The 288,358-nt window shown below is 42.6% G+C and overlaps 2 protein-coding genes and 1 pseudogene across 2 annotated transcripts; 2 read left to right on the forward strand and 1 right to left on the reverse strand.

The window, feature by feature from the left end:
* The first annotated feature begins 86,335 nt into the window (after positions 1-86,335).
* On the forward strand, positions 86,336-231,446 carry SHC3 (SHC adaptor protein 3). The gene is made up of 12 exons (XM_019936230.3): positions 86,336-87,814; positions 129,900-129,970; positions 166,177-166,240; positions 168,505-168,624; positions 172,169-172,222; positions 177,408-177,459; positions 187,329-187,455; positions 198,865-199,015; positions 199,975-200,062; positions 203,055-203,213; positions 206,599-206,894; positions 228,242-231,446. Exons 1-12 carry the CDS (start codon positions 87,359-87,361, stop codon positions 228,368-228,370), a joined length of 1,767 nt encoding a protein of 588 aa, XP_019791789.1. The 5' UTR covers positions 86,336-87,358; the 3' UTR covers positions 228,371-231,446.
* LOC141278917 (keratin, type I cytoskeletal 25-like) lies at positions 91,140-107,954 on the forward strand (annotated as a pseudogene).
* A 5,216-nt stretch (positions 231,447-236,662) lies between the features above and the next one.
* S1PR3 (sphingosine-1-phosphate receptor 3) lies at positions 236,663-248,483 on the reverse strand. Its single transcript, XM_033857749.2, has 2 exons — positions 248,201-248,483; positions 236,663-240,391 (listed from the first exon to the last, which is right to left on the reverse strand). Exon 2 carries the CDS (start codon positions 240,246-240,248, stop codon positions 239,112-239,114), a length of 1,137 nt encoding a protein of 378 aa, XP_033713640.1. The 5' UTR covers positions 240,249-240,391; positions 248,201-248,483; the 3' UTR covers positions 236,663-239,111.
* Between the last annotated feature and the right edge of the window lie 39,875 nt (positions 248,484-288,358).

Here is a 288,358-nt window from a genome sequence, read left to right on the forward strand (position 1 = left end):
AAAGCACAGAAAACTTTGTTCCTAATTCCAAGCCACCTTCTTTATCTCCACTGATTATAAGGTCTCATTTTCTTTACAACATAAATTGTAATACTCCATAGACCTAGTGATTTAGTTATCATCAGAGAATTGTTTCTATAAATTTGTACAGTTTTGCCCGTTTTTGTGTCTAGATGCTCCAGGATTTATTTATTCCGGGAAAAGTCTCTTGATACAATCATATTGAAGTACAATTTTTTAAATAAATTTATTTATTTTTGGCTGCTTTGGGTCTCCGTTGCTGCACGTGGGCTTTCTCTAGTTGTGGCAAGAGTGCATTCTTTGTTGTGATGTGTGGGCTTCTCATTTCAGTGGCTTCTCTTGTTGTGGAGCATGAGCTCCAGGTGTGCGGGCTTCAGTAGTTGTAGCTCGCAGGCTCTAGAGCGCAGGCTCAGTAGTTGTTGTGCACGGGCTTAGTTGCTCCGCGGTATGTGGGATCTTCCCGGACCAGGGATCGAACCCGTGTCCCCTGCATTGGCAGGCAGATTCTTAACCACTGCACCACCAGGGAAGTCCTGAAGTACAATTTTGATGTCACGAATTTTGTGTTCTCACTGTGGTGGACATACCTGCAGACCTTCCTCCTGGAAATGGAACTGAGTTCATTCCAGGTAACACTGGGCAGGGGGTGTCAATCACATGCCCCATTTTTCCCACCTCAGGTGCAACCTGAGGCCTGGGCTCTACTAGTTGAGTTCTTTTTAGGAAGTGAAATGGCTATTTGGAGAGACAGGGTTTTGCTTTTTCTTTTCTCAAAAGCTGGTGCCATAGTATCGTCTTCTACGTGCGTAAGGCAGCCAGCCCTTGCCTGGTAACAAAGGTACCAACCAGTTCCATCGCCACAAGGATCCCTAGAGTTGTCATGTCACACGCCTCCCCTGTCTGCCTCTCTCACCTCTCCATCCTTAATGCGTGGCAACTGCTAATCTGTCCTTCACTTCTGTAAGTTTGCCATTTCAAGAATGTTATGTAAATGGTATCATGTGGTATGTAACCTTTTAGGACTGGCTTTTTCATTTAGCACAATTCTCTAGAGATTCATCCAAGTTGTTGCTTGCATTAGTAGTTCATTTTTTAAAAGTTACTGAGTAGATTCTATGGTAAATCACACACGCAAGAGTTTAAGAACACCCAGGATCTTTCCAATTTTGGCTATTACTAATGACACTGCTATAAATATTAGTATGCAGGTTTTGATGTGAACACAAGTTTTCCTTTATCTGAGATAAATGCCCAAGAGTACAAAATTATGGGTCGTATGGTAATTGCATGCTTAATTTTTTATGAAATTACCCAACCATTTACCAGTGTGGCTGTACCATTTTATATTCTCACCAGCAATGTATGAGTGACTCAGTTTCTCTGCATCTTTGCCAGCATTTAGTGTGGTCACTAATTTTTATTTTGATAAATGTGTAGCAATATCTCATTATGGTTTTAACTTATATTTTCCTATTGAATAATAAAATTGAACATCTTTTCATGTCCTTGTCTGCCATCTGTGCATCCTCTTCTGTGAAATATCTGTTCATGTCTTTTGCCCATTTTTTCTTTTTTTTAAATTAATTAATTTACTTGGCTGCATCAGGTCTTAGTTGTGGTGCATAGGCTCTTCATTGCAGTGCTCGGGCTTCTCTCTAGTTGTGGTGCGCAGGCTCTAGAGCACATGGCCTCAGTAGTTGCAGTGAGAGGGCTAGTTGCCCCAAGGCATGTGGAATCTTAGTTCCCTACCCAGAGATCGAACCTTTGTATCCTGCATTGGAAGACAGATTCTTAACCACTGGACCACCAGGGAAGTCCCTTTTGCCCACTCTCTTTTTTTTTAATTAATTTAATTAATTAATTTATTTTTGGCTGCATTGGGTCTTTGTTGCTGCGCGTGGGCTTTCTCTAGGTGTGGTGAGAGGGGGCTACTCTTCCTTGTGGTATGTGGGCTTCTCACTGTGGTGGCTTCTCTTGTTGTGAATCACGGGCTCTAGGCACGCGGGCTTCAGTAGTTGTGGCACATGGGCTCAGTAGTTGTGACTCGTGAGCTCTTGAGCACAGGCTCAGTAGTTGTGGCGCATGGGCTTAGTTACTCCGAGGCATGTGGGATCTTCCCGGACCAGGGCTCAAATCTGTGTCCCCTGCATTGGCAGGCAGATTCTTAACAACTGTGCCACCACGGAAGCCCCCCTTTTGCCCACTTTCTAATTGAAAATGTTTTTAATTGTTGAGTTGTGAGTTGAGTTATATATTCTAGATACTAGTCCTTGGTCGGACATGTGGTTTGCAAGTATTTTCTCCTAGTCTATAGCTCATTTTTTCATCCTTTTAAAGGGCCTTTAACAGATCAAAACATTTTAATTTAGATGAGGTCCAATTTGTCAATGTTTCCTTTTGTGAATTTCACATTTGTTGTCAAGTCTATGAACTCTTTGCCTAGTCCTAGATCCCAAAGATTTTTTCCTATAAGTTTTATATTTTTATGTTTTACATCTAAGTTCATGATCTGTTTGACCCCATTTAACTTAATCACCTCTTTAAAGTCCCTGTCTCCAAATACAGTCACATTCTAAGGTACTGGGGGTTAGGGCTTCAACATATAAATTTTGGAGGACACAACTCAGCCCATCAGAATTAGGAAGAATTGTCCTGCAGCTTTATTCTTCTTTTTCAGAACTGTTTTGGTTATTCTAGGGCCTTTCCATTTCCATATACGTTTTAGAATAAGCATGGTTATGTATACCAAAAAAAAAAAAATGTGCAGGGATTTGGATAGAATTGCATTAAATCTATAGATCGATTTAGGGACAATTGACACCTTTACCATTTTGAGTCTTCCAGCCTATGAATATGGCATGCCCTCCATTTATTTAGGTCTTCTTTGCTCTTTTAAGATAGTTTTGAATTCTGTTTCAGTCCCTTGCAACAGAAGAACTCCTGACTAATATAGTCTCTTTGGTTGTAAGAAGTTTAGCCATTTGAGTAGCTTAAAAATATGCATATGTCTATGAATGCATGCATGCTCTATTTTGTTACTTAAATTTATTAGGCAAAGGAAAATATAATGTTTTAAAACTTTTTAAAATATGGAATGTTTACCTTATTTAGCAAATAAAATTGCATACTTTAAGGCTATTTCCTTGGCAATCTTCTTATAATCAAGTCAACAAAATTTTGGTTTACCAGATTTTCAAATCCTAGTAAAAGATCTTCAAATGAAAATTCTTTTTGTTTTTTTTAATATTTATTTATGGCTGCACCTGGTATTAGTTCCAGCAGGCGGGATCTTTAGTTGCGGCATGCGGACTTCTTAGTTGTGGCATGCATGTGGGATCTAGTTCCCCGACCAGGGATCGGACTCAGGCCCCCTGCATTGGGAGCATGGTGTCTTATCCACTGGATCACCAAGGAAGTCCCCAGAATGAAAATTCTTACCAAGAAACAAAAGAGACACTTGCACATCACCGATGTCTTTCTTATGCAGGGATTTGTGTACTGTATTGACTTGTTTCCTACATCTGAGATCAGAAGGATGCATGTGATGAAGTGGGACAGCGTTTGTTCAGCACATCTGGGGACTTTAGGTTCTTCCCAAAAGCTATCTCTGCTCCTCTCATCCAGGACTGGCTCAATCTTCTCGAAGGTTTTTTTTTTTTTTTTAAATTCTCACACGTGTATAATCAGAGTGTGGTGAAGCAATGCAGTGTCCCTCATGCCTGTCATCCCTGTTTTCCTCTTCTGGAAATGTGATATCTTTTTTCTGACACAAAATGTGGGGTGCTTCCTGACACCAATCAGTTCTCCAATTCTGACAACAGGTGGGTGTCCTACAATTCATTCATTCTGGTTCATTCTGACACCAACTCTCACCCTAGGTTGTCACCTGTGTTTCTGACCCACCAGCTATAAATAGAAGGTTCTCATGTCCTCTTCCTTAGGTTCAATAATTCACTAGAAAGACTCACAGACCTTATGCTTACTTTAATTACATTCCCTGATTTGCTGTAAAGGGGACAACTCAGAACAGCCACATGGAAGAGGTGCATAGGATAAGGTAAGGGGTGGGAGGTGCAAGCTCCCATGCCCACTCCGGACAAGCCACCTCCCAGCACATCAATATGTTCATCAACCTGGAAGTGGTCTGAATCTCACTGTTCAAGAGTTTTTATAACTCAATCTCCAGCTCCCCTCCACATCTGGAAGTCTGGGAAAGTCTTCACCCTCTAATCTCCACATCTGGAAGTCTGGGAAAGTCTTCACCCTCTAATCTCCTGGTCTTTCTGGTGATCAGCCCCATCCTGAGACCCCAGCTTGAGTCACCTCATTAAAATAAACTCACTGGGTCTCCTTATGAATAATAATGGACACTCTTACCACTCAGGAGATTGTGAGGGTTTTAAGAGCTCTGCCAGGAACTGGGGACAAAGACCAAAGACATATGGAACTCTGGTTGGACTAGTTCTTTTAAAGTTTCTTTCTGAGTTTAAATTTCTTTGATAATTCTTTTCTTCTTCCCTCACTTCCAAATTCTGTTCTCCACTTCTTGTCTCTCTCTGCTTGTCTCCTCCTGCTAAGGTTGGTGGAAGGATGGAAGGATTAAGGAAAAATGAGGAATATAATAAGGGGGAGAAAAGCAGATTGTAGACTTGAAAATTAACATGGGGTAGAATTCAATGCAGTATCTGAAGCATAGAATGTTCTTGGAAGAAACCTGGTAAGAGTTGGTGCCTCTGGGGAGGAAAGCTGGGGGATGGGACATGTAATTCATGATTAATTTTTAAAATCCTTATGTTGGGTTACCTATTATTAAAAATCTCTCTCTTCTGTCTCTGTCTTAACAAAAGATGACTGTAACTTCTAAATTAATACTGTTAAAAAACAAAATTCAACCGAGTAAATTTGAAAATCTAATTGGCTTTATTAGGCAATTCATGAATCAGGCAGCATCCCGTCTAGCAACTAGAAGGGTGCTCAGAGGGGTTGTAAAAAAATGGAAGGTTTTTACAGGAAGAAGTGTGGAGCAAGGGAGATATTAGCAAATAAAAGAAAGGATTATTTTTATATCAGGACATTTTCTTGACAGACTTCCTCATTGGTGCTGACCAGAAAATTCCAAACTGGAATTTTGATTAAGATTACATTTCTGGAAGAGGTTGAAACTGCAATTAGATCAGGTATTAAATCTACTTTTGGTATCATGGGCTTTTAGCATGAGTGACACCATTTGGGGGCTATGGTTTTCTTTTCAGCAATGCAGAGGAAAAGGAATATGGAGAAAATATTATCAACTTAATAGAAAGTAAACATAAAACTAAATCAAATGAAAGAAATAAACAAATATATCTATAATCCAGTAAATGAAAATGTATTAAACATATCCAATACAAGAAAAAAATTCATTTGGAATAAGAAAAAACAATTGAGTCCTATGACTTATAAGACAGACACCTAAGACATAATCAAGGAACGATGACAGTGATATATAACTTTTAAAAACAGTAACCAAAAGAAAGATGATATAGCAGTATAAATTTAAGATAAATTAGACTCTGAAGAAAAAAATATTTAAGGATTAAAAAGGGTCATTATTGATGATAAAGGAATGATTACCAGGAAGATATAACAATTTTAAAAGCACAAGACCTATGTTGACCTAAAACAATAGACTCTCAGTTGTTTCTCCAGCAAAAAATCAGTTTATTTGGTATCAGCAAAGAATTGCAATTTGGGGTCTGCAACCATGGCAAGCCATGTGCAAGGCTTCAAGCAACAAGAAGACTCTTTGAAAGAGGGGGAAAGGAAGTTGGGAGGGCCATAGTAAACCAAGAGTCCATTGGAGGAATTGAGAGTATACTGCTTTTCCATTGGCTGAATTAACAGTTTCTCATTGGCTGAGCTCTTACCAGGTAAGAAGAGAAAGTCTTTCTTCTGCCTCTCAGGCTCTGCAATCACCTGTGGGGTGTGAGAGCTCCCCCTTCTGGCCTCCTGACTCTACTGTAATTGAGGTTTCTCTTTATTAATTTTTATACCTAACAACTCTTTTTCAACATATTATAAAGCAAAAATTTACAAGGATAGTGGCAGATTTTAACACAGCTCTTCCAGAAATGAACAGATCAATCAGCCAAATATTTAGTAACGATATGAAATATTTGAAGAACAAAATCAAAAGTTGGCAATAAAATAAAGCACATTCTTAGGACCCTGTGCCAAACAAATAATAATAACTGCTAACATTTGTGAAGTGCTTACCATGAGCTCAGCAGCATTCTATGTGCTTTACATGACTAACTCCTGCTAACTTAGGAAACTGACGCAGAGAGGAGCTGAGTAAATGACCCGGGATTACTCAGCCAGTAAGAGGCACAGCTGAATCTGAGCTTACCTGAACCAGATCCCGAGCTCTTCTCTGCTTGACCAGAGGTCAAGGGCCATATAGTCTGTATCACAACTACTTAACTCTGCAGTCATAGTGCTAAATAGACAGTACCTAAATTAGGGGCAGGATGGTATTCTAATAGACCTTTATTTACAAGATACAGGCAGGTGACTATACTTGGACTATAGGCTGTAGTTCACCAACTCCTATACTAAACTCTGTTGCGATGGCACTGTTTTTAGCTTATGTAGGAGAGTTATGAAAACTGAGAGCATGTGGGACCACAGGGAAGGACAAGCATCAAAAGATCAACGTCAGGACCACCACATTCCCTGACCACGACCTGATGTTGTGCTACGTGTGGCCACTGGGAACATTCCTGTACAAGCCTGTGTGGCATCAGTTTTCATTTCTCTCCTGTGAATATCTAGGGGAGAAGTTGCTGGGTCACATGGTAGTTGCATGTTGAACTTAATCAAATGCCAAGCTGTTTTCAGAAGTGGCTGTCCCATTTTACATCCCACCAGCAGCAGCGTGTGAGAGTTCCAATGTCTCCACCTTTTCACCAGCACTTGGTATGGTCAGTCTTCTTAATTTTAGATATTTGAATAGGTGTGTGTTGACATCTCATTGACGTTGTAATTTGCATTTCCCTCGTGATTAATAATGTTGAACATCTTATTATGTGCTGGTATGCCACTTTTATATTTTCATTGGTAAAGTATCTGTTCTAATCTTTTACCCGTTTTGTATTGGGATGTTTGTTTCTAACTGACCAAATCAAATGATCACAACAAAATGGTTGTTGTTTTATACCACTAAGTTTTGGGGTATTTTGTTATATAGCAATAATAACTGGAAAGACTTCCCCAGTTAAAGGGTACATGGGAATAAATTAGGTTCCTATGAGCAAGAGTTTGTAAGCAGCTCTTTACAGGAAACTGCACTCAGCAGGAAGTCCCTTTTCCTGTCACTTTAGCAAAGCTATATTGCAACTAACTTTTAACCCAGGCACCCCAATGCTCTGCTCATCTCCAGCCCAAGCACACCTTTCAAATCTTTTAATCACACAATACCTTGCCTGACTTGTCGGTTCTTTCCATAGATCAAAGAAGTAGAAATGAAGAGTAAGTAATTAACCGATGACCAGATCTCTTCCCTAGCTTCCCCTTCAGTAATCTCGGGAACAAACTATGTGACCAAACTGTGTGAACAAGATAACACCTAGAGGAAGATCACAAGGCATCGACAAGCCTGTACACAAGCCTGCACACATCCCAGTGATTAACTGAGATTACCTCTTAAGGCCAAGCAGAATCTTCAGAGGTGGTTTTTGGGGGATGCTGAGTTCACCATCTCCCCAGATTGCCGGCATTTTGATTGAAGGCCCCTTTCTCTACCATTTAAGAGTATGTAATTGATTTTGTAAGGGCGAGCAGTGGGACCTGATTTAGTTGGTAACAAGTTCGGGAGTCAGGAGCACTTGACCACTGGGAGGCCAGTGGGACTTCCCCTAGGTGAGTCTGGAGGGGTGGACCATCAGAAGCCAGGGACAGAGCAGGGATCGGCAGTCTGGGGAATGGGATGTATTGCCTATGCCTGGAGGGTGGGGTGGGAGTGGTGGTGTTGCAGTAGAAGGGACCTGGGGGAGGGGGGAGGGGGAAGGGAAGGGGATGTGTGTGCACCGCTTCTCTGCTGTGAAAGTGCTTATGAGAGAAAAGAGCTGGCATTTGTCAGCGGCCATCCCAGAGAGGGCAACACATTCTGTAATCGTTTCAGTCAGGTAAGGACTCTGTGCCCCCATTTCCTTTCTCCTGCTGAGCCCAGGGACCAGACACTGGTAAGCTCATCAGTGTAGGGGGAGGGGACGAGCAAGAAAGGGGAGGCAGAACTGGTTCTCCCTGCAGCCCAGCTCAGAGCCCAGAGCGGGGAGAGGTGACTCAGCTACCAAATGAGACTGTGTTGGTCACTTAAAATCACCTAAGATTTAAAAAAAAATTTTAACTTGGGCATATTTGGGACCTACCTGAGCAAGGACCGAGGTTGATAAACATCCCCCACTGTGCCATTTTTTTTAAAATTAATTAATTAATTTTTTTTTGCAGTACGCGGGCCTCTCACTGTTGTGGTCTCTCCCGTTGCGGAGCACAGGCTCCGGACGCGCAGGCTCAGCGGCCATGGCTCACGGGTCCAGCCGCTCCGCAGCATGTGGGATCTTCCCGGACCGGGGCACGAACCCGTGTCCCCTGCATCGGCAGGCGGACTCCCAACTACTACGCCACCAGGGAAGCCAACGAGCACATTTTTAAAGAGACAACAGGAAAGCAAAATAAAATTGCATTTGTGTTACATCCTACCAGTTGTACTTGTTGGGTGTGTTTTATAAACAGGAACAACTTACATTTTAAAAGGGTCTTTGGTATTCCACACACAAAGGACTATTGAAAGGCATTTCCTATCTAGGGCTGGCTAAGTAATGCACAGCAGTGACTGGTTGGGAATAATTTCACTTTGACAATTCTCCATGAGTACTGTTTATATTCAGAGTATTTTTAGTTTCATGTGATAGTGCATATCTGTAGTGATGGGAAGTTGGATGCCATTTCCCATTCTGAGGAGGAGGAGGGTGGGGGACTGTCAACGGGTCCTTAGAGGGAAACTGGGGAAGATTCCCTCAGGGATAGACAGGTAACTTGAGGAGGCCTCTGAGGAAGTAGGAGAGAGGACAGGGTGAAGTGGCCCAGGGAGAGGTGAGCTCCAGGGAAGATGGCATCTTCCCTAGGGACTCTGACCCCAAGACAGTGGGTCCAGGTGATCCTCAGTGGCAAAGCTCAAGCCATGGGGCATTAATATAGGTAGGCAAAGAGGTTTCAAGGGCCCAGAGCAAGAAGCAGCGCTCAAGGCTGGTAAGCAAAGCTCTCAGAGCTGCACTCGACAAACTCACCTACTGGTTCTAAGACATGCCTTCTGAGAAAGCCTAATTCTGTCTTGTGAGAATTAAGTTGAATGAGGCCAATACAGGCAATGTTGGGGACCAGAAATCCAAGAAAGAAATTCAGGAGACAGTGGTGTTGGTGTTGTCAGTGCCGCCCTCCTCTTCCTTCCCTCAAGGCTGCATACTGGCTTGTCCCTCTCCCCTGCCACCTCCACTGCCCACCCTTGGGATTCAAAATCCCAAAGGAAAAAATAATTTTTCTTAGTATTTACCCACTTATATTTTGTGATTCAGTATTGCTATGTATTGCATTTCCTCAAGCATTGAATGTTTGTATATCAAGTAAAACAGACTGTTTAAAATTAATAGAACTTATGGTACCAGGGGTTCCTATGGTTGTTGTAATAACATTGGAACGTTTCAAATAATATCATTGATAAATGAGCATGCGAAACTCGTGTTTCCGTGGACAGAAAACTCTAATGGAGGAATCTGCATTTTTAGTCTCTTGCCTTGTGGGCAATATGCCCGGAGGAATCTAAGCTTGATGATAAAGACATGAGCTAGATTCCCCCAAACTTGGAGGGAGCAGCTTCCCACCTGGCATTCACTCTCTACTGAAGACTCCGCATTACCAGGTGAGAGTGCCCTCTCCATCTAGGTGCTGTCTCTAGGTATGAAGGAACTACTGAGATTTGGGGGACTTTATTTTTTTCTGTGGCCGCGCTGCGGGATCTTAGTTCTCCGACCAGGGATCGAACCCATGCCCTCTGCAGTGGAAGCACAGATTCTTAACCACTAGACAGCCAGGGAAGCCCTTTGGGAGATTTTTATTTTATTTTATTTTAGATTTGTAGTATCTGCAACACAACATTTGAATGAATGAACCAACTATATTAGAGCTGTTAAAAACAAGAGGCATGAAGTAGAAAAACCAGTGTGGAAAATGGTGCCATCTTTCCTGGCAGGAACATTGAAGAATAGAAGCCCATTTATAACTGGAGAAGTATATTCCCAGCCAGCACCCCAGGATTTTTCCGACTCTTTTGTATTTAAAAAAAGAAAAACAAGCAACCGAAGTGTCCATCAACAGATGAATGGATAAAGATGTGGTGTATATATATATATATATATATATATATATATATATATACATTGTAATACTATTCAGCCATAAAAAGAATGAAATTTTGCCATTTGCAGCAACATGGATGGACTTGGAGTGAAATAAGTCAGACAGAGAAAGACAAAACTGTACCATAACACTTATATGTGGAATGTAAAAAATACAACAATCTAGTGAATATAACAAAAAAGAAGCAGACTCACAGAGATAGAGAACACATTAGTGGTTACCATTGGGGAGAGGGAAGGGAGAAGGGACAAGATAGGGATTGGGGAGTAAGAGGTACAAACTATTAGGTATAAAATACAAGGATATATTGTACAATGCAGGGAATATAGCCAACATTTTATAATAACTATAAATGGATATAACTTTTAAAACTATAAATGGAGTATAACCTTTAAAATTTGTGAATCATTATATTGTGCGCCTGTAACATATAATATTGTACAGCAAATATACTTCAATTAAAAAAAAAAAAGAAAACAAAATCATACAAAATAAAGCACCCTGAGATGACTGGAGTTCACACAATCAAATCTGGCCACCTATTAGGCCACCAGAACTAGAATACCTGACAGCAAAGGCGGCCATATTGGTGACAATTACCATATTTCCAAAAAAAAAAAAGGCAGATTTTGAGTCCTAGCTTGAGGTCCCTGGCTTGGCTCCTTGAAGCCCCAGTGGGGCTTGCTAAATGACGGTACTCTCTTTGGAGATGCGCTAACGAGATAACAGGACAGATTTCTCTGTGTCACAGTTCTTGCTATGTTGAGTCCATCACATTACTTTCCGGGGTGGGAACGATGAAACTGGTCGTCTGTGCCTTTCAGTTACAGTATTCTCTAGTATTTCAAGGGCTTCTGTAACTAGCACTGGAGTTTTGGGCTCAGGTGCGCTCGGTCCCCATGCCCTCCCAGCGCGTCCTGGGTGCGGCTGGAGCTGGCAGCCACTTGCGCCCAGCCTCTGCGCGCCCCCGGGCGCAGGATCTGCCCTGGGGAGTTTTTGACAAGGAGTCCTCACCTCTCCGCAGGTTAAACCTGACTGGGGCGGCTTCATTTCCATAACAACCCAAATCAAAGATCGCCTGGAGAGGCGGGTGTGTGTACAAGTGGCACACTTTCGCTATTAAAATGACAAGGACCCGAGGCTGAATCGAATTCGTTTAAAAATAGAATGAGACTCTCTCGGAGAAATTAAAATTGATTTAATCCTGTACTAACGTGAACTTGGAAACGGTAAATGTTGAAGCATTTCATAGCCTGCCTTGCACAATGACATGAGCAGTGACATTTCAAGAATATAGTGGTGCAGTAATAATAATAAATAAAAAGCAGTCAAATCTCCCCTGTGAAATATGGCCTTAATTGGCTGCCATGGGGTGGTGTGTATGAGCAACCATTGGAAAAAACAGCATAACAGAGAAACTGGCTTTTTTTTTCCATTCCTTCCTTCTTCCAAAATGTAATTAGTATACTAAAATCAACGTACATTTACATGGGGTATAATGCTGCTAAGAGCAGGACAAAATGGTTTAAATCACTTGCAGGTAATTTAGTTATTTTACAGGCTCAGATTTTTATTTTTATTTTTCAAATGAGAAGGTTAGTGAAACCATACTCAACAACAGTTTAAACATATAAGACAAATTGTTGTTTTGTGAATTTTTTAAAAAAGTATGTGCAATGTGACAGTGTTAGAATATATTGCAGCAAATAACTCTTTGAGTTATTTGTAATTTTGAAAAGCATTTTCATCTTAATCCTTTAATCCTTTTAGTTCATTTAGTTTCTTGGTTTGGAAGGAGATAAATGATCTACTAAGTAATATAAATTCACATAATTCATAAAAAATTCAATCTGTGTAGGTAGAATCTGAAAACCGTGTGACTTCTCTTGCCTAGTTCCTTAATCTATGTCTAGGATCAGTCTCTATTGAGTGGGAATTTCCATTCTTTCCTCTTAATTTTTGTAACTTTTTTTTTTTTTTTTGCTTATTCACAATGTGAGAGGATTTAAAAATTCTTCATATCACAGAAACATTTTAAATAAGATAATAGATCATTTTCTATGTGGATAAAAACATTTTTAATGTCTTTAAGTATAATATGGAAAAAATGTTAAACTATAACTAATTTTCTCATACTACCCTGGTCTAGTCTCCCTCAAATGGTCCTGCTTCTTTGCAATCCCCCTTGTATGCACAGAGACCTTTCTTACTTAGGGCATCATTAAAAACAGAGGCAGAACACAGATTTTTAAAAAATTATTAAGAAATAAGTAAGAATTCTTAAAATCCAACACATGCCTTTCTGGGATTGCTTTCAATTTTAATTACAGTGCTTTTAAAAAATTATGCTACATTATGAAAATGTAGTGGTGTTTCAGGTCCTGCAGGAGCCTATGGCTCGGGTGTCCTGTCATCTGCAAAGAGCAGAACCTATCTATGAGCAAATCGTTTGTTCCTGCTCACCAAGGGGATGTTTCAGTGAGAGGTTAGGCAGGTCAAGAGAAATAATTTAAAGATTATCAGAATGACTAAGAAAATAAGACCACAAAAGTGATGATGTGTAAGAATCTGGTCTACAAGTTTCCAGAGACTCCAGCTTCCTCTTTGCCTTTTCTGTCCTTCTTCTAGTAACATTTCATGCAGGGATATATGTATCCTGTACCATTTAGCAATATGGAAGACTAATATTAAAAAATAATTTAGGAGAATATTCATATGATAGATGTAAACAAACACATTTCAAGTGCTTAACAATCTTCAAAGCACAATGAAGAATTCAATATTTGTCTGGAAACAAGAGAAAACAGATTCCATATTGGGGACTCACACAGGCAAAGGACTTTTTTTTCCCTTGAAATTTCATAGAGAGTAGCAAGTACTGACATAGTAACTGAAGGGGCTTAAAGGAGCCACTAAGCACAGGAATTGAACATGGCTGGCAGGTAGAATGCACAGGCCCTGCAAAGGTTGTCTTCTGGAAAAGAAAGGCAAGAAGGCAGGTAGCAGAGTGGTCCTCACCTCAGGATGTAATCTTTAGATTTCTCTGGACATAAAGTGACAAGGTACACAGGAGCCTAGATCTTCTGCAGGACAGAGCCACGATGTGATATTGGGTAGGTTGTTCACTGCACAGGGGCATCTGGCTGAAGAGGAAATGAGGACTGAAATTCAGCCAGTACCCTCTTTGCCAGGCCTTGGGCCCTGGACAGCCAGAGAGCCATTTTTTACAAGTGGTCCTGGCCCTGGTACTAATGCCTCTCTCCCTAATCACAGTCACATGGAGTGAGGAATCAACCTAGGGTGCAAAACGTGAAAATGGGCAGACTCAAGGCTTGAGAGAGTAGGGGGACTCTGGGATAGAGAAGAGAACACAGCAGCACTCCTGGAAGGGTCCTGGCCCTGCCTGTTGGTAGTGGAGATGTTGGCAATGGCCCGAGCCTCTGCCTTGGATGTCAAGCTACAGCCTCCTGCAGGAGCCAGCCTCCTGTCCACAGCTTTGTCCACAGCTGGCCGCCTACCTCTCACTCCTTATTCCATTATGTCCCCATCCCACCTAAAGAGATGCAGCAGAAATGTTCAAAATGAGAATTGAAGGATGGAGAGTCTATAGCCATGGCTGAGGTTGGTGGGCTGCTACCAGGGCCACAGACGAGCATTGCTTACCCTCCCCAAATTCTAAGTATAATTGTCTTCAGTATTTCCTCTGCATACGTTGAGCACCACATCAGATGGCGTTATAAGTTTTGCTTCAGCCACAAAATATAATTACAGAAACTCATGAGACAAATGATGATCTATTATATTATACATACCTCCATTTTTAGCTGTTCTGTTGCCTTATTTTTGTTTTTTTTTTAATTTCTGAAGGTCTCAGCCTACTTCTATTGCCGTTTTCTGTTTGGAGAGCTTTCTCACATTTTTTCATTTTTTATTTTTTAATATTTATTTATTTATTTATTTGGCTCCGCTGGGTCTTAGTTGCAGCACATGGGATCCTCGTTGCCGCATACGGTATCTTCATTGCCAGGTGCGGGATCTCCGCTGCGGTATGCAGGATCTTCAGTTGCGGCATGCGGGATCCTTTTAGTTGTGGCACACGGGTTCCTAGTTGCGGCATGCGGGGTCCAGCTCCCTGACCAGGGATCGAACCCAGGCCCCCTGCCCTGGGAGTGCAGAGTCTTAACCACTGCGCCACCAGGGAAGTCCCTTTCACCTATTTTTAAAGGATTACTCTGCTAACAACAAACTATCTGTTTTCCTTAATCTGAGAAATGTCTTTATTTTTCATTCCTTCCTGAAGATAGTTTTTCCAGGTAGTTTTTCCAATTTTCCAAAAATTGACAGTTTTCTTTCAGAATTTGAAAATGTCACCTCCTTCTGGCCTCCATTGTCTTATGTGAGAAATCTGCCATCATTTACATTGGTCTTTCTCTGTAGAGAATGTGTTGTTTCTCTCTGGCTATTTTTAAGAAATTTTCCTTTGTCCTTAGTTTTTAGAAGTGTAATTAGGAAGTTTTGGTGTGGATTTATTTGGATTTATCCAATGTAAGTTTTCCTCAGCTTCTTGAATTTGTAGGCACAGGTTTTCCCCACTGTCCGAGGGCAGAGTGTTCCTATGAAACCTTTTGTAAGACAAAATGGTGTAAAACAAGGAAGCAATTACTTTAGGATGCATATTGCTAGCAGATGCACATAATAAACTGAGATAAAGCACAGTTCAAAGCTATGGCAGCATGATGCTGAGATGCTGAGTGCAGTTTTTAGGGAAGGAGCTTGGCGGAGCCATTCTCACTGCTCGGGGTCCTTGGTGCCTCTGTAATGGCTGCTGCAAAACAAATGCTGAACACTATTTTCACCTTTTGCCTTTTTTTGGTGAAAGCAAAAATCTTCTTTGAATTTCTTTCCATAGGCAAAAACAAGTACCAATGGAGGTCTTTCGTAAAAGTGAAGTGGCATAAATCAAACTTTTGAAAAGTGGGGGACACCTATATATGTCTTGCCAAATTTGAGAAATTGTCAGCCATTATTTCTTTGACTACTTTCTCAGTCTCACACCCCTTCCTTCTGCTTCTGACACTCTAATAATATGAATACTAGATCTTTTGTTGCTGCCCCACAGATCCTAGAGGCTCTGTTCATGTTTTTCTATTTTATCTTGTTCAAGATAAAATATCTTGATTATCTTGAGTAAAATCTATTGATTTGTCCTCATGTTCATTGATTCTATCCTATCATCTCCACTCTACTCTGAGTCTACCCAGTGAGTTTTAAAAATTTCAGTTATTATATTTTTCATTTGATTCTTTTTAGAATAATTTTTATTTCTTTGCTGAGATTTTCCATTTAAAAAATTTGTTTCAAGATAAATTGTAATTGTAAATACTGGTTCTTGGTGTGATGAATTATTTTCGATTGTACGAGAACATTTTGGTATTATGTTAGGAAAGTCTTCATCCTTTCTAAGACTTTATTCTAGCAGGGAGTTTCCCTGTTTAGGTTTAGGGAATAGGTTCTTGAGTAGTTTTGTGGCTGCAATTGCAATGGCAGTTTCCAGTTTCGTTTTCAGGGCCCTTTCAATGTTATTCTGGTCTGCCTCATTCTCGCGGTACTGTTGGACTCACATACGCCTCTGCCATTGCCTGCAGGGAAAAGAGGCTCTCCCATGGGCTCCTGGTGTAGCCAGGCCACTTTCCGGGGTCAGGGGCAGACTCTGCTGGGCCTGGTTTGCCTTGTGCCACTGGGTGGAGAGCCAAGGGATTACGGGTCCCACTGCTGCTGGCCCTGCAGTTGGAATGGCCCAACTGCCTGTGCCTAGTTGTGGAACAGGGTCTGGGTCACCTGCTGGGGCTTTCGGGCTGCCACTCATATAGAACAGACAGCAGATGCCACAAGGTTCCCTGATGGCGGTCAGCACTAGGTCTCTGTTGGGCTTCTCCTTTCCTGGTCCTTTGGTCAGAGGGAGTGGACTTTGTTTTGTCTTGGTCTATGACTGTTGGTCCAACTTACAGGCTCTCAAGCTCCAGTCTGAGATATGTAGGGGATAAAAAGGAAGCCCATGGAACCCCTGTGTTGTCATCCCTCAAGTTCTGCAGTCCATAGTCAGTGGCCTCATTTATTCCAGCTTTCAGAGTCCTTTTATCATTAACTGTTAAATTATTTCCAGAATTCGCAGTTGTATTTAGAGAGGAGGAACAGGGAAAAGTGAGTCTTTGTCACCTTGTTCCAAAACCAGAAGGCTGCAATTGCCATTTTAAAAACCTGGATTATTAATTTCAATAACATGTGTCCGGGTTTCCCTGGTGGTGCAGTGGTTGAGAGTCTGCCTGCCGATGCAGGGGACACGGGTTCGTGCCCCGGTCCGGGAAGATCCCACATGCCGCGGAACGGCTGGGCCCGTGAGCCATGGCCGCTGAGCCTGCATGATCGGAACCTGTGCTCCACAACGGGAGAAGCCACAACAGTGAGAGGCCGGCGTACCGCAAAAAATAAACAAATAAATAAATAAAATAAAATAACAGTAATAATATAGGTCCCATGTTTTTCCATTTAATGAGTGGGAATTTTTTCAAGCAAAACAACTTTTAAAAATAGATTTCTCTGACTGGCCTCCAGACCTGACTGCTAGGCTCAAGGTAAGTCAGAGAGCCAGCTATGTGTGATGCCCAGATCCCCTAGGAAATCCCTTTGGATGGGACGCATGGCTCTGGTTCTGGAAGCTGGTTCTCCCCTATTTTCTGACACCGATGAAAAATAGCAGAAAGCCTTTCTCTCCTTTCAAGAAAAAGAGGCAACTAGTGCATAGACACAGGCTTCCCACTTGTAGCTGTTTTATTTTTTAACTGTTTCCTTCTATTATTAGCAGTTTTTGACTTTCATAGTAACAGCCTTTGTATAGAGATGTCAGATTTCAGTAACTTTCATTTGTTAAAAAGGCAGGGAACTAGATTAATTGGACTCAGACCCTGGGAGAAGGTCTGGGCCAGTTCAGCCAGGCAAGATACCTCAAAGGGGATTCACTGGATTGACAGAGGTTAAGATATTCCATAAATTAACTCAGTCAGGGTTATCAGCAGATTTAGAAAAAGGCCTACAGGTCAGCAGGGTTTGGAAAGAAGCAGAGGAAAATGCAAGCAAGGAGGACTCAGGGTCAATTTTCATGACCAAGGGAGTGATGACAGCCAGAGCCAGGGGTGGACTGAGCTGAGCAGGCATCTGCTATGTTTCCCTGGCTACAGACCCCTCCTTCATGCTAAGGGTCTTAGAATTTGAAAAGCAACCAAGCAGATGAAGTAAATGGTAACAGAGAAGACCGTGTCTAGTTTTGAGCCCTTGAGAGAAGGGCTGGGAGGCAGCATTTCACGAAGGCAATGATGCGGGAAGACTTGGGGAGATGGGACAGGACAGGGAGGCTGGGGGCCTATGGGGCACACACCTGTCCTCTCCTCTGGTGTTGGGTTCTTGGTGTAGACCAACTAGGGGTTTGGGAAGCAACCTTGCCTTTCTTGTCTCATGCTGTGTCAACAGAAGCAGAGGGTGGGGTGCAGGGCTGGGGAGTCAGACCACACTTTGTGTGCGTGTCCCCTTGAGCCACCTGGCACGGTGGGGACCGCCTTTCTCATTTACCGACACAGAATCAGTCAGGGAAGCTCACCTGCACATGACCACCCAGCTGGCCAGCAACAGGAGAAGAATTCCTCTGGACCTGTGCACCTGCACGCCCTCTGGACAGTAGTGACCCAGGGAAGAAAGAAATAACACACCTAAACCCTTGGTGCGTCTGTGTTCTGTTCTGTAAGGGAGGCCCTTTAGTCTTATGCTTTGAGCACATGGATTCAACAGGCAGAGAATTGCAGCCTGGGTGGTTTAGGGAGTCTCAGGCTGGTGGGTTAAAAGTGAGAAAGAGGGGGAAGACAGCTAGAGGCAGACTCCCCAATGGTGTAAGGTAAAGGCTACCTGTGAGGGGAGGATTAGAAACAGTAATAATGTGTGCATATGCATTATAAATGACTGTGACATTAGAGAATGTTTAAAGTATGCCCTCTCTACTGTTACAGAAGATAGTTTACTCTTTAATACATTTTAGAAAGATTTGCATCTTCAAAGATAAGGAATGGAGGGACTTCCCTGGTTGAGCAGTGGTTAAGAATCCGCCTGCCAATTCAGGGGACATGGGTTCGAGCCCTGGTCTGGGAAGATCCCACATGCCACGGAGTAACTAAGCCTGTGTGCCACAACTACTGAAGCCCACGCTCCTATAGCCCATGGTCCGCCACAAGAGAAACCGCCGCAGTGAGAAGCCTGTGCACCGCAGCGAAGAGTAGCCTCCGCTCACTGCAACTAAAGCCCACAGGCAGCAGCAAAGACCCAATGCAGCCAAAATAAATAAATAAACAAATAAATTTATTAAGAAAAATAGGATAATGGATGGAGTATATGAACCCATTATTCATTCTCCCATTATGTGGTCTTTTTTTTGGTAAATGAAAAAAAATTCCATTTTTTCTGCTGAAAATATGATGAATCAATGATGAACTTATTCCAGTATGTTCCCAGGAGCCTACCAAGAATGCCTAGTTAGTGTGAGAAAATGGGCTCTACTCACCAAGGAGACTATCCTAGAGAGGGCTGGAAGAGTGAAACACCCACTGTCACTTTTTGAGAGGAAAATTCCTCTTTGCCATTCTATAATCAACCTGCTTCAACCATGTAGTTTGTGTGGCACTGGCCCAACCATGAGCAATTAGAGTGCCCACCTTCCAAGCCACATTGGCTTGGGGTCCAGCCATCACTCATACCAGACTAATCATCATCTTCTCTGGGCATTTAGCTGGGAAAACCCCTCACTCTCTGGAGGGAGATGACTGAAAGGACCCCATGAGTCAGGAGAAAAAGAGGGGAGCATCTCCTCTTCCAAGGAGAGGGCCTGCCTGTGAATAAGGCCAAGAAAGGCAGGCAGAGAGAGAGAGAAAGAGAGAGAGAGAAGACAGTGATGATATCATTTGAACACCTGGATCCAGACTTGTCTGATCCTAGAAACACCCGGCATGCTTGATTTCCCAGTCATACAAGCCAACACATTCCTCATTTTTAAAAAAAGTTTATTTGAATTGGGTTTCTCACTTGTAACTGAGTGATCCCTGATGAATCCTTTAGTGTAAAATACAGCCATTGTGCCAGAGTGTGCTGGGCTTCTCAGCTAGGTTGCTCTTAAACTGATTCAGTTAGCACAGCAAACACACAATAAACCTATCTGGAAGGCTATATACTACCCTTAATAGCAGTTTGGCTAGCTAAACTGGTGTCATGATAGCTCTGATCACTAGCCAGCTGCAAAAAGGTCACTGCCTAAGTAGGGGGTTCTATTGACTGAATTATGTCTCCCAAATTCAAATATTGAAGCCCTAAACCCCCATGTGATGGTATTTGGAGAATGCCTTTGAGAGGAAATTAGGTCATGAGCGTAGGGCCCCCATGAAGGGATTAGTGCCCTTATGAGAAGAGACCAGAAAGTTTCCTCTCTTTCTCCTCTCTGTTGTGTGAGGACACAGTAAGACAGTGGCTGTCTGCAAGCCAGGAAGAGAGTTCTCACCAGAACTGACTATGCTGGTGCCCTGATCTCGAACTTCCAGCCCCCAGAAGTGTGGGGAATAAGTGTCTGTTGTGTAAGCACCCCATCTGTGGTGTTGTGTTATAGCAGTCCGAGCTATTGAGACAGGGGCTTAGTGGAGCCCCACAAATGGGAACTGGCTTCTTGAACTCCCAATGTACCAAATCCTCCTCTGGGAAGTTCAGCTACCACACCTTAGAGAGGAGGCTTTCCTCAGATGGAATTCTACTGCAGTGCAGTGGTGTGAGCTGTTACTTCATAAGCTTTTCCTACTGACCACCCCTTTCACTCAGCTACCCTTGTGTTTTGGTTCTTGAGGAGAGAGGGCGAAGAAAGCAGGAGTCAGCACCGTGGAGTGGTAACTGGAACACTGTGGAGGGAGGCATGGATGGGGAAGGGAGGCATCTGTGACTTCCTCCAACTGATGACCCTGATAAGAGAGATGTGGAACAGCCCATGCCGGAGACTTCTCCCTTCAACCCTGCCTTCTGGAAGCTCTACCTTTCCACCTGGAGGAGCTCACCAACAGCACTTGTGTTGATGGTCATTTTGGTCACAAAGTATATGGGAACGGTCAACGCCTAGCGTTTTCTTTGACTGTCCTCGTATGTTTTCATGAAGACATCTCCCCATTAGTGCTATACAAACTGTCTACTGGATTTGCTTGGAATACAGCAGAGGTTGGCAAACTTTTTCTTTGAAGGGCCAGATAGTAAATATTCTAGGCCTTTTGGGCCATACAGACTGACTCTGCCCTGACATGGGAAAGCAGCAGAAGATAGCATGTCAACAAATGGGCATGGCTGTATTCCAATAAAACTTTATTTATGGACAATAAAATATGGATTTCATTTAACTTTTATGTGTCATTAAATGGTATTTTTCTTTTGATTTTTTCCCCCCAACCATTTAAAAATATGAAAATCATCCTGTTACAGCCAAGAGGAGCCCAAGGAGAAATGACTAAATGTAGCTTGGATGGGATCCTGGAACAGAAAAAGGACATTAGGGAAAAACTGAGGAAACTTGAATAAGTGTGGGTTTTAGTTAATAATAAAGTATCAGTATAGGCTCATTAATTGTGACACAAATACCATGCTAATGTGAGACATTAATAACAGAGGAAAGTGGGTGTGGGTTACATGGAAACTCAGTACTGCCGTTGCTATTTTTTGTAAATTAAAAAGTGTTCATAAAAAGTAAAGTTCATTAAACAACAACAGCATTTTTAGCTTATGAGTGTACAAAAGCAGATGGTGATCCAGATTTGGCCCAAGAGCTATAGTTTGCCAATTCTTGGTATAAAGAATAAAAAGGACTTCTATATCTGGCACTATGGTAGACCAGGAACTCTTCCTGACTCTCTTAGTAAAAACAGCTGAAAGTAATAATTAATAACAACAACAACAAAATTCTTAAATCTATCAATGATCTGGAAACAAAGTGTGATGGTTAATTTTATGTCAACTTGGCTAGGCTATGGTGCACAGATGTTTTGTCAACTATCTGTGAAGGTGCTGGATGCTGCTGCGAAGGGATTCTGTAGATAGGATTAACATTTACAGTTGTTTGACTGTAAGTAAAGGAAATTACCATTGATAATGTGGATGGACCTCATCCAACCATTTGAGGGCCTTAAAAGTAAAATTCAAGGTTTCCTGCAGAAGAATTCTGCCTCAGGACTGCAGTGTCAGCTCCTGTCTGTGTTTCTGGCCTGCCCTATGGATTTCAGATTTACCAGCCCCCACAACTGCATAAGCCAATTCGTAAAAAAACCTCTTTCTCTCCCTGGATATATTCTATATCTATATGTGTATTGCATATATTTTGTTTCTGTTTCTCTGGAGGATTTTGACTGATACACAAAGTAAGGAATAGTAAGGACAAAACTGAATGAAGGCAACACTCTAAACAGGTAAGCTGGTTACTGAAACCAGCTTCCATCTTGAGGGCATTTGCTGAACCAGGTGTAAGTTCTAAGAGGAGAACCTCCTGCTTTGAGCTGGGACCCCAAAAGTCCACTCCATCAGTGCAAGAGTGGAGTACAAACAAACCTTCCCTACCACACGGAGAATACAAAGATAATTGCTGGCATTCCCTTAGATGAGCAGAAACCTCCCTGAGCATTTTAACTATAAGCCAGTGTTCATATAGACATTCACCTTGAAGCCACACTTGGAGTGACCCTAAATGCCTGGAATTTATTTTTCACATGGTTTCAAATTGACTGTGATCCCAGGGAACACATGGGAATACACTCACATCTTTCAGTAACCTAAACATAATCTTACATATCAAACATTCTCACACGAGGTTAGCAAAATGGGAGCCATTCACAGTTACAGTTTACTTACAGAAGGAAATAAGGTAGCTTGAGTGAGAACTAACAGCAATAACAGTCCACAGAAATAGGTTCCTAAAGTCTTCAAATATTGGAATTTTTAGACATAGGATATAGAGTAACTACAATTAACGTGTTTGAATAAAGTAAAACGAAGTTTGAAAATAGAATAACAAACAAGAAACTATAAAGAATGATGAAAGGATTATGAAAGAGAACTAATAGAACTTACAGAAATGAAAAAAACATATAATTATTGAAATTAAGTACTCAATGAATGAGTATAGTAACTGATTGGGAATAACTGAAGGAAGAATTAGTGATTTGGAAGATAGAGATCATGGAATTATTCATGATGTGTGAGATAACAAAGAGATAAATAATGTGAATGATATTCTATCAATAATTAGAGGCCTTAGACTGTAAGTGGTTATTCTTAAACTTGAGCAAGCATCAGAGACGCCTGGAGGATTTGTTAAAATACAAATTGCTGGGACCCACCCCCAGAGTTTCTGATTCAGTAGGATGTGGTTGAGAATTTGATTCTCTAACAAGTTCTCAATGATGCTGATGCTGCCAGTGGGGACCCCATTTTGAGAACCATTGCTGTCAGTGTGGTTCAAAGCTTGCCTTTGCAGGTTCAAAAACCTACTTGCACTTATTAACTGTGGAAACTTGGAAAGTTTTCTTCACTTCTCTGTGCCCCAGTCCCTCCATCACAGGGCTGTTGTGGGGAACACATGCATTAACACTTAGTGCTGTGGTGGCAAGGGTGAGGATTCTGAAAATGTTAGCTATTACAGTGTTTTGTACACAGGACCTCTGATGCATTCTTTCCTGAGCATCCCAGATCACAGAATTTATGAGCCCTCTGAAAGTCATGTTAGGGACGTTCCAATGCTACCAGTTCTCTGAGATATAAGGGAGCCTGTTGTGTTAAAGTGCTTAAAGCCAATCATGAGGGAAGACTTGTCCTGATAGTGAGAATTTAATGATATACTATTTAAAAAGAAATTTACTTGTATTTACATGAAAGATTGAATATGCTGAATTCACTTCTGATCACGTAATTCCAAATAAAATGTTTAAATAAATAGATGAAACTCATTTGTAATGTCAATAAAAATAAAAATCAGTCAATCTAAGAAAGAAATTGAAAATTTTATTTGAACCAAATTGAGGATTATAACCTGGGAACAGCCCCTCAGAAAGCGCTGATAACTGTTCCAGCCATTAGAAGTCAAAGCATTGTTATATAAATTTTTTGAGATAGAGGACTGTACATTAAATAACCTATTATTGACAGTTTACATAATCCAGACGTGCAAGTACAAAGTGGTGGGTCATGGTGACCCCTTACAAGATCAGGAAAGAATGTTATCTTTAAGGGGTTGTCTTGTTGATGCTAAGAGAAGGTTGCTCTTCATGGTTGAGAATGGTTCTGCCGTTAGGGGAGGTTTGGTTGATTCATGATGCTGATACACAATGCACAGTAGAGGGAAGAGAAAATTTTTTCATATTTAAATTGTTCTGGTCTTGCCATGAAATATGAATTTTTATTTCATAGTAATTAGTAGCATGTATTTAAATATAAGCAATTTATATGCTAAAATTCTTGGAAGAGCTCATTCTCTCAAAGTGGATTATCCTGGAGCCACGCATATTGGCTGGCAGGAGCAATTGTATCTTCCCAACTCAGCAATGTCACTTTGGGAGCCTGACATCGGCCAAGGTGTGACACTGAGTGTATACACATAGAACATGGCAAATAGTAGGACTGAGGGCTCTCCCTTCACCCTTACCCCAAGAATCAGTTGTTAAACATTTACCAGCACACCACTGGTTTAACGAATGGAATATTGCCCATACTTCTTTGCTTAGGAATCCTTTCTATAAAGATACTCTAAACTTCAGGGGTGTCCACCCTTATTTAAGTTCTGGTTTGTTTATGCTGAAATCTACATCATTGACTTTTTAAAATTTAGTTTTATTATAATCAGGTATGCATACACATAGCTCTAAGAAACAAATAGTTCTTGTATGGACAGTCTACTCAAGCTGGCTGTTCTCTGGCTCTCTGTACATCCCCTGCCCAACCAGTGCATGCTTCACCTGTATCTTACACGTATGACTGACTTTCCTATGTACTTGCCCCAGGCTCCAGCTAGTGATTGTTGTTTTCAAAGGGGTGGTGAGAGGTGTGCCCCTCTACTGGGTTTCCTGGTAACTAATGAACCCACCTGACGTCAATTTCCCTATAAATGGTAATCTCCCTTTCCCCTGGGGAGTGAAGACTACCACCATGTTCTGCCTGCTGTCCACCACACATGGTGGGGTGTCACTCCAGGACCTTGCTTCAGACATGTAAGCTCCCCCATTCATTAAACCATTGATGTCTCTATTTCTGACTCCAGGCTCTTTCTTTGGTCTTATAGCTGGGCAAGTGCAGGCCTTGTAGGCCTGCTGGGTGCAGCCCAACAGTTCTACAGTGCTCTCTGTGAAAACCTGTGGTTCCCCTTGGTCCCTTCTGTCACTCATTTCACAGTCCTGGGAGCCTTCAGCTCTTGTCCCTCCCTCACATCCCCATTTCCTATGTCCATCTCCCCAAGATAATTATTTCATAACTTTTAAAGATCACTACCTAGTGTTCTATTATTATAACTATGTCTTTTACCACTGAGCCACACAGTATACTAAGAATACCTTTTCTTTCTGGCACAGTTTTAAAATTTGTCCTGGATTCTTTCCCCATTTGCTTAATTTTTCTGTGCCCTTATCACTAACTCAAACTCAAACTTTCCACCACGTGTTGTAATCTCTGTTAATGTGTTTAGCTGCCTTAGAAGGTCTATCAATTTACTCTCACTCCTGTCCTCTCCTGTTCTCCTGGTATCTCCATGCATCACCATCCTGGGGAGCCCCCTTCTCTGTCTTGATTGAACCCCCCATTTCTTATGTCTTGTCTTCTTCCTGAGTATTCCCTTCCTTGGATGGGACACATCCTATAACATCTTGCTACTCTAGTGTGGCCTGGAGGACTGATAGCTTTGACATCTCCTGGGAACTTGCTACAACAAATGCAGACTCTCAGGCAATACCTCATACATACTGAGTTAGAATTCTCTCACTAAATTTTGAGAAGCACAGTTCCAGTAGCTTCCTAAGAAAGGATGCATGAGACATAAATGTTTGAGAACATTTGAGAACTCAAATGTCTGAAAAAATTTTAATTCTACACTCACACATTATTATATGCTGGTCATAGAGCACTGGTTCAGAAATAGTTTTCCCAGAATCTTGCAGGCATTTTTCCATTACCTTTACAAACTCCTTATCCTTTCTTCAACTTGCTTTTTCCCCTTTGTCACTTTGTAGGATATTCCTTTTGTTCACAATTGTTTCATTTGTACCCACAGGATTTAAATTTACAGAGGTGACTGACTGGCAGCACAGAGAGGCCAATACCATTGAAAGAAGTTTTTTTTTTTTTTTTTTTGTGGTATGTGGGCCTCTCACTGTTGTGGCCTCTCCCATTGCAGAGCACAGGCTCCGGACACGCAGGATCAGCGGCCATGGCTCATGGGCCCAGCCGCTCCGCGGCATGTGGGGTCTTCCCGGACCGGGGCACTAACCCATGTCCCCTGCATCGGCAGGCAGACCCTCAACCACTGTGCCACTAGGGAAGCCCCAAAAGAAGATTTTTATATGTTACTTCCTGAGAGGAGAGAGACATGCCACCCCATGCTGGGCCACAGGGGAAACACCAAGCTTGGTCATGTGGCAGAATGAGCAAGGGGAAAGCATTAGGCTAGAGTCTTTATTGGGTTTATGTGAAAAGGCAAGGCAGAGCTGGGTAAAGGGTTTAGGATTGCCTAGTTGGAATAATTTGGTGGGCTTTGGGCTATAGAGATGGTCTCTAGTTGCCTAATTCCTGGCTCTGGTGTTACTAAACTTGGGTCCACTCACCTGCCTCACAGCAAAGCTCATCTGCTGAAGCTGGATTGTGGCGAAGGAAAGTACAGTGTTTATGTGCAGAGCACCAAGCAAGGAGAATGGGCAACTTGTGCTCAAAAGACCCAAACCCCATGATGGCTTTCCAGGGAAGGTTTTAAAAGCAACATCTGGGGTGAGGGTTGCAATATGTGGACCTTCTTCTGATTGGTTTTTAGTGAGGTAACAGGGTGATGTTTTCAGAATCTTAATCATCAAATTTCTGATTCTAACCAGTCTGGGGTCTATGTGCTTGTTATCAGCATGTAGTCACCATCTGCCACCTTGGTTGGGGGTCTTTGTTTCTGCAGAACAACTCAACGATATGCATCAGATTGTTATGCATAGCCCTTGAGGAGGAACTAGGACTCTGTTTTATTGCTGAACCATTGTTTAAGCTATTATTACTTTCCTTACTTGACTGCTTTTCCTTTGTTTCTGCATTCCCTCATTTCCTCAATTAGTAACTGCTTGAGTCTGCTCTTTGGAACTCAGGAAAAGCCTAAGGGAATAAAACCTTTTTCTACAAACAAGAAACGGGGGACATGAAGGGGCCTTTGTACCCAGGAGGGCCCTGGAATATCCTCCTTCTACCCAGGAGGGCTCTGGAGGATACTGCTTGGTTTCACAATTTAACATATTTTAGCAAAAGGGGCTCTGAGGAGCTGTACAAAAGGAGAGACTTTTATAGGCAAAAGTGGGAACAAGAAAGTTATACTAGGGAAAAAGTGAGTTAGTTATTGCAAGGTTACTTTCTTTGGGGGATGGCAGGGGTCTATCAGACAGATTATCTAACTGGGGCTTATCAGGAAATTCCTGATTAACTGATTCCTGATTCCATTTCTGAGAGAGCTGAAAATGTAACTAAGTCTTGGTTTGGTGACTTGGGGCTTAGCATAAGTGACTCCATTTGGGGCTGGTTGTCTTTTCTTTTTTTTAACACTTACTAGATTATTACTGATTTATTATAAAAGGATATAACACGGGAATGGCCAGATGGAAGAGATGCATGTTTCAAGGTATGGGGAAAAGTTAGGGAGCTTCTATGCCTCCTACAGGTGTGCCATTCTCTTGGAATCTCCATGTGTTCACCAACCTGGAAGCTCTCTGAACCCTGACCTTTTGGGTTTTTATGGAGGCTTCATTACATAGGCTTGATTGATTAAATCCCTGGTCATTGGCAATTGATTCAACCCCCAGCTCCTCTCCTCTCTCCTCGCTGGAGGTGGGGGGTTGGGACTGAATGCTCCAATGCTCTAATCACTTAGTTGCTTCCCCTGGCAAGCAGTTCCCATCCTTAAGGTGACCTAGGGGCTTTCCAGAAGTCACCTTGTTAATGTAACAAAAGACACCTTTAATGTTCTCATTACTTGGGAAATTCCAGGGATTTTAGGAGATCTGTGCCAGAAACGGGATGAAGACCAAACAAATATTTATTATTATAAACACATTATCACACTTAGAATGTTCCTGCACTTGACTGTGTGGTGCTCCCAAGCAGAAGCCTCAGTGTTACCCTCTGCAGAAAATCACCCCCCATCTTCCCCTAGGGTGGTGTGAGTGTGGGGGTGGGGTGAGAGTGGGAGTTGGGGTGGGAGTGGATAGCTGGCCCCTACCTCAGTCCCGGCCTCTGAGCCACCTTCTTCTCCAAGGCCACCTGTGCTGCCACTTCTAGAGGACTGGGGCCTCTGATTTCTGAGTCTTTCAGGGGCTCCACTGTGAAAATCAGGTTGCAGCTTAGCATCTATCTGCATAGCCAGCTCAGAATTTGGCTCTTTCAGGTCTGCAGAATCAGATGCTTGCCAACTTTCCAGTTTTAGTTCTTACCGTCTCCTCTCCCATTCTCTTTTGTCTTGTGGGTTAATGTCTTCAAAAACTCTATTCACTATTGTTTTAGCAGGATTTGGGGAGGGGATGAAAATAAAGGGATGTGTTTAAGCTGCCATATCTCGCCCCAGATTCCAGTGAGTTTTATCAAAATGATATGTTCACATGTGGAAAGTCTTTGTGATAAAAATATGACAATGAAATATTGAGACTGGTGGATCTTATGAAATCTGTTTTTAGTCTATAAGCATATATTACTTAAGGAGATTTTGTTTTTAAATGACTATCATGGGGCAGCCAGTGTGAATGGCCTATTTACCGTCTATTTTCCCCTCTTCTTCGTTGCCAGTACTGTGATTCCACTGGAGGAAGCCAACATGGTGGATTGTCCAGTCTACCTTGTGGCCAGAGGCAGTTCATAACACAGTTCTGGCCAGAGAAACGTAAGTGGATGCCCACTGTGAGTTTCTGGGAAAGTTTTGCTTTGCTTTCTTCTTTGTTGCTTCCTTCTCCTTTCTGAATGGAATGTGGAAGTGACGGCTGGAGGTACAGTAGCCATCTTTCACCCTGAGGGAAAGGCCAAGATGATACAGAATCCTTAGCTTTTTGACCTGCTGAAATAATGCAATACTACTTGCCCTGGGACTGCTTTTTGTATAGGGAGAAAAATGACCCCTCCTAATTAGTTTAAGCTGTGGTTTTGGTAGGTTTTCTCTTAGCCCCAGATGCATCCCTCAGTGAGATTTTTGCTATGTGGAAGGCAGTGTGGGAGTCTGCTCTAGAGCCTTACTGGATTGTTACCATAATGTTCCCCTGGAGTCAGATGCTCTCTAATACCAAGCATGGAGGTATCTCTGGCAGCTGTAAGGAGCCCAAAATTATGCTGACTTTCAGGGTCTTCAGTAGCCCAGAAACACTACAGAGGACAATGTTTTACAAAAAAAAAAGAGTGTGGTGATCAAAAGTTGCAGTAGCCCTCCCTGTCCTCTTGAGGAGTTAATCTTCTGAAGGCATCGACCCCACAGCGGGCAGGTGAAGGTTGTTCCTGAATCTGAAGTAACTGGATGCTTAAATGCCGCTCCAGTGACAGTGGGATAAACAGTGTCTCCTGAGGGGACTTCTCTGTCCTGCAAGTTAAAACTTAATTTTACTGAAGGGGCAGTGATTTTCCACTGGGAAGCAAGTCAGTCCAATGGCACATCTTCACCTTCATTTCAGGAAGAAAAAAAGGACATTTCATCAAAGTAAAGCTCATGTATATGGTTTAAAGAAAAAGGAAATTCTAGATTGTGTCTTGGACAGTATTCATACTTCAAATAATTTACAATATCATAAGATATACACATCAGAAGAATTAATGATGACTGAATTTATCATTCATCACAAAACATTTAATTACATTTTGTAATTAAAATTTTTTATTTATTATGGCAAAGGAGTTTGAAACACATTTTAGAATTTGGAAAGAACTGTAAAAGGTTTTACAGGTTTAATGCATGGCTCTGCAAAGAATCGAGAAAGGTATAGTTACTAAGATTAATGTCAATCTGCTCAGGCTGCCATAACAAAGTACATAGACTGGGACCTAAAACATGAGAAATTTATTCTTTCATAGTCCTGGAAACTGGAAGTCTTAAGATCAAGGTGTTGGCATGATGGGTTTCTCCTGAGGACTCTCTCCTTGGCTTGCGTATGGCTATTTTCTCCCTGTGTCCTCACATGGTCTTCCCTCTGGGTGCACATCTTTGTCTGATATCTTCTCATAAGGACACCACTCAGATAGGATTAGGGTCCACCCTCATGACCTCGTTTGACCTTAGTAATCTCTGTAAAAATCCTACCTACAAATATAATCAAATTCTGAGGTACTCAGGTTAAGACTCTAACATACGAATTTTGGGGGACATAGCTCAGCCCATGAGACCCTTTCTCCAGTCATACTGGATGGCTTGGCGGTGATTGTGCAGCGACCATTGTGTTTGCACACGTTTCCATGTTGTAGACCTCATTTAACAGTGCACAGCCGGAGGCTCACTCCAGCAGTGCTTTCCCACTGTAGGTGCTCAGGCTCCAAGCATAAAAACTGTTGATGACCAAGTTAATATCTTTATAAATTTAGAGTTGGAATACACTGTCACAATCATGTTTCTCATCTCACAAACAAGAACGCCAGGTCCAGAGAGGGTAAATGGCTTTCTTCCTTCTGTACACTTGGTGCCTCCCAGCCCCCTCTCCACCCCGTGCAGGCCTGTCCTCAAGTGTCACCACAGGAGGCATCAAGCCTCCAGACTAAGCCAACTGGCTGCCTACACCTCCAGGTCTGAGGTTCATGTGATAACAGAAAACATATGCTCTCACTGTGGAGGTGAAGTTTCACGGGACACATGGGTGAGTCACATATGCATGTGCAAAAATGGCGTCAGATGGCACACACAGGTGTTTCCAGTTTAAAAGGCTGTCTGGGCCATCCACCCCTCCCCACCCCAAAACCTCTTCCAACTTCCTCTAAATCATCCACAAAGAGGAAAAAAAATTCATATCACTGACAAAAATGAATATTTATGCACAGCCTGCCCATCCATCCACCCCCCCACCCATCCATCCATACACCCCTTCCTTCCTTCATTCAGTGTTTAAGGAGGCACTGGCTGAACTGCTGCAGATCCAGCAGTGGGCAAGACTGCGGGCCCTTTCCTCATGCAATTTACACTGGGGGCCATTGTTGAAACTGATGGGGCTGCTTTACAGAAGGCAAAAAGGGAAGAATTTTCAGAAGAGGCAACAAGTAGAAGTCATAGGAGCCAAGACAAGAGCAAGGACCTTTGAGGTGGAGTGAGTGGTATGTTTAATGTGATCTGCTTTGCAGTTTCAAAAGACTCATTGTGGCTGTCATTTTTGGAAGGCATAGAAGTGAAAGCAGAGAGGAGCAGTGGAGACAAAGGAATGTAGATGATCTGTTTTGGAGGTGTGACCATCAGGACCTGTGCTGAGTTGGACGTGGAAGGTGAGGGAAAGGCAGGAAGCAAGGATGCACTAGGGTTTCTGCTTGCTAATGGGTGTGTGGTAGTGAGATGAATGGAGTGGGTAAGCCTGAGAGGATGCCATTTGGGAGTGAGTAGTAAACATCCGTGATTGGTGACATCTTGTTTTGTGGGAATCTTGGTACAGAGGGAGGCACACTCTGGCTGCTGACTGGACATTCAGGTGTAGCATCCTACGAGGGTGACATGGGGCACAGTCAGGGAACTGCTGTAGAAACAGCTGTCCAGAGGCCTGGGCCAGATGTCCTTGTGTAGCAGAGTGTCCAATGGTGACAGCACCTTAAAACCATTATTCCTGAGCAGGATCTTGGCTCTGCTTTGCATATTTGGGTTCACAGCCAAGCCTGGTCCTACAGCCCATGTACCACCCATTTCTTCTCTGCTCAAATGACCCAGAATTAATGTTTGTGTTTGGTAACCAGAGAGGCTACTTGTATTATTTTCTGTGGGTGCTGTAACAAAGTACCTCAAACTGGGTGGCTTAAAACAATGAGAATTTATCCTCTCATAATTCTGGAGACCAGAAGTCTGAAATCAAGTTGTCAGCAGGGCCATGTTCCCTTGGAAGGCTCTACGGGGAGACCTGTTCTTTGTCCCTTCCAGCCTCTGCAGGCTGTTGACACTCCTTGATTTGTGGACACATCACTCTGGTCTCAGCTTCTCTCTTCCCATGGGCTTCTTTTCTTCTGTCTGTGTGTCTCTTATAAAGACACTTGACATTGGATTTAGAGCCCACTGGATAATCCAGGATGATCTCCTCACTTCAGGATCCTTAGATTTATTACATCTGCCAAGATTCTTTTTTCAAATAAGGTCACATTCTCAGGTTCCAGGAATGTGGCATGGACACATCTTTTGGGGGACCATAATTCAACCCACAAGAGTTGAATTTTGGCCCTGTTAAGTGTGAGATGCCTATGGCATGTGTGAGTGGAAGTGACTTAGTGAGCAAATGGAAATGTATATCTGGACCTAAGGGGAAAGGTCATCAGTATAGGAATGGAATTTAAAGAAGTGGAGCTGGATGGGCTCACCCAAAGAGAGCATGTTGATGGAGATGGGGCTTGGGGTGGAGCCCTGAGCTGCTACTGCCAATCAGGCAGTGTTCTGATTCTGCATTGCTGCATGACATATCCCTATAAAACTTAGTGGCTTAAAACAACTCTTTATTATTATTATCTTGATTCTGAGGGTCAGGAATTTGGACAGGGCACAGAAGGGATGCTTCATCCCTGTTCCACCATGTTTGGGGCCTCAGTTGGGAGGACTCAAATGGCTGGGTCTTGGCTGGGGCTTGGCTGGGCCTCTCTCTCTCTTTTTTCTCTCTATCCACGCAATCTTTCCACATGGCTAGCTTGAGCGCCCTACAATATGGAGACTTCCAGGTGGTCAGACCAATAGATGGTGACTCAGGGCTCCACGAGATCAAGGCAGAAGCTGCAAGTCTAGCTACAGAACTGGCATTGTGCCATTTTCACCATTCTTGATGGGTCAAAGCCTGCCCAGAGTTGGGAGGAGAGGATGGACTCCTCCCCTCTGTGGAAGGAGTGCAGGGGTATTTGCAGCCAGCTTTATTCTGCCTTACCCAGATTGAGAGAGTCTGAGCAAGACCTATACTGACTTTATCTCACAGAAAAATTTGGGAAGAGATGCTATATCTTCCCACTAATCTTCTTCCTAGAGTCAGGCCTACCTGAGACTAGGTGGACTATCTGTATCATCCTTGGGGGTGTGTTAGAGCAAACTTTCTTCTCCTGCAATGCCACCCTCTCCCCAAATAGGTCTGTATCTATTCAGAGACAGGAACCCCAGAAATCCCATTTCAGGGTATGTATGGGGTGTGTATGTGTGGTGTGCTGTGTGTGTGTTGTCTGTGGTGTGTGTGTGTGTGTGTGTGTGTGTGTGTGTGTGTGTGCGTGTGTGTGTGTGATGCACACAGCTTTGTAAATCGCCTGATGAAGTCGTCTCTGGATTTAGGTTGGTCTCCTGGGTTGTCTCTCTAAGGAGGGATGAGTGAATTGTGTGAACGTGGACTAGTTGGGTAACACCCAGTGAGTGTTCGTTGTCTTTATGTTCTCTGCATATTGATGGAAATGGAATCTTGCATCATAACCCCTCTCTAGTCTGGGTCAGCACTCCAGAGCTTTCAGCCCTTCAAGAGCTGATGTTTTTATTTTGAGGTACTTACCCAGAGGGTGGCCACTGGGGTCAGGGACCTCTCTTGAAGCATAAGTTAGAGTCAAAGGGTCCTGAGTTCACATGTTGGCCTCACTCACCAGGCGCTCCACATTTGGACTATGAAATGGGGGTAACAACCTGAAAACATTTTCCTTTCACATGTGAAAGGGCCAGTGAATTACAAGGGAAACACATGGGCAGCCCAGCATCACTCATTTGTATAATCCATGCTGCATCCTGATTTGATGGCTTGAGAAGAACTGAAGTGACAGCAAAGCTGGGAAGGGAGCTCAGCTGATGGCACAGTTGTCAGCTCCACCAGGCATGTGTTCACCAGCATGAAAATTGAAGGTGTGTCCAGGAGGAATGGAGGTCCTGAGCAGACTGGGATGGTTGATCACCCGGAGGGCAGATGCCCTGGCAAAGCTACCCCTCTTTTCCAAACCCTCCTTACTTATCAAGTAAGGGTGTAGGTGTGGATCCTGCTCTGGACTGAAGGTCTGTGTCCCTCAAATTCATATGTTGAAGGCCTACCCCTTAATGGGATGGTGTTTGGAGGTGGGGCCTTTGGGAGATAATTATGGGTTTAGATGAGGTCATGAGGGTGGGACCCCTATGTGGAATTAGTGCCCTTATGAGAAGAGATACCACAGATCTTGTTCCCCTTGTCTCCACCATTTGGGGACAGTGAGAAGATGGCTATCTGTAAGCCCAGGAGAACCTCCTCAGCTCCCCACCATGCTGGCCTCCAGAACTCATCTTAGAAGCTGGGATTTGATATGGCTATTCCCGGGTAGTGAGGGCCAGGCAGCCAGGATGCCCCCCACCCCCAACCCATTTCCCCTGTTTGGGCTAGGCCAGGAGCTGCATTAGGTTCTCAGCCTTTGTTTTGGCCAAGGACAACCACTTTGGTGCCATCAGAAAGGTCCTCCTTCATGCAAAGCTCAGGAGCACAAGAAAATGGAATCAGGAAACTTGGGCCACTTTAAGGAATTACAACTTATAACAATAAAACTTATCCCCAAGAAATAAAACATTCAATATAAATTGGCCTGATGGAAGATTCTGGATTCCAATCAGGATTCTGATGAAATGTTACAATCTGTTTGCCAGAATATGATTTCAGAGACATTGAAAGGGAAACTTCAAAAAATATTTTGATTTGCTTCATTTGGGGCTTTCTAAATATTTAATGTTTAAAATCTTTCAGATTATTGAATCAAAATGATGTTTATTTCCAACTACTGATGTTTAGTTTATATTTGCCATTTATAAACATTCAACAAAATCAGTCTCATGTGGCATTTAGTAATGTTGGTAATTGCTATTATTGTTTTTTCTTAGAATTCTAGTGTGTAAGTCATAGGAGGATGATGAAAAGCAAGGCTAATGTAATCCAAAGGGCATAAAAGCTCAGAGGTGATCCTAGGAAGCGTCCATACTTCTCCCTCCCACGGGGACGACTTCTAACAGTTTCTGCTGAATTCACTGTGAAGACACGGAGGGAAATGGCTCTAAATTAAATCTCAATATTCCAGCCAGCCTGGCCGCTCAGGCTAACAGCGTCTCAAAGTGCAGATAACATGCTGATGCTCTCGGGTCCCCCTTAGCAACAGGATTACCATGGAAACACATTGTAACTCACTGAGAGGAAGCAAGCAAGAGCAGGAGCGGTTTGCAGGAATTTCTTATTGAAATAATTACAGTAGGTCTCAGTGTGTTTAGGAAATGAGTGCACCATGACTTTTCAAAAAAATTTCCTTTACATAGCATGTTTGTGACAAGTCTTGCTTCCAAAGAGTTTAGCACAAGTGTTTACTATTTTAAATCTAAATCATATTGTATTTAAGAAAAATATGTTTGGGGGGATACAGAGTGTCATATGCATTTAGACGTTTGTCCAGACATGAGCATCCCATGGAGGGGACTGGTTATGTATGTCAGAGGCAGAAACGATGTACGTGAAATCTATTCTTTATAGAATTAAGGATTTGATATGATTTTGTATTAATTGAATGACTGTGTGCCATTTGTGCTTTTATTCAATGTTCTTTATAGTGAATTACCACTTTTTTGGGTTGGATTGTATCAGCACCGTAGCTAGTACTGAGCCTTCTGCATATCTGATCATTTGGGATATTCTAGGGCTGCTATGAGAGATTTTGTTTCTATTTAGAAAACATTAGGTGCTTCTCTGAATCAGAACTAAAAGAATAATAAAATGTCATTTAATAAATTACTTCTAAAGATTCTTTGTAGTGGGGGCCTGATTTTTATTTTAAAAAGTAGCCTTTTATGCTGGTGAAAAACCTGTATGTGTTCCTGGTAAAACTTGTAGAAATTATACGAAAGCACAAAGACAAATAGGAAGAGTCTCCAGAAATCTCCTGCTGAGAGATACTCATCATCAAGGTTTTGCACTCTTCCTTGAAGTCTTTAATTTTAGGTGTATGTGTTGTTTTTTTATTTTAGTGATTGTGGTCAGGACAGTACTTAGGAGACAGGCATTTAACATGCAAAGCATTCATGAGAAGTGCTTCAGCTAAGAAGAAAAACTAAAGCACAAACCATACAGGTTGTTTGACATACAGAGAGGTTCTTCCCTCAAGAAAGATGGTACTCCATGGAGAAATTAATTAAAGTGCTCACTATGGAAACACTATTTTAAAATTGATTCTGGCTGTTATATTAACTTCTGAAGATGATTTTCCAAGGATCCTGCTCCTGGGGAGGTGGTTGAATGTTGGAACTGCTCAGATTGGCAGGGGCAGGTTTTCCACTCTGCTAACCTGGGTGGGCACTGAACTAGGTGCCCTAATAAATCTCTATTATTGTTTATCGAGGTGTAATTTTCATCTATTTTGATGTAAGAACATCCAGAGTTTTCTTAGGCCCAGGACCTTAGAACGAATACATTATATTAAGACAGTAATGAGTAAAACATCTAACAACATAACTCTCTGAAATAATAACATTGTTTATACACTGTGCAGAAAATACAATGAAATCCAAATCCTTCCACATCTAGGGATCCTGGGTGTGGGTTCTTTGGTTCCCTGCATTAACCACAGCACCACTTTAGCAGAGCAGAGGACCATGAGTGGTGGGCACACTGGAGGCCCAGGGTGCCATGTCCATGGCTTGTGGGAGCTTCTATGAGCTGTCATCAGAATACAGACCTCAGAGTACAGAATAATGAGACCTCAATCTAGAAACTAAGGGCTGGGCTAGAGCCTGCAAATCAGTTAGTGATGGATTTTTCACTAGATTAATCAGTGGTTGGATTTCTTTTCCTTTGAAGAGAATTTGGAAGCTGGTTGCATTACTACAGACATTTTATAGGAGTCGAAAGTCACTTGAATATCACTATGTGCAGCAAAGAAAGTGCTTGAGACAATTTTTTTTCCACCATGTTTACCAGCAACAAGGTAAGGGAGGACTTTTTCAGAAAACGTTTTATTGTGGTAAAATATACCTAGCACAAAGTTTGTCATTTTAACTATTTTTAAGTGTACAGTGAAGTGGCAGTAAGTATACTCCCAATGTTCTGTACCGATCACCACCATCCATTTCCAAAATGCTTTTATCATCCCAACACTTACCTCCAACCCATTAAACATTAACTCTTCATTCCCCTCCTCCCAGGCCCTGGCAGCCTTCTACTTTCTGTCTCGAGGAATCTGACTACTCTCAGTACTTCATAGAATACGTGCCCTTTTTGTGAGTGGTTTATTTCACTTACCAGAGTATCCTCAAGTTTCAACCATATTGTAGTATGTGTCAGAATTTCTGGCCTTCTTAAGGCTGCATAATATTTCATTTTATAGATATACCATATTTTGTTTATCCATTTATCCATCAATGTACACACGATTACTTCTATCCTTTGGCTATAGAGAATGATGCTGCTATGAACACAGGCGTACAAATATCAGTTCAAATCCCTGTCTTTAATTTTTTTGGGTATATACCCAGAGGTGGAATTGCTGGATCACGTATAGTACTTCTGTTTAATATTTTGAGGAACCACCCTACTTATCTCCAAAGCAGCCGTACCATTTTACATTTTCACCAGCAATGTGTGAATGGTGAGGTTTCCAATTTCTCCACATCCCTGTCAACAATTCTTTTCTTTCTTTCTCTCTCTCTTTCTTTCTTTCTTTCTTTTTTTTGGTAGTAGCCATCCTAATGGGTGTGAAGTGGGGAATGGACATATTTTAAGAGACGGTGGTGGGAGTTAAGGCAGAGAACCAATCACCAGTGTGGCTTTGCTCCCTGGACCAGCTCTCACCCCTGCTGGGAACTGTGCTCACTGCAAGGGTGCTGACAGTTGCTGCTCTGAGGATGCAGGTTAACTCGCATCCCACCCTCAGCCCCTTGGGGAAGACTTGCCACCTTCTCTTGGTGAACTTCCCATTGACCTTCACACTTCACTGTCCTGAACCAGAGAGAGCAGGGCAGCAAATCACACTTTGTGACTGGGTTAATCTACACAGTGAATTAAGGGGAAAAAAACGTGTTTGTATAGAAAAGTGTAACTTTCAGGGAAAAAGAAAGTGAAAAACCGAAATCAAGTGGGGTACCCTCTGCCGTGTACCTAGGTGGAAACTTCCACCGTCCAAGCTCCTGCCCTGATTTCATCACTGCTGCCATCTGCCCCTGTTAACCCCAAAAAGCTGGGACTAACGCTTTAGCAGACTAACAACAGTGGCGACTCAGTTCCTGAGAGTCTTTTGCCAGGACCTCTGTCAGTGTTGGCCATTTCATTTCTACTATCATAAATGTTTAAGAAAAGAGTCCTTTGGAATCTTTCAATAAAGCTATTTGTTGTCCAATTCAGATGGCGCCCACAGGAATTGTCCTTGGACATTTCTAGAAGGGATCTGTCATAACTGCCAGGACTTCCTGCAAGTTCTGGGCTGCAAATCACTGTTTTGTTTTGGAGAATGGAAACTGATCGCTTGTGGGGAGTCGTTACTGAGCATCCAGGACTGTGCTGGTCTGGGCTGAGAGGGAAAAGCTCTGACAAAAATGTTGTCATGGGGTCAGTAGGAATATTATTTGATTTGCACTGTGTTGAAAAGCTAGAAGAAAGGAAGAAAGGTCACACATTCTACTAGGGATACATACCCTGCCACTTCACTTCAGGTGCAGGCTTAGTGGTCCCTCCCTCTGTTACAGATCTGGGGCAGACACAACTTTTTTGCAGGATTCTTCAAACACCACCTTTGCTTCACTCCAGCCTGATGTCTCTTCTGAGTCCCCATCTCCCCTAGGCACCTGCACTTGGAGGTCTCAGGAGAACTCAAACCCAACTCCTGATCTTCTCTCCCCAGTCAGACCTTCTTCCTGTATCCTTCTTGGTAAACAGATGATCTGCCCACTCTCTCATTGTGCCCTGACCTGCATGTCTGCTCTGACTCCACAGTACAAACTGAAATGGTCTCCTGACCCCTCACCTGGACCTGCTGGCTCTCCCCTGTGCCCCCTCCAATCCATTCTCTACTCAGCATTCAAAGGGATGCTCCAATATTCAAAAGGAGACCTGAGAGTTCCCTGCTTCAAACACCAGTAATTTCTGACTCTCTTAGGATAAAGGCCAAAATCAGTGCCATGGGTTGTGAGGTCTCCCTGGAGCTGGTCCCTGCCCGCCTGGCCTCTTCGCCTCCTGACATTTCGCTCTTGCTCACAGCCCAGTCTCTCAGGTCTAGTAGAGCAGTGATCCCCAACCTTTTTGGCACCAGAGACCGGTTTCATGGAAGACAATTTTTCCACAGACTGTGTGGGGGATGGTTCAGGTGGTAATGTGAGCAATGGGGAGCAATGGGGAGCAGCAGATGAAGCTTCACTCGCTCTCCCACCACTTACCTGCTGCTGGGCAGCCCTGTTCCTAACAGGCGAGAACTGGTAGTGGTCTGTGCCCAGGGGGCTGGGGACACCTGCAGTAGAGCATCTCACACTTCTGCCCTCTTCCATGACCCAGAATGCCTTTCTTCCTGCCACCCCAGCAGTGCTCCTGGACTCTGGTCACAGACTGAGAGTCATTTCATTGGAAAGGCCTTCAGACACTCTTGAATAAGCTCAGCATCATCTGTGCTGCTATCTCAGACCACCACTCACCCTTTCACTGTTCTTCAGAGCTCTTGTCACGATTTGTAATCACATACCTATTTCCTTTTTTTTAATGTTTATTGGAGTGTAGTTGCTTTACAATGTTGTGTTAGTTTCTACTGTACAGCAAAGTGAATCACCTATACGTATACATATATCCCCTCTTTTTTGGATTTCCTTCCCATTTAGGTCACCACAGAGCATTGAGTAGAGTTCCCTGTGCTACACTGTAGGTTCTCATTAGTTATCTATTTTATACATAGTATCAATAGTGTATATATGTCAATCCCAGTCTCCCAATTCATCCCACCCTCCCCCTTCCCCCTTGGTATTCATATGTTTGTTCTCTACATCTGTGTCTCTATTTCTGCTTTGTAAGTAAGATCGTTTATAGCAATTTTTTCAGAGGCCACATACATGCATTAATGTACGATATTTGTTTTTCTCTTTCTGACTTATTCACTCTGTATGACAGTCTCTAGGTCCATCCACGTCTCTACAAATGACACAATTTCGTTCCATGTTATGGCTGAGTAATATTCCATTGTATATATGTACCACATCTTCTTTTTCTTCATTTTCACATACCTTTTAATGCCAAGGCTACATACATCTACATTTCAGTATTATATTTTATTTTATTTATTTATTTTTACATCTTTATTGGAGTATAATTACTTTACAATGCTGGGTTAGTTTCTGCTTTATAACAAAGTGAATCAGTTATACATATACATATATCCCCATATCTCTTCCCTCTTGTGTCTCCCTCCCTCCCACTCTCCCTATCCCACCCCTCTAGGTGGTCACAGAGCACCGAGCTGACCTCCCTGTGTTATGCGGCTGCTTCCCACTAGCTATCTGTTTTACATTTGTGTATATATGTCCATGCCACTCACTCACTTTGTCCCAGCTTCCCCTTCCCCCTCCCCATGTCCTCAAGTCCATTCTCTAGTAGGTCTGCATCTTTATTCCCACCCTGCCCCTAGGGTCTTCATGACCTTTTTTTTTTCTTAGATTCCATATATATATGTGTTAGCATACAGTGTTTGTTTTTCTCTTTCTGACTTACTTCAGTCTGTATGACAGACTCTAGGTCCATCCACCTCACTACAAATAAATCAGTTTCGTTTCTTTTTTCATGGTTGATTAATATACCATTGTATATATGTGCCACATCTTCTTTATCCATTCATCTGTTGATGGACACTTAGGTTGCTTCCATGTCCTGGCTATTGTAAATAGTGCTGCAATGAAAATTGTGCTACATGACTCTTTTTGAATTATGGTTTTCTCATGGTATATGGCCAGTAGTGGGATTGCTGGGTTGTATTGTAGTTCTATTTTTAGTTTGTTTTTTTTTTTTTTTTTTTGCGGTACACGGGCTTCTCACTGTTGTGGCCTCTCCTCCTGCGGAGCACATGCTCCGGATGCGCAGGCTCAGCGGCCATGGCTCACGGGCCCAGCCACTCTGCGGCATGTGGGATCTTCCCAGACCAGGGCACGAACCCATGTCACCTGCATCGGCAGGCGGACTCTCAACCACTGCACCACCAGGGAAGCCCTATTTTTAGTTTTTTAAGGAACCTCCATACTGTTCTCCATAGTGGCTGTATCAATTCACATTCCCACCAACAGTGCAAGAGGGTTCCCTTTTCTCCACACCCTCTCCAACATTTATTGTTTGTAGAGTTTTTGATGATGACCATTCTGACTGGTGTGAGATGATATCTCATTGTAGTTTTGATTTGCATTTCTCTGAAGATCAATGATGTTGAGCATTCTTTCATGTGTTTGTTGGCAATCTGTGTATCTTCTTTGGAGAAATGTCTATTTAGGTCTTCTGTCCATCTTTGGATTGGGTTTTGTTTTTTTTTTTGATATTGAGCTGCAAGTGCTGCTTGTAAATTTTGGAGATTAATCCTTTGTCAATTGCTTCATTTGCAAATATTTTCTTCCATTCTGAGGGGTGTCTTTTGGTTTTGTTTATGGTTTCCTTTGCTGTGCAAAAGCTTTGAAGTTTCACTAGGTTCCATTTGTTTATTTTTGTTTTTATTTCTATTTCTGTAGGAGGTGGGTCAAAAAGGATATTGCTGCAATTTATGTCATAGAGTGTTCTGCCTATGTTTTCCTCTAAGAGTATTATAGTGTCTGGCCTTACATTTAGGTCTTTAATCCATTTTGAGTTTATTTTTGTGTATGGTGTTAGGGAGTGTTCTAATTTCATACTTTTACATGTACCTGTCCAGTTTTCCCAGCACCACTTATTGAAGAGACTGTCTTTTCTTCACTGTATATTCTTGCCTCCTTTATCAAAGATAAGGTGACCATATGTGCATGGGTTTATCTCTGGGTTTTCTATTCTGTTCCATTGATCTAAATTTCTGTTTTTGTGCCAGTACCATACTGTCTTGATTACTGTAGGTTTGTAGTATAGTCTGAAGTCAGGGAGCCTGATTCCTTTAGCTCTGTTTTTTGTTCTCAAGATTGTTTTGGCTATTCAGGGTCTTTTGTGTTTCCATACAAATTGTGACATTTTTTGTTCTAGTTCTGTGAAAAATGCCAGTGGTAGCTTGATAGGGATTGCATTGAATCCGTAGATTGCTTTGGGTAGTAGAGTCATTTTCACAATGTTGATTCTTCCAATCCAAGAACATGGTATATCTCTCCATCCTTTTGTATCATCTTTAATTTCTTTCATCAGTGTCTTATAATTTTCTGCATACAGGTCTTTTGTCTCCTTAGGTAGGTTTATTCCTAGATATTTTATTCTTTTTTTTGCAGTGGTAAATGGGAGTGTTTTCTTAATTTCACTTTCAGATTTTTCATCATTAGTGTATAGGAATGCCAGAGATTTCTGTGCATTAATTTTGTATCCTGCTACTTTACTAAATTCATTGATTGGCTCTAGTAGTTTTCTGGTAGCATCTTTAGGATTCTCTATGTATAGTATCATGTCATGTGCAAACAGTGACAGCTTTATTTCTTCTTTTCCTATTTGTATTCATTTTATATCCTTTTCTTCTCTGATTGCTGTGGCTAAGACTTCCAAAACTATGTTGAATAATAATGGTGAGAGTGGACAACCTTGTCTTGTTCCTGATATTAGTGGAAATGGTTTCAGTTTTTCACCATTGAGGACGATGTTGCCTGTGGGTTTGTTATATATGGTGTTTATCATGTTTAAGTAAGTTCCCTCTATGCCTACTTTCTGGAGGGTTTCAATCATAAATGGGTGTTGAATTTTGTCAAAAGCTTTCTCTGCATCTATTGAAATGATCATATGGTTTTTCTCCTTCAATTTGTTAATATGGTGTATCACATTGATTGATTGGTTAATATGGTGTATCACAAGAATCCTTGCATTCCTGGGATAAACCCCACTTGATCATGGTGTATGATCCTTTTAATGTGCTGTTGGATTCTGTTTGCTAGTATTTTGTTGAGGATTTTTGCATCTGTGTTCATCAGTGATATTGGCCTGTAGTTTTCTTTCTTTGTGACATCTTTGTCTGGTTTTGGTATCTGGGTGATGGTGGCCTCGTCGAATGAATTTGGGTGTGTTCCTCCCTCTGTTATATTTTGGAAGAGTTTGAGAAAGATGGGTGTTAGCTCTTCTCTAAATGTTTGGTAGAATTTGCCTGTGAAGCCATCTGGTCCTGGGCTTTTGTTTGTTGGAAGATTTTTAATCACAGTTTCAATTTCAGTGCTTGTGATTGGTCTGTTCATATGTTCTATCTCTTCCTGGTTCAGTCTCGGAAGGTTGTGCATTTCTAAGAATTTGTCCATTTCTTCCAGTTTGTCCATGTTATTGGCATAGAGTTGCTTGTAGTAATCTCTCATGATCCTTTGTATTTTTGCAGTGTCAGTTGTTACTTCTCTTTTTTCATTTCTAATTCTAATGATTTGAGTCTTCTCCCTTTTTTTCTTGATGAGTCTGGCTAATGGTTTACCAATTTTGTTTATCTTCTCAAAGAACCAGCTTTTAGTTTTATTAATCTTTGCTATCGTTTCCTTCACATCTTTTTCATTTATTTCTGATCTGATCTTTATGATTTCTTTCCTTCTAACTTTGGGGTTTTTTTGTTCTTCTTTCTCTAATTGCTTTAGGTATAAGGTTAGGTTGTTTATTTGAGATGTTTCTTGTTTCTTAAGGTATGATTGTATTGCTATAAACTTCCCTCTTAGAATTGCTTTTGCTGCATCCCATAGGTTTTGGGTCATCATGTTTTCATTGTCATTTGTTTCTAGGCATTTTTTGATTTCCTCTTTGATTTCTTCAGTGATCTCTCGGTTATTAAGTGGTGTATTGTTTAGCCTCCGTTTTTTGTATTTTTTACAGATTTTTTTTTCCTGTAATTGATATCTAGTCTCATAGCATTGTGGTCAGAAAAGATACTATATACGATTTCAATTTTCTTAAATTTACCAAGGCTGTACCACATCTTCTTTATCCATTCATCTGTCGATGGGCATTTAGGTTGCTTCCATGACCTGGCTATTGTAAGTAGTGCTGCAGTGAACAGTGGGGTGCATGTGTCTTTTTAAATTATGGTTTTCTCTGGGTATATGCCCAGTAGTAGGATTGCTGGGCTACATGGTAGTTCTATTTTTAATTTTTTAAGGAACCTCCATACTATTCTCCATAGTGGCTGTACCAATTTACCTTCCCACCAATAGTGCAAGAGGGTTCTCTTTTCTCCACACCCTCTTCAGCATTTATTATTTGTAAATTTTGTGATGATGGCCATTCTGACCAGTGTGAGGTGATATCTCACTGCAGTTTGGATTTGCATTTCTCTAATAATTAGTGATGTTGAGAATTTTTCCATGTGTTTGTTGGCCATCTGTATGTCTGCTTTGGAGAAATGTCTATTTAGGTCTTCCACCCATTTTTTGATTGTTTTTTTTCTTTTTTTAAATATATTAAATTGCATGAACTGTTTATGTATTTTGGAGATTAATCCTCTGTCCATTGCTTCGTCTGCAAATATTTTCTCCCATTCTGAGGGCTGTCTTTTTGTCTTGTTTATGGTTTCCTTTGCTGTGCAAAAGCTTTGAAGTTTCATTAGGTCCCATTTGTTTATTTTTGTTTTTATTCTCATTACTCTAGGAGGTGGGTCAAAAAAGATAGTGCTGCAATTTACGTCAAAGGGTGTTTTTCCTATGTTTTCCTCTAAGAGTTTTATAGTGTCTGGTCTTACATTTACGTCTTTAATCCATTTTATTTTTGTGTATGGTGTTAGGGAGTATTCTAATTTCATTCCTTTACATGTTGCTGTCCAGTTTTCCCAGCACCACTTATTGAAGAGGCTGTCTTTGCTCTACTGTGTATTCTGACCCTCTTTGTCATAGATTAGGTGACCATAGGTGCATGGGTTTATCCCTGGGCTTTCTATCCTGTTCCGTTGATCTATATTTCTGATTTTGTGCCAGTACCATAACTGTCTTGATGACTGTAGTTTGTAGCATAGTCTGAAGCTGGGGAGGCTAATTCCTCCGTCTCTAATTTTGTTTCTCAAGATTGCTTTTGCTGTTTGAGGTCTTTTGTGTTTCCATACAAATTGTAAAATTTTTTCATTCTAATTCTGTGAAAAATGCCATTGGTAATTTGATAAGGATTGCATTGAATCTGTAGATTGCTTTGGGTAGTATAGTCATTTTCACAGTATTGATTCTTCCAGTCCAAGAACTTGGTATATCTCTCCATCTGTTTGTGTTGTCTTTGATTTCTTTCATCAGTATCTTGTAGTTTTCTGTATACAGGTCTTTGGCCTCCTTATGTAGATTTCTTCCTAGGTATTTTATTCTTTTTGTTGCAATGGTAAATGGGAGTGTTTCCTTAATTTCTCCTTCTGATCTTTTGTTGTTAGTGTATAGGAATGCAAGAGATTTCTGTGTGTTTATTTCATTGTGTAATTAAATTCATTGATTAGCTCTAATAGTTTTCTGGTGGCATCTTTAGGATTTCCTATGTATAGTATTATGTCATCGGCAAACAGTGACAGTTTTACTCCTTCTTTTCCAATTTGTGTTCCTTTTATTTCTTTTTCTACTCTGATTGCTATGACTAAGACTTCCAAATCTATGTTGAATAATAGTGGCGAGAGTGGGCACCCTTGTCTTGTTCCTGATTTTAGAGGAAATGTTTTCAGTTTTTCACCACTGAGACTAATGTTTGCTGTGGTGTTGTCATATATGGCCTTTATTATGTTGAGCTTGGTTCCCTCTATGCCCACTTTCTGGAAAGGTTTTATCATAAATGTGTGTTGAATTATGTCAGTAGCTTTTTGTGCATCTATTGAGATGATCATATGGGTTTTATTCTTCAATTTGTTAATATGGTGTATCACATTGATTGATTTGCATATATTGAAGAATCCTTGCATCCCTGGGATAAATCCCACTTGATCATGGTGTATGATCCTTTTAATGTGTTGTTGGATTTGGTTTGCTACTATTTTGTTGAGGATTTTTGCATCTATATTCACAGTGATATTGGTCTGTCATTTTCTTTTTTTGTAGTATCTTTGCCTGCTTTTGGTATCAGGGTGATGGTGACCTCATAGAATGAATTTGGGAGTGTTCCTCCCTCTGCAGTTTTTTGGAAGAGTTTCAGAAGGATAGATGTTAACTATTCTGTAAATGTTTGATAGAATTTACCTGGGACGCCATCTGGTCCTGGACTTTTGTATCTTGGGAGTTTTTAAATCACAGATTCAATTTCAGTACTTGTAATTGGTCTGTTCATATTTTCTATTTCTCCCTGGTTCAGTCTTGGACGGTTGTACCTTTCTAACAATTTGTCCATTTCTTCTAGGTTGTCCATTTTATTGGCGTATAGTTGTTTGCAGTAGTCTTTTATGGTCCTTTGTATTTCTATGGTGTCAATTGTAACTTCTCCTTTCTCATTTCTAATTTTATTGATTTGGGCCCTCTCCTTATTTTTCTTGATGAGTCTGGCTACAGTTTCATCAATTTTGTTTATCTTTCAATGAATCAGCTTTCAGTTTTATTGATCTTTTCTATTGTTTTCTTAGTCTCTATTTCATTTATTTCTGCTTTGATATTTCTAAATTCTTATTTTCTCTCCTATTAATGAAAATGTTGCATGCTAAATACACTCTTCTATACCTTACATTTTTTTGGAAAAATCAATTTGTTTTTTTGTTTTTAAATTTAAGTTTTAAATATCTGTTTAAACTTTTAGTTTCGTGATCATTGTAGATTCACATACAATTGTAAAGAAATAATAATGAGAAATGCCATGTACACTTCACCCACTTTCCCTCCATGGTCACATCTGCAAAGCTGTAGGACAATACTACCACCCATACTGACATTGATACAGAGCATTGCTGTCATCACAAGGATCCCTCATGTTGCCCTTTCACAGCCACACCCACTTCCTCACCCCAACCACTCCTTATCTCCTGGCAAGTGCTAATCTGACCTCCATTTCTGTAATTTTTTCATTTCAAGAATGTTATATAAATGGAAACAGATAGTATATAACCTTTTGAGACAGGCTTTTTTACTTAGCATAATTATCTGGAAATTCATCCAGATTGTTGTGTATGTCAATAGTTCGTTTATTTTTATTGTTGAGTCATATGCCATGATATGGATGTAACATGTTCGTTTGACCATTTAACCATTGAAGGACATCGGGGTTGTTTCCAGTTTTTGGCCATTACAAATAAAGCTGCTATAAATATTCATGTACAGTTTTGGGGTGCACATAAGTTTTCATTTCTCTGGGATAAATGCTCAGGAGTGTAATTGCTGGATCATCTGATAGCTACATATGTAGTATTTTAAGAAACTTCCAAACAGTTTTCTAGAGTGGCTCTACCATTTTACATTCCCAATCAGCAATATATGAGTGACCTAGTTTCTCACTGTGCTTCTAATTTGCATTTCTCTAATGGCTAATAATGCTGAACTTGTTTTCATTGTGCTTATTTGCCATCTGTGTATCGTCTTCATTGAAATGGCTATTCTTGTCTTTTGCCCATTTTTCTAATTGGATTGTTTGCTTTTTTACCATTGAGTTTTGTGAGTTCTTTATATATTGTAGATACTAGTCCTTTGTGGGATATGTAGTTTGCAAATATTCACTTCCAAATTTATCTTTTCACCCCTCATTTATTTAAATGTCATTTCCCCTCCGTTTAATGTAAATTCTATGAGATTCCAGTGGAGTTCCATGAGATAGACCCATGTCACCTTACTCCCCATGACATCCTCAGCCACCAGAGATGATGCTGGTTACATGGAGAGTGGGGAGTAGATGCAAAAAATGATAGTATATGTTTAGTGAATTTTATATAGTCGAAATCACACTACATCTAGTTTTTTTTTACTATCTAGTTTTAAAAGTACATTTATTGCTTATTTCTGGTTGCAAATAATACAAGTTAATTATAGAAATAGGGAAAATGAGCATAACACAGAGGAAATGATCACTTGTGACAATATCACCTGGAGATAAGCATGTCTGTTTATATACATACACTAAAGTAAAATGCATTTGGACATATATGGATATATGTAGCTTGCTTTTAGCCCTGATTAGTTTTCATGGATCTTGATAGAAGGCATGAGACAAAGAATGTCATTATTTTCAAAATAACAGGCAGCCTGAGCATCAGCCTGTTTGTGACATGGAGAGCCTGGATGGCACCACATAGGCAGTGAGTTGCACTGCAGGAGAAGAACATGAGCTTGGGGAAACCCATTGCTTTTTATAACAGGCAGTAAGCCCTGCTCTTTGTCCCAGAGAGGACATTACCTCATGCCTCAGCGTTGCTTGCTGCAAACACAACCCTGAGACATGGCCTGGACAAAGAGGAGTCAAGCCCTCAAATTCTTGGAACACCTGATAAGATGTGGGAGCAGTCGTGCGGAACTGTCTCTCTCAACACATGTATGCCATGTAACTTTACCTATGCCGGAGCACAGTTTACAATGTTTTGTAACATAGGTCTTTTGTGTAGCAAAAATATATTAACATTTTGTTATATTTATAATATGCATAACATGTACATGTCTATGTATATATACAGCTTTAAATATTTGAGATCAGGTTATTTAATGTTTTGTAACATGCTTTTTTAGTTAGCAAAATTATATTAGCATAATATATGTCATAATTTTTAAAGATTGCATATTATTATTATATATGAATAACTGCAGTTTCTTTAAATGAATTTCTATTGTATATTTAAATTGGCAGTGAGAATTTTATAGGCAAAATTTCTTGACCATAAGATGATTTTGGAATTACTGTTTTGTGTGTGTGATGAGAACACTAAAGATCTACCCTCTTAGCAAATTTTAAGTCTACCATACAATATTGTTAACTATAGTCACATTGTTGTACATTTGATCTCCAGAATTTATTCATCCTGCATAACTGAGACTTTGTACTCCTTGACCACTATCTGCCCATTTCTCCTACCCTCAAGCCTCTGGTAACCACCATTCTACTCTCTGTTTCTATGAGTTGAACTATTTTAGATTCCACATATAAGTGAGATCATGCAGTACTTGTCTTTTTGCACTTGGCTTATTTCACTTAGCATAATGTTTGCCTGGTTCATCTATGTTGTCACAAAAGGGCAGGATTTCCTTATTTATTCATTCGTCTTGTCAGTGGACACTTATATTGTTTCCTTATCTTGACTATCGTAAATCATGCTGCAATGAACATGGGAGTACAGACATCTCTTTGAGATCCTGATTTCATTTCCTGTGGGTATATGCCAAGAAGTGGAATTGCTAAATCATATGGTAGTTCTATTTTTTAATATTTTGAGGAACCTCCATAGTAGCTTTTTATAGCGGCTGAACCAATTTACTTTCCCACCAACTGTGTAGGAGGGTTCCCTTTTCTTCATATCCTCACCAACATTTGTTATCTTTCCTCTTTCTGATAGCAGTCATCCTAAAAGGTGTGAGGTCATATCTTGTGATTAAGATTTGCATTTCCCTGATGATTGGGTTAGAAATGGAGCACTTTTCATGTACCTGTTGGTCATCCAGTCATATTCCTTAAGCCAGCTGGGAAGATGTACCTTATTCTGACATTGATAATAAGACTAAAAGGGGGCTAAAAGCATTGGGTTTGGAGTTTGACGTATATGCATTAGAATCCAGTTACCCACTAGAGCTGTGTGGCTTTAGCTACATTTTTAACCTTTTCTGAGTCTATTTCTACATCTATAAAATGGGGTAACTGTTCCTATGGGACTTCTCTGAGCATTCAAGGAGATTATCTTCGTAAACCTTTAGCTCAACATCTGAGATCTAGTAATACGTATTTGCATAGTTGAGAGGAATGAATTTATTCAGAGCAAACAGCTGTCAACTTTGCCTGCCTCGAACAGAAATCATTATTGATTGGACCTACTATGTTAGCCTTTGCTAACCTGGATTTTCAGTAATTGGATATTTAAGAAAATACTAAATGATGTTTTTAGTATCTTCTTCCACAGCAAACGCCAGAAGCACCTGGGTAAGAGCTGCCTGCATGGTGATTTCAAGGGTGTCCTTTCCTCAGAAAGCGTGTTTCAGTTTTGTGGAGGAGGGCTGAGCTGGAAGACCCCAGAGGGCGACGAGCTGGAGGCAGTGGTTTTGGAAAAGGAGACCAGAGCTTGGCCCTCAGGGGGGTTGGGGGTCCAGGAAAGAGAGGGCCCTGGAGTAAGAGGAGGTACAGGCTTTGGGGTTTTGTGAGAGTGAGTGTGTGTATATATGTGTGTGAGTGTGTGTGTGTGTGTGTACACACAGGGCTGGAAGACCCCCTGGCCCTTGGGGGCTCAGTGTAGACTGCTAATAAAGGGACACCTGTAGAGGCTGGTGGCACTGCTCAGTGGCATCAAGAGGCTGAGAGGAAGACAACAATCTCCTCCAAGAGCTCTAAGTCAGCCTGGAGCCAAGCCCGCAGCTGCCCAGGGCGACTGGGAGCATGTGTAAAGATGCACATCAGGAGCACCAAAGGCCCAGCTGCCCCATCACCAGTTTTCTGGTACTCACAGGTGACAAAGAGGACATTTCCTGCTGTCCCAGGTGGCCAGTAACTCAGTACAGCTTATCTGATTAAGATAAATAATGAATAGATGAATGGGTAAAGAAGATGTGGCACATATATACAATGGAATATTACTCAGCCATCAAAAGGAACGAAACTGAGTTATTTGTAGTGAGGTGGATGGACCCAGAGACTGTCATACGGAGTGAAGTAAGTCAGAAAGAGAAAAACAAATACCGTATGCTAACACATATATATGTAATCTAAGAAACAAACAAACAAAATAAATGGTCAGAAGAACCTAGGGGCAAGACGAGAATAAAGATGCAGACCTACTAGAGAATGGACTTGAGGATATGGGGAGGGGTAAGGGTAAGCTGTGACAAAGTGAGAGAGTGGCATGGACATATATACACTACCAAATGTAAAATAGATAGCTAGTGGGAAGCAGCTGCATAGCACAGGGAGATCAGCTCGGTGCTTTGTGACCACCTAGAGGGGTGGGATAGGGAGGGTGGGAGGGAGGGAGACGCAAGAGGGAAGAGATATGGGGATATATGTATATGTATAACTGATTCACTTTGTTATAAAGCAGAAACTAACACAGCATTGTAAAGCAGTTATACTCCAATAAAGATGTTAAAAAAAGAGAGAAATAATGAAATGTGTCATTTACAAAATAGAAGTGGAAATATACAAAAATTAAGTGGCAAGAAGTCAAGGAACACTGCAGATGTGTCATCTACCTGAGAGTGGGAAAGATTCTGAATCAGAATCTGGGCAAAGCACTCCAGGTGAGCATTGTGGTCCTCAGCCAGACCCACAGGTGCTAGGGGGAGCCCTATGCGGCGCGAGGTCACCATCCAAGGTGCTGGCTCAGCCCCAGGCCAACTCAGGAGAAATTCAGGGAATTGTTCAAGACTGTGAAGGCCATGAGATAACAGTGCTTTCAAGGAGGCATCTGATCCTAGGTTGGAGGCTGTTGGAATTTGCACAGCATCGCTGTGAAGAAAGAGAGAGTGACATTGCAGCTGTCAACATTCACAGAGATTGCTGAGGATGGGGTCATCTGCCTCGCCACGCTCTCTAGGGATGCAATGTGTCCCACTTGTGAACAAATGGAGGTCTTACCTCTCCAGAGCAACATGGGGGTGGCCACTTGGGGAAGATTTGGGTAGCTTGATGGCTGTGGATCCCATTTCACAGAGTAGATCCATGCCTGCCCCGCCACTCTGCCTTAAGGGCCCGAAAGGTAGGTGTCCTCTAGTTCCACTTAGTGACTCTTGGTAGGCACTAAGCCCATGTTTGCAAAGAACCCAGAAAATGGAAAGAGGGCTTTAGGTTCTCTTGTGCTTTTTAATATCACCATAGCTTGCCCTGACATTCCTTATGAAGGAACGAGTAGAAACCTGACAATCCTTAGTTTAAATTAAAAACTAGAGGTATGAACATGGGGAAAAAAAAAAAAGAAAGAAAGTAAGGGTTAAAATGAAATTTCTGGTACCCACAGGCAAAGGAAGGCAGGGACATTCTTGCATATTTTAAGGACAAGTGTGTGAGGGTATAAGAAAATGCAGGTATTTGTCCATTTGTTTTGTAATTCACAAAGCACTTTCACATTCATCGTTCTCATTTAGGAAAAATTGGTTTTGAGGGGTATGAATTATGATTCCTATTTTATGAATAGAGGAAAAATAATATTTGAAATGGTGAAGAAACTGTGACAAGCCCACCTGGGAAGTAGCAGATGGGGGTTGGGATGCTGGTAAATGTTTAACAATCAGCTTTCTGGAAAACAACAAACAAATAAACCTTGATCAATGTTTGCCGATTTCTGTGGTGTCAATGCTCCACCACAGCTAATTTTAAGCTACTAAGAAAATCAGTCTCACAAAATCCCTGACAATTTAACCAGCTCTTGTGAGCTGGTACTGAGGTAGGAGATAGATGGACCCCAGGCTGAGCAGCTGCAGCCAGTCTCTGTGCTGACACTTTGAAATAAGGAAGTAGCAGCAGCATCAGGACTGATTGGGTGAAAGACAAAATGACATTTTTCTCATTCTTGTGGTCAAGGGGATTTCCCAGACCACACATGTGCGGAGAAGGTGGTCAGTCTAGAAAAGGGGTCAAAGGAGGAAGGAGCTGTCCAGGCTATAATCTGTGCTGCCAACCTCCCAGAAACCTTTCTGTTGGAATCCATCTTGACTGAGGGATGCACACTCACCCACCAGGAAGGACCCTGAGTCAAGCCAAATATGGGCACAAGCAAGATGATTGACCAGAGACAACCAGGAAGACTACTTCCATATAAGCAATCTAACCCACCCCTATTCCACACAACTCATTCCACCAGTTCACCGTGTGTTCTTCCACATGTAATTTCGTTTTAATAAACACTTTATCTGCTTCACAGTCTGTCTCTTTGCTGAATTCTTTCTTCAAAGAAGATGAGGACCAAGGTCCTGCTTCAAGCTGCCACATCCCCCCACCCCCACACCGCTGAGACCAGTACCAGCTAGCTCCAGCATACCACTGCTTGATAAAGAACCTGAGTGCATGTCTTTCTTTTTGTCCTGACTGCTTCCTCGCTGCCAAGGGATATTTAGGAGTAATAATTGTCATCCCCAGGAAGAAATGGGGAGGTGCTTGAAGTTGATAGGAAATTTTGTATTAAATATAAAATACTGCATGGATTAGTATGTCTTGAGCCTTTAGATGCTAATCCCTAATTACACTGTAAGGTCAAAATTGGTTCATTTTCTTGAGTTGTGTTTTTCTTTTCTTGGGGCCTGCCAATAATACTTTTGCTGCATCCACGAGACTTTGTGGTGATGCTGGTTTCTGGCAGCCCAGCTATATTTCTCAAATTTCTGTGAGTCCCCCTGAAGTCTTGGGAAGTGGAAGGACGGTGGCCAGACCTCTTGGAGAAGCCCTCACGCAGATTTCCCGTCTGCACTGAGCTGCTGTCTGTCTGTGTTTGTGGTTTGTGTGCTGCGTGGGGAGCATGTTGCCAGGGAGACAGGGCCAACCTGAAGGGAGGCAGTGGGAGTCCTTTTGCAGAGTCTCAGGAACTGGAGCTGGTTGCCTTTCCTGTGACTGGAAGGCCTTCTGCCACATGATGCTGCAGTAGGAGATACTGTGTGATGCGAGGGGTAGACGAGTGACTGCTGTGATTGTGGCAACCCTGCTGCACTGATGACATGAGGCTGCCCTTAATGCTCCACCAGGGCACCAGTCTTCCCATGGGAAATGCAGTGTGACATCTCTCAGGGCTTTGGCCTCCATCACCTATTTTAAAGTCATCTTCAACCCTACATCTGTCATTTTAGGATGAACATATGGGTGGTTAATCACCATGTATCGACATTTCCAGTTAACCTGCACACAGAGTTTAGCTTCCTGACTCTGCATGTATTTCCTCTGGAAAAATAAAGAGTTGTCTCAGGCTTTCTCTCTGATACCACAGAATAAACTGAACCCCAGAGTCAGTGCTGCGGGAACGTGGTGGTCCTGAAGTCCTGATATCCCACTGTTGCTTCCAAGATGCCTAACTTCTCTCTTTTCACTTTCTCATCTGCAAAATTGCAGACAATACTTCCGGTCTCATAGGGGTTTGGTGTGGAAATTAATCAGTTGCTCCAAAGAAAATGCTTCTCACCATCTCTGTCTCCTGGAATCACTCTCTAAATGCTGGTCCAGCCTCCCAACCAAATTGCCAGTAGCTGTCAGATTGTATACAAGCTGTAAGGTTCTAATCCCCACATTTGTCCCCATCTTTTGTCAAATTGATCCAGCCCACACATTCTCTCTCCTGCCTCTCTACCCTAGGGGTCCCAGCCTGGCCTTTCTACAATATTTCAATTGATTAAAATCTATAGTTCTTATGTTCCTCTACATGATAATGCATTTTAAAAACTAAGATGAAAACTTCTAGTTATAAAATAAATAAGTCATGGGAATATAATGTACAGCATGGTGATTATAGTTAACAGTACTGTATTGTATATTTCAAAGTTGCTAAGACAGTAGATCTTAAAAGTTCTTATCACAAGAAAAAAGAATTGTAGCTGTATGTGGTGATGGATGTTAACTAGACTTAATGTGATGATTATTTTGCAATATAGACATATGTCAAATCACTACATGGTACAACTGAAACTAATATGTTATAGGTGGATTACATCTCAAACATTTTAAAAACTGAAGTTACTTAAGTTAATTTCCTTTGAGAATTTGACGATTTTGTAGAACCACTGGAGGAACTTTGAAGCATGCCAAACTATACAAATTGTCATCAGTGCAACTGGAAGAACAGTGTTGCTCTGGACAAAACATCAGATATCTGAGTAATTATTAATGCAAAACCATGTGGTCGTCCGAGAAATAGAACATCCCTGGGACATGAAGAGCCTCTCGTTGGCCTTTGGACTGAGCTTGGAAGACAATGTTTTTTTGTTCGTTTGTTTTTTGCGGTACGCAGGCCCCCCTCTCTGTTGTGGCCTCTCCCGTTGCGGAGCACAAGCTCCGGATGCGCAGGCTCAGCAGCCGTGGCTCACGTGCCCAGCCGCTCCGTGGCATGTGGGATCTTCCCGGAGCGGAGCACGAACCCGTGTCCCCTGCATCGGCAGGCGGACTCTCAACCGCTGCGCCACCAGGGAAGCCCTGAAAGAAAATGTTTTAAGGCTAAGTTCCCAATGCAGTGGCACTCTTTTAATAAACCCACATGGCGAGCTAGTATTCTAGGTCACTGGGAGGATCGTCACTTAGAAGAGAAGGTATTTCTAGGGCAAAACTTGCTCTGCTAGGCAGTATCCTGCATGTTTGCCTGAGCAATCAGCACTTATTAGAGGTATAAAACAAGTTTCAAGTGTGTCCCTGCTCTTGACCTGGGGCACAGAGAAGTGTCAGTTCACGCTGGCACACCAAGCAGGGTGTCTGGAGACCCCCAGCTGCCTGGGTGTAGGGAGGCACACTTTTACTCTTTACATGGTGACAAAAGTAGGCCCTAGATAGGGACCAAAGGACAAGCTGAGCAGCCAGACCTGAAAGCACAAAGCTCAGGGCAGTTCTAGGGTGTCACAGCAGGTTTCTGTGAAACTTCACTCTGAGCTCTTCAACTACCTGGCTCACTTCCTAACTCTCTCTCAGCCATGCTCTCCTTGGTTCAAATTTTTGAGAAAGCATTTGATTGGCCACTGGGTATTGAGTCGTCAGCAGGTTGGTTCTCTCTGGTCCAGTCAGCTGTTGTCGGGTTGGGTGGTAGGGAGGGAGAATGGGCATCTTCTTGGCATGGCTCTGTCCTTCCAGAGCTGCGCGCTGCAGACACCTTAGCTGCTCCCGTCGCCCTTGAGATGAGGTCAAACTCCTTTGCAAGGTCTTTCTAGACCTCTTCACTCCTCACTCACTGGCTTCATCACACACATCCTCCCTCCAGGGCTGGCTGCAAAATGTGCAAGCCCAGCACACAGTGAAAATGTGGAAGCCCCTTGTTCAAATAAGTAGGGAAAATGTGCCTTAAATTTACTTTGAAAGCTTTTTTCTTTCTCAGGTATGTTCCTTCTCTGCTTCTAATGGTGTTTATTTATTTATCTTCTTTTGTGTTTAATGATCTAAGGAAAAAACTGAGTTGTCATGAATGTTATTGTGCATCTTTATACTGGGCAATGCCAATTTTAAGTGCAAACAGCAGAGCATCTGGCTTGTATGCAGTCACTGAAATGACACAGTTTAGGTTTCCTGGCTGGTCCTGGGAGGCTTCCTCAAGCTGGCTAGTAGAGTTGGGCACAGACACTTAAGGAGGGAAGGAGGCAGAGAAGACCCCAGGCACACAGCTGGCTCAGGGAGTGCTCCCAGGCTCCCTGGGTCCCTGCCTATGACTTGGTGTCCTGGCACTGGTTCGACCAGGGCTGCTGAGTTCCCCCTTGCCAGCTTCAGAACAGATGTGCTATGCTCCAGGTGAGGGGAGATCTGGGGAAGCAGAGCCTCCCCCATTCTCATGGGACCACTGTGCCCACCCATGGCAGATGGCTGACTCCCACAGGGATCTTCGCCTGGATCAGGGATGAGCAAGAGGCTCACTCCAGCCAAGAGGTGACCTCCCACTGGCTGCCTACCAGGGTGTGCAATGGTACAGCCAGCCTAGAGCTGGGGGAGCTGAACAGGTCCACCTCATGCCACCTGAGATGCTGCAGGCATGCCCATGTGAGCCTGGATCTCTGATAGGAGAGGAGAGCAGCTGAGGTCACAGCATGGGGACAGGGCATCTGAGCCAGATCCCCGCAAAGGCAAGCGGAAGCAAGAAGGTGAGAACTCATCCTGGGGAGGCAGATGGAGGTGGAACCACATGAGCTAACCTCCCTGGGCACACTCCACTGTTCCACTGACTCTGCTTACAAAACACAAAGTCAAAAGATACAATTATTAAGAATTTTGAGATGGTGAGAGTGGACCGCGGCATTAAACCCTAAGCATGTGCTACAGCTTTGGTCTCCGTCAGCAGGCGGGCGCCATCTCCTTCTTGCTCCTTCTGTGGACAGGCTTTACTTCACCTCCCAGCCAGCTCACATGCTTTCCCTTTGCTTGGGGGAAAGCTCCCACAACCCCTTTGCCACCGTCTGGACTTAGCTAAAATGTCACTTCCTGCAGGAGTCTCCCTGACCCACCCAAGCTGGAGCAAGGGCTCCTTAGACTCCTAGATCTCCTAGATGTGGATGTAATTGCTTGTTTCCTGAGCTGTGTACTATCTGGGACTGCTTCTGTCCTCCTCCTTGCTGTGTGCCAATATGTCACGGGCACATGTGATCACCCAATAAATACTTGCTAAATGAACAAATGAAGGAGCTAGCAGAGGATGAAGTATGCCTCAATGTCTGGAATGGTCTGGAACCTTCTGATTGTGAATATAGGAAAGCAAATCTGGAGAGATGGCCCACTGTCCTTGATATTCCAGGAGAGTGGGGTCCATGCCCCTCTGACTGACCCATAACGCATGGAAACAAACTATCAAACGTTTTTTTTCTGCATGGGATGATGAGCTAGTCTATGGTATTAGTGAATAAGGATATTGTATTTTTATCTTTGAGAAACCACTGATATCTAAACACTCTCTAAATTATCAGGAAGCATCAAGAGCTTAGACAATGTGCATTTATGTCAGAATGGTAACAGAAAACCCAACAAGAAATTGGATTCTGTGGTGTTGTTTTTGATGTTTTGTACATCATTTCAATCTCCACTTATTAACTTTTCATTATGGAGAATTTCAAACACACAAAAATGCAGGAAGAGTCATATAGTGACCTTCCTTGCACTCTCATGGGGCCTTCCTGTTTATCAACATTTTACCAATCTTGTTTCCTGGATCCCCCAGCTTTTTTTTTTTTTTTTCTTCTGAAGCATTTTAAAGTAAATCTCAGATATGGTGGTAGATTCCTACCCCTGTGAGACAGTTGCTCTCCGCTCCAGCACCTAGAATATTGACTGCCATTCTAGTGGTAGCACTTTAGGGCTGTTGCAGAAGCACAGGTGAAGCAGTAGGGAAGAGGGGAGGGTGGGTTGCTGGCAGCAGCATTGAAAAGGGTCTGTTCAGTCTGAAAAGAGAAAGGCATGGGGGCAAAGATCTTGCTCCAGGAAACATAGAGTGGTATGAAAAGGAACTCCAGCAGCTGCTGCCATACCTGGAACTGGAGAAACCACTTAAAACTCGGCGGGTGAGGGTCTAAAAGTTCAAGGGAGGAAATGACTTATCACAGGTAGCACCCTGAATGGAGCTTGTGTCTGGGACAGTTAGGGACATGTGCTCACCATATAGAGCCTGGGACTTAAAACTTGTAGGTTCACTTACAGATGGCAGATCTGTCACGGATTGTGAAGGGAGCCTGAGCATTTCTGGGGCTTGATCTTCAACTCTGAGACCCCAGCACACCACCGACTGCCTGTTTCATGAGGGCTGCGGGGGCTTGGAAAGGCAGAAGACCCATCACACAGCACAACAGCCCTGGGTTCCTGAGTGGGACCTGACACCGCAGTAAAAAGAACAAGCTCTTTCCGCCCAGGTTAGTGGGTCTCAACTGGGGGAGGTGCAGGCCTGGGGTGTGTTTTTCACATTGCCCTCTCTCCTGCTTTCCCAGCCCAAACAACTCTGCAAAGCCCCAAACCAATCAGCTGACCCTTTCTCTGAGGCACAAAACTACTCACTTCTTTTGTACTCCATCATTTCTTGATTCTTACCACTTATCACATTGTGTTGAACTAGCAGGATGTGTGGATTTTTCCCCCCAGACTGAAGGGGAGGATCACTTATTTTTTAAATCACCTTTGTATCATCCACTAGCATGCTGCATAGCAGGTGATGGAAGCAATAAGAATGTTTGTTACATAAATAAACAAAGTTGTTTAAAGAAAAAAAAACACTTAGTGTCACAGTGTATACAATGTACAAATTTGGTACTTCCCCCACTTTAAGCAAGCCAAGTGTTAAGATGTTACAGTGCCATAGGTCTCACCCACTTCAGGCAAATTTAATATATGAATTCAGCACTAAACGTGCTTTTCCAAAGGAATCTCATATTACAGATAGGATTTCTTAAAAGTGGATTGTGTTGGGGAGAGATACCTTTACAATGGGAAGATCAGGTGGCTGTGTCTTTAACCTGAGTGCTGTAGGGACAATGGATCAAAGGACAGGATGAGATGCCGTGAGAAGAGCATGAGGTCCCTCAGGCCAAGGGACAAGAAGGGTGTGATGTCTGCAGTGGGCTTTCAAAGCGTTTGAAAATGTGTTGAGAGAGAAAAGGTGTGATCAAGTACTGCAGAAGGTAAACAATTGTGAATGCAGGTGAGGGATACAAGGTTGCTCATTAACCTATGCCTCCAAGGCTTCTGTAGGTGTAAAAAATTTCAAAAGAGAAACTGGAGTGTGGGGGTGGTACAGAGAGAGAAGTTTCAGGAAGAGAAATGTATCTGATAAAGTGGGTGCCCCAAGAGGCAGGGCCAGCGGCTCTCAAAGAAGCTGCCCAGGGAGCTCTGACTTGGAGAACATGCTGTCTGGCCCTTGGTCTGCAGACCAGGAGCTCTACCTGCTGATGAGACGCACCTGTTCTATTCATCCTCTCGTCAGTCCCTCATCCTCCCCATCTGGGCAATGGTGGGGAACAGTTGTCTCCCAGCGGTTATTCTATTTCCAATCTCACCTTCCCAGTCCATTCTCCATCCTGCTTCTAGTCTGTGAACCTAGACACATGAAAAGATGGTTTAATACACTTCTAGAAGTTCCTGTTAACCAAAGAGTTAGTACAAGCCCTAGGCTCACTAGAGGGGTTCCCCAGAGGGGAGCTCCACTCCGCCATTCTGTGAAGCCATGCCAAACACTCGGACTCAAAGTCCGGCTCACAAGACTTAGTGAACACTGAATCCCCTGACCTTCTTATAATCCTCTTGAGGCTTCTGCTGGGCCTGCCCTTGCCCCACCAGCACAGTGCAGCTGCCTCCCTCTCCTCTGGGCTCCCTGTGCCCTATGAAACTCCCTGTGAAAGCACCCAGCACCCTGTAATGCCTGTGTGGTTTCTGGCATCCACAGCGCAATGCCTGACCCAGGCCGAAGGAAAAATACTTGTGGGCAGAATTGGGATTGTGTAATTGACAGAGAGAACTTGAACTTGCACGTCCTCCAGCGCAGGGTTTTCTGGCCCAGCACGTCCTCTTCCTGTAGGAAAACAGCTCCACTATCTAAGTGGAGAGAAGAACGTGCTGGGTGAGCTGGACATTAGGCGGAGGCATGTGGCCCATGGCAGAGGCTCTGGAAGTAGACATAACCAGGAAGATAGCTCAGGATCCTCGGTCAGGACCTAACTAGGGTTTCTGGATGAAATATAGGACACCAAGGCAAATCTGAATCTCAGATAAACAACAAATGATTTTTGGATGTAATTATGACCCAAATATTGCACGGGGTATACTCATACTAAAAAATTAAAAATGACTTACGTGAGGTTCAGACTTAACTGGATGTCTTATATTTTTTCTTTCTCTCCTGAATATGGCAACTCTACATCTAACTCCTTTTTCTGTTCTTCTACAAAGCCTCCTTGTTCTGATGCACATATAGTTTTTAAAAAAAATATTTGTTAAAAACTGTGATAAAAGAGGGTAGACAGCAGAAGCAAGAAGATCTGCAATTCTGCAGCCTGTGGAACAAAAACCACATTCACAGAAAGACAGACAAAATGAAAAGGCAGAGGACTACGTACCAGATGAAGAAACAAGATAAAACCCCAGAAAAACAACTAAATGTAGTTGAGATAGGCAACCTTCCAGAAAAAGAATTCAGAATAATGATAGTGAAGATGATCCAGGACCTCGGAAAAAGAATGGAGGCAAAGATCGAGAAGATGCAAGAAATGTTCAACAAAGACCTAGAAGAATTAAAGAACAAACACCTAGAAGAACTAAAGAACAAACAAACAGAGATGAACAATACAATAACTGAAATGAAAAATACACTAGAAGGAATCAATAGCAGAATAACTGAGGCAGAAGAATGGATAAGTGACCTGGATGACAGAATGGTGGAATTCACTGCTGTGAAACAGAATAAAGAAAAAAGAATGAAAAGAAATGAACACAGCCTAAGAGATTTCTGGGACAACATTAAATGAACAACATTCACATTATAGGGGTCCCAGAAGGAGAGGAGAGAGAGAAAGGACCCGAGAAAATATTTGAAGAGATTATAGTTGAAAACTTCCCTAAAATGGGAAAGGAAACAGTGACCCAAGTCCAGGAAACACAGAGAGTCCCAGCCAGGATAAACCCAAGGAGGGACATGCCAAGACACTTAGTAATCAAATTGACAAAAATTAAAGAAAAAGAAAAGTTATTGAAAGCAACAAGGGAAAAACAACAAATAACATACAAGGGAACTCCCATAAGTTAACAGCTGATTTCTCAGCAGAAACTCTACAAGCCAGAAAGGAGTGGCATGATATATTTAAAGTGATGGAAGGGAAGAACCTACAACCAAGATTACCCAGCAAGGATCTCATTCAGATTCAATGGAGAAATCAAAAGCTTTACAGACAAGAAAAAGCTAAGAGAATTCAGTACCACCAAACCAGCTCTACAACACACGCTAAAGGAACTTCTCTAAGTGGGAAACACAAGAGAAGAAAAGGACCTACAAAAATAAACCCATAACAATTAAGAAAATGCTAATAGGAGCACACATATAGATAATTACCTTAAATGTGAATGGATCAATGCTTCAACCAAAAGACATAAGCTCACTGAACAGATACAAAAATAAGAGCCATATATATGCTGTCTATAAGAGACCCACTTCAGACCTAATGACACATACATACTGAAAGTGAGGGGATGAAAAAAGATAGTCCATCCATGCAAATGGAAATCCAAAGAAAGCTGGAGTAGCAATACTCATAACACATAAAATAGACTTTAAAGTAAAGACTGTTACAAGAGATAAGGACACTACATAATGATCAAGGGATCAATCCAGGAAGAGCACATAGCAATTATAAATACATATGCACTCAACATAGGAGCACCTCAATACATAAGGCAACTGCTAACAGCTATAAAAGAGGAAATCGACAGTAACACAGTAATAGTGGGGAACTTTAACACCTCACTTACACCAAAGGACAGATCATCCAGACAAAAAATTAATAAGGAAACACAAGTCTTAATGACACAATAGGCCAGATAGATTTAATTGATATTTTAGGACATTCCATCCAAAAATAGTAGATTACACTTTCTTCTCAAGTGCACACAGAACATTCTCCATGATAGATCACATCTTGGGTCACAAATCAAGCCTAGATAAATTTAAGAAAACTGATATCATACCAAACATCTTTGCCTATCACAATGCTATGAGATTAGAAATCAATTACAGGGAAAAGAATGTAAAAAGCACAAACACGTGGAGGCTAAACAATACACTACTAAATAACCAAGAGATCAATGAAGAAATCAAAGACAAAATCAAAAAATGATGCAGCAAAAGCAGTTCTAAGAGGGAAGTTTATAGCAATACAATCCTACCTCAAGAAACAAGAAAAATCTCGAATAAACAATCTAACCTTACACCTAAAGGAACAAGAGAAAGAAGAACAAACAAAACCCAAAGTTAGTAGGAGGAAAGAAGTCATAAAGGCCAGAGAAGAAATAAATGAAATAGCAACAAAGAAAACAATAGCAAAGATGAATAAAAGTAAAGTTGTTTCTTTGAGAACATAAACAAAATTGATAAACCTTTAGCCAGACTCATCAAGAAAAAGAGGGAGAGGACTCAAATCAATAAAATTAGAAATGTAAAAGGAGAGGTTACAACAGACACCGCAGAAATACAAAGCATCATAAGAGACTACTACAAGCAACTCTATACCAATAAAATGGACAACCTGGAAGAAATGGACAAATTCTTAGAAAGGTATAACCTTCCAAGACTGAACCAGGAAGAAACAGAAAATATGAACAGAACAATCACAAGTAATGAAATTGAAACTGTGATTAAAAATCTTCCAACAAACAGAAGTCCAGGACCAGATGGCTTCACAGGTGAATTCTATCAAACATTTAGAGAAGAGCTAGCACCCATCCTTCTGAAACTCTTCCAAAAAATTACAGAGGAAGGAACACTCCCAAATTCATTCTATGAGGTCACTATCACTTTGATACCAAAACCAGACAGAGATACTACAAAAAAAGAAAATTACAGACCAATATCACTGGTGAATATAGTTGCAAAAATCCTCAACAAAATATTAGCAAACAGAATCCAACAACACATTAAAAGGATCATACACCATGATCAAGTGGGATTTACCACAGGGATGCAAGGATTCTTCAATATATGCAAATCAACCAGTGTGATACACCATATTAACAAATTGAAGAATAAAAACCATATGATCAACTCAATAGATGCACAAAAAGCTTTTTACAAAATTCAACACTGATTTATGATAAAACCTCTCCAGAAAGTGGGCACAGAGGGAACCTAGCTCAACCTAATAAAGGCCATATACGACAAACCCACAGCAAACATCATTCTCAATGGTGAAAAACTGAAAGCATTTCCTCTAAAATCAGGAACAAGACAAGGATGTCCACTCTCACCACTCTTATTCAACATAGTTTGGGAAGTCCTAGCCATGGCAATCAGAGAAGAAAAAGAAATAAAAGGAATACAAATTGGAAAAGAAGAAGTAAAACTGTCATTGTTTGCATATGACATGATACTCTACATAGAGAATCCTAAAGATGTTACCAGAAAAGTACTAGAGCTAATTAATGAATTTGGTAAAATTGCAGGATACAAAATTAATACACAGAAATCTCTTGCATTCCTATACACTAACAACAAAAGATCAGAAAGAGAAATTAAGGAAACAGTCCCATTCACCATTGCAACAAAAAGAATAAAATACCTAGGAATAAACCTACCAAAGGAGGTAAGAGACCTGTACTCAGAAAACTACAAGACACTGATGAAAGAAATCAAAGATGACACAAACAGATGGAGAGATATACCATGTTCTTGGATTGGAAGAATCAATACTGAAAATGACTATACTACCCAAAGCAATCTACAGAGTCAGTGCAATCCCTATCAAATTACCAGTGGCATTTTCTACAGAACTAGAACAAAAAAATCTTAAAATTTGTATGGAGACATAAAAGACCCCAAATAGCTAAAGCAATCTTGAGGGAATAAAACGGAGCTGGAGGAATCAGGCACCCTGAATTCAGACTATACTACAAGGCTACAGTAATAAAGACAATATGGTACTGGCACAAAAACAGAAATATAGATCAATGGAACAGTATAGAAAGTCCAAAGATAAACCCACGCACCTATGGTCAACTAATCTATGACAAAGGATGCAAAGATATACAATGGAGGAAAGACAGTCTCTTCAATAAGAGGTGCTGGGAAAACTTGACAGCTACATGTAAAAGAATGAAATTAGACATTCCCTAACACTGTACACAAAAATAAACTCAAAATGGTTTAAAGACCTAAATGTAAGACCAGACACTATAATACTCTTAGAGGAAAACATAGGAAGAACACTCTTTGACATAAATCACAGCAAAATCTTTTTTGATCCACCTCCTAGAGTAATGAGAACAAAACCAAAAATAAACAAATGGGACCTAATGAAACTTCGAAGCTTTTGCACAGCAAAGGAAACTACAAACTTGACAAAAAGACAGCCCTCAGAATGGGAGAAAATATTTGCACATAAATCAATGGACCAAGGGTTAATCTCCAAAATATATAAACAGCTCATGCAGCTCAATATTAAAAAAACAACCCAATCATAAAATGGGCAGAAGACTTAAATAGACATTTCTCCAAAGAAGACATACAGATGGCCAAGAGGCACATGAAAACCTGCTCAACATCATTAATTATTAGAGAAATGCAAATCAAAACTACAATTAGGTATAACCTCACACTGGTTAGAATGGGCATCATCAGAAAATCTACAAACAACAAATGCTGGAGAGGGTGTGGAGAAAAGGGAACCCTCTTGCACTGTTGGTGGGAATGTAAATTGATACAGCCACTATGGAGAACAGTATGGAGGTTCCTTAAAAAACTAAAAATCGAACTACCATATGACCCAGCAATCTCACTACTGGGCATATATCCAGAGAAAACCTTTGTAATTCACAAAGACACACGCACCCCAACGTTCATTGCAGCACTATTTACAATAGCCAGGTCATGGAAGCAACCTAAATGTCCACTGACAGATGAATGGATAAAGAAAATGTGGTACATATATACAATGAATTATTACTCAACCATAAAATGGGACGAAATTGGGTCATTTGTAGAGATGTGGATAGATCTATAGACTGTCATACAGAGCGAAGTAAGTCAGAAAGAGAAAAACAAATATTGTATTTTAACACATATATGTGGAATCTAGAAAAATGGTACAGATGAGCTGGTTTGCAAGGCAGAAATAGAAACACAGGTGTAGAAAACGAATGTATGGACACCAACTGGGGAAAGTGGTGGGGGTGGTGATGGTGGTGGTGGTGGTGTGATGAATTGGGAGATTGGGATTGACATACGTACACTAATATGTATAAAATAGATAACTAATAAGAACCTGCTGTATAAAAAAATAAATAAATAAAATAAAATTCAAAATTTAAAAAAAAAACTGGTAAAATGCACATAACATAAAATTTATTCTCTTAACCATTTTTTTAGTGTACATTTCAGTAAAGTACATTCACATTGCTGTGCAATCAATCTCCAGAATTTCTTTCATCTTGTATGACTAAAACTTTATATCCATTAAACAAAAGTGCCCCATTTCCCCCTCCCTTGGCCCCTGGCAACCCCCATTCTCTTTTCTGTCTCTGTGAATCTGACTGTTGTGGGTACCTCATATGAGTGAAATCACATGGTGTTTGTCCTTTTGTGATTGGCTTATTTCACTTAGCAGAAAGTCCTTGAGATTCATCCATGTCGTAGCACAGGTTAGAATTTCCTTCTTTTTTAAGGCTGAATAATGTCCATTGTATCCATATGCCACATTTTATTGATCCATTTTATCCCTTGAAGGGCACTTGGGTTGTTTCCACTTTTAGCTGTTGGGATGGTACTGCTATGAACATGAATGTGGAAATATCTTTTTGAGTCCTCGATTTCACACCTTTTGGGTATATATCCAGAAGTGGAATTGCTAGATCATAGGGTAATTCTATGTGTAATTTTTTTGAGGAACCACCGTACTTACTTCCACAGCAGCTACACCATTTTACATTCCCACCAGCAATGCGTGAGGGTTCCAATTTCTCCACATTCTTGCCAACAGGTGTTATTTTCTGTTTTTTGTTTGTTTGTTTGTTTTTTTGCGGTACACGGGCCTCTCACTGTTGTGGCCTTTCCCGTTGCGGAGCACAGGCTCCGGACGCTCAGGCTTAGCGGCCATGGCTTATGGGCCCAGCCGCTCCGCGGCATGTGGGGTCTTCCCGGACCGGGGCATGAACCAATGTCCCCTGCATCGGCAGGCGGACTCTCAACCACTGCGCCACCAGGGAAGCCCTGTTTTTGTTTTTGATAGTAGACATCCTAATGGGGATGAGGTGGTACCTCAATGTGGTTTTGATTTACATTTCCTTAATAATTAGTCATGTTGAACATTTTTTTATGTACTTATTGTCCATTTGTATATCTTCTTTGGAGAAATGTTTATTCAAGTCCTTTGCCCGCTTTTAGTTCATTTAAAAATTGTTGAGTTGTATGAGTTTGTATATTTATACATACATATTTGTATATTTATCCAGTTTGTATGTTCTGAACATTAACCTCTTATCAGATACATCATTTGCAAATTTTTTTTCTATTTTGTGGGTTGTCTTTTCACTCTGTTGATGGTGTCTTTTGATGCATAGAAGTTTTAAATTTAGATGTAGTTCAATTTATCTACTTGTTCTTTGTTTCCTGTGCTTTTGGTGTTATATCTAGGAAATCATTGCCAAACCCAAAGTCATGAACCTTTCTCCCTGTTTTCTTCTAAAAGTTTTATAGTCTTAGCTCTTATGTTTAGGCCTTTGAGTTCTAATAAATTTTTTAAAGGTTTTTATTTATTTATTATTATTATTTGGCTACATTGGGTCTTCATTGCAGTGCATGGGCTTCTCATTTGCAGTGGCTTCTCTTGTTGCAGAGCACAGGCTCTAGGCATGCGGGCTTCAGTAATCATGGTACATGAGCTTAGTTGCTCCACAGCATGTGGAATCTTCCTAGACCAGGGATCAAACCCATGTCCCCTGCATTGGCAGGCAGATTCTTAACCAGTGCACCACCAGGGAAGTCTCTCTGATAAATTTTTCCATATGATGTAAAGTAAGGGTCCAACTTCATTCTTTTATATGTGCATATCTTGTTTTCTCAGCACTATTTGTTGAAAAGATATTCCTTTCCTCATTGAGTTGTCTTGGAACCCCGTCAGAACTCATTTGTCCTTATGTTCAAAGATATATTTCTGAGCTACCTGTTCTATTTCATTGATCTGTCTTTATGCAAAAACCACACTGTTTTGATTACTGTAGCTTTGTACTATATTTTGAAATCAGGAAGTGTGAGACCTCCAACTTTGTTCTGCTTTTTCAAGACTGTGCTGGCAGTGCAGGCTCCTCCTCCGGGCTCTGCTTCTGCTGGAGATGGGAGATGCAGCCCAGCCAGCAACATTTCCTCCCTGTGAATTTCTAAGGGGGCCATCCGACCTTGTCCTACCACAGTGGCCAGGCCACCACTGCCCACGCATTCGGGAGCAGGGTGTTGCAGCTGCAGTCCTGGCCTTGGTGTTTGGCAAGCAGAAGCCCCAGTGTGCCAGGATCATGCAGCCCCTCTCCCAGCCTGGCAAGCCCTGGGCATGAACCGTGCTGAGGGAGGATGGCAGCCTATGGGATGGAGAAGAGCAGCAAGAAGAAGACTGAGAAGAAACTTGCTGCTCGAGAAGAAGCTGAATTGTTGGCGGGCTTCATGAGCATCATGAATAACATGTGGAAACAGTGATTTAAATCCACCATGAACTGTAGTTGAATCTACAGTCTACCCAGGGTTTTGTACCCAGGGTCAACTTGACATCATGCTGGGAGGTACTGATTATAGAACCTTGTTGACAAGCTACATAAATCCAAAGAAAATATTGTGTGATGTGATCCTTAAAGTCCAGCAAAGAAAGATACCTGCTCATCATGTTGTCCTTGCTGCAGCCAGTCATTTTTTTTAACTTAATATTCACAGCTAACATGCTTGAATCAACGTCCTTTGAAGTAGAACTCAAAGATGCTGAACCTGACCATTATTGAACAACTTGTGGAATTCGCTTATACTACTAGAATTTCTGTAAATAACAACAATGTTCAGTCTTTGTTAGATGCAGCAAACCAGTACCAGATTGAACCTGTGAAGAAAATGTGTGTTGATTTTTTTGAAAGAAGAAGTTGATGCTTCAAATTGTCTTGGTATAAGTGTGCTAGCAGAGGGTCTAGAGTGTCCTGAATTGAAAGCAACTGCAGATTCATCAGCATTTTACTGAAGTTTATATACTGATGAGTTTCTACAACTTGATGTCAAGTGAGTTACACATCTTCTCAACCAGGACACTCTGACTGTAAGAGCAGAGGGTCAGGTTTATGATGCTGCAGTCAGGTGGTTGAAATATGATGAACCTAAGTGCCAGCCATTTATGGTTGACATCCTTGCTAAAGTCAGGTTTTGTCTTGCATCAAAGAATTTCTTAAGTAAAACAGTACAAGCTGAACCACTTATTCAAGACAATACTGAATGCTTTAAGATGGTAATAAGTGGAATGAGGTATCATCTTCTGTCTCCAGAGGATCGAGAAGAACTGGTAGAAGGCACAAGTCCCAGAAGAAAGAAACATGACTACTGCATTTGGAGGCTCCCAACCAGTCTTGTAGATATTTTAACCCAAAGTTGAAAAAACAAGATCAGTATTCTGCAGGACCCTGGAAGTGAGACTGTAACTTCAGAATTCTTATTTGATGTCTTACTTTGCTCTTATAAATGGCACATACTTAATGCTCTTCTGTATACTCAATCACAAGATTTTAGACTTCCAGTGGAAAATTTAAATAACTGAGGATATAATTACCAATGAAAACATCCTCATTCCATCCACTATTACTTATTCCCTAATGCTAATACCATTAGAATCCCATTACAATATTTATTAAATATTTCTATTAGAAGTACCAGCCTCTCCTTTCTTTCTTCTAAAAACTTCATCTTGAAAATTTTCACCATTTACTATTATTTAAATGTAATATTTTTATATAAATTGGTTGTCTTCATTATTTCTAATATTAAAACAATTGGGGAGGGCTTCCCTGGTGGCGCAGTGGTTGAGAGTCCGCCTGCCGATGCAGGGGACACGGGTTCGAGCTCTGGTCTGGGAAGATCCCACATGCCGCGGAGTGGCTGGGCCCGTGAGCCATGGCTGCTGAGCCTGCGCGTCTGGAGCCTGTGCTCCGCAACGAGAGAGGCCGTGATAGTGAGGGGCCCATGCACCGCGATGAAGAGTGGCCCCTGCTTGCCACAACTAGAGAAAGCCCTCGCACAGAAACGAAGACCCAACACAGCAAAAATAAAAAAACTAAAAAAAAAAACTAAAAAAAAACCAATTGGGGAGGCTGATTTAATTATGTTATTCTTATTTACCTTGAATCTCCCAAGGCTAACATTATTTCATTATTCAATTCAAGTAGACTGCTTAATAATAAGTACTGTATAAGAATTGTTTTAAAATTCTTGAACTTAATATTTTCAGAGATGTTAAAATGGTTTTAACTATCATTAAATGGAACCCATTGATGTGTGTCCTATACTAGCTCCAAATGATTATTTTCACGAATTGATCTCCTTCAAAGAGAACAATTTAAGCAGTACTACTTAACTGAATTATCTAGAATTAAGCCAATATTCCTATAAACTCTTACCTTTAGATATTCCTTGGATATCATTTGTGAGAGGCGGCAAATATTTGTATTAATGGCTGACTGAAAAATGATAAGAAAGAAAATCTTAACATTGTTTCTAGTAGATAAGTTGATAAAGTAGTAGATAAAGAAATCTTGCTTTGCTATACTGAACTGAAATGATATTGTTCTTGTCATGGTCCTTTCATGAAGCCTGCTCAATCTCCCCTTCCCCACCTGTACCTGTTTTTAAAGTTTTCAAGTGCTTAATGATTACTAAAAGAGTTATTTATCTGAATCCAGTGCTCTATTCTCTTAGAATTGGTTTTCTCAAACTGTAGCATGGGAATATTTTATAATATTGATGCCAAAATAAAAGTTGACTTAATTGAAAAAAAAAAAAGACTGTGCTGGCTATCAGGTCCCTTGATATTCCATCTGAATTTTTGGATGAATTTTTCTATTTTTGCAAAACACACCACTGCAATTTTGACAAGGATTGCATTAAATCTGCAGATTGCTCTGGGAAGTATTAACATATTAACTATATTAAGTCTTCCAATCCAAGTACACAGATGTCCTTTCATTTATTAAAAAATTTCTTTTGGTAACATTTTATAGTTTTCAATGTATAAGTTTTTCACCTCCTTGGTTAAGTTTATTCTGAAGTATTTTCTTCTTTTTGATGCTATCGTAAATGGAATTGTTTTCTTAACTTCCTTTTCAGGTTGCTTATTGCTGCTGTATAAAAACACAAATGATTTTTGTCTGTTGATTTTGTATCCTGCAACTTTGCTGAAAAAGTTGCAAAAAAAACCCAATTGTCTCTTTGAAGGAGATCAGTGTTTCTTTGTGAGTGTGTGTCAGTGTGTGTGTAATCTTTAGAGTTTCCTACAGTATAAGATCATGTCATCTGTGAACACAGATAATTTTTCTGCTTCCTTTCCAATTATAATCAATTCCATTTCTTTTTCTTGCCCAATTGCCCAACTGCTTTGGCTAGGACTTTTAGTACTATACTGAATAAAAATGGTGAAAGCAGGCATCATTGTGTTGTTTCTCTAGTCAAGCCCTAGATTATGTGACTCTAGTATTCATTTATACTTCATCCATCCATTTATCAACCATTCACTGGGTTGGTGTTTCCTGAGATGTGATTAAGCAAGAACTTGTGCCAGCCAGAATTGAGATGCTGAAGGTGCAGGGATTCTTAGGGCAGCCTTTGCCCTTGGGGACCTCACAGCCTTCTCAGTAGAGACAAGTGTGGCTGTGGAACGCTGCATTACCAGTCATTCACTAATCACTGCTCCACTCTTCGCAGAAAGATTGAACAGCATCACCATACACGACTCAGGCATGCTCACATGACTTGCTCTGGCCAGTGAAATGTGAGCAGAGTTATGGGTGTCACTTCCTGAGAGAAGCTTGAAGGTGTGAGCATTGCCAGCACTGTTCTCTCTGCACAGGATCATGGACATAACAGGCTGCTCTGCTAACTGAGTCCCTGAGAGAAGACAACAGAGAGCAGAGTGCAGCTGACCCAGGGTTGATGTGTAGATAAAGTAAAGACCCACGAGATGTTGGGTCTTTTGTTACCACGGTATAATCTAGTCCATCCTGACAATACTGCACCAATCATGCAGATCTACTAGTAACAGAAGCAAAATTCTCTAGTCTCCTGGAACTAAAAATATCATTTATTTTTCTTGTTCTTGACCTGGCTTTCTGATAGAACTAGTCTGATATGTCTAAATACACAAACTCCTTTTGTTAAGGTGTAAATATCACTCAGATATCTAATTCAAACTTTACAGTGTTTTGAATTTTATACGTTCTATGCTCCAGTCAGTTAACATTACTGTCATAGGAGATGTGAATGCTTAGCATCAAATAATGGTTACTCTAAACTCTCAATTGGAAAATCTGAATTTGAAAAGCTGTTTCCTCTTGACCACACCTCTAAGTAAGTGTCTGATTCAGAGAGGGAAATACAGGACAAAGCTAACCTATAATCACAACTAACAGTATTAGATGGCAGCCTATAGACTCAGGGTAGGGAAATGTTCACATATAGTATTATCAATCATTATTCATTATTCATATATTGTTGCTAAATTATAGTATTATAGATTATATAACATTACAGATTATTATCAGTCAGTCCTCTATTGTTCTCTATCCTTGAAAGGGAGGTTTTAGGCCAAGCTAGAGGTAGTCATACTCCCCCTAAATCCATGTTAACTCTTTAAACCCAGTATGCTTTGATGGTTTGGTAAAACTTGCAAGCAAAGCCAAATGGAAGCAGCAAAGTGTGCAATTTTGAAAAGTTCACACAAAAAGAACTCAACTTTTAAAACGAATTCTAAAAAATGACTTTTTATAGTAGATCATAGTAGATTAATATTGGACACCAGTTTTCATTAACTGCTGATAGGATTATATCTTTCCACTTCACGCATTTGTATCATTCCAGATTTACGTCAACACTCTGTCTAGATGGGACCCAGTATCACCACCCTCGACTAACATTCAATGTTGAGAAGTGCCCGAAGAGAAGATCTTCTACTTCAAAATGTAATGTCATGGGGGCACAACTCCTCAGAGAAAACTCAAATTATAGTATGCCTCATTTTAAAAGTTGGAAAATATTCTCTCTCTTTTGCTACAATTGCAGATCCTTTATTTTTCTAGATATCTCTCTTTCCATCTCACCCCATCTCACCTCAAACAGCTTTGCTGCTGGTGAGGTGTAGTGCAGCTGACTTCATGTAATATCTTGTATGAGGAATAAAGGACTTAAAGGAAGGTCTAACCTGTAATATCACTGGGAGAATCAGAATGGAAATGCTTTTACACAAAATCATGTCTTAGTTTCCACTTTTTATAAAGAAGTATTTCAAAATATTTTTCTTAAGACAGATTGTTTGCATACCATTAAATTCAACCATTTAAAAATTAATTTTTTAGTAAATAATCTTTACAATTTAGTAATTTTTAGTAAATTTATGGGATTGTACTACATCACCACAATGTAGTTCTAAAATGTTTCTATCACCCTAAAAACCTTCCTTGGGCCCATTTGTAGTCAGTCCCCAATCACTGCCCACCTCCCATTGCCCCCCCTGCAGGCATCCACTGATCTGCTTCCTGTCTCAATATGTTTGCCTTTTCTGAACATTTCATATAAATAGAATCATTCTGTTGGTCTGTATGTCTGGCTTTTTTCTCTCAGTGTAGCAGTTTTGGGTTCACCTATGTTGTAGTGTGTATCAATAGTTTGTTCCTTTTTACTACAGAGTAGTATTTCATTCACCAATTGATGGACATCTGGGTTGTTTCCACTATTTGGCAATGATGAGTAATGATGTTATGAACATCTGTGCACAGGTCTTTTGTGGACATATATTTTCCTTCCTCTTGGGTAGATTCTAAGGAGTAGAATTGCTGGGTGCATAAGTCTATGTTTAACATTTTAAGAAACTGCCAAACTATCTTCCATAGTGTTGGCACCATTTTGCATTCCTGCTAGATTAAATTTTTATGAATGAGCTGCATGCCCTCTTAGCAAATGGTAATACCCTGCCCTGAGGATAGTTGGGCCTTTGAGGCTGCCAGCAGGAGTGACCCAAAGATCAACCAAAGCACAGGTCAAATGACTGGCAGAACCACTCAGTATGAATTTCTATAAAACCAGGCATCTCTCACCACACAGACCGACTGACAATCACAAGAAATTTCACCCAACATGTCAATTAACTCAGATATCTGGAAATACATTTACAGCCAGTTACTTCTGCTAAGACCATGAAGATACAAAACTGTCAAAATCAGAGGCTTAAGGGAAAATACAATTATTTTCCTGGTTGGGGTTTCTGACTGCAGTACTTGATCTACAAAACTCTGGGCTGAAGTTATGTGTGCACGTCATCTGAGGGGTCCATCAGTTGTACAAGGCCTGTCTGGAGAAATGGCAGCCCCCATCCATTCTTTTTCTATTTCTCACACCCCAGCAGCAATGAGTTTCAATTATTCCTTAGAATCAACTGGTTCTTTGAAATTTATAATACATTCACACCACATACGCACTTTCCAAACCCCAGTTCTCCCAATACAATTATAGTGTATTTCGGTTAGATTAATATTCAGTGTTTACATTATTTTGATTATGCAAATATTACTGAGAACTGACCCATGTAGTATGCTGCAATTAGTCTTCCTTTTCTGCCCCAACTCCTTAACATTCCTTGGAGATGAAAAGTTGCCTTTTTAATTTGTTTCGTATTCTTTGTACTTATCACGAGTAGTACCCCCAAGCCCCCATCAGCTGTCTGAACTGCCTCTCTCTGTGTCTGGTTTTACATTCCTGTACCGTGCTCTCCTGGCAGGTGGACTTCTTAGTTGTGGCTTTCAGTCTCTTTAGTTGCAGAACAGGGGCTCCTTAGTTGTGGTATGCGAAATCTTAGTTGTGGCATGCATGTGGGATCTAGTTCCCTGACAAGGGATCGAACCCGGGCCGGGCCACCTGCATTGGGAGTGTGGAGTCTTAACCACTGTGCCACCAGGGAAGTCCACTGATACTGATTCTTTCTCTTTTTTTTGGCCATGCTATGCAGGTTGTGGGATCTTTCTTCCCCGACCATGTACTGAACCCGGGCCCTCGGCAGTGAGAACGCAGACTCCTAACCACTGGACTGTCAGGGAATTCCCTGATCCTGATTCTTTTTTTTAAACATCTTTATTGGAATAAAATTGCTTTACAATGTTGTGTTAGTTTCTGCTTTATAACAAAGTGAATCAGCTATACGTATACATATATCCCCATATCCCCTCCTTCTTGCGTCTCCCTCCCACCCTCCCTATCCCACCCCTCTAGGTGGACACGAAGCACCCAGCTGATCTCCCTGTGCTATGCGGCTGCTTCCCACTAGCTATCTACCTTACATTTGGTAGTGTATATATGTCCATGCCACTCTCTCACTTCGTCCCAGCTTACCCTCCCCCCTCACCCCCCAACCTGATTCTTTATATGTGACCTGTTTCTCTCTTTCTCTCTCCCACTGAGGCTTTTCCACACAGAATGGTCTCTTTGTACCTGAATCCTGGTCAGTCTCAGTATTTATGTGCTTCAGTTCTGGGAAATTTTGCTGTGTTATTTCATTCTCTCTTCTCATTTTCCCTTCCTTCCTTCCTTTCTTTTTCTCTCTCCTTTCTTCCTTCCTTCTATCTTTCCTTCCTTCCTTCCTCCCCTCTATCTCTATCGCTCTTTTTCCTTCCTGCAACTCCTATAATTTGGCTAATGAATCTTCTGGTTTGGAGGTCTAATTTCTTATCTTTTCTACTTTCCATCATTTTGTAATTTTGTTTGGCTTTCTAGACATCCTCAATTTCATTCTCCAAACCCTGTATGAAATGGATTTTTAATTTCTGTTGTGTTTTAATTATCAAAAGGGAAGAGCAGGAGGCCTTTGCGGTGGCCTCACTGTGGGTACATTTCCCAGCCCAGCCTTTCCCCTGCTGTGCTCACTCTTATCTGCACCTGGTGTCTTAGGACAGACACCTCCACTCCACCTTCTCCAAAGCAAAAACAGCTTATCTTTGACAGGGTGGGCAGGAAGCTACCGCCTGGATGTGTGGTGTGGAGAAAAGACCTGGGATCCAACTACTTTTAAAAAGACTTTCAAGTATGCCTGCTTATATCAGCCCCTCTCCTTTGCACACAAGTCCCCAGGTACCTGGTGTTGCTAACTCCTAAGGCTGTAGGTCAGTCATCAACAGCCTGGTGGACCAGAGCTGCCGAAGCCAAGGTCTGGCTCTATCCTAACTAGCCTGTGACTGTGAACCATTACTTAAGCTCTCTGTGCCTCAGTTTCCCCACATGCAAAAGGCAATGGCAGTGCATATGTGATTAGGGAGCTAGTAAAAGTGAAAGAACATTTAAAGTACTTAGAAAAGTATTCGGCCCATTGTTTTAGCCATTATTTATTTGTGGGGGTTCTTGGTTTAAATTTCTGGCTTCTTTGATTAGGAAATTCTCAAGATTTCCAATGTACAGCCAACATTGGAAACTGTTGCAGAAGGATTTCACATTGTGAAGTTCTCCAAGAGTTCTACTGAGCTCCTCAAAGACTCGTGACAGGAATTTGCCAGAATTTTGTCTTGCCAGCCTTATCAAGGTTAACCACCTTGATGTTCCCAGATGCTGGCAGGTGGAACCATTGCAGTCTGTTGTGCACCTTGGCTGGAACATGTCCAGGGGTTTGGTTTTCAGTTGGGGATCACTGGCTTGCACAGTTGCTGAGTGGTCAGCAGGCATTGTTTATGTGCAAACCAACTGGGCAGCATGGTGATCACCTGGGAACCACCAACAACTACTAAATCAGAAACTCCAGATGGGACCAGCCATTTTCGTGGTGTTAAGCCCACCAGGGGATCCTCATCTGAGAACTACACAACACAGCATGGTGACTGCCGTGGGAAAACTTACAGGATTTGCATTCTCTGTCTTGCTAAGTGCCTCTGAGACAGTGAAGGTCTTTCCAGGGTACCAGTGTCAGCATATTGATGCACCAGTGTTGCTGCTTCTGACTCTCTACATGAAGGAGAAATAATATATGTAATTAATATATATAAATATTATACCAACAAAGATTGTATAAGCATTTTAGTATATATAATTATGTGTGAATCATAAGACATAATACATCCATATGAAAGAGCAATAATACATATAATTAATATATATAAACATTGTACAAATGTAGGCTATATAAATATATTAGTATATATAATTATGTATGAATCGCAGCATATATCCATATGAAAGAGAAGTAGTACTTTTAATTAATATATATCAGTATTATACCAATATAGATTATATAAGTATATTAGTATATATATTATGTGTAAATCATAATGTATAATATATTATACAATATGTAAGTAATTATATAACAATGTAACTATATTACACATAATTATCTATATACTAAAATATTTTTTGAAAAAGGTAAAAATGGTAAACATTTGACTATAGTAAAAACCCACACAGAGTCTGGCAAAAATAATCCAAAATAAAAATAGCCCAAACAATACTGTGAGTCCAGAAAGATGAGTGTGAGATTCAAAGCAAGGCCTGTGTTTGATGGAAAGTTATGGGTGAGGGTCTGTACAAGTTCAAGTCCACAGGCAGACTCCCCGCCCCCCACCCCTGGCCCCCATTCCAGATCTGGGCAAATCTCACCACTTTTGGTTTGGAGCCAACCAATCAGAATGAAGGCAGAGGTATGGCACTGTCTCCACCAGTTAAAAGCCCAGACCCTTGAATAACCATCCTGAAACTATTAAATAAGAGAAACTATTTACAAATATGAAGACCAAAAAAAGGTTTCAGAGACACAGGTCTACTCCTACTGACTGCTGTCAGAGCTGAAAACATAAAGGACTTCAGGAAAGGCATTTTGCAATACTAATCAAGAGCTATGGAAGTTTGCTTTCCCTGTGGTTTATATTGAGAAATAATCCAATGATACAAAGCAAGCTGGATGTGTAAAGGCTCTCATTATGACAATGTTTATGGCACTGATAAATGAGAAACAACAAAAGTGTCCAGTGATGGGGAAGGCCTAAGGGAATTATATTTTCTCAATTCCATGGAACATTATTCAGCCATGAAATATATTTGTGGAGATTATGTTACAAAACAAATTGTCTCTGAAAATAGATTCTTTAGAGGAAAAAGAGAAAGCATTAAATTGTTTCTACGTAAAACTAGAAGTGCATGTGACCAAGGAATTGACAGGACTATAGAATCCACTAAATTTTTTTTCTTTTTTTTTGTGACTGCGTTGGTTCTTCATTGCTGTGTGTTGGCTTCTCATTGCTGTGACTTCTCTTGTTGTGGAGCACAGGCTCTAGGCACGTGGGCTTCAGTAGTTGCAGCATGCTGTCTTAGTAGTTGCGGCACGCGGGCCCTAGAGCACATGGGGTTTATTTGTTGCAGCGCATGGGCTCAGAGGTTGTGTTGTGTGGGCTCAGTAGTTGTGGCTCGCAGGCTGTAGAGCGCAGGCTCACTAGTTGTGGCACATGGGCTTAGTTGCTCTGTGGCATGTGGGATCTTCCCAGACCAGGGATCGAACCTGTGTCCCCTGCATTGGCAGGCAGATTCTTAACCACTGGGCCATGAAAGAAATCCCTACATGTTTTCTAAATGAATTAATTCTTCAGGAAAAGCTATAATTTATTTTACAAAGGAATATAAGGAAAACTATATGACACTGATGAAAGAAATTGAAGATGACACAAACAAATGGAAAGATATATCATCTTCATGGATTGGCAATTAATATTGTTAAAATGACCATATTACCCAAGGCAATCTACAGACCCAAAGAAATACCTATCAAAACACCAATGGCATTTTTCACAAAACTAGAGAAAATAATTCTAAAATTTGTATGGAAATACAAAACACCCAAAATAGTCAAAACAATCTTGAGAAAGAAGAACAAAGCTGGATGTATCAGGCTCCCTGATTTCAAACTATATTGCAAAGTTACAGTAATCAAAACAGCATGATACTGACACATCGATCAATGGAATAGAATAGAGAGCCCAGAAATAAAACTACACATATATGAGCAATTAATTTATGACAAAGGAGGTGAGAATATACAATGGGGAAAAGACAGCCTCTTAAATCATGTTGGGTAAACTGGACAGCTACATGCAAAAGAATCAAACTGGACTACTCTCTCATACCATGCACAAAAATAAATTTGAAGTGGAATAAAGACTTAAATGTAAGACCTGAAACCATAAAACTTCTAGAAGAAAACATAGGCAGTAAGATCTTTGACATTGTTCTTAGTAATAGTTTTTTGGATATGCCTCCTCAGGCAAGGGAAACAAAAGCAAAAATAAACAAGAGGGACTACATCAAACTAAAAAGCTTTTGCACAGTGAAGAAAACTGTCAATAAAATTAAAAGACCACCTACTGAATGGGAGAAGATATCTGAAAACGATGTATCTGATAAGGAGTTAATATCCAAAATACATAAACAGCTCATACAACTCAACATCAAAAAAACAAACAACCCAACTAAAAAATGGGCAGAGGATCTGAACAGAAATTTTCCCAAAGAAGACATACAGATGGCCAATAGGCACGTGAGAAGATGCTCACCATCACTAATCAGAGAAACGCAAATCAAAACCACAATGAGATATCACCTCACACCTGCCAGAATGTCTATTATCAAAAAGACAACAAATAACAAGTGTTGGCAAGGATGTGGAGAAAAGGAAGTCCTTGTGCACTGTTGGTGGGAATGTAAATTGGTCAGCCACTGTGGAGAACAGTATGGAGATTCCTCAAAAAACTAAAAATAGAACTGCCATGTGATCTAGCAATTGTACTCCTGGGTATCTAGCCAAAGAAAACAAAAACACTAATTTGAAAAGATACATGCATCCCCAATGTTCATGGCAGCATTATTTACAATAGCCAAGATATGGAAGCAACCTAACCGTCCATCAACAGATGTGTATATATATACATATGTGTGTATATATATAAATATAAATAAATATATATATATATACACACACACACACAAACACACACAAAATGGAATATTACTCAGCCATAAAAATGAATAAAATTTTGCCATTTGCAGCAATTTGGATGAATCTGGAGGGTATTATGCTTAGTGAAATAAGTCAGAGAGGGAAAGACAAATACTGTATGTTATCACTTTTATGTGGAAACTAAAAAATAAAACCAACTAGTGAATATAACAAAAAAGAAACAGATTCACAGATATAGAGAACAAACTAGTGGTTACCAGTGGGGAGAGGAAAGGGTGGGTGGGGCAAGAGAGGAGTAGGGGATTAAGAGATACAAACTACTAGATATAAAATAAGTAAGATACAAGGATATATTGTACAGCACAGGGAACATAGTCAACATTTTATAATAACTATAAATGGAATATAATTTTTAAAAATTATGAATCACTATGTTGTACACCTGAAACTTATATACTATTGTTAATCAACTATACCTCAGTTTTAAAAAGCAAAATTAAATTTTTAAAAAGAAACTATTCTCAGTGCTGAACCATTGGCACAACCAGTTTTCAGCACCCAGATTTCTCGCCATCAGGTGGCCTGTTACAGAGGATTCCTATACCACAGACATTCCTACATCCAGGGACCTGTGAGGCTGCTCCTCTGCCTCAGGGGCACCATTAGGGACCTTCTGCTCCCTGCCACTTCCCTGAGATTTACATCCCAAAGGATCCAGGCTGCCACCTCCCCAGTGTTCCTCCTCTTCAATGCCACCGTGCTGCACTTGATACTCCTTCCATGGCCACTTCCATCTCTGTCCTTCTTCTCCCCACAGCCCATGTCCCACTCCTGTTAGCCTGCCTTCTCCTCTCCTTTCCTTCTCTGCCTGCATCCTCGAATGAACCCTCTACCTAATGATCTACCGTCTTCCAGCTCATATGTTGGCAGATAAACCCTTTAGAAAAAATCACACCTCTGCCCTGCGGGACACCACAGAGTCCTGGTGGGTTCATAACGCTGTGCAGGGATACCATCGCTCTTCCTCAGTAACATCCTCTGTTCCCCTCAGCAGGCACTCTAAGTGTTCATTCTCACCTCAGTTTCCTTACTTAAATGGCCCCCTCTTACTTTTTAACTACAATCTTGCCTTTTGTGTTACAGAGGAAATCAGGTGTAACATCCACATTAGGTATAAAAATTTTTTGGCTTCTTACCATGGTCACAGACAGATTTATCCTCACGGTGATGGCTGTGGTCCACTTCCCTTTACCCTGCCCAGCCTGCTCTGTGCCTGGGAGGCTGCCCCCTCACTCCTCAATACCAATCTCCTTGGACCTCTGGCTTCCCGTGAGTTTGGCTAATAAGAGGGAATCACAGGATGTCAGAGACTGGGGAGAGAGAAACTGGGGTATTTAATCTCTGTTACCTCCGCATCATTGGTTCTACTTCTCTGTCAGCAACTTTATTCCTCCAAAACTATAACTCGTCCTGGCAGCCCTACCTCCAAATTTCCAGCTGGAATTCCACTGGCTCCAGAAATTCAGTTGTCTTCCCATTTCCTCAGCCCTAAAGGTGGGAATGTCTTCTGGCTCTTAGGAATCCCTGGTGTGTTATATTGACTGAAGAAAAATGCACAAGCTAAAAGTTTCAAGTTAAATTTTATTTGGGAGTCTTATTGAGGACTATACCCAGGAGACAGCCTCTCAGAAAGCTCTGAAGAAATTGTTCTGAAGAGGTAAGGGAGGAGCCAGGATATATATGAGTTTTTTTGCTGTTAAAAAAAGATGTAGTCAAACATCAGAAGATTACTGCTAATCACAAAAAACAGACTTCTCAATGATTTTAGTGCTTTTCTATGTTTTTGAAGGTGCAAGAATCTGGATTCATTGAAATTGTTCCTTGATATATGCATTTTAACTATCCAAGGCACAGAATGTTTCCTGTTTTTCTCCATCCTGAATTCCCCTTAGGGTGCACAGTTGGGCAGCTGCAGTGGCTAATAGCTTGATGCTTATAGAAATGGTACATTCCTTGTCCACAGTCACCAACCTTTGGACTTCCTTAACCCCATCTCTGAAAACATGTCTTCACTAAGGACTCCTCCTTGAAACCACCTGTTTCTTACTCAACCCCAAATGATCTGCGCCCCCATTCCTCCCTGTCCCCACCATCCTTTCTAGGCTGATAGCTCCATCTCTCCTCTTGACCTTCCCTTTCCTGGATCTCCATCTCTCCCATTCTGTTCTACTCTAAAGCCCTCACCTTTACTCTAAACATGCCCGTAACTCTTCTATCACCTGTTCTATACTCCCTGCTGTATTTCCAACCATTGCCCTATATCTTCCCTTTTGTTGCACTTAGTCTTCTGAAAAGTATGAGTTTTCCTCATACATTTCATCGTCTCCCATTTGGTTGGCACCATCCTGTGACCTAAGTGGCAGCCCCTCCATTTTCCTGCTAAGGTGTTGTGATGGGTAATCACCACCTCCATAGGTGATTCTCAGCAGGTCCTTACTTGAGCTCTCAGAGGCTGTGGTCATAAACATGGGTTTGGAGTCAGACAGAATGGCCAGTTCCTAACCCTGTGTGGCCTGGGCACATCTCATAACCCTTCTGATCCTCTGTTTCTTTCTGTGCAGAATGGGATGTAAACTCTATCTCAAGGTCATGGGATTGAAGGAGATAACGGGTGTGCATCACTTGGCACATGGGGATGCTCAAAGAAGTTATGACTGCCACTGCTGCTCTTATTCACCATCACTGATTTTCTCTTGAAAACAATATTTGTGCCCCACAAATGCATATGTTGAAACCTAACCTCCAGTGTGATGGTATATGGAGGTTTGGGTTTGGGAGGTGAGCAGGTCATGAGGATGGAGCCCTTATGAGTGGGATTAGTGTTTTTATAAAAGACACCTCAGAGAACTCCTTTGCTCCTTCCACCATGTGAGGACTCAGGGTGGCACTCTATCAATCAGGAAATGGGTCTCACCAGACACAAATCTGCTGGAGATTCGATCAGCTTCCAGAACTGTGGGAAATAAATGTTTATTATTAAAGCTGCCCAGTCTATGGTATTTTGTTATAGCAATCCCAACTAAGACACATGGCATCAATCAAATTAGATTTCCATATGTATCCTCCAAATCCTGATCATTTTTTCTCAGCTCCCATGTGGGAAGTCTGGCATTTCCTTAGGAATCCCTCCTCTTTGTTCTTCCTGCCTAAGTTTGCACCAGTCTTCGGAGACTCAACATTACCTGCACGCCTATGACTTTTAAGTTTCAGTCTCCGGCCCTGACTGTTCCTCAGCTCTGGACAGCTCTCCATGGAAGTGCCACTACTCACATGCATTCAGAACCGAGCCCTTACCTTTCCCTCAGCCACCTGTGCTCCTTATCTTAATGGATGAGACTCACTCAGGCTCACCACCCAAGTCAGAATTATAGCCTTTGCTCTGCATTCCTCTCCAAGGGAGATGCAGCAGGCCCTGATCAGACTCCTCCACAGCCGGCTCCTGCCCTGCTGCCAGGCTCTGGTGAGCAGGTAGTTTCCACTGCCCACTCCTTCAAGGGCTCAGCTGCAGAGGCTGCTTGGCTGGAGGCCATTACTCCTGGGCCAGCTGAGGGGGTGAGTAGTGAGGGGGCGAGGGGAGCCCTGCAGACCCTAAGGGGACCCTCAGTTGGGGGGCCACCAGGCTGGGGCATATGTGGCTTCACAAAGCCGCACTCCTCCACCTGCTCAATCCTGCAGCCTCTTCCTGCCTTCCATGGAGGTTGGTCCCTAACGCATCTTGCACCCCCCAAACTCCATCTCAACTTTGCCTCCAGACAAGCCAACCTGCTCCACTTTCCCTCACCCATCCTTGTCATCCAGGTTGTTTTACTGTCTCCTTTCCAGACCATTGTTCTGGCCTTCCTTTAAGACCCCAACTGTGAACAACTCCCCAGAGCCACCCTGCATCACTGTCAAGGTGTCCACATAAAATGCAAACCTGAATGTGTCACCCCTCTCAAGCCACTGCAGGTCTGCTTGAGCATCTTGAGGAAGTTACCAGATATTCCTAGACCCTCCAGGTCTAGCCCTCTTAGTGGCCTGGCTTCCCAACACTCCACATCAGCCCAACCAATCTACACAGGATTCTGGAAATCCTGAGCCCGCTCAAGCCTTGAGCTGTTCCCCACACAGCATCTCCTCCCAAAGTACCTTTTCCTCTCAGCCTACCTGGAAGATCCCAGCAGTCCCTCAAAACTCTGCTTGGGGGGTCATCTCCCCACTGAAGTCACCCCTGACATCCTTAAGCCAAGCTCAGCATGGCCCCCTCTGGATAATTTTTGTATCTCACACATGTTAAAACATTTACATAGCATACTGCATTATAATATTAATTTTCAATTTTCTGCCTCTCTTGCTAGAAAGAAACCTTCTATGGGGCAAAGCCACACTCCTCAGAGCCCAACTTATGGCCCATCCTCAGGAATACCTGTTTGGACAGTCTCTAGAAGCAGGAGAAGGCAAGGAGAAGGATTCTTCTCCAGAAATTCCAAAAGGCATGAGCCCTGCCCACATCTTGACTTTATCCCCATGTAAGCCATTTTGGATTTCTGACCTACAGCACCAGGAGATAACCAATTTGTATTGTTTTAAACCACTGATTTTGTGGTTATGGCAGCAATGGAAAATCAATATGCTTTTAAATGAATAGATTTAAAAAGAAAAACTGAAATATTCTGGAAAGGCTGCCTGGCTTTCTCGAGACTGACTTAATAATGGTTTCCTTTTTTTCTGTTTTTGTCTGTGTCACCAGACTATGAAAATTTCATCCATCATCCATCTTTATGTAGTCACAGGCTGATAAACTCAATACTCGGGCTTTTGGGATAATGTCTAAAATAAGCAGTAACAGCCCTCAGTGAGGGCCCACAAGGCTGTCAGGGGTGGGGGGCGGGGGGCTTCTTGGCTGGGCTTGCAGCTTCTATTTTGCTGCTAAGAAGCCTTTGGGATTGTCTTTCTGCTTTTCTCCTATGTTCCAAAATGCTGATACCATCTTCCTGAAGTGAGGTTTTACTGTACTATTGTATTCTTAAAATACTAATCACACTTTTAGATTATGTATCTTCTTACATGTGGTAAATTTATATTGCTATTTACATTTTAAAATGGTCAATTTCCCTTTACTTGCTTCATCATAACAAAAGAAATAAAAGTCTCCTGTTCGCTGAAGGGTTAACATTGTAGCTTTTTTTTTTTTTTTCCTCCTTGGAGACTCAGAACGTGCATGCCTGTTCTGTACTCCTTTCACAAAAAGAATCAAGGGCGAGGAGCCTAGGTTTGAATGTGCATTCACTGTACATTCATAATAAATGCTGAACAGAATGGCACATTCATGGTTGCTCCTTGATGTAAGTGAATGGCTGAATGAAAGTTTTAGGGCACAGCTCACTTCCAAGAGGGCAATCCTGTTCACACTCATACCTATCCAATGGTTCTTGAATTTCCTTGGAAAAACTAGTTTTTCCTCTCTTTGTAACAGCGGTCTCCTTCCTCCCTGCATCTTTGTAATCAAGCTGGCTTTTTTTTTTTTTTTTTTTTTCCCACACTGCCGTTGGATGAAAGATCCCGCCTTTGATTGAAATGGAATCTTCCACTATTGAGCAAGCTTTTGTTGAATGAGTCATCAGGGCGGATGCTCATTGGCTGAGTCCGCTGGAACCAGGGGATTGCCTGGCGCCGGCTGCAAGGCCCTGCTTCATTCACAGAAACGCTGGCTCGCTCGCTAGCCCTTTCATTCACACAAACAGCATTTCATTCACATTTTGCTGTTTTTGTCTGCTTCTAATGAAGATCACGGTTTGGGCATGATAGGGCAGTTTTGCTTTAGATTTTGGGGGACTTGGATAAGCATCACCATCATCTCTGGGGTGTGCCTTTGCTGTTGCTATGCCAGCAAGGGGAAGGAAAAAAATGAGTGCCATGCGGCTGCTCGGCTAGGCCTGCAGCCCTGGGAGGGGGGCCGCCGCTCCTCTGCACTCCTGCTTCCCTGCAGCGGGCCTCACCTGGCCCGCCATCAGGGGCACTCCTTACACCTTGTTCCATAAAGCTCTTCAAGGCTCGGTGCCTCAAGTGTCACATGTCTAGTCGTGGGTGTGAGAAGACTCAGGGTGACCTGATAACATGCTAGAGGTAAATTCATTTTTTGCACAGAAGTAGCCGGGAAACTTGGACAGGGAGCGTTTTCACTGTGTCGGCAGCTTCTCTCAGTAGACAATGAAGACCGGCAGAGCCCATGGTGACAGGGGTCAGTGGGTTTGCGCCTCCGTAGACCTTCTGGGGGTGGGGGGGGCAATGCTCTGTTCTGCCTGACAGGAAGGAGGCCTGTGTTTTTCACTTGCAGCCCGTGTCTGACTCCTGAAGATAAGGCATTTTTCTGCGGATTTGATGTGTAATGAGAGCAGCTGCATTTTTTTTTCCGTCCTTATTGCAGGGTTGCAAGCAGCAACTAAAGGGATATTGAAATGTATTTGTAGCGTTTTTAGGCATTTTTCCAGAGCTTGAGCACATTCAGTTGGAATAAAGCTTCAAGCACAGCCCCCTTTTTGGAATGGATTTCTGGAGCTTGTTGCCATTCATCAAAGAAGCACTCTTCTTTTTCGGAAGTAGGTTTTCAACTTAACCCTGGCTGAGAAAGACTGTTGTAAATTAGCAGGGAAGAGACCCTCACTGGCTCTGGGCAGAAGTTCCTATGCAGATTTTTTCTTTTTTCTTTTTTTTTTTTTTTGAGGAACTGCATTGCCACAAAGGCACTTGTCATGGCTGCTCTGTTGATTTGAAAAGAAAAAGTACCCTGGAAATTGGTATTTTATGTTCACCTGGGAGTGAATGTTTCCCCTTCTTCTTCTTCTTCTTCTTCTTTTTTTTTTTTTTTTTTTTTTTTTTTGGCTATTTAACAATTCCTGCTGCTTTCCAAATCAGAATTCATGAGGATCCGCTGAAGATCTTATTCTTAAAAATCCTTCGTCACATTTTAACGCTGCGCCGTCAGACACTTTTCCAGGCTCACACAGATGGGCTGAACAGGGAAGAAAAAAAAAAAAACCTAGCATAGAATAATGGGTTTCAGAAAGTTCATCTGATCATCTGAAGGAACTGGATTTACCTCTGGCACAAATGCTGAGGGGGGTCGGGGGATGGGGAGGTGAAAATCCAAAGGTTGGAAGGAAATATCTGGGAAGGTAGAGAAAGGAAATTTGAGAATTGATTGGCTCTAGTGTGCTGTCAGTGGGTGTATGTGGTTTTTTTCTTCTTTTTTTCTTTCTTTTTTTTTTTGCTACAGGAAGTGATTTGCAGTGCTCACCGAGCCTTTGTTGAGAAGGGTCTCCTCTCGGAGTGAGTCATGCTTTTGCTGTGAGCAGCCCCAAGCAGCTGGGCGCTCATCAGAGGAAACTATGACTTTTGCAAAGCAAACGTGCCGCCCTCAGCAGCCGAGTCCGGGGCCGGGGCTGCGCGGCCACGGCCGTGCGGGGTGTTAGCGGTGGTAGACCGGCGCCGCTGCTCGCGCCCCCCAGCCGGCTGTCCCGGCCGCTCCGTCCCGCCCCGGGGACCGCGGCTCGCCTGCTATGCGCGGCAGCCCGCGCCGGGGCCGGCACCTGCAGCGCCCGGGCGGATGCGGCGAGCCCACGGAGGGGCATGCTTCCACGCACCAAGTACAATCGCTTCAGGAATGACTCGGTGACATCGGTCGATGACCTTCTGCACAACCTGTCGGTGAGCGGCGGTGGCAAGGTCTCGGCGGCGCGCGCGGCCCCGGCGGCGGCCCCCTACCTGGTGTCCGGAGACGCGCTGCGCAGGGCGCCCGACGATGGGCCGGGCAGCCTGGGCCACCTGCTCCACAAGGTGTCCCACCTGAAACTCTCCAGCTCGGGCCTCCGCGGCCTGTCGGCGGCCAGGGAGCGGGCGGGCGCGCGGCTCTCGGGCAGCTGCAGCGCGCCCAGCCTGGCCGCCCCGGACGGCAGCGCGCCCCCCGGCCCCCGCGCCCCGGCCATGCGCGCCGCCAGGAAGGGCCGACCAGGCGACGAGCCGCCGCCCCGCGCCCCGCACGCTAGCGACCAGGTGCTGGGGGCCGGAGTCACCTACGTCGTCAAGGTGGGTGCGGGCGCGGGCTGCCGGGTGGGAAAGCCCGGGCGAAGGGGCGTCCGGCACAGTGGGTCGCCTTGGAGGCCGGGAGGTCACTCCTTCGCAGTCAGCTCGCCTGGCTGCGGCGACCCGGCACAGCAAAAGCGCCCGTTGCGCATCCATTGGGAGACGGTTTGAAATCGGTGACCTCACTCTGTCCTGGTTTCCCTTGGCTCCGCTCCTTTGGCATGCCTTTGCCACCTCGCTTTGCCATGTGTCCGGCCAGTACCCCTCTCCGCATGGACCACTATCCTTGGAAACTGTGCATCAGGCCTACCTAGGGTACAGTGAACATACTTGGAGGAACTGGGCAGCCCCTGCGATGAGAAAGGCAGGTGGTGTCACTACTTCTGCTGTGTTTGCCCCAGGCGGCAGGGTAGGTGGTTTCATTTCTGCCACAGCAAGAATTTCCAGCTCCTTTCAGTGCAGGCCAAGTGCTGTCCTTGCTTTATACCAGATGGGTCGTACTTTCTTACCCAGCTTTAGTGTCTGCCTTTCATTCCATACCTAACTGTGTTGGTTAACAGCAGCAGAAGGAGAATTTGGGACTGTTTTTCCTTGGGGACTGTAGTCATCCATTTAAATAGGCTAAAGAGAGCTGAGCCACAGGCTGGAAAGGAGATTTTTTTCCTCCAACACAAGGAATTATACAATCACGCCGGATGTAGTCCACAAAATTCTTCCCTTATGCAAGTATTCTATGATATTTAAAGAACAAATACTCAGCCGCATTCAACTGGCCTGCCACATGCTTATCATGTCCTCCTGGCTGCCGGGCAGTAGAGAGCCACCACAGCGTTCTCCAGCTGGGCAGATAGCCTACAGACAGGGGGAAGGGGTCAAAACTACATTATTTCAGACTGGTCACTCCAAGGCATGGCTTTTTGTTTAAAAAGAAATGAGACTCAAACTCTGTCTCCAGTGTCGTCAACCCCATTGAGAAACCTGCAGGCCATCTAGTCAATACATACTGGCTACAGATCCAGTTTAAAAATTCTACAGATCACATCCCCAGGGAAAATGTTGTAGCTTGGTAATTTTGAACCAAATATTAAAGGAAACAGTTAACTTTGTGGATTATCTTTAACTATCTAAAAAGTACCGACAAAGGAATATGATCATTAGTATTAAACATGGGCCTTTTCTCCTTTTGAAGCTGCTTTTTAATTTCATCTTCATTCTTAACTTCTGAAAATGGATTAATAATGTATTTTACAAAAGGGATAAAGATCAGCATAAAGTATGCACAGCAGGTTGAGTTTATTATAAAAGAATATTCTTCTTGTATTTCTTCTTTAAATTATATAACCAGGAGCCAAAAACAAAAAGAAAAAAAGAAAAAACAAAACCAAACAAAAATCCCTGACAACTCTGAGGTGAAGAGGTGATGCCAGAGTATATTACGTGGCATATTAGTATAATTGCTATCTAAAGAAAAAAACAGCCTACGTTTGAAATAGATGGATGTTGGCAAAGCTTTTTATACCTGTCATGTTGCACATAGAGGGTAGTTTCCAAATGGAGGGAGAATTTTCAAACTTATGCCTTTAAAGTGTTCCTTAAAAAAAAGAAATCATTCACTTTGCTTAGGGCTTTACTCTTGCTTTTTGAAGGATGAAGGCAGACATCCAGTTCTAAATGTCAGTTGTGGCTGAAGAAGGATGAGCAACTAAAACTAGTCTGCTCTGCTGGGCCATTAGGTTGTGACACACCCCGCAGAAGTAGCAGCAACACTCAAATAGGCAGAAGGCTGGGTCTGCCCAGAGCCTTCTGGATTTCAGGTCACATTGTTGTGCCATGAGACTGTAGTGACCTGGGGGCATATAGCACGGCCCGGTCAGTGCCCCTTGCTGTGGTCTGGCCCATCTTCAGTGGTGAATTGCGGCAACATAAGACGCTCAGGCTTCCCTGGAGAAGTTTGAAATCACACAGCAAAGGAGACCAGACACTAAAGGACAATTTCTTCTGTGCACATTTGATTCACAATATCACGTGGCCCTCTGTTGGTACACATTTCTGAATTGCCCATGTTGAATTTAGAACCATGAACTTATTCTCTTGAAAAATCACAAAACTGAAAAAAACTTAATTTGGTATTATTTGCTGACTTGTAAATAGTTTTATTGGTATCCTTACTTTAAAAGATCTCTGGTAGATAGAAAGGGGCAATCTTTATAACATGCCTGTAACTCAGTTGCAAAATCTAAAGGCTTAGGGTTTGGGAAAGAACTTCTTATTCTCTTTGATTTAAATGTATTTCTAAATTAAGGAAAACCCCCAAATGTTTTCCAGTTTCCTGGAAGATTCATCTGCTGTATAATTATAGATTTCCTGCCTCATAGAAATACCTACCTACAGACAATATTAAGATATTGCACACAGATTTATTCTTCAAAAATATTTTAACGTAATCTACTTACATGAAAGTGGAAATTGTAAAATCCCGAAGTCTGGCTGGTTTTGATCAATTAGGAAACATCGAACTATTTGAACAGCAGGTTGTAATATTAATTAATGAAGGATTTAAAATTTAAAAATAGAAGTACCTGAGCAGCAGTAGAATTCCAAGCTCAGAGCATGTTTAATTTGTCCTTCGTGCCATCACTTGAGTCTGCTTTTAATAGCAGCATGAGGGTATGCAGATAAGGAAGAGTCCAGGCAGCCTCCAGGTTTGTATTTATTTACATCAGGAGACCCCACTGGCAGCACCTTTGTACCTGCCTAAGTATGCCTGACACTGGGTTTTTTCTTTTGGTGACAGAAAAGGGAAAGAACAAGAAAATATGCCCTTTATAGACAGAAAAGGAACATCGTAACAGCTAAGAGCAATGAATATTTTCATTACAACCCTATTTTAAAACTATTTTAAATTTGAACTTGAAAGGCCTAGAGAAATACAGACAAGTGTTGATACAGACAAGTGTTGATTACGCTGCTACCCACTTTCAAATTCTATTGCCTAAAAGTCCAAGCTGGCAAGGAGCCTGAGTGCCCATGGGGGCTGATAAGCGTCTTTAGCAGGTCCCAAAGGCGCTATTTGGGTGTGACACCTGCAGATCCACAGAGAGAACAGTTTAGGAAGGGAAGATAGACATGAACAGTTGGGAGTCAGTTCTTAAAAATAGGCACTGGCTGAGGTGGAGTAGCCATTTGAAGACAAGCGTGGTCTTGAGGTTCAGCCTTGACACCTCCCGCCCCCCAGCAGCGGAAGGCAATACTGTGTGGGAGGTACCTGGGCTAGCTGGCAGCCCTGGGGGGGGGTTCCCCAAAAGAAGGGCTCTCTTTACAGCACATCATGCCACAGACTCAAAACAGGATAAAAGTTACCACATTTAGGACTGACCTGAGTGCCCATGGCAAGAATCAAGAGGCCCAAGTGTTCGCTGATCACCAGCAACACAGTGAGAAAGTAGGTTATGTGTCCATAAATCCCGTGATGCCTCCCTCAGACAGCTGAGGTTTTGGTCTGCAAAGAGTGTTATATCTTTACTGATAATAGCTCTATGATACGAGCTGTTTACAGGAGATTTTAACAGAGAACTACTGAATTATTTCCTGGTATGCTGGATTGTTTTTCTTTTGGAATGAATCCTTGTTTTTACAAGAGCTCTTTAAAAAATATTTTGTTTCCCCCATTTGCAAATCTGATGATATTTAGGGTGGTATAAATTATTCATTTTATTTATAAATGTTCTATTGCTTTTTATAGATGGTCTTTATTATTTATTTATTTATTTATTTTTTGCGGTACGCGGGCCTCTCACCGTTGTGGCTTCTCCCGTTGCGGAGCACAGGCTCCGGACGCACAGGCTCAGCGGCCATGGCTCACAGGCCCAGCCGCTCCGCGGCATGTGGGATCCTCCTGGACCAGGGCACGAACCCGTGTCCCCTGCATCGGCAGGCGGACTCTCAACCACTGTGCCACCAGGGAAGCCCTAGATGGTCTTTATTAACTGTACTCTAAAATTTATTCTCAGTTGGTAGTTTTTTCACTATCTTTAAAAATATTTTAAATCTTTTTCTTAGCAAAAATATCTAAACTTTTTTTCTTAACGTTGTGTTCTTTTGATAACTGTGAGCTAAGGTCATATTAAACTGTCATCAACAAAGCTATTTCAAGTATAGCCATGATATATCATTATGGTGAGACTGATTGAATTTTGCTTTAATTTTAGATTAAAAAATTGTTCCTTGATGTAAAAGACAACTTTAAAAGTTGATTTTTTTCTTAAAATTGTTGAAAAATCTCATAAATGGGTGGCTTACATGTAAATTGTCTAAATCGTTTGAAAAACAGTTTAAGAAACTCTTTTGAGATTAATAGACAAAATTACTAATTTGATCTGGACATCTCTTTTTTTATGTGACACAAGTATAACAGATGCATTAAATGTGTGTGTGCACATATACACTACATCACACACACACCACACATACACACATACATAGCCCACCTCCCCACATATACCACACACACACACACACACACACACATACACGTACATAACCTATCCCCCCACATATACACACACACACATCACACATATACATACACACACACACACATATACCCTGTCCCACCCACATACACACACACACACACACACCACATCACACATACACCACACACACATACACACACACACACAACATGTAATGACTTTGGACAGGGTCATTAGAAAATAGTAAATGTTTTATTTCCAGAAATACCTGATTATTTCATTCATTGCTTTTATATTCATGTTTAAGAGAAAATAATTCCAAAAGATAAGCTTTTGATGAAACTTTAATCTCACAAAGAGTAGACTTCTTGCTCTTCTACGCTACCACTCTGTTCTGTCTTTGAATATATGTCAGCTTTTGGGGAATACATGATGAATATCATTGAAGCAAAGTAGTGGTAATGGGACACTTGGGCAGCAAACATGTAAAACATGTAAGAGGCTGTCTTTCCAGCCAACAGGCTCATCCTGAAGGGTTTGTGAAGCCTGCAGCCCCTTGCTTGGTTGTCGTGTCTCCCAGCAGGGACGTGGCCTGGACGTGGAGGGTCTGGGGGGCGCCTGGACACTGGGACCCCAGATCCACTTGGCCACCTCAGAGTGTGGAGCTCAAGAGGTCAGCCCGCCTCTCTGGACCTTTACATGGGGCCGCAGGAAGTAGAGGGTGGGCTGAGCACAAGCTCAGCCAGGCTCCTGTGACATGGGGGAGGAGGCGGTGTCATGGCTGGGGCAGTTCCTTGCTCCTGCACCTCATGCATCTGGAAGAACGGGGCTTCTGGGCTGCACCGCTGTATCAGGGTGTGCTTCTCCGGGCCAGGGCCAGACCCCATGGTGCTGCTGCCCAGAAAGTTTTGTGGGGTTCAGAGAGAAGCACAATGAGGATTCAGCATTTTAAATGAAAATACCCAAGGACAAATTAAGTTAAATGGAATTACTTAATTTAGAAATAAGATGGTTTCACGAAATTGAGTTATTTGTAGTGAGGTGGATGGACCTAGAGTCTGTCATACAGAGTGAAGTAAGTCAGAAAGAGAAAAACAAATACCATATGCTAACACACATATATGGAATCTAAAGAAAAAAATGGTTCTGAAGAACCTAGGGGCAGGACAGGGGTAAAGACATATGTAGAGAATGGACTTGAGGACACATGAAGCGGGTAGGGTAAGCTGGGGCGAAGTGAGAGAGTGGCATGGACATATATACACTACCAAATGTAAAATAGGTAGCTAGTGGGAAGCAGCTGCATAGCACAGGGAGATCAGCTCGGTGCTTCGTGTCTACCTAGAGGGGTGGGATAGGGAGGGAGATGCAAGAGGGAGGGGATATGGGGATTACATGTATACGTAGAGCTGATTCACTTTGTTATACAGCAGAAACTAACACACCATTGTAAAGCAATTATACTCCAATAAAGATGTTATTAAAAAAAAAGAAATAAGATAGTTTCATATGAAATGGAAAGAAATGATCAGTTGTGCATATTTCCTGGGTAAAGGACAAGAAAAAAATTAGAATTTTAGCAGAAGAAATCTACAATATGCAGTGGATAAAGAATGTCTTTATGGTGGGAGGCATTAAGTGTAAGAATGGCCTACTGAGTAGGTAGATGTTAACTCTGTGTGTGTGTGTGTAAGTGCACAACAGGATGGATGCTGACCGTGGGGTGTGGTGTGTGTGTGTGTGTGTGTGCAATCATACAATAATCTTACAAGTTGCTTTTGGTCCTGCAAATTCATAAGTATTGATTTTCAGTTGAGGTAAAGAAACAACAAATCATTCTGTCCCCATGTGGTTTTGCCTCTTCCCTCCCCTCCACCAGGGTGGCATGCTGCTGTGTGTCAGTCTGTGCCTCCCAGCACTAGGATTGGCGAGGTTTCCCTAAAACAAACAGAACGGCACTAGTTAAACTTGGAGGGTGGGGGGGCCAGGAATCTCCATGAGAACCACTGGATTCCAGCAAGATGCCAGGCCAAAGACGGAGTTTCCATGGCTCAGGCAATGCTGTGCTCTTCACCTTGGTGGGCAGAAGGTGCCATGTGCACCCCTGATATGCCTGGGAGGAGAGGACCAGTTGCTGCTCTTCTTGGGGAGCTGGCATCCCCTTGCATCCTCTTGACTCTGTGCGGTGCCTCAGGTTCGGATCAGCCTCTGCTCTTGCTTGGCAGATGATGGCAGCTCAGGGCACCCATGGTCTTTGGCCCTCAGATTCTGGGCTCAGACTTGCCTTGCCTCTCGACAAGAGAGGTCTGGCAAGTTCTACCACCTTCCTGCAGAGATCTGGGTTTCTAGCCATGATCTCATCTCCTGCAGAAGCTGTAGAGAAACCTAGATGCTGGAAGAGAAGCTGCAGAGAAGGGAGAGCTGAGGGACTGGAGCCTCACCTTATCACTGGTGTTCCTGATGCCCAGTGGCATCAGAATATCTGAACCCCCTCAAAGCCAAGGCTTTCTGAGAAAGAATGTCCAAAGAGCTTGTTGTTATAACGCTGCTTACTTTATTTATTATTATTTTTATTTATTTATTTATTTATTTATTTATTGGCCACAGCATGTGGGATCTTACTTCCCCCACCAGGGATTGAACCAGTGCCCCCTGCCGTGGAAACGTGGAGTTTTAACCACTGGACGGCCAGAGAATTCCCAACGCTGGCTGCTTACTTTAGACTTGAAGCCATCCTAGTGTGTCATTTGAAATGTGTAGTTTTTCTAAAGTGAAGGCCCCTCAGAAGAGCATTTCCTCACTTCTGTCTATTGAATGGGCAGAAAAAGCAGCAACGGTTTCTTTCTAAATTTTAAGAATTTAAACTTGTATCAAACCTGCAAACTCAGTGGAACTTGACTTTCACCCAACTTCCCACCAGTAGTGCTCTCTGCTGGGATCCTTCTGACAATTAAATATAATTGTTTGGCATTCTAGAGCGACCGACAGATAAGGTTCAATCCTATTGCTTTTTGCTTTGCAAATATTCAGCATTTCTAATACTATTTGCCCATATAGAAACCTTCCGTTTAAAAACATCTTGAAAAACCACAACACAGTTCTAGCTCTCTTGATGGAAAACTAGCCCTAGCCTGGTTTTCAGCAGAAACACTATAAAATCGGGGTCCCTTATGCTTTCCCCCAAAGAGGGAGTAACAATGCTTTTACCTCTTGGGAGAAAACAATGAAAACATAACTGTTTTGAGTGTTCTTTGTGTGGAAGAGCCAGCCCCTTTCACGACACATCAGTCCTCCTGGAGGTGGATGCAGTGTATGCACGCAACTCGGTCCTGCTGGGACCACTGGGCTGCACCATGTTGGATCCTGAAGAGCCCTTTACCTCCTAGGATTTGGCACATCCATCTCACTTCCTTTCCCTCCGGACCTCAGTTTGGATCCTCTGATCTTCCTGAGCAGAGACCTGTTCAAGCAGAAGTCCCCACAGCCTGCTTCTGCCGACACTGAATTATGTCTAAAAGACAGGAATGATGAGAGGGACAGGCAGAGAAAGGCAGCCTCCAGAGGCTGGGACTTGTCTTCAGATGGGCCCCAGGGCCCCCAGAGAAACACGGTCATGGACTCGAAAGACAGAGACTGAACAGCCACCTTCTCTTGCTGGCAGCAGAGATGTCACTCTTGTGATGTCACAAGACATCATGGTTCTTTTGTAAACCTTTCTTTATAAAATGTAGACGTTTGCTGTGGAAATTTTCACACATACATACAACATACAAAATATATCAACATTAAAAAAAAGAGAAATGATCTAAAAGGTGCCCGGTAGCCAGCTTCTACAGGTGTCAGCTCACAGCCATCGACACCCCTCTCCCGCTTCCTGAATCCTGCGGAGCTGGGGGGGCTCCCACATCAGCACTGACAGAACTCAAGGTTCTGATGAGTAAGTTGCAGGATTAGGCTTAATAGCGGTTCCAAGTCTGGCAGAGCGCGGTCAGGGTCACAGGCCCTGGAACATCCCTGCATTCGACTCTGTGGTCCCCGAGGCAGAGGAGGTGGGCCAGCCTCTGTGATTTCTCCTTCAGAGGTGATGACATTGGGATTCAGGAGATGCCTCTGATGGACACCCCCAGGGGATGGGGTGGGAGCTGTACCTCCACACCCACCCTGCTCAGGCTCCCCTGGACCACCCTACCTCCTGGCCCTGGTGGGTTCTCCTCTAGCAACCAGATGATCCTTTTAGGAACAGGTTTTCTCCCAAACTGTTTTTATAGTAGTGGATTAGTCCAGGGTCTCCAGAGAAAGAGGACAAATAGGATGTGCATATATATAGAAGGAGATTTGTGATGAGGCATTGGTGCATGTGATTATGAAGGCTGAGAAGTCTGCAGGGTGAGTCAGCAGGCTTGAGACCCAGGAAGAGCCAGTGTTTCAGTTTGAGTCCAAAGGCAGGAAAAAGCCATTATCCCAGCTTGAAGGCCATCAGGTAGGAGGAATTCCCTCTTTTCCCAGGAGGGTCAGTTTTTTGTTCTCTTCAGGCCTTCAGTTGATTCGATGAGGCCCACCCACATTAGGGAGGGCAGTCTGCTTTACTCAGTCTGTCTATCCATTTGAATACTAAAGTCATCCAAAAACACCCTCACGGAAACACCCAGAATCATCTTTTTTTTTTTTTTAATTGCAGGTCTTGGTGACTTGTTCTTATTAATTAATTAATTTATTTTTGCTGTGTTGGGTCTTTGTTTCTGTGCGAGAGCTTTCTCTAGTTGTGGCAAGCGGGGGCCGCTCTTCATCATGGTGCGCGGGCCTCTCACTATCGCGGCCTCTCTTGTTGCAGAGGACAGGCTCCAGACGTGCAGGCTCAGCAGTTGTGGCTCACAAGCCCAGTTGCTCCACGGCATGTGGGATCTTCCCAGTCCAGGGCTCGAACCCGTGTCCCCTGCATTAGCAGGCAGATTCTCAACCACTGCACCACCAGGGAAGCCCCCAGAATCATGTTTGATCACGTATCTGGGCACCCAGTGGCCCAGCCAAGTTAACACGTGAAATTTACCATCACAGGCTGTACACAAACTTTTGGAGTCTCATCTAGAGTGGCCACTAGCTGACTCAAACACTTAAGAAGATTCATATTCTCTGGAAGAATGGAGATGAGAGTAAGAAATGACAAAATAACCCACCTGGAAGAGTCTCAGGTTTCTTTACCATTTCTGTGGGCACCAAATGGAGACACCTTTAAAAATTCCTCAAGCCTAACCCTCAAACTAAGGTCCTGGAATACGAGACAGATGAACTATGACCCCCTACTCACCAGAAGAGCTGTGAAATAGGTCTTTATAGGACCAGTGGTAATAGTGTGTGTCTGTGGTTTGTATACTTGTCCAGAATGGAGGCTGGAACGGCCTCCTGCACCTGATGAATGATGGTGTCACACCTAACGTCATCACCGGAGGTCGTAACAAGTTCACCGGTCCCACTGGTCTCACTCCTTCAGGACTGCCCCCTCCAGGCTCTCCTCCTGGTCCCTGAGCTGGAGACACTGCTATTTTATGGATGGTTATTTGTGAGGCGGTGGTGGCTGCATGATCTAAAGGACTGAGCTGTGATTTTTTTGCTGGAAGTAGCAACTCCTGTAATAGATAATAACCATGTTTGCAGAGAGACTTATTTACTCACGTGGGAGAAGAAAATAAAAGTCATCAAATGATGGCCAGGAGAGGGGGTTCTGATGTTCCAGTGTGGCCCACAAACTCCTGTCCTTTTATTGCAAATACCTTCCCGCCTCCCCCGCCCCAACCCTCATTCCTGTGCTATCTGTTGGTTAAGGCTCCCAGGGAAGGGCTATGCGGGGAAACGTTAACACCTGGCTTTGTGGACTAAAACGTCATGATTTATAGGGTTTGCCAGTTCCTGTAGTATAAATAGTTATACCCTGCTTCCACTGGGAGGTGGGAAAGGATGTGCAGTAACACAGCTTTGCAGAGTCTCAACTTCAAGGGTGTAGACGATAGTAACATGTCACACAATGATTAGCAAGTGATGAGTTTTGAGTATTACCTTTAAAAAAATATGACTTATTTTTGTGGACCTCATCCTTAGGCTTCTTGTACCTAAAACAGCTTCCCCTCCAAGCATCCCTTCTTCCCTCTCCCACCCCCTCCTTCCTCATTTCACTTTCTCTCACCTTATTTACACCAACGTGAGACAATTGGCTGCTCCCGATCCGCAGACAGTGTCTGGAGAAGGTTCCTTGGTGACCCCCTAATTATAAAATCAAAAACTCCTTTTCACCTGATGCTGTCACCTCACAACCTTTCTCCCAGACTCCCAGCATCTGCTGTGCAGGTTCCTCTTTATTTTTTCTTATTTCTGATTATTTGTGAACAGACTTACCCTCTAATTATTAATTTATTCCTCCATCAATATACTAATCAATTATTTCATTCAACTAGTGTTTATTGAATTGCCATTCTGGGGTAGCCCTGTCCTAAGAGTTGGGGATAAAGAGGTGATTAAATAAGCATGCTTCCTGCTCTTTCAGTGTCAGTAGTAGAGACAGATGAGAGAAAATACCAGGAGATCACATTGGTAGTGAGGTTACAGAAATCAAGATTGGCTTCTCTGAGGAGGTGATACGGAAGTGGAGCCCTAGATACCCAAGAAAATGGATGGGATTGGTGTGCAGGTGTTTTTGTGCATGAGTGTGTGTGTGCGTGCATGTGTACTGCATTCTAGGAGGAGGAGATAGAAACTGACTGTATCCAATGTAATTAGTGTATTGAGTCAGGGGGAGGGTACCTAGGAGGTGTCCCAGCACCAGGCAAGTGCAGTGGGAAACCACTGGAGATTTTCTGAAAGATTATTCTATCTTCTGTGGGGAGAACAGATTGGAAAGGCAGAAATGAAAGTAGAGGCAGTTCGGAGACAATTAGGAGCGGTGAAGGTGGCTTGGACCAGTGTCATGTGTCAAAGGGCAGTGGCATACATTGGGCTCAGGTCTGTATTGCTTACTGACCATCCAACATGCCCATCCACTGTTTCATGGCCTCTTAAATGAAATAGGTCTCAAACTGAATTCATGACCTTTCCCACCTACATTCTGTTCCTCAGTTAATGGTGTCACGGCTCACCTGCTTCCCAAACTCGAGACCTCATCGCCATCCTTGAATACCTCCTTTTCCTAAACTTATTACATCTTTTCAGTCACTAAACTATCATTTCTGCTCAACAGGGTTTCAGATCTTCTTTTCCCTTCCTTTTGTCCTGATTCATGCCTTCACCATTTCTTTCTGTGATTATTACAATAAACTAACTGGTCTTCAGATGATTCCTTTGGGAAAGACTCTTCTTTTTAAATTGGCTAAAAAATATAGTCTTACTTAGATGTTTCAAAGTTTCCCTTCAGCTGCTTTCCCTTCTAATTTTCTTCCTCTCAGAGGTAATCACCATCACCTGTTTGTTATTTATATTTCCAGACACACACATACACACTTATTTTTCTTCCTTTCTTTTATCTTTTCTTTTTCCTTTCTGTTTCACAAAGCAAAGTATTCTACATACATAGTTCTGTGACTTGCTCTTTTCATTTAATATGCTTTGGAAATCTTTCAATATTAGTACCTATAATTCTGCTTCATTCTTTTTGGCATTTGCTTAATATTCATATACAAGGAGGTGCTAATACTTATTCAGTCAGTTCCCTATTGTTAGACATGTAGATAGTTTCCAGTTTATCACAGATTGTAAAATAATGAACATTCTTCTACATGAATCTTTCCATTTGGGCAAATATTTTTGCCTGTGTGTACAATAAGTTTTAGCTAATATTAACCTTTTCTTTTCTTATTACATTCATGGGACCTAGAGTACAGTAATCAATTCTATTGGTGAAGGTGACTTTTTTATTTTTATTTTTTTTTAAAACATCTTTATTGGAGTATAATTGTTTTACAATGGTGTGTTAGTTTCTGCTTTATAAAAAAATGAATCAGCTATACATATACATATATCCCCATATCTCCTCCCTCTTGCATCTCCCTCCTACCTTCCCTATCCCACCCCTCTAGGTGGACAAAAAGCACCGAGCTGATCTCCCTGTGCTATGTGGCTGCTTCCCACTAGCTATCTATTTTACATTTGGTAGTGTATATATGTCCATGCCACTCTCTCACTTTGTCCCAGCTTGCCCTTCCCCCTCCCTGTGTGCTTAAGTCTGTTCTCTATGTCTGTGTCCTTAAGTACGTTCTCTACATCTGTGTCTTTATTCCTTTCCTGCCCCTAGGTTCTTCAGAACCACTTTTTTTTTTTTTTAGACTCCATATATATGTGTTAGCATACAGAATTCGCTTTTCTCTTTCTGACTTACTTCACTCTCTGTATGACAGACTCTAGGTCCATCCACCTCACTACAAATAACTCAATTTCATTTCTTTTTATGGCTGAGTAATGTTCCATTGTATATATGTGCCACATCTTCTTTATCCATTTATTGAAGGTGACTTTTTCACTTCTGGCTACAAAGTCAGTCTCCTGTACTTATTATAAAGGAGGACATTTACTATTATATACACTTTTACAAGTTAATAAACATTTCCTATAACCCTAGTTTTCCAAATGAACTTCCAAATTAGTTTTCAGCATTTGAGATAAATATATATTTTTCACCCTTTTTCTATTAATGTGGTGAATCATTTACCTTTGTAAAATAAATATCTCTCATCTTTCTAATGAAAAGCTCTCTGTTGCTTGCCTTTGCTTGTAGAAGTCAATCCAAATGCCTTATTATGACACACAAACTTTCATAGTTTGGCTTCAGTTTAGCGCTTGAGCTTCATCTTTTGCCCCTCAACCACCAATATTTCAGCCACATGAAACAACTTGTTTTCCCCAAACCAGTTGCAACTCTGGTCTTAGATCAAATTCTCCCGCTCTGGGCCCTTTCTGTCCACTCTATCTTGGTCTGAAATAACTGTTAGTTTTCAAGACTCAGCAGCAGAGTGTATGAGGCAGAGTTAATGATCACGTCTTAGGATCTCCATAGCCCTGTGGGTTTGTCTTTGTGTTCATTGATTCAATCCATGCTAAGTGGGAACCTACTGGATGCCTATTGCTGGGGCTCCTGAGAATCCAAGATGAATTAAATGGTCCCTGCTTTCAAGGAAATCATTCTCCAGAGGGGGCTTTACAGATGTGTGATAGAAGGCCATGAATTGTGGAAAAGGAGGTCAGCTGGCTCTTCCCAAAACTTCCCTGGGGAAAGAGCCAGTGATAAACACTTAACACGTGAAGAAGGAGGAATCAAGGTGACTGTAGGACACTGGGGAATGTGACAGAACAAAAGAGACTGGTGAGGAGGGTGACCTGTGGGCCTATTTATATATGGTTGGTGATTAAGAATGTAACTTCAGAGAGGCACATTTTGAACTCCATTCTGTTTAAAAATCCCTTGATGATTGTTCTTTCCATGAACTGGCATGTATGACACAGCCCACCCAAAGTCTTTACAGGCTGTTCCATAGATGAGAAGCCTTATTAGCAGACCCATGAATTTTGTTTTTATTGCTCTTTTTCTTTAAAGCTAATTACAGAAGGGTTTCAGTAAGATAATCAACTTTAATGATAGCCATGAATAAGCATTATTAAGGTAAAATATTGTATAGCCAAATGTCACCAGGACATTTCCAAACAGAAAGCTAAACTCCTGCACACTTCCACGTGCCCCCACCTTTAATTAAAGCACGTGGATTTATGAAAAAGAATGAGGGAAAATGAGTGTATCAACAAGTACTTTCTGAGGGCTCAGTCACTTGCCTTGTCCTGTGGAAGGTATTGTAGATTGTGAAAGAGGTACAGGGTGATTTTCCGAAAGGGACTTGTGATCCAGTTGAGGAGGAAAAGCTGCTCCATTTTAAAAAGACAGAAAAAAATATCATGTTTAATAAGGTGCTAATGGCATGGTGAGAGATTGGTGGTGGCTGGAGTTATCAAGAAAGGCTTCTCAGAGGGTGTGGGATTTTTTTCTGGGTCCTGAAAGATCGTCCAGATCTGGGTAGGTGGAGGGATGGAGGATGTTCAAGCAGGAGAACCAGAGTGAGAGACACTTTGGAGGCGGGAGTGGGCATGGCATTTGACGGGGCGGTTGCGGGGGGGGGGGGGGGGGGGGCGGGGGCGCGGGGGGGGGCCGGCGGGAAGACATTCCACTGCAGACTGGCCACAGTCAAAGGGACGCTGAGATGTTGGCTGCCATTTGTCGGTAACAGGGGCTGTAGCCCCTTGGAGTCAGGATGCTGCCTGTTCAATGGGGGAACCAGTCCATTGCTGGTCCTTTTTGGATTACACTAGGCAACCTCCCTCCATGATGCTGGGAGCTGGAGGTATATTTCCCTCACTTTCTCCTCTCCAAGCTAAACATTTCTCACTCAGTCAACAGTCCTGATCTCACGATATCCTGGATTCTCTTATCTGTTTACATCTTAGTTTGTAAATTACATTTAAGAGATTTTGCTCATGTAAAGAATTTGGTGGAATTGCTTGGGTTGGTGTATATTCTGTTTGTAGAGTTTTGTTGTGTCCTGAGAATAATTTGGACCTTATTTCATATGCCTACACGACAGAGATAAATTCATCTTTGTCTAAGATACAGCTGCTCCTTTTTCCAAGAAAGGATGATAGGGTTTTCTTTATGGCTTATTTGTTATAATCTACAAGCAGATGATTTTCAGAGTCACACTTCCTTTTATCTAAAGGCTCAGTGTAAACTCACCTCTGCCCTCCCACCCTCCTACTATAGGCCACTCAACAATTGAGAACTTCCAACCATCAGCCTTTGTCATCAAAACTCAGAATTGCAATTAAGAAGGCCAGTGGAATCATCAGTGGGAATAATGCCACCCACAGAACAAAGTGAATGTCCCACAATAGAGTGGTGCTATAAGTTCTGATGCATTCAAAACCATGCAGTAACATATAGACATTTAAAACAGTGAATTAGAATTTTATTATGGTTTATTGGAAAAGAGGCATCTCTGGCTGAGAAGAGCATGGTGCAACAACGTGTGTGTAATATGAACTAATTCTTATAGTAGAAATGAGTACAGAAATGCTTGTATATATCCATAATTATAGATGGAGATTTCCACAGCCCACTTTGAGCAATTGATAGGTTACTGTGCTTAAAATCATCAAGGATATCCAAAGCTGAACATCATAATCAACCACAGAATCAAGTAGACATCCATAGAGTCCTCCATGAAACCACAGCAGAATAAACATTCTTATCAAGTGCCCATGGAACATCTACCAAGACAGATCATTCCTCAAGCCATAAAATAAGCAAATCTAACCAAGTTTAAAATAATTGGAATCATACAGATTATGTTCTCTGACCACAATGGATTCAAGTTAGAAAGCAATAAGGAAGGACAGCAGGAAAATATCCAAACACTTGGAAATTAAGCCACATGCCTATAAATAATCCATGGGACAAAGGACAAATTTCAAAGGAAATTTTAAAATACATAGAATTGAATGAAAATGAAACTACATCATATCAAAATATGTGGGACGCAGCTAGAATAGTGCCAAGAGGGAAATATATAGCCACAAATGCTTACATTGGAAAAAAGTTCTCCAACCAATAATCCAAGTATCTAGCTCGACACTAAAAAAGAACAAAATAAAGCCAAAGCAAGCAGCTTTGTATAAGAAAATAACAAAGATAAAAGCAAAATCAATGTAATGAAAAACAAAATCAATAGAAAAAAGTCAATAAAACAAAAATCTGTTTCTTTGAAAAAAATCAATAAAATGAATAAACCCAGCAAGACTGACAAAGATCAAAAGAGAGAAGATACAAGTCACCAATCCTAGGAATGTAGAAGGGGTTATTTCAACAGATCCTGTAGCCCTGACAAGGCTTCCGAGACAGCTTGGCCTTGTTCTCAGTTGTTAGAGTCCAGACCCTGGGCTGGTGGCAGCTCCCTAAGAGCCAGGACAGTGAGGTAGGCTCCGGGCAAAGGGAGTGTGGCAAGGAGTGGAATGCAAAGCCAGGAATCCAGATATAGTCTGGTGCAATTAAACGGAGGCCCAGTACTGAGACTGGGGCTCAAGGCCCTGTGAGTGGGCCCACAGAAGAAGGTGGCTGTTGGCACTAGGCCTACAAGGGGTTCAGCTACACAGAGAGAAGCTAAGCAGACCTCAGGGGCCATCTTGTCCAATGATCTTTTTATTTATTTTTTCAGATGGTGGGAGGTGAAGAAAACGAAAGCTCAAGGTGAGAGAATGTATCTTCTGAGACCAAGCAGCTAGTTCAGTGTCAGAGTGAGGATGAGAGTGGTGAATGGAGACACACTCCATAGGATAAAGAGGGCTGGTCAGCTTTGCCTCCTTTACACATGAACTAGAACAGGACTTTAGCTATAATACCAATATGTATTTTGGGAATATTTCTTCCATCTTTTCCTTTGACTTTGAATAGCAGATGTGGCCTATTGCATTGCTGTGATTTTCAGATGAAATGAAGCACAGTGATTTACTTTTAACCAAACCCCAGTCATACTTCCTCTCTCTGACTCAGCTTCCTCATCGTAAATGAGATGGATGACACACGCCACCAGCTAACATTTACAATGACATCCTGGCTCTTTTGATGAAAGCCTATATGGCATTTGTATTAATAATTTTCCCTGTGAGATGAAAGATTAAAAGAGAATTGTCGCACTAGCTAAGGAAACGTTAAGACATAGGGTTCCTATGGAACCAAATGGCTAATTTCTTCCCTGTAAGGGAGCTGAAAAGAATCTGATAAAGGAAATAGGGAAACTGAAAGTGGGCTGTTACCTCTCTCAACATCCAACCCATTTATTCCCACAAGACTGTCCTGCGGCATCTACCTCTTCACGTCATGTGACCTTTGTGCCACTGCACCGGAGACACATTTCTCGCTTTACTCTTAACAGCAGGTACTCCGGGTTCTCTGGACATGTGACAACTCTACTTAACTCTTAATCTTCCCTTCCACAGGGTGATGCCTATCAGGAAGAGGTACATCTGAGACTTGAGTCCCTTATCTGAAATGGGGGTGACTACAGCATCGTCTTATAGAGTAGTCAGGAGGAGTGCAGTGAATGAACATTAGTAGGGCAACTGGCACAGTGCCTGGCAGGTGACAGAAGCTTCCTGAAAATTTGCTATTTGAGCCATCTGTGTCCCTATTATTGAATCTGGAGCTCACCTCTCCAAAGTTCCATGAGTCAGGGATGACCTCTGTCTTCAGTCAAAGAGATTGATTATTCATTTGCTTTAGTCAAGAAAGAGTACTGTCATATCAGAAGATTATAACTCCAACTCTGTGTCAGCTCAACTTCCTAACGTGTGAATCCATTCCAGGAGATGGATGTGATGGTGCAGCACTGCTCTCGATGCCACTGAGGTGGATGTGAGGCTGAGACTCGATGGGATGAAAGCTGGAAGTGATTGCTTGGTCTTCCTGGTGCCTATTTTGGGTTCTCAGCTTCAAAGCTTCTGCAAATTTTCTTTGGGGCTGCAGTATGAACAGCATGGGTTTTGTCATGGAGGGTGAATAACAAGGTAATTGCCAGTAACTGGTTTTGAAAACCAGCCAACTGGTTTTTGCTGCTGGGAAGAAGCAGCATGGATGCTGGAAACAGGTTGCATTGTGGGTGTGTGGTGTCTATGCGGCCATAGCTTCTAGTGTCAGTGTTGAAGTTGATAGGTTCTGATAAAGAGCTTGACAGCTGCCCTATAAGCCAGGGAACAGAAACTGAGCTGTTACAGGGCTTCAAACAACATTTATTATAAAGCCAAGTTATTCTGGTGGGTTGATTAGAAATGATTTTCATCTTTTGATGCTTGTTTGTGTTTTCCAAATTTTTGTACAATGAACATACATCATTCATCAGAAAAAGTTGACTATTAAAAATAAAATGACTTTGAGGGCTTTCTTTTTTTTTAAAGTTTTTAAAAAAATTAATTAATTTAGGGGCTTCCCTGGTGGCGCAGTGGTTGAGAATCTGCCTGCCAATGCAGGGGACACGGGTTCAAGCCCTGGTCTGGGAAGATCCCACATGCCGCGGAGCAACTGGGCCCATGAGCCACAACTACTGAGCCTGCACGTCTGGAGCCTGTCCTCCGCAACAAGAGAGGCCGTGACAGTGAGAGGCCCGCGCACCGCGACGAAGAGTGGCTCCCGCTCACCGCAACTAGAGAAAGTCCTCACACAGAAATGAAGACCCAACGCAGCCAAAAATAAATAAATAAATTTAATTTTTTTAAAAAATTAATTTATTTTTGGCTGCGTTGGGTCTTCGTTGCTGTGTGCGGGCTTTCTCTAGTTGTGGTGAGTGGGGGCTACTCTTTGTTGTGGTGTGCGGGCTTCTTATTGTGGTGGCTTCTCTTTGTTGCAGAGCATGGGCTCTAGGCACACGGGCTTCAGTAGTTGTGGCCTGTGGGCTCAGCAGTTGTGGCTTGAGGGCTCTAGAGCACAGACTCAGTAGTTGTGGCGCACGGGCTTAGTTGCTCCCTGGCATGTGGGATCTTTCCAGACCAGGGCTCGAACCCGTGTCCCCTGCATTGACAGGAGGATTCTTAACCACTGCGCCACCAGGGAAGCCCGAGGGTTTTCTTAAAACAATGATATTTTATTCTTTTTGTTGACTACATAGTAGACCATGCAACCTTGAATGTTCAGCTCAAAGAGCACCATATATATACAAATACATCACACCCACACAAGTACCTGACAAAGACCAAAAGCATATTCCCAGGTCCTCCCAGGCTTCCTCATGCCCCAGCCAGTCAGGACCCATCCAAGAGTACCCACTATTCTGACTTCTGCCACCATTGATTAGTTTATGTCCATGAACTTTTAAATGAAAAAGAATCTATGATATTGGCAAAATTAGTGCTGTTAAGTATGGCCCATTCTTCTTGTGTGGACAGTAACATTTCAATAAACTCCAGGCTATTTTTAGAGGAAATCTTATAAATATATAACTTTAAGGATACAAAATCCCATATAAAGTAGATTAGGCAAGTTAATTGATGAAATCTAGAGTTTTCCTTTTCTCAAATATGTACAGCCCGGTGTGGACCTCACGGTTCTGCTGAACAACATGCAGGCTGAGTAGGAAGCCCTGGCCAAGCAGAACCGCAGGGATGCCGAGGCCTGGTTCAATGAAAACAGTGCTTCACTGCAACAGCAGATGTATGAGGATATGGGAGCCACCACCTCAGTCCAAACACAGTCTCTCCTAGCCACGAAACACTCCCTGGAGTGTTCCTTGACAGAGACCAAGGGCAACTACTGTGTGCAGCTGGCCCAGATCCAGGCTCAGATTGGGGCCCTTGGAGGAACAGCTGCACCAGGTCAAGATGGAGACCGAGGGCCAGAAACTGGAGTGCGAGTAGCTCCTGGACATCAAAGTCCACCTGGAAAAAGAAATCGAGACCTACTGTTTCCTCATCGGTGGAGATGATGGGGCTTGTGAGTCCAAAGGTTACAAGTCTAAAGATTATGTATCTGGAAATGTGGGAAACCAAATCAAAATCTGGCCAAACCCATAGTGATTAAGAAAGTCCTTGAGGAGGTAGACCAAAGCAGCAAAATACTTATCACCAGGCTCCACTCCCTGGAGGAGAAATCTCAAAGCAATTAATTTGATACACAAGAGAGAGCATATGCCAAATACTCTCTGAGAAGAGAAGGTGTTTTATATCTGTCTGGAAAAATGAGCAAGCCTAAGAAAAAGGTCTGTCCTCTTGCCTTTCTGTTACTGAAATATAACCTTTCTCTGGGCAATCAATAGCATTATCAATAGCATCTTCGCATTCATTTGGAAGAACGTCATGTACAAATGTGATGACTCATTTGATTACCTTACAGAAAATGCTGTCAATTCTTTGTAGTCAGTAAACCTTCTTCCTTTAAAAAAATGTATATATATATTTATATATATATAAATAACAAATAATCTTAACTTTAAATAATCTTAACTCATAACAAATAATCTTAACTTTAGCATCACTAAATCAAATCATTTTGGAACCTGAAATTATTTCATAGCAATACCAGACAGAATTACATGCCATGTTATGTAAGTGGGAGAGTGGGCATGGTTGACTTGAAAATTGTGAGAAGGTGCTCTTTTTTAAAAAATTGAAACATAGCTGATTTAAATGTTAGTTTCTGGTGTACAGCAAAGTGATATATATATATATATATATGAACATATACATATATATATATGTATGAACATATGCATATATATATCATATATTATTTTCCAGTATGGTTTATTACAGGATACTGAATATAGTTCCTTGTGCTATCCAATAAGACTTTGTTATTTATCTATTTTGTATATAATAGTTGGTATCTGCTAATCCCAAACTCCTAATTTTTCCCTCCACCACTCCCTTTCCCCTTTGATAACCATAAGTTTGTTTTCTATGTCTGTCTGTTTCTGTTTTATAAGTAAGTTCATTTGTGTCATATTTTAGATTCCACATATAAATGATATCATACAGTATTTGTCCTTTTTGTTCCAATTTACTTCACTTAGTATGATAATCTCTAGGTCCATCCATGTTGCTGCAAATGGCATTGTTTCATTCTTTTCTATGGCTGAGTAAATTTCCATTATATCTATATATAGATATATATTTACCACCTCTTCTTTACCCATTCATCTGTCGACAGACATTTAGGTTACTTCCATGTCTTGGTTTATAAATAGTGCTGCTATGAACATTGGGGTGCATGTGTCTTTTTGAATTAACAGTTTTCTCTGTATATATGCTATGAGTGGGATTGCTAAATTATATGGCAACTCTATTTTTAGTTTTTAAAGGAACCTCCATCCTGTTTTCCACAGTGGCTGCACCATTTTACATTCCCATCAACAGTGTAGGAGGATCCCCTTTTCTCCACACTGTCTCCAACATTTGTTATTTGTAGAGAAGTTGCTCTTGAACACAAGAGTTTGTGATCAACTTGCTAAGATAGTTGGACCACAGCTAACTTCAGCAGTTCTAAAGGATTTTTCAAACCTAAAATTTCTGGAACAGAATTTTGCTTGAATTTAAAGTCCCCACACAGGAACTTCCCTGGTGCTCCAGTGGTTAAGAATCCACCTTCCAATGCAGGGAATGTGAGTTTGATCCCTGGTCAGGGAACTAAGATCCCACATGCATGGGGCAACTAAGCCCACGCACTGCAACTACTGAGCTCAACTCTCTAGAGCCCATGCGCCCCAACTAGAGAAGCCCGCACGCCACAATGAAGAGCCTGCGCACCGTGACGAAGGATCCCGAATGCTGCAATGATGATCCCAAGTGGCGCAGCTAACACGCTACACAACCAAATAATAAAATTTAAAAAACAAACAAGCAAACAAAAAAACAGTTGCCACACATTCCATAAGTTGATGACATTTGAACTCTATTTGATAGTGGGTATAGTAGCCCTTACATGTGCTCACCATTGGGGTCACCCAATGGGGATTTGGATGAAAGAGGTGAAGTTCACAGCCTGCCCTGGGCCTTTGGGTTCTCACAGGTTGCTGAGTGATGATTCACCAAGTCAGAGATGAGACTCAGGCAGGAGCTCGTTTATAGTGTACTTTATGCCCCACATATTTAATTCAGATTTCTGGAGAACAGTTCATCACATGTGCCAGTTCTCCATAGAACCTGAAGCCATTCAAGTCAATAGGTGTCGGTGTCACTAACAACAAAATCCTAAAAAGAGATTCACTGACCTTTATTGCAAATCCAAAAGTCTGTACACAACCTTACTAAATATGGATACTTCTAGTTAATAATGTTTAGCTTTCTCTTATGAAGCAATACATGCTAATTGCAGAAAAAGTAGAAACTAGAGAAAAGGATAAAGAAAATTAAACTTACCTGTAATCACAATTTTTCATAGTAACTGCTATTAAGATTTCCATGATGATTTTTAGCCTTTATTTTTACTTATGAAAAATTGAGATCAGGTTCAATGATTCTCCAAATTATTCAATATTATTAGAAGACATTTTTTTTTTTTGGCTGCGCCGTGTGGTTTGTGGGATCTTAGTTCCCCAACCAGGGATTGAACCTAGGCCCTTGGCAGTGAAAGGTAGTCCTAACTGCTGATGGCCAGGGAATTCTCTAGAAGACATGGTTTTTAATGATTGCATAATATTCTATCCCATTAAAGCATTATAACTTACTTAAACACTTTCTTATTTTTTAATATTTAGGCTATTTCCAATATTTATCACTATAAAAGCTTGTGTATTCAATCATTCATTCATTTACTCAGTAAATCGCACTGAGTTTATACTCAGGCCCTGTACAATTTCAGAGGGTACAAACTGGGGATAAAAAAAACCGGTTGTGGTCTTTTGCCTCATAGAGCTTACATTCTGGTTAGGAAGTCAGAAACAAATGAAATAAACAAGAAAATCAAATAAAGACAATTTAAAAACTAATCAAATAATTTAAAAATGCAGCCATGCCCAGAAGAGCCAAAATAATCTTGATAAGAAGAAAAATGTTAGAGGACTCACATTTTCTGATTTCAAGACAATATGATACTGGCTTAAGTATAGCTATATAGATCAATGGAATAGAATTGAGAGTCCAGAAATAAATCCATACATTTATGGTCAATTTATTTTTTACATAGGTTCCAACACTGTTCAATAGGGAATTGTCTTTTCAGCAGATGGTGCTAAGACAACTAGATATCCACATGCAAAAGAATGAAGTTGGACCCCTTCCCACATCATATATAAAAATAAACTCATGCTGGATCAAAGACTTTAAGAACTAAAACCACAAAACTCATAGAAAACACATAGGGGTAGATCTTTGTGATCATGGATTAAGCAATCATTTTTCAACTATGATACCAAAAGCATAAACAACAGAAGAAAAATAGATAAATTGAACTTCATTAAAATGAAAATTTTTGTGCTTCAAAGGACACTGTCAAGAAAGTGAAAAGACAACCAAAGAATGGGAGAAAATATTTGCAAATCATATGTCTGATAAGGGACTGACATCCAGAATATATAAGGAATTATTATAATTCAACATTAAAGACAAAAATAACTCAATTTAAAAAATGAGCAAAGGATTTGAACAGACATTTCTCCAAAAAAGACATACAGATGGCCAGTAATCACATGAAAAGATGCTCAACATCTTTAGTCATTAGGGAAATGCAAATCAAAACCACAATAAGATATCACTTCACACCCACTAGGATAGCTGAAATAAAAAAGACAAACAATATCGAGTGCTGTTGGTGAAGATGTGGAGGAATTGGAACTCATATGTTGCTGATGGGAATGTAAAATGCTACACCTGCTTTGGAAAAAGTTTTGGTGGTTTTTCAGAATGTTAAACATAGAGTTACCACATGACCCAGCAATTCCACTCCTATGTATACACCCAAGAGAACTGAAAGCATATGTTCACATGAAAACTTACATGAATGTTCATGGCAGCTTTCTTTATAATAGCCCCAAAGTGGAAATAACCCACATGTCCATCAGCTGCTGAATGGATACAATGGAATAGTATTCACCTAGGAAAAGGAATGAAATACCAACACATGCTGTAACATGGATGAGACTTGAAAACATGCTAAGTGAAAGAAGCCAGACACAAAAGGGCACATATTTATAATTGCATTTATATAGAATGTCCAGAATTGGCAATTCTGTAGAAATAAAAAGTAGGTTAGTGGTTGCCAGGAGCTAGGGTAGAGAGAGGGTGGAGACAGCTAATGAGTCTCTACCCAGGTTTATTTTGGGGGTGACAAAAATGTTCTGGAGTTAAATAGTGGGGAAGATTGTACAATATTGTGAATATACTAAAAATGACAATTGTACATGTTAAAAGGATGACTTTTTATAGCAGATGAATTACATCTCAATCAAACAGAATTGCTAAAAATGTGGGTATGTTAAATAAAATGAGCCAGAGGGAAGAGGGGACTTGATTTCATCAAGCATGTGAAGTCTGAATGTCAGAGCAGTCATCTAGGTGAAGAAAGGAGGAAAGTGTTTTAGATAACAGGGCACAGCGTGAAAGGTCTCAGGAGGGGGGTGTGGAGGGGCCATGCCTTTTCTGATGGGCCCCTCATTATTTCCTTAGATTAGGTGAAAGAGACTAGGCATTAAAATGAAAATAAAATCTCATTTCCGAGGCAATGAAGTTCATTGTAAAAATTATGATTTTCAGGTAAATAGTAAAATGAAAATAAATCACATCCTGCAGAGTTGGCAAAGAGGGAGGGGAAAGGGCTCTCACACACCATGAGCAGATGTATAAATCGGTACAAGTTTTATGAAAAGCCAATTGAAATACTTATCACAGGAGTGTGTTGTGGATGAATAATCAGTGTTCTGAATATAGTATAGGTAGCTTTCACTCACTGTGCCTGGCTTAATTAATGCCATTTGTTTAAAGTCCATGCTGTCTCGTGTATTTCTCACAATAATCGCATTTTACAGATGAGGAAAAAGAGACTCAAAAAGGCTCAGTGGTTTGCTGCAGTTCACATAACCACGAGGTGTGTCTGTAACCTAGGGCAGTATGAATCCAAAGTCCACTCTTGTCTATCTAGCTGAATGCAGAAATATGCAAAGCTTCACAAGGCTTTGTCATTCGCCAGCCAGCAAAAGTGACATGTGCCTTTCTTAGAACTGTCTTCTTATGCTTTTAAAAGAACGGGAGACAGAGGAGTGAAATTTGAGGTCAGTGGTTTTTCTTGTTCATTTTTATATTGTAGCACTTGGCACATAGAAGCATTAAATACATGTTGAATTGTGTAATTATGGCATACTCGGCTTAAAAGAACACATGCCAGTTAACATACAGACTTAGAGATTAGGTGGCTAACTCATAGAATATATATTCATTTAAAAATTGTAATTAGTCATTGGGAAACTAAGTATGTGATTCAATTGGAAAACTATCAATTAGCTGGCCTTTTAGGAAATGCACCTGTAATCCCAATTGAATGTTACCTGTATCCATTTCCAGGATACTGCTCTAGATGGGGAAAAATTGACACCTAGGTAAACTGGAGAAAATGTTGAAATTTATAGCAATACTATTATAGTCTTCTTTTCTCCATTCCTGAATTTTTTAAAAAACTTTTTATTTTGAAAGAATTACAGAATATTGTCACAAATATTTATTGTGCTTTTCACTCCTCTCTTCCTTTGCTGGGATCAGCATTCCCGTCCCCCACCTTGTTTTTTCGTATTGTTCTTTAACTTAAAATACACAGTCTCAGACACCCACTTGGATTAATATAGCTAAGTGAAAAGGCTTATTTAACAGTCAAATATCTAAATTCCAGAATAATTTCAGGGAAACACAATCAGAGAATGTTCAAGTACATTACATATCACAAACCACTGTAAATTGGTGCTAATAAGTGAAATGAAAAGTTAATGAAAAAATTATGATTCATGAGATTTCTGCATTATCAAATGAAGTGTTATAAGCTTTCTAGTTCTGATTACTGGAGGGATGTTGAAAGCATCTTTAACTTCGTTAGCCTTTAGTGAATACATTCACCAAACATTTATTTTGTACCCATTCCAGGTGAGTTATTAGGAATGCAAAGAGGAATAAAGACACGATCCTGCAGCATCTTCTGGGTGACCAAATGTGTAAATGGGTGCTAGAGCCTGCACTAGTTTAGGAGACAATGATGCAGGGCACTAACTCGACATTTTGGAGGCATCCTGGGATGTGAGGGAATTGATAGGGAGGGATGGCATGACAATGACAAAGAGCCCTAAAGATTTAAATTTTCTTCATTTTTAATTTTGGCAGCGTAACTTTGTTACATTCTCTGTGCAAATCCTGTGCCGTGATAAAATGGTGAAAAGGCATCATGCAAACAGGCAAAGAGGTCCATGGCAGCAGAACACAAATAGCGCTCTCATACAATAAGGGATGTTATTATTTGAGGGGAGAGGGGCATTTTCTGGGTGTCTGATATTTGATGTGGATCGTTAAGGATTGGAAGGGATCTGAGAAGGGGAAGTGGAAGGGAGGGGAGGAAAGAAGGGATTGCAGGAAGCAGTTCATTGCATATATGGACACAGGAGGTGTGAGAAGGTGGGGTGGAGAAGGCGGTGATGAAAAATTCAGTTTGGTGAGGAGTATGGGTATGGAGTTAGTGCATGAAGCCCAAAAGGCAGGTGAAGGATAGAACAATTATTTATTTATATTTATTACCTACTTTCCTGACTAGAATGGACCCTCAGTCAGTGCACGACCTCACCTATCCTGTTCGCTCGTGTCCTACCATCTGCTTAGACTAGTTCTGGCACAGAGTGGGGGCTCTGCCAACATTTAGAGAATGAATGACGTGGTTGAAGAGTCTTCTTTGTCAATTACAGAGATAAGCTGTTGCATATAGTTGAGGTTCTTTCAGTTTTCATTGCTGTACCATCAATCACCATATTTTGTGAATATATTACTATTTATTTATTCATTATACCATTGATGGATATTTGGTTTTCCTTCAGTTTGGGACTATTATGAATAGTGCTACTATGAATATTTTCATACATTTCTTTTGGTGGCAGATGGATTTATTTCTCTTGGAGTGGAATTGCTGGATCACAGGGTATGCACATATTCAGTTTCAGAAGAAAATGCCAAACAGTTTTCCCAAGTGTTTGCCCTAATTTACACTCCTGCCAGCAGTGAAAGAGTTCCTGTTGCTCCACATCCCCCCGCACTCTTGATATTATATTTTCCACTTTACCACTAGAGTGGGTGTGTAGTGTGTGCATTGTGGTTCAATGAGCAGTTACCTGATGACTAATGAAACCGATCACCTTTCAATTGTGTATTTTCCCCTTGAAGTTACCTTAAAATGTAATGCACAGTTTAAACTAGCTTTAGTATCTGATGTTAGTCAGTATTCTAGTCCAAAGGAGACAAGAGCCTCACCACCTTTCATTTCTCTTCATTGCCATCCTCCCTCTGCTATGCTCCTTCTACCTTCCATGTCTACATAGAACTTTAGAACAGATTATTACATAGAACAGATTATTATTATATTAAGATGCAGCCATAAGATGTTTAGACTTAACAGTTAATTTCATTGATTATTAAATATTGCATCCTAGTTCTCATTTCTTTTTCTAGGATTTATTTTAATTCTTGCTGAGTACAACCTCAAGTAATTCTTTCAAGGGAGTTTCTGTGCAGTAAACTTTCTGAATCTATGTGCATCTGAGAATGTTCTCTACCTGTCCCCCTCCACAGTGTAGTTTAGCTGGGTGTTGAATTCTAGGTTCAAAAATTATCTTCCTTCAGAATTTTGAAGATGTTGCTCCATTGTCTTTTTGTATCTGAAATTGTGGATGAGAGGTCTACTGTCCATCTGCTCATTCTTTTATCTATGTATTCATGTATGTATGTATTTTAAACTGTGTTAAAATATACAAACAGAAAATTTACCATTTTAAGTGCACAGTTCAGAAGGCATTAACTACCTTCACATTTTTGTGTCTAATTCTTTTTTAAGTAATTGAATGTTCATCTCCAACTCCCAAACTTTCTAGAATTTCTTCTTTATCTTTGTTCTGACATTACACCAAGACTTGGGAGTTTTTGTTCATTTGTTCTTTTAGTCTTTTTTTTGTGTGTGTGTGGGGCTGCACTGTGTGGCTTGCGGGATCTTAGTTCCCCGCCCAGGGATCGAACATGTCCCCTGCAGTGGAAGCGTAGAGTCCTAACCACTGGACCACCAGGGAATTCCCTGTTCTTTTAATCTTGCTTAGCACTTGTTGGAACATTTCAAAGGAGAAATTGAGTCTTCTCTATTACTTCTCTGTATTCTGATGCCTGCATCTTATATTGATGGGTGTTGAAATGTCTGAATCTATCTTCAATGTCTTTTAAAATTTCTTTTACTCATCCCCAGTCTTTGTACCTTTATCCTGTTGGTGTTTAGTGTGGTCGGTTCCTCAGTCTCCATTTGCTCTTTCCACATATGTAGCAGCAATGGATTTCAGGAACTGTGCCCATCTCTAGGTGTGGTCTTGATTACTCTAAGTCAGTCGTTGTAATCATAGTCCCCCTGTAAGCAGTTAGCTCAAGAACCAGGATGAAGCCTGAACGAGGCATTCTCTTGGCAACATCCTCTTGATGCTGTCTGTGCTCATCATTGTTCCTGTGTCAGTCCTCTGCTGTGCACACAGTGTTTGGTCCACTGATATGCCCCTTCTTCTGCTTTCCATTGTAATTAGGGATTCACCTACTCTTTATAGCTCTTCTGCCAGTACTGGGAATTTGAGTGGAAGGGGGAGGCTGCAGCGTGCATGCAGGCAGCTAACATCATCCAGAACTTTTATCAATTTTTAAACAGAAAAAAAATTCTCATTTATAATATGAATGCACTTCCTTCTTAATTTCCTTGGCTTAGTTAAGCCTATTTGTATTTTGGGGTGATGCCCCACTGTTAGGGAAAGGATATGTGTTGCCAGCTCTGCGTGCCCATCATAAATGGAGTGAGTGCTTGTCTCCCACCCCAGAGAGCTGAGTCCTGTTTGAAGCTCAGCTCAGGTTCACACCAGGAAGTCCCTGTCTCTGTCAGATGCTTCACTGAGACAAAGGGAGCTTGTTATATAATTTTTTTAAAATTACCAAAGCAATGAATACTTATGAACTTTGGAAAATATAGAAAATATAGTTTATGGATTTTCAGGATGAGTTGATATTATATTTAAAAACCCAATAAGTATATTTAAAATATATATTTTAAAAAATGGTCAAAAAACAAATCCCCTTTAATCCCACAACATAAAGTTATCCCTAGGCAGCAGGTGATTGAGATCAAGAGTTTGGGTCCGATATGACATGATCTGGGTTCAAATCTTGGCTCTTCTGTGACCCTGTAAGATCAGCATTTCACCTTTCTAAGGACTGGTTTTCCAAGTGTGGCCTCTGACCAGATATCAGCATCAGACCCCATGCAGACCTACTGAGTCAAAAACTCTGTGATGGGGAGGGCCTAGCACTCTGGGCTCAACAAGCCCAGGTGCTTCTAACGTATGCTCAGTTTTGAGAACCATTACTCTAAGCATGGTTTATTTCATTTGCCCTTTACTTATGTAATTATTTGTAACTGCATAAGTAATACATGGGTACATTCTTGCTGAAAAAAATTATGTCACATAGAGTGAAAAAGCAAAAGTCCCTCTTCACAACAGTCAGGTATAAGATTCCTTCCCAGTGATCACTGCAGTTACCAGTTTGCTGCCTGTTCTTGCAGATCTTTTTGTCTGTGCATATACATGCATCTATGCAGACATACATGCTACTAGGAATATGTAGTTTTGTGGGTTTTCCTTTTTTGGTTTTAACATAAATGGTTTCATACTTTCCCGAAGTTTTTACTATTATTATTATTTTACTTGCCTTGGGAATTTTTCAAAAACAGATCCATTAAAAAATTACTTCTTGGATCAACCATGATTTAACTTCTTTCTAATACAATCGCACAGTAAAAATCTTTGCACATGTCCACTCCTAAAATGTGTGAGAATCTCCCTCGAGTAATTTTCCACAAGAGAAGTTTTGTATCAAAAGAGAAGAGTGCACATCTAAATTTTTGAGGCATTCTCTGAAATGCTTGTACCAATTATGGTCCCACCAACAGTAAATAAGCACTGTTTCATCTCATTTCCACCAACACTAATGTCATTAAACTTTGCAATTTTTGCCAATTTTCAATTTCTTGTTGCAGTTTAAACTGCATAGCTTTGAGTGCCAATGAAGTTGAATATATCTTCACATGTTTGGTGGTCACCTGGGTATGTCCTGGAAATTCCCTCTTCATACTCTGCCTCCGTTTCCACATTGTACAATGGAGCTAGTGATAGCACCTGTTGTGTGGGGATAGCACCTGTTGTGTGCAAGGATCACCACTCAAAATGGTCAGCACCATGTGTGGCGCATAGTGAGTGCTTAATAAATGTTTGCTCTTAATGATTAACATTTTGGTATAATTACTTCCATTTTTTATATGTAGCTTTTGAAAGACCGGGTTATTATCATACTATATAGTTTTTAAAAATTGACTATGTTGCATTCTTTTCTCAGTATTTATACAGTCTTCATAAATATGTGATGATGACATAGTCCATCCAATAGCTTCACCACACTGGCCCTCGTCTCCTGAGGACGGTTTAGTTTGTGTCTTTGTTGTTCTTATAGTAAATAATAGTTGATAAAGCATCTTTGTGTATGAAGCTTTTTTAGGAGTGAGGATCATTAAGACACATTCCTTATAATTTCAGCAATGATGTTTCTGGAGCAAACGAACAGAGCCTCTTTATATGTATAGAAAAATTATTTTCTATGTGGTTGTACAGATTAAAAATATTTTTATTATAAGGTTAATGCATCTACTCTTTTTGTATTTGTTACACACACACACACACACACATGAAAATCCAACCATCCTTAATGATATAACATCAAAGTACGAGGCCACTTCTCTCCTTCAGCATACTCCCTGTGGCATGCCAGGTGTGTATCGTATCTTTTATCAATATAAGCACATACACACACACACACACACACACACACAGAAAGAGAAATGTGGATGTGTGTTTGATTAGGCAGAGAAAATATGAGGAAAAAGAAGGCATTTATCTAGATTATTATTGTTAAAAAAAAAGACAATATGGCCCTGCTTTTTTTTTTAACATTTGCAGACTTTTTTTTTTTTTTTATGGTTTACCCTTCTATTACTCAGGTTGATGGAATTTCAAGCTAGACTTTATCTTTCTTTAAATACCGTCCTTTGCAGATGGATCCTCACGGTGAAAATTCAGATCTGCCCATGGTCCTGAAGAACAAGCACTAAGGCTCAGGAAACAACCCCAACTCCCCCTGAAGGCCCAAGAAGGGTGGGCACAGCTTTGAAAGTCTGGGTGTTTCTCAATGCCCTGAGGGTGGGCACAGTGGTATCTCTGTCTCCCCGAAGAGTGAGGAGCGTATTTGTAATCTGAATATTGCTTGCCAGTTTGTGAAGCACACTACACTCTAACTGTGCAAGAGGCTCTGCCCCTCAGGTTTCAGAGGGCCCAAGCAACATGCAAGAGTGGGATAAATTTCGGGGCCTGGGAGTTGTCGGTTCAGAGTGGCAGGTTTCAGTGAGCACTACAAACCTTCCCTGGCCTCTCAGCCCTCCTGCGAGTCCAGTTTTCTGTTGTTCTAGGACCCGGTCCCTCAGTCCTTAAATTCCTGCATCCCATGGGGAAGTTTTGCAATTCGGGCTCCAAAATGTGTCCCCATCCCCCAGACCCCTTCCCTCCCTAAAACTCCTGGTAGGGCAAGGAAAAATACGCCTGCTAGGACAATTCTGATGTCCCCCTTGTCCTTAGACACTCACGGCCGAGGCTCTGGGTCTCCAGGTCTCTGTAGACCTCTGAGATGGCAGCTCCTGGCTCTCCGGGTGAGGAGAGAGCCATCAGAATCAGTGGAGGGTGACAGACCTGTGACTAATCTTTCCCAACTCATTTTTGGCTTCCTGCCCTTTCCGTTCATTTGTAGCTGGCGCAGGCACACAGTTGCCAAGAAACGTCTTTATCAAGACCCTCTTTTACAAAATAATGGCTTTTGTCTTAGTGCTATCGGCGGTTATCGCTCTTTTCTTATGTATTGAAGGCACAACATTTTCCCTTATTTTCCTCCTGCCCCAAATTGAATTGAGTTTTCTTTCAGGATCTTTGTAAGTTGCAGTTCTTTTTCTGAGGGCTCTGGATTCTTGCCTACACACCCCATTATTTCTTTGAACTCCTTTTAAAAAAAATTTCTTTGAATTCTTGAACAAGCTGGCTCAGTTTATTCTATCAGTGACACTTATTTCTGTTATAGGAACTCTGTCTCCAACCCTAGATGTTTTTGCTTTTAATGTTTCTCATCCAGAAAGCTGATTTTATTCTGAGCTCTTAAGTTATTATTGCTAATAATAGTGCTGTTTGCCCATATTCCTCTGTTTCCTGGAGAAATTCTTCAGACACAATTGCAAATACTTTATTTTAATATTGTGAACGTGGGTTTTCACAAAGTCCATTTACCAATGTTATGCCATCAGTTTCCTAAGATTTGGGATGTTCTGAGACCCTACCTGGGGGCTGTGTCCAAGGCTTATTGCAGAAAACAGGAGCCAAAAGCCACAAAGTCCTGGGACCCTCAAGGTTAGCTGGAGTTTGAAAAAAATAAAACACACTGAAACATATGCCATTTTTAGCTAAGTATGAACTGTAGCTGAGCCCTCAGCCCCATGTATAAAGGTACCTCTAGGAACCTGGCCTCAAGTGTACAAATAATATTACTGGTATCTTGAGCCAAATGTATGCCAGGAGTTATGTGAAATACTTTACAGGTGAGTTTTATACTCATGGCAAATTCAGGACATAGATATTGACATCACCATTCTTGTTTAAGGAAAACAAGACTCTGGGAGATTTATTTCAAAAAACTAAGCCTTCAACTATTAAATGGAAAAACCAAGATTTGAACTTACATAGCCTGCATACAACACTGATCAGATAAAGAAAGTTCAGAAAGTTAGATCAGTCTTTATACAGATAAATCTCAGACCTAAGTGGACATCAAAATCCATAGAGAGCTTGCAGTAAGTTAGGGACTTGTATTTCTAACAAGTTCCCAGATGCTGCTACTGGACAGGGGACCACACATAGAAAGTCACTGCCTCAGATTAACAGTTCACATGGACAGTGCTTCGTGGTCTCTCCTTCAATTTCCTAGCAATTTGTCTTTCATCCTGGCTCTGGCACATTTCTTTTGCTGCCACATGGTGTAGCTGTCAAAGGATGACCAGAAACTGTAAGGTCTTCAAAGTCACAATACCTGTTCAAATTCTCTCTACCTGAGCATCCTAACAGGTGCAGATAAGTGTTTATTAATTGTGGCATGAATGATGTAGGGTCTTGTTACCTGTTGTTAGTAAACAAATGCTTATATTATTAATAGCTATGATTTAATTATTACTTAAGCATTTTACAGTCATTTAATAGATGTTTCTTTGCTCAGTACCAGAAGCCTAAAAGGCAAATTACTCAGTAGGCTAACAAAATATTGAAGATATAATAGACTTTTCTTCAGGTCTAGATGGACAACATCCCCATTTATGGGCAATGCTTGAAAATTCAAGCCTGGGTTTACCATAATTCCAAATGAAATTTGAAAGGGGCCTCTAATAGGCCCTGAAGCTAGAAATCACCAGGGTTAATTATTCATAAATTCTTCTAAACTCCTCTGGCCAGAAAGGTATGGGGACTGAGGAACAGTTACTGTTAACAGTGCAGCTCTCAGAAGCTGCGTTGGAGCTTGTGACTCCTAGAGAGTAGACAGTCCAGGCAATTCCACCAAAACTCCCAGGTCTGTGACTTGGCCTGCCTGGGATCACACACCCATCCTTGACCAATTGCTGAGGCTTGGGGATGGAATTCAAAGACGCCCATGATAGGAATAGCCTACCTGAGAGGTGTGGCTGGTTTCACTAACCACTTCACTTTCCATTGCATTACCAGAACAAGGTAGCTCTCCAGAAGATTCAGGAGGGCTGTTCCAGATCCCTTGTAATTTGAGATACCAGATGACCTTAATCACTTTGTGATCAATTCTACATCATAGCTTGGAGGTCCAATTTTATTAAGTATGGTCTTTTTCTTTTGGTGGAAAATATTTTTATTTTTTCCTCATTTTGTAATTGTATGATTAATAAATGAACATGTTTTTGTTATAAAATGTCTAAATAATGTAGAAGTATTCAGGGATAATACTCCTTCCTAATCATTCCTCCTTCCCACTGCTCTCCCCAGCAGTATCTGCGCCATCTTTGTCTCTTCTCTGTGCCTTTATGTCTTCAAAAATGGACCCAGTGAACCAAGCATCCTTTTGTTCACACCCTTAAGTGGTCCCCTCTCCTTGAATCTGGACTGACACTGTGACTTGCTTTAACCAGTAAAATGTGGAGGAAGTAACAGTGTTTCTTTGAGACTAAGCTTAAATCATTTTAAAAATGGCTGCTTTTGGAACCACAGTTTGGATGTGCCCTAAGTGTTTAACTATACATTTATTGATCAACATTTGAGGAGGGGATTCAAATTTTCACTCTTTAGAGGCAATGAAGTAATGAATATTTTGCATGTACAATTTCATGCACTTATGCATGAATAGAGACCTACAAATAACATTACTGGGTAAAAGGCAAGCACATTTTCCATATCCATGGATACTTCCAAATAGTCTTCCAAAAAGTTTTCACCAAATTACACTGTTACAAGAATGTGTGACAGGGCCCATTTTCCTGCCTCCTCACCCAACTCACTATTCTGCTGGGTGAAAAATTGTATCTCTTTCTGGTATTATTTTAATTTCTCTGATCCATCCATCTGGGCACTCGTCTTTACAGATGCATGTTGGCCAATTGTCTTTCTTCCTCTGCGAATCTTCTGTTTGTATCCTTTGCCCATTTTGTCTATTAAGTTGATGGGCTTGCTTAAATTTTTTGTGTTTGTTTTGGATTTTTCTCAGTCTTTCACTTGCCTTTTCATATTGTTTATATCATTTGTCTTTTTCTTCAAAAATGATTAATTTTCATGAGCTCACTTATGGCCTTTGAGTTTTAGGTCTTTTGATAGAAATATAATTTTCTATTTCTTGTAATGTTTCAATAATTTTATTTCTTAGCTTTAGCTCTTTAATCATTTTGTGATTACTTTTGTGCATGGGGTTAGGTGAGCATTTTGGAGAGGGCATGCCTTTCATACATAACACACACCTTATACACCATACACAACAGCTGTGGGCAGGGCTGTCTAGATAGATCTTTTCCTAATGTACAGCTAGTCAAATCCCCACACTTGCTGACTGGTTTATCTTTTCTTTAGTGACACCCACAGATCTGTATACCTTTTTCTTCTCAGCCCCATTCTAGTCCCTTGCATGATTTGTCTATTCCCATGTCAATGTCACGTAACTTTCACCAGTTACTTTTCATTTTTATTTTCTTCAGAAATTTGTGTTCTTAAGGATCCTCCTTTTTGATATAAGTTTTGGAATTAATTTTTCTAGTTCTGGGGGTAAAGTCCTGTTGGGACTTTAATTGACATCACAGTGAAATTATAGATGAATTTGGAGGAGGATTGGCATGTTTTTAGTATTAAATCATCCAATCCAGAAATCATGGTATGTCTTTCCATATAAGCAGGTTTTAAAAAATTTACTCATCCTTCATTAAAGGTTTTTTCAACTTAATCTCGCAAATTTCTTGTTTATTTCATGTTTCTTGTTTCTTTTGATTGTAAATGGGATACTATTTCCCTGCTTTCTTTTGTTAGCATTTGCCTGATTTGAATCTGTTTTATCTTCTTAGTATTTTCTTTGTCAGTTTATTTAACACACATATATCCTTTTTATATCTTTATTGGAGTATAACTGCTTTACAATGTTTTGTGTTAGTTTCTGCTGTACAACAAAGTGAATCAGCTGTATGTATACATATATCCCTATATTCCCTCCCTCTTTAGCCTCCCTCCCACCCTCCCTATTCCACCCCTCTAGGTGGTCACAAAGCATCAATCTGATCTCCCTGTGCTATGCAGCAGCTTACCGCTAGCCATCCATTTTACATTTGGTAGTGTATATATGTCAGTGCTACTCTCTCACTTCATCCCAGCTTCCCTTTCCACCCCATGTCCTCAAGTCCATTCTCTACATCTGCGTCTTTATTCCTGCCCTGCCACTGAGTTCATCAGTACACACACATATTTTTAATCAGTGTGAAAGTCTTTGACTTTTAATTAGTGGGTTTGATCCATTCATGATTGTTGTGACCAATGAGGTGTTTGGACCTATCACTGATGTTTTGTTTAATGTTTTTTCTTTCCCTTTCATTTGTGCGTTTTAATTTTTTTCCTTCTTTTTGCTGGTGGGGCTATTTAGTTTGGAAGTTGATCATTTCATTCTTATTTTTATAGTGCCTTACAATTTCTTACACATGTATGTAAACTTACATTTTTCTACTGCTACCTAGAATTTGTTCTGGCCCTACTTTCACAAAACACAACTGCCTTTAGCAAGCTTCCCTCATCCTCTTCAACCACTCTTTTTGATCTGTCCCCTACCAGCCCTGTTGAGGTCTTCTGAGATTTTAGCTCCCCATCATTGTAAAAAAAATATTTGGAGTTATGCATCAATAATTATTAAGTCATAAGGCATACCTGTAAATTTTTTTGATTCTTTTCATATCATTGTTTCTCGTAGCCCACATCCCTCTGTTTCTTGTATTCCCATTTTCCTGGAATAATTCTTTCAGAGAGCATCTGTGGGTGGTTAACTTTCTGAGTCTTTGTTTTGCCCTCCCACTTGAATGGTAGTTTGGATGGATATAAGATTCTTGGCTTAGTACTTCTCAGTCTTCTGATGTTATTTGTTTTCATGTATTTGATGCTGAAAGAGAACTTTCTTTGTAAGTAACCTATTTTCTTTCCCCCTCATGGAATGTTTTCAGAATGTTTCTCTCTTGGTCCTTTTGTACTGAAATATGAAAAAAGTGGATCTTTCTTCATATTTCTTCTTGAGCCTTGTAGCCTCCCTACAATACTATAAATTTTACTCTCTTTGTTCTTAAATATTTCTTTCCCTCTACTTTTTTCTTTTCTTTTCCTGGAATTCCTGTGAGGTTGATGCAGGGACTTCTGCATCTAAATTCCACAAATGTACACTCTCTTTTGTATTTTAATCTCTTTGGCGCTAGGAGGTTGTCTTCAGTTCTGGGAGGTTTTCTAGGCTCCATTGTCCAGGCTTTCACAATTCTTCAGTTTTGTACATCTCTGGAGCCCATTGATTGAATTTTCTATGTAGTAAAAACCAGGTAGACATGGGATGGAAAAATCAAACTCTCATTCCCTGTGGTTACCAAAACTTAGAAAATAATGCCTCAGAATACACTGAAGAAAAAAAGTGTAGGAGATATATATATATAAATAAAATAAAATTAGATAGTCTTATTAAATGTGGTAAATAATATCTGAAATGGAAACAACTCTAATGTTTATGGATACAAAAACTTAATAATAAATGTAATTCTCTTCAAGGTAATATATGAAATTTTGATCGTAATCCAAATAGTTTTTGAGGGCAGGAGAACTTGACAAAATGATCTTAAAGTTCTCAAGGAAAAATATATACAAGAGACACAGAAATTGACAAATGACATAGAATAGAGTTTAGGTAAAAGTCCATACAGAAATAGGAATTTGATATACCACAAAATTGGCACATCAATCCAGGAAGACATGGATGAATTATTAAATCAGTGGTACTGATATAAGTAATAGTCCATTTGGAGGCTAGTATTATAATTCATGTCATAGCCTGTATAGACAAATTCCAAATCGATAAAAAAGGTAAATGAAAAACATTAAAGTGAATGTATAGATAAATGATTAATATTGTTAAAATAAAATTTGGGAGAATATTGTAAGAATCTAGGGACACAAGACCTTCTTAAGCAAGACAGGGCATTCCAAAGCCATACAGAAAAGGATAGACATGTGATCACAGTAATTATTACCATATTTCTACAGTAACAATTCTTTTAGGTAAAATGTAGAAACTGGCCATCAAAAGAAAAATGACTGAATGGGAGATTAATATCACATTAATCTATAAGAAAAAGATAAAAAACTTAATAGAAAATTGGGCCAAAGATATGAATAGTCAATTAACAGAAAAAGAAGTGCAAATAGCCAATAAACAAATGAAAAAACTACATAATCTTATTAGATATCAAAGAGATTCAAATTAAAACAAAACAAAAAAAAGAAATCTTTGCCCATGAGAGGCAAAGGTTCAAAAGACTGATGCTGTCCACTGTTATGAAGGATAGAGAAATAAACTTTCTTAGACATTGGTGCTGAGAGAACAAATTGCTACAGCCCCTTGGGAGGGTAACTCAACTCGGCGATGGTGGTGGTGGTGTTCACGTAGGACTGCAAACGTGGTGGTGGTGGTCATCATGTAATTCCCTGAAGTTGGTCATGGTCTTCATGTAACTGTGACAGCAGTGGAGGTACTGACATATCTGTGAAGGTCGTGGTGGTAATCATATAACTCTGAGAAGTTAGTCTACATGTTACTCTGTTACATTTGTCATGGTATTCACATGGCTTTGCGTTAGTGTTGGAGGTGGTATTCACAAGAATCTGTGACACTGGTTGTGGTCACGTTCATATAACACTGCAGAGTTGGCTGTGTTATTCAAATAATTCTGCAAAGTTGTTGTTGGAGGTATTCATGTGACTCTGCAATAATCAAGGTGATAGTATTCATCTAACTCTGCAATGTTGGTCATGTTATTGGTTATTCTGTGAAGTGGGTGCAGGTGGTCTTCACATAACTCTGCTGTGGTGGCCATGATATTCACATAACTGCAATGGTGTGGTGCTGATGATATTCAATTGATGTTGGATGTTGGTTATGGTATTTATACAACCTGTGGTGTTGGTTGTGGTAGTCACATAACTCAGTGGTTTCGTTGGTGGTAGTCTTCCCATAACCTCATCATTGGCTGTCTATTCCCAAAGCTCTGTGACTTTGGTCATGGTATCCACATAACCCTGTCATGGTGGGGGTGTTTGCATACACATAATCAGCAACTGTGGTAGGTGCGTTCATGTGGTTTTATGATGTTGTTGCTGATGTTATTTCCATGGCTCTGTGGTTGGCCAGGTGTTCACATTTCACATACTACCATGGTGGGGGCAGAGGTGGTGTATGATGAGGCAACCCAAGATGGCTGTTCTTTGTTCTTTGTGCATTCCCTGCTTGACCAGTACTTGCTTCACTTACACCCTACTCACATGGCTGACCTTCCTACATACTTGCCCTCAGTCCAAGCTAGTGATCATTCTGATCTTTAGATCAAGGCATCTCCACTGTGATAGCTTATCAAAGGGGCGGTGAGGGATGTGATCCTCTGCTGGTTTCCCTGGTAACTGATTGCCAACCTGATGTCAATTCCCCCTATAATTGGTAACCTCCCTCTACCCTGGGAGTGAAGACTACTGCCATGTCCTGCCTGCCCTCTGCTGCACACGGCAGGTTGTCACTCTAGGACCTTGCTTCAGACCTGTAAGATCCCCCTATCCATTAAATTGTTGATGTCTCTGTCACTGACTCCGAGCTCTTTCTTGGGTCTTGAGGCTGGGCAAGTGCAGGGCTTGCAGGCCTGTAGGGTGCAGCCCAACAGGTGGTATTCAAATAACTATGTGGCAAAGGTCGTGTATTCACATGACCCTGCAACGTTGGTGGAAGTTGTATTCACAGATGCTGTGAAATTCATCACGGTATTCCTATAACCTTAAGACGCTATTTTGTTATGGTGTTGGCATAATTGTGCAACATTTGTGGTACTACTCACATATCTTGTGTTGGTGGTGATGGTGTAATTCAGATAACACCAGGACTTGGTCATGGAACTTACATAGCTCTATGACAATGGTAGTGTTGGCATTAACATATCACTGTGAGGTAGTGATATTCCCATAACTGAGAGAGCATTTACAGAATTCACATTATGCTGTGGTGGTGTTGGTAGTATTTACATATCTCTGCAATGTTATAAAGTGGTCTTCAATAACTCTGTGACAGTGGGCATAGTAATCAGATGATCTACAGTGGCCACGTCATATTCACACATCTGCAATGGTGGTCATGGGGTTTCCCTAAGCCTGTGACCATGGATGTGGAATTTGCATAACCCTGCAATGGTGGTGGTGATGGTAGTCATATATCTCTGAGAGATACTGACACAACTTTGCCACTTTGGTGGAAGTAATTACTTTGGTGGAAGTAGTTAACATTAATTTGTAATGTTGCTGGTGGTGGTATTCACTTATCTCTGGGATGTTGTGTTGTTCACATAACTGTGACAGTGTTGGGTGTGCCAATCTTATAACTCGGTAAAGTATATTGTGGTCTCCACATACCTTAGTGACAGTGGTCGGCATATAACTCTGCTGTGGTGGTGATGGCATCCACACAACTCTATAATAGCAGTCACATAATGATGCACTGTTGTTCATTGTTTTCATGTGACTTGTGACATGGTTGTAGTATTACATAATTCTGCAATGTTGGTCATGGTATTCATGTAACTTTGTGATGATGTTGCATAAGTCTTCGACTTTGGTGGTGGAGGTAGTCATATAACCCTGCGATGTTAGTCTTTGTATTCACATGATTCTGAGATGTTGTCATTTTAATCACATGACTCTGCAATGTTAGTGGTCGTCTAATTTGTATGTCTCTGTGACCATTCATGGTACTCACATAACTGATGAAGGTGACAGTGTTTAAAAAACTCTGTGACTGTGCAGTGGTTAGAGTAATAGTCACATTTCAGAGAAGTTTAAAGTTTTGTTTAAAGTTATATAAGAATATATGACAGAGCCAGGCTCAAATTCAGGCTTTCTGAATAATTCAAATGCAGTCTTTTCTGTACTACACCATGAGATCTCTTCCTGTTAAGTCTAAATTTAAAGACATTGGTATAAAACATCTGTACCGTCAAACTCCCCAAAGGCTTTGAAACACAAATATTCTATCTCTTCCACTCCAGTGGTGTGTCTATAGCTTTAGTTGTGGCCATATATTCACATATACACATACATTTTCACGTGTAAAACTGATAAAAAGTTTAGCTACAAATTTAGATGTGTAAGTTGAAATTCTGAAAATTTATGTTAAATTATGCAGAAGAGGTCTTTCTGGTAGGCCAAAATAAAGTACCTTTGGGGGTAATCTATAGTTTATTCATATAACCCAAAATACATTTATTAAATAATGAAGTTTAATGTTGGCCAAAATGTTGGTATTATAGTGTTTTCATTCTTTCTTTAAAATTATAAACTTCTAGAAGCTTTGTAAAACACTAGAAATGTGATGCTGGAATGTTGGAGTTTGGGTGGTGGTTACATGACAGGTACATGTTTAAACAATCATTGAATTATACATTTAAGATTTCTGGAGACTTCCCTGGCAGTCCAGTGGTTAAGACTTCGCCTTCCAATGCAGGGGGTGCGGGTTCAGTCCCTGGTTGGGGAGCTATGATCCCACATGCCTCATGGCCAAAAAACCAAAGCATAAAACAAATTCAATAAGGACTTTAAAAAAGGTCCACATCAAAAAAAATCTTGAAAAACACAAATTTCTGCATTTTACAGCATGCTAGTTATACCTTGACAAAAGTTTTTGCAAATGTATTTCTAAAGAAAGCGAAAATACTAATGGATTTCAGAAAAGTTAAGCATAGTGTCAAATGTCAGCACTCAGGGTATTTGCTGATGGGTGTGAGTTATTACTTTTATTACTTTTATAGAAACGGAACAAAGTGTCACCATGAATAAAAAGTTAAAATGTGGCTAAGAAATGTGTATGCCTCCCAAAATGGCCTTGTTGTAGTTAGGAATTGTCTCTTCATGTCAGTTCTCAGTGTTCATGATTTACATTTTCTCGCCTTGCAGTACTTGGGGTGCATTGAAGTTCTTCGCTCAATGAGGTCACTTGACTTCAGTACAAGGACACAAATTACCAGGTAAGCCCTCTTGAAAATGGACTCCTGTGATTTTACTTTGGAAAGGAATGCTTTCTGAGGTTAACAACTAGAAATTTCCAGAGGGGAAGTCTGCCCCTTGAGTGCTGGTGACTGGCGACAGGGAGTCAGCACCCACTGTTTCAAGTCTCTTTAGTGTTCATCCATGTTTGTGACATGTGTGTCTTAATACAAAGCCCCCTGAAGGACACTCTCCACTTCTAAGCTCTTTTTATAATTAAGCTGGAGCGTTTATGTTTTTTTCTTTAATAAATGAAACTCTAAGACCAGATTGATATTTTAAAATCTACTGAACTGTGTTATTTCTTTTTAAAAAGAAAATCAAGATGTCAGAGAGAATTTCCAACAGTATACATAGGGAATAAAATGCATAGAATTGGAAGTAGAAATCTTAATGGGAGTAGCAATTTAGAAAGCTGACCAATTATTTTAAGGTGTCAGTGGTTTTGAACAGGTTTATATATTCTCCAACATCAACTAGATTTTAAACTTCTTGAGGGTCAGTTCTGTTTTTGACCATTGTTTTTAAAAAATTCATAGTCTAGTAGAACGTGTACCTTTAGAAAAATGCCAATTTCAAGTCATCTTGAAGAAGAGAACCGGAAAGCTAGGACTGAGTCTGTGAAATAGCTACATTTCTGAGGGCAATGAGCTTATATTGCTTTGGCAGTCGTGGAATTGTTTAATCTAAATAGTGATATCAGAAAATGCCTCATTTTTATTTCATTCAAATCTCTCTATTGGATACCTTTGGATTAGCAAGCCAAAAAGTAAAGATTGAGCTTTAGAAAGCAATTATTGGTAGTAATTAGCTACTCAGTAGTGTACATTGCCTCAATTCTATGCTTTAAGCACAACGATGAAACCTCTTCTTGCTCATTGAAGAAATTCGTGTTCAAAGGGTTGAAGTTCCCCTTCTCTCTAAAGCAACTCAAGACACACGTATTGGGAGCACACCGACAGTAGTAATCTATACCAAGGGAATAATCCATCTCTACATATTTGTACAAAATGGTTTATGGAAATTGCCAAGGCAAAGAATGGTATTTTGAAGTGAGAGCATTTAAAAGAAAAGTTTGAATGTTTAATCAATCATTCATTCATCCCAGCCATGAAAAATGCACGTGCCGTGCGGGGTGGGCAGAGTGCTTGCCCGTGGGCCTGGGGATACTGGAACCTGTGACACTGGTCACCTTCTCATGGGTGGTGGCAGTGTTTTTTTTAAAAACTTACAAAAAATTGAAGTATATTTGATTTACAGTGTTGTGTATGGTGCATTTTTTTAAAAGACAATTGTCGACCATTTCTACTGAATTCACTTTATAGATATTAGAACTTCTGAGATGATTTTATGTCATTTTAATTCTTCTGCTGTATTTATCAAGTGTTTACTGTGGCTGTGCACATGCAGCATATGCTGGCCAACTTGGGCTGTCCTGCTTTGCAAGACCTCCTGGTTTGGGGGCAGAAAGATGCACATGCAAATGACTGAGGGGCCTGCGAGGGGCGCAGAGCAAGTCGGGCTCCTCAGGAGTGGAGGTGGGTGGGGACCAGTGAGCATGCCCAGTGTGCCCTTGGATGAAGGTCTCAGCACTATTTGAGACCACCTATAGTAGTGGTAGAAGAAAGCCGTGGAACAGATATCCAATCCCATTCCATTTAGATTTCAGCAAAGGTACAGCAATGTAATGGGCCAAGTGGAGTGCCATTCTTTGACTCAGAAAACTTGGTGCTGCATTCTGGTTATACCATAATTGCTTTGGGTTTATTAGACTTTTAAGAAAAAATCAATTTATTTATCTTAATTGAAGTATAGTTGATTTACAATGTTGTGTTAATTTCTGCTGTACAGCAAAGTGAATCAGTTATACATATATATATATATATATATATATATATATATATATACATTCTTTTGGGTTTATTAGATTTTTGAAAACGATGTTTGCTTTTCTTTATGATGCTTTCTATTGTTTGCCTCATTTTTATTGTGTGACATGTTTCTTATTTTAGTAATAGCCAGAGACCACTTGTAGGAAACAATTTGACAAGTCAGCATCAGAAAGAAGCCTTTGCACCCAGGACAGGAACGCCCAATGATGTCCTGTAGACGTGGCATATTTTAAAGCCTATGTGGTAGCTGAGTGTTAAACACCCTATGATTAAACTCTACCACCGAGGTTTACTTTATATACTAAAGTCATTCTTGAAAGGTTTTAGGGAAATCTAATGTAATTGTTATATTAGGCCTTAGTAAAACCTGTTTCCAAAGCTTCTTAGCCATGCCTTTCATAAAAATACATATATATATATATATATAGCTTTTATAAGGAAACAACCAATCCCTACTCATCTGTTCCGCTATTTCAAGGTTTGGGTGTGTCTTTTAGAGGCTCTGACAGCCAAACCAGATGTCCTTTTGTTGGGGTCAGTTTAGTTTTATGCTGTTCCTGAGTTGGGGTTCAGATTGATTGTGGTGCTTGCAATCACATCAGCATTGGATTACTGATCTCTTACTAATAGGTCACTTTAAAAACTACCCGGGAGCTGCCATTGTTGGTGACTGTTAATGGCCTTGCCCTCCTAGCGCTCTGGGCAGAGGCTCTTGGTGACTCGTTCACAGTAATCAGTGCCCGCCGTGTGGAGGAGATGGCCTGTATGTGGAGCCCAGCTCTGCTAATTTCTACCCCAATGGTTGTTGTGGGAAATAGAACAATTTCTATATCTGATGCCCACAGGACAGGCCCTGGCAAAAGGGCAGCCTTGTTTAAGTGTTTGCTCCGTCCTGTTGCCTGAGCTTGTATTCAACACGTACTGGGACACAAGACCCCAGTGTCCAAAGAAGTGAGAGTTGGCAAGCATGGGGGCATTTGAGGGCATATAGATCGTGGCCTCGACAGCCACTGCTTCCCCGGGTCAGCCTGCTGGTGGGGTACATGGAGGAGTTGAGAGATTCAGTATTTGTGAAAGTCTGCCCAGGGGACAGATGCACACCAGAAGAAGAAATATCTCCTGTAGAAGAACTAGCTTCCCAATGTGCCCCTGGTCACACACCCGGCATGGCCTCACAGAGGGCGAATCTCTTGAGCTCCTTCCCCTCAATGTGCCCTCTGTCCGGGAAGACTCCCTACTCCCTTATGACAAGGCACTGTTAAGGCCATATAGGAATCCCGCTGCCGAAGGTGGGCCACTCTAGAGCTTGTGGCAACTGCCCTGTGCTCCCTGCCCCCCCACCAGGAGCACGTCACAGTCCTTGAAACCCACAAGGGACTGTTCTTCCCGCGTAGATTTCACACCGTGCTGTGCAGCCCCTGAGGGCCTTGGGGGAGGGTCTTAGCTTGGTGTCACCCTGGGGAAGGTGGGGGTCCCAAGCAGGGAGGACCCAGGTCCCCAGTCAGAGGTCAGTCAGAGACCTCGGCTTTCATCTGAGTTAAGCCACTGGGTCTCCACACGAGGTGACTGTGGTACAATGCTGATAGCCACTGCTCCGGCGACTGGCCACTCTGCCCATGGGAACCACAACCTGCATCTCCCTGAGACGTCCTCTCCTGCGATGTCCTCTCCTGCGACTTCTCTCACCTTGCCTTGGGGGAGGGGTTGAACTGAGTTATTGTACTTCCCGTCAGAGCGAGATGTGCCTCATCAGATGGGGCCCACTCCGGGGAGATCGAGCTCTCGGTCTGACACTTGGAGAGCAGCCTGTTGGGCCACCCTGCAGGGCGACAGGAAGCTCCCATGTGCTGTGGTCATGGGAATAACACGGCCTTACTTTCTTTCCCCCATCCCATCTGCTAATCTTTATTTGATTTATCGTGTTAAATTTTATCTATTATGGGAAATCACCTTAAGCCGTTTTTAGGGCATGGAAGGCTATAAATATATACGCAGTTAAACCCAGAGCACTCAGCAAGGTGGTCCTTCTCCAACAGTAAGTGTGAACATCTGATGTGTATTTTTGGTTCTAAATGACCCCAGCTGTTCTCCTGCACTGCTTGGACTCATCCGATAACTGCTGAGTTTGCTTTCCACTCAGGCCCATGGAGACATGTGGGCTCAGTGTGCGTGGTTTTGCTACACTTCCTGGGTGAGCGTCTATTAATAAAATGTTGTCCAGGGCCCACGACAAACCTGCTTTTCCAAATTGTAGAGAGTAAACAGTTGGATCTAGTTAACGGTTTTCGTTTCCCTCATTTTAAAGTTGTCATATTTTCAATGGGCCCTGAAGATACTGGTCTGGCCCAGACCTTGGCCAGCACTGCCCGTGGATGTGACCACTCCCTAGCATTCCGCTTTGCATCCACACACTGGAGGGTTCTACTTTGGAATTGGGGCTTTTCAAAAATTCCCCAGGAGCATGCATAAACTCCTTTTGGTTTGAAACCAAACTCAAAATTTGTAAAAGGAGAACATTCTTCTTTGGGGAAAGTATTTCCTTCTGTTCTTATTCAACCTATTGATGGGGTCTCCGGAGACTTTTATCGTGGATGCTAGCACATGTATTGAAGTTCAGAGTCACCTGGCCACGATCTTCTCATGTTACCACAGCCGGAGGAGGCAGAGTGTAATGGACACAGAATCAGCCGTGAGCTGGTGAGTGGGACTGAACTCTGTGACACTGGATCTTCTCTGTCTGATGTTTCATGAGGGGACTTTGGTTAGAAGGTAGATGTGTGACCACGTGGAACTGGTCTGACAGTGCTGGGCACTGTGATAGCTGCAGGGCCGTGAGTTTGAACAAAATAGCCGGCACTGTCTGGAGGCGGAGGGGAGAAGGGAGCCCAGAGACGAGGTGTTCAGAATCACGGATGCTCCTGCTACAGTGAGAATGGCGACCTGGCTTGCAGGGGCATTCCTCGCCAGTCAGGTGCATGGAGGGGTCCATCCTCAGCCTGAAGGAAGGCAAGTCAGACGGCCTCGGTGCAGCGTCTCCACTCTGTCCACCCTCCCTTCCCCGAGTTGACCTGGCAGGCTTGGTAACACTCACTCCTCCAGTCACTTCTGGCTCAGTGCTCTCAAAAAGAAGAGAAAAAGGCCAAGGTAAAACCTTTCACCATGCAGTCCTTCAGCTCCATCCAGTCCCCGCACATCCTCATCCGTGTGCATCCATCCCAGCTGCAGTGCATTTCCCCTCGTGTACTTGAAGGCCCCCCGGCACCGTGCGCCCTCGTTGGACTTCCTGCAAGAGAGGGGCCAACCAGGCTGCGGGCCAGGTGCCCTGGCCCCCTCCCCCCACACCGTATCCACTGCAGCCCTTCACCATCTCGCTTCAAACATTTGTGTCGTGTGGCCATTTCATCACCAGTTCATGGGGATCAGAGCAGTGCACAGGGTGTGGTTTGGGAAAAGGCCATATTTACTAACAAGATATTTGTGTTGTTTGTGGAGGCTTTCCCATCCTCAGGGCAGCATTCACCTGTGAGGAGCTGTGGGGGCAGAAGATGGATGCAGAGGACGAAGGGCAGGTAAGGCGTTGGACACCTCTGCCTCTGGGAGAACTGCACACAGTCCAGGGAATGACACGGGGTCTGGTTGCACTACCCTGAACAGTAGAAAGATGGAAACCCCCAGGAAGGGTGGGGGGGGGGGGCTCTGAACATCTTCTTTTCAGGTTTGGGGTGATCGTTCCCTCTTGGACTGTGACATGGACTCCACATGCTGCACCAAACCGGCAGGACTTTGGCTCTGTAGCTTTCTCACTTTGCAGACTGAGAGGAAGAATTTGGAAGTCCCTTTTTTGTAAACCCATCGTATCAGTGATGTTAAGATGTGTGCTTGACACCTGGCAGGTGACATGGAAAACAAGGCTGACTTTTGCTTAGGTGCCTTGGTGCTCCATGGATCTGATCTCTCCAATTAGACTCCTCGGTCATAATATTGGAGAATTCCTTTTTCACTACAAAATAAACACCTGTAATGTTGATTTAAGTTCAACATGCCAGGAAAAGGAGCAACTCTGTAAAAGTCTTCCCTGAGGCTGGTTGACTCTCAGGATTAGAAAGGAGAGCGGCAGGTGTGAACAGCCTGCACACCCGTCCCTCTGTACTCGACTAGTGCAGGTTGGTTAACTTGTGATTTTAGCCTTACTGGCTCGTTCTAAATTTACTTTTTCTGAACACGTTTTTCAGACTGAGTCTCTCGAAGCCTTCCACCCCCAGGGGGACGAGGCCTGGCAAGGGGGGGAGTTAGTGTTTTCTCAGTTTAGAATTCTTTTTGAAAACACCAGCTTGCCTGCGTGCAAACGCATCCGGGCTTTGGATGAAGCAGGCTGAGTCCTTCCGCTTTACTTCTACATCGTTACTCAGGGCTTAACACCAACCAGAATAGTTGTGTGCCCCTGTGCCTCCTTCGTCATCATTTACGTGCGAGAATGTGCTAGACAGGGGTGCATGGATCACAGGTGCCCAAGAAACCACGACCAGGGAAAGAGGTCCAGAGTCACAAGGCAGTGGGACAGGCAGCAGGAAGCATGGGAAAAGTACCTCAGAAACATGGAAGAAGGTCCCTGGGGCCTGGACAAGTCTGGAAGGACTTCCTGGGGAAGGGAGCATTTAACCCCTGGTGAATTTCTCCCCCGACCACATGGCAGACCAGAAGGAAGCATAAAACTGAGGCAGTTGCTTCCACTTGGGCCCCACAAGGGGTTCTGCCTGTCTGCCTCTGTGCAGTAATTCTAATGCCTGACAAAGGGTGGGGCCTGAGTCGGACGCCATGAAGGAACACAGGGAACCGTCTGCACCCATCTGAGGTCCTGCCCCGAGCCCGGCTGCCTTAGGACATCTGGGCCCTGGGGCAAAGGGACACTGGTGTCTGCTTTCCGATAGGCCTCAATTTCATGTTCTGTCTCTTCATGCTAATACATGTTGAGGCATTCACACGCTTTGTGAGGATTAAATGAGACATTACTTCTGTAAACACCTGGCACAGGCTATGTACAGGAAAGGTCTCAAGGCCATTCCCTTGACCAGACCCACACGTACAGGTATGTGCCTTAATCTGTCCTCTGAGCAGACCCTGAGACTTGGTGTGGGGAGCGTACTAGGGAGGGTGTGGTAGGGAGCAGAGGGTGGGAGTGGGCTGAGGGTGCTGGCAAAGCCTCTATCAAAGCAGCAGAGGCCAGACCCTGGCCCTGGAGGCAGCGTGGCCATGCTTATGCAGACATCCCTGGAACCTAGAGTAGGCTGGGGGCTGTGAGATGACAGCTCTGGCTGAAGGCTTGAGGCTCCAATCACTCAGCTCCTGGGCCTGTCTCTCTGAATTGGAGTTTTCTCTTGGGACCTCCTCTCTGAGCAACTGTCCCAGCCTGATCTTTGGACAGCAGTCTGCTGACCCACATAGCAGAGCTGTATTTACATGGTTGGGGTTCCTCACCTAGCAGGTGAGTAAAGGGATCCTTGCATACTGGACCAGAATTACCTCTCACCAGAGAGGTGCATTCCAGCTTCTCATTACCTCTCAGCATTGGTTTCTTGCTCATGGAACAGGGATGTAACCCACATAAGCAGGCTTGTTGAGAGTCTTAGAAATGAGACCTACATGGGGCTGCACCTGGCACACAGTAGGTATTCAGCAAATCTGGATACGGTTTTTACCATGGATTTAATTTTGCCGTTCACTCTTTCCAAATTTCTGTATATGATAATATCAACTGCAGATTGATATTACTCTAATTATCAATATCAATCAATTCAATTCAGGGTAGCTTTTCTAGCTGAAAAGAAACTTTGGTTTGATGCAACAAACTGAAGTTACTGAAAAGGATAAAATATTTGGTAATGTGGCATTAATTTTCACTTGAGCCAATATTATCTAGTATTTCATTCTATCTTCCTGCTTTGCCAATTGCTGCTGCTGCTAATAATAATAGCACTGGTATTGAATACTTACTGTATTGCTCTAAGCATGTTATTCATTCATTCAACAAATTTTTATTGATCACGTACCATGTCTAGTCACTGTTTAGATATTAGGAACAGAGCACTAAATAAGAGCAAACCTTCTACAGCAGAGAGAGAAAATAAGCACACAGACATATACAAAAGAAGGGTGTTAAGGTGAACCACATGAACTTATCGCTTTTGTAGTTGAAAGTCATCAAATGTCAGCCATTTCATGTCGTTTGGCGTAATAATTTCAGATAGTGGTGAGAGCGTGTGGGGTCTTCTCTCAGGATCCCTGGGAGGCGGGTTGTGTGCATTTTGGAGATGAGGAAGCTGAGGATCAGAAAGTTTAGAAAAACTGTCTAAGATCACAGAGCCAGGAAGTGGCAAACTCGAGATTGGAACCAGAGCAAGTCGGAATCTAGAATCAAGAGTCTCCTGTTGCTGCTTGATCAAGAGGGTTGCATCCTTCAGGAAGCCACAAGTGCTGGCAAACACCAGACACACTGGGCCGGGGGGCACACTTGGAAGAAGGAAATTCGATGTTAATTATAAAACTCCTTTCCTGACCCACAGTGACATGATGGTCTTGAGCAGGGCACAAAGAAAATGAGGCACTTGCAGTCCAGTTGGGATGAATGGGGCAAATATACATAAGGAAAATGGTCAGTTGGGGGGCAGAGTGGGCTCTGCAAAGACTGTGCTACTCCTATTCTACTTGCTTTATTCATCCTGGGAATGTTTGTCCTGTGCTTCAGCAGCACTTCATTGAATTTCACTAAATAATGGAAAGAAATATAATAAATGTGTCCTTAAAAACTTTTCATATGAAAAGTTTGTAGAAAGGATGAGGCCCTTGCCACCTTAACTAGCTCAAAGTGAGTAGGGTGGGTTAGAACGGGGAGAGGGGAAGTGGGAAGCAGGTGACTGGGGGGTGAGAGGATAGATGAGATGAGGAAGGGTGGGCTGGGTGAGGGGCTGCGAAATGGGAAAGGCTGCGTAGGAGTGGGGTGAGACGGGGTGGGCTGGGTAAGGTGGAGGGGGCTGGGTGGAAAGGACAAGGTGCCATCTTTCTCTCCCAGAGGTTCTGGGCGAGTCGTATTCCTTTTCTCGCCTTGACCATTGGAATAAACCGATTCTTATCTTTTTCCCAAACTAGAAAATACAGACATTATTCTACTTCCTTGTTTCTCCTTTCATTTCAAACACTGGTTAACACTTTGTCAGGATGACCCCATCATCATAATTTTCTGGCAAGCTGGTTATGGAGATCAGGGGCAAGTTATGTAGCTGTCTCTCCCAGTGAGGGCATAGTGCCCAAGGGCATGAAAACTTCCAACCATGGGACCTGTTCCTATGAACCTGGGTGGAGATATCTTTCTACTGACAGTCTGCTGGCTGGGTGTGTCAAGGTCAACTGGGCATGCATGGACCGGCAGCTCAGGGCTTGGCATGGGCTTGGATCTCCAGTTGACTGTACAGATGAGCCAGGATCTCATAGGATGTGTGGCTAGGAAGGGCAAGTGGCTAGGATAAGTTCATTGAAATGTTGTCATTGAAATACAGAGAGAGGGGTTAGATACAGTGTCTAAGAGTTTAAGCTGAGCAAGTTGAGGACTTTGCAGAGCCTCATGTGCAAAGCCTCAAGATTTATTTGTTTGTTTGGTTATTTTTTTACTTCTTTAGCAGCTGGCTGTGTCTCCTGGTGAAACCTTTGGTTGGTAAAGACATGTCGCTCTTTACGTGAAGGTAGAGGAAACAGGAAACTTGTCAATTACCATGATGCCCTGCCGTGGAGATTCTGTTGCACTGGGTTGGGGCGAGGCCTTGGGTGATCCCCAAGGTGGCCTGCTAATATCTCTGGATGATGGCAATAAGAACAGAAAATCTTTGTCTCTTCTCTACCATATTACACCACATGAAAAGGAATTCTCACCTAACCTGGGCTCCACTGTACTATGGATTTCTTGAAGAATCCAGCAGGCTGGACATAGAGGGGCCACACAGATATGTCTGACCTGGGACAGGGTCCCCAAAGATTTAACACACATACACATATCATCTCATTTTCTAGAGCAGTGGTTCTCAAACTTGGACATAAATCAAAATCACCTGGAGACCTTGTTACACCAGATGGCTGGGCCCCACCGCCAGAGTTTTTCATCAGTAGGACTAGGGTGGGAGCTGAGAATTTCCATTTCTGTCGAGTTTTCAGGGGGTGCTTGATGCTGCCAGATCAGGTACCACACTTTGAGAAGCAACGTTCCAGAGTTCTATTTTTAACTTCTGAACCATTTGCAACTACCATCTATGAAGCCACAGTTTGAAAATAGGTCCATTTATTATTTTTCCAAGTGATCCCACTCATCCAAAAATTTTAAAAATGGAGAGCATACATGGCTTGGTGGCTTAGAATGGTTTAAATAGAATCCATAAGATGAATATGTGGCGTTCATTCCATACTCTCCTTGAGGACCATCTGGTATGGTGTATATTTATAATCCTCATGCCAGAAGCACATTTGTGTCAGAATGTACCCCTCTGATTGCTCCTTTTCTGACTCCTTCTCTGAGTTCACTTACCCCAAATATATCATTCCATAAGGAACCCTTTGCCCTTGCCGAGGGCAGCTAGTGTTGCAGGTTTTGGAGTCAGATTATCCGGGCTTCTACTAGGCTGAACAACATTTCAGCTGTGTGATCTTGTGCAAATAACTTAAGTTCTCTGTGTCTCACTTTCCCCATCTTTAAAATGGGAATCATAATGGTACCTTCTTCATTGGGTTGAGAAGAAATTGTGTTAATATCTGAAAAGCACTTAACATGCTGTCTAGTACCCGGAAGGGCTCAAGGCATGTTAACTAATACTGATATTTTCATTTTTATTATATCCTCTCGTTGTTGGTAATCTCATTGCTTTAAATACCACTTCTAGGTATATAAGCCACAAATCTGTATCTGTACCTCTGGATCTTCTCTTAAGTCCATCCCTGTATTTTTAGCAGCTGACTGGACCTGTGTCTTCTTGGAGATGCTCGGTCAGTCGCCAAGTCCTAAGCAACATATCTCTGCCTCTCTGTTCTGTTTACATCCGTCCATTCTCACCTCTATTACCATAGTTAGGCCCAGCTCACGTCTCCTTGAATGCTTGTCATAACTACAACCCACGCATTCTCCCGAAGTAGAAACCAGGGAGTCAGTCTTATATCATCTCTCCTCCCTGTTCAATTACCAATGCTGTTGATTCTCCCTTGGAAGCCTCCTGAATAATTTCTCTCCTTTCTTCTAGTCTCTCTCTCTCCTTCAATTCTCTTTCTACTTGCTAATCCTGAATGTGCCTGAAACATATTACTTCCTGTTAAGTTTCATTGTTTTATCCACTACCTGCAGAATACAATGAAAAATATTTTAATGTTATTCAATGTTCTATTTGACCTGCCCCAGCATAACTTTCCAAATATATTTCTTATAACTCTCCATTATGCCTCCTTTGCACAACCACACTGACCTACACACTGCCCCATTCTCTTGGTCCACTGTCACACCTCAAGGGCAAAGATTCAGCCACAAGAAGTATTTGCTTTTGCCTTGAGCTATAAGACCACTTTGTCTGAATTGCTCTACAGGCTTTTTACGTTCTTGCACATTGTATTAGACTTTTAAAGACACAGGCTATATTTCATCTACTCTAAAATACCATCTCCTATACAAAACACTTCATTTTTTATAACCACTAAAAAATAAAAAAGAAAGCACTGCCTATTAAAATATGACACAATGCTTTCACGTCACTTAGATTCAATTTACATAAATTGAAAAAGCTATTTTGGAATTTTGCAGACACAGATTTATATCATTATAATACTTCTACGTTTGTTAGAAGGAAAATATAAGTAAATGAAAAAGGTATTCCTAAAAATTTCTTCTATTTCAGAGTCTGAATATAGTGAATCTTCTTTTTTTTTGACTTAGAATCTTGCTATCTATGTTTTTTTTCTAGGCTTTATTGTCCTTTAGGCTATTTCAAGAGCATTAGAAATCAATAAAATTGGAATCAGAAAAAGAATAGAAAAGATATTTGAACCTGAAAAGTGTTTTTTAAAAAGCACTAAAATTGATAAACTACTACTTAGACTGGTCAAGGAAAGAGAGAGAAAATTCAGATTACAGGTAACAGCAAGGACACATTACTACAGATACTACAGACACTGCTAGAATAAGAAGGGAATATTATCAACAATTTTATATCAACAAATTGAATAACTTAGATAAAATGGACAAATTCCCTTAAAGTTACAACTACCAAAGTGGCTTAAAGAAAAAATAGGTAAACATAATAGGTCTGTATCTATTAAAGAAATTAAATTCATGGTAAAAACAACAAACAGGGAACTTCCCTGGTAGGCCAGTGGTTAAGACTCTGCACTTCCAGTGCAAGTGGCATGGGTTTGATCCCTGGTCGAGGAACTAAAATCCCACATGCCATGTGACGTGGCCAAAAAATAAAAATAAATTAATTAATTAAAAAGCAAAACCAAACAATAAAAAAACCTTCCCACAGTTTGCTAAATTCACTTATTAGTTCTAGTAGCTTTTATGTAGAGTCTTCAGGAGTTTCTATATAGATGATTATGTCATCTACAAATAAAGGCAGTTTTATTTTTTCCTATCTAATTTGTATGGCTTTTACTTTTCTTTTTTTCTTGTCTTACTGCACAGACTAAGATCTCTAGTACAATGTTAAATGAGTTGTGAAAGTAGACATTCCTGCCTTGTTCCTGATATTAGAGGGAAAGTATTTAGTTTTCCACCATTAACTGTAATATAGCCTATAGGGTTCTTGTGGATGTCTTGTTACCAGATTAAGGAAGTTTCCTTCTATTGGTGGTGTGCTGAGAGTTTTTATCATGAATGTGTGTTGAATTTTATCAAAGGCTTTTCTGCATCTATTGACATTTTCATATAGTTTTTCTTTCTTAGTCTGCTGATATGAGTAATTACATCGATTGATTTTTTTAATGTTGAACCAACCTCTCAAGCCATGGATAACCCCTCAAGTTTACAATGTATTATTATCTTTTTGATATATTGCTAGACTCAATTTGCTACTATGTTGTCAGGGTTTTGTATGTAAGTTCACAAGTTATTTTGTTTTTGTTTTTGTTTTATAATGCCTTTGTCTGATTTTGGTATCAGGGCAATGTTGGCCTCAAAAAATGAACTGGGAATTGTTCCCTCTTATTTTCTGGAAGAGACTGTGAAAAATTGGTGTTATTTCTTCTTTAAATGTTTGGTAGAATTCACCAATGGAACCATGTGCCCCTAAAGTTTTCTCTGTGAAAGGTTTGTTTTGTTTTTTTAAAAAAAATATTTATTTATTTTTATTTTTTGGCTGTGTCATGCCCATTTCTGTGAGAAATGCTATTGGAATTTTGATAGGGAGTGCACTGAATCTGTATATTGCTGTATATGGTATGGATATTTTAACTGTATTAATTCTGTCAATCCATGAGCATGGAATATCTTTCCATTTATTTGTACCCTCTTCAATTTCTTTCATCAGTGTCTTACAGTTTTCAGTGTACAGATCTTTCACCTTCTTGGTTAAATTTATTCATAAGTGTTTTATTCTTTTTGATGCAATTTTAAATGGGATTGTTTTCTTAATTTCTTTCTGATAGTTCATTGTTAGTGTGTAGAAACACAAATGATTTTTGTGTATTGATTTTGTTTCCTACAACTTTACTGAATTTGTTTACTAGTTCTAACAGTTTTTTTTGGTGGAGTCTTTAGGGTTTTCTATACATAATATGTCATTTGCAAATAGAGACGGTTTTACTTCTTTCTTTCCAGTTTGGATGCCTTTCATATATTTTTCTTGCCTAATTGCTCCGGTTAGAACTTCCAGTACTATGTGGTATACAAGTGGTAAGAATGAGCATCCTTGTCTTTTTCCTGATCTTGGAGCAGCTTTCAGGCTTTCACCATTGAGTATGATGTTGGCTGTGGGTTTGTTACGTATGTCCTTTATTATGTTGAGGTATGTTCCCTCTATACACAGTTTGTTGAGAGTTTTTATCATGATTGGATATTGAATTTTGTCAAATGCTTTTCTGCATATACTGATATGATCATTATAATTTTTACCATTCCTTTTGTTAATGTGGTGTATCACATTTATTGATTTGCAGATGTTGAACCGTCCTTACATCTCTGGAATAAATCCCACTGGATCATGGGGTATGCTTTAATGGTTGTTGAATTTAGTTTGCTAATATTTTATTGAGGATTTTTGCATCTATGTTCATCAGGGATATTGGCCTATACTTTTGTAGAATTCACCAGTGAAGCCATCTGGTCCTGGGGTTTTCTGTGTTGGGAAGTTTTTTTTTTGTTTTGTTTTGTTTTTTTTGTTTTTGTTTTTGTTTTTTGCGGTACATGGGCCTCTCACCATTGTGGCCTCTCCTGTTGCGGAGCACAGGCTCCGGACGAGCAGGCTCAGCGGCCATGGCTCACGGGCCCAGCTACTCAGCGGCATGTGGGATCTTCCCGGACCGGGGCGCGAACCCGTGTCCCCTGCATTGGCAGGCGGACTCTCAACCACTGCGCCACCAGGGAAGCCCGGGAAGTTTTTGATTAGTGATTCTATCTTACTAATGGTCTGTTCAACAAAATCTTTATACATGCAAGAATATAGATAAATCTCAAAAGCACTGTGCTGAGTGAAAGAAGCCAGACACAAAAGGCTGCATGCTATATGATTCCATTTATATGACATTCTGGAAAAGGTAAAGCTAGAGGTGGAGATCAGATCACCAGTGGCCAAGGTCTGGAGGTCGGGGGGAGAGGATTGACCACAGAAACGGCACGGGGAAACCTTTCAGGGATAATGGAAATATTCTATCTTTTGATTTTGTGGTGGTTACATGACGGTACATACCTTTCAAAACTCATAGAACTGAACATCTAAAAGAGTGAATTTCACCTTATATAAAATATCTCAAGAAACCTGTCTTTCTACTATTGTCTCTGAAATTGTTTTTCAAACTAATGATACTCATTCTGCAAATTGTGATGTGTATATGCAGGAAATGGTAACTACATAATGACTGCTGCCTGGCCCACAGAGGTTTCAGAAATGTTAAGATATGAAAAAAATGTGCCTCTTAGAATCAATTCATTGTGCTTCCTTCTATTCCCTAGGGAAAAGAACCCTCTAAACTTTTAAGACCTTTGATAGCATCATCAGAGACGGAATTTTCCTTACACTTCACAGACTTTGATTAATAATTATTGGGTCAGTTAATGCATTTTACATCAGAGAAGCTTCTTAGACCTGAACTGGAAGGTGGAGAATTTTGTGCCTTGGGAAACATAGGGAGTGCACAGACAACAATCAGGCATAAAATTTTCACGAAATAACTCTATTCTGTGGATCAAGATGTATTCTTTTTTTTTTCTGGGTGTAAAAATGACACCAAGAAATTAATGTGTGCATATTGGTACAAAATTGGACTGTATAGAAGGAGTGTAACCTCCTACCCACAAACCCAGCACCACATTCCAACTTTCAGATGCACTCTTTTCACATTTTAACATCTCTGAAATCTGGATGCAACTATATTCAGTTGTATCTTAACCTATTCCTGCCCAGTGGACTACAGTTGTATGTTTGCTGTTATTTCTGAGCACCTGACAATCTGATTGCTGTTCATGTCAGCTCAGGTAGACAACTTTGACCCTCAATGGTCAGTCCACCAACCATTTAAGGGAACATGAGTCTTCAGAGTTGGTCAAAATCCTTCCCCCAAGCCCTTTTGGAAAGGCCAAGGGTTAACTCTTGCATAATAGGCTTCAGTGGCTTCTAAGAAAATACCGAAATAGTCATGGAGTGTTCTTTTAAAAACTGCTGTCTCACCTACATTCTTGATGGCTCAGAGGATGATTTTACATAGAAATGCATAGATACCAACAACTGAATCAGAATGTGATTCAGAAGTGTTGAAACCACAATGCAAAGAGATTGGAGGAATATTTTAGTCTATTTATTTCACTTACCTATTTCTTTTTACATATACAGAAGAGTGATAGATAGATAGATAGATAGATAGATAGATAGATAGATAAATATAAATCTATGCATTAACAAGTCTAAAAAAGTTCTCTCAAAGTATAAAAGAAAAGTTTTAAGTGATGAAGTATTGTGTCATAGTTTTTTCTTTAGTTGTGGGACATACAATATGCATTTTTTCTTTATTTCTGGGACATAAAATATGATCTATATTGTAGTCAGTTGCATCTTCAGTTTGGCTAAATGTAGCATTTCCTTCATGTTTTCTATGCATTTTAAAACATTTTATGTGATTTTAAACTAACAGAAAAGGTGTAAGAATAGGACAAAGGATTCCTGCAAATCTCTATTTTTTTTTCTGAACCATTTCAGAATAAGTTGGAGATATTGTGCTTCTTAGACCTTAACTACGTAAGAGTGTCTTTCCTAAGGACAATGGCATTTTCTTACGTATCCAGAGCACAGTGATCAAATCTGGAACTATAACACTGATAGAACACTATTATCGAATCTACAGCCCATCTCCTCATTTCATCAGTTCTCCTGGTAATGTCCTCCATAGCTGTTTTTGTCCAGTCTAGGATTCCATCCAGGCTCGCACATGGCATTTGGTTGCTGTGTCTCTTTGGAGTCTTTTAATCTGGAACAGTTCCCCAGCCTTTCTTTGTCTTTCTTGACATTGACATTTATTAAGAGTACATGTCAGTTATTTTGTAGAATTTCCGTCACTTTTAATTTTCCTGTTGCTTTCCCATGATTCATTTCAAGTTATGTATTTCTGGCAGTAAACAATAGAAATTGTGTCCTTCTCAGTTCATGACATTAGAAGGTACATGGTGTCACTTTGTCTCCATATTGATGATGTCAACTTTGATGAGTGATGGGGTATTTTTCATATACATTGTTCATATAATAGTGTTCAGACTGTATATAAAAGTTTATGTTCATCTTTCCTCCTTTAGAATCATAAACATTTCTCATCATTAAAAGCTTTCAGTATTTATTGTTTATTATTTAAAAAGAATAAAGTCTAAAATGTCTGAATGCAGTGGGGACTGAGCCAAGTTATCTTGAAAGTTGGGTTTGAATTTCCTTGATGAGCTCTCAGGGAGGTATTCTTATGGCCCACAAAGGCAACAGGCTATCCCTAGAAGAGACCTAGGCCCTGGGCCAGCACATAGTAGGTGCTCAATCAAAGTTTTTTGAAATCTTAAAGTTTCATGAATCTAGGGAAATGACTAAAAATGAAGCATCAGAAAAAGCAAATTGCTAATAGTGGCAGCTCAGAAGATGTGATTAATATGACAAACTCTGAGTGGAAAAAATGATATTAAATTTCTCCTTCCTTTTGGCCCCCTGGGCCTTTTCTATGAAAATTAGTGCAGCTACATCTGCTGAGCAAAATGGAAGGCACTTGTTTTAGAAGACCTGGCTTCCTTTGTTGGAATATAATATTGTGGGATAGTGTCCTTTCTCTTCATATTTTAATTTTCTACTTATAATCTGGAAAAATGAAGACTTGTTGGATAATTTCCAGATTAGCAACTTGTAACTCCTTTTGAAGTAAAGCCTTTAAGCACTGGAAAGTAAATTCAATTAGCTAATCTGTAATTTAGTTTAATGTACTTTAATACCTAAAATATCAGAGAGAGAGACATATTGTTGAATGGTGAGTCTCATTCTGTCTCCTCTGGGGGACATGGCTTGTGGCTGGTGTTCTTTTAAAAGAATGAACTCCTTCTCTTCCTCCTGCCTGCTGGTACCTGGCCTGGCTGGTATCCTTGCTGTGCGGCATCTGCCTCAGGACCCAGGGTCTCTGCAGCGCCCCCTTTTGTGGAACTTGTAACTCTGCTTGTCACCTGGGATGGGAGCACCTGTGTCAGAAGTCTCCCCTTGCAGGGCTGGGGCGACTGGCTCCCAGCTGCATCATGCAGTTTCTTCCACACTCTTGTGAGGCCCTGGTCACTCCTTGTTATGCTCTCTTCTATTTTAACAAAACAATCCTCACTTTCTCAGGCACTGAGTTTAGCAGGACCAGCTGGACCCCTTGTCCACCTCCACTCTGTCCAGAACCCAGGACCTCTCTTCCTGGGGAGGGCAGCTGGCGGCAGATCCTGGGGTTCTGGTTTTCAGACCCTTCGAGGATTATCTGAAGTACCAGCAAATGCTCCCTGCTGCCTGTGACCATCAGAGGCCCAGCCTGTCCTCACCCCTGTTCCCCCTTGACCTGTTGAGACCTGCAGGACAGGCAGGTGACGGTGAAGGTGGGGTCAGGCCATCCCTGCAGCCTGCACACCGGGTGCTCCCTGAATGTGCACTGGGAGAGTGGGGGCAGCCACTTCAGCGATTTTCACACCAAGCCTACCTTCCTTGGACATCTTTCTCTCGTGTAAAGAGCACACCCATGGGCTCCTCCTGGGAAAACACACACACACACACACACACACACACACACACACACACCCCTGCACTGCTGGTGGCCTGGGAAGTGGGAGTCCCGGCACTGCGGTCCCATATGGGAAACAAAAAATAGGCTCTACGCCAGGGTTTCTCGGCCTCGACATCATTGACATTTGGGGCCAGATCATGCTTTGCTGTGGGGACTGTTCTGTGCATTTCAGGATGTTTAGAAGCCCCTCTGAGCTCTACCTACTAGATACCCTCTTCCCCAACGTTGCAATGGCTCAAACCATCTTCTGAATTTGCCCAGTGTCCCCTGGATTAAAACTGCTGCTTTACACTAACCTCCACACCTTAAAACTAAATTTGAGTTCATCATAAAAGTCATACGTACATGCCCACCAGAGAAATTTTAGAAAATAAAGAAAAGTACACAAAAAAGGAAGGGAAAGTTTTCCCTTAATCTTTCACAATTTTGCAATCACACTTTATGCAATGTTTTGTGCCTTCATTTTTTTCTTAAATGTAATATTAAGTAATCAGGTTCATATTATTACTTTAATTTTATGTTATATGTATATATTATCTCCAGGTCACTCCCTCCAGTCTATTCACTGGGTCTTAATGGAAATTAACTCAGCCCTTCACATTTGATGGGAGCCAAGTCTGAGCACAGACCTCACTTGGGGGTGGATGGGGTCTGCCTTGCAGTCTCCACCCAACTCCTTGAATCCAGGACACAAGCAAGTAACGATGTCTTGGGGAATTGAGAATCATCTCATGCCCAGTTATTAGCTGTTAACATTTTGTATGTTTGACAAAATTCTTGTTTTCATCTGAATACAACTTTCTCATCCATCCGTATTCAACATTAGTACGTGTAGTAGAGTAGACCCTGATCCTCTGAAATGTATGTGCCTAAGTATATGTTATTCATTATTTCTTATCTGTGGTTTGTTTACATCTGAGGCAGCACTTTCTGACATGTGGCCAGACGCCCACAAAGCCTTTTAATAGCTGCAGAGCACAGGATGTGCTGAAGGATGTCCCACGAGAAGCATGTTATCATTTAGGTTTGAAAGGGCCTTAGCTCAATTATTTATAGACTCAGGCAGGAATTCTGTCATTCTGGGCATAAAAATGTATTAAAAAATGATGATGCACTTGACAGGAAATACTGAAGGTTTAATTATACCCAGAATGAAGGACAAGATTAAAATCCATGAATCTCAGTCAGTCACCTATGACCCAGTGGGTCAGCCTGTAGGTGGGAGACACACTACACTTTTATGCCCAGCTGCTGCCAGGGTGCTTGTGGTTGTACACACGGCCCTTGGTGTCTGGCTCTGACAGCAATGATTGTTGTTGTTGTTGTTGTTTTTATTTTGGCTAAACATAAAATTTACCATTTTAACCATTTAACCATTTTTAACTGTACAGCTTAGTGGCGTTAAGTACATTCCATTGTTGTGCAGCCATCACCATCAACCATCTCTAGGACATTTTCATCTTCCCAAACTAGAATTCTGTCCCCATTAGATAATCACTTCCCATTCTTTGCTCCCCTCAGCCCCTGGCAACCTCCATTCTACTTTATGTCTCTGTGAATTTGACTCCTCTAGGGACCTCATACAGGAGGAATCATACAGTATTTATCTTTCTATAACTGGCTGATTTCACTTAGCAGAATGTCCTCAAAGTTCATCCATGTGGCATGTGTCAATTTCCTCCTTTTTTAAAGCCAAATAATATTCCACTGTATGTATATTCCACATTTGGTTTATCCATTCAACTGGTCAATGGACACGGGTTGCTACCACCTTTTGGCTATTGTGAATAGTGCTGCTATGAACATGGGTGTACAAATACCCAAGTCCCTGCTTTTTTGGAGAGATATATTATATATATATATATATATATATATATATGTATGTATATAATTTTTTTGATATATACCCAGAAGTGGAATTGCTGGATCATATGTTTAATTTTTTGAGTGACCTTCATACCAGTTCCCACAGCAGCAGCATCATTTTACGTTCCTGCCAGCAATGCACAAGTATTTCAGTTTCTCCACGTCCTTGCCAACACTTACTATTTTAGGTTTAGTTTAAAATTTTATTTTAACAATAGTCATCCTGATAGGTATGACATGGCATCTCATTGTGGCTTCAACAGGAATGATCATTTATACTTGTAGAGTGTTTTGCTTTTTTATTTCAAATTCCTTTCGCATATGAGTTTACATTTGATCCCCTCGTAGGTGATAGGTGTTTGTTGTGACTCTAATGCCAGGTGCCCCAGTCTGGATTCGTACAATTTCTTCCAGCATCCAGGGCTTATGCTACAAACTAGATCCACTGCCCACAGCCACCTCCCAGCTGTGTGACCTCAGACAGGCCACTTAACCTCTCTGGTCTTAGGTTCTTCACCTGTAAAATGGGAATCATAATGATCCTACCATATTAAAATATTAATATGCTCAAAATCATAGAACAGGGCCAGACGCTTAGCAAACACTCCAAAAGTGTTAGTTGGGGCTATTATTATTACTTTTACAATCTTCCTACCTTGGCAGTAACATCACCCCGTCACCAGCCTCAGAGTCAGTGTCTTCAAATTGTGTGTGCTCTTCTTGAAAATGCTTCTCGGGTTCCTACCTTCCTTCCATCCCACCTCAGCTCTTCCCAGGATTCTTTACCACAGAGACTCACTTTCACATTAGACCCCTAAGTATTTGCCCAGCATCACTTCTTCCTCCAGTTTCTCCTTAAATAAGATCATATTACTGTTCCAAAACTATTTTCATCCCCTTTTTCTCTAGCTTCAAAAGCTACATTGGGTCCTAATGACAGAGCAGAATACATTCCAGTCATGCTGGCTGGTTTTCCTCTGTGACTTTTCATTCTTGTTTTGTATTTAACAATGAATTTGTTGAGGTATAACATACCTCCAGTAGAGTGCACAAATATTCAGTGTAAAACTCACTGGAATTTTACACGTGCACACGCTGAATAGCTGACACCTAGATCAAGACTTAGAACATTACCAGACCCCAGAATGCCCTCTGTGCCTTCCCAAGCTGGTAAAACCCCACCCTGTTCTTGAACTTCTCATAAATGGGAGGATACAGGCTGTACTTGTGCCTGCCTTTTTCCTTTCCCTCATCATATTCTCTTTGACCTTAATTCCTGCTGTTGTCTGTTCTTTTTTACTGATGAGTGGTACCCAGGGAGTGTGATACCACACAGCTGCTATGCATATTCTTGTGCGTGTCTTCCAGGGAACGTGTGCATCATTCCTCTGGGATATGTACCTTAGTGTGCAGTGGTGGTCAAAGTGTAGGCTATGTTTCTTATTTTATTAAAAGTTTTTTCTGTGACTATAAATGTTTCATTGATTCATTGAGGTCTGACTTACATCAATAAAATCCATCCATTTTAAGTGTACAGTTTGATTAATGTCGGCAATTGTATCGTCATTTAATTACCACCACAAAGAAGACACAGAACATTTTTATCTCCCCTTCCAAATTCCCTTATGCTTTTTGTAGTCAATAGCCATCCCCAAGTCTGCCCCAGGCAACCATAGCACTTTCTGGTCCTATAATTTTGCCTTTTCTATAATTTCACATAAATAGATTCATACCAAATGAGGTCTTCTGCATCTGCCTTCTTTCATTCAGCACAATGCTCTGAGGGCCCCCATGTTGTTGTGTGTCATTGCTGGTAGGGATGCACTTTGGAAAACAGTTGGGCAGTTTTTTTTTAATAAGTTAATATAAATTTACCATACAACCCAGCAAAACATATGTCCATAGTAGGTCAGTGTTCATAGCATTATAATTCATGATAGACCCAAGCTAGAAACAACTCAACCATCAATCAACCAATGAATAAATAAACAAATTCTGGTATGTACCTGCTATAAATACCACTCAGTGATAAAAAAGAATGAATTACTGATGCATGTGACCACATGGACTAATTTCTTGTTCTATTAAACTTTTTTTCTTTTAAAAATTTGATTAAAACATAGATGCTTATTGTAACATGTCAAATAGTATAGAAGTACAGAAAGAAAAGATAAAGTTTCTCTCTGTTCCAATCACACCTACTTGAGGTAAGGTAACAGGTAACCATATTTTTTTGCATTCACACACTACACACACACAGATGCACCACATATCACACACCACACACATATAGCACACACATACACACAAACACACACACAGGAACTCCCCATCTGTTTGTAAAAACGGATTGGTACTACACTCATTTCTCCACAATTTGCCTTCCTTAGGAACAGATCAGTAGCTTTGGGTCTAACTAACTCATTTTTTTATAGTTGCAAGTCATTATGGCTACATGACAATTTAGTCAACTCCTCCCATTTTTGTTGTTTTGCTGGACAAAGCCACGCTGCAAGGTCACACGGGTCTCTATCCTTTGCACTGGAGATCTGATTTCCATAGGATTCTTCGATGTGGGGCTGCTACAGGGTCGCTTCTCAAGTTCACACCATCTCGAGCAATTTTTGAACGCAGTCCTTTCTTCACAAATTTGTAGCACGGGGTCTTAATGTTGTTAATTTACTAGTTTTATGGTCAAAACAATGTTGCTGTTGTTTTCCTTTGAGGTTTTTGTGTTCCAGATAGGTGGCATCTTCTCACACGTATTTGTTGGCTGGTTTCATTTCCTTTTTAATGAATCACTTTTACATCACTTGCCTGTTTTTCTATTGGGTACTTTTTCATTTTCTTATCAATTTTGGGGCACTTTTTGCACATTTTATATGTGCTGGAAATATTTTGTAACACAATATCTCCCTCACTGTGAGATTATACTAATGAGTTTTTAATATTTCACTTTACTTTTTATATTTGGGTCTTTTTTTCACCTGTAATAAGATACAGGTGCCCAAACTGGAATGTCCCACTGAGTTGAAATTCCACCTTATCATCTATTAAATTCCCTTATCTCTTTGGCTCTGTTTCTGGGCCCTATTTAAGTCCACTGATGGATTTTTCTTTGGTGTACCAATAACCTACGGTTCTGATCTTTGTGGTGATGGTATCATATTTCTGATCTCATAGGAGGTGTTGCCCCTTGCTAGACTTTCTTTCTGTTTAAAAACATTTCTTCACAATTTTTGAACTTTCTTATGCAGTCTAACATCATACTGCTCAGTGCAAAAAGATCTCATTAGGATTACAATTATAATCAAATTAATTTATTGCTTTGGAGAGAATTTACATTTAATATTAGTATGTCTTTATATCTGGGGACGTTTATTCAGACCTTGTTATGTCCTGTGGTAACATTTTAGCTTGTCTTCATGCAGGCCGTGCCCCACGTGTTACACTCCATCCTGCGTCTTGCACAGTTTTGGCCTCGATGTGCATGGGGTTCCCCACCCTTCACCCCACTATTCCCCTTTCTATGTGCTCACTGCTGTTGGAAGGAAAAGAGTCTTTCTTATTTGTTTCTACATTACCAGACCTTCATATTACTTCCCAGTAGTTTTTTTCCTTATGTCTCTTCAACAACACAATTTCCCCCAGCGTTCATGACACCACCCTTGTGGCTTACTTGCCTGCATCCTTGGTTTCCGTTCAAGGTCTTGCTTCTGGGCATCCTCTGTGCTCTGTAGCTGCCTTCCAGGCCCAACCTCCCTTCTCTTCATTTCTGTGTCTTTGCTTGCCCTCCCCTTTCCTGCACTGGGCTTGGCACTCTTCTCAACAGAGAGCCTGCCAAAACCCCCGGGGCGGGGAGCCAGCCTGTGCCCAGAGGGCCAAGGATTTCCCTGCTCTGACCCTGCACTTGGAGACCCGTGGTCTTTCCTTTCTCTGAGACCATGTCACATAGTGTGGGGCTGGATGTGGTCCTTCCTTCTCCTCACTTCGTGCATTTGGTTTCCCTTCTCATGTCAGTTCTGAGCCCACCCTGTGCGGACGGCTCTTCTTGTCTGTCCCTGCTGCCCACAGGGTCTGGCTGCTCTGCACACGCTCGAGCCCCATGAGGGAAGGGCTGGCCGAGGCCCACCCCAGTGCCAGTGCTGGCCTCGTGGTCTCGGCTGACCTGCCGGCCTCCCCAGCAGAGGGAAATGGACAGGGGTTTGATGTCTGCCCCCCGTGTCTGGTCGTCTTAGTGAGATGCTGCATCTGAAGGCCCTCTCCTGACCTGGCTCATCAATGCTGTGCGCCCATCCATCGTGTGTGTTCATGGGATTCTGTGTGGACCCGATGATGTGCTTGGGTAGCTTTGGAAGGCAGCTCGGGAGTGTTGAGCATCCTCCCGAGAGACGAAGTCTCAGGGTTCTGGAGCCGTGCCCAGTGTCACCGAGCAGTGCTGCACACCCAGCGGTGCTGCCCCTGGTGGTTGTACACTGTGACAACGGGGCAAGATCACAACCCACACCCGGATGTCCCGGCCTGACAGGGCTCGTCCCTTCTTCCTGTGTGACCGTGGGGTGCCCGCTTCTTTGCTCATGGAGGCTGATGGCAGGATGGCCCCTGGGTCACTGGGTGCATCTGATGAGTTAAGGTGGCCAGGGCCTCCCCACCACAGCCTCTAAGGAGACTCAGGGCTGGGAAAGGCCCGGCTGTGGAGGCTTGAGGATCTAATTCAGATTTTGACTCTTCTAATACGATGTGATTCTGGGAAGAATTAAGTACCTTCTCTGAGCTTAATTCCTTTTATCTTAGTTTATTTTTCCCCAAGGGGAAGGATGGTGCCTACATCTCAGGGGTGGCAGCTCAGGGAGATGAGGGCCGTGGAGGCACACAGCAGAGGCTAGCTCCCTCACTCTTGGGGTGCTGACTTAGCACGGTGTGTGTGTGTGTGTGTGTGTGTGTGCGCGCGTGCGAGCCCCCTTCTTACAGCTTAAATTCCTCATTTGCAGGGAGCCTGAACACCCACCCTCCAGGTCCCAGATCCCCAGTCCCCTCTCGCTCTGCCTCTTAAATTGAGAATTACCTCCACACAGCAACTGCCCAAGTATATTTCTTTGAAAGTTTATCTCTAATGTTTCCCTCACGGCCCTGTCTTGTGCCCTCTTGTCCTTTCTCCTCCACAAGTTCAACCAGAGGGACTTCGTTTTCACACCTACATAGAAACAGCCAAATACAGACAGAAAGCCAGACAAGAGGACTAAGAAGGGAACTCTCTCCAAATAGAGGAGCCTATGATGAATGGAGCTCGTTGAATGATCAGAGAAAGGAAACAGAGCTTGTCTAGATAAAAACCACCATGAGGCTGTGCCTCCCCCAGGAAGGGGTGGGATTAACACCATTTATACCTGAGGACGAATAAAACCAGCATGTGCTCTCTTGCCTTGCAGATGTGCTCTCACTGAAAGGCACTTTCTGAGGATCCGCGGAGGGGGTGCCCCATGCCCCAGGAGCACTCCTCGCCACCTCTGAGGCCCACGGCAGCGGGGGGTGCTGACTCCCGTGCTCCGAACTCTCCAACCCTCCGCCAGCCAGCCGGCCTGCTCATGTCCCTCCTGTGGCTCCTCCCCTGGCCCCTGTCCTGCACTTCCGCACCGCTTTGGGGGCCTCCCTGTCCTTTCCCACGGGGCCCGGCAATCATCCTTTTGACTGATTGCCTTGTAGCTCTTTCCTGATATTAAACATATTTCTGAGAAAAGCAACCCATTGTGTCTATGGAGCATTTATTTCTAGGAATTTGTACTTTGGCTTCCTGAATTCCATGCTGCTTGTCTTCTAGAGTTATATAATAATCTGTCGTTGTCTTATTAATAAAATGGTGACAAGGGAGGACGTTTTGGGACCAGCGAAGTAGACCGCCGAAAGAGGTGGGCGTGGGTGTGTGGGTGGGCAGAGTCACCTGGCTCTCCCTCCCCTCCCCTCCCCTCCTCTGACTCCCCAGGACTCCTCAACCGCCTGTGACCCTCAGCAGCTGCCCCGAAAGGGAGAGCTCACTAAGAGGGCCCCCCCCCCCCCCCGCCACCGGGCTTCCCTGGTGGCGCAGTGGTTGAGAGTCTGCCTGCCGATGCAGGGGACACGGGTTCGTGCCCCGGTCCGGGAAGATCCCACGTGCCACGGAGCGGCTGGGCCCGTGAGCCATGGCCGCTGAGCCTACGCGTCCGGAGCCTGTGCTCCGCAACAGGAGAGGCCACAGCAGTGAGAGACCCGCGTACCGCAAAAAAAAAAAAAAAAAAGAGGGCCCGCCCTCCACCAAGAGTAGAGAGGAGGAGCTGTCTGACTGAGACGGCCTCCGGAGTTGCTGTGAGGCTGGCGTGAGCTCCCCGCTTCCCAGTGCACCTTGATATCGGGGGCCACAGGGGGAAACACCAGGGTGGGCAGGAGGCAGAGGACAGGAGAGAGGTTTAGGCCAGAGCCTTTACTGGGGTCTCCATGGGAAAGGCAAGGCAGGGCAGGGTGGACAGCTCAGGATGGCTAGTTTGGGCACCTCCTGCGGGCTCTGAGCTATAGGGCTGGTCGCAGTTGCCTGGCATCTGGTCCTGAGATGAGTAAGGCAGAGGAATATTGCCTCTGGGGGTGCAGGGGCCAGGAGAGGAGGCCTGGCCCTGCACTGGTTAATCTGCATGTCATAGGTGATCCGACCGGGCCCTTTGCTGTCTCTAAGAATTGACTAACCCCAGAGGGGTGGTGTCTCCCCAGCTAGAAAAGTTCTTTAAGATGTCAAAATGTCATGCTATACAGAAAATAATGTCAGAGGATGTGTCTGTGTGTGACACAGGGCTGTTAACAGGGCTGCATTCGAGATCCTGTTGGCTGAGCCTATTTTTAGCTGCCTGCTCCAAGACCTGCATCCCTCCACCCACAGGATCCTAAAAGGAAAGATCTCATTGGGAAATGGGTTCTCAGTCTGCAGTGCGATAGAGAGCACAGCACGGGATCAGGCATGGCCCAGGTGTCTGAGCTGCCTGGCCAAAGTGTCACCCACAATGATGTAGCTGCCATTTTACAAAGAAAAGTGAACACAGAGGATGGAGGGAAGGAAGACCAGGTGTTTGTTTGGTCCAGGTTTAGGCGGTTCAGTCAAGACTAGAGCCACAGAGAGACTTGGTGATGGAGGCCTGCCCTGCCCTTCGGGGGACATGATGGGAAATCCTGGGCCTAGGCTTCTCCCAGGGAGTATGGGAACAGGCCCCTTCCTGCCTCCTGCCGCCTCCCAGACACCCACACAGCATCAGCACTTATAATTAGTGTGCATTTCCTGGAGTTTTTATATGCCTGGAATCATGCAGCACATACTCTTCTTTGTCTGATCTCCTTCATGCCACATAATTTTGTTCAGGCTGGTTGATGTTGTGTGTGTGTCCCTGCTCTTTTTCACTCCCAGCACAGTTTCACTTGAGCCCTCTGAACGTGGTTTGTTTATCCACTCAAGGTAGATTTAGTACATATGGCACCTGGTTTCTGGTTCCCACGGTTCCCATCTTGCACACCACTTCTGGTGGGTTAGAATTGGTGTTGAGGATTTCCAAGGCCTTACGTGGTCCTGTGATTGTTAGAACTCTAAGATTCTGAGTCCTGTTGTGGGTGACCTTGCTGAGGAACAAGCAGATGGGCTCTCCCTAGGTCCAGAGAGAGACTGGAGTTCAGAAAACGTGCCATCTCCGTGGACCTCCCACGTGGCCGGTTCTTAAAGCTGTGGGTTCACTCCCTGGGCTCTGAGCAGGCTTAGGCGCTTGCTGGCTGTGTGATCTCAGGCACGTTGCTTAACTACTCTGTGCCTCCATCTCCTCAACTATAAAACCAGCATCAATGCTCCTACCTTCCAAGGATGTGTGAGGATTAAATGAGGCCATCCCATGAAAGCACATAGAACAGAGCCTGGCAAAAGTCAGGTCCCCTTGTGTTTTTGGTATGTGTATCCAAAGGGTCAGAGACTTTGGGGTCAGGTTTGCTTGCTTCTCCTGTATTTCCGCTTTGCTATTAGGAAGCAGATATCAGCAGAGTTGGGCTCTTTAGAGCTTGTGGTAGTTGATCTCAGAAGATGCATCTCTCCAAAAAGCTGGCAGTAAAGACGGATATATGCAAGGTTTCCAAGGTCTGTGGATTCCACGCTACTTTGGGCAGCCCCTTTCAGCCCCTTCGTGGCTGGCGTTCTGAAGGCAAGTGGCACCATCTTGCCTGGAGCACAGTGCGGTTGGGTGGACCCATCCCGATTATTTGAGACCTTGCTTTTTATAAAATTGTACCTGCCATAAACAGCAATTATGAGGTGTAACTTTCTTTTTGATTGGCTTATCAGCATCTTGAAGCAGCTGAATTGGGAGTAGAGAACTTTTTCTAACCCAACGGTTAGAATTTTAAAAGGGAAAAGAAAATTCATTGCAAGTGTTCATAAGAACGAAGCAAGTCCCTGATCTCTCAAACAAAGATGTCTGTGACACCACCTGTGACCTTGAGTGAACTTTAGTTATTTAAACCATTAGGAATATTAGCTTCAATATTGTCTCGGGAGGGCTTTATTCTTTGGTTCTACATTTTTAGCAATCCTAAGGGTTTATCTTTCATTTTGTGAGATATTGTACAGCAAGGTTAAGGAATCTCTTTTCTAGTTTCCTGTTGGGCTTTTTTTCAAAATGAGAAATTATAGGATACTGGTTTTTTTTTGCATCTGTTTAATAATCATCAATCAGTAGTTATTGACACCTACTATGTATGTGTGTCTGGGGCAAATCACAAACATTGGGAATGTTGGGATAAAAATGGCAGGGGTGACTGTAAAATTATGACAATTAGGGAACTTGCTTTGGCATCTCACTGATTTTTCAAGTGGTGCACAGATTTCAAAATTCATGGCTATACTTATGCTTGCAACATACCTATTGTTGGAAGATTTAAGTGGTTTCAACCTGTTCTGGTGAAATTACTTTCGACAAATTAAGGTATTTTTGATGCCTAAAATTGTGTTTAACTCTGTATGATGCTTTAGGTTGTAGGTGCTGGGAAGTTTTGATTAATTTGTGCGGATGAAGCTGGGAAGAAGCCATTTGCTCTAAGTGCTCCTCTTAGCACTCTGGGCCCCCACATGCCCTCTCACCCTGGCTGGCAGCCTCCTGGCCCCATCCTTGCTGTGTGTTGGCTCTCATACATTGCCTGCCTGTCTCATGGCTTCACGATGGAGATAATCGGCTGCTTTCATGCCTCCTTGGGGAGGGAGAGAGGCTGTCCCCACGGTGAGAGTGAGCTGTCTATAGTCCTACCCTTAGCTCTACTCTCCATGATCAGGCAGACCTGTGAGTTTTCTTCTCCAAATGGGCCTCTTTTCATTGTCATTTTCACCACAGAAGTCTGGGCTGGTCTCCCTGCCTGCTGTTTCTCAGCCCTTTCTGTGTCTTGCACACTGCTGCTAGGTTAATGTCCGTTCAATCCTGTTTCGATCATATTAGCCCTATTTAAAAGGCCTCTGCTGTTTATCACCCCTCAGCACATCCCTGGATGCTTCTCGGACCTGAGTCTGAATTCTAAATTCCTCTGCCTCTTTTTGCTGTCCTTCTGCAAATCTGACCCAGTCTGCCATTTCCCGGCACAGCCACTGCTCGACAAGGCTGTTCCTCTGGGCCCAGTTCCAATCTGTACTTTCTCCAGAGATCTTCTACCGCCCCTGGTTTCCAGCTCCTTTAGTGATGAGGCTTCTCTGTGGACTGGGTGTACATGCCCTCTCGTTTCTCTGAAAGACAGAATTGCCCTCTAGTAGTTAATAGTGCCCATGCTGTGGCTACTTTTTTCTCTAGGCTATTCCATGAGTTGTTAATCTCCTCCGCTGCCCTGTAGGTTTCTTGAGAACACAGAATGTCTTGCCTTCTCCATGGTGGTCAGGGCTGTGATGGATTTGGTGTGGGCGTGGCACAGGAGGATCAAGGACAGTTCCTGGGTGGGGGTGAGGGCAGCTCTCTAGAGGACCATGGTCTCGTTTTCCGCCATGGGAAGACCAGGGTAGGAATGCTTTTGGTGGGGACAGTCAAGGCTTTGTTTGAAAAGATTAAGTCTGAGGAGACTTTAGACAATGAGCTGGAGATATCAATTGGATGTGGTAATTGTCTATAAGATCTTGGTACCAACATTCTGGGAGATGGAAGACAAATGAGGCTGGAGATAAAGACAAATGAGGCCTTTGGAGCTAGAGACAATAAGACACCTTAGAACAGGAGTGGATGGAGGTAACTGCAGAGTAAAATTAGACTCTGTCTTTGTTTAGCTGAGATCCAAGTCAGGGCATGGCTCCAGCAGTCCCGAAGGGCTATGGTGTGGGACCACCCAGGCAGGGTTTGGGAAGACAAGATGGGCGTGGGAATCTATTTTGCTGTTATTTGTCCAACACTCACCTGGGAAGTATAATGAATGAAGCTGGGAATTACAGAGAGGATTTCTTTGGCTAGAGTCCTGTGTCCTGTGATCCCTACCCTGTTAATGTGGGAGGGGCCAGGTGGTTCCCCCTTGCTTCAGATAGAGTGAGGGGCTTTCAGCAAATGACGCTGACTTTGGCATGTGTCACCCAGAGCCTGGGGAGCCCATTGGACCACACCACTGAGACCTGAAGCAGGAGTGAGTGTGTTTGGGGAGAAACTACCTCCCGCTGATGGAAGGTGCTGTGGGCAGGAGGCACCCTAATGGGGCCATGAGCCCACTGAACTCACCCTGGAATGCTTACTGCTAAAGATTGGGGCCGTGTCAGCAGCAAGAGGCTGGACCTGCCCCATGGGTGTTGGTGCCAGGAGGGGGAAGGTGTGTGGGCAGATGAAGAACAGACACTGTCCATTTCACAGCATGGGCACCCTAATATTCCCGGGGTTGGGGGAGGAGCCTTAAAGAAACAAGGAAAGTGGCTGTGGGAGGAGTTGGCTGCAAACCTCAACCCTGGCCAGAGGGCCCAGCCGGGGCTGTCAGTGTCACTCAGTGCTCCCTGACTTCTTCATAGGCACCCCCAGAGCACCATCCCAGTCAAGGGGTCAGAAACTGCAGCCAGAAGGTTGGGAGGCACCTCCTTCTTTGACCACTGGGAGGTTTTGAGCCCCAGACAGTGCTAAGGGAAGGAGGAGAGCTCTAACTTTAAATGATGTTCTGGGTTTTTATTATTATGCTGAGGCTAAGAATTTTTACCTCTAAAATAGGAAAATGGAGTAAGTTGTAAGTTATTGAGGATATTTTCTTCTCTGGAAATGAGTGGACTAGATACGGGGCATGCCCAGGGCTCCGTCCGGGGCCAGGGAGGAGCTGGCCCCGAGTGGATTTAGACAGAAGACATTGGGGCAGTAAACTCGTTCTCAGATTGTACCATCCACTCATGCAGGTCACACAGAGGACAGATAGGAGGTGGGTGGAACGGATCCTTGGGGCTCTCCGTGATTTAGAGGTAGAGTCACGGAGAAGGCGAGAAACTGACCAGGAGCACCCAGGATGGTGGGGGACGTCAGAGGACTGTGGGATCAAGAAGTCAAGAAAAAGAAGTGTGTCAAGGAAGTGAGGACAGCAGATTGCCTGTCGATTTGGTGCCAGGGAGGGTGTTGGCGACTTTGCAGAACAGTTAGTAGGAACAAGAGTGGCCTGGGGAGAGCTGAGGAGAAAAGGGAGGTGAGAGTGGAGAGGGCACCATCAACAACGCTGTTGACGGTCCATTTTTTTGAGGAACCATAATTTATTGAACTGGCCCCTGATAGGTATTGATTGTTTCCTATCATTCTATTAAAACATTGCAGCAATCAATAGTGTGTACATGAATCTTCTGGCCTGTTTCTGAGAGTATTTAGAGGATGCATTCCCAGAAGTAGAACTGCTGGATGAAAGGGTTTTGTTAGGGATATGACCAATCTGCCCCCACAGAGGCTGCACCAAGCTACATTCTCACTGATGTGGGATACTTTACCAACAAGTTCTTATCAAGCTTAAATCTTTGGCTGTGAAAATTGACTTTTAGTATAGGCTTTAATTTGTATTCTTATTATGAGTAAAGCTGAGAATCTTTTCATATTTTCAAGTGCCATTTATCTCCTGTGTAAACTCTTTGTTCATATCTTTTACTCATTTTCTATTGGGTTTTTGATGTTTTCCTTATTGACTTATATTAGGACAATTATCTCTTTGGCTGTGAAATGTTACCATTTTTTTCTTGTGCATAAAGTTTTATTTTTATGATATTGTGTCAATATTTCCTTTTATGGTTTCTGTATCATTCTAAGATTCAGAGATTAAAAATGTCTTCCCAATTTTCTTTTAGTACTTTTATGGTTCATCACAAACAAATTAAATTTGCAATCCATCTAGGATTTATTTGCATGTAAGGCATAAGATAGGAACTCAACTTACTTTTTCCTGGATAGTTGCCCAGGCACTCAAATGCCACTCACTGGGTAACTCTTCACCCCTACTGACATGAATTACAGCATTTATTCTGTAGGGAAGGAAAAAAACTTTTGTGCTCTGCCCTCCTATATTCTTTGGCTGGGACCCTGCAAATTAGACTAACAGAAGACAGATTAACAAGAGAAAACCAAACTTGATTAAAGCACGAAGTGCACATGCTCGCAGTGAAATTCAGTGATGAGTAACTCAAAGAAGTGGTTAGAACTTGGGCTTATATCTTAAACGAAGATGAAAAATCTGTACAGAATTGACAAGACACAGAAAAAAAGACTTTGAGTTTCTGGGGGTGACAAGCTGTGGGAAGGTAAATGTATGAGGAAACTTATGGAAGATAAGAGCTAGTAACAAGGTTTGTTATGCAGATTCCTCTGGTGCATCTCTTAGTTGATCAGGGTCTAGAGTTGTCTCCAGTGATTAATGTCTGTCCTTCTTGGTAGAGAGGGGAAGGGGATGCCTTTACAAATTTATGTCCTGCTTTTAGGCCAATAGGGGAAGTGCAGGGACTTTTCTTGTATCTGCTTCTTCTTAATTGCCTTCAGCTCAACATGATCCTTATACCAGAGAGACATATTTGGGGGTGGCATGTACTACTTATCCACACGTTCTACATACCTCTCCTTCTTGTTTCTTCATGAAATTGATTGCAATTTACCATTATATGTGTTCGTTTGTTGCACCCCCCCCCCCCACACACTAGAATAGGAGTGAATGAGTGTAGAAGTAACCCAGATGTCATATTTTTTTTTTTTTTTAGCCTGTAAAATACGAATGTGTGTGTGTGTGTGTATGTGTGTTTGGGGAGGCTGGGTGGGTAGCAATGAGATGGGTGAGTAGGGAGTAAGATGGTGCAGCGTGATTTCAAAGGATCCAGTACTACATTCTAATGAAAAAGCTATTAAAATATCAAAGGTACTGGCTCTAATGATGAGAATTTTAGACAAAAGGGGAAGATGGTGCACTCATGAGAAAGTAAGGGTTAGCATTTGGGGCTGGCTTCAGTTACTTTCAGATGACTCTGGAGGTGCCAAATATTCCATTTTCATATTAACTGAACTCCAAGGTCATGGGTTGGCTTACCAAAATGGGGTCTTACTGGAAAGAATGTTAGGAAGCACTCTCCATTACTAAAAACAGGGCAAAGTCACTACCTGAGGCTCAAACTGGGATTAAATGGATTTACACAAAGCTAAATAATTATTGCTAAAAGAACCAATTAAAATAGCACTACTCACCAAAAGGCACTCTGCTAGGCAATAAGGAGAGACGGTAAGAATGGTTATATTTAAATTAGACTTTGGAGTTCAAGTTACTAATTTCAGTCATCTAACTATTGCAATTACTAATAGTTATGTTACATTTCTATTTCAAACAGAAATAGATACCATCAACCTGGTTGAAGTGAGAATTCACACACACACAATTTATATGAGCATCAGAAACAAATTTTTGCCAGTGATGAAAGGACAGCATTCTTCTGAAAAGCAGCTTGGTTTGCAAATCTCTTTGGGAATTCTAAAGGTTGGCTGACGGGGGGATCCCTAGGACTTTCTTGAGTCCATGAGCTCTGATAAATTTCTGGAACGTCTTACATTTGCAAAATTTAAGGCCAAAATATTGAGTCTCTGAATGTTCTCTGAGATGCTTGCTTGCCTCTCTGTGGGAGGATTTGTTTGATAGACCATGTTTATTATTTGCAACATTTTCTCCACAATCCCACTCTTAATGCTCACTGGTTGTTTCCACCTCCGTCTCCCAAAGTGGCACATAAGCAGCAAGGCCTTCTGCCCAAGCTTCATAGCCTGACTAGATTAGACGTTTGATGATGTGTAACCTATATAATATATTAGACATTTGACATTTCCTTTTTGAAAACTGTCATCCAAGACTGATTTTTTTTCTCTTATCCTCTATGTCAGTGGATGGGAAAAGAAATACGATGCTTACTAGGGGTATTTAAGGAATGACTTACTGGAAACTTTCCACCAAATAATGTCTTTCCAGCCTATTGGGACTATCAGGGACTGAGCTGCTTTGCTCAGCTAAATGTATCATTTAATATAATAAGTACAGTGCAGACACACATCAAGCTTTAAAAATTAAACAGATAAAATATAGATACTTTTTATACATGTTTCTCTAGAGAAACAACTTGACTCTCTTCAATAAGGAATTTACCTTTAGAAAATACTTTGGATGATTATTTTGATAGAACCACTTTTAGAATATTATTATAAAATAAATGACTAAGGATAAACATCAAAAAAACACTTGTTTCTTTCAAACAAACTTTTTCTGAGTCATGGTGATTCATAATCTATAGTTTTTATGGCATCTGAACTTTTAAAATAGTATTTCTTTCTTCTCTCTGTACAATGAATTGAATGGCAAATGTGAAGCTTATCTTAATAGTCTCTCACCTAATTTGACAAGGTCATATTTCCCTTAAAAGCATCGCATTGTGACAGTAATTATGTTTCTAGATGATAGAAAATAATTTCAAGAAGTATTCAGCTGAGAAAGTTTGTGGAATGTTTCTAAGGACCTATTATCTTCTCTATCATTCAGTGTTTCTCCATATTCCTTTTTTTTTTTTTTTCTGTGTTCTTTTACTATTTTGTCCTTCCCCATGTGGGAGTTGAGAAGTTCACCCAGCTCCTTTCTGGGCTCCTGACTTTGGAGCTGCCTTTGGCATATCACCCATTATTTCTCACTGAGGCCGAGTCACAAAGTTGAGCTATGCTTGCTTTCAAGCACCTGCCCAAGCCACGTCCCCACCAGCCTCCAGCTTCTGGACTGTAGCAGTCTCTGTCTAGTCTTACTTTTTCACCCTCCCACTGCTCCCGTGCCCTCCTGCGCCGGGCAGACCTGTGGGTCAGACCCTCTGCAGCTGGTCCTTCTGTCAGCCCCCCTTGGTACTAGAATGCTCCTTGCCTCCTTCCTCAAGACAGTGCCCAGCACATTGTAGATGCTTTAGAAATGCCTATGCAGAGCCTCATTTCTGGCTCATTTGTGTACCCCTGGAGTTCCTGTCCTCCTTCAAAATCCTCTTGATTTTATGATATTTAGTAACTGCACAAGCTGGAATAAAACTCAGAGGACCAAATTTCTTTTAATTACATTCTGACTCACTTCAGAAAGATCTTAATCAATAGCAATGCTTGATTAGGTTTGGGCCTTGTGCCATGACCATGGCCATGGAGAGGACATCCAGAAGAGTACACTTCAGCACTTCAGGGTACTGATTTTCTAAAATATAATCTTAACCAAACATTAAAAACAGAAAAAAGAAAGTGTGGCATCGATTCATATCCCACCCTTAAGATACAACCACAGCAACAGAAAGAATTAGGATACTGCCAGCCAGAGGCTCTAAGATGTGGTTTGCTTAGTTTTGTTTTTCGCACGTGTAGAACGTCTGGGTTATGTAATCCTGAAGGATGGGATAAAATGGATCTCTCTCTTCCTGTTCTCTTAAGGGAAGCCATCAGCCGGGTTTGCGAAGCCGTCCCTGGCGCCAAGGGAGCCTTCAGGAAAAGAAAGGTACTGTTCTCTCGGCTCCGTGCCTACCTGTGTCTCTTTTACTTCTTCTCTCTTCTGTCACCACTCAGCATCTTTAATCACACACAATTGTTCCGTATCTCTTTTCCATGTCCCGGCTCTTGTCACTTTTTTTTTTTTTTTTTTTTTTGCTGGGCAAAGGGGAGCCAAGAGACATCTGTTGATTTAAAGGGCATAACTCACCAGTGACTCTTGTCACTTTTAAAAACAAAAAGAGCTTATATTCCCTCTTTGCCATGTGGTTAACGAGGACATTTAGCTCTCAAGGCTAACTGATAGGGTTGTCAAAATAAACATCCCAGATCTACACTGAAAGACATGTAAACCAGGGCCAGGCATTCTTCTCAGCCTTTATGTACATTAGTTCATTTCATTAGAACGACTCTGTGGTTGATGACCTCAGTGGTGTGCTGGTAATAGTTTAACAACAGGCTCTTGGGGCTGGAGGTGGAGACTGAGAAGCACTAAATTTGCTGTGTTTGCCAGTTTCTGTGGCATAAACGCTTCCACAATGGCCGATTTCAAGCTCTAACCTGACATCTCTAAAGTGGAGTTGGGAAGAGATGTGCGGTCGGTCACCCTTACACAATGTCCCCACTACATGTAGTGGACAAGGACATTGTCCACACTAAATAACCTGAACAGCATAGGTAATAGTTAATGTGGAAACAATTAGGAAGTGATGAGTTTTGAGTATTTATTGTTTGTTTTTTTAAAAATGTAATTGATTTAATTGTAAGTTTACATAAATTAATTTTTAATAGCAGCTCTTTTTAATGGCCAGCTCATAAAATTCCTAAAAATTTAATAATTGTCTCTCATTAGCTGGAACAAGACAGCTCTAGAACACCATTGAATATCCCCATTTTACAGATGTTAAAAACTGAGGCACAGGTATAAGAACCCACAATGCGAGAAGGTGGTGGAGCTGAGCTCAAGCTCAGGCCACCTGGCTCCACGGGCTGCACGTTCAACCCCTGGACTCGACCTTTTCATCCTGGAGGTGGTTGGACCAGAAGGAAAAAACTGGATTAAGACAAAGCTCAGAAAAACTCTTTTCTTAAGTGTGTAGTGAATACATAATTAAATATCCACCATCCAGACTTTTCTATGCCTGGACTGAATGGTGGCGAGCGCATCCCTGTGAGTATCTCCGAGTCTGTCCTGAGGCTGAGGCTCTGGGACAGGTTGTGTGATTGCCTCTGCTGCTCCCAGGGCTGAGGGTCAGCTCTGTCTTTGTAGACCGGAAACATTTGTGAGCGCTCAGAGCAACTGGGTTTCAGGCAGAGAACTTTGGATGAAGACTCATCTAGATGTGCCAGCCTGTGTTCCAGTCAGCCCACAGGGGACATAGAAGCCAGACAAGGCTCCAGAATCTTGAATACAGGAACTAGGAGGGCATCTGAGAACTGAGATAAGGAACCTCGTCTTTCACAGCCACTTGGTACCCGACCAGCAAGTCTCGAGGTTCCCTCTCAGGCCTCTTGGTGAAAGTGGTGGAAACAATGTCGATTTCTGGGCTTCACCCCTGGTATGCTAAATCAGAATCTCTGGGGTGGGGCCCAGGCATCTCTATTTTTAAATAGCTCTGGTAGGGGATTCAAAAGCGATGCCTGCTTGGTTAAGAACTAGTCTTAATTGGCATCTCAAAAGAGGGCATGTTCTACTCTGAAAAGGAAGGAAGGGACAGCTAGTGGGTCCCTGTGCCAAGGACAGTTCTGAAGGGCTGGTTGATGCACCAGTTAGAGCAGAACTGGGTCTGTCCATCCTTGTGCTGGCTCCAGACCCCTGAGTTTTAACTGGACCATTTAGTTGCTCATCAGCCCCATGAGCTGCTCCATTTCAGTCTGGTCCTGAGTAGTTTGATTCCTGGTAGGATGAAACTGGTTTCTGAGGCTGCAAAGCTTCAGGCCCTGGCCTGTGGCGCCTTCCTGGGACTTATGAGTGACCCCATGAGACACACCCCAACAGGAGCTGCCTGGTGTACTGACACCTCTGACCTTCCAGCAGAGTCGTCATCTCAGTGTGTGTATATTAGGTGCTTTACAGTTTGCCTATTGTGTATTCTAGAGTTTGTATGTTAGTGTCAGATCCCACACTCCCAGCTCATTCCTGGAATGTTGCCTTCACGTGCCCGATGAGAGGGGACGGTGGAGGTTGAAGGTGTGGAAGATAACAGCGTAGAGGTCTTGACAGTGTGGCCTCCTGTGAACGGAAAGCTAAAATAATGCTGCTTGATTTCACAGCCTCCGAGCAAAATGTTGTCCAGCATCCTGGGCAAGAGCAACCTCCAGTTTGCGGGGATGAGCATCTCCCTGACCATATCCACCGCCAGCCTGAACCTGCGGACCCCAGACTCGAAACAGGTCTGTAGGTGCTCAGGCCCTGCCCTGCCCATAGCCCCCAAACCATGGCTGTTGCACAAGGCTTCCCATTTCTAGCTTTACTGGGTCCCTGCGGAGCACATTTGTGTAAAATCTTCACCAGTCCACAAACTCTGGCCACTTCCAAAGGTCGCTGACAGAATGATAGATGGAATTGGGTCTCTTGAATTCTGCTATAAATTACCTTTTTTTTGAGGATAATGCATGAACGCATCAGTTTACTTATAGTGTAAAAAGAGGTGTGTGTATGCCCAGAGGTCTCCTCTCAATGTCCTTGACCTATTTTGCTTTCCTTAATATTGTATTTTGTTGGTTCTACCGTCCACATTTTATTTTCAGATTTATCATCTTTGAGATGGTGGCATGTCATGGTTTAATTGGCAGTATTTTTTTACTTCTTCGTGGGTTGTTATTTTGGAGCCTCTCTTAGTTGACAGTGTCATAGGTTGGTGCAGTATGGCACATCTGTGGCATGTCCAGTGCGGACGGGGCCCTTACTGACTGAGGTGGGGACGACGATGCTTACTGAGGAAAACCCTGTTAAGATAGTTGGGTTTTTCTTCAGTGTCTATATCTTAAGTTTCTCTGATTGTTAGTTCCTTTAGCTGGGAAAGTGGGTGTATGAGTAGCTGTCCTGAAACCAGCAGGGGAGTTCTAAAGGCCAAAGGAGGCAAAGGAGGTGAAAATGCTCATAAACCATAAAGGTGGGAGGTGGAGCGAAGCCATCCTTCACTTGCTCTGCCCAGTCTGGGCCTCTGCTGCTGACAGTGTGAGCTGGGATTTGGATGTGCCTACACGGAGAGGGATGGGCAATCCACAGACCTCTGAATGACACACTTCCTGACTCTGGCAGTGTGTTACCAGGGATGCCTAGGGGTACCTTCATGTTGCTATACATATTCATATTTATTGATTCCATATTCCCCAGGTAAGCAAGCAGCATCCCCAGCTTCATTTAGGATGAATGGGACACCACCGCACCCCTGTCCCAACCCAAGATGTTGAAATAAATTCTATATCTAGCATAGAAATGAGAGGCAACACCTGGGCTGTGTTTTGACATAGTGGATGCCACTTCTCACTCCATTCCTTTGTCCTCACTCAACTGATGGATAATCCCCTGTCTTTTCTCATCGGCCCTTCCGAGGGATGGGTAACCAGTCGTTAGGTGGCAGATTAAGAACGTGCAAGAGGCTCAGCGTTTCTCTGGAGCTGCCTCCTGCTGAGCACCGTGGTGGCTCACGGTGCGCCTTGCTCGGCGCTGCCCTCACACGCTCACTTCCATTCTTTTTGTTTTTAACTGAAGTATAGTTGATTTACAATGTTGTGTTAATTCTGCTGTACAGCCAAGTGATTCCATTATACATTTATATACATTCTTTTGAAAATCCTTTTCTGTTATGGTTTATCACAGGATATTGAATCCAGCTCCCTGTGCTATGCAGTAGGACTTCTTGTTTATATATTCTATATATAATGGTTTGCATTTGCTAACCCCAAACTCCAGTCCTTCCCTCCGCCCCCTCTGCCTGGGCAACCACAAGTCTGTTCTCTTTCATTCTTATTCATGTGGCTTCTATACCTTTTGTTTGTAGGAATCCTCAGACCACAGTCCTCAATTCTGTGAGATCTTATCTCCTAATTCTCCCTTCTACCTCAAAAAATAAAAAAAGGGAGAGAGAGGCAGACTCTCAGAGCAGAAACGATGAGGTCACCATGGTTGGCCATCCCATCCTCGGGTTGGGGGCTGGTTGGGCGTATCCAGGTCTCATTGTCCCGCCCTTGTTTATGTGGATGTGGGAGGGAGTGTGGGGCTGGGGGGATGCCTGGGGAATGGCAGCTCGGGTGACATGAGCACAGTCTGAGGAAGGTTTGGCAGGACCCAGAGCTCACATCCCTCTGCCTCTCCCGAGTTAAGGGCCAGGCTGTAGCAAATACAAGGAGCCCGAGTGGGCAGACCCTTCGCAAACCAGAGAGCCAGCAGAAAGGCAAAGCTAGCTCTCCTTTTCAGAGCTCTCAAGGAGAAGAAGCAAGATGAAACACCCTCAGAGCAAAACACATCCTTTAGTTAATTAGCTCTAATTTTCTTACTCTCCTTTTCAATGTCTATCTTACCCAAAGGGACAACATACAATCACACAGTAACAGTCACGTTGGCCAAATATGATTTCCATTTTTTTCTTAAATCTGTGTGTTCACTTTGATTTCCAAACCCCAGTTTTAGAGCTGCTTTAGAATCAAAAATTAAATAAACAAAAAATTCAATAAGCAAAAAATGAACAACTTTAGAAGTCATAGTTTGTCATCATCTGGGGACTGCTATGTCCTCATTGCTCTCTTGGGAGCCCTCTGCCCCTGGACTAGAGGCAGAATTCAGAAAGCTGCAAAGGGCAGCTATTAGTCTGATCCAGCTGGGTTTGGGTACAGGCTACAGAGCTGAACTCGTTGTTTTTATTCATCGATATACTCAGGCTTTTCTAGATCCTGAGTAGTTTTGCAAGTGCCAACAAGTGAAGTAGGCATTTAAAAATATCTAATTTTATCTTGTAATTCAGTTATAGTTTTGCTTTGAGTTTTACTGGAGCATGGTTGGAAAAATCCCTTGGATGGTAGGATTACAGCTCTGTAAATTCTGCCTGCCTGCCGGCGAGGACCTGAGGGGGCTGTGCAGAAAGAAACCTGGTTATGCTGGGATGGAGACGAGAGTGCTGTTCCCACCCCCGGAAATTTACTTCAATGTCACTATGTTGTCTTTAAAAAGATAAAAATAGCATGGAAGACTTATGTAGCCTTTTAAATTTAGGGCAGCTCCTAATTTACTCAGTGTCTACTAAATCCCACCGTATGCTGCAGTTTATAAAGCTAATGGAAATTTCCCAATTTAAAATTAACTTGGAACATCCTCGGTGGTTTTTAAATTGATAAATTACAAGAGTGCCTGAGAGGACACCAATTTTGATCTTGGATGCCGGCTTTCTAATTCATGTGCTCATGATACAAATGGGATGAAGTAGGAGACAGCCACACTTCCCTCCACTCCAGCTATGGGGTCTGTACCAAAGACCTCATGTGTCTTTGGAAACAGAAACTGCACAGTTGACATGTTTTGGTGTGTGGTTGAGACGTTTTCCTTCTCAAAGAGTCATGGTTGTTAAGATCCCCTGTGTTCGGTCACAGCTCTGCCTTTAACTAGCTGTAGAGCTTTGAGCCAGCCGATTAGCCCCTCTGGGCCTCAGGCTCTTCATCTGTAAAATGGGATTGCAATAGTTCCTACCTCATAGGGCTGCTGTGAGACTTAAATGAGATAATTCTGGCAAAGCAGCTAGATGAGCGTCTGACGTTGTGAAAGTTCATTCAGGGTTATCTATTGTTATTACTTTTATAATTGTTATTTTCATTGGGTATGAATTTTACCAATTATCAGGAATCCTTGTGGATTTGTATTTCCTGCCAACAAACAGTAAGTTTTCCAAGACATGGGAAAGGTAATAACGGCACATCTCTTTTCTTGTTTTGGACCTGGCAGATTATAGCAAATCATCACATGCAGTCCATCTCCTTTGCCTCTGGTGGAGACCCGGTAAGTGCCCATGGAGTTGTTTCCTCTTGCTCTTGTCAGAATTGCTGCAAAGGGGCCCTGCTTCAGAAGCATGCCTCTTAGGACCCTATAAAGAAAGTTAGCTGTGATACCAACTATTTCCACTTCCCTTTCATAAGCTCTTCCTGACTCTCATTTTTTTTTAGGGGTAACCCATGACAAGGACCTACCATTAAATTTCATTTCATTAGTAAAAAGCTGTCAAAAATCCCTGAAGCACTGGCTTTCTTAAGTTACTGGTTTCTCAAGTTGCTGGAGTGCACTCGTGACTCTGCTAATCTTGCTTTGTTCCTGTTTTTCTACTGGCTCTCCCTTGGAGTCTTCCATTTTTGGATTTTAAGTCTATTCAAAGGCTGTGAATTTACTTAGTCTGGTTTATTCATAAATATTTGAAATTGGTATTTTTCTCTCCAAATTTAACACTGTAGTCTTTTAATGCTTTGTTTTGCCAACAGGGAAGGAGTTTCAGAGATAGAGAGAGAAAAAGAGAGAGGATAGAGAATACGAGAATGTTCTAATTTTCATTGCTTCTTTTATTAAGAAGGTGGAACAACAAGGGAATTTGCTCCCCACATTCGGTCAGGAATTCTACGATACAATGCCAGCATTCAGTTTCAGTGTCAGGAAAGGCAGGACTCAGAAAACCACTTCCTCCTCAGGCAGGGCAGTGTTTCTGTTATCATTATTGTTGTTTGTATTATTTTGTCAAATTATCGGTAGACAACGCTCAGATTTTATGTAAGAGTTTACTGGTCCAAGATAGCCTGAGTAATTAGTGCATTATATTACTCCTTATCCCAAGGCCAGGGACCTTGTCTATTTCTAGCCCGGGAAGGGGATTTTTACCATGCCCTGTGTTTAACTCATATATCTTTCCTGACATACTCCTACCTGTGTAACCTGATTGCAGAACTGCTGTTGGCACATTGAAACCCAAATCGAGGGAGTGATCTCCACTGCTGGCTCCAATCTCGATGTTCCCAAAGGACAGTATAATCATGACACTGAGTGTCTCAGCCACAGGAAAGCCTGCGCCTGCCCTTCCCTCTCCCACCTGCTACAGCCTCCAGGGAGGCATCACTCCTATCTCCCTAGCACTGAGCTCCTGCTGGGGAGATGCAGGCTGCAGGGAGAGGCCCCAGGAGTCTCCCTGTCTCGGACCCTTGAGCCAAGGGCACTGGCAGGAGAGGGATTTGGCCACCCTGCAGATGGTTCTTTGCCCTTAATCTTCTGCTAAAGTGTCACAGGATGACCAGAGCATTATTTAAACATCTCATTCAGTGGGTTCCACTGGCTTTGGCCCTATTTCATATTTAGGGTCTAATTTTCAGAAGTCTTCCAGGATGCTTTCCTCTTCTTTTTTCCTTCCCTTCCCTTCTTTTACTTTATTTCCAATCCTTTAATTTCTTATGATCCACTGCAAAATGAAATACCTCACTGAGATGTATGTTTAGAAAGTGGAAGTGTTCCATAATCAAGCCCATCTAAGGAGCATTTCTGAAGATTATATCTAGACATATGTATACACTCATTCTCTACCTGTACTACACATATACACATATCTATACTTATATCTGTAACCAGATCTAGTTAATTTGCAGTGGCTGTCTACTTGCTTGCCTAATGTGATGCTTAGAGCCATAGATTCTTAAATTTGGAAGGTAACCCAGTTTGAAAAATAAGAGGCAGAAACGTTGCACACCTGCATCAATATCTCCTTTCAAGAACTTGTCTCAAACCTCATCTTCATGTTGACATTGAGTGGAGATGCAGAGATCTAGAAAACGGAAAGCCAAATACATTGTCCTGTGTTAGAATTATTTTATTCTCCACTATGCACAAAGACCTGTGAACTATTTTCAATTTTCCCTATCACCTCCTCTTAAAAAAAGGAAACATTCAGTGACCCTTAAAGTAATTCATAACTTTTAATATTTTTTTTCTGATACAGAAAATGTCATGATTCCAGGGGACAGGAAGCCTGGTTACTTTTTATTTTAACCAATTCAAATGCACATCACATTGTGCATGAGTTCTCATTCCAAATTTATTTATAACCATTACAATTGGTATACCTTTTAAATAAAACCAACAATTCTAGGTCCTATTCCTTGTTCTGCTGCTAAGTATATATCTACTTTTTGCTTTGTGCCTCAGTTTACTGGGTGAGAAAATGGTATTTTGAAATGTCAAATAAGACAGACTGGAAAACACAGTTAATCCCTGCAATTAAAAAAGGCATACTACAGGGCTCCCCCGGTGGTGCAGTGGTTGAGAGCCTGCCTGCCGATGCAGGGGACACGGGTTCGTGCCCCGGTCCGGGAAGATCCCACATGCCACGGAGCGGCTGGGCCCGTGAGCCATGGCCGCTAAGCCTGCACGTCCGGGGCCTGTGCTCCACAATGGGAGAGGCCACAACAGTGAGAGGCCCGTGTACCGCAAAAAAAAAAAAAAAAAAAAAAAAAAAAAAAAAAGGCATACTACAATTATAATCTACTATTATTAGCAGTTCTAAAAGATCACCAAAAGAAAGCCAGAATAATGGTCAGGCTCAGAAAAACTTGGGGAGTGAGAACAGACATGGGTAAATACAGAACAAGCACTTGGCATCCCCATCTTTGGCACTTAGAGTGCTCACTGTGTGACTGGGTGATGTCAAGAACATTGTTTTAACAGCAATACACTCCCCCACTGTGCCGGGAATGCATCAATATTGGCATTGGAAAAGCTGTGTCCTTGGCTTGGCCATTGATCATCTGAGTGACAGGGACACATCACATCTCTTACCTAGTCTTCCTTCCCTAGCTTGAAGCCAGAGGAGCATTTCTCAGACTGGAGTAAGAATTTAAAAAGAAGAATTTCCTTGTATATGCTACTAATGTGGACTCAAATTAGTTTTGTTACACAAATATGTACAAAAATAAATTATGTATAGACTCCTTATGTTTATTCCTTTTATTAAACTGTAAATCCCAATCAAACTTGGAAATTAAGTACAAATAAACACAGTAAAGGCAATAACATTCAAAGTAAAATTAATTTACTGTGATGAGTAAAGTTTTGTTGAAACTAAATCTCTGCTCCCAATGTGACTCTAGAACTGGCTACCATGGTGCAGAAGCCTTTGAGGTCAGCATCTCTCTACTACCACAGGCGCCAGATGACTCACTCCTTCCACTGATTTCTTCCATTCAAGTAAACACTTCAGTGGTACATCATTGTGTACAAATGTGACATTAATTTGCTTCAGGTGGGGCAAAGCCATCTGACTGTTCTTTTCTCTCTGATTCTTTAAAAACCTGGCACCCGTAATGTTGGAAACCCCACTGAAAATCTTGGCACTGAAATTGCGTGCAGAGCTTGATGGCACAGGTGTCATTCAGATGACCCCGCATATTACTGTATTAACTTTTAAGATTATCATAGAAATGAAAGCATGAAAAGAGATTCTGGTGACATCTCAAACACTGGAGAATATACCTGCCCAACCCTAGGGTTCCATGGATCTCAGACTGAGAAGCTAGTGCTCCCTAAGTCCACTTCTGACATTCACATCTCCTGAATCCAGGAAGAGTGTCTATGATTACAAGCTACAATCCTTATTTTTGCCAGTAACTTCAGATTCTGACCCGATCTTCCTTGATGAAATGGCAGGAAGTCAGGTCGACCGGTTGATGGACTCCCACTCCCTTTCCCAGGTCAGTCTGTGAATACACCAAAGGACAGAGATAGAGAGAGAAAAAGAGAGAGGATAGAGCCTGAGCAGGAAGGGGAAACAGCTTAGATAGACTACATGCTGGAGAATGACCTCAGGGTAGCAGTCCAATACGTCAAGAGCTGCCGGAAGAGCTCTCTCCCTTCTTAGTCTTAGTGGGTGTTTTTGAGTTGCAGGGCAGTGATGTTTGGAAAAGCGACTTGCACCCTGCAGTGGGTTCTCAGAAGCACTGCATCCTCCTCCCCTGCCTCCACACTCACTTTCCCTCTTCCCCTCACACATTGGAGGGTTTTCTGGAGCCCTGTGGAGAAAGAAGGGGTCGTTTCTCCTGCCCATAGAGTATCACAAAGAAGGAACTCACGACAGAGAATATTGCAGATGCTGAAAACATTGGAAGCTAATCGATAACCTTGGAGTCCTCCAAAACCATCACATGGGGGAAATATCCACAACAACGAGGAGACCTTTACCATGCCCCCCCCAGACTTTTTGAATGTTGAAAATGTCAACTTTGCAGGAAAGTCTTTCTTTTGCTTTCAAGAATTAAGAGAATTATTGTTTCCTCTGTTTAGAAACTAAAATTCACATGGTCACCTCGGCTCACTCCTGAGGTCATCGTTTCCTCTGCATGCCAAGTAGATGAGGCAGGCAAGGGGACTTATATTTCATGTGTAAGGGTGAGACTTCTAAATAGAGCTCATGCTTTTGAAACATCTTAAAAGAATTAAAATTACTACTTATGTCATCGTATCCATATCTCATCCACCCATGAGGGATGTTTGCAACCAGCCTTTGAACATCACTTCTAATTTTCTCAGTGTGGCCCCCAGATCAGCGGCAGCACCTGGTTGCTTGTCAGAAATGTACGTTTCGGGGCCTCACCTCAGACCTGCCGAATCGGATACCCTGGGCTGGAGCTCAGCAATCTGTGCTGTAACAAGCCCTGCCGGGGATTCTGACCCCAGCTCAGATTTGAGGATCGTTGTTGGAGACAGCTGACAGCAGTGGCTCTCAGCCTTGGTTCATAATAGAATCATCTGGGGAGCTTTTAAAAATCCTTAATGCCTGGGCCTCACATCCACACCAGTTAAATCAGATTATCTGGGAGTTGGGACTCAGGTATTAGTGTGTTTATAGCTCCTCAGTGATCCGACATGCTGAGAATGGATGCCCTTCACACCCTTGCTGCTCAAAGTGTGGGTGTGGCGAAGCTGCATCAGTGTCTTGTGAGAGCTGTCTGCAGATGCAGAACCTCGGGCCCAGCTCCTGGCCTGTGGAGTCAGAATCTGCATTTCACAAGATCCCCGGTGATTCCTGCCCACTGTACAGTCTGAGAAATGCTGGGCTGTCATCAGGGCTACTCTTGATTACTGATCTGCTGTATGCATGATGTGTCTGCTGTCCTGTCTTCACCTGTGATTAGTGATGTGACATCTCATTTTTCTTTCACAGGATACAACAGACTATGTTGCGTACGTAGCTAAGGACCCTGTTAATCGCAGAGGTAAGCAATGTGTGACTTTCGTCATCTCTCACTCATGAGCAGCCAGGCTTAACAATGGATACCAGATGGTCCTCATGATCTCAGCCCTCTTCATCCAAACTAAGTGTCATATCGTACTGTTAGCGATAATTGAGGTTTGCAGGCAGTGAAGCGTGGCGGCACACCTGGCTGGGTTAGGAGATGCTGGATATCTGAGAGCTTTAAACACACTTATATCCAGATGGCTAGAGCTTGGTACACCTGACCTGCGGATGGCAGCTCCCACTCATACTCTGAAGGTGCCCTCAGTTACACCTGAAGACTTTGCAAACCGCTGGCCTCCTGCCCAGCTACAGCTCCTTGTGCGTCCACTGCCAACTAAGTCTCCCCGAGAAGCCTCGTGCTGCTCTGCATGGCCCTGGAAGCCAGTGTCCAAGCTCTGGTGCTGCCCACTTACACCCCACAAAGGTGCTAGGGCCTCAAACACAGGCTGGGTAGGGGATTTGAAACATCCAAGTACTTCCCATCTACATGGAACCTTTATTCCTAGACCCTCCCTACATACCCACCACCCCATTTCTTTCATCATTTACAAAACCAAAGGGTCCCCCCCTCCAATGTTAATAAGCTTGGACAGGTGAGCTGATTAGGGGGCACTACCCTTGAATCCCAGAAAGCCACCAGGTGCTGCACAACTCCAATTTAGAACTCACTGATGGAGGTCACCTGTGGGGTTTGTAACACTACAAATGGCACTTCCCTCTATCACCCATTGCTTCCCCTCCTCCTCCCACCCTCTACCCCAGGTACCCATTGTTAAGATTTCCTAGCTGGCTTTGCAGAAGTTTTATGTCTGTCCATATACATATATATACTCTTCTACTTTTGTTTTTTTTTGTTTGTTTGTTTGTTTTTTTGCGGTACGCAGGCCTCTCACTGTTGTGGCCTCTCCCGCTGCGGAGCACAGGCTCCGGACACGCAGGCTCAGCGGCCATGGCTCACAGGCCCAGCCACTCCGCGGCATGTGGGATCCTCCCAGACCAGGGCACGAACCCATGTCCCCTGTATCGGCAGGCGGACCCTCAACCACTGCGCCACCAGGGAAGCCCTACTCTTCTTTTAAAATTTCACCACAGATGAGATTTTAGCATTCTGTTTTCCCACCAGCCTTGAGGGAGGGGGAGGTGGCAGGCTGCACTCATCCCAGAGTTAACACTTGTTGAAGTTCTTCCTTTATTTTTGTTTGTTCTAAGTTAACTTCAAGTAATCCTAGACTTTTTTTTTTACACCCTTAATGGCTCCTAGGTCAATGGTTCTGAAAATGAACTATACTTTAGAATCACCTGGGGAGCTTTAAAAAAATCTCAATGCTCAGGCCTCAGAGAGGGGTACCCAGGCAACTGTACTTTTTAAAAGCTCTCCAGATGATTCCCATGTACAGCCAGGACTGAGAAATCAGGCTCTAGGTCCAGACTCTGAAGGAGTTTAACCCTGTGCTATTTGACTTAGGGCCATGGAAGCACACAAGCTGATACCTTGTTTCACGGCTGCAAACCAGCAGCACCTTCTGTCCACAGTACCTTTTCAAAGTCATGGAAATCAGGATCCACTCCATGTGCTCAATGGTTGCTGGACCAGCTCCCTTTGGGACCTGCATGCAGTGCTGGTGTAAAGACAGACACCAGACCTCTGCGCCGTTGCTGGTGCTTTGGGGGCACCAGCAGCATAGGGGTCCTTTGAGATGCTTGATAGGAGAGGATCACTCCCTCCTTCCAGTTATCTGTTGCCTGTAACAAATCTTAATGGCCTAACAGCCATCATTTTAAAATATCTTTTGATATGATGAAGTATTAAGTGTCCAGGCAGGGCTCAGTTGGCCAATTCTTCTGCTCTCTGTGGCATCAATGGGGTATTGGGTGGTCTTTGGCTGGTGGCTGGCCTGGTCTAGAGGGTCCAAGCTGACTTCACTTCCACGCCTTGGACCTTGGTAGGGAGGACAAGAAGCCAAAGCCAGAAGGGTCCTTCTCCCTCTGCAAGGAGTCTCAGGGTCCCTCCAAGTGGCCCCTGATTCAGGGCAGTAGGACTTCCCACATAGCAACTCTGGGCTCAATGATGCCAAAGTGGATGCCAAAGACCAGGCACCACTTCATCTCTGTCATAGTTGACTAGTCAAAGCTGTCCCAGGCAGCTCAGATTCAGGGGAGGGGAACCAGACCTGCCCTCCGACAGGAATTTGCAGCCTTCCTTATCCATCACATCTCTGTTCCCACACGTACCCAGGCAGCCCCAGCCTCCTGGGAGGCAGTGTGGGAAGGGAGGGGAGTCATAGATCTGGCCATGAACAGTATCTCAGAGCAGGCTTTGCCTCCATCCGATATGTGTCCACCCACCGTTGCCTCCTTCGGCAAGGAGCTGGGGGAGGGCTCCCCTGGCTGCTCTCTTCTCTTTCCTCCTGCCCTAGGCCAGGAAGAGAGTTTAGTTGAATAAGAATGGCCTCTGCCATGCAGGAGTCAGATTAGCAAGAAATTCTGGGAGTGAATGTTCTTATTTGGACTCTTAAATATCCAACTCCCCACGCAGAGGCCCCAGTTGATGTGCTGACCCCATTGTGGTTCCCTGGCTGCAGGCATAGCTACTCAAGGCAGGCAGGCATCAAGGCACATTTGGAGCCCAGAAAGTCTTCTGTCAAAATCCTGCAGAGATGGGTCAAAGTCCCTCACTGTTATCATTTGTCCTTTCCACACTGATTCCTGCTTATACATTCTGGTGTGTGTTTTTGGATAATCTAGCAGTATTTACAGTGAGAAAAAAATTATATTTTCTCTCTAGTATCAAGAACCCATGGCTTATATAATTAATCTGGTGGAAGGGCAAAGGATCTCTGACCCATGTCATTAAGCTCTATGGTAACCACCACCATCTTGAGAAGGTAGGGATTGCAAATGAGTGAAGTTTCATGAGGTTGGCACCTTATAGCTGAAAGGCAGGTCTGACAGGAGACCTGGAAGGTGACTACTGATATATGTAGGATAAAAAGCCCCCAAAATCAGGCTTTGCTGGATCCTAATATACCATTTTCTTTTCACATTGGAATCTGTATTACTACACAAGGACTCCCATTCCCTGCAATCTAATGTCTATTGGTTCGGAATGGACTGTTTGGGTCACAAAAGTACATAAAAAATAATGTCCTAATTAGACATATGGCTGCCTGCAGGTGGCATGTACTTCCTATAATTTATAACCACAATAGCATCCCTGTTCAGGCGCCTTCTGCAACTCCTGAACTTGCGTGGAAAGTCATATCCTACGGTGCTGACCTGATGGTAGAGAGGCCTGAGTGTTCAGCTGTTATAGCTTCTAACACATCCTGCTGCCCTTTCCCCAGGATTTCCTGAATAAGGGGGAAACGTGGTGATTGGACTTGAGAGGGAAGCCCCCCATGGACTACTGCCTCACATGGCTGTGCTTTCTTCTCCAGGCTTCTCTACTAGCTCACGGTCATTTCAACACTGAATTTAGGGTTCCTCTGGCCTCAGACAGTTGTAGGCCGCAGGAGGTGACTTTCCGGGAGAAACTTAGAGTATGAACTCCTTAAATAATACAGAACCTTTTCTGGCTTTTCTTTCCCCTAGGAGTAAAACCTCTTCTGTATAATAGGTGAAAGTAATGATTTATTTTTTTAAGCCAGGAGGTTAAATTCCATCTCATAACACTGTGGTGGGAGGTTAATTTTCCTGTGAGTGAATGTTTAGGTTGTTTCCCATATCTGGCTTTCGTCAACCATGGTTTTTTTGTGTGTTTTTTTTTAAATAAGCAAACCAGTCCCTGAGCTCTAAATACCCTGTGCCAAAGACTATGAATGTTCCTGCGTAGCCCAAGCTTCTGGCTGAAATTCAGACTTGTGTAGTTACCAGCCTGCTGCACATCTCTGCTCAGAAGCCTCCTAGCCCCCTCACCTTGACAAGCCACAGAGCTAGGTCTTTCCTTCCACCACAAAGTATCTGCCTGTCTCACTCATCATGATGTGAGCTCACTCCTGCTCTATCCCCTATCTCGTTTCCTATGATCTCCCCTCACCTCCACTCCAGCTCCACTGATCTTCTGGCTCTTCCTTGAACATGGCAAGCAAGCACCTGCCTCAGGGCCTTTGCACCTGTTGAGCCCTATGCCTGCAACATTCTTAGACTAGACCTTCCCATGGCTCACTCCCTGACTTCCTTCAGGCTTCTTCTGCGATGCCACCTCCTATATGGCTTTCCCTGGTCATCCTACATGTCACCCTACAACATCATCTTCATCACCCCCTTTATTTCACATTATTGTCTTTATGGTTTTATTAGTTTCCTGTGACTGCTCTAACAAATTACTGCAAACTTTGTGGCTCAAGACAACAAAAGTTTGCTCTCTCACAATTCTGGAGGCTAAGGGTCTGAAATCAAGGTGTCAGCAGCCATGCTCCCTCCAAACGTTCCAGGGGGGAAGGCTTCCTGCTTCTTCCAGCGTCTGGTGGCTCCAGGAGTCCTTGGCTTATGGCCTCCTTGGCCTCCATCTTCACATCACCTCCTCTGTGTCTGTGTCACCTCCTCTTCTGACCCTTATAAGACACTTGTCATTGGATTTAGGGCCCACCCTAATCCAGAATGATCTCATTTTGAGTCCTTAATTACATCTGCAAAGACTCTTTTTCACAGGTTCAGGGGGTCAGGATGTAGACAGGGCTTTGGCTGCTGGGGGGCACCATTCAACCCATTCTAATGGTATATTTTTCCTTCTTTATTTTCAGTGTCCACCTTCTAGACTGTAAGGTTGGTGAGAGCAGGACACTGTTTTGTTACTTGCTGTATCTGGAGATCCTGGGGCAGAGCCTGGTACAGAGTTGGTGCTCAATAAGTGTCTATTGAGTGAAGTCTGCAGTAAATATTTTGTACATTTGCCTTGTGCTCATGTGCAAGAATTTTCTTAGGGTTTATACCTCTGGGACAAATCACTGTGTTCTGGAACACCTTCAGTTTTTTAAAAATGGTTATTTCACTTTATAATTCCACAAGTGGCACAGGAGGGCTCCTTGGCTTCAGCTCTTGTTCAACACTTGGAATTTTCAGACTTTTAAATCCCTGCCAGTCTGATAGGTGCAAAATTATCTCCTCATAAAGTTTTAGTTTTCCACTCTGGGGCTAGAACAGATATTAAACAACTCTTAATTAAGAGCATGGCAGCTGAATCTTGGAGTTCTTACCTGTCTCAGATCAAAAAAGTCTGGAACAATGAGGAACATGTGGATATATGAAGTGAACAGACTAGGGTTGGCTGAAAACTATGCTTGAGTTTGGAGTCTCCATTTCTCTGGTAAGAATTCACTGGTGTTCAGTGTTCCTTTTAAGGGGTGAGAGTTATCAGCCCACTAAGAGGAAGAGACAGCAGTCATTGTTTGGTAGGATTTTTTTCTGATTAGGTAATGACTCCAGGTATCTCCGAGGTTCCCTATGTCAGTCACCAGTTGATAGAGAACTTGGCTATGAATTTGAACTCTTGGAGAGTCCGTGAGTCTAGATAAGAGGACAGTGGGACAGTCTGAGATGGGACCCCTTCAAGGGCTGGGCTGCCTTGTGGAGGCCAGATGGCTGTGAAGTGTGAGTTGGGTTGGTGTGGGCGTGGGTGGGAGGGGCCATGACTTCTTAAAAGAGCAGCACAGATCCTGAGAGGTTTTCTGCTCATACTTGCAGAGTCGCCCCATGAAAACGATGCCCACTGAGGTGGGGTGGCCCATCCCACAGGGTGTGGAAGCAGCCACTGTGGTGGGAAACACATGCTGGAGCCTCTGTCTATAGTCACTGATCTGAGATAGAGCGGGTATTACCCCGTAGTCATATGTAAAGGGTGCAGTGAGCCAGTGACACCCTTTCTGTATGTCAGCTGCTCCTGACCACAGAAGGGGTGGGAAAGTGGGGTCTTACTTTTACAAAGCAAAAAAACCCAAAAAACAAAAAAACCCACCCCAACAATAATCTAATCAGCTAAGATAAGGAATCAACCCCTCCAGACTCAAAATGATTAAGAAAAATATTTCAAAGATGGGAGGATGAATTTCTATCCATCATCATTAGTGATGAACCTCACCCAAAATATTTATCTTGCTTTGAGATAATAAATGACAGTGTGATGCTTTCAGGGCCAACAAGACATCTTGAACTTTATTTTATCTTTATTGTATCATTTTTAACATCTTTTGAAAGATATTTTTATAATATACATACTATTATATTAACACAGGAATATATGTTCACAATTTATAAATAAGTAGATACATATTTGGGACACATGCTCAGTATAGTAAAGAGTTCTTCACAGGTAAGCATGAGAAAATCTTGACAATTTCTTATTTACAGAAGTAAAGCCTTTTTGGGTGTTTGGTGCATGTGATAGGCATTGCTAGTACTCACTGATGTCCTGACCTCACTCTTTCCAAGCTCGCAGGAGACTGTACTACCAGCCTCTCCTGGGTGGAGGAGGAGCCAGGCGACAGTTCTGTGTGAGAGCAGAATGGATGAGGCAGTTAGTGCTGGTACAAGGCCCTGCTGTCTCTTTCTTCCCTGGCTTGGGAGGAGGCCTTGTGTTGAAATTCAGGATTGAAAGATCAAAGCAGCTTGGTTCATGGGGTCACCACCTGGAGAGTTGCCCAGAAATGAACAAGTGAGAATGGGATTGTTTTCAGCCACTAAGATGCTGGGGCTGTTTGTTGTTGTGGCGTCACTTGCCTGTGCTGACTAACGGAGCAGCCATCCCAGGCAGGGCTCAGAGAGCTAGCTCAGATGAATGGTGGCCCCCGTTGGCCTGCAGTCCATTTATCAGTCAGATGGCCAGGGCAGTCTTGAACACCAATGAACAGGTGCAGCCACTGGCCTCTGGACTTATTTGGAGCCATTGGGAAACTTGCGGAGGGACTTCTGATCTGCCAGTGTCTACTGTGCAGGGAAGATGTGTGGTTAACCCATTAGGAGGCTGCTGTGTGAGGAAAGATGCTGTGCCCCAGTTCTATCTGGCATGGTTACAAGGGCTGCAGCACATCCTGCTCTCAAGTGGCTCATCCCAGGTCAGGAGTGACCTTTGTGGTGAGGCCTGATGAAGTCCCCTCACTAGTGTCAGGGCTGAGCTGGCTGCTGTGGGGTCTGAGCTGGCTTTCCTGGAAAGCGACATCAGCCTTGCTTATTGGTCAGAGAGAGAGACCAGCATGGGCAGAAAAGCACCCCCACCCCCCACCCCGGAGACCCCCCCACCCCAGCAACTACTGCACCGCTGCCAAAGAGCCCGTCCCCTTCAGAAGGGATAGAATGAGGAATGACCCCATTTTGCTGCTCCTATGTTTGTTTGGGGCCATGTTTTATGTTTTACAACATCATTCTGAGTCTTGATCCTGGGCCCCACCACTCTGTACCTGCCTCTCATCCAGTTCTCCTTCTTGCTCATGAATGACACCTCCATCCATCCTTTCCTCATGGGATGTAAAACAAGCAGCCCCGATGGTTACCTGTGGCGAGAACCTCATCATTCCTAACACACACTGAGTCACACAGGTGAGGTTAGAAGACAGTAGCTTTTAGCGAAAGACTGTTGCAACAGTCAGAGAAAATACAGGTCCAGAGAGACTGTCAGCCCAGGGTTAGATCTGGATTTGGAGTGGGTTTCTGGAACACAGAGAGGCCATTCTACAGAGGATCCTCAGACCTAGCCAACAGATGACGTTTTCACGGTCCACGGAGGAATGAGCCAGGCCCCAGAGCCTGGAGTCGTGATTTAATTCTGCATCTGCAGTTCCTTTCACCCTCTGGTATCTAGACCAGATACTAGGGCTCCACCCTCACCAAGTGAGGGTGCTTCCACCCAGAGCCCTGCATCTTCCCAATGTCCCAGGAACTGATTTAAAGAAGTCTCACTTCCAACCTCGTGCTCTCTAGTGTGTAGAAGATGAGGGGGCCGTGTGGATTGATCATATGGCCCCCTCTGCAGAAACCTTGCTCTTTATTCACTAAGGCTAGGGCACTGCTTTTCTCCTTAAAAGAAAAATAAGCTTCACTTTCTTCCGTCCCCAGTTGTTATTCTGTTTCTCTAAAGTACTGGCCAGCAAGTTCTCTTGGCTGGTGCTAATGCTGCGTGGAGGGGGCAGGTGTGGCTGGAAACACAGGGCAGGTGGGGGAGCCAGGTGTCTTTCTCTCACTCTGTCTTAGACTCCTACTTCCTTATTGGCTGGAAAGACACCTCCACTGCTATCCGTTAACGAACAACCCCATGACTCCAACAGCTGCTTAATATGGCCTTGCTTTGTGCCTAACCGGGTTGATAATAAATACTAATATCAATAATAACATAAAACAATATCAATACTCAATAATAAAATACAGCCGGGACACCTGTCTCCTTGGACAAATCCCTTGGCCATATCTGAGATAGGCTAATGTATCCAAGGGATTGCATTGCAGTCTGAAGCAGCAATCCGGTTACACTTGCTCTTCCCAGGAAATGCTTGTCCCTGTGTCCTCAGGAGCATGCTCCCTCCTCGAGCCTGGGGAGAGAAGAAGCCTGAGACCCCCCACCCTAGCAGCCACCATCAGGGTGAGCTCTGTGGTGCCTGGCTGTCTTTGTGCGTGTAGAAGGCGGCATCGTGATGGAAGAGTGGCCAAACTGTGGAGGTGGTGATGTCTCTGTTCCTTCCCTCGCAGTTCCCACCTTAATGAGTCCTCTTTCTGTGCTCGCTTCTCCTGCAGCAGAGGGATGCTTCTGCATCTCCCTAATCACTGCTGGGGAATGGCTACCCCTGTAGCAATGCCTCTTCTCACTGCTGGGCACCCACTGTGCTCCTGGAGGGACCTCCTTGAAACACAATTGTATCCTAACTGGTGGCAAGAGAAAGATGGAGTGTGACACATGCATCTGTCATTTTCTCCAGGGAGATGCCTTTATCCCATTAGTAACAGAGCATGTCATGCTGGTCACGGGACAACGTGAAGGGTCTGGGACTCTTCTGTGGGATGCCATGGACGTGTGTCTGGGGAGAAGACATTCTACTTTCTTGTAGAGCAGAGATGGGACCTTTTTAGGTGCCTTCCCCCACTCAACCCTCTTTTCTCCAAAGGTTCCACATGGATTACACCACAGCCTGGCCACCATGACAGCGGGCACCCCAAAGGGGTTAAAGGTTGCTCCAGGTCTCTGAGGGGCCTGCCAACACCCCTTTTCTGAGAACTGGCATGAATATCCAGTCTCGTCCAGTGTAGATGCAGGTGGCATGTGGTGGGATGGTCATAGTGATTAATTAATATCCCTTTAAACTCATCTTACAAGGTTGTTGATCTTATTGCTTTGAGTTGCCACGTCTGGTGGTGACACTCTACTCCCACTAGGAAGTAAGCAAACAGCTTGCTCTAAGTCCATCGGATACCTCAGGATTCATTCAATAAGAGCCAGTTTAAGTCCATTTGTTAAGCCTCACGGGGTCTTAAAGGGGTTCATTTCTTGTTACTATCAGGTTCTTTGTCTTGTTAAGGTTTCCTTCCAAACCCTGTTTCCCTACTAAGTTCTGAGTTGATATTTTATAGACTCTAAAGCAATAGAAGAGCAATCAAGTTGAACTTAAAAATGTTAAAACGTACTTACAAATAGAACCTTTACTTTTGGAGAGAATAGGCTATTAAGAAATGGATCTCTGCGGTTAAACGGTACTGCTGGGGGCTCTCAGGGATTAAGCTGCACGCAGAGCTGACAGGACATGTCATGAAAGGCACCTCCTTGTCCCTCTCTTCTTTCCTAGGCTGCGGGCTTTCACCCTCAGGAAGGAGGAGCCTGGGTAGCTCCAGTGTCTGTCTCTAATGAGCCTGTGTCCCTTGCTCCTACAGCTTGTCACATTCTGGAATGCTGTGACGGGCTGGCCCAGGAGGTCATCGGCTCCATCGGACAAGCCTTTGAGCTCCGGTTTAAGCAATATTTGCAGTGTCCTTCCAAGATCCCTGCTCTCCACGACCGGTGAGTAGCGCTGTGACACCGTTTGCAGTGACCTCTCTGCATTTTCTGACCTTTCCTCTTGAAAACACTTAAAAGGAGGAAACCACACAACTACCTCCCCGAGGAGTGCTCTGCACAGACACAGTTAATCCCAGGGCTTCCTGGGCCCGGAGACACCTGACTGGTGCTGGGCCATGGCTCAGGAAACTGACAGATGGAAGCCGACATATGGGCGATGCTCCCAATGTTTAGAAAAACATTTTCTTGAAACTATAGTGACAGTAGCCAAGGTTACAAAAAAAAAAACATTGTAATATGTTTTTGTTCTGTTTCTCCTGCAAGCACGTGATGTTTCCACATGTTGCCTCCTTGGGTCGGTGTCACCACAGGTTCTACCTGTCCCATTGTCCTTGTCCTCAGGGTTAGCCGAAGTCCCGATTCAGAGGCTCCCTTCGTGAGGCACTCCGCTTGGAATGACGAGCATTGATTCTGCTTTATTGGCTTTCATAGCTTTCAGACTTGATGGCCTGTGTGGTCCTGGGCAAGTTCTTTAACCAGTCTGGGTCTCAGCAGTTTTCTCTGTAAAATAGGAATAATAGTGGCTTGGCAGTATTTTAAGTGTTAACTGAAATAGTAAATGTAAACAGGAATTGTGAGATGTTTAGTTTATTATAAAAAATGTTCAGCGTCTACCCTTGAGATTCCTTAGGACATGAGAATATTCCATGCAGCATTAAAAAAAAATAATATGGGGCATGTTGGTTATTCAGTCACCTGTCTTATTGAAAGCCTATTACAATAGTGTGTTCACTGTCAATAAAACTTTATTTCTCCTGAATTTACTTTTTATGTTTTCTCCAACTTCTGCAGCCACATTCCAGGACTTAGTTGTGAAGGCAGTGCCTCCTCTACCTTCATTATTATGAAGTCTCCTTTCATCTCTCTGAAGCCTTCACCTTTCTTGAAAGAGAATTTTAATTTTTTTTTCCTTCATCCACTGGAAAATTTCTGTTAAGACATTCATTCTGGAGGTGCCTGTGAAGGCCCCATTTTTTCCCGGTTGATAAAGAAAAGGATATGAACCATCTATGGAAATTTCAAAAACACATAAAAAATTGTATATATAGTTTATGGATAAGTACATGTGTATAAAGAGTATAAAAACATGCAAGAATATTACATACCAACTCTAGGACATCTGAGGATGACAGGGACACGGGTGGGCTTTAACTGATTTTGTTAAGTGTATTTCCTCCCTAACATTTTATAACAACGGTGTTCCAATATACAAAAAGAATTTGCGGGGAACACCTGTATACCCACCATCTAGATTCTACCATTAGCATTTTACAGTTAATATCACGTATTTTTTCATCCAAAGCAAGTTTGACAAGTTTTATTTCTTTAAAAGAAAGGGATCAAATATAGCAAAATGTTCACACTTGTTTAATCTCAGTGGTGGATGTGTAGGTGGCTTTTATATTAATTTAGGCTTTTCTGTACTTTTGAAATGTTGCAAAGAAGTCAAATAAATCCTATTAAAATAATATGTCAAAAATGAGTGGGGGAAGTTAATTGAACTACCATGCTTCTCCAGAAATATACTTAAGGTATGAAGTCCTGTATATGTTTCTATATAATAAAGTTTGAAGAAGTTTTGGGGAAAGAGAATGAAGTAGAGAGATCTTATCTACCGAGAAAACTTTCAACCCAATATGCAAGTAATGGTATAACATTTCTAAAGCAGAGCAGGAACAAGGGGACCTGTGTTCCCTGATATCAGTCTCATTTTGTCTGACAAGCTGCTTGTTGTGTCCATTGAGCAGGTCTGAGATCCAGGGAGCAGGTGGGAATGCACCACCTTCTGTCCCAGCTGGGGAAATACTGGGCTGTGAGAGAATGCACTTCGCTTCCAGCTGCCATGTCCCTCTTCCCCTCCCTGCCCTGTTATGGGGACCCTGGACTGTGGAGGGCACTGGCCCATTTTCCTTCTAGATTTCCCAGGGGCCAGCAAAACAGGAGGTTCTATTTGTGAGCAGTTCTCCTTGGGTTTTCTGCTCACTTGCTCAGGCCATTTCTCTTCAAATTGGGCATGAGCTGGAGGTATGAGAATTGGCACAGTCAGCTTCTTTGTCTACATTCCTTGGAGTAGAGCTGGGGACAGGTGAGCGTGGAGTGAGTGGGGCAGCATTAGGTCCCAGCAAGCTGCCCCAGCATCTCAAAGTTTCATGTTGGTGGCACATGACTTCCTCTTTCCTTCTTCTCTTGCTGCTAGTGAGTGGATGGCTTTACTTATTCGTGAATTCTTTTTTGTTCATTGTATTAATTATTGGGGGAGAGACTCTGTGATCTGGATTCATCACCCATCTCCAACTGGAAATAAAAAATAATACTTTTAAATGAATGGGTTTTTTGGTATGGTATGATTTTCCTTAGAAGATTTTTTCCTCTGATTTTTCTTGCAGAGCTCCAAGGTTATTTTCAACACAAAACCAGAGAAGACAATGAAAGAGAATTCAAATGTAGCCAAAGCTCCATTTATTATTTTTTTTAAAAATTGATATATAGTTTATTTATGATAAAATTACCCTTTAAAAATATATAGTTCTGTGGTATTTCGTATTGTCAAAGATAGCACAAGTACAATCATCACCACTATCTAATTCCAGAACATTTTTCATCACCCCAGAAAGAAAACCCATACTCATTAGCAGTTACTCCCCATTTTCCAACCCCCTTTCCCCAGACAACCACTACTCTACTTTCTGTCTTTATTGATTTGCCAATTCTGGACATTTTATATAAATGTTATCATACAATATGTGCCTGACTTCTTTCACTTACTGGAATGTTTTCAAGGTTAATCCATATAGTAGCATGTATCAGTATGGCATTATTTTTAGGGCTGAATAATATTCCTTCGTATGCATATGTTACCTTTTGTTTATTCATTTATCAGTTTATGGACATTGGGTTATTTTCACCTTTTAGTTCTTATGAATAACGCTGCTATGAAGATGTGTACAAGTTCCTGTGTGGACAGATGTTTCAATTCAACTAGGAGCTGAATTGCTCAATCATATGGGAACTCTATGCTAAAATTTTGAGAAACTACCAAACTGTTTTCCAAAGCGGCTGTACCATTTTATATTTTTACCAGCAACGTATGAAAGTTCCAATTTCACTGACATTTGTTATTGTCCATCATTTTGATTTTAGCTATCCTAGTGAGTACAAAGTGGTCTCTGATTGTGGTTTTGATTTGCATTTTCTTGTTGACTAATGATGTCAAGCATCTTTTCATGTGCTTATTGGCTATTTGCATATCTTCTTTGGAGAAAGGTCTGCTCAAATCCTTAGCTCATTTTTAAGATTGAGTTATTTGTCTTTCTATTGTTGACTTGTATAGAAGTTCTTTATATATTGTAGATATGTCTCTTTTCAGATATATGATTAGCAAATATTTTCTCCTATTTTTTGTGTTGTCTTCACATTTTTTTGATAATGTCCTTTGAAGCACAATCATTTTTAATTTTGATGAAGTCCAATTAATGTACTTATTTTTTCTTTGGTTGCTTTTGTTTTGGTGTCATATGTAAGAAACATTGCCTAATCCAAGGTCATGAAGGTTTACGTCTATGTTTTTTCCTAAGTTTTAGCTCTTATTTTCAGGTTTTTAATTCATTTGACTTAATTTTTGTATATGGTGTGAGGTAAGAGTCCAACTTCATTCTTTCACAAATGGATATCCAGCTGTCACAGCACCATTTGCTGAAAAGACTATTTCACACATTGAATTGTCTGGGCATCCATGTTGAATTCAATTGACCATAAATGTATGGGTTTATTTATGGACTCTTAATTCTATTCCATTGATTTGTATGTCTGTCCTTATGCCAGTACCACATAGCCTTGAATAGTATAGCTTTATAGTTAGTTTGAAATCAGGAAGTATAAGTCTTCCACCTACATTCTTCTTTGTCAAGATTGTTTTCACTATTCTGGGCCCCTTGCAATTTCAAATAAATTTTAGCATAGCTTGTCTACTTTTACAAAAAAGGCACTTGGGATGTTATAGATATTGTCTTGAATCCATAGACCAATTTGAGGAGTACTTCCATCTTAACAGTATTTAATCTTCCAATCCCTGAACACAGGATGTCTTTCCATTTATTTAGAGTTTATTTAATTTCTTTCAACAGCGTTTTGTAATTTTCATTGTACAAGTCTTGCACTTGCTTTGATAATTTTTACTACCAAAAGAATAAATCTTTTATTCTTTTTGATACTATAATAAAAGGAATTGCTTGTTAATTTTATTTTTTCATTGTTAATGTATAAAAATACAATTGATTTTTGCATATTCATTATGTATCCTGCAAACTTACAGAATTCATTTATTAGCTCTAATCATTTGTGTGTGTGTGTGTGTGTATTCCTTAGTATTTTTTATGTACAAGATCATGTCCTGTGCAAATAAATATAGTTTTATTACTTCTTACTTCCTAATCTGAATTATTTTATTTCTTTTTATAATCTAATTGCCCTGGCTAGAATCTCTAGTACAGTGAATAGAGGTGGAAAGACAGGACAACCTTGTCATGTTCCTAATTTTAGGAGGTAAGCATTCCGACTTTCACCATTAATTGTGTTCTTAGCTGTGGGCTTTTCATAGATGCTTTTTCAGGTTGAGAAAATGCCCTTCTATTCCAAGTTTTTTGAGGGTTTTTATCATGGAAAAGTGTTGGATTTTGTCAAATGATTTTTCTGTGTCTACTGAGATGAGTATCTGGTATTTGTTTTTATTCTACTGGTATGACATATTACATTAGTTGATTTTTGAATGTTGAACCAATCTTACATTGCTGGAAGAAATCCCACTCAGTCATGGTGTATGACTCTTTTTGTATGTTGCTGGACTTGGTTTGCTAATATTTTGTTTTCAATCCATATTCATAAGAGATATTGGTCTGCAGTTTGTTTTGTTTCTCTTGTGGTGTCTTTGGTTTTCATATCAGGGTAATACTGGCATCATAGACTGAGTTTGGAAACTTCTGTCCTCTTCTATTTTTTTGGAAGAGTTATGAAGAATTACTGTTAATTCTCCTTTGGATGTTAGATAGAAACCACCAAGAAGCCAGCCATATGATTCTGTGCTTTTCTTGGGATGCAAGATTTTGATTACTAATTTAATCTCTTTATCTGTTACAGTTCTGTTTAGATTTTCTATTTCTTCCAGTTCTGTTTAGATTTTCTATTTCTTCTTGAGTCATTTTGGTAGATTGAGTCTTTGTAGGAATTTTTCCATTTCATCTAGGTTATCCAATTTGTTGGCACATGATTTTTAATAGTTTCTCTTATAATCCTTTTAATTTCTGTGTGGTTGGTAGCAGTCTTTCCTCTTTCCTTCCTAATTTTGGTAATTTGAGTCTTCTCTCTTTTTTCTTGGTCAGTCTAGCTGTAGATTTGTCAATATTGTTGATCTTTCTAAGAACCAACTCTTGGTTTCATTGCTTTTCTCTATTGATTTTCTACTAACTATTTTATTTATTTCCACCTTAATATTTATTATTCTTCCTTCTGCTTGCCTTGGGTTTAGCTCTTATTTTCTAGTTTATTAACGTAGAAGGTCAGGTTATTGATTTGAGATTGTCTGTTATCATATAGGCATTTATAGTTCATAAATTTCCCTCTAAGCACTGCTTTACATTCAGCCCATAAGTATTGGTATGTTGTTTTTGTTTTTATTCATCTGAAAGTTTCTTCCAATTTCCCTGTGATTTACTTTCTGATCCATTTGTTATTTAAGCATGTGTTGTTTAATTTCTACATATCTGTGAATTTCCCAAATTTCTTTCTAGTACTGATTTCTGCTTTAATTCCATTATGGTCTGAAAACATACGTTGTATGATTTTAATCTTTTAACAATTTTGAGTCTTGTTTTGTGGCTTAACATATGGTCTATCCTGGAGAATGTTACACGTGGACTTGAGAAAAATTTATATTCTGTTATTGAATGGAGTGTTCTATAGATGTCTGTTAGGTCTAGTTGATGTATAGTGTTCAATTTTCTATTTCCCAATCTTCTCTCTGGTTGTTCTATCCATTATTGAAAGTGGGTATTGATGTCTTCAAATATTAGTACTGCATTATTTCTCCCTTTGATTCTGTCAGATTTTGCTGCATATAGTTTAGGGTCTGTTGTGAGGTACATATAGCTTTATAATTATTGTATCTTCTTGACTGGTTGCTCTTTTATCTTTGTCTCTAGTAAACATTTTGTCTTGAAGTCTATTTTGTCCGATATTAGTAGATTTACCATAGCTCTCTTTTGGTTACTGTTTGCATGAAATACCTTTTTACATCCTTTTACTTTCAACCTAAATCTTTAAATCTAAAATGTCTTTCAATCTAAAATGTGTCTCTTGTAGAAAGCATATAGTCAGATCACGTTATCTTAAAAATCCATTCTGCCAATCTTTGTTTTTTAATTGGAGTGTTTAATGTATTTACATTTAATGTAATTACTGATAAATTAGGATTTTACCTGACATTTTGCTAGTTTTTTCTATATGTGTTATGTCATTTTTTTGTCCCTTTGTTTCTCCATAACTGCTTTCTTTGGTGTCAAATAAATATTTTATGAGTGAACTCTTTTCATTACCTTGTTTTTTTTTCTTTTTTTTTAACTGTCTCTTAAAAGTTATTTTCTTAGAGGTTGCCCTGGGGGTTACAACTAACATCTTAATTTGTAACAATTTAATTCAGATTAACACCAATTTAATTGCAGTAGTATACAAAAACTTTGCTTCTATGTGGCTCTATTTCTCCACCTTACATTGTGCTGTTATGTTATGAAGATTCCATATTTATACATTGAGTGCTCATCAACACAGGTTTATAATTATTGCTTTATTCAGTTGTCTTTTAAATCAGAGAGGAGAGGAAAAGAGTTATGGACAAAAACTACATTTATACTGTTTTAATATTTGCCTGTGTATTTAACTTTACCATTATCCTCTATTTTTTCATGTGACATGAATTATTGTTTAGTGGCTTTCATTTTAGCCTGAAGTACTTCCTTTAGTATTTTTTCGTAGTGCAGATTTGTTAGTGATGAATTTTCTAGGTTTTTATTTATCTGGCACTGTTTTAACTTTTGATTCATTTTGAAGGATAGTTTTGCTGGGTACAGGCATACATCAGAGATATTGAGGGTTTGGTTCCAGACCACTGCAATAAAGTGAATATCACAATAAAGCAAGTCACACAAATTTTTTGGTTTCCTAGTGCATTTAGAAGTTATGTTTACAATATACTGTATTCTATTAAGTGTGCAATAGTATTATGTCTAAACAATAATGAACACACCTTAATTATCAATACTTTATTGCTAAAAACTTTATTGCTAGCCATCATCTGAGCGAGTTGCAACCTTTTTGCTGGTAGAGGGTCTTGCCTCTGTGTTGATGGTCGCTTACTGATCAGGGGGTGATGATTGCTGAAGCTTGGGGTGACTGTGACATATTCTTAAAACAAGACAACGATGAATTTTGCCACACTGATTGACTCTTCCTTTCATGAATGATTTCTCTGTAGCATGTGATGCTGTTTGATAGCATTTCCCTCACAGATTTATCTTCAAAATTGGAGTCACTCCTCTCAAACCCTGCCACTGCTTATCAACTAAGTTTATATAGCATTCTAACCCTTTGTTGTCATTTCAACAATCTTCACAGCATCTTCACTAGGAGTAGATTCCATCTCAAGAAACCACTCTCTTTGCCCATCCCTAAGACGCAGCTCCTCATCCATTAAATTTTTATCATAACATTCCAGCAAGTCAGTCACGTCTTCAGGCTCCATTTCTAATTCTGGTTCTCTTGCTATTTCCACCACATCTGCAGTTACTTCCTCAACTGACGTCTTGAACCCCTCAAAGTCATCCATGAGGGTTGGAATTAACTTATTCCAAACTCCTGTTAATGGTGATGATTTTACCTCTTTCCATGAATCATGAGTGTTTTTGATGGCATCTAGAATGGTCAATCCTTTCCAGAAGTTTTCAATTGACTTTGCTCAGATCGATCAGAGGAATAACTATGTATGGCAGCTACAGCCTTATGAAATGCATTTCTTAAATACTAAGACTTGAAATTGAAGTTACTCCTTGATCTATGGGCTGCAGAATAGATGTTGTGTTAACAGGCATGAAAACAACATTAATCTCATTGGCATCTCAATCGGAGCTCTTGGGTGACCAGGTGCATTGTCATTGAGTAGTAATATTTTGAAAGGAATCTTTTTTCCAAGCAGTAGGCCTCAATAGTGGGCTTGAAATATTCAGTTAACCATGCTGTAAACAGATGTGCTGTCATCCAGGCTTTGTTGTTGCATTTATAGAGCGTAAGCAGAGCAGATTTAGCATAATTCTCAAGGGCCCTAGGATTTTCAGAATGGTAAATGAGCATTGGCTTCAACTTAAAGTCACCAGCTGCATTAGCCCCTAACAAGAGAGTCAGTCTGTCCTTTGAAGTTTTAAAGCCAGGCATTGACTTCTCTCTAGCTATGAAATTCCTAGATGGAATCTCCTTCCAATATGAGGCTATTTTATCTGCACTGAAAATCTGTTGCTTAGTGTAGCCACCTTCATTAATTATCTTAGCTAGATCCTCTGGATAACTTGCTGCAGCTTCTACATCAGCACTTGGGGCTTTACCTTGCTCTTTGATGTTATGTAAATGGCTTCTTTCCTTAAGCCTCGTGAACCAACCTGTGCTAGATTCAAGTTTTTCTTCTGCAGCTTCCTCATCTTTCTTAGCCTTCATAGAATTGAAGAGAGTTAGACTTGCTCTACATTAAGCTTTGGCTTAAGGTAATGTCGTGGTTGGTTTTATATTCTATCCAGACCATTAAAACTTTCTCCATATTAGCAATAAGGCTGTTTCACTTTCTTATCATTTATGCGTTCACTGGAGTAGCACTTTTAATTTCCTTCAAGAATGGTTCCTTTGCATTCACAACTTGGCTAACTGTTTGGCACAAGAAGCCTAGCTTTTGGACTGTCTCAGCTTTTGACATGCCTTCCTCACAAAGTTTAATCTTTTCTAGCTTTTGATTTAAAGTGACAGACATATGACTCTTCCTTTCATTTGAACACTGAGGGGCCATTGCAGGGTTATTAATGGGCCTAATTTCAATACTGTTGTGTCTCAGGGAATAAGAAAGCCAGAGAAGAGGGATAAAGATAGGGGAACAGTCAGTTGGTGGAGCAGTCAGAACACACATTTATTGATTAAGTTTGCCATCTTATATGGATGAAGTTTGTGGCACCCCAAAACAATTACAATAGTAACGTCAGAGATCACTGATCACAGATGACCATAACAAATATAAGAATAATGAAAATGTTTGAAATATTGTGAAAATTATCAAAACGTGACACAGACACAGGAAGTGAGCAAATGCTGTTGGAAAAACGGCACTGAAAACTTGCTCAGTGCAGTGTTGCTACAAACCTTCAATTTGTGAAACATGCAAATTGTGAAATCTGTGAAATGCAATGAAGTGAAGCACAATAGAACAAACTATGCCTATATAGAGTTCTTGGGTAGATAGTCTTTTTCTTTTGGTACTTGGAATGTGACATCTCACTGCCTTCTGGCCTCCATTGGTTCTGATAAGAAATCCACTGTTAATATTATTGAGGATCCTTTGTATATGATGAGCTACTTCTCTCTTGCTACTTTCATGATTCTTTCTCTTTGGCTTTAATCAGTTTGATTATGAGGTGTCTAGGTTTGAATCTCTTTTGTTATTCCCCATTTGGTGAGACAGCATTGTCATGTTTGATTTTTTGTTTCCTTTAGTTCTCAGAACATATTGAAAGTAGCTAATTTAAAGTCTTTGTCTAGTTAGTCCAAAACCTGAGTTTTCTCAGGGACAGTTTCTGTTGATTGCTTTTTTTTCTTGTGTGTGAGCCAAATTTTTCTGTTTCTTTGCATCCCATAATTTTTTGTAGAAATTGGAAATTTTAAATAACGTGGTGTGACAACTCTGGAAGTCAGATTTCTCCCCTCCTCAGGATTTGTTGTTGCTGTTTGTTGTGGTTGTTTGTTGTAATGACTTTTCTAAACTAACTTAGTAAAGTCTGTATTTTTTGTCATATATGGTCACTGACAACTCAGCTCAGTTCATTTATTAGACAGCTAATGACTGAAAAGAGATTTCCTTAAATGTCTGAAACCATTAAGTCTCACAGTTTTTGCTGAGGGTTTCTGTGTGTGTGTTGGGGCACTCCTTCAACACTCAGGAAGCTGACAACTCTGCGTTAGCTTTTACTTCCTGCTTGTGCAAAGCTTCAAAGTCAGTCACAGGTGAGAACTAGAGCTTTTTTACATCTTTTCTGAGCAGGAACAGAACCCTGGCCATGAAAACAGCCCTCGTATACATGTAGCCTTCTAGATTGCCAGAATTATGTCAAAGCTTATTATTTCCCAGCTTTTCTTTTAAGCTTTCTGATTAGCTCACTCTTTACCCCAAATGTTATCTACTGTTTCAGGGAGCCACAATGTTAAAGAAGTGCTTCTAATTGTTTTTGACAAATGACCCTGGGGAAGAAGCTATGTTCCCTGGACAAGCTCTGAATCAGGTCAAATAAAGACAACCTTTGGAGTGGAGGATTCTGGAGAATGACCAGAAGCGTAATAATGACTGTTCTCTGGGAATAGGGCTTTGAAGGAGCCTCAATGCTCTTTTGCCCCCTCCCATGGCTATTAGGCTGCTGGTTTTCACTGTGACTGTGGGATTTGGGTTTTTAAGGCTACCATGGAGATGACAATAAAGCAAGTTAAAATGCAACAAAGCTGTTGTTCTGACAGCAGTTTGTGGTTTTTTGTTTGTTTTAATAAACATGCTCTAGGTTGCTACAAGCTTCTGGTTAATTTCCAGAGTTATGAAAAAGTTGATTATGAAACTTTCTTTGCTAGCTTTCTTGTTGCTATTACAGAGGAGAGAATTTTCAGAGGTCCTTACTCTGCCATTTTCCCTGATGTCAATAAATCTCCATTTTAAAGTTAATTTTGTTTTGGGTAAATTTCATAATGTACTAAAATGTGTGTCTATGCCTTGAGAAACTGGTTATCCTTACATATAAATTATATTTTTCCTTATTAAAATGTAATTTTAAAAAAGGAGTTCTTTCCTGTTTCAAATATGACCAGAATTTCCTAAAGGGTAGAACTGTGAATAAGTCAGAAATATTTGGCCAAACCACTCATCTGCTTTATATATATGCCTGAGACCTGGATGGTTAAAGGGGCAGTGACTAAACTCTGCTTTCTGGGTCAACAATTACTAACATTAGATTTTTTGGTTTTGACTGCAAGCTCGACTTTTGGCTAAAGTCCCTGAAAATCCTCTTTTAACAGAATGCAGAGTCTAGATGAGCCCTGGACTGAAGAGGAGGGTGACGGCGCAGACCACCCGTACTACAACAGCATTCCAAGCAAGATGCCTCCTCCAGGGGGCTTTGTAGATGCTCGACTGAAAGCCAGACTCCATGGTCCTGACACAGCCCAGGTGAGTCTTATACCTTTTCCCTTGGATGGTGGCTAACTGAACTTTCCTTTTGCTTTCTTTAACTTTATTTTCAGGTCCAGACAGAAAAACTCACAAACTTTTCCCCCTTGAATTTCACAAAGCAGAGAAGTAGGGGAAGCTTTTGTTTCAACGTCAAATGCCTTGGAGCTATATTGTGATTCCTGAGTCTGGGAGTTCCCTCTTCATCCTAGCACAAATCCCATTCTACTGTGAACTTAATGAGGAAAAGAGAGAGTTCAAGACTTCTAAAAGGCCTGGGGTGCTTTGGGTTCTCTGAAAGGAGAGTGGATGTAAGCCTTTAACATGAGATTTTTTTGAGTTTTTCTGTTTTGCGCATTTCCCTGATTTTCCCTCTAACTCGAAATTCTAGTAAGGCATTCGTTTTCTAGAGTTATGGTATCTCCATGATATCTCTTCGTTATAGGGAATTTTTTGATGTCACCTACCTTATGTGAATGACAATGACACCAATGAAAGTGGCAAATAACATTGAAACCAAGTGTCAGTAGCTCTAACACTGAGAAGGAATCAGCAAGGTGGACTTGCCAAGGCATGAATGGTTATGGGTGTATGTGCTGGGTGGGAAGTATGTCCTGACACATAGATAATCTTTAACTGAAATCTATTTTAGGTCATGTTGAGTGATGTGGCTACATGTAAAAGAGCTCAATTTATGGTCATACTTAAGGAAGGGATGTGGGGGGTAATGAAAACAGGGGGCATTTGTAGTTTTGATGAGATACAGCCTCTTTCTCACACCCACACAAACTTATTCCCCAAATCTTAATGTCAACCGAGAGGCGTGAAGGGAAAATTGGGTGTAATAGGCATGCAATCCATTGGCCATTGAAGGCCCTTCTACTGTACTATGGCTTTTAAAGATGCAGAAACAAGAAGAGGATGAATTTTTCACTCTGTGTATTTATATATGTCTATAGTTTGCAGGAAAAGAGCAAACTTACTACCAGGGGAGACACTTAGGAGACCCGCTTGGCGAAGACTGGCAGCAAACACCTGTCAGGCAAGGTGAGAGGCAAGGTGAGGTGAACAAGAAACATAAAAAATACTTTTTGAAAGTGACATGCTCCCTAGTGGGTAGTTCCTCTCCTGTGGAGTGGCAGAGTGACCCACTGGAAATACCTGCTGTGGGTGTGGCTGCAGGTTCCCAGCCAGATCATACAAATAGAAATAATAGCTGTCGGGCATGTCTGAGGGCACACATCAGATGACGTCGCCCCTGGCACCAGGACCAACTCACTGCCCCCACCCGCCCCAGTGCTTCCTGCACCCTGAGACTTTCCTCCTAAGGCCTTTCTCTGGCAGGAGGGCTTGACTGCCCAGGGTCTGAGGAATTCACCTCCCCAGGGACACCTGCACCCATTTCAAACGGGGCTGGCTTGGGAGACTGTGGGGCGTGCTTTGTGTTGTCCCTCAGCTCCCCAGCAGGGCTGAACCCCGGTGGCTCCCAACAGTAGCTTGTAGCTTTCCCTTCCTTGCCTCACCCCTGCCTTCCCTCTCCAGGGTCAGCTTCAGGAAGAGTGGAGCAATGCCGGCCCTTGGCAGAGATAGTACCAGGGATACAAATCCCTCACAAGCCCTGGGTCCTGTCAGAGGACACTTCCACCTCTTATTCAACCTCTTAGCACGCACCTAACTCCCACATTAAAAATTATATGGCTATTGAAGGACCATTTAGTTTAAACTAACCGCTAACATGTCTCTATTCTCTAGACAGTTATTTCTACACATACATATATGTGTGTGTATGTATACATACATTTTTGAAGTCCCTTTTAATTTTAAACTTTTTCCCACCTCAAACATTTCTATAACTTTCAATAGCTCTGGGGCCCTGACTACTAACTGTTCAGGGCCTGGAGGAGATGGAGTGACAAATGAGCTAAGATCCAATGTACACTTCTGGGTATAGAAATTTACATTTGTTGGTTTAACATTAAGGCTTTTCCATTCATTATTGACATTTGCTCTGGCAAGTAATTGAATATATATATATATATATATATATATATTTTTTTTTTTTTTTTTTTTTTTTTCTTTGCGGTACGCAGGCCTCCCACTGCTGTGGCCTCTCCCATTGCGGAGCACAGGCTCCGGACGCGCGGGCTCAGAGGCCACGGCTCACGGGCCCAGCCGCTCCGCGGCATGTGGGATCTTCCCGGACTGGGGCACGAACCCGTGTCCCCTGCATCGGCAGGTGGACTCTCAACCACTGCGCCACCAGGGAAGCCCTTGACAATATATTTTTAAAATTTCCCCCAATGAAAGAATTTCATGTCTTGCCTGCCCCAGCTGAAAGATGACCCATCCATACTGCCCAGCCAGTAATCCCAGCCAGTAATCCCTAAAACCCAGTCAGTACACCACATGGTTCTATCTCAGAATAGGATGGAAATAGCACATTAAAGTTATAACTTTGCCAGAGGCACTTTTTTTTTTAACATTTTTCATCTTTGTTCTATACACATTTAAAAAGTATTATACAGCAATTGTGTACATAGACATATAACTGCTAAAGATTAAAGGAGACACATTACTTACATGAGATATTTACTCTATTGAAAATTCATCAGGTTTATTTGAAAATGACATCTTTTTTTATGTTCAAGTTATTCCAGCCAGATCAAAAACAGACAATGGAAGAAGTTCACCAGGGCAAAAATGAGCCTTACACAAGTTCTTGTGTAAAGAGAATAAATAAATTTCAAGTTCTTATTTGTAAGCAATAAATATATTTTCCATAGAACAAATACAAATGTTCCTTATTGATCTGCTGGCAGCCATTTCCCCTAAATGAAACTGAACTCTGGGTACCAACACCAGGGAGGGTGTGTCTCCCTGCCCCCGACTCAGCACCTGCCAATGTCTGAAGTGGGAAAGGGCTGTCATCAGCAACTTATTCATTGGGCTTTTGATCTTTTTAAAGATTAGTTTGTAAAGTTGTTTTTACAGTCTGAATTGTCTGCAGTTCATACAGACATCTGAATGGAAGATAGTCATCACTAAGCCATGACTCGTAGCGCAGGAACGACCAGTGATGCATAGAAACCACGTCCGGGGAGAGGAGTAGACACAGCTCAGGAATTTGTGGAGATGCTCTCCAGAGACGGGATTTTCGCAGGACACCTGCATTCTCACGCTTACAGGCCAGAGACAGTGGTGCTGCCAAAAGTCCTTTAGTGGGCTCTTAGGAAAGCTTCTCCCAAAGCCCTGAACCCACTCTAGCCAGATGGATTGAGCTGACTTCCACAGCCCACCACCTGGAGAGGTGACCTCTCTCCAGGCCCAAGGCAATCTTGAGAGTGTCTGTGGAAGCCTGTTAGAAACAGTGATCCCATACAAAGAATGGGATAGTGGCTCAAGCAGGGCGACACCCTTCATTCGCCTCAGGCAACAAGAGCAGGGACAGCTTGACCCTGCCTTAACAGAGTCTTGGTCCAGCTGGGAAGTCCCACGAAGGCACAAGCCTGACTCTGTTTTAGAAGGAAGGTGCCTCATTCATTAGGAAGTAACTTTCTAATAAAATGGGGTCACAGCACCTGCACTGCATTTCTAATGGAGTTAACATATGAAGCATTCCCCTACACTTAAAAAAAGAACAATGAAAATAAGGCCTGTTGTTCTTCTGCTCAGTTATTTTGATCTCAGGCCTTTGTAAAGGGGATGAGGAGGCTGAGGCAGCTTCTGCAGCAGGTGTGCCCCCCCCACCTGCTCCCCCCAGCCCGGGTCAGAGGCGCCTAGGGTCTTGGTAAGGCTCCTAACCTTCACGGCGTCCATCATCCTTGGCCAGTAGGTCCCATTTTGACAGGAAGGAGTGGAGAGCATCCTAGCAGAGTACAACAGGGTATGAGAGGGTCAGAGAGGAGACTTAATGGATGGGCATCTGAAGCAAGGATCTTCCTATGAATGGGCTAAAGGAACTTTTCTGTGAATCACTGGGTAGCTTAACATGAATAGCTTTACGATCAGAAGAGAAAAGAGGGCTGTTTTCTTGTTGCAGGGTCCTTGGACATCTACAGCATGCCGGAAAGGAAATCGCATGTGACCCCTACGGGAGAAGCCCCCACCTATGTCAACACCCAGTGCATCCCGCTGCAGGCTGGGCTGGCCGCGGGCAGCAGTGCAGAAAGCAGCCCACGGAAAGACCTCTTTGACATGAGTGGGTTTCCATCTGCCACTGGATTTTTCTCTTTTGAGGCTGTTTTTTTGCATTGTCTTTTGTTTGAAATCTGTGCAATTACTGAATTTTCTTCTGGTGGGGTTTTGATGAATGACACTGATTAGCTGTATTTTTCTGGGTTATGATTGAGCTTTTCAAGACTTTGAATTTGGCCAACCCCTGCTTTGGAATTACAACCTTCTCTGCAGTCCAGAGGCAAAGCAGCTTCCCCCTTTTTTTTTTTAATTAATTAATGTATTTGGCTGTGTTGGGTCTTAGTTGCAGCACATGGGATCTTCGTGGTGGCATGCGGATTTCTCTCCAGTTGTGGCATGTGGGCTCCAAAGCACACGGGTTCAGTAGTTGCAGCATGCAGGATTAGTTGCCCCACGGCATGTGGGATCTTAGTTCCCCGACCAGGGATCGAACCCGCTTCTCCTGCATTGGAAGGCGGATTCTTAACCACTGGACCACCAGGGAAGTCCCCCCACCCCCGTTTTATAATTGACTTTGCTCTTGAAGATCGTATTGGGACAAATGATATACATAAATGCATTCATTTATTTATTCACTTAGGTATTAATTGGATATTGTGTGCCAAATACTGTATCAGTTTTAAGGATGCCAAGATGAAATGGCTTGGCCCCTGTTTTCATAGAGCTCTTAGTCTGTTGAACAAGACTAACATATAAGCAAGAAATTGTAATATACCCTCTTGTTTGCCTACATACACTCACTTTCCCTCTCACTTTTTCTCTTTCTCTCTCCCCTTCTTCCTCTCTACTGAACACCTACCATGTGTCAAATACTAGTCTACTTACTGGGGATATACAGGAAAACCAAATAGACAAAGTCCCTACTCTCATGAAGTTTAAATAACCACCATGTGTTACCGGTAGTGACAGGTACTCTGATGAAAAATAAAACGGGATAAGAAGAGTAACCCCAAACTCCTGTTGATTGCACTGTAGTATGATGTGTACCATAGACCTCTGTTTGGCATATAGATTGGGAAAAATAAATCACCCGTGATTAATGAAAGTGTAAATTGTTGTTAAGGAATTTTGAAAGAGCTTCCCAAGCTCACAAACAGCTTTACATCCCCAAATTTCTTTTTCAATTTCCTTGAGAATTTTACAGGCTGAAGAGGGAAGGAGAGGAGACTAGCACTTAGTGAGTTTCTACCACGTGGCTAGGTGCTTATTATTTTATTTAATTTTTGCAATAGTCCTACGGGTAGATATTATTATTATTACCATTTTATAGAGGAGGAAACAGAGAACCCTAGAGGTTTGGTAACTTCACTGCTGGTTCACCACATACAATACATACCTGTTATTGTATGTGGGTTAGGACAGGGCTGAGTGCTTTTATAAACAGGCTGCACCATGACAACAAAAGTCTATTTTTCCCCAGAATGGGACACTGGACTCCCATTCTGATTTTAAAAATCACCAGAGCCAGAAGAACTGTAGAAGCATCTAGTCTAAGCTCTTCATTTAAAAAAATGTGGAAATAGCCTAGGAGGTATGAAGCAACTTCTCAAGATGCAGAGCAAAGTGGTAGCTCCAGTTGTAACGATATCTCCCAACATCAGTTTAGTAGTTGTATTTATGGTCAGACAATTTTCACTGTTTAATTTAGTCAATATACCAGTGACTCTTGGCCCCAGAGCCTGAGGAGAGTTAGATTTGGCTGGGGTTTGAGATGGGAAAAATGAAAGCCAGACCTCCCTTTTTTCATCCATCAATTTCTACTCCTACTCCCAAAACTAGAGAAGGGGAAACCGAAAGTATAAAGAGCCCTGGAGAGGCTAGTATCTATTGAAAAGTACGGAAAAATAGACCTAGCACTCTGTGTTTATCTTGAACCACTATAGCTAAATAATGATGGTGGTAGTGGTGCTGTTAGTGATGGTAATGGTACTGATGGTGGTGGTGATGCTGATGATTGTGGTGATGGTGGTGATGGTGATGAGGGTAATGATATGGTGATGGTGATGATGGTAATGGTGGTAATGAAGGTGATAATAATGATAAGATGGTGATAGTGGTGTTGGTGATGATGATGATGGTGATGATGATGTTGATAGTGATGGTGATGATGTTGATGCTAGTGGTGGGGCTGAGGTGATGGTGATTATGATGGTGATGATGATGTGTGGTAATGGTGATGGTGGTGATGATGATGATGGTACAGAAACAGAATACAAATTTTCAACTACTCCAGGTAATCAGGGAAAAAGTAGAATAAAAAGAGAAAATCTACGAACATAATTTTAGCCCATAGTTTTAACCTCTTTTTTGCCCCAAATCTGTAAATCATTTAACAAGTGTCAAAATGATTTAGTTTTGGTTTCATTTATTCACCTCACTTCTGCCCATTCTCTACCACCATTTAGCAAACTGGTCTGATTTTACAGCACTCACTGAATATTTATGGGTACAAACTATGTCCCAGGAACAATGTTGGACTAGAGGGATGTTGCTGTGCCCAGGAGAGAACCATTCTTGTTCTTGTGGTGCTGGCATTGTAGTAGGTTGGCAGTGGGGTCCTAGATAATCATCACAACACCTTACACTTGTGTGGCACTGGGGGCATTTTTCAGAGTGCTGTTGTACATATTGCCTTGTTTGAAAATCGAACATTGAGATTTAATTAGATGAGCCTGGTGACTTCTCTTACCGCTGATATTTGTGGCTCTTAGAGCCATGGCCTGCAGTGAGAAGTATGTTCTGAAGGGCATAAAATCAAGCTCAATCTCAAACACTCACACAAGAGCCTTTTTCTACAGGGAAACAAGTGAAGGTCAAGGGGAGGTAGAGCTCCTAGCCTGGGGCAAGTCACACAAAATGCACCCAATAAATGTCAGTTTTCTTCTCTTTTAAGAATTCACCTAATACAAAAATTTTAAAAGAAACATTTGTTGGGCTGGGTTTCAGTTTTGCATGAAATCAAAACCTTGCAACTTTGTGTATTTTCTTTGGTATTGGCAGGTTTTTATTCAGAAGAGAACACATTTGTTGAAGAGGCTAGCCAATATTCCAGAGAAAGTAGATGGCATGTAATATTCATGGCCTCTTGCAGCGTGCAAAAATGGAGTCATTCTAACTAGTGAGGCAAAGGGTGTGCTTGAGTCTTTGGCACAAGACACAATGCCCAGCTGTCTTGGGAAAGCAGACTCATCAGAATGAGTCATGCCAAGATTTGGGCTTTGCTTTCAAATGCTTGTTATGATGAGTCTTGTTGTATTACCAGCCAGTCATTTTTCTCTACTTCTTTTTTTTCTGGTAGAAGTTGCCTTTGCATTTCCAGCCCTCACATTGTACTGTTTATCATTTGTTCTCCTTGGGATTGACGTGTTGCTGGCAAATGTTGTTGGCAGAACCTTTTGAAGATGCTCTCAAGAACCAGTCCTTGGGGCCTGTGTTGAGCAAGGCAGCCTCCGTGGAGTGCATCAGCCCCGTCTCACCCAGAGCCCCGGATGCTAAGATGCTGGAAGAGCTGAAGGCAGAGCCTTGGTACCAAGGGGAGATGAGCAGGAAGGAGGCAGAGGGGCTACTGAAGAGAGATGGAGACTTCCTGGTCAGGAAGAGCACCACCAACCCAGGCTCCTTTGTCCTCACTGGCATGCACAATGGCCAGGCCAAGCACCTGCTGCTCGTGGACCCAGAAGGCACGGTGAGCACAGGTCGGAGTGTGGCCTGCACTGGGCAACCTCCCTCCGACAGTCTACCCTGGGTCACTGCACTGGGGACCACTTTCCCTCCTCTACTCACATATGCCTGCTGAGTCCTGACGGTCACTTCTTCAGGGCCCTGGAGACCAGGCCCAGAGGACTTATGCTTTCAGGCCAGAGCCAGGCTACAGGAGCCCATGGTCAGGACCCCCTGTGCAAGTTACAAAACTTGGAAATCCCCAGGGCCTGGGTTGAAAGGTTTAATTCTCATGTTCTTTAAAATAAATACAAAAACTGAGAAAGTTGTCCTTTCAGATATGTTCATAGTGGACAAAGAAGTACAGGGCTCCTGGGCTTTTAATATTTACCTCAAATATCTCTACAAGTTGAATCACCAGTTTTTATTTGCAGGTTATAAAATGTGATGAAGAAGTAAGTAAGCCTCCTATTAATTAGTCTCTTGCTTTCCCACCCAGAGAAGTAATACCTCATGACAGTGATTTTGGCACTTCCTGGCAGTACAGTTGTGTCTGAATAATTCTATGGGGTTGACTGAATATACCATCTTTCAGTCAATAAATAAATTTGACTTCACCCTGGCACAGTCCAAGAATTACTAAGTTTAATAAATATAGTTACCTTAGCCTAACCATTGAGTAAATTCCAGGATTGTTGTTTAAAATTTTTTTATCCAGTGAAAACAAAGCAGCAGGTAGAGTTATCTCAATAGTGGTTAAGAACATGGCATTTAAAAAAAAATGTATTGAAGTGTAGTTGATTCACAATGTTGTGTTAATTTCTGCTGTACAGCAAAGTGACTTAGTTATGCATATATATATATTCTTTTTCATATTCTTTTCCATTATGATTTATCACAGGATACTGAATATAGTTCCCTGTGCTATACAGTAGGACCTTGCTGTTTATCCATTCTATATATAATAGTTTGCATCTGCTAAACCCAAACTTCTAATCCTTTCCTCCCCAATCTCCCCTTCCCCTTGGCAACCACAAGTCTGTTCTCTATGAAGGACATTGCATTTTTTGATTGACAGGTAGGGATGAAGACAGTCTTCAGTTGAACTTGGACAGAATTTAACTGTTTGTGTTTGGGGAAAGAGGCAGTGTTACCTGAGATGATTTGTTGCCTCAGGCGTCTAGACTAAGTTGCCTGCACACCTCAGCTCCCTAGACCTCTGCACCTTCTCTTCTCTTCCATTCTCCAGCTGGGCAACCACTTCCCATGAATGTAACATATATCCAATTCACCTTCTTTCGTTGTGTGGATTTTTTTTGCATATATGCACACCAGGGAAAATACATATTTTGTGTTTGTGTGTTTCAGAAATTTGCAAACAAACATGATGTTATTCCACAAATCATTTCTTTCTTTTTCCCTTCGGTACATGTTTTTAAGATCTGTCAGTAGTGCCTTCCATATACTGAATTGTTACTTGGGTGGGCCATCTGGGGCTCACTGGATACACCATCTGCACATCACTTCCTGAGCTCTCTTGTGAAACATTGAAAAACTGAAGGTGCTGCAAACCTCGTGCCTGTTTCCCCTGCACCTGGGATGGTCTCTCTGGGGCATATCCCAGGAGTGTTTGATCATAGGGTGTACATACATTTAATGTCATCAGGGGTTGCATCTGCATCCAGAATGGCTGGGCTACTGACATGTGCAGCAGCAGAGTGTGAGGGTCCCACACCCACCCTTTCTCTATCTAGTTTTGCTAATCTGGTGCGGGTGGGGAGTGAAGTGATGTCTCATTGTTTGCTGTGCAATTCTTTGATTGCACTTTAACAGGTTTCTCCATAAATTTTATGTTCCTATCTTTCCTCCATGTTTCTCTTTTAATCTTCTTATTGGGTTTTCTTGAGTTTATTCCAGCAATAGAATCTCCATATGTACTCTCCCACATCTTCACCTATGAGACAGTTTTGTCTGTGACATTCTTCATCAGATAAAAGTCTTTTTTTGGGGAATGTAGCTGAATCCATCAATTTTCCCCTTTATGCTTTATAGTTTTGAGTTTTAAAAGGTTTCTCACCTACAAATCACAGATGTACGGTACTATATATTTTCTCCTACTAGCTTTATTGTTTGTCTTTCACATTTACCTTTCAATTCCAACTGAAGTTACTTTGGAAGATGATATAAGATAGGACCCAACATTTTAAAAATCGCCATGTAGTGAGTCAATTCTCCCGTCACTATTTACCAAATAATTCACCTTTTCTCTGTGGTAGTGATGCTCCCTCTATTACACACTAAGTCTCTGTGTCATGGGTCTGTTTCTGGACTCTCAGTTTTGTTCTACTGATTTGACTGTCTGCTTCTTGTGCAAGTTCCATACTGCTTTAGTCATTACAGCCTTAAACCGTCTTAATATCTGGTGGTGTGCGTCCTTCCTCTTGAGTCTCCTTTTTATAAGTTGTCTTAGCTATTCTCAGACCTTTATTCTTTGTACTGATTTTAGATTCAGTTTATTAAGTCACCAAAAATACATGCTGGGGTTTCGATAGGACTTGCACTGAATTTACAGATTAATTTGGGGCAAGCTGACATTTTTCAATATTAAATAATCACCTCCATGAACATGGCATGTCTCCACTTATTTAGTTTTAAGATGTCTTTTGTTAGAATATTAAAATTCTCTCCAGAAAGTTCTTCTGTTTCCATTGTTAGGTTGCTTCCTAGGGATAGTTTTAGTTCTTGTTGTAAGTGGTATGTTATTTTTGATCACTTTTTCTCAGTAGTTGTTGCTGCAGGGAGAGGAAAGTAGTGTGATCTTGAGCCTGGAAATTTTGCTGATTGTGGTCGTTTTACTGGACCAGCGGTCGTTGCCATTGCAAACACTGCGTTTTTTCGCCTGCCTTCCAATCCCAGACATTAGAGGACACCTTTGAGCATTGGCCAGGAGAGGGCGCCCTTGTTCAGCTTCCAACCTGAAGGAATGTTTGAGGTATTGTTCCCTTAAGGATGATGTAAGCTTTTGGTAGATGTCCTTATCAACCTAAAAGACTTCGTTCATTCATTCACTCAACAAATGTGTACTGGATGACTACTAATCCAGGCATTGTTTTTGGCACCTGGGATATGTCCATGAGCCAGTTAAAAGGGCAATCTCTGCTCTCATTACCTATTTATACGTATTAATTGACCAACTACTTTTATCATGTATAGGTGTTGAACTTTATCAAATGCTTCTTCAGCAGATTTTGAGATAATACCATGATTTTTTTCCTAAAGTCCATTCATGTGGGAAATTACACAGGTAGATTTTTCTGATGTTGCATCCTGGCATAAACCCTGCTTGGTCTTGACATAGTAATCATGGATTTGGAGTCCTAATATTTCCTTTAGGATTTTTCAGGCACAGTTCATGAGAGAAATCTGTCTTCATTGTCTTTGCTTCCTTCTCTTGTGTGTGCTCGTCTGGTTTGGGTGTCAAGATTATGTGGTTATACACACCTCTTACAATGATCTAGGCTTACTCAGGCCAGAGGAGACTTCCCCCACCATTTTACCTCAAATAGAATCCCCTAGATACCCCCTATTTCTTTACCCTGATTTATTTTTACCCTTAAGCACTTACCACAAACAAGCACTCGTTTATTTGCTAATTTGTTTATTATTTCGTTTCCCCCACTAGACTATAATCTCCAAGAGGGTATCAGTCTTGTTCATTGCAGTATTTCCCACCATCTAGAATAGTGCCTGGCACATAGCTTGTGTTCAATAAGCATTAGATAACTGAATACATAAATCAACCTCAGGCTTTTTCAGGTTAGGAGGTTGAGGACTGAAGAAGGTGAGCTGGGGTCACAAGTGAGATTTTCTACACAGACTCAGTCCAGAGTTCTTTCCATTTGCATTGGCTACCTATTAAATTAGTTGTAGTTATCTAAAGGAAAATAGGAGGGAAATAGAAATCCTATGAGAATATGAATATTTCAGTTGAAAATTTTAGGTATTTTTTTAAAGTTAAAATTTAGCTAAATTATACCCTCTTATAGATCAAAGACGATTAGTTTTTTTGTTCACTCAGTTCTTATAGACAAAAAGATGATTTACAGAAGATACGTACTACTACTAATATATTATACATTCATGAACCAGTATCAAGATAATGTAGAAGACAAGGAGGACGTGAAGTTAGACCAGGTGTCTGAGCAAGCCCAAACACCCCAAGCTGTGCTGTCTCTACAGCTTTAATTTTGGAGGAGAAATTTGCAGTATGGTTGAGAAAATCTGTAAATCACACCTACTAATAACTGTTCTTTTGGGGGGCTTTTTGTGGGATCTGATTATCTAGCTTAATTGATCCTATGGAGGACAGCTTTAGCTGAAAAAGAAAATGGAAATGAAAGACTTAATTAAAAACGTAATGTCACTTCCTTGCTGTGAGGACACCAAAATAGACGATGAACACATTCTCTTCAATATTTATTCATCTGATTTTCATGGTAATTGGTTGGTCCCTGACTATAAAGGCGGAAACTTGGCAGAACAGATTACTCAGATAAATAAGGATGCAAAACAGTTCTACGTCTAAATTTACTCCAGAGTATACCAACCTATGTACCTTCCCACTGTGCACTGATTGTTCAAGACGAGGGCGCCTGGGCGAGCTGGAAATGTGGGTGACAAGGATCACCGTGGCAGGGCTTCTGAGCTCCTGCAGAGGTGCTGAGGCTACCGACCCTAGATAACAGCAGCTGAAAAGAAGCCGGCGAGTGGGTCTGTAGGAACAGCCTCAGATATGGAGTCTGGTGCACTTTTTTTTCTTTTCAACATCTTTCAGAATCATTTAGTCAGCCCTCTGTGTCTAAAATTATTCCCTGAGTCATTTATCATTGATTCATCACTTTGGCCTTGAAGGGCCAGCAAAGTGATGTGGGCACTGTGCTTGCATTTGAACAAGCTACGGCTGCACGTTGCTGGGTATTCCATGGGCTTCGTCAACGTGGTCTCAGGTTATGGCATGTTTGAGAGAGTGTACAGGGGCTTTTGCATTCCTGAACTCACCAAACCATGACAACCATCCAACATCCACATTTATCAGGTTTTTATTTTCTTCTCAGGGTAATTAAGAAAACAAAAAGCCCCCTGATCCCTCCACTTAATAAAGCCCTGTTGTTATTTTGAAATTCCCTTTGTACCAGTCAGTCTAGCCTGTGCTGCCGTAACAAATAAGGGACTCCCTTCTCCAACAATGAGAAACCTGACTCCCATTATTCTTAATGTTTTTACCTATTTGATGAACTTCCTTGTATGTGGAAACCTGCCTCATCAAGCCTGGATTTCGACTCCTCTGCCCAGCTGTCCCCACATGGGTTCCCTCCTCACCCTGTTCATGTTTTGACACCCACACTGCTCGATCCTCCTACATACATGCCCTCCCCCTCCTTGGCTGTGACTTCCATGGTGGGCTGCCCAACCTTCTCCTTGGCATGGACGCTTCTGACACCCTGTGCCAGTCCATCCATCCATCCAGCCCTTGGGCATACCCACTCTGCCCGCACTCTGGGATGCCATTTGGGGCCATTGTGGCTACATGACCCCCACATCACAGACACCTGTCTTCTTGGCATTTGGACTTTTTGTTCACTTAGGAAGGAAAAGGAGAGGAAAGGAAAGGGAAGAGGAGCTTTGCAAAGTATTTCATAACAGATCCTGGGCCTCCTATCATTCCTAGTATAACTACCTTAGCACGCATCCCTACCAATAAGGACATTAAAACAACAACAACAACATGTCATTGTTATAGCCAACAAAAACCAAAACTAATTACTAAACATACTCAAAATTTCCTGATTATCTCAAAGATATTATTTTTATAGTAAGTTTGTTGGAATCAGAATCCATAGATGGTCCATCCACGTCATGCATTTCATTATGTCTCAAGATTCGCACTCCGTAGAAGCTTTCTTTCTGTTTCCCTCTACACCTTGATTTGTTTGGTGAACTGGACATTTGTCTGTAGAATTTCCCACGTAGTGATTTGTGTCCTTGCTTTCTTGTGGCATTATTTAACTTGTTTCTTGTTTCTTGTATTATCTATGAATTGGTAAACATAAAGATCTTTAAAAACAGCTCTGTTGGGACAGAATTTACATAATACACACTTGAAGTGTACAATTCTGTGGTTTTTAGTATGTTCGCAGATATGAGCATCCATCATCACCGTCCATTTTGGAATATTTTCATGCTGTACCATTTAGCTATCACCTCCCTATCCTCCGATCCCGCAGCCCTAGGAACCACTCAGCTATTTTCTGTCTCTATAGATTATCCAATTCTGGACATATGTATGAATAGAATTATATAATATGTGGACTTTTGACTAACTTCTTTCACTTAACATAATGTTTTAAAGGCTTACCCATGCTGTAATATGTGTGAGCACTCCATTCCTTTTTATGGATGAATAATATTCCATTTTTGGACACACCACAGTTTATGATTAGTCTGTTGATGGACACTTGGCTATTGTCAATAATGCAGCTATAAATGGTACGTACAAGTTTTTGCATGGACATATGTTTCATTTCTCTTGGATATATATCTAAGAGTGGATGCTAGGTCAAATGGTAACTCTGTACTTTGTCTCTTGATGAAATGCCAGACGGTTTTCCAAAGCAGCTATACCATTTTACATTCCAACCAGCAGTGTATAAGGGTTATAATTCCTCTATATCATCACCAACACTTGTTATTATCTGACTTTTTGATTCTAGACATACTAGTGGATGTAAAGTGGTATACCATTGTGGTTTTGATTTGCATTTTCCTTGATGACTAATGAGGTTGAGCGTTTTTTCATGTGCTTATTGGCCGTGTGTGTATCTTCTTTGGAGAAATGACTATTCAGATCCTTTGCCTACATTTCTTCCTTTTGTTTTTTTTCTCTTCACTTTTTATTGTGGTAAAATATATGTAATATAAAATTTACCATCTTAACTACTTTTTGAGTGTACAGTTCAATGATATTAAGTATGTTTATATAGTTAGGCAACCACCACCGCCATCCATCTCCAGAACCCTTCTCATCTTTTAAACCTGAAACTTTATACCTATTGAACAATAACTTCCCATTCCCAACCCCCAGTCCCTGGCATCCACCATTTTACTTTCTGTAACTATGATTTTGACTACTGTAAGTATACCTCATATAAGTGGAATCATATAGTATTCGTCTTTTTGTAATTGGTTTATTTCACTTAGCACAATGCCCTCAGGTTTCATCCACATTGTAGAATGTGTCAGAATTTCCTTCCTTTTTAAGGCTAAATAATATTCCATTATGTGTATGTATCGCATTATATCGCATTTTGCTTATCCATTCATCAGTGGATGGATATTTGGGTTGCTTCCATGTTTTAGCTATTGTGAAAAATGATGCTATGAACATGGGTATGCAAATATCTCTTCCAGACCCCACTTTCGACTTTTATAGTATATATCCAAAGGTGGATTTGCTGGATCATATGGTAATTCATTTGTAATATTTTCTTGAGAAACCATCATATTTTTTCCACAGTGGCTGCACCATTTTACATTCCCACCAGCAGTATACAAGGGTACCAATTTCTACACATCCTCTTCAACATTTATTTTCTATTTTCTTTTTTTTTTTTTTTTTTTTTTTGCTGTATGCAGGCCTCCCACTGTTGTGGCCTCTCCAGTTGCGGAGCACAGGCTCCGGACGCGCAGGCTCAGCGGCCATGGCTCACGAGCCTAGCTGCTCCGCGGCACGTGGGATCTTCCCGGACCGGGGCATGAACCCGTGTGCCCTGCATCGGCAGGCGGACTCTCAACCACTGCTCCACGAGGGAAGCCCTCTATTTTCTTGATAGTAGCCATCCTAATGGATGTAAGATGGTATTTCATTGTAGTTTTGATTTGCATTTCTCTAATGATCAGTTTTGTTGGTCTCTTTATATTCATCCTTATTAGAGTTCATTGAGCTTTTTGGACGTTTATACTCGTGTATTTAATCAGATTTGGAAAATTTCTGTCATTATTTCTTCAAGTACTATGTCTTTCTCTTTTTACTCTCTTCTCCCTCTAGCATTCTAGCAATGCATATGTTGATCTATTTTATGGTATCCCACAGGTCCTTTAGGCTCTGTTCACTTTTCTTCAATCTTTTTTCCTTCTGTTCCTGGGACTCAAAAATTTCAATTGTCCTATCTTCAAGCTCCCTGATTCTTTCTTCTGTCTTGTGCTTTTCCACTCCAGAGTTTCATTTTGGTTCCTATTTAGGTTTTCTAAATAGGTTTTATTGATGTTTCTATTATTTTCGTACATCATTTTCTTGACTTTCTCCACATCTTTATTTAGTTCTTTGAGCATCTTTAAGGCACCTTCAAGTTATTTTAAAGTCTTTTTCATGAATATTTATCCCTCTGTTTTTTCTAAGAGTTTTATAGTGTTAGCTTTTCCATTTAGGCTTTTGGTCCATTTTGAGTTAATTTGTATATTTGGGGTGAGGCAATGTTTCGATTTTATTATTTTACAGGTGGATATCCAGTTTTCTCAGCATCATTTGTTGAAAAGACTATTCTTTCCCCCATTGAATATGTTTGGCATTGCTGAAAATCGATTGACCATATATGTGTGGGTGTATTTCTGCATCTCAATTCCATTCTGTTGATCCCTATGTCTACCTTTATGGCAGTACAACATTGCCTTGATTACTGTTGCTTAGTAGTAAGTTTTTAAGTCAAAGAGAGTGAGTCCTCTGACTTTGTTCTTTTTCAAGATCGTTTTAGCTATTCAGGGAACCTCACAATTTTATATACATTTTAGAAACAGCTTGTCAATTTTTACAAAGAAGTCAGATGGGTTTCTTATAGGAATTGTGTTGAATGTACAGATCAACTGGGGGATAGAGAGTATTGCCATCTTAACAATGCTGTCTTCTGTCCATTAACATGGGATGTTTTCCCACTTATCTAGATCTTTAATTTCTTTTGACAATGTTTTTTTAGTTTCCAGAGTGTAAGTTTTCCACTTACTTTGTTAAATTTATTCCTCTCTATATATTTGTTTCTTGGATGCACTCATGAATGCAATTGTTTTCTCAATTTCATTCTCATTGTGTTCTTTGCAAGTATATAACTACAATTAATTGTTTATATTAATCTTATATCGTGCAAACTAGCTGAACTCATTTATTAGTTCTAATAGTAGTTTTTAGTGATTCCTTAGTGTTTTCTACATATAAGATCATGTTATCTGTGAATAGAGATAGTTTACTTCTTTCAAATCTGGATGCATTTTATTTCTTTTTATTGACTATTTGCCCTGGCTAGAACATTCAATAGAATAATAGAAGTGGCAAGAGTGGTCGTCTTTATCTTTTTACTTATCTTAAGGGGAAAGCATCCAACCTTTCACCATTAGGTATGATGCTGTGAGTTTTTGTGGATGTCCTTTATCAGGTTAAGTAAATTTCCTTCTACTTTTTTGAGTATCTTTTAACATGAAGAAGTGTTGGATTTTGTCAAATGCTCTTTATGTGCCTATTGAAATAATTATGTGATTTTTGTTTTTTATTCTATTGATATGTTCAACTCCATCAATTGGTTTTCAGATGTTAAACCAACCTTGCATTCCTGGAATAAATTCTGCTTGGTCATAGTGTATAATTATTTTTATACGTTTCTGGATTTGGTTTGCTAGTACTTTTTGTTGAGGATTTTTTGCATCCATATTCATAAGAGATATTAGTCTGTAGTTCTCTTTTCTTGTAGTTTCTTTGTCTGGTTTTGGTATCAGGGTACTACTGGCCTCATTGATTGAATTTGGAAGTATTCCCTCATCTTCTACTTTTTGGAAGAAATTCCAAAGAATTTATATTAATTTTTCTTTAAACATTTGATAGAATTCAGCAGTGAAGTTATCTGGTCCTGGGCTTTTCTTTTGGGGTACTTCTGTTTACTGCTTAATATCTTCACTTGTTATAGGTGTATTCAGATTTTGTATTTCTTCCTGAGTCAGTTTTGATAGTTTGTGTCTTTCTAAGAATTTGTCCATTTCACCTAATATCAAATTGGTTGGCATAAAATTTTCCATGGTATTCTTTTATAATCTTTTTTATTTTTATAATGTGGGGAAAATGTTCCCCTTTTCATTTCTAAGTATAGTAGTTTGAGTCTTCTTTGTTTTTTAATTTGGTCAATCTAGCTAAAGGTTTGTCAAGTTTGTTGACATTTTCAAAGAACCAACTTTTGGTTTCATTGATTTTTTTTCTATTGTTTCTCTATTCTCCATTTTGTTTATCTCTGCTTTAATCTTTATGATTTTCTTTCTTCTGCTTGCCTTAAGTTTAGTATACTCTTCTTTTTTTCAGGGTCTTTAAGTGAGGGGTTATGTTATTGATTTGAGATTTTGTCTGTCTTAATATAGACATTTACAGCTATAAATTTCTTAAGTATAGCTGTAGCTCATAAGTTTGGTCTGTTGTGTCTTCGTTTTCATTTATTTTAAGTATTTTCTTATTTCCTTCCTGATATCTCTTTGACTCATTAATTATGTAGGAGTTTTTTTGAATTTCTATGTATTTGTGAGTTTCTGAATTCTTTTCCTGCTGTTGAGTCCCAGTTTCATTCCATTTTGGTCAGAGATTGTATCCCCTTAGTGTGGCATTATTGTTATACATATTAAATCTATTATATTAATGTTACAGACTTAACAATGCATGGTTATATTACCTTACCCTCTGAAATTATTTCCTTAGCCTAATGCAGCTTTGCTCTGCCCACCTCCTTTGTACTGTTATTGGCAAATATGTTATACATATATTACATTTCTATGTTAGGCCCAACATTACATTATATTCATATTATTTTATACAATTACTTTTAAATAAGTTAATATTGAAGTTTCTAATTGCCTTCTTGAGAGAAGAGACCTAAGTTTTCCTCACCATGTCATTACTATTATCCAGCTCATTCCAACTATTTTTGGAACATGCATGAAGACAGTCTGATTTTCTGTTCTAATGTGGACTAATAGATTACTAAAGCAAACCCATTATTCTAAGGACATAGTCTCATTGGAGTCTTGGGTGAGTTTCAGCCTGTTGTGTATACTATATCTTCCTCTTTTATGGTTTTCACTCACTTTAATTGGAGTTATTTCTCAAAACAGGTGCATGGGCATGAACTTTCTCATTCCTACATGTCTGAAAATATATTTTGAAGTCACTTTGATTCACCTTATGGTTGCCTGTAGCATGGCTGCTCTGATTCTTAATCTTTTGTAGATTACTTTTTCTTTACCTACTAGACATTTTTAGTTTTTTCTTTACCTTCTACAATGACGTGGTCATGAATCTGTGTGTACCTTTTCTTATTCATTTTTCCAGAGATGTGATGAACCCTTTCCATCTGAAAATTTTTGTTTTTTCTTAGGTCATAGCAATTTCCTTATATTATTTCTTTGATAATTTCTTACCTTCTTTATTCTTTCCCCTTAGAACACCTTGTTGAGGGGATGGATCTCTTGGATTGATCTTCTGTCTCTTCTTTCCTGCAAGTTTCCAGTTCTTTGAAAATTTGCTCTATGTTCTGAAAGCTTTCCTTGATGATCTTCCAAACTTAATATATGTATAATTTTACAAATTGTATATTTAATTTCTAAAGGAAAATTTGTTATCTTCTGACTGTTTTACTTTTTTGTGCATCTTGTTCTTTTTAATGGTTAAAAAGAAGAAGAACATTTTTACTTTTTGGTGTTATTAATATGAGTTGTTTTTAATATTTTGTCTATTTTCCAACTTAACTTGTGGGGTCAGGTGTTTGTTTGCTTATCATGATTTTTCTTTTCATGGTACTGACATTCTTAAGATGCCCAGTACATTTCCTTGCCATATAGAAGAACAAGAGACTGGACTGATTTTCCTGGGATGGATCTCCTCTGCTGTAATACATTTAGGTATCTTTCCCTCTAGTCTTTCCTGGCATTAGCATTGAAGACTGACTGAGATTATGTGTGTGTGGTGGGTGAGACATGGGGTAGGGATATTTTGGAGGGGATTAGGTGAAGGGAAGCTGTTGTATGACAGATTAGAGGACTGTAGGGTGAGAAGGGGTGGAGGGGGCTCAGACTTTTACGCTGGGTACCTCCCAGGAGCGTTTTACTTGGAATCACCTTTACCCTCCTATAGCCTTAATTTTCCCCAGACGTCTTATTTAATTTCTTTGGATAAACATTCTCTGGCTTCTTCCCTGAAGGCAAAATACTAGTTTGGCTATAAGGAGGCAAAGGGGAAGGAGGGGGTGGTGGAGCTGCTGGCTAAGTTACTCTGGAGCATTCTCCAGGCAGCCTAACTGCTCTCCCTCCCACCATTGCTCCTCTCTCTCCTCAGCTGCAGGATCCGCCCTCCCCTCTACATTCTAGGCTACCCTCCTCCTCACTCTTTTATTTCAACAGCCTTCCTCTTTTCTGCTAGCCCACAGTGTGCTGATGTTACAGTATCCACTGGCAATCCACATCCTTCTTTTTTGTTTTAGAAGTTTATTCCTCTACTGTCATTTCACTGGGTTTGGCGAAGATGGGATAAGACAATGCCTATACTCAGCCTTACATTTTAAATTAGAATTTCTTTACTCATGCCTTTCCTGTAAAAAGAGAATCATTTAATGATGTAAAACATCAGCTATTCACCCATCTCTATTTTCTATTGACGATTACAAAATTAAAGAAGTAAAAACACATAGGTACATTTTAGTATCTTCCCCACTCAATATTTGGTAAGGGACCTTCCCTCCTTTTTTTCTGTAAATACACCAGTGCCCTAGGGGAGCTTGGAGCTAATGTGTCCACAACATTTCTGTGCTTCTCTGGCATGGCTCTGAAGAAACCCTGATTGGTGAACATTTCCTATGAATTTCCCTTTTGGATACCGTGGTCAGGCTTCTACCTTTTTTCTCTTCTATTATCAGAAACAGACTTTGCTGACTTTTGGGTAAACTTGGGGATGATTGAGGCTCCTTAGTACCTTGGAACTGGAAAAAGAAGGGACATTACACCTAGAAGGAACCAGGGCCAGGCAGCCCAAAATAGTCCTCCCCTGGATGTGGCTGGTCAGGGAAACCATGGGGTGGGAGGGGGAGATTGGAAGATCTCCAGGATCCCAGCTGTGCAGGGATTCATGATCAAGCTTACAGTTTGGATGGAAAATGAGTGTACATGTGGAGCAAGGCATCAATTGGAAAATGTAAGCAACTGGCGTGCAAGATTCCAAGTACGACCCTTGGCATTGCAGCCCCGGGGGCTGATGTGGCCATTGGGTTTAGGAGGGACTTGGACTGCACCTTAATTTCAAGTCTGGAAGAAGCCAGGCAATGTGGCCAGGGTGGGTCTACATCCTATCTGTGTTAGGTTGCATTCAGGCATGAACTTTTGGGGGTGGGAAGATGTCAGTGGATCCAGCCAAAGCTGAGACAGTAGACAGAGGGCTGCAGGTCTGTATGTGCAACTGTTCCTGTGGAATCAGAGTTTTCATCAGGAGACATCTTCAACTGACAGCTTTGCCTGTTCTAGTGCCACCCTTTGGACGGGGCTGAATGTAATCATTTTGTCATCGATTGAATGTACTCCTTAAGGCATGATTTTTTTTTTTTGGCCGCACCACGTGGCTTGTGAGATCTCAGTTCCCAAACCAGAGATTGAACCCGGGCTGTGGCAGTGAAAGCCTGGAATCCTAACCACTAGGCCCCCAGGGAACTCCCTTAATATACCATTTTTAAATGCACAATTTCTAAATGCCTACAGAGCAACTCCACATAAGTGTTCTAGGCAACTTGAGCCTACCACGTCTAAAGGGGAAGGTATCATCCCATCGTTCCCAGCTCCTCATCCCAGCTGCCCCCTGGATGCCTTCCCATGGCTTGCCCAGTCAGCAAGCCTCTGCCACCAGCACCTCCCTCTCACACTCCACATTCTCTGACTGACCAATCCCCTAAATATCTCTGAAAGGGTCCCTCTCTTCCTGGATTGTCAGTGCATTTCCCACCACCCTTCACTGCCAGCAGGAGGCTCCGCTAATGTCATTCCCTGCTCTAAATCTCTCCAGGATGGCCGTTGCCTTCAGGGTAAGTTTAAACTGCTCAGTATGGTATGAAAAACAGGAACAGCAAACATTTACTGAGCATGTACTAGGGGCCCTGCACTGTGTGAAATTCTTCATGCACATTAATCAGTTACTTCTGATGAGAATCCTATGAAGTAGGACTATTATGATAACAAATTTACATGGGAATGAAGGCTCAGAGAGGTCAGTAACTTGCCCTAAAGGGCACCATTAGGAGGTGACAGGTGGGGAGGTGAACCCAGGTGCTTGAAACTGGCTTCTTGTCACTACACCAGACAGTTATCTTGGGGGTTGGGGGGGAGGTCCGATGGTAGTTCACAAAGCACACAGAATGCTGCTTGGCACCCAGCTGGGTGACGAAGGAAAGCGCTGGTGTCTGGCTGGTTTACATCTCAGTGGAGCATCTTGAGAATGTCCCATCATTTCTGTTTTGATACTGGGTGGGTGGAGGGGCTGAATGAACAGGGCAGGTACTGTCACGTTCCTGTCAACAATGCAATTAGACCAACAGAGCTTCAAGCTGTACTCTTCTCGCCCAGTGGTTCTCAGAGTGGGGTCCCCTGTCCACTGGAACCTGCTAGAAATGCAAATTCTCAGGCTCCACCTGCTGAGTCAGAATCTCTTGGGGTGGGGGTGTCAGGCAGTCTGTGCTTCCAGAAGACCCTAGGGGCTTTTGATGCTGCTCAAGCTGAGAACCACAGTCTAGTGAACGCATCCTTCCTGGCCTGTACATTTTGGGGCCTCTGCCTGGGGCTTTGTGTCACAGGGTTGCTTCATGGCTAAGAAGAAAATGTTTGGGGAGGGCAACACCAGATAATATTGAAGGAAGCTTCCAGCTCTCAGTTCAATTTCTTCGCCACTGTGTTCTGCCAGCCACTAGAGGGAGCAAAAGGCACACAGCTTCTATCCTGGGAAAGGGATGGCTGACCTCACCTGTAAGGATGCAGGTGAGCGTCCAACCTCCGCTTCTCAGCAGTACAGGCAGGCTTGCAGGAGAGCCTGCTGTCCACGCTACTCTGTGCTTCTTCTCTTCCTAGTTTGCTCTGTGTTCACAGATTTTCACAAAGTTATCAGGTTAGCTTTGTGGGATGGCTCTGTCCTCCCTGGGTCTGCATTCTGCGCCCAGTGTTCTCCCCCGCCAAAGTACATTTGGCATGGTCTCTGGTGGTGAGCACTGCAGGGTCAGACAGCTTGGGGATGCATTGAGTGCCCCAGCCTTCCTCCTTTAAGCTGGAATTAGGACTTTTTGGGTACTTTCTTGAGCAGTGCCTTATCAGCTGGCATCCTGGAAGCCTCACAGAGGTGAGCACTTAGAACTAGCAGGGCCCCAGAGAATCTTCCTGGGATGAAAGTTCTGCATTTAGAGAGACTACAATTCTATCCATCTACAGAGCTCCTAAAAAATTATTTTTAAGGTAGAATTTTCTGTGCTAGTTGATACAAGCAACAAGGAATTATTATACTTTCTGAACAGTTTGAACAAAAGTTCATAAACCCAATACTGCTGGAAAGTTAGAGTTCCAAAGGGCTGATCAAGCAGCCCCACATCTGCAAGGGCATGGAGGCTCACCTGTGAGGTGATCAGGTGTGCTCAGACCAGGCTGCAACTTAGCTGTCCTCTCCTTTGCCCTCCTGGATGACTGCCCCCTGCATCACCCCATCCTCATGGCACTCACGTCCACCACTGCCCTCTTCCACTGCTCATCAAGGTGAAGAGCCCAGACTACAGAGCAAAACCCGGGCATAGGGTGTCCCTTCTGACAGATGTCCACATCTGGCTTAGTCAACCTTGATGGAGAAAACGTCCAGAATCAATGAAGGGGGGTGGTGAGAAGAGCTCAGAGACTTCACTCAGTCTCTCCTGTGCCCTCAGATCCCAAACCTGATATTCTACTCCAAAAATTAACATCCTGAGGTTGACCCACCACTTCCCACCTCCACTGCTGCTCCCACCCTTGCAGATACTGCTAGGACAGTGAGGTGGAATTGCTGGATCACATGGGAAATCTATTTTTAATTTTTTGACGAATCTCCATGCTGCTTTTCCACAGTGGCTGCATCAATTTACATTCCCACCAACAGTGTAGGAGGGTTCCCTTTTCTTCGCATCCTGATCAACACTTGTTATTTTTTGTCTTTTTGACAATAGCCCTTCTGACAGGTGTGAGGTGATATTTCACTGTGGTTTTAATTTGCATTTCTGTGGTGATTAGTGATGTTGAGCATCTTTCCATGCCGGTTGGCCAACAGGCCATCTGTATGTCTTCTTTGGAAAAATGTCCATTCAGGTCCTTTGACCATTTTTAATCAGGTTATTTTTCTTTTTTATGTTGAGTTGTGTGAGTTTTTTGTATATTTTGGATATTAACCCTGTATTGGGCTTATTATTTGCAAATATCTTCTCCCATTCTATAGGTGGCCTTTTTTTGTTGTTGATAGTTCCCTTCACTGTACAAAAGCTTTTTAGTTCTATGTAATCTCATTTGTTCATTTTTGCTTACATTTCCCTTGCCTGAGGAGACATGTCCAAAAAACTATTGCTAAAACCGATGTCAGAGAGTGTCTGCCTAGGTCTTCTTCTAGAATTTTTATGGTTTCAGGTCTTACATTTAAGTCTTTAATCAATTTTATTTCTGTATATGGTGTGAGAAAGTATTCTAGTTTGATTCTTTTGTATGTCCAGTTTTCCCAACACCGTTTATTGAAGAGGCTGTTTTTCCCCATTATGTATTCTTGATTTGGCCCATTTTTAAGTCTGGTTGTTTTTTTTCTTATTATTGGTTTTAAGAGTTCTTTGTATAGTAGAATATTGTATTGGATAATAGTCCAAACTTATTATTTTATTATTTATTGTTATTATATATTATTTTATTTATTAGATATGTCTCTTGCAAATATTTTCTTCCCATCTGTGGCATGTCTTCTCATTCTCTTGACAGTGTCATTTGAAGGGCAGAAGTTTTTAATTTTAATGAAATCCAGCTTCTCATTTCCTTCTTTCATGGATCATGCCTTTGATATCATAAATAAAAAGTCATCATCAAACCCACAGTCATCTAGGTTTTCTCCTATGTTATCTTGTAAGAGTTTTATAGTTTTGCATTTTACATTTAGGTTTATCATCCATTTTGAGTCAATTTTTGTGAAGAGTGTACAGTTTGTGTCTAGGTTCAGTTTTTTGCATGTGGTTGTCCAGCACAATTTGCTGTTCTAGCACCATTTGTTGAAAAGACAATATTTACTCCATTGTATTGCCTTTGCTTCTTTGTCAAAGATCAGTCATCTATATTTGTGTGGGTCTATTTCTGGGCTCTCTATTCTGTTCCATTGATCTATTTGTCTGTTCTTTCACTAATACCACACTATCTTGATTACTGAAGCTTTATTGTAAAACTTGAAGTTGAGTATTATCAGTCCTCCAACTTTATTCTTCTCCTTTGGTATTGTGTTGGCTACACTTGGTCTTTTGCTTTTCCATATAAACTTTAGAATAAGTTTGTCAATATACACAATATCTTGCTGGGATTTTGATTGGGACTGCATTGAATCTATAGATCAAGTTGGGAAGAACTGACATCTTGACAATATTGAGTCTTTCAATCCATGAATACCGAATATATCTTCATTTATTTAGTTTTTTAAAACTTTCTCTCATAATTTTGTAGTTTCCCTCATATAATTGTGTATATATTTTGTTAGATTTATAACTATTTCATTTTGGGGGTGCTAATATACTGGGTTGGCCAAAAAGTTTGTTTGGAGTTTTCCATAAGATGTTTTGGGAAAAACCCAAACAAGCTTTTTGGCCAACCCAATAAATAGTATTATGTTTTTAATTTCAAATTCAACTTGTTCATTGCTTATATATAGGAAAGCAACTGACTTTTGTATAGTAACCTCTTATCCTGCAATCTTGCTACAATCATTTATTAGTTCTAGGAATGTTTGGTTGTTTGTATTTTGGTTGTTGTTGCTGTTGATTTTTTTGGATTTTATTCATAGACAATCATATCATCTGTAAGCAAAGACAGTTTTATTTCTTCCTTTCCAATCAGCATACATTTTATTTCCTTTTCTTGACTTGTTGCATTAGCTGGGACTTCCACTATGATGTTGAAAAGGAGTAATGAGATGGGACATCCTTGCCTTGTTCCTGATCTTACTGGGAAAGCTTCAAGTTATTTGTAATATTCCTTTATTATCCTTTTAATGTCTGTGAGATCTGTAGTGATGACCCCTCTTTCACTTCTGATATTAGTAATTTGTGTCTCCTTTCATTTTTTCTTACTTAGCCTGGTTAGAGGCTTATTGATTTTATTTATCTTTTCAAAGAACTAGCTTTGGGGATCATTGATTTTCTGTATTGATTTCCTATTTCAATTTCATTGATTTCTGCCCTAATTTTTATTATTTCTTTCCCTTTACTTAACTTGAACTTAACTTGCTTTTCCTTCTCTAGTTTCCTAAAGTGGAAGCTTAGATTATTGATTTCAGATTTTTCTTCATTTTCAATATATGCGTATTGAACTAAAACAAAGGCTCTCATCCGCACTTTTATGTGCTTTTTTGCTATGCAAAGCCTAACGTAGTTTTCTGGGGTTAACATTCATGTGTCATCACTGTAGCAGAATCCCTTTATGTATCTGGAGAAGTTTGTCCTAGGTTTGTCTGGGCTGCTGGGCTTTTAAAATCAGCCATTGGCATTTCCAGCACATGGCAGGTGAGTCCACACAGATGGCTCTGTGTGCTGCAAGTTCTCTGGGCAGGAGCTAGATCAGAGTTTCAGCAAGTATTTATAGGAGTGAAGTAAACTGCCTACTTCTTTATATGGCTTACTCTTCTGTGTGCTTACATGTGTGCATGTTTATACTGGCCAGCCTACGTACTACAAAAACACTGACCAGTGTTCCTCAGCTTGGCAGCATGTTGGAATCATGGAGGGAACATACAACACGCTAGTGCCCAGGCCCCATCCCAAGCTCCTGGTGAAGTTGGCCTAGGCATGGGGTTACTGAGAGCAACTCAGGTGATGCCAACGTGAGCCAGGTTTAGACCACTGTCCCAGACACGTTCCCAACATAAATCTTTCTTCATCTGTCTCTATTGCCCCAGAACATAAATGAGTGTTAATCATTAAGAAGTGGAAATAAGGAGTCAATGATGTAAAGGCAACACCCCGATAATACTAGGCTCAAGCTGAGCTCCTGGGTGCCTTCAGCATCCAAGGAAGGGGCCTGTTGTGTTACCCAGGGGGTCTTTCTGGGTGGGGAATTCTAAGGAGCCCCAGGAGGATTAAACAACCTTGATGCAAAGATGCCAGAAAGTCTTGCAAAAAGATTTTTTTCTGAATGTGCCCATCAGATTACACCCTTACTGAGGCTTAATGCCCAAGAGTCAGGGGACCCCATGGCCTGGGAAGTTTCTTCCCCTTCAGTGCTTACAGAGGTGGGTGGGGAGGAGCCTCACATCAGAGTTGGAACCCAGGAGAGGAGAGCATCCTAATTTTAAAAAGTTTAAAGCCCAGGGCAGATGGCCTGGGCAGGGGCTTCTGATATACACACCTGAAGTATAGATTTAGAGAGAGAATGAGATATGGGACTGAATGCCTAGAGATGGACATCCCATTGGTGGGTTGATGGAGGGGGAGAAAAAAGGGTGGCCACATTAAGAAAGGAGAGTGAGATTAAGAACTTGGAGAAGGATGGATGGACCTAGAGATTGTCATATTGAGTGAAGTAATTCAGACACAGAAAGGCAAATATCATATGATATCACTTATATGTGGAATCTAAAAGATGTTACAAATAACTTATTTACGAAACAGAAATAGAGTCACAGATGCAGAAAAGAAATTTATGGTTACCAGGGGGAAAGGGGCGGGGGAGGGATAAATTGGGAGATTGGGATTTGCATATGCACACTATTATATATAAAATAGATAACCAATAAGAACCTACTGTATAGCACAGGGAACTCTACTCAGTACTCTGTAATGACCTATATGGGAAAAGAATCTAAAGAAGAGTGGATATATGTTTATGTATAACTGACTCATATTGCTGTACAGCAGAAACTAACACAACATTTTAAATCAACTATACTCCAATAAAATTAACAAAAAAATAACTTGGGGAAAGAATATTGGGACAAGTAAGTGAGGAGAATAGATGTGCCTTCAGATCCTTGAGAGAGGGATGGTTGTTCCCTTGTTGTTCCAAGGGAGGGATGGGTCCCAGCAATGAGGCTGGAGAGAGGGGTTGGGGTACCCAGGCATCCCAGACCCATTGTGAGGGTCATCAATGGGACTGGAGCACTAGTGGGTACAGCCAGGGGCCTACTCCCTGCCCCGTCTCCATTCCCTCTCAAAGAAGTAGGGCCCCTGGGCTGCATCCGGAGCACGCTGGGACACTGCTCCTGGCCAGAACTCATACTGCCTCCTTCAAGTGTGGTCTATACTGTGAGTGTACCGACTCAGGGTGGGGGGACTGGTGACCCCCAGGGACCAGAGCACAGGGCCATTGTGCAGAGGGAAGAGGCAAAGTGCCACCCAGCACCCTCACCCCATCTCAGGCCTTCATCTATTCAGGAGAAGTTCATGGACAGGCACCCTACTAAGCTTTAGAACTGAGTGACCAGAAACGTGCAGCACTGCCCCTCCATCCCAGCAAGGGTCACTCTCCAGTGGGAACTTGGAGCCCCTCCTCACAACTGTGGGCTCCTTTCTGGCAGGTGTGCAGGATGCTGACAGCTGGCCTGGGGAGGGGTGGTGAGGAAGGACGGGGGCCTGAAGGTGCTGACCTGGAGGCTGAGCTAGGTTCCCAGGTGGAAGAAGAGGTCTGGGCCAGTACCGCCGGGCAAAGGCCTGCAGGTGGCAGGGGCAGGGGAGCCTGCAGACACTGCTGGGTGGTGCAGGACAGAGGTTTCTGGGATGAATCCCATGAGGGCAGGAGGGGAGCCAGAGAGAGGAGGCTGTTGGGATGCAGACGATCTCACCACGGCCCCTGGTTGCTAAAGGTGGGGGAGGCCATGGCTCAGTCCCAGAGGGGTGGACAGATGAACTGACTGAATTTACTGGCCAGTGACAGGGACCAGGGACTTAGCAGACACCACCTCTGAAAGCACAGGGAAACCCTGGGTCGCTAAGGAGGCTGCGTCTCCAGTTCTGACTCCCAGTGGGGAGCGTTCTTCTTCCTTTGCCTGTGGGTGGTGCTAACCTTCCCTCTGCACCCTCACAGATCCGCACAAAGGACAGGATCTTTGACAGTATCAACGACCTCATCAACCACCACCTGGAGAACAGCCTGCCCATCGTCTCTGCCGGGAGCGAGCTCTGCCTTCAGCAGCCGGTGGAGAGGAACCCGTGACCTGCCAGCTGCCCCATCCCGACACTGCACCTGCAGTCAGGAGGGCTCACTTCTTCCCGGTAGATGGGTACTGGGCCATGGGAACTCAAGCATCTGCCCACTAGCTCAGAGCTTTGTTCAAAAGCCCCAGGAGGAAGGCCTCCCTAAAGTGCAAGTTTCATAAACTTGTTCCGAATTCTCATGTGCATATTAAAGGTGTACATACCTATACATCCTATACAAATTATCCCTCTATATTTATATTTTTTAAGACTAAGAAAGATGTAAGACTGATGTTCCGTGCTGTATGTTTTTAATGAAAACAAAGTTTGACTGTAGTTGTCCGGGCAAAATGTTAATTCAGCTGACCCATTCCACTGGGAAAGTCCACTGGGAAGGTATTACCTACTAAGCACAATACAGGGAATAGAAGCAGCAGGAGGGTCGGTAATAAACACTTGGGATTGTGATAGAATAAGGCAAGATGCTGTCTATGCTCTGCACGTAAAGCCCTGTGAAGTGCTGGTCCTCATGGCTGTCCCTCCTCCTTGGTGATGCCTCCCAGGCTGCCTGCATCACACCTGTGTGCATGGGGTTTCCAGCACCAGAGATTAGGGCTGCTGCACTGAAGAGTAGGCGTTACTCCAGCTGTTTCAGGTAGTGCTGAGCACAGGAATGCCGTCTCCCATGACTCCGGTTGTCCAGGGGTTCTTGGGGATCCACTTTACTGCCAAATAGGGCACAAAATAAGCCTCACTGATCAAGATCTTGACAGGTAAATGCTTCCTTTGTTTTTATCTGTATAAGGACAAAATGAGGATGAGTGGAGGGGTAGATGGGGGTTTGTACATCCTCTTAGCCAACAGGCTGCTGCAGTACCTGCTAGTAAAACCCCGCCCCCTTTATATTCAGTAGAGGAAGAAGCATGTGTACGATCTGTGGAAGACGGGTGCAAACACATGTGCTCAGAGTTCCTGCCTGGAGACATTCCATCAGCTGTGGCTGATTCAGGTTTGCCTGAAGCTCGGGACCAGGCTCAAGAGCTTTGGGAATCAGTTTGAGGTCCCACTTCTGGAGAGATTGGTGGTAAATTGGCTGGTTTGTCTCTACAATTGTTTCCCAATTGCTCCATGAAAAGGGCTCATGCCCTGGGCAGCGCTTTGTCCCGGCTCCTTCCTTTGGGATCAAACACTGATTTCCTACTGGGTCGTTTGGTGTTAGGAAGTCGACAGTGTTTCTAACTTTTAAAAAATGTTTGGCTTGAGATTACCATATGATTTAACAGGTGCTGTCTTTTAAAAGATGGAAGGATTCACTCATTCGTTGGCACCTTCTCACTTGTGCTGCAATGTTGGCTCTTGTCCCAGTGAAATCCATTGCGGGCAGCACCCCCTTCATCAGTGCAACGGAAGGACTCTCTGCATACACTTAGCATTGGAGAGTAATAAGTTTGATGCTTCGAGAATGTGGAGTTAACGGTAGATTTAAAAAATTCTAATGAGCGCTAATTCCACAAAGTTCTAATGCTACGTGTGTGAACCCTGTTTCTACTTTTAGAGGGTGTGTATGGCCAGGATGGGAGGATGGGGTAGACCTGTTGGCTGAGGATGGCTTGGGACAGGTCCAAGGATTCATGTTAGCCTTCTGTGGAGTTTTTACCCTTTGAAGGTCCAATGAACCAAAGCTGACAGTGGCTTCAATCTTCTAGAATGTTCTGCAGTGAATTGGAACTTTATGGGGAGTCTGGCACTAATCTAGACTGCCCTGTCTCTTCCTAGAATGGTCTGTTTTCAGGTGCAGAACAGATACCCTGCTCCAAGTTATCCAAAAGCAGCGGGGTCTGAACAGGGATGCCAGACAGCAGCTAGGTCGGGCTCTTCCCCTGTGACAATGTAGACTTTGGGGTGGCTGTGAGAATTGCCCTGCACTCCGTCTCCTTGAGGCCTGCAGCCCTGCAGACGTATACATAAAAATCTGACCTCTATGGGGATGCATGATCCTTCTTTGTGTGCAAGTGTACACACATATAAAAATGGCTCAAATGACTTCTTTCAACAGAATTGCACGCCCCCCTGCATAAGGCCAAAACACTCATGTTAAGGGCAAAGGAAAGTAGGAAACAAGAGTTAAGAACTGAGGGCCCCTGAACATTTGATCTGTTTTGTTTTTCTCTTGGGAGTATAAGAAATGGTAATCTGCAGGTTTAGTAGCTCTCTGCTCTGAAGTTAGTGTTTATCTCAATGGTGATAAGCAATATATGCTTTCTGCATGAGAATCAATTTAGAAAATTAAAAGTAATGGGGGATCAAATATTGTTTCAATATTCATTCAAAATATGTATTTTTAAGCTCAGGTTTTAAGATCGCTTCCCACAGAACGTGCTAGTGGGACATAACTGGCACTCCTTTGTAGCCATTGGAGCAGATTTGAGGTGTAGCAGCAATTTTCTAGTCTTTGTTTTCTCCCATTTGTAAAGCATGTAAAGCATGTAAGAGCTCACCTGGGTCATCTCTTCTCTTCCTTAACGCCACATGCTGGGTATCACGGAGCCTCACTCACAGATGGGGAAACTGAGGCTCAGGTAGTGCCCACCTTGCTCAAGGCTACAGGGTCGGTGGGCAACAGAGCTGTTCTACTCTCTCAGCGCTTCTCTGAGCTCTGCTCCATAGGGAGCTCGGGATTCAGAGGCAAACTTCGCTGCAGCCACAGTCGGGGCAGCTCCAGGGCCTCCAACTCCCAGGGCGTGGTCACTGAGCGCCGTGCCGGGCCACCCTGGGCCCTCGGAGTGTGCCAGGACCTGCTGCCCCTCTCGTGGGCCCCCTGCCACTTGACCCAGGCCTCTGTGTCTGCCGGGAGAGCCAGGCAGGGTCCAGCAGTCCTAAAATGGCCTATCTTGCTAAGTAGCTCTGGAGACCCTCCCTTCCCCTTCCTACCCACACCATCCTGTTTGAATTAGCTGTGCTTTCCAGTGACACTCCTATCTGCTGGGAGCCTGCGGGGCTTCTGTGGGGCCGCTGGTCACTGGTTTCAGTCAGCTTTGACATCTGACTACTAGGGATACTCTGAACAGCTCATAGTAGAGGCAGGTGGGGAATTCCCTGGTGGTCCAGTGGTTAGGACTCGGTACTCTCATTGCCGGGGCCAAGGGTTCGATCCCTGGTTGGGGAACTAAGATCTTGCAAGCCACATGGTACGGCCAAAAAAAAAAAAAAAAAAAGAAGCAGGTGGACAGTCAGATGGTGTGTTCAAATCAAATAACTCCCCACCTAAATCCTATGTTTAAGCCACCACTTCCGGACTTTTTATGTTTGAGAGGCCAGAGGACCGGGAGCCTGCCTGGCCTTTACCTGTGTTTCATTTGAGCAATGATTCTGTTTTGGGCCATCTCAGCTGTTGGGGTTGCTGGACAAAGACCCAACTGGGGTTCTCCTGATGGAGGAGGGTAGCAGTGATCATTTCCAATGAGGACAGAAGGTGAGAAGCCGAGTGCGAAGGGAAAGTCCTGGCTGAAAGCAGGGCAGGCCTGGGAGAGGAGTGGATGAAACAGCACTTTGTGCGGCCCCCTCAAAGGGCCCCGTGCTTGGGGACAGTGTCGACTCATTCTCCTGGCTCCGTGTCCAGCCTGCTGTCCTGAAGATGCCCGCTTCCTGAAATGGAGCTCTCCTTTTAGGTAGCATCAGATGCCTGGGTGACTCCTTTATATAAGTAACCCTTGAAAACAAATGTCCTGGTCCTTATTTCCCTGAATCAGTCACTTCTTGAAGTCCAGTCACACGTTTCCTTGGATCCCAGGCTCCCCGGGCAGCCTACCTTGGCTCCCGTATGCACAGAGCCATGTGGCCTTGAGCTGGTTGCTCAGTTTCTCTGAGCCCTGGCTCTCCACCTGCACCACTGGGCTGTGCAGTCCCTGTCCTGAGAGGCTGTGGGGGCCAGTGACTATGTGTAAGCATGGAGGACAGTTGTTTCCTGGGATGCTTCACTCTCAAAAGTGTACATCTGTGCTCTCTCGCTGGCCAAGTATGTAAGGATGCCATCCATAAATGCCTTTCTGTGAACGGTGACAGCCCGGTGGGAAGTGGGAAGGAGATTGTGGAAAGATTGTAAATAGGTAACTGTAGGACACAGACAGATCTTGGCCTTGGGTTTCAGAATGATACTCTAGGGTTCTGTAGTAAAACTTTAAGTTGGTCCTGAGAAAGAGAAGTGGAAAAACGACTGGCACATCTTGTTAACCTGGAACTGTCCCTGCTCCTCAGGGGACAGCAAGTAAGGGAGTGTTCTGGGATAATACAGCTGGAGGGACCCATTTTTCAGTGAGGAAACCAGAGCCAATTGACTTGCTGGAGGGTGGCGACAGTCAGTGACTGAATCTAGGACAGAGTGCAGGACTTATTAGAGTCCTTTAGGGCTTGTACATAAAGCTCAGCCCCTGATGGAAAATGGCCAGTAGTGCTTCTCTCCTTGAGTTTACATTTATGTTCCATCTTTTTTTCCAAAATGCATAAAGGTGTGAGTCATTCACACGGACAAGGAAGTGTTTCTATTCCTTTGTTTAGTTTGGCGTCCCTCAGAAGCAGACCTTGAGAGAAGCTCAGAGCCTATGTAGACTTAGGGGTGGGGAAAGGAAGGAAGCTGATGAGGAAGGCATGGTCAGGCAAGTCACCAGGATGTGGCTAACGAATTGCATTGGGGACTGAGGGCAGCAGGGCTGGACATACCTCAGAGCTAATCCACCAGCGTGGGGAGAGAGCTAGATATTTACCCAAACAGCCCAGCACTGGTGGAAGGCTATTTCTAGCCCCAGTGTCCTGGCCAGTCCTATGCACACCAAGCCAGGGAATCCTTTGGCAGAGAGACAGGCCTTCATAAGCAGACTTGGGGTGAAAGGCAGGCATCAGAGCCATCGGGGGTCCTCCCCGGAGTTCCTGACTCAGTAGTTCTGGATGGGGCCAGAGAATTTGCCTTTCTAATAAATTGTGGGTGAAGCTGGTAGGCAGTCTTGACTTTGAGAACCATCCTCAGGTGCGAATTGCTAGCCCTTACCTGTCTCATTGATGGTTTTTCCCCTCTAATGTATGATTATGTTTTCATGCCACTTCATGTTATAGATCCCAGCGTCCATGCTGTGAGTTTAAAAGTGGAGGATTAATAAGCATTTATAACTCCATGCAATCATTGCTGGCAGATAAAATGCCATCTGCCAGCCACAATTTATTTATAATGGAGTTTATACATATTTATAAGTTTGCAAGCAACAAATAAACAGTTTTAAAACTGGCATATTTTATAGCAGCCAGAAAAATTGCAACTTTATACCAGGACTTGTGAATATCAATTGCATATGTATAGATACATATATACACACACACACACATATATCTACTGATTATGACAGATGTGCATCTCTGTCTGTCTGTATATACATATATACACATGCATATACCTACATTGATTACAACGGACGTGCATCTCTGTCTGTACGTGTGCACACGCAGGTTGACTGGGCAATTAGCACTTCGGGGCTCCTCCCTGGGTTTTGGTATTTTAACTAACAAGGACAACTAGAAAGTTACACAAATGTGGAGAGTTTGGGGACCGATATATCCTAGAATTTACAGACACAGGGAGGAGGGTCCTGGATGCTGCAGGAATAGGACAAGAGGGTCACGGGGGGTCCACTGTGGAAAGTGACACAAGGGAAGAGAAGTCAATGGGGGAAGACAGGAAAGGAAAGGATGGGAGGACAGAGGAAGAAAAAGAAAAAAGAAGGGAGGGGGCAGCACGTCCAGACCTACATCCCCTGTTCACCCAGTAGCATGTAAAAAAAACAAGCAGGGGTGGGTGTTGGTGAGGCTGCCTGGGCAGGCGTGTTTGGGGGCCGAGTGTGGTCTTCCTCGGTATAGCCGCACTGCTTGTTGGCTTCTCTAACCAGCTTTCTCTTGGCCTCATCTTACGTTAGTTCACGTGAAGTAGGCATTGTTCTGGGCTCCTGTGAGTGTGCAAAGGTTCCGTCTGCCTGAGGATATAGTCCAGTAGGAAATAAACGCACAAAGAGTGTGGGAGCGTGACAGGCTTGATGGCTGGTGTGGCCAACTTCAACTAGGACCCTGGAGGGTGGAACTCCTGGGTGGGTCTGGGGAGTCTGAAGGCTTTGCAAACTAGGCTGCAGACGGGATGGGGAGGGTAAGAACAGGCAGACAAGGCGTGGATGGCCCAGGAGGAGGCCGGGACCCCCTCATGCATGAAAAATGGTCGGTGTTAGGAGGGATGCTGGAGGCAGAGGTGGGGTTGCTTCTGCCTGTTCTCGCCTCCTTCCTGCATCTCATGCAATGTAAAGTTTCTCTTTTGTTGTTTCACCTTGAAATGCTGTAGGCAGGAATATATGCAAGTGGGACACACACTGTGGCCCTGGTGTTTGAGGTCATGAATTCACACTTGTCTGGGACATTTTTACCACAACCAAAGTTTCTAACCACAAATCAAGTGACAACTAAAGCCGAAATCAATGGGCAAATCCATTTTTGAACACTGAATTAACTTTTTTGTAACAGCTGTATGTTGGTTGCAAGTGGAATGGTCTCTGTTCATTTGACTTTTGAATATAACTTGTTCCAGAATAAATATTGTAAAGTTAAGTACATGAATGTTTCTTTGTATCCAGAACTAAATAAGAATTAAAATTTGATGTTTAAATCCAAGGATTAGGAGAGAACTCCGTGTACATCTAATGTGTAATAATGAGATATTTATTAATTTTTAAAAAGCATTTGGATGGCAAATTATACATATTGATAAATATTTGAAAATTTTGTGTTTTGTTTTCCGTTAACTTTTGTGAAACAAAAAGGAATTACTGTGAAGGTCTATGGTTTATTGCCAATTTACCACTTTCTACGTTGATATTGGAACAGAATCGGTATTTGGACATCTCTGAGGAGTGGAAATACAAAACCAATTTCAAGTTTTCTAACCTCTGTTCTATGAAAAATAATAAAACCTAAATTATTTGGCCAACATTTGGGATATTTGTTAACACAACGTGTAAAGAGAATTGGCTTAAGTTCCTTCCCTCCTCACATTCAGTGAATCCACTTCACTCCTTCAGTAAATGATGTGGCTTCCAGTTGTGAGCCCTGCTGCCACACTGGGCACATCCCTGAGCTTCTAGGGCAGCCAACTGGAGATGCCACATGTCGTCCCTGGACGCCATCACTGTGGCCCAGGGGCAAAGGCTGTCACACCCACTTAGGCAATGCTGCACTTCTTATCACTGGTTATTGGAAAATGTGCCTTCATTTTCAGAATAGTGGTGTGTGCATTTCTGATTATGTAGCAAACCCTTTGATATTTGACTTAGATACTAAAAACATTTGGGTGTGGAAGTTTTGCACTCGTAGATACATTTAAAAGCATGGACTTGGTAATTTAACTAGAAGTTTTCTATAAAGTACACCTTGTTACATTTCTGTGAAAGGCTCTTTACCAGTGCAGAAGCAACATGGGTCAAGGGTGGAAACAACTGTTCTCTAAATAGTCTGATGTTAACTGTCAATGTGGGTCTGAGGGCAATAAAGAATATCGTGAAAAGTCTCTCATTTGTTTGGTGGATCTTGTATTGCCTCATGAAGGAGAGGAGTTGAGTTTGAAACCTTTCCATAGAAAGCAGATATTCTCAATTATTCCCCAGGAGACCTCTTAAAACACAATCACAGCAGAACCCCGTCAGGAACACCAAAGGTGTGGGATGAAAATGGCGGCCTGGCAAAGGCATTCCTGTTGAGATTTATGTTAACTTCTGTCCACTCGGCCTTGGGCAGTTAGCAAAGGTGGCAGAATGTCACTACCAACTAGTGATGCCAAACACTGGTCTCCTTCTATGTAGAATGTAGGGTGGAGAAGTGAAAACTTACCATTTGTGCTGGAGAAAGCTAGAGAAAGGGTTAGTTCTGATCTAGTCTCTCCTGTTGCTTCAATTACACCAAATGGAACAGAACCCATCATCCCATCTCTTTCAGCTGTACTTTGGCTGCCATGACCCTTACAATTGTCCCCCTATCAAAAGGGTAGTCCATTGACCTTCCCTATTGACCTACCAAAATTGGTGGAAAAGCACCCAATACACTGAAGTTTCCTAAAACACCAGCTCTGCTAGTGGGAAGTCTAGGGGAAATGTTATTGGAATTCTCAGAGTGTTTTAACTCCTACAGAAACACTGGCACCAAGTGAGAGGTCATACTGCCACTTTGCACATCACCAGGGGCAGCCCCAGTGTACACAGCCCCTCACACGGACTCCCAAGAATGAGTTTATACAAAGGCTTTCAGTTTTATTTATTTTTTTAACAAACATACATGGGACACAGTAAAGGTTACTAACTGAACGAGATCTAATGCACAGGTTCTCTGTGGCTTTGACATACTCAACTTCTAAATGATCTCCAGCTAGCTAGTTAGGAATGTACACATCGGTACTAAATTTGATTACTTTTTGCATATATCAAATAAACACAATTACTTTTTTGGAGTATTTTTCATTCAGATTGATTGAAAGTTTTGCACTACCTCAAAAAAAGTTGAGGTTATAGTGTTATTAATATTAGTGCCAGACATCTGGGGCCCCCAAGCAACTCAGAACTAACATATAAATTTCTTAAGTCATTTCCCTACCTAAGGTAAAATGCAATACTCAATATTTGGGCTCTCTGAGGCAATTTTGTTGTTGTTGTTTTCTTATCCCAGTATCTTAATGCTTAACTTTTCCAGAAATGCCCTGGATTTTCTCATGCTATTGACAAGAGAATCAGCTCCTTTTCAGTGACGTAATGAGGACAACAAAAATGCCACCTATGGGCTTCCCTGGTGGCGCAGTGGTTGAGAGTCCACCTGCCGATGCAGGGGACACGGGTTCGTGCCCCGGTCCGGGAAGATCCCACATGCCGCAGAGCGGCTGGGCCCGTGAGCCGTGGCCGCTGAGCCTGCGCGTCCGGAGCCTGTGCTCAGCAACGGGAGAGGCCACAACAGTGAGAGGCCCGCATACCGCAAAAAAAAAAAAAAAAAAAGCCACCGATGAGCATCTCCTTACAAATAGGATTTATCTAATCAGTAACAAAAATTAAGAAAGACATTGGTCGGTACATGATCACCCAGGACCCACAGAAATCTTCCTTAATAAAGAGGAACTGGCATCATATAACAAAGAGGAGTCCCTTTCTCTTTGAAAAGTTATTCATGTATTAAGACTACTCTTTTAGTCTTTATCCAGGCAAAATTCCCACTGAACCTAAAAACTTCAGGGGGTTCTGATGTAAGGCTTACCCAAGAAAAAATCCTTTTAAAGGTTGCTTTTTTTTTTTTTAAACAAAGAACTCAATACATCAACTATATGCTTATGACAGCTCTACAAATTTGTGTATTCTTCACCCATTTGTACTGCATGAAGAATCACTGGGGATGACTGTGTACAAAAATACCTTCTAAGTAATTGCTTCTTAAGGTAAACAGTGATACAGGGTCAACATGTGTTGAAAAGGAAGAGTACAGTATGGCTATATTTCTTTGAAGAAAGCACAAGCTGCCAGATCACAAGTAAACTGCTCTAATAGTAATGGTCAGGGTCAGCTTTCGGGAATCCATGAGGCTGCTGATGACCTCAGCTGCTCAGCTGTGACAACGCAGGGAGTTGTTGACTTGGTGCTTTCTGATACAGATTCAAACTCAACATAGGATCACAGTGCTGCCTTGCAAACCTCTCCTAATTCAATAGAAACTCCCCATTACATTGGAAAGGTGAAATGAGCCAGGGGTCTGTCCTCTGCTTCTCCCTCGTGGGTTCTTTTCTTGGTTGGTCTGGGGCACAGGCTCCTGGAATACGTTGGCTGGCTTTTCTGTGATTTGGAGAAATGCCAAACAATCACGTAATTTGGCTAACTTGGCTTTTAGATGTGCTTAAGACTGCAGGGACAAATGACAGAAGAGAAGCAGGGGTCCCCTTGGGGGATGTACGCCCACAGAACTTGCTCATTCTCACCAGGATACTCCAGACGCTGTCAAGTGTATGTCTCAGGACAGTTTGGAGTCAGACCCACACATCTGAGACCAGCCTTGGACAAGTCCTTTGGGGGGATTTGGGCTTTCAAAACCTGCTTAACTTGAGACTTCATGTCAGTCTGAGGAGACTGGGACCAGTGCGTCCACCTAGTACCCAGCCATATCCTCATACCTGGTGCTTCAGTCAGAACATACCTGTACTTCCTGTTACGTAACAGTATCACGTACTGCGACTTATGCATGTACCAATGGCAGACGTATGAAACGCAAGTGCTCTGTAACACAGAAATGACGAATATACAGCATCTATCCTGTGCAGAGTGTAGTGTAAAGTTACCAAACATCATCCTGATGTTCTGGGAGACACACTGTACACTGTGGTCCACGACCTTCCCTCTCTAGGCACAGCAGACAGTGGTCGGTGGGATTCAAGGTAAGGCACTGATGACATCGGCAGCTTGGTACATTTGGAAGAGCCTGGAGCCTAAACGGAAAAGGCATGCTGTCTACACTGAAATGGGTTGGCAATTCCTTGGGTTCCCTCCTTAAGAGACGTCCACAACAGGCAGGCTGTTGGCAGAATAGGTTTCCTGAGTCCTAGCTCTGGAACAGCCGCCGTGGGTGAGGCGTGCAATCAATAAGAATGTGGCTGCAGGGTTAGCTGCTGCTCGTTCCATGGAGATGCAAGGACCCCACGTTCCTGGAGCCCGGCGTCCTCACTTGCAGAGGATCCCATTCTGCAGGGTTTTGTTTCTGTCTGTTATGCAGGGCGAGGCAGCTGTTTGGGGGAGGTCTTCCTTGCTCTTTGGGGAGGGGCTGCTGTTGTTGCTGCCGCTGGATTTGCTTCTGCTTGGGTCGAGAGCAGGCTGGATGGGTGAGGAGAGGGCACCCTGGCCCCTGACCAGGCAGGTGCAGACCAGCCGGAAGAAGGCCCGCCGCATCTCCTTGCTGGCCAGCGTGTAGATGACCGGGTTCATGGCGGAGTTGAGCACGGCCAGCACAATGAACCACTGGGCCTTGAACAGGATGGCACACTCCTTCACCTTGCAGGCCACATCCACGAGGAAGAGGATGAAGAGTGGGGACCAGCAGGCGATGAATACGCTCACCACGATCACCACGGTCCGCAGCAGGGCCATGGACCGCTCTGAGTTGTGAGGGCTGGCCACCCTGCGGCTGCTGGACTTCACCAGGAAGTAGATGCGTGTGTACAGGATCACGATGGTCACCAGGATGGCCGTGAAGATGCTGACGCAGAACGCGATGTACTTCTTGGAGTAGAGGGGCAGGATGGTGGAGCAGTCAGGGAGGTTGTGCAGGCAGTTCCAGCCCAGGATGGGTAAGGCGCCCAGCGAGAACGCGATCAGCCAGCACATCCCGATCAGGAGAAAGACGCGGTGCTTCTTGTTGGCATCGTAAGGTCTCATTTTGATCATGGTCAAGTGCCGCTCGATAGCAATGGCCAGTAGGCTACAGGTGGACGCCCCGAGGGCCACGAACATGCTGCCTTCCCGTAGGAACCAGACCGTCAGAGACAGGCTCAGAGTCCTCTTGCCTGACATCAGAATGTTGACCTTGTAGGCTATGCCGGCCAGCAGGTCGCAGAGAGCCAGGTTGCCAATGAAAAAGTACATGCGGTTGTGAAATTTATTGTTTTTCCAGATGGCGATCAAAACCATCAGGTTCTCCAAGACAATGAAGCTGCAGATGATCAAGAAAACAATGGTGGTGAGCGTGCTACCCTCGGGGGCGTCCTTCAGCCTGTCCTTCAGCTTGCCTACATAGCTGTAATGTTTGTGCAGGGTCTCGTTGGAGGTGTAGGGTCTGGGGTGCAGCGTGAGAACCGTCGCCATCACTTGGAACTCACGATCGGTTAGCTCCAGAATCCACCAGAGGGCGCCCTGGGAACGTCCATTTCCCGGGCAAAGAAAGCCTGCGGCTCAGGCTGCAATAGTGATCCAAGCCAGACACCGGCTAGGGTGTTGAGAATGGGCTCCTGAAAAAAGATAAAAGGAGGGGGCGCCCAGTGATAAAGTAACAGCACCTAAGATCAACGGCAACAATAAAGTTGGGTAAAGGCACTAAAAATGTTGAAGCATTTGGACGGCTGATCTGCATGGGCCCAGAGGGGGCCTTTAACACAGGTCAAGATCCTAAGTGACCATGGAGACAGAGGGAGCAGTTCTGTGTCTGCAGTTGCTCAGGAGGGAAATTCAGTGCATGAGCTCCGCCATCATTCAGTCATGTCACCATCACACACACACCCAAGTAATACTTCCATCTGGAAATCTCTTTTTTTTTTTTTTAAGATGTTGGGGGTAGGAGTTTATTAATTAATTAATTTATTTTTGCCATGTTGGGTCTTCGTTTCTGTGCGAGGGCTTTCTCTAGTTGTGGCAAGCGGTGGCCACTCTTCATCGCGGTGCACGGGCCTCAAGGCACTTAAGGAACGCTAACCAGTTCATACTCATCTACTGCACAGGAGGTGGTAAACCCTTATTCCCAGTTACTGAGAGAGAAACAGTATTATGCCAGGTCCAAAAAATAGAATAGAATCTGGCATAATGCCCGTCCGATTTCTGAAACGTCCTTGGTGGGTTTTGGCGCAACATTGTGTGAAGTACTCACACTTCCTGGATGGGATCCCCGGGTAGCAGGGCCAGGGCCAGAAATTGAGTCTAGACGGGCCCCAGGTCTGCCCAGCGGAGAGCTCGGAAACCGACCACCTGGCCACCAAAGGAAGAAGAGCACAGGCCACGCACGGCCCACATGGCCACCCCCTAGCAAGCAGCTGAGCATGGAGCCAGGGGAGGAAGAAATACAAACCTGTAAAAGTGGAATCAACAGCTTTTGAGACTAAAGGAAGAAAAGAGAGGACAACTAACTGGATTTTCGAGTTTGGCTTAAAATTCAGAGTTTAGCTCTAACTGTCTAAACTGCCAAAACTAAATCGGTGTGTGTGAACTGAAAGAAACCAACCTGGGAGCACTAGTGAGAGGGTGGGGCGGAAAACCCAAGAGCCAGACTTCCGATGGTCCTTCCCCACTGGACTTTGGATGTACCCCAACCCACCTGTGGCTTTATCCATCAGCCTCCTGTGATGTCCTCAGTGAAGCAGACCCAGCTACCAAAGCAGAAATGGATTTCACTAAGCTCACTTATTCTAAATTAAAATTATTTGAGTATTTAAATATATAATTAAGATCAAACGAGGTTAATTTACAACAACCGACTGTGTGAAGATTTTTCTTTACCTTTTTTTTTTCTTTTTGTGGTACGCGGGCCTCTCACTGTTGTGGCCTCTCCCGTTGTGGAGCACAGGCTCCGGACACGCAGGCTTATTGGCCATGGCTCACAGGCCCAGCCGCTCCGCGGCACGTGGGATCCTCCCGGACTGGGGCACGAACCTGTATCCCCTGCATCGGCAGGCAGATTCTCAACCACTGCGCCACCAGGGAAGCCCGCACACCACTTTTTAAAACAAATTGCAAGCTGTCTTTTTAAGAGTAGAAGTAGGTGCAGCAGCTGACACTCTCAGAGCACTTTCCCTGGAGCCCCTTATTTAATCCCCATGCTGACATCGTGAAGATCTGTCGTAGGAAACCAGGCACAGGAGAACTTAGTCGCCTGGTTATCTTCCCACCACTTGCCACCCCAGAGCACAACCCCGGAGAGAGTATTCCTCATCCCCACACAGATGCACTGCCACTGCACCACGTGTGACCTCATTCATGGAAAAGGCGTGGCACAAAGGTAGGGAAGAGGAACACATGTGCCGCTCCACCAAGAGCCACAAAGCAGCAGCATCCTGAGAGCGGCTATTTCCCCGACGGCAATGGGGTCACATGGCTGGCCCGAGGGCCCTACATACGCAACATCCCCCATGCCAGACCCTCGCTGCCACATCCAAGTGGCCGCCCCTCTGTCCATGACACCATCATGTCGGGTTTGCCTCAGATGTCTCTGAGACATCTGCTTTCCCATCAGGGGTTTCTCTCCCAGGACCTGATATTGGCAAGCATAACAAGGGGATTTATAATGGTAACTGACTCAGCACCAGAGCAGTCTGAACGATAAAAAACATACTAACAGGACTAAAAGGACAGGAACATGAATTGTACAGGAATTCCCACTCACACTGGGGTGAAAGGGCTCTAGGCATCTGCAACTGAAAGGCTTTTGAAACCAGGGTGTGTCCAAAGTTTGTCTCCTGTGCCTTAGTTTCCCACATTACTCCACGGCATTTGAATACCTCTTGGACAGTCTCCACCCCTCCGACTAGGTTATATAGTATGGATAGCAGGGAAGTGAGTCCCTTTAAAACTGATGGATCTGGACTTCTCTTGGAAATAAAGGGCAGAGGAAATACACCACAGGCTTTGCAGACTCACATCAGCTTTTTTATCCCCTGAATATGTAGAGTTTTGATAAAATTGAGTAGAGGAAACAGAAGGGAACAATAAAAACTGATAACCAGAAAGAAAATAACCAAAACAAAAATTGTCTAAGATGTGCCAGAAACCCACCCAAACCATGAATCTTGAAGGTGAACATATTTTCCCGTTAATTCTTGATTTATAGTTTCCCTTAATTAAATATTTATCGCTCAAGGAGCACATTTTTTCAGAACGTCTTTTGTTAAATGTGAATCTCCGCATTTTGTGTAACTGGAAGATATCCATCTCTCTTTGGAATCTAAAAGCTTATTTTCTTTGGATTATCAACATTAGAAAGTAGACCCCATCTGAGAGTTAAGTGCTGGGCGAAAGATCAGATTGATTTTGGATGCATCTGAACACCACTGTGCATAGTCCGACCATCTCACGGACGAGTTCGGGTCTCCATCCCGAGGGGCGCAGCACAGACTCCGAGTTTGCCGGAAGAACGCTCTGCCCCTCCCAGGTCCTGCTCATGGCGAGGTGGGGCATCGGCCCTCCCTGGCTCATCCATCCTGCTGCTGCTGGTCACTGCAGGGGTGCTGGGCACTGCAGGCACCAGGGCTCCTGGGAGACCAACCTATCCTATCCCTCATGGCCTCTTCTAGTCACTGACCACTCCCAGATAGTAACATTCTCTGGACGTCTCGTCCCCTAGGGTAATTTAGCCTGTGTCTGACCTTCATATAAATGGAGCCATATGATATACAGTGTGCCTGGCATCGTCTTCTCAATGTGATGCTCCTGTGAGCCATGCGTGGAGATGCCGGTAATTCCTTCCCATTGCTTCCACCATGTGGATGGATGCAACAGCCTCCATTCATTCCTGGTTGTGGACATGGAGTGGTTTCCAAGTGTTGTTGTCCTTAGCAGTGGTGCTAGGATGGGTTGAGGATGTCGTTGTGGCGAGCACGTGCCTGTGTTTCCAAGGAGTACCGTGGATTTCCTAGCATTGATGTCTAGGTTGGGCTTTGATGGGAGGGTCCCTGCAGAGGCTTATGGGTCTTAGCCCCTGGTCCTGCAAGTGGTATTTGTGGGGAGCTGGAGAAGTCCACATAGAGGGTGAGCGTTACACACTACAAATGCTCACGTTTTGTTTTATTTTAAAAGATAGGTGTCTGGGGCTGTTAGTGACCAGCATCTGCCTTTCCATTGTAAAAGGTTGATCACTGCTTAATTTCCACCAGAATACTTAAAAATACAGCCTGATGCTGAGAAGTGTGGCTGGGTGCTGGCTAGTCGTGTACACATTCCGAAAGCCAGGCATGTTATAGAAGATACTCAGGACAGAGATGCTCCTGCTCATGGACAGTGGTCTTCCAACAAACCCAGATTCCGACACAGCTGTGCCTTGCTTATGTCCACAGGCAGAGTTCTCACTCTCAAACTGTGCTCATGTGGCCCAGACCCCCACAGACCTGTCCCCTGAAGTACACTGCCCACACCTGAGCTTCCCTTACATCTACTCAACAGAGACCTGTTACACCTAAGAGTTTTCACTTCAACCTCATTCAGTTGGGGTCTTCAAGTCTACCTCAAGGCATTTCAACACCAAGCCTTTTTCTTTTTGCAGAGAAGGAATACGACACTTTCTGTAAGGTGGTTCAGAGGTGTGTCACCCCACACCTCTTCCCTCCATTCCAAGTTGGAGCATCTGCGGGGAAGAGTGAGCCCGGCAGGGGCCGATGGATTCCAGATGTGCTTTCTGTGCTAGTGATTCACTTTCTCTACACATGTCAATTTGAAAAATAAACAAACTGTAAAAAGAAGGAAAAGGAAAAAAACAAAGGGAAATATTTCCACAATCTGTGGTCTATCTCTTTCTCTCTGTAATGGCCAAAAAAAAACCCCCAAACGAACAAACAAAAAAGCGCACGCACACACACAATAAGATAGTGAGAAATTTATTTCTCCTGGTCGGATGCAGGGCACTGTATTTTTAAAGGCACGTTCTCCCAGTTCATCCCCCAAACTGAATTAAAACATGAAGCATTTGCCAACAAGCCAAATTTCTTGGAAAGCAAGGGTTTTTTTTTTTTTTGTTTTTGTTTTTTTTGTTTAGAAGAATTTAGGAAGGAAATAATGAGTTGGCCATTTCATGGCCCCAGAAAAATTCCTTTGCTAATGAGTATTTCCCCTCACTCCGAGCTTCTTAGGTGACCTCACTCTGCTTTCAGAGATAGTTCATAGCAAGAGGCTTCACACACTCAGTCTTGCACGCCTGCGAGTTGCTCTGTGACCATTAGTGGAGCTCCCAGTGAGAAAACGGCTGTTACAGATGAACCACGTCAGGATTCCACACCTTCCCCTTTCTTCTCTGGAGTGTGGAAGTGAGTTGGTCCCTGATCAGGATTCCTGCTTTTCAGTGGCTTCTCCACAGCTCTTTCTCCCGGTAAACAAAGCTTGGATGATAACACAGATCTGGGGGCAGTCCAGGGGGCAGTCCAGGGAGCCCCAGGAATGCAGGTTGTACCCAGGACCTGGTGCAGCTCGAACATCTGCCTCCGTGCACACACTCCTGGGCATCCTGGCTCGTCGATCGGAGGGCAACTGCTTTAGATGCAAAAGGTCTTTACCTTCATTGGTTTTCAACCAGCCTTGTCAAACTTTCTCTTCTGTGCTTGTTCTAAGGAAGGGCACGGGACTGAATTCCTACCAAAACTGCCACAGGACGAATGAAAGTGTGTGGAAATGAGCTCCTCCAGGCATATGCAAATAAGAGGTGTTCTGCCCAGGAAGTCCTAACTGGGGGGTCCCTGTCATCCTTTCCCACAGCAGTGCTCTTACTCGGTGATACTGCACATGTACCCCATGTTGCACATTGCAGGTACCATGTCTGATCCCCACTACAGCATCTGCCTTCCAAATGTACATAGGAGGAAACTGAGTCCGGAGGGTTGGGTGTGCGGGCTCAGTGTCCTTTGTAGCACAGCTTGGAAGAGGCTGCGCTGGGCCGGATGCCTGTGTCATTGGATTCCAGTGCACCACGTTAGGGATAAGCTCTTCCGGAGGCTGTCACCTTTCCATGTGTTCCTCACCTAGATAGTGACAAGAGTGTCACCACCATGCTTGGAACTGATAGCAAAATGCTGGAATACTAATGTGAGGGCTTGACTGAAATATATGGAAAACTCTGACCCCGAGGAAATGGAGCGGCATCTTCAAGGCCAAAGAGCCTAGTCAACTGACTCAGGTCTCTCACTCCAGCTCACGGTGCTGATGGGACGTTAGAGCCACCCAATCCGTACCACACTCTCCTTGGAACAACCTTGTCACTGATTTACCTGACTGGCCTATTGCCTGGCCTCTTATAGATGCAGCTGTAATTCCTCAAAAATTGAATGAAAACAAAAGAGAAGAAAAGGCAACTTTATGCTTAGTAACTGTAACAACACTTAAAAGTATTATTAACTAAAACTAGACAGGATTCCACTCAGTATATCATATTATCTCCAAAAGTTCATGGAATATCTCTTAAGGCAAGTAATTAATTTTACAGAAAACGTACGGCAAAGGAATAATATGAAATGGCTCCGAAACTGCTAAGAAAGGAATCACGAAGCCAAATGCGAGGAAACAGAAAGGCTCGTGTAGCCCACGGCACAGCAGTCCTGGCTAACTGGCCAACGTAACAGATTGCCTGAGGCTGCCTTGCCAGCTGTGGCAGCACCAGAGTCATAGTCCCAAGTCCTGGCAGAAAAAAAGGGTTTCTCCAATTGGGCAACCCCAAATGTTTCAAGATTATGGTATGCTCAAATCCCCATGTCTTTGCAACAAAAATATATGTATACACTGTAGGTCCTGAAACATTTTTAGGAGGTGGAAGAGATACCGTGGAATCAAATTAGTGTCATTATTTCCAAACAAAGAAAAATCAGTTAGTAAATTTTGAGAAATAAATTCATTAGGCCAATAGGTAAGGCTCCTTGTACAGGAAATGGGAGTTTCAGTATCCACATATGGTAGAAAATTAGAAGACTCATGCCTTTAATGAAATGCACAAATGTAAAGAGGAAAGCAGCATTTTCAGAGATGAAAACTGGTCGAGGAAGCATTTTGTCTATATCTTAAGGGCTGACTTTGTGTTTCAGATCTCTGGTGTCAGGCAACAAGAGCGCCTGGACTAGCAGGCCCTAAGTGAATGTTTGCTGACTGAGAACATCCAGTGTATGGTTCTCCTCCCGCAACAAAATTATTCATACTGGCACTGAGCTCTGCATCAATTGAGAACTTGTACAGATGTGGATAATTCCACAACTCCTTAAGTACTACACACACACACACCACACCATACCACACTCCACACACATATACACACCAGAACCACCACGTACACCAGCAACAGGCTTGGCCATCCCTTGTTACTCATATACCCACAGACCATAATCCTGCCCTCGTACTTCCTAGGAATTACGTTTTTGTTAACCATGCCAGCAAGATTTTCATCAATGAAGACATAAATGTTGAAAAGATATATTAGGAACATGTGATTATATACAAGGTCTGCAACTTCTAACTCCAGACTTGAAAAAGATGCCTAATTGTGGAAGTACCCAGAGCTCCAGAAGAGCCAGACTCAGTTCATGCTGCTACCTTTCTTCATTTTCAAAGTAAAGCATGTTCACTTTAAAAATCCAACAAGAAGTCCCTCTCTTACCTCTAAATACAAAAACACCACAAAGTAATATGTCCTTGGGAGTGTCTAATGTCAGGAAGAGAGAGAACGTAAGAAGGAGAGGGATCAAGAGAGAGGGAGAGAGAACCATTTGGAGACTGGAGGGTTAAAAGTGGCAAAGTTAGCACTTTCCTGCACCAGGTCAAAGAAGGACCTTCCCCAGCTTTATCTGTTAGGAATGTAACATACTGATCTTCCCTGGGAACCTCATTATTGCACGATAGGAACTTTTTCTTCCAGCCCCCTGATTCTGACAGCCCTGACTGCCTTGTTTGAGACATAGAAGGAAAACTGGAATTTCGTGGCGAATGAAATTAAATAGAATAATTTCCCCAAGAGAACAAGCACATGTACACACGCTTCCAGAGTCCCAGGTCCTCATCCTGGGCGGGAGCCCAACTTTTTAATTGTTCCAGGAAAGCGACTGACGGAACGTCTCTGTGAAGAGTCACTACTCTTTCCTTGGCATTTAAATGCTCCAATTGTACTTAAAAAGGGACCATCCCCTCCCCCACCCCGCCTCGGCTTCAGTCACCAGAATGGCTGACCTGTGTGGAGGGGGTGATGCTGATGTAATGTGCTCGCCCACCCAGGTCACCGTCGCGCCGAGGACTGGCTGGAAATTTGTGAGAAAAGTGGACCCGGCTGCCCCCACCCACCCCGGTGCCCCGGGCCTTCGGCCGTGCCGTCTCACCTCCTTCTGGAAAGGGCACTTGGGCCACCGGCATCCTGACACCCCTTCCTCCGCTCAGATGCGAGCTGGGCTGGGACGCCGGGATAGTCCTGGGGCTCGGGAGTGGAGGCACGTTCCCGGGCCGGAGAGTCTCGCTCGGGTTCGTCCTGCCACCGCGCTTGGCGCCGGGTTCCTGTCGCGTGTCTCCCAGACCAGATTCTTCAGCCTCTGTCCCCGCCAGCCGGGCGCAAACTTTTCCAGCGGCCCGCTGGGGCGGGGCCCGCGCTCCGCCTCCCTGCCCTGCCGCCCCACGCCCACATCCCGGGCCCCACCTCCACCTCCCCGAGCCCCAGCCCCCTACTCACGCCCCCCACGCCCCCTCCTCCCCTGACCTCATAACCCACCTCCCCGCACCCTGCTCCATCCCCCGGCCTCCCGGCATCTCCCCGCCCACCCATCTACCCTTTGCCCCCTCCCCCATCTCCCAGCCCTCTGCCGCCACTTCTTTGTCCCCCACCACCTTCATACCCCTTCCCTCAGCGCCGCGCCCCTATTTCCGCGTCCCTCCTTCCCCGCCCCCCGCCTCAGCATCCCCCGCACTCCGCGCCCGCACTTGCCCCCAAACCCCTGTGTCCTGCTCCCGGACTCCCTCCCCCGAACTCCTGCTCCGGTCTTCCTGCCTCCCTTGCCTGCCCCCACAGTCGAGGCCCTCTCTGGTGGGTCCTAGACATTCTCCCATGGCCTCCCGCCTCCCTTCGCAGTCCCCCTGGGCTTGGCTTGCCCCTCCGCCTCTGCCCCAGAACGGCCTTCAGATCCTGCGCTCCTCCTGAGCTCCCGGCCGCCGACCCAGGGGCTCAGGACCCAGCCGGCAGGTCCAAACCGGGTCCGGGGTTGGACTTGGGCAGGACGCACTGAGGGCGAGGGTTTGGCAGATTACTGTTATCATCATCATCATTAGCATAATTGTCGCGATCATGATCATTTTGGGTTGGAACTGACTGACCCCCAACTTGAGGGGTAACATCTGGCAACATTTTGGTTTGGACCTGTGCCTTCCACCTCCCTCGTGCTGTGGGCCTCCAGCGCAGAGGCTGTTCCCCGGGGGCACACACGCTCCGTATCCCCGGACCCGCCCTGGGCACAAGAGCTCGTGGATTTTCCGTGGCACACCTCAGGGGTTCACTCCTTTTGTGTGGATAAATGAGATAATCTATGCGAAGAGCTTCCGAAAGAAGAATTCCGAGGGAGGGGACTACCAAATCTATTGGACACAGAAAGTGAAGGTCCTGAGTAAGTGAACACAGCAACCGACCCTGGAAGCTTCTAGCGAGGGAGAAAGAAAGAGAACGGGGGAGGAGGAAATGGAGAGAGGCAAGAAAAAGGAACCAGAAGGCCTGCTATCCCAAGCAAGGCTGTGCATTCCTGGGCAGACCAGACAGGCACTGCAGGGGTCCCTGAAGCAAGTTGGGGAATCTTGGGGAAAGTCTCCCTCAGTTACCTGTCTTGTGATTTGCCCTCTTGCCTCCAGAGGAAGAGCCCCAAGCATCCTTCCCCTAGAACTGGGAGCAAATGCTTATTAGGGGTGGGATTGAGCCCTGAGAGGAGGCATAGACAACAGAGTGCAAGTTGCCAGTGCTTTTGCTGGCCTTCTCAGTTGTTCCCTGCTGAGAAACCCCAGCCCTGGAGAAAAAGCGGGGTGGGGGGCTGGGCGGTACTGCAGAGCTCTGGCTGACCTCTGGGGCTCAGTGGAGGGCTGCTGCTGCCCTGTCCTTGTTTCCACTTAATCTACTGTACTCTGCCTGCACTGCTGTGAGACCTCTCCAGTATGGTAGCCTCCAAACTGGCTCAGGGTGTCTTGTGCAAGCTCTGAGAAGCCATCTCTGCCCCAAATTATAAGGGGACCCTTATAATTAAGGTTCCTTAATCTTTCCACTCCTACAGCACCAAGTCAGGAAAAGGAGAGGAGAGACTGCATCTTCAGCCACTCACCGTGGCCAGGGTAACCAGACAGCGTACTGGCCACTGTGCTTACACCTGACCAAAACAGTCAGTTAGTTCATCAACAAATCTGTTCATTTAGTTGCGTCACACTACGAAAAATGCACTACTAGGTTACTGGCTGAAGTTTGTTTTGACTGGTGCCCATGTCTTCATTCACTGGACAAAGTCTGAAATCCAGACATTACTAGGGCAACCTTGAGGTCTAGTGATGGCTCCAAAAGCAGCCTCAGGACCTGGACTCCAGAAGGCTGAAAAACAGTGGGACTCTTTACTGTAAATGTCCCAAGGGAGACCAGAGGATTCCTGAAACTCCTCTTTTGGTAAAGACTCCTTTTTCCCAAAGATTCCCCACCCTGAGCAGCTCTCTCCAAGCACAGTCCTCTGGCTGGCCCACTGTGTACCCCTGCTTGCTCCCCACTCCATGGGCCCTAGAGCTCAGTCACTGGGCCCTGACTGGAGTGCCCTCTGTGCCCTCACACAATCTCTAGAAATCATATTCTCTCATAACTCCTCTGGAGAGAACCAGCTCTCCCTGAGTCTGTTGAATAAAAATCTCCCCCTCTGCAGTGACAGCTCTTTACAGAGGAATGGTGGCTCATAAATGTAGAAGGAATGGGAGAATTAGGAAGTTCCCATTTTTCACCTCCCGCTGAAATAATTGAGTTGAACCAGGTGAATTCATGCACAGCACGGTGAAAGTGTGGAGAATTGGTGAAGCACACAATGCTAACTGGAAAAGGAAGAACGTTCTCTGTTTTAATGGAGACATCTGGCTGTCAGGGGCTCAAGGAGGGATCAAACTTAGCATCTCTCATACTGGATCAATCTGATATTATGGGATCCAGAATCCAGCACACATCACCAATGCTGTGCTCTTGCTAAAAATGCTAAAATTCAGTCAGAGGTCAAGCCTGTGACCTTCACTTCCAGTTTACGGGAAAGAAGGGCTTAAACAGCAGAGTAAATGACGCCAGGGAGAAACGATCAGACACGTCCAGAGAGCAGGGCGTTCTGTATCAGTTGGCGTGGTCTCCTCAAAAAAGTCAGTGTCGGAGAAAGAATGGGAATGGTTGTAGTACAAAAACAGCTAAAAAGAAGTGACATTCATAACAAACATGGACCCTGATCAACTCCTGGGTCAACTAACCAGCATTAAAGAATTTGGAGGACGTTTCAACATGATGGTGTATTGAATGATATGGTAGAATTATTGTTCGTGTTATTAGGTGTGATAATAGCACACTACTTGTCTAGAATGACCTTATTTTTAGGAGATGCCTGCTGAACTATTGAAGAGTGGAATGTCTTGATACCTTAAACTTGTTTTTAAATAATTCAGCAAAAACAGTATGTACACATAAAGCTGATATGACAAAATGTTAGCGGTTATGGGATTTCAGGGGTGGATGGGGGGAGTTGTACAATGGGCTCGCCTTCTCTATGTGCTTGAAATTTTCCCATAGTAAAAAGTTGGCGAAAAATAAAATGTCAGGTAATAAATAATTTTAAAAATTTGTCCATCTCTGTCTCAAACTATCAAATCAAATCTAGGCTTATGGGAATAAAATAAAAAGATAGGATGATTTATATCAGTATACTTTTGAAAACCACGTGGCCCCAAACTTGAACATCATTTGAGCAAATACATATTATGATATATTGATATATGTAATATAATATTATACACTAGTTTGTAATTTTTATAAAGGAAATACCTTTTATTTTCCCAACACATTAGTGCCTGCAGCCTGGCATGCAGGTACCACTTGGTTAAAAGACATCCAGTTTTAAGAATCTAACCCACAGGGAAGCCTTCCCCAGCAGAGCTGAGACATGGCAGGAGCCGACTGCAGGAACGGAGAAGCTGGGAAGGCCAGACGATTGTGCCTATAAATGCACCTTCTTTCTCCCTTTTTTCCTCCCTCCCAGCCTCTGCCTCTTGGATCTCTGTCTTGCTTTTATCTTGAGTAATTGTGCCTGCCACTTTTTGTGGGTTTCAGAGGCCGATCCTCAAGCATACAGTCAGGACAATGTGGTGTGAGTTCACACATGTGGACAAGGCTGTGGCAGGAGCCCTGGGCAGGGCGTAGGGTAGGCTGGATGGGCCACAGGGAAGGGAACCTGGTAGAAAAGAATCCTTGGGGAGCCCTGGGCAGTGTTGGGGACTGAGGTCTTGTGGTTCTCCAACAGATCACCACGATGGAAATCATTTACATAGTGCTGGAGAGAAATAACTCTGAAACATCTGGATTGGATTTGCAAAAATGAAACTTGAACTTTTATACCTTACAACCCTGGCTGGGGCCAAGTGAAGCCTCTGACTAGCTGTCCGAACTCTTTCCCAATAAGTATTCATTCGTTGACAGAGACACTTACACCTGGACCTCACGACTTTGTGACTTCACAGTACAGTACATCGTCTGTCCCCATCTTTATGCCTCATGCATCCCCTTTCTCCACTCACACTGTCAGTCAAGGACAACAGAGATTCCAAGAATTGTTCTTTTCACATTTCATATTTTATAAAGATGTCTCTAATATTCAGACACCTGACTAGTGTGTGCATGTGTGTTCATATAAGTGTGTAACTGTGTGTATGTGTTTGCGTGTGTATGGGTGTATGTATGTGTATAGGGGTGTATGTGTGTGTGTGCATGTATGTGTGCATGTATGTGTGTGTGCATGTGTTTGCACATGTGTGTTTGTGTGTGTGCTGCAGAAGGACTGTACTCCTGGTGAGGGAGGTAATGTGTCTGACCATCCCTGGAAGATAAGCCGATGGACCTTGTAGTATAATAGAAAATAAATATTCGGTCTTTGCTCCTGGTTCTTGGCACAGAGCTCCTAAAATCCCTGAATTTACTGTCTTTTACATGCTAATGAGATGGCTGGTGGCCGGGCCCTAGATAGGTTCAGGATGGCAGCTGGTTAGCAAAAGAACCAACCATGTGATTACAGGGTTGGAACTTTCAGCCCCATTCTGGGGAGAGGAGAGGGGCTGGAGCTGGAGTTAATCACTAAAGGCCAATGATTTTATCAATGAAGCCTAAATAATGAATCCTCCATAAAAGCCCCTAAACAACTGAGTTTGGGGGATTCTGGGCTGGTGAACACAGCTCTGTGCTAGGAGGATGATACACCCAGAGAGGGCATGGAAGCTCCAAGCCTTTTCTCCATACCTTGCTCTATGTATCTCTTCCATTTGGCCTTTCCTGAGCTGTATCCTTTATAATAAACCAGTTGAGATAAGTAAAGTGTTTCCTTGAGTTCTGTGAATTGTTCCGGCAAATGACCAAACTTGAGGAAGGTGTGGAACCTCCAAATTTGTAGTCAGCTGGGCAGAATGTTCAGTGGGAGCAGATAGACAGGGAAATGTGAACTCAGCCTGGGGGGATGGTGAGGGTTTAGCGCGTTTGTGTGTATGCCCACGTGGTGTGTTTTCAGCCGAGGCCCGTGCGCTCTGAAAGCAAGAGGAGAAAGGGTGGTCTGGAAGGCATCCCACTGGGTGGAGGTACCCTTGATTCTCTCCATTGTTTTGATGAGGAGAGCTGTCTGAGGGCTCGCGGCGATGCCGGTACTGAATCCCACAAAGCGGGTAGCCCAGTCTTCGGCAGCCTGATGCTTTGAGTCAAAGTAGTCCAAAAACGTGCCCTTCTTGTTGGATGCTGCGCCTGAGAAAACGTGGTGAGGGCTGGCTTGCTGGAGAAGCACTTTGCGTTTATGGAGGACTGTTGATATATACAGTCTGGGGGTGTAATTCAACAAAAATGCCCCAGTTGTGTTTATCCAATCATTCAGATAGCACACAGTGGATGGGGTTGTTTTGTGTACACCTGTCCACCCTCTGCTTGGACCAGTTCTGTGTATTCCTCCCGTGCCCCTGGCTTTTTGAACAAGTGTCTGCAACATTGTTGAATAACTTGGCTTTTTCTTGGCTGCTGAAGGGTTGGTTGGTGATGGAATGGAGAGAGAGGGTGGTGAGATGAACTGCAACAGTAGTTGCCAATTTCCTCCCTCTTCCACCATCAGACACTATGGACCTTAAGCAGAAAGGGCTGAAGAAGTTTGGTTGGCAGCAGTAAGAACAAATACCAGCTTTGACTTGGCGCTTACTCCTGCTAGGCACTGTTCAAAGAGCTTCACACAGAGTAACTCCTTAACCCTCAGAACAACTCTAGGAGATGAAAACCAATATCATCCCATTTTTCAGATGAGGAAATTGAGACACAGAGATAATCATATATTTGCCCAAAGTCGCATAGCTGGTAAGTAGCAGAGTTGGAATGCCCTGTCTGTTTGGAGTTTGTTGATTTATTTTAGCACTTTGGAGGTTGCAACCCTCCTGAAAAACATAGGCTGGGCTTTATGCATGGATGCCCAATATCTGGGTCCCTGGCTCCCTTGATCTGGCTTGACTGGAGCCTGAGGGCAGGAAGAGGACGGTAGATGCCACCCACTGACCCTCTAGCTTACCAGTCCGCATATGTACTCTGGGTTGTGGACTGTGCATGACTGGTTTGGAGGAGACTGAATGAAACCTGCCTAAGTCCCTTATGGACAGCCTCTGCCCCAGATGGTGAGGATGGCTAGCACAGGCTGGAATGCTATAGTGGGGAGAAGGGTGGGGAATCTTGCTTCCACCATCATTCTTAATTAATAAAAGAAACTGTTAAACTTCTGAGTATCAGGGTTCACATCTGGAAAGTGGTACATTGTACTGCATTTAATGGGTAGAATTAAACTAACTAACTATCTGGGCATTTAAATGGATCATAGAAATTCTACAGTTTTTCACAAAAAGGAAAAGGTTTTCCTTCCATATTCATTGAATTGAAACAGTGCACAGACTCTTCTTCTTGATTAAAACATGTTTTAAAAAGCTGAGATTAGAAAAGAAAAAAGTGTCAAATCAATAATCTAAGCTCTCACCTCAGGAAACAAGAAAAAGAAGGCAAAACAAACCCAAAGCAAGCAGAAAGAAGGAAGCAAGAAAGATAAGAGCAGAAATTCATTAAATGAAAGCAGAAAAATAATCAATGAAATGAAGAGTGGTTCTTTCAAAGATCAATAAATCGCCAAGTCTCTAGCAGGATTGACAAGGGAAAAATGGGGGAAGACAGAAATTAGCAGTATCAGGAATGAAACAGGTGATCACTACATTCCCTGTAGACATCAGAAAGATAATAAGGGAAAACTAGGAACAACTCCACACATATAATATTCAACAACTTAGATATAATGAACCAATTCTTTGAAAAGTGCAATCTACCGCCATTCTCCCAATGTGAAATAAACCATTTGAATAGCCCTATAACTATTAAAGAAAAGGAATTCATAATTTTTAAATTCTCAAAAAAGAAATCTTCAGGCTCAGATGGTTTTACTGAAAATTCTACCAAAGTGTACAAAGAACAATTGATGCCAATTCTGAACAATTCTTTCAGAAAATAGAAGAGGTGAGAACAATTCTCAACTCATTTTATAAAGCAAGTATTATCTTGATACCAAAACCAGACAAAGAAAGTACAAAAAAAGACTACAGAACACTATTCCTCATAAATATAGACACATGCATTCTTAAGAAAATATTAGCAAATAGAATTCAGCAGTACATAAAATAATTATTACCATGAGCAAAATGAACTTCTTTTAAGGATGAAATGCTGGTTTAATATTCACAAATCAAGAAACATAATCCATAATACTTATAGGCTAAAGAAGAAAAACCATGTGATCTATCAATTGATGCAGAAAAAGCATTTGACAAAATTCAACACTCATTTATGATAAAACTCTCAGATAACTAGGAATATAGTGAACCTTCCTCAACTTGATAAAGAGCATCTGCAAAAACCCTACTGCTAACATTATACCTGATGATGAAAGACTGAATGCTTTTCCCTAAGATCAGGCACAGGACAAGGATGCTCACTGACACCACTTCTATTCAACATGGTACTGTTAAGTCCTAGACAGCAAAATAAGGAAAAGAAAGGAATAAAAATATATAGGTCATAAAGGAAGAAATAAAACTGCCCCAATTTGTAGATGGCATGATAGACTTCATAAAAATCCTAAAGAATCTATAAAAGACAAACAAACAAAAACAAACATAAAAACTCCAAGAACTAATAAACAAGTTTGCAGGATACAAGATCCATGTACAAAACTGAACTGTATTTTTATATACTAGCAATAAACATAAGGAAACTGAAATTTAAAATATAATATGACATAATCACTAAACAAAAAGAAATTCTTAGGTGTAAATCTGACAAAATATGCACAGGACTTGTATCCTGAAAACTACAAAGTGCTGAAAAAAGACATCAAAGATCTTAATGAATGGAGGGATATACCATGTTCATGGATTAGATTCAACTTATTAAAAGGGGTCAATTCTCCAAAATTGATATAAGGTTTAACACAATTCCTAACAACTTCCAAAGAAAGGAAAGATAAGCCAGGCCACATGCCAGGAAATGGTCATCATAACAGCACCAGATTTCTCAACAGTAGCTTTGACAGAAGATGGAGCCCGGAATCCTACACTCAGCCAAATTGTCAACCAAGTCTGAGGGCATCATAAAGATGTTTTCAGACAAAGCAAGTATTGAAACAATTCTCCTTCTATGCCTCTTTCTTAGGGAGTTACTTGAGAATGAGGTTCAGCAAAATGAGAGAGTAAACTAAGAAAGAGAACAGCATGGGCCCTGAAAGTAAGAAATCTAAACCACATGGGGAGAGCAAATCCCATGATGCCTGCCTGAGAAGGAAATTTTCTGGATGATGGCTCTAAGGAGGCTCATCTGTGATTATCTTTACCCTTCTTCCCCCTACTTTCACACCAATGAAAAGTTTAAAAGGGTCAGGCCTGGAAAATAATCTTCCCTCACTTTTCTTTGTGGTTATTCCCACTTTGTCTTTAATGCTTCTGTGTGTGAACCACATCAAATATTGCTGTTTCTCGGGAATGGGAAAAATCTTGCAATTAGTTAGGATGGGAGCATTTGGAATAAGCAGAGGCTTGCTGGGGAAGCATAACCAGGAAGGGAAAGAGAGGAAAGACATTGCTGTGTTTTTGGTAGAAGGAGGGGGTTAGCTACCAAAGGAATACACTAGAATGAACTCTGTGAAATGACCACACTTGGCTACTTTAAAGCACTAATATGGTAATTTCATAAGGTGCATGCTAATAAGAATAGCGTGAACACAGGTCTTCTGTATAAATGCTTTCAGTCTTCTATAAACCCAGCACCCAAATCCACCTTGTCCTCCCTCACTGGCTCTTTGCTCCCTTCTCTATTCCAAACAACAGGGAAAAAATAAAGTGATCTCTCTAGTCTCTCGGCCCAGAAGTCTGAAGACATCAGATCATCCTTGCTTCAGGGCTGCAATCTCTAACTAGTAAAGCCAACCAAAGTGCCCCAGACTCCTAGTTCTATGGGCTATAGGATCTTGCAAAGTCAGACAAAAACAGAGGCAAATCATAAACCGGAAATAAATCCTGCCTTCAAGGCTAACCTGCTGCCTGAAGCCCCAGGGTAATTGAGAATCCTCCTCAGTCATCTGAAAACAGATTCCATTATGCTGGAAGGAATTGACTTTGATTCATAAAGAGTAGAGTAAATTCCATTCAATAAAGGCCACAGGGAATCTTCCAGGGCTACATAGGCTATAATGCTCACCTAGGCACTTAAAAATAAATAAAGAGGACAAAAAGGATAAAAACCTTTGGAGCATTATGATTTTAAATGTAGAAGCTCAGGCTGAGTCAGTGGAGAGCGGTGGGTAAACCCAGGAAAAACAAAAGCCCCAGCTGCAGAGAGTATGGTTATCAAAAAAGCTGAGTCAGAGGCAATGAGCCACTTGAGAACCTGAAAGAAGGCAGGGCCAGGCTTTGTGCCTGGAAGGAGGAAATGGCCAGCAGCCCTGGCTCTGAACACTTCTCCAGGCGCCCAGAGAGCCTGCAGCTCCGTGGTCTTCCTCTAGCTTCGCCCATCACCTTGGGATCCCAGGACTTGCTGGCTTAAGGGTTTTCAGTTCTGTGCGTTCTATTGCATTGTCCAGAAAGGGGTATCTCAGAAAAAAAAACACTCCACGTTGAGACCACAAGCTCAGGAGCAGCATGTCCATTGGCCCTTTACATCGGGTCTTTCTGCCTGCTCCCCGTTCTTTGTAACAGAGAGGTATTCAGTTCTTTCTCACTGAGGGTCTGTACCCTAGTTCTCATATATATCGTTAGAACATATTTACCCATCAATTTTCCCACTGGAACGGGGACATCATGTGTTAAACCTTTCACCAGAAAAAAGGACTTTTCTGATTTTTAATTATTTAAAATTTTAACTTTTTATTCTGAAGTAATTATAGATGCATAGGAATCTGCAAGGTACCCTTCACCCAGTTCCCTGATGGTCACAGCTTACATAGTTTTAGTACAACATCAAAACCAGGAAATTGACATGGAGAGTGTGTGCGTAGTTCTGTGCCCTTTAATCACTTGTGTAGATTTTTGTAACCATCACCTGGCTGTGCTCTGAGAACAGGTGGGATGGGGACATAGGCTCCCAGTTGGATTCTCCTGTTTCAGCTCGCAGACTGAAGGCTCCCTGGGGTTCTCCTTGTCAGCATCTATCCCTGCAAGCCTTCCTAAGGCAGTTCCTGCCCCTTCATCCAGGTGTTCTTTCCCAAAAGTACCATGAATGTCTCTTTCCCTGATGTCCCTGTTCCATTTGTCTTTGTCCCTTAGGCTTCCAAACCTCATACATTTATTGCCATTCTGGTGGGGTTTTAAGAAGGAGAGGAAGCAAGTGTTTGGTCAATGCAATATATTCAGCTGGAAAGCTCACGATGGGTTTTTAAACATTCTCATTCTAAACAATTATAACAACAAAAACAGCAAAACCATCCCCTTCCTTGATAACTACCTCCTCCCCATGGCTACCGTCTTTCCTCTCCTTCCTAGAAAATTGCTGTTTCCTCTCTTTCTGCCTCTCTCCTCAGTTCACTCCCATTTAGCTTGGATCTGTTGCTCCAACCATAACATCTCTTACTAAGATCACCAAGGACCTACATGCTGCTAAGCCCAGAACCCTATTTTTTTCACTGTGGCCCTTCAGCCGACTGTCACCTTAACACACCTTTTGGGCTGTCCTTTCCTTCATCATCTATTTATCCTCCTCTCTGATGTTCCCTTGCTCTTCTCTATAGGTAACTCTGGCTTCACTAGAGGCTAACCTTTGACTTTCCTCAGGGCTGGATCTAGGTCCTTCTCATCTTTAATTTCCACCGTGGGCATACACAAACACAGCTGAGCTGCCCCTAATTCTCCTTTCACACTGCAGCCTAAAGGATCTTTTCAAAATGCACAAGTGATTACTTCTATCCTTACCCCTAGCCCCTCCCAGCTCCTAGGATAGTTCCCATTCTTTCATGACCTGGTGCCCTGAATGTCCTTTCTCCAGCCAACCTCCTACCTTGTCACATCCCATCTCTCTTACCTCTCCCCTCCACCTGTGGAAACCTCTTCCTTGCCACACTGCTTCCCACCACAGGGCCTTTGCACATGCTGTTCTCCCACCATCCTCATCTCATTAGATCCTACCCACACTTTGGCTTCCGGATGAAGAGGCTCTTCCTGCAGGAAGTCCTCCTTGATGCATCTGATTCTCTCTGTGTTTCCTCCTGGCCACGAAAGAGATAAATGCTCCCCTAATTCCTCCTCCCCTCACCCCCATCTGGATTCTGCATCTGCCTCCAGACCCTAGGCTCCATTATCAGGAGGGCTTGGATCTCTGTGGTATTTGAGCAACACATTCCTGAGGGTTTTGCCTCATTTCAGCCAGTCCCAATGCAGAGTGTAGGGTGTTCTGTTCTCCCATGTAGTGGAAACACAATTTACATTCACTCTGCTGGCTTGCTTAGAAGTATGCAGTTCCTGGCCCCTTTTCTGAGGAGAGGGTGTGATTTCTATTTTTTCCAATTTTTTACATGAAGTGATATTTTTATTTTTTGAATTAATGTAATTAAAATGCGCGTGTAACATCAGTGACCTTTCAGGATGTGGGGAGTGTTTTTGTTCTCACACTGACATGCCACAGCCACCCCACGGTGGGACCTGGTTCACCGCAGCCCCAGGAAACACCTGGGAATCCTGATGCCCTGCGGCTGGGTGGCTGCTTACCTGGGGGATGAAGCCCCGGAGGTGGCCAGGTGTGCAGATGAGGTTTCATTTAATTTACAGCCTTCCAGGGTCAAGAGGTTTTCATTCACTAAATTAAAATGTTTGACAGTTGATTGCTTAATATAAGTGGGCAGGAGGGAAATCTACACTTGGAACCAGGACTCTGGGAAAACAGACGGCCCCTTTGGATGGATTCCAAACCCGGAGATGGGAGAAATGTAGGCTCAGCAACTCTGTGGTCTGGAGCTCAGTGTGACTCTGGGAAAAGTGTACCGTGTGCGTGTGTGTACGTGTGTGTCTGCATGTGTGTCTCTGTGTGTACGTGTGTGTCTGCAAGTGTGTCTCTGTGTGTGCATGTGTGTACGTGTGTGTCTGGGCACGTGCGGAGCAGAGGTCTCAGGTCCAGACAACACTTCTCTGCAGGCTGCCTTTGGAGTGGCTGCCATGTCATCCCACTGAGCTCCTTGCTTAGCAGTTGTCTCTAATGGCTGGTGGCTCTGACAATGAGTTTTGAGTTTTATGCTAATTACTGCTTTGGTATGTAGTATTTTTACCCTGTTTTCTGTTAACTGTGTTGAAAGACAATTTAAGACGAAATTATTCTTATTTCTCTCTTATTTCCCTCTCCACTCTCAACCTTATCTGATCTGGATTACAATGAGGCAAAGTATTATCTGTGTTCACCTTGAATTTTTAAATATCCCTGCTGGCCTTTATAGCACTTTCACTTGAATTTGCAGGATAGTAACCATGCCATGAGTATCCACCAAGCTGAAGGGTAGATCTACTCATTCCTTCAGCAACAAACGTTTACACTCTTGTCACTTTGCACTGACTGCTATAAAGGTGGTGCACCAGCTACGTTCAGCGGGCCCTCTTGCCTACGCACAGTGCCACATGGAGAGTAGGTCCCAAGGCCTTAAAAAGAAATAGGATACAGGGTTTGGACAGCTAAATTCTTTCCTCTCTCCCACCTTCCCTCCCTCCCTCTTATCTGTTATTCGTTTTTTTTTTAAACTCAATTTATCAACTAATAACTAACATTTGTGGGGCCACACCCAGAACTGACATTGGATCCTGTGAATAGGACCAAACGTCTGTCCTCAAAACCCTTCTAATCTAGTAGAGTGGGAAGGACCAGAAGGTGGAGGCAATGACAGGGCTGCTCTTAAGGAGGGTGCGGGGGGGCTCCCAGCCCAGACCGGGGGATGGGTAAGGCTTACCGAGGCGGGGTGGGGGGGCCGTTTTACAGAACGGATACAAACACACAGGGCCCAGCAGCGGAGGGCCGGGTGGCCGGCGCCAAGCCTGGAGAGCGTGTGCCCTCTGGGCGCTGCGTGAAGTTAGATGCGGCTTGAGATCAGTGTGTGTATTGGGGTGGAGTGGGAAGTCAGGGTTGGCAAGGTGGTGGGAAGGATCCGACCTCTCAGTCATCACACTGAGGATTTCCAACTGTCCTTTTGGACAAAGGGCCTTTGCAGGCTTCAAAGCAGGGGTTTCCTGACCCAATGGGCCTGTGAGGAGACGCATCAGCCTCGCTCTCCGCCCTCAGGCCTCGGCGCGCACACGGTGAGGAAGTGCTCCCTGTGCAGCCTCGGAGGAGAGGTAAGGCTGAGGCCTGGGGAGGCCTGGCTGGGGGCTGCAGGAACCTTCACCCTCTTAGCCGCTGGAGACAAGAGCTCCGGGGTGGGCAGGCAGACTGGTGGGTGTGGACGATAGCGTCATCGCTAACTGAGAATGTCTTAGAGATGGTGGCGTGTGCTCCTGGTCGATTGCTCTATAAATGCAATATGTTATCCGTCAACTTCCAGGGCACTGCGAGGTGTGTTCCTGCTGGCTGGTGTAAGCAACTGGGCAGAAGAAAACCTTGTTAAAGAGCCCACTTTCTTTTTTTCTTTTTTTTTTTTCGGTACGTGGGCCTCTCACTGTTGTGGCCTCTCCCGCTGCGGAGCACAGGCTCTGAACACGCAGTCTCAGCGGCCATGGCTCACGGGCCCAGCCGCTCCGCAGCATGTGGGATCCTCCTGGGCCGGGGCACGAACCCGTGTCCCCTGCATCGGCAGGCGGACCCTCAACCACTGCGCCACCAGGGAAGCCCCCCACTTTCTTTATGGAAGCAAGGGCAGAGGTTTGGCATCGCCTGGGAGCTCGTGAGAAATACAGACTCTGAGGTCCCACCGGACCTCCTGCACCAGAATCTGTGCTTTAACAGACCCGCAGGTGTTTTCTGAGGCACTGGAGTGGGAGGAGCTCTGGGCTGTAGGAACAATTCCCCGCCTCCCTGCATGTTAGCGTCACCCGAGAGATCTCACACTCTCCAGATCCAGCCACAGGCCAGACCAATGGAGCCAGCTGGTCAGGCGGTGCCCTGCGCAGCCAGCACTGAGAGCGGCTCCACCCGCTGGATCCACTCCTCTCTCCACCTCCACTTGCAGGGCGATCTCCCCATCCCTGGCTTCAACCCCTGCATCTTGTTGAGGGGTACATGGAGACCCTAGACCTCAAACTCCAACTCCACATGCCCAACATGTATGTTCATCTCAAATTCAACATATGGCAACATATATATTTATAATCAACATGCATGTATATAATACAGGTATACAGACATGTATGTAAATTCAACACACCCTCCTCTCAAACCAGCTAACAAAGGTACCTAAGCTTTAATATGGGTACACACACACACACACACACACACACACACACACACACTCACATGATACACACACTCACTACACATACACTCACACACACTCACACACACATCTGTTCCGGTCCTAAAGTTTCTACTAAGCAAGTAAATGCTGTAGGAATTATTTTCACTTGTTTTATTAAAAACCAACTGCATCTATAACTGTGTTTTTCCTGCCTGTGATTCTTTGCAGGCCTGTGGCCTGAGGATGGTCACTTTCAAAGTGAGTCACCTAAGGTTTCACATGAGCTCATCTTCAGAGCTGAGACTCTTTGCATAGTTTGATGTTCACTTGCCATTTCTAGGTTCCCGGTTCCCCGAGCCTGAGTCACAGCAAGATGACAGGGAGAGCTGAAGGCAAACATCACAAACGTACGTTTGAAAATTGTCTTTTACTTTAAGAAAAAAATTAAGTGTAAGCAGTAAATGAAAAGACAAACTTCGAGAGTGACCTCAGGGCAAGAACTGGGGAGAGAAAAGCTGTGGCATTCAGCATACCAGGCATTTCAGTTGGGGGAGACAGGGTGCGACATTCAGAGAGATGGGGTGCACAGTAGCCTGCCACTCCCTGATGTCCTGAGAGTCTTAGCTGAAAGTGGCCGAGGCCAGGGCCTAGTCAGTTCTCCTATGACATGGAGACAATTTACTTTTACAGCTACCTCTTTAACTGAACATCCAAGCAAGATTTCACCCAGCAGGGCTCTACTAATGGCTCCAAAATGATAGCTGGTGGCAAGAAGCCCATGGACCATGACAAAGCCCCCCATGCAGGTTTCTGAGAAGCCTGAGGGCCTTGGGATCCAGACAGGGCAAAGGGCAAGCACGCAGCACTGCAGGGTGTGACAGGAACTGGGACCTGGGGTGTGGTGTGGGCAGAGGTCAGCTTGCTGTACGATGTGGGCCGACTGTCCAGAGCAGGGCTGTGAGTGGATCCAGGACACCCACAAGCCTAGCAGCAGGGCTAGGTGCCAGGGCTCAGATGGCCTAATCGGGGTGAAAACGTTGGCTCTGAGGTGGCGTATAGGCAAGTACATCACAGGGAACCATAGGTCCTGCGTGAAGAGGAAGGGCTTTGGCCAGGTCACAGGTGGAAAAGCCCACCACAGGAAAGGCACGGCCGTGCAGATTCTGGTGACAGGACCCAGGTGGCTCCTGAGAAGGTACAGGGCTCTTCTGGCCCTGATCAGTGCCCCACCTTGGGACAGAGAAAAGGAGACAGCTTCCCCTCTTAGTTTCAACTGGCTGTCAGGAACTGAGATCAAAAGTTCCCAGAATGGTCTGAGACAGGGCAGGATGTGGCCAGCTGTGGTGAGCAGGGTGGGTGGGAACCGAGGCCACCTGACTTCTGCAGTCACCAGCCTTGTGGTGGCTCACAGACCCCTCAGAAGTTTCTGAGACAGGTCAGCAAGAGGGAGGTGGGTGAACCCCTAGGTTGGTAGTCTGGGGACATCCACTCTTCATAACGATGACTTTTGTGTTTGTTTTATTCGTTTGGCTTCTTTTATCCAACATGATGTTTCTGAGATTCATCTATGTTGTTGTGTGCATCAATAGTTTGTCACTTTTTAAAAAAAACTGAAGCATAGTTGATTTGCAATGTTGTGTTAGCTTCAGGTGTACAGCAAAATGATTCAGTTATATATATATAGTCTTTTCAGATTTTTTCCATTAAACATAATGATGATTTGAAAATGGATTACTTTACTGGCCATGACTTTCTTTTCTTTTTTCCCTATTATGTCAGTTTCAGGTGTACAGAATTATTCAATACAATTTGCCATCTGTATACACTACAGAGTGATCCTTGCTACAAGTCTAATTGCTGTCCGTCACCATATCTTTGACCCCCTTTAACCATTTTGCCCTCCCCTCATCCCCCTTCAGATCTGGTAACTACTAATCTGTCCTCTGTATCTATGAGTTTGTTTTGTTTGATTTTGTTTGTTTGTTTGTTTTGTTTTTATAGCTTTTACATATGAGTAAAATCATACAGCATTTGTCTTTCTCCATCTGACTTATTTCACTTAGCATAATACCCTCTAGGTCCAGCCATGTTGTTGCAAATGGCAAAATTTCATTTCATTTTTTTACAGCTGAGTAGTATTCTATATGTGTAATATATGTATATTTTATTTTATATATATATATATATATATATATATATATATATATATATATATGCCACATCTTCTTTATCAATTCATCCATTGATGGGTACTTAGGTTGCTTCCATGTTTCCATCTCTTGGCAATTGTAAATAATGCTGCAATGAACATAGAGATGTACAGATCTTTTCAAATTAGTGTTTTCATGTTCTTTGGGTAAATACCCCAAGTGGAATAGCTGGATCATATGGTGGTTCTATTATTAATTTTTTGAGGAACCTCCATTCTTTTCTCCATAGTGGTTGCACCAAGTTATATTCCTACCAACAGTGTACAAGCGTTCCTTTTTCTCCACATCCTCTCCAACATTTGTTATTTCTTGTCATTTCCATAATAGCCATTCTAACAGGTGTGAGGTGATATCTCATTGTATTTTGATTTGCATTTCCCCAATAATTGGTGATGTTGAACATCTTTTCATGTGCCTGCTGGCCATCTGTATGCATTCTTTGGAAAAATGTCTATTCAAGCATGTCATTTTTAAGGGGTTTTTATTTCTTTGTTGTTGAGTAGTGTGAGGTTTATAAACATATTTCAGATATTAATTCCTTATCAGATATATGATTTGCAAGTATCTTCTCCCATTAGGGAGATTGCCTTTTGATTTTGATAATGGTTTCCTTCACTGAGCAGAAGCTTTGTAGTTTGATGTAGTCCAAATTGTTTATTTTTGCTTTTGTTTCCCTTGCCTTTGGAGTCAGATCACAAAAACATCACTAAGACCAATGACAGTGAAATTACCACCTATGTTTTCTTCTAGGAATTTTATGTTTTTGGGTCTTACTTTCAAATCTTTAATCCATTTTGAGTTAATTTTTGTGTATGATGCAAGATAGTGATCTAGGTTTTTTTGCATGTGACTGTCCAGTTTTTTCAACACCATTTAATTGAAGAGACTATCCTTTTTCCATTGCACGTTCTTTCCTTTGCCATAAATTAATTGTCCATATATGTGTAAGTTTATTTCTGGGTTCTCAATCTGTTCTATTATTCTGTATGTTTTTATGCCAATATCATACTATTCAGATTACTATAGCTACTATACATACTATATAGTAGTATAGTTTGAAATCAGGGTGTGTGATACCTCCAACTTTGTTCTTCTTTCTTAAGATTGTCTTGGCTACTTGAGACCTTTGTGATTCCATAAAATTTTTAGAATTATTTGTTCTAGTTCTGTGAAATATGCCATTGGAAATTTGATAGGGATTGCACTGAATCTGCTGATTGTTTTAGGTAGTATGGACATTTTAACAATATTAATACTTCTAATTCATGAACATGGAATACCTTTCCATTTATTTGTGTCTTCTTCAATTTCTTTCATCAGTGTCTTAGTTTTCAGTTGTATAGGTATTTTTACCTCCTAGATTAAATTTATTCCTAAGTATTTTATTCTTTTTGATGCTATTGTAAATGGGATTGTTTTCTTAATTACTCTTTCTGATAGTTTGTTATTAGTGTGTAGAAATGCCACAGATTTCTGTTTATTGATTTTAGATCCTGCAACTTTTCTAAATTGATTTATTAGTTCAACAGTTTTTTGATGGAGTCTTTAGGGTTTTCTATATATAATATCATATCATCTACATGATATGATATGACATCATATAAAGTGACATTTTATTTCTTCCTTTTCAGTTTGGATGCCTTTTATTTCTTTTTCTTGTCTAACTGCTGTGGCTAGGACTACCAATAGCATGTTGAATAAAAATGGCAAGAGTGGGCATCCTTGTCTCATTTCTGATATTACAGGAAAAGCTTTCAGCTCTTCACCATTGAGTATGATGTTAGCTGTGAGTTTGTCATACATGGTCATTATTATGTTGAGGTATGTTCCCTCTATAGCCAGTTTGTTGAGAGTGTTTATCAATAATGTTTAATTTTGTCAAATATTTTTCTGCATCTGTGAGATAATCATATTATTTTTATTGTTTCATTTTGTTAATATGATGTATCACATTGATTGATTTGTTGATGTTGAACAGACTTGCGTCCGTGAACTAAATCCCACTTGATTGTGGTGTATGATATTTTTAATGTACTGTTGGCTTTGGTTTGCTACCATTTTGTTGAGGATTTTTGCATCTGTGTTCATCAAGGATATTAGGCTGTAATTTTATTTTTTTGTGGTGTCCTTGGCTGGTTTTGGTATAGGGTAATGCTGGCTTTGTAAAATGTGTTTAGAAGGTTTCCCTTCCCTTCAATTTTCTGTAAGAACATGAGAAGGATAGGTAGTAAATCTTCCTTGAATGTCTTGTAGAATTCATCCGTGAAACCATCTAGTCCTGGCCTTTTGGTTGTTGGGAGATTTTGATTACTGTTTCAATATCCTTGCTGGTAATTGCTCTATTCAGATTTTTTATTTCCCCAAGACTCAGTCTTGGAAGATTATATGTTTCTACGAATTTATCCTTTTTCTTTTAGATTGTCTAAATTGTTGACGTATCATTGATTGTAGCAGTCTTTTACAACACTTTGTACATCTATGTATCAGTTGTAACTTCTTTCATCTTTGATTTTATTTGAGTTCTCTTTTATTTTCTTGTTGAGTCTAGTTAAAGGTGTGTTGATTTTATTTATCCTTTCTAAGAATTGGCTCTTAGTTTGATTGATTTTTTCTATTTTTTTTTTTTTTTTAGTTTCTATTTCATTAATTTCTGCTTTGATCTTTGTTATTTCCTTTCTTCTACTAATTTTGGGCTTCTTTTTTTATTGGTTAGTATGTGATATGAGGTTAATATATAAAAGAGAAAAATGCAAGTCAGTTTTAATTAATTGTACAGAATTCTGTATAATATTTAATGCTCTGGAGAGAACATGAGATATCGAAGATCTCTTAAAACAAAGGTTTCTTCAAAATCCTGCTCAAGGTTTTAGCTTTAAAGCCAGGATTAGTTGTATGGAACAGGGACCATCTTTATATTCAGATAATCTAACTAGTCAGTTACTGGACAAGTGCTAACATCTGTACTCTATTATAGACAAAATATGAACTCTAACGTAATTCATCATACTTAATATATATTTGTACAAGTCCCTGAATGCCTATTCACAGGATAAAGTGTAGTAGCCTTGAATGTATTGAAGCATTTAAGGAGCAGTGTTGTTAAAGTGGGAGTCAGTGTCCTATCTTCCTTTTTTTAATTCCTTTAGGTGTAAATTTAGATTGTTCATTTGGGATTTTTCTTGTTTCTTGAGGTAGGTCTGTACTGCTATGAACTTCCCTTTTAGTATTTCTGGGGTTTTTTGTCCTAGGTATTTTTAAATTTCTCCTTTGGTTTCTTCAGTAGCATGTTGTTTAATCTTCATGTTTTTGTGATCTTTTTGTTTTATTTTCCTTGTGATTGATTTCTACTTTCATACCATTGTAGTTGGAGAAGATGCTTGATATAATTTCAATCTTCCTGAATTTATAGAGACTTTTCTTGTGACCTAACATGTCACATATCTTAGAGAATGTTCCATGTGTACTTGGGAAGAATGTGTATTCTTTTGCTTTTGGATGGAATGTTCTGTATATATCTATTAAGTTTATTGATCTAATATGTTGCCTAAGTCTGATATTTCCTTATTGATTTTCTGTCTGGATGATCTATCCATTGTAAGTGGGGTGTTAAAGTCCCCTACTATGATTTTATTGCTTTCAATTTCTCCCTTTAAGTACATTAACATTTGCTTTATATATCTTGGTGCTCCTCTGTTGGGTGCATTTACATTTATGAATGTTGTATCTTCTTACTGGATTGACTCCTTTATCATTGTGTCATGTCCTTCTTTGTCTTTTTGTTACAGTCTTGGTTTTAAAGTTTATTTTGTCTGATATGAGCATAGCTGCTCCAACTTTCATTTTATTTCCATTTGTATGGAATATCTTTCTCCATCCTTTCACTTTCAATCTGTGTGCCCTTGTTTTCTGAAGGGTGTCTCTTGGAGGCAGCATATAGATGTGTCTTGTTTTGTTATCCATTCAGCTACTCTATGTCTTTTTTTTTTTCCAGCTACTCTATGTCTTTTGATTGGTGAATTTAGCTGTTTATGTTTAAAGTAATTATTGTAGGTATGTGCTTATTGACATTTTGTTAATTGTTTTGAGGCTGTTTATGTAGTTTATCTCTTTCCTTTCTTCTTCTCTTTCTCTCTTTCCTCATGTATTGGTGGTTTTCTATAGTGTTATGTTTAGATTCCTTTCTCATTTTCTTTTGTGTATTTGTTATAAGATTTTTCTTTGTGGTTACCATGAAGTTCACATATAACATATAACATCCTATTTAAGTAGTAGTCTGTTTTAATCGGTAGTAACCTAAATTTGAACACATTCCAAAGCTTTATCTTTTTACTTCACTTTACCACATTTTATACTTTTGATGTCACATTTTACATCATTTTATTTTATGCATCCCTTATCTAATTATTGTAATTTTAGTAATATTTACTACTTTTGTCTTTTAACCTTCATGCTCACTTTATAAATGATTGGTCCACTATCTTTACTATATTATAATATATATTATATATTACCATTTTCACTGAGAATTTTACTTTAATATGTTTTCTTATTATTAATTAGTACCATTTATTTCAGCTTAAAGAAATCACTTTAATATTTCTTGTAGGGCCAATTTAATGGTGATAAACTTTTTTTAGCTTTTGCTTATCTGAGAAACTCATGCTCTCTCCTTCAATTCTGAATGATAAAATTGCTGGTTATCATTTGTTTGTTTGTTTGTTTGTTTATAGATTTAAAAAAAAATTATTGTATTTTTGGCTGTGCTGGGTCTTCATTGCTGCTTGCAGGCTCTTCTCTATTTGCAGTGATCAGGGGCCACTCTTCATTGCGGTGCATGGGCTTCTCATTGTGGTGGCTTATCTTGTTGTGGAGCACAGGCTCTAGACGCGCAGGCCTCAGCAGCTGTGGCACTCAGGTTCAGTAGTTGTGGCTCACAGGCTCTAGAGCCCAGGCTCAGTAGTTGTGGTGCATGGGCTTAGTTGCTCTGCTGCATGTAGGATTCTCCTGGACCAGGGATTGAACCTGTGTCCCCTGCATTGGCAGGCCTATCCTTAACCACTGCACCACCAGAGAAGCCCCCCCTTTTTTTACACTTTATTTAAAATTAATAAAGCGATAAACATAGTTATAGGTAAATGAGAATTCTTGGTTTGAAGTTTTTCTTCTTTTCAGTGCTGAATATGGCATGCCATTCCCTTCTGGCCTGTAAAAATTTCTGCTGAAAAAATCTGCTGGTTGCTTTATGGGGTTCCCCTTGTATTTAACAAATTGTTTTTCTCCTTCTGCTTTTAAGAGTTTCTCTTTATTTTTAACTTTTATCTTTTTAATTATAATGTATCTTGGTGTGTTTCTCTTTGGGTTCATCTTATTTGGTACTTTCTGAGCTTTCTAGACTTGGATGTCTGTTTCCTTCCCCAAATTAGGGAAGTTTTCAGCCACTATTTCTTCAAATAATTTTTCTAGCCCTTTCTCTCTCTCTCTCTCTTCTCCTTCTGGAACCTTATAATGCAACATCTACCTGATGTCGTCCCTATGGTTCCTTAAGGTATCTTCACTTTTTAAAGTTTTTTTTTTTTTTCATTTTGCTGCTCTGGCTGGGTGAGTTCCATTGTATTGTCTTCCATCTCACTGATTCATTCTTCTACCTTATCCAGCCTGCTGTTGAACCCCTCTAGTGTATTTTTCAGTTTAGTTATAACTTCTGTTTCATACTTTCTTATATTTTCTATCTGTTTGTTGAAGTTCATTCATTCTTCTTCCAAGTTCTGTGAGCAACCTTATGACCATTACTTTGAACTCTTTATCAGATAGATTGCTTATCTCTGTTTTATTTAGTTCTTTTCCTGAGGTTTTGTCTTGTTCTTTCGATTGGAACATATTCTTCTGCCTTCTCATTTTGCTTAATTCTCTGTGTTTATTTCTATGTATTAGGTGTATTAGCTATCTCTCACAGTCTTGAAGGAGTGGCCTTACTTAGGAAATGTTCTGTGGGGCTCAGAAGTTCAGTCCTGCCTTGCCACAAGAACCAGGCACTCAAGGGGTGTCCCCTATGTGGGCTACATGCACCTTCCTGTTGTGGCAGGGCTGTGGCTGCTGTAGGGCACTGGTGGGCAGGGCTGGTCCTCAGATTGACTATGGGGCCCAGCTGTGGCTGCTACAGAACGTTGATGGTTGGGGTTATTGTTCAGCCAGCTGTGAGGCCTGGCTGAGTTGCAAGGGTGGGCAGGGCTCTCGGAAGGTTATGCCCACTGGCACTAACACGTTAGAAGGAGAATTCTAAAATGGTGCCCACAAATGCAAGTATTAGTGAGATAGCCTGAGATTGCATAAATTGCTCCCGCCAGTAACTCAGTCCCTGCGAAGTATCCCGACTTGTTCCTGCCTCTCCAGCAGATGCTTCAAGATTAGTAAGTGGGTCTCCTTAACCTATGAAGAAGGTGTTTTTGAGTTGGTTTTGGGGTTGAGTGAGTTTGCACATGATCCCTTTAAGAGTGGGTTCTCCATTCCCTACAGTTTTATAGTTTTCCTGGGCACATTCCCTGTTAGTTTTCAAAGCCAGGTGTTTTGGGGACTCTCTCCTGTGCAGGACCTAGGGGTTAGAGAGTCAGATATGAAGCTCGAATCCTTCATTATTCAGGAAGAAGACCCATGCCTTTGTGATCTCTCTTGATTGTGGATCACTGCAGCTGGGATATGGGTTTTTCCCTGGCAAACTTGTATCTCTGCTTCTTTTACCCATTTAGATGCTGTCCTTTTACCCTTTGTTGTGGCAGCTCTGTTCATCTGGATTTTAGGTCCTTTTCTGAGGGAATTATCTCATATGTAGTTGTAGATTTGTTGTGTCCATGGTAGGAGATGAGTTCAGGGTCTTCCTATGCTGCCATCTTGAACCCTCTCTGGCTGTGACTATCAATGCAGGAGGAATGTTTATAGACAGTGGTTGGGAGAAATGCCTTGATGATTTAAAAATTATAGCAAAGAACTGCCCAAGATTGTTTTCTGACACTATGAATACAGCTACTTTTCTTTTTTAAGTTTTCAGGTGCTTTTAAATGATGGTTAAGGACAATGCCGTCAGGAAAGATGAACAGCATGAGCATAAGTTACATCAGGAGGTCAAGATAGTTCCCATTCTGGATACTTTTCAGGGATGATCCTCAAAGCAAGGACATTTGCAATGCTTGGGTTTGTTAAATAAAAAGCTGATGTTCAGCTCAAACGGTGTGTTTGTTTATGTGGTTCTCCTTCCTCGAGGTAGCTTTCTCTGTCTCTGAGAAACACAAATATGTCTTGCATCAGAAGAATTTCTGAGTAGTCCACTATTCATAATCCCTTTGCAGAAGCTGGACTACAAAGGGCACTCATCAAGGTAAGAACCTTAACAGTTAAAGGAAACTTCCTGAAGTTGCTCAACACTTCCTAGTGACTAGCAATATAGATCCAAGCTCAGAGAGCAAGAACAGAGACCTGGAAACATGATGAGAGGAAAGACTGTGATATTTCAGGAGGTCTTCGGGAGATATTTGACCTCTGAGTACAAGGGGGTCACCCGGATACAGCACTCCAAGTGAGAGTGGGTCCAGACGCCTTGGAGGGCCTGAGTCTGCACTCACAGGCAGCCCATCTGTGGGATTCAGACAGAAGAAAATAATGTCACAAGTCATCTTGCAGGATATGTGTATATTCACTGAGAGGTGTGGAGTCAGCTGGCCCAAGACAGGCTGTCCACTGCAGTCAGTTCAGGAACACTTGGTATGCTGACTCCGAGAAGTTAACCCCATTGAATTTAACCCACTCCAGACCCTTCCCAAGAAGTCCCAGGACTCTCTGCATCTTGCCCCACAGCTCTTATCTGAAGGGGAAAGCATTTTGGGCTAATTTAATCTGGCTAGCTGAGCGATCCCGGCCAGAGCTACAATTCACCTCTTGTTATTTATAAAAGTCTCTTCCAATTTATCTCTTGTATTTAAGAAACTCAACTTACATGTATAACCAAATTTGATTTTGTAAAACTTCTGTCATGGTTACTAGTGTCTTGGACTTCTTATCTTGGATTTTATTTTAGTTTTTCCTTAGACTAGTTCTGTCTTTGACTGAAGACATTGGTGCCAAATGCTTTAGAAGGCCTAGTGGGGAAGGTCATCCTCTTGTTTGTCAGGTTGAAGCTGGGCACTGCCCCCTGGCTTGGATGTGCAGGGTGAGGGGAGAGCCTGCTGCTTCCCTGATCAGGTATGTGGGGCAGATGGCTCTCACATCCAGGATCCTTGGTGACTTCAAAGCATTTTTTTAAAAGTGTTAATTGCAAAGCCATGATTTCAAACATGGGTGTTATAAGAGTCACCATCTCTGGGGGGGTAAAACAATTGTGTGATTGTGTGAGAGTTTAATGATCCCACTTGTGCAGCTGGGAAAATGAGAAGCCATGGGGACCACCAGGAGCCTCCAGGAATCATCATCCCAGGACATTACATTCCCAGCCCATTTTGTAGCCAGACTGGACACGCTGGATGTTATAACAGAGCCAAGAGCCATTTTTACCAGGTTCAGGTTTTAGGGAAGCTGTGGAACTTTGCTTTTGCCTCTCGTGGGTTGGAAAAATAGAAAAAGGAAAAAGTGGAAAGAAGAAAAAAATAGTGTTTGTGGGAATAAGATAGAAATAAAAGTGACCAGGAGTGATGATGTCTAAGGTTGTATACTCACACGTCGTCTGTGTGACAGATGGAGATGGGTGTAGCAGGGGTGTGGCACCTTTTCCCCAAATCACTTCAAGTCAGAAAAGGAGTGCGGAGGTCCACAAGGAAGGCCTCTGAGGATGTGCTTACGTGTGATGTCACCAGTTGGCTGGGAGATCAAGCCTTGCAAAAATGGGGGGCAGCCAAGTGGTACAAGCAGGAAGAACAGCCAGTGCAAAGGTCCTGAGGTAGGAACCAGCGTGGCATATTGGGGAAGAGTGAGAAAGTTGGTTTTCGCAGAGAATATTAAGCCAGGATGAGAGGGGTATAATCTAAGGTCAAAGGAACAAAACTTTGTATTGGTTTTCTCTAGCTGCTGTTACAAGTGACCACCAACTCAGTGACTTAAAACCACACAAATGTATTACCTCACAGGTCTGCAGATGAGAAGGCTGGCATGGATCTCACTGGACCAAGATCAAGGTGTCTGAAGGGTGCATTCCTTTCTGGAGGCTGTAGTGTTGAATCTGTTACCTTGTGTTTTCTGCTTCTAGAAGCTGCCTGCATTCCTTGGCTTGTGGCCCCTTCCTCCACCTTCAAAGCCAGCAACATTAGGCAGAGTCCTTTGCATGCTGCCATCTCTCTGGTTCTCTCCTCCCCTTTCCAGGACCCTTGTGATTACATTGGGCCCACCTGGGTAATCCAGGATGGTCTCCTTTGTCAGAGTCACCTGATAAGTGCTCTTAATTCCACCTGCAATCTTTGCCATGGCAGGTAACATATCCATAGTTTCCAGGGATTAAGACATGATTAGGATGCCTGTGAGGGGCCAGCCATTATAAGTCAGGTAAGAAATTTGCATTTTTATCCTGCATGTGGCAGGAGCCTCTGGAGGAATTCAGGTAGGGAAGTATTCTGATTAGGAGCCCCACAGGGTGTTCGCAGCACCTGTCACAGCCCCACCCTCAGAGAAGCAGCCTGCTGGGTGCTAGGCCCTCCCTGGGGGCCACCCAAAGCCTAGCTGCCCACTGTGTGTGTCCAGTGTAGAGGGGAAAGGGAGCCGGAGGGGAATCCTCTCTACCATCCAGCTTCTTCTGGTCGAGGCCTCTTTCCTGATTCAGCCCTCACTGTCTTCCAGGGTTCTCCAACCTACGTGTTCTAGAAGAGACTGAAATGGTGAAATGTCCACTGGTCAGGGCTTTTCAAAACAGAAGAGAACCCCAAATACCTTAGAATGTATTATGGGTCTGACCCCCTTCATATTGCAAGAGGGACATATATTGTTTTGAGAGTCCCATTTTTATGTCTGGCAACTCTATCACATTTGCTTTTCTATTCAATTTAAAAGTCATCTTCAGTACAATCCCCAGATTATTTAATCATTCATGTTAATATACTTATTGTGATCGATATTCTTGTATAATGAATGATGCTTGTCCTAGTTACCTGTTTATATAAGTTTATATATATAAGTTTATATACAAAGTGCCAGGTAATTACTATTATCATAGTAAGTCATTTTGTAAATTAGCACAAGTTATTGAAACTCACTGGTAAAATAGAAAAATCTTTGGTTTAAGGAGACTCTTCACCAAAGCCTGGAAATTTGCTCTAACAGCTTACACCCGGGTTACATTTACTCTGTCTTGTTCTGTAGAAGTTGTTACAACATTTGACAACCACCCAGAAGAACGAGAGGAAGAGAGTCCCTCGAGAAGGCTATTTCCAAGGAGGCCAGGAGCAGGAGACAGAGATGTGTGACCTCAGTTAACAGCTACCAGTGCACCTGGAAACTATTAACTAGAGGGTAGCTCTTGAACGTTGTAATATATTCATCTCGTGGGAGGCTGATTAGAACACGTTCGTGCTGACCATGTGCAGAGCCGTGAGGCAAGTGTGGACTTAGCTTCTTGCAGACACCAGTAGTGGTGGGAGCCGGGGAGATGCTCACGACGCACAAGGATGCTGTGTGGTAGGAGAGGGAACTTTACAGCCTACGATTCTGAATTCTCACCTCTCCCGGCCACAAGCCTCATTCTTAGCCGTCCTTCAGCCTTTCTCTTGTGTCATTGCAATCGAAACAAACACAAATTACTCTTTGTTAAACTCCTAGCTGACTATAATAATGAATAGCAGAACATCTTTAACCTTGTGCCTGGTATCTTGCTATGCATGCAGTGCTTGGAGTTTAATATGCATTTTCTGTGTTCTGCTCTTTCATATTTTTGATAGTTTGTTACTTATGTACTGTTTTGTTTTTCTGGTTTTTTATCAGTCTCTCTCAATTTTTATTGATTTATTTATTTCTCTGTCTACATTTATCATTTTCAAATGGCATGTTAGTCTTGTGGTCTATTTGTCCTTCCTTATTTCTTTTTCTTTTTAATATTTCTTCTGTTGTGTCTCAGACATTTCTTTTCACTCTCAAACCTTTGATTAGGTAAACAACTGCTAACAATCCATAACCTTCGTGAAGGAACTAAGTGCTTAGAAATGTCTGTAACTGTGACCTAATCTTATCCATCTCATTAAGTCCTATGATGCATGCTTAACAATACCTATAGAAATGAAAAGTTGAATTTCCAAAATATTAAGCAATAAATTTCCAGCAGCTAAAGTCCACCATAGTAACTTTTAGTGTGGTTTTCCTGGGTACCACCATCTCCTGATGTGTCTGTCAGAATTGCAGACGGCAGGCTCTGCTGAGGGGTCCACTGCAACGAAGGGACCCTGTTTCCCCATCAACCTGCGCAGGCCCAGCCTTTTCTCTTAAGTCCTAAAACAGTGTTCCGCTATAACAAAGTAACCTACGATGTGCTCACTGGTGTTACCAACTCCCAAGATTTTGAAGGTGGAAGTGAGAATTGTGGCTTGGCCACAGTTGTTAGCAAACTGTACCTTTAAACCTCTTTACCATGTGGCCTGCAGGGAAGGCTTCTCATAAAGGGTTTGCTTTCTTCAGTCTGAACTCTTTGCCTGTTTGTGTTGCCTGTGATGTCTATTCTCTGTCTTCCCTGAATAAATACAACATGAAGCTGGAGCTTGTTAACTTGGTCATTGAGCTGAAAGGTAGAAGCTGGGGATGGATGGGTGGCTGGAGGGTAGACAGGTGGAGAGATGGATGGATGTGTGATAAAGCAGGTAGGGTAAAATGGAAATGGTAGGACCTAGGTGGTACATATGTGGGCATTCACTGCAAAATTCTTTTGGCTTTTTGGTTTATTTGAAACATTTCACAACAAAATGTTGGAGGAAAAAGGTGGAGATGGTAGGATGATGGCTCAAAATCTTATAAATCCCTACAACTTTGATTTTCTCCCCTAGTTAGTTATGTGCAGCTTACCTCCAGCCAAGAACAGGCAGGTGCACCTAGAGAACACTGGTCACGTCCGCCAGAGCTGCTGCTTTTCAGTCCAGTAGTTATGAGGTTTGAGTCTTCTCAATTAGATACCCATCCTCTTTGGCAGGGATCAAGTTACATACCTTTTTCTCTTCCTGACTGTGGATCAATGCTGAGCATAAAATGCATTTTCAAATACAATTTTGCCAGGGTGGATTGGCTAATTGGCTCTCACAGTGTATTTCTTATTATGTTGGCAAACCAGGCAGGGTCAGTGGAAACAAAGTAACTGATCCCTTCAGCAGCCACTTGGATGTTGCAGGTATCAGTTCCTTCCTTCCTGTATCAATTATCTCTTGAGGGTACCAGGCCTCTGTCTCTGGGAACACAAAGCTGAAAGACATGGTCACTATTGTATAGGAGTTTATGGGGAAATGGCGATGGTTGCAGTGTGATGTTCACATTTGCTGGGAAAGGTCAGTGAGAGCAGCTGCGGCGAAAGCCCTGCCCTCGCCCCTGGCCCACTCCAGAGGCCACGTGCTCCTCCCACAGAACCCCCCACCCCGAGCAGGCCCAGACCCCAACGTCAGGAAGGGCTGGGGAGCCAATGCCCGGGGTCACCCCTCACCCTTGAGCGGCTGGGACTGCCGATCATTGTCTTCCTTGCTCCATGGTAGGGGGGTCCCCTCAGCCTGGAGGGTTCCCAGCAGGACTGAGCCCCAGGTGCTCCTAGCACCTCAGCAGCACACACTTCATCAGCCCTCCTCCCTTCTCCCCAAGTAAGCGTTTCCTGCAACTAACTCCAAATGAACTACTGCAACCGAACTTTGTCTCAGCAACTGCTCTGGGAAAGACTCAAACTAAGACACAAATGCAAACAGCCTGGAGCCAGGTGGGGTCAAGGGTCTAGGGCTCCATCCAGCAGGAAGGGTGGGGCAGTCTGGAGAGCTGGCTTGGGGGTGGGGGTGGGAACAGATGCAACACTTGGAGACGTGAGAAAGCACAGCATGCTTGGGACATCTTTTTAACTGAATCATTAAAATACACAAATTAACTTTTTTTAAAAAAGCATGTAAAGCAGGGTTTCATATCCTTGGTACCACCGGCATTTGGGGCCAGAAAATTTTTTCTTATGGGTCCTGTCCTGTGCGCTGTAGGATGTTGAGCCTCTATCCATTAGATGCCAATAGCATCCCTTCCTCCCAGTTGTGACAACTAAAAATATCTTCCAAGCACTGCCAAATATTCCCTGGGCGGGGGGGTGGGGGGTGGGGGGGGTGGGGGGGGTGGTACATAATCACATTCAGCGGAGAACCACTGTTATAGAGCTTTTGAAGGAGTTTCAAAGTGGCATCCTAATTCCAGAACATCCCTAAGAGTATACAGGTGCTCCTGTGATGGTATTGTCAGGGCTGTCATTGTGCTGGTCCAGAGGCCCACCCCACTGACGGGGCAGCTCTGGGCCCTGCAGGGATGCCACCTGTCCCCAGCTGCATGCCGACCTCATGGGCACAGAGCTGTGAATTTGTGGGGGTCCCTTGGAAGAGTCGAGTCGGGGAGAGCTGAGCTGAGCTGCCTGATGCCACCCTAAAGCAGCCCCATTCTCCCTGCTCCTGCCTCTGTGACTGACTCTGGGAGCCCGGGGCTTGGCCCTTCCTTGGCTGCAGGCCTTTGGGCAGCCTTGAGGCCACACTAGTGAGCTCTCCACCAAAGGTTGGGTCCGGCCCCTGGAGAGGGAGGTCCTGTGTGGGACCCAATGGGTCTAGGCTGCTTCCCAAGAGAGCTCCTGGACAGGCCCAGAGAAGCTCTGAATCAAAACATGCTGGCAGAGTCTCCTGCTCTTGCCCCCAAGCCGGCACAGACCCCAGGGATCCAGCCCACCCTGGAACCCCAGGAGCAGTTGGCTGTTTCTGCATAGAAGGTGACATTCTCCGTTTAGCAGGCCTCTCTCAAGTGGTCTGTCGGTGTTCACGGAGGGTTCGTGCATGCACACAGGTGAGAAGTCTGCAGAGAACACCGTTCCATCCCAGAGTTTTCAAATTCAGTGTGGAGGACAAGGCAGGCCTATCACAGTGGAGAAAATTATCAGTTCCCTGCAAGATGACTCGCTCTCTGGTGCATAGTGATCACTTCAGAGTCTGCAAGGCTGAGTCCGCAAGGCTGAGGCTTCAGTGTCATGTGGGCAAGCACCCCTCTGCCCCGGCCGCCTGGAAGGCTGGCTCTTCTTAGTGGCCCTTCCAGTTGGTCTCTGGCTGACCTTTGCCTGGGAGATTTTCTGCCTCCCCTCTCCCACCCCTTCTCTGTGATGGTCTAGGAAACTCCCTCTTGGAGTGACAGTGAATGTGTTGGTTGAATGGGTGGAGGCAGCCTCATCCGGAGCAGTGGGTGAGGCACAGAGGACGCCTCCCTGCTCTGCAGCCTGTACGGTCCTTAAAGACAAGTCTTGCTCTCGTTGACTCTCGAACCTTAGCTTGCCTGATAGGATCAGGGGTGCTCTGAGATGCAGGTGATGGGGTTCTGGCTCCACAACTTTGGATTTGATTGCTTCAGGAAGCAGCTTTTCATTTTAATTTTAAATAAATGTCCCCAGGTATTCAATGGACAATGCTCTGCTCTGAGAAGCATGAGCATCTTGCACTCTTCTGGAGGGACAGAGATATGGGTCTTTAATTGTGGGATTTCATCCACAAGTTGGAGGGAAGGCAAGCTGGTTGAGGGATAGCCCGCAATCACTCTGGTCTGTGAGAGCGTGAGGTCTTAGCAGAGGGCAGATGAAGGCAGCCAGAGGCAGAGGGTCCCTGATGTTGACACTGAGACAGAACACGGCAGGCCTCTGGACATGCTGTCTCCCCACTGTGGCAGCCCCCAGAAAAAGCCAGATCCAGTCAGGACATAACAGAAAGGTGGTCGTGAGATGAGACTCAACCAGCATTCCTCAGCACCCTGCTGATCGCACCTATGGAAACAGAGTTTTCCAGGGGCTGTTGGATTGAAAAGATTTAAAAATCATCCTGAGAGAAGGACATAAATTGTGTATGAGTCCACCTTCTAACCCAGATTCTTGCCTGGGTGACCCAGGAAGCTGGATGTGTGTGGTTGTGAAGACAGTTGAGTGATGGGGAGGGTTTCACCTGCAACCTCCTTCTCCTTCAATGAGAAGCTGGCACTGAAAACCTCAACTTTTCTTAGGTGGCTTTCTTTTGGGTTCTGGGTAAAGTTGATGATTAAATGGTCCTATAGATTAGCATATGTGACAGTTCACCCAACCCTCAATCTAGAAGTACCACAGATCCTTAAAAATCTATCCCAGTAAGATGGATTCTCAAAGTGTGGCCCCACGGCCAGTAGCATCACCTGAGAAATGTAGATTATTGAGCCCCACCCAGACCTACTAAGTCAGAGATTCTGGGGTAGGGCCCATTACTCTACATTTCAAAGAGTTCTGCAGGGGCTCCTGATGCCAGGAACCATTGCAATGAAAAAATAATAAGTCTCATAACAATGCAAATCAGTTGAGGCAAAATTAAGCCCATGCTCCCAAACACCAAGACTAGTGACCCTTTACGCCATTATCCTGGCACCCATTTTTCCAGAAGAACCAGAAGGCGTTCCATCTCTCTAGCTGTCTCTTTCCAAGCTGGCTTTTCTCCTGCCAGAAACATTCTCTGACATCCTCACTGAAGACTGGGTTATGTCTTCCTCCTCTCAGCTCCCCAGTGTCTCTGTTCGATACATCCTTCCCTGACTGGGACCCCTGGAGAGTGAAGACTGTGTCTAACTGCATGGGCCTGGAGCTGAGAAGGTGTACCTTGATGATCACAGAACATCACTGATGGTGGCTTTGCTTGGATTCCACTCAAGAGAAAGGTGCCATGAACTCATCCTCTGGAGTTTTAGTCAGGGTTCTCCAGAGAAACAGAACCAGATAAGAGACTTATTTTAAGGAATTGGCTAACACGATTTTGGAGGCTGGCAAGTCCAGATCTTCAGGGCAAGTCGGCAGGCTGGAGACCCAGGGAAGTGTTGATGTTGCAGCTTGAGTCCAAAGGTCATCTGGAGTCAGAATCCCCTCTTTCTTGGGAATCTCAAGGCTTTTTTCTCCTAAGATCTTCAAATGATTGATGAGGCCCACCCACTTTATGGAGGGCTATCTGCTTTTCTCAAATTCTACTGATTTAGATGTTAATCACAGCTAAAACTACCTTCACAGCAGACATTGGGCCAAACACTGGGTGCCATGTCCTAGCCAAGTTGACAGTTAAAATTAAACATCACAGGGGGAATTCCCTGGCGGTCCAGTGGTTAGGACTCAGGGCTTTCACTGCCGTGGCCCAGGTTCAATCCCTGGTCAGGGAGCTGAGATCCCGCAAGCTGTGCGGTGAGGCCCCCCCAAAATAATTAAACATCACACTAGTGACATCGTGGAAGCAATACACTTTGTGGAACTACATGGACAAGAGCCAGGGAGTAACCACTGTTAAGCTGGGTTAGATGCATGTGCATCTGCTTAGGGACACACTCTATGCACACACACACATACATGGGTTACAGAATGTGGCAATAACCACCCAAGAGTGCCTCTGAGGTGAAATTGCCACACTGGGGTTTTCATATGCACCACCTTCTAAATATACATTTCTATTTGTAACACAAAAGCGGGTCAAAAGCCACTCTGTGTTTACCAAAAGCCCAGAGAACACCACTGAGAACCCAGGCAGGTCAAAACAATTCAAAACCCACAGAATTTTGCTGGTTTCTGCTTTGACCTTTCTAATCAGCTGAGGGCTAAGAAAATAACCCTTAGTTTATGAGGAATTAATTTTTCAGTATCTACAGCTAAGTTGTGCCATGTTTGCCACCCCTAACCAGTATGACTCATTCCTTTCCCCCCATGGTGTTTACCTCACAAAAAATATTCTATGTGATCGATGGCTCTGTGAAGGGTTCAGATTCAGGGTTTTGACCTTTAGTCAACTACGACTTCGTTTTTGCTTTGGCCCTTTCTTTTTACAACCATCCATTTCTCTCTTTATTTTTAAAAACAATGGGGATAAAAATAAAAGTGATCAAAGAGCTACATCACTGAATTCTCTAAGTTTCAAACTGCACCTGTCTCACTGATGCATGCATTCTTGTAATAGTAATAATAGAGGAGTAAATAATAGAGGAGTGTGAATTTTCCCAAGCTTTACATTCATGAAACTTTTGATCCTTTTAAACTAATAATGCCAGTGAGCACATTTCAGTGAAAAATTTTAGAAGTTTTTGTCTTGTTTGCCTCTGTCTGTGATGTGTTGGTATAACAATGTTTCATGAATGTGTTACTGTGAAAGACACAAATAAGGCAATAGGATAAACAAGCTCCAAACAAGTCCCAGGTGATTACAATCATGCAGAAAGCAGTGAGTGTGAGAGGGAGCCAGTCCAGCCCCTGGGGATGTCAGGAGAATGCAGGAGCCTCTAGGAGGACTTGGTCATCTTTTTTTTTTTTTTTTTTTTTTCCGGTGTGTGGGCCTGTCACTGTTGTGTCCTCTCCCGTTGCGGAGCACAGGCTCCGGACGCGCAGGCTCAGCGGCCATGGCTCACGGGCCCAGTAGCTCCACGGCATGTGGGATCCTCCCGGACCGGGGCACGAACCTGTGTCCCCTGCATGGGCAGGTGGGCTCTCAACCACTGCGCCACCAGGGAAGCCCACTTGGTCATCTCTTGAGCAAAGCCAGAAGTAACTGACAGGTAAGGGAGGAGAAGCAGCAGCTGCTGAGATTGGCTGGGAAGATGTCACTGGCAATTGAAGGACAGGCATGCAGAATGCTTGTATGAATAAGTGCCTTTGTTCTCCTTGGCTTTCATCAAAGTTTCAAAGGGATACCTGAACTGGGGTGGGGCTAGGGTAAACCGCATGCTGTAGGGAGAGTGGTGTTGGTCAGTCGTATAGAAAGTGAGATTGCAGGATCTCCAGGGTGGTGGGCAGAGCAAGGAAACTGTCCCACAGGGTGCCAATGACACTCAGTGGATGATGGATGACACGGTGCAGGTTCTCAGCTTCTAGGTGGTGGCTGCAAGGGGCGTCTTCATAATGGGCAAGCCAGCTAAAGAGAGGGTTTTCCAGAGTGTATTGGTATTGGCCTAATGAGCAGGTACTAATTTGGACAAGTCATTTTCTATTCAAGTCTGCATGTCTGTGAAATCAAGCCTGGACCTTCTGTTCGAAATATTGTCAAAACGGATTAGATAAGTCCTAAAAGAAATGTCAGCTCTTTAGGCGGGTGGTTTAAATTTTGAAGAGTGTTAAGAGGTGTAGTGACTTTTGTCAGGGAGGGGGCAAAATAAACCTTTCAGCAGTAAGCATTAGAGCACGCACACACTTGTAAGTTCACGGTGCTGGAAGGTTGGTCAGGTCACCTTTAGAATACGAAAGTTTGAACTCCATTGCTCTTGGGGAATTTCTATATACATTTAAAAAAATCACAGTGCATTTTTATGACTTTGTGCTACAAATAGGCTGTCCTAGGACTCCTGTTCATCTGCTGTCTGTGCACGTTTTGGGGACCCTGGTCTCCAGGCAAAGGATGAAAACGCTGGTCTACCAAGCACATGGTCACATGCAGGTGAGCCAGCAAGGGCACCCGCAGTGAGCCGGGCTGGGACCGCCTGAGTCAGTCACGCAGGGAGCGCTGCCGGAAGCAGCAGAGACGCTTCTATTCTGGGAACCGTCTACACCACCTTTGAACTTTGCCTATCAGTAAGGAGTGTGTGGGCATTGTTGAGTGGCTGGGTCTTAAAATAAACTGTGTTGAGTCTCCAGGGTCAGATTCCAGATGCTAGACAATGAGGGAAAAAAAAACCCACAGAAAACCCCTAAAAACAGGGCTTCCCTGGTGGCGCAGTGGTTGAGAGTCCGCCTGCTAGTGCGGGAAACACGGGTTCAAGCCCTGGTCTGGAAGGATCCCACATGCCGCAGAGCAACTGGGCCCGTGAGCCACAACTACTGAGCCTGCGCGTCTGGAGTCTGTGCTCTGCAACAAGAGAGGCCACGATAGTGAGAGGCCCGTGCACCGCGATGAAAAGTGGCCCCCACTTGCCACAACTAGAGAAAGCCCTCGCACAGAAACGAAGACCCAACACAGCAAAAATAAATAAAATAAATTAATAAACTCCTACCCCCAACATCTTCTTTAAAAAAAAAAAAAACCCTAAAAACAAACAAAGAAACCTCTCAGGGAAGTGATGCTCTGTCTTGATTGCTGAATGAGGCACGCATCCAGAAATGAAGTATCCTGGCTGTGCAGAAACTCAGCGATCTCTGACTTGTTCCAGGATGTTTCCCTACAGAATGTGCACGTGCACAGAACATCGATGTGATGGCATCCACTGCATCTTTTCTTTTTTTAAACTTACTTTCCTTTCTGTAACCTCAAGGATGCTTCTCTGACAAGCTTCATTTATAGGGATGTTAATATTTTTTGTTTAATTCTCTTTTCTCTTTGAATACTTTTGGGTGCCTGTGCCTCAGAACTCTCCTGGAAGACATAACCACTCCGGCCAGGACCCCCACCTAAGGGACGGTACCATAGATGGAGGGCAGGCTGGCTCTGAAGCAATTGCCTTGAGAGCATTAAAACCTTCCTGATGAGCACCCAGAATGAACTGAGACTTGCATGCATTAGAGAAAGTCAAAAATCAACCAACACAACTCTCCAGTCACAAAGGAAAAAGGGTAACTTGAAAATGTTGGCAGGGGTACATAGGAAAATCCATTAGGCCAAATAGCAGGAAGAATTTTGATTAGAAGAAATGCAGCAGATGACACCTTAGCCGTCCCCCACTGGAGACACACACACACACACACACACACACCTTATGGTAACACCCCCACCATCCCTCTTGGCTGACCTTTGCCTTGAGCTGGGCCCTTGGCACAGGGCCAGAACTTTTTCATTTTTCCCAAACTGAAACTCTGTCCTTATTAAACACTAACTCCCGGCTTTTCCTCCCCAACCCAGCCCCTGGCAACCACCATTCTGCTTCCTGTCTCTATGAATTTGACTCCTCTAGGGGTGTCATACAGGTGGAATCATACAGTATTTGTCCTTCGTGACTAGTTTATTTCACTTAGCATAATGTCCTCAATTTTATCCATGTTGTAGCATGTGCCAGAATTCCTTTCTTTTAAAGGCTGAATAATATTCTATTGTATTTCAACATCTTCTTAAATGACTTCATAATATTTCTTTTGCAAATGTACCATGGTTTAACTAATTCTTTATTCTTAGATGCTTGATTTATTTCCACTTTTTTATTATTATAAACAACACAACAGTGGATATTTTCATAGCTAAATATTTGCACACATACCTGATTTTTCCTTAGGACAAATTCCTAGGAAGAAATGGAATTGCTGAGTCAATGGGAGAGGACACATTCTTAGTAGCTACAGGAGGTACTAGCCTTTTACTTTGGTGAAAGTGGCCCCCTCACTGGTCTCTGTTGCCTGAAATTCTGCCTCTAAAAATTTATCTTATTCAAACGCCTCTCCAGTGATAGTTACAACCCTTCTTAAGGAAAAAAATGCAGCTAATGGCTACCACTTTGGGCTTACTTAGGCGGCTTATTCTGTTTCTTCAGCAAGAGGAAGTACTTAGGATGGGAAGAGAAGGGGACCAACATTTTTTGAATATATCAGATGTATCAGGCCTTTTGTATGGCTATTTCCTCAATAGCTTCTCATCCTCCAGCATTTGATGGCCTACCTTCTTGTTTTAAAACAATTTAATTTTTTATTTTGAGATAATTTATATTTACAAAGGGTCAAAAATAGTACAGAGCACGCTCATCTTCACCATTTCACTGATGTTGAAATCTTATGTAACCATGGTACATTTGTAGAAACTAAGAATTTAGCATTGGTACTACACTATTTACTGAAATCCAGACCATTCAGATGTCACATGTTTTCCCACCAATGTCCTGTTTCTACCCCAGAATCCAATCCAGGATTCCATGTTGCGATTAGTTGTACGACTCCCCCTGGGTCCTGGGACAGTTTATGGTGTTTCTTTGTTTTTGTGACTCTGATGGTTTTGAAGAGCATGGGTCAGGTATTTTGTAGAATGTCCCTTAGTGTGAGTGTGTCTGATGCTTTCTCATGAGTATTCTGGAGAGAATATTATAGGGGTAAGTGTCTCCTCATACACTCATATCAGGAGGTACGTCCCTGGTGCTAGTAACCTGGATCTCCTGGTTACGGTGGGGTGTCTGTTAGTTGGTAACGAGGCACTAAGTCCTCTTTCAGTAAGTTGGTAACAAGGCACTAAGTTCACACTCAAGGGCAGAGGAAGTAAGATCCTCCTCCTGGAGGTTGATCAAAGAATTTGTGGACTATGATAAACCACCACAGTAATTAATAAACATTTTGCAGTAGGTACTTTGAGGCTATGCCAATATCCACTGATTTTAACATCATCTGTGGACCTTGCCTGCAGCAATGATTATTGAGGTGTTCTCATGGGGATTTTCTCTTTCCCTCAGTCCTATGTTTATTGTTTGGAATTCATGAAGAAAGTTTTTTCCCATTTCCCCAGTTATTTATTTTTCAATCATTTGTTTATGTCAGTGTGCACTCATAGATATTTATTTTCTTCTCTGGGTTACAATCTAATATTCTCCTTATTTATTTTGTTGCTCAACTTGTTCCAGCTTTGGCCACTGGGAGTTTTTCCAGGTTGGTTCCTGTGCTCTTTCAAAATGCCCCAGCTCTTATCTTTTTGTTCTTTTTTTTTGAGCACTTTCTTAATTTCTGGCACAACAAGATGTTCTGAGCTCATCTGGTATTTTCTTTGCCCCTGTCCTAGAATCAGCCTTTTCTGCAGGGAGTTGTGGTTCCATTTGTTGGAAATTGGTGTTTAGACACTAAGATCTGGGACCTGGATCTGCTTGTTGCTCCTGGAATATCACTGCTTCGAGACCCTCATGGTGGACAGAGCTAGTTAGTGACCCTAACCTTGAATGCTTAGAGCTTAGTGCAGGCTAATCTTTAATGCCCACTGATTGACATTTATTTTGTTATCTATCTGTCCTTTTCTATATGAAAACAAACATGAATTCTAACCAATGTCTTTAGCTTTATTCCATCATCAGTCTATTGATATTTTAGTTAGATTTAGAACAAGAAATGTTAAAAATACCATTTCTTTTTTATTTTACTTTTATTTTTTAAATTGAAGCATAGTTGCTGTACAATATTATATGTTACGAGTGTATAGTACAGTGATTCACAATTTCAAAAACTTACACTCTATTTATAGTTATTATACAATATTGGCCATATTCCCTGTGCTGTACAATATATCCTTGTAGCTTATTTTATACCTAATAGTTTGTACCTCTTAATCCAATACCCTTATATTACCCCTCCCCCCTCCCCACTGAACCATTAGTTTGTTCTCTATATCTGTGAGTCTGCTTCTTTTTTGTTTTATTCACTAGCTTGTTGTATTTTTTAGATTCCATATATAAGTGGTATCATACCACTTGGTATGATATGGTATTTGTCTTTCTCTGTTTGACTTATTTCATTTAGCATAATGCCCTCTCTCTAAGTCTATCCATGTTGCTGCAAATGGCAAAATTTCATTCTTTATGGCTGAGTAATATTCCATTTTGTGTGTGTGTGTGTGTGTGTGTGTGTGTGTGTGTGTGTGTGTGTGTGTGTATACCACACCTTCTTTATCCATTCAGCTGTTGATGGGCACCTAGGTTGCTTCCATATCTTGGCAATTGTAAATAGTGCTGCTACAAACATTGGGATGCCTGTATCTTTTTGAATTAGTGATTTGGTTATTTTTTTGGATATATACCCCGGAGTAGAGTTGCTGGATCATATGGACTCAGGTCAGCAAAACACAGTCATGTCTTCATTTCCCTCGAAATCTGACTTTGAAACTTTATGCTTCTAGGCTGGTGGAGAATTGGACCTCAGGCAGTCTCGGAATCTCCTTTTCCCCCAGATGGCACCCTGGGAGGTTCACATGATGGGAGGGGCCTCTAAGCTGAAATCCATCTTGGTGGTTGCCTGTGTCCTCACCGTCTAGGCTGGGTGTGGCCTGGAGAA

Source organism: Tursiops truncatus, chromosome 6 (genome assembly GCF_011762595.2).
Source record: "Tursiops truncatus isolate mTurTru1 chromosome 6, mTurTru1.mat.Y, whole genome shotgun sequence".
Classification (NCBI taxonomy): domain Eukaryota; kingdom Metazoa; phylum Chordata; class Mammalia; order Artiodactyla; family Delphinidae; genus Tursiops; species Tursiops truncatus.

Bases quoted from the DNA above. Each gene is read 5' to 3' on its own strand.
- S1PR3 (XM_033857749.2), bottom strand. From the start codon at position 240,248: ATGGCGACGGTTCTCACGCTGCACCCCAGACCCTACACCTCCAACGAG.
- SHC3 (XM_019936230.3), top strand. From the start codon at position 87,359: ATGCTTCCACGCACCAAGTACAATCGCTTCAGGAATGACTCGGTGACA. The intron at 166,241-168,504 runs GTACTGTTCTCT...TTGATTTCACAG, and splicing joins GAGCCTTCAGGAAAAGAAAG to CCTCCGAGCAAAATGTTGTC. The intron at 200,063-203,054 runs GTGAGAGGCAAG...TTCTTGTTGCAG, and splicing joins GCAAACACCTGTCAGGCAAG to GGTCCTTGGACATCTACAGC.